The following is a 288358-nucleotide window of genomic DNA, read 5'->3' as shown; positions in this document are numbered from 1 at the left end:
GTCTTTTGAGGGTAAAAGTAACTACAAATGCGACATATTTTAATGCTAAAAAAGTGTCGACATATTCACCAGGGACGTGCCATATGGGTTATCACTGGAATATTTTTCTAAAAAAAGCATGTAGGCCACTGACTTTTTTCTTTCTTGTTGTAAAAAAGTGTAAGCAGTTTAATGCCGATTAAAAGTTATCCCTTGATATTTTGTTGATTCCGACCTCCTTGATGATATAAATGCAATTTTATTAATTTGCCTTGATCCAAGTCTAATAGTTAAAAATTATTATTCTAAATTAACCTTTAAAAAAATGTAATATCATTAACTTGCGAAAATTTTAAATAAGTCTCATTGATTCCTCATCAAAAAATATGAAAAAAAGTTCCTATAAACATGGGTATGAAAATGCATAGTTTTAGATTTGCAGGATGTTCAAACTTTTTAAAATTAGTTTTTTTGTAATTATCTTAAATGCCATTATTTTTTTATTTGGCATTGCTGCAGGTTGGACTAATAGTAATAATAACTAATAGTAATAATATTTAATAATAAATTAGGTAAAATATATAATTTATTAATTTTATTTTTGTTTTAATTTTATTAAATGCGATTAATAAAATTGCGTTTATCTCATCAAGAAGACTGAATTCGACAAAATATCAAGAGATAACTTTTCTTCTTAAGGTGCCGTGCAGATTCCTGCGTAGGCGTTTATCTTTTTCTTCCTCATCAGATGGTTCTGTTAACTGCCGCGACTTGGAGTGCTTGGAAGTCCTGTATGCCTGTCCAACGACGAATATTTCTCAGCCATTTCCTTCGTCCTATCCCCCTTTTGCCCCCCTCTATTTTACCCTGGAGAATCAGACGCTGAAAGTGATAGCGTTCTCCACGTAGTATGTGTCCCAAATAGGCTATTTTCCTCTTCTTGATGATTTCGAAGAGTTCACGTTGTTCCAGACCAGCTCTTCTGAGAATGTCTTCATTCCTAACACGGTCGACCCAGGGCACTCTTAGCATTCGTCGTAGGGTCCACATTTCGAAGGCTTCAATTCGGTTTATTATTGCTACCTTCAGTGTCCATGCTTCCACACCATATAACAAAACGGACCAGACATAGCACTTCACCATTCTGTATCTAAGGCCGAAGTTCAAATTCCTATCTGTGAGAAATCTTCGCAGTCTCAGAAAAGTAGATCTTGCTTGTTCGATCCTGCATTTGATCTCCTGATCCGGATCCCACGTTTCGTTAACCATGCATCCCAAATATTTAAATTGTGTAACCTGCTTGATGACCTCTCCATTTAAGTAAATTCTGGTGTTCGGAATATTGTTTCTGCTAACAGCCATAAATTTAGTTTTTGTAGTATTTATGTTTAAACCCAGTCTTTGACTTTCACTGTTAACCTTATTTAGAAGGATTTGGAGATCATTTGCATTGTCTGCCAATATCACTGTGTCATCCGCATATCGGATATTATTAATTGGAATACCATTTATTTTCAAACCAATGGGACTATAGGAGACTCAGTGAATGCTCTTTCCACATATAAATTGAACAACATTGGAGATAGAATACACCCTTGCCTTACCCTCTTTTTTATTCCAAAATCTTCTGTTACTCCCACGCTATGTATACGAATTTCAGCTTTTTGGTTCCAATACAAATTACTGATGAGCCTTATATCTTTTCCATCAAGTCCCAAGTCTCTGAGGTATGATATAAGGAGGTTATGTTTAACGTTATCGAACGCCTTTTCATAGTTTATAAAGCACATGAAGACATCTTTTCTCTGATCTATCTTGGTCTTGTATGCAGTACCCGTAAATGGAGCTTAAGAAAGTGGCTCATTAGACTAATAAGACGATACTCTTTACACGAAGTTGCGTTACTTGACTTGGGCAGCGTGATAAACGTAGAACGAAGCCAGTCTTCAGGGATGTGACCGGTGTTAAGTTTAAGTTTTGTTCATTAATTAAGTGGAATGTTTCTAACGAACGTTTTTTTAAATTAAGATAACTTTTAATTGTCATTAAATGGTCTACTATAATATACTATACTTTTTTAATCAACTAGTGATTAAATGTTTTATGAACATCTTCTAAAATTATAATTATGTACCTTTAACAAATTCGTTATAGCCGAACTTAGCCCCAATTATGACCCCGCTAGCAAAACCAGTGCGTAAAACTATGCTCGCTACCGTAGTTGAACTCATTTAAACATTTTTTTAGCTCAAATAATAAATTATAGTACAAGTTAAACCTTCTGAAGATATCAAAATATATACTTTTTTATTTTTATTTTTAGAATTTTCACAAATAATTATACTCCTCAACACTTTTAGAATAATTATTATACAATAATACATTTTTCGTATACTCGCTATTTAAACTCGTGTATTTGTATATACCAGTTCTTTACGATATTCTTCGCTATTTAAACTCGTGAGAATGTATATGCACTAGTTCTTTACGATATTCTTCGATGGTGGCATATATATATATTGCAAATGCACTAGGCCTATATATATATATATATATATATATATATATATATATATATATATATATATATATATATATATATATATATATAACGGAAAATAAATTTCTTGCAGTTTTTAGGTATATAATAAAATTATATAAGAGTTTCTTGCCTTGAACTGCTAATATAGAAATTAATTCCACGCTGTGTTCGACATAATGTGGATCAATCTGCTCTCACTTGAGTGAGAGTAGGATAGCACACTTAGCACTTAGTGAGAGCAGGCTCTTAAGAACCTCTTAACTCACTTAAAATGTGTGAGTTAAGAGCTTCTTAACTCACTGACGTAGATAATAATAATTTAATTAAATATAACCAAGCACAAGTCACGAAATTGCATTTAACAAGCGACAGTGCTCTATACTGTTGCAATTGGTCTATATGTGCTTGTCACATATTAAAATGTCTGTGAATATTTTACAGAGATGCAACTAGGGACAAATTAGAGCATTGTCGGATTGTAAAATGCAATTTCATGGCTTGTTTGGTTATATTTATTCGCGATCGAGTACAGTAATAGTATCTTATAATGGAGAATAAAATATCCATTAAAACTCAATTTATTTTCTCTTTTGCTTCTGAAAACAAATTGCTATTTTCCTAGGACATGATATTTTTGATAAATTTGAAGTATATTAGATATAAAATTATTATTTAATAATTTAAGGTATGGGTAGATCAGAAATTAAACACCTTCGATATCTGCATTAAAGTGTTTTTGCCTAATATACCCACCGGTACGAAAAACGGGCACTTTAAAATTTTCATGTATTTTAAAGTTTTATACAGGGTGGTCCGAACTATTCCGGAAACTTCGGCAGCATATTCTGCAGATAAAAATAAATAAAAATCGTATAAATATATGTCACAAAATGCTTAGTTTCGAGATACAGGGTGTAGAAGTTTCATTTTTTATTTCGATTTTTCCAAATAATTTCTGAAGTAACGTCAATATTTAGATGAAAATTGGTATCTGGGACTTTTTGACATGAGAAATTTGATTTTGATATCAATATGACTCCTATTTGTAGGGGGCACACCTACATGTGTTTTAACTGGTTTTAAGAGTAATAACATTTCGTTTGTACCTGTATAAACTACTGGGTGAAAAAATATACATTTCCGTGATTTTTACCTAAAAAATATCTTTTGGTAAAAATTGTTACCAGCTGAGAACGGTTTCAAGATATTTAAAATGGAAATAGTTAATACATGTTGTTATTGACAAAAAATAAACATGCGTTAAGGGAAATTAGAATAAATGCGTCGTCTTATGGAGTTTGCTGGTGGTCGTATTATGATGTGCAACGAAAGTTATTTTAAATTCCCTATAGTTATTTGACTGAAATAGTAAATTTTGTTGATAATTCTTAAATTATTAATTTAAAAAAAAATATACTTAAACCATTAAATTCTACGTAAAAAGGTGCTTTGGAAATGTTTTCATAGAAATACAAAATTTTCCATAGGAAAAAAGTTACAGCGATTTGTTAAAAATGCATATTTTTGAGAAACACCCCGTAACTCCGAAACGGTAACAGATATCGATATGCGGTTTTCACGATTATGTTTTTGACAAAAACTGAGCTCCAGACACCGATATTAGTTTTTGTCTATCTGCTATAAAAAAGGATGTTTCCATTTAAAAGCGTCGAATTTGACCCACCCTGTACACGAGACCTACAGTTTATCCCTATCAATACTTGACACTTACAAAACCAATACATTTTAACAGTTATGTAATTACGGGTAACTCGTAAACCGAACTGGCCCATTCTGGAAAATTGCGAGGCAACGGGACATCGCCACTTGCCCGTAACGATAATGAGTTTTCGCGGAAAACCATTTATACTTGAAAAGTTTTCCCCGCAAATTATTCAGATCGCACCAAAAGTGTCGCTGCTCGCCAAAAAACTAAGCGCCTCTCCGTATTTATTATTCTTCTTTTTAATTTTGTTTATTTGCGGCTTTACACTTTATTAAAACGTACGGTTTTTTCGGAGATTTTATGTCCTTTCTTTATTTTTTTTCATCGAAAAATCAGGTTAATGTAACGATTATAGAGAAGTAACTTCTTTTTGGATATCTAATAAAAAATTAAACTATGGTAAAAAAAGCAACTTCCGTATTGATGAAAAGTTAGTTTTCTAATTCTAGTCTAGATGAAGCAGAGGATCACTGAGCGATCCCTTCTTAACAAATACAGGAGTTAGCCCACGGCCAGACAGAAAGCGATTTTTGCGTGAAGCGTCTTTTGCGACTAAAACAAAATAACGGGTGTTAAATAAGTGCAAATATTTTCATGGCTGGTAGATCTCGATAAAAGAAACATATTTTCTCTTTACCGTTTTTTAAATAAAAAAAGTCCAAAATAACCAAAATAACATAAAAGTCCAAAATAACCGAATTATTTTACTTTTAAAATTTCCAAGAAAAATTATGTTTTGCTAAAATTTTGAGAACCACTGGATCTATTATGGATTTTCCGAGGGATTTTCGTTCTTGTAAATTTAATCTACTACCTATGCTGCCATATTATCAACAAATTATATTTTTTAACTAAAAATTTAAAAAATTTCTAAAATTGCTTTCAAAAAATTTCAAATTTTCAAAATTTTTTTTGCGCGAAACAAACCTCATTATCGTGTTTCTGGGGTCGAAATATACTACCCTTAAAAATATTTGCACTTATTTAAGACTCCGACCAAAAGCGTGTAGCGTTTGGCGTGTCTCGCAAAAGACGCAAATGAAAACAAATCAGTTTGTTTTCTATAGCGTCTTTAGCGATTTCTAACAGCGTTTTCAGATGGAGCGGAGCGTCCGCAGGGACCGTCCGCCAGTTCCATGAGTTTAAATGAACAATTTCACATGGGTCGCGTATGCTCAGTCCGGATGAGCTATCTTGAAAAAACATCCGCTCGGACGGTCTGAAAGCGCTGTAAGATGAGACCCCGTCATAGGTAGTAAAAGGTATAGTAATATCTAATAAAATAATAAAAATAAATTAAATAGTATGCATTTCTTTCATTTTAGGGTATTATCTAAAAATATTTTTATAAAGAACGTCTACTGTTTAGGAAGGTTCTATCAAATTGAAGAATTTGAAATAATTTGTTTGAAAAAGTGTAGTTTGAAAGGTTGAAAAAGTAATAAATTAAAAAAATATTTTTTTACGCGTAAAAATATTTTTTTTTGTGTAACAAATAGTTTTTGTACGTGAAACAAATGGTTTTCTACGCGTAAAATGTGGTTATACGTGTAACAGTTTTATTCAAGTAAAATAAAAAAAAAATATTAAAAATAGTTTTTACGGTTAATTTAATTAAATGGTTTTGTACACGTAATAATTTGATTCACATTTACAAAATATTTATTGAAATATCAATATTTTTGATAAACACATGGACTGCTCAAAAATACACATCGCGCCAGTACGTATTTCTAAGTTGTTACCACTTTACGTTACTACGAGCTCGTGTATCAGGGTCGACTCGCTAGCTCGTGTATCACGGCCTTTTACTTTTACTAATTTTTACTCCCAGCGCTCGTAAAAAGGTTGTACTTCAAAAAGTTCCACAAATCATGTCCTAAAATTGCGTTAGCAATAATTAATATTTACTAGTCTATTATATAACTATAATTATTTATTATAACGGAAAATAAATTTCTTGCAGTTTTTAGGTATATAATAAAATTATATAAGAGTTTCTTGCCTTGAACTGCTAATATAGAAATTAATTCCACGCTGTGTTCGACATAATGTGGATCAATCTGCTCTCACTTGAGTGAGAGTAGGATAGCGCACTTAGCACTTAGTGAGAGCAGGCTCTTAAGAACCTCTTAACTCACTTAAAATGTGTGAGTTAAGAGCTTCTTAACTCACTGACGTAGATAATAATAATTTAATTAAATATAACCAAGCACAAGTCACGAAATTGCATTTAACAAGCGACAGTGCTCTATACTGTTGCAATTGGTCTATATGTGCTTGTCACATATTAAAATGTCTGTGAATATTTTACAGAGATGCAACTAGGGACAAATTAGAGCATTGTCGGATTGTAAATGCAATTTCATGGCTTGTTTGGTTATATTTATTCGCGATCGAGTACAGTAATAGTATCTTATAATGGAGAATAAAATATCCATTAAAACTCAATTTATTTTCTCTTTTGCTTCTGAAAAACAAATTGCTATTTTCCTAGGACATGATATTTTTTGATAAATTTGAAGTATATTAGATATAAAATTATTATTTAATAATTTAAGGTATGGGTAGATCAGAAATTAAACACCTTCGATATCTGCATTAAAGTGTTTTTGCCTAATATACCCACCGGTACGAAAAACGGGCACTTTAAAATTTTCATGTATTTTAAAGTTTTATACAGGGTGGTCCGAACTGTATTCCGGAAACTTCGGCAGCATATTCTGCAGATAAAAATAAATAAAAAAAATCGTATAAATATATGTCACAAAATGCTTAGTTTCGGAGATACAGGGTGTAGAAGTTTCATTTTTATTTCGATTTTTTCCAAATAATTTCTGAAGTAACGTCAATATTTAGATGAAAATTGGTATCTGGGACTTTTTTGACATGAGAAATTTGATTTTGATATCAATATGACTCCTATTTGTAGGGGGCGGCACCTACATGTGTTTTAACTGGTTTTAAGAGTAATAACATTTCGTTCGTACCTGTATAAAACTACTGGGTGAAAAAATATACATTTCCGTGATTTTTTACCTAAAAAATATCTTTTGGTAAAAATTGTTACCAGCTGAGAACGGTTTCAAGATATTTAAAATGGAAATAGTTAATACATGTTGTTATTGACAAAAAATAAACATGCGTTAAGGGAAATTAGAATAAATGCGTCGTCTTATGGAGTTTGCTGGTGGTCGTATTATGATGTGCAACGAAAGTTATTTTAAATTCCCTATAGTTATTTGACTGAAATAGTAAATTTGGTAACTTTTTATTTCTCTAAATTAATCATAAATTTTTCTTAGAAAAAATGACGATATAAAAGTTTCTGTAGAACTTTTGACACAAAAACATTTCAAATTTATGATTTCAGTTTAATAACTATTTAGTCAACATGTTTAATTTATGTCAATCACGACAGGTATTGATAATTTCGATTCCAAATATCTCGAGAACCGTTACTCGTAGCGATTTTTACCAAGAGATCTTTTTTACGTAAAAAGCGTCGTAAATGTATATTTTTTCGCCTAATAGTTTTATACAGGTACGGACGAAAAGTTATTACTCTTCAAACCAGTTAAAAAATATGTAGGTGGTGCCCTCTACAAGTAGGAGTCATATTGACATCAAAATCAAATTTCTGATGTCAAAAAACTCCTAGTCATCATTTATCATCCAAATATTGATGTTACTTTAGAAATTATTTGGAAAAAATGGAAATAAACATGAAACTTCTACACCCTGTATCTCCGAAAGTAAACATTTTAAGACATACATTTATGCGAACTTTTTTACTTATTTTTAACTGCAGAATATGCTGCCAAAGTTTCCGGAATACAGTTCGGACCACTCTGTATATTGTGTTCTAGTGGACCAATTTTGATGATTTTTTATGAAATTTGCAGCTAAATTATTTGACTTTCTAGTGTCTCTTTCTCTAAATTTAAAATGAAAGTTGCCATCTGTCAATTATACGTGGGAAAACAAAATGTTGATATTTTGGTGAAAGTTTTATGGTACCCTGTGGAGTAAGTTAGCCAAACAAGGAATTTAAAAATAATTTTGTCATCTAGGTCGTCTTTTCTCGAGAGTTTGTTTTTTCATTCATCGCAATAGCTCTATTTTTATTGGAGATATTCGCTTTTGAATAAGAGAGTAAGGATTTACAGCAATCTTTAATTAGCTTTTTAGCTTTTAATAGCTTTAATTTTTTGGAGATATTCGTTTTTGAAGAAGACTAACATTTTTTCGTAATTTTATATTATAACAATGTCTTTCAAAAATCATATTATTATTGTCTGTTGGACAGTTTTTTTGGGGGAAACATTTTGTTTCCCCTCGTATAATTGACAGATGGAATTTCGTTTTTAATTTAGAAAGATATACTAAAAAGTCGAATTATCTAGCTGCAAATTGCTTAAAAAATCATCAAAATCGGCCCACTAGAACAAAATATATTAAACTTTAAAATACACTAAAATTTTAAGGTGACCGTTTTTCGTACCGGTGAGTGTATTTTCCTTACCTATACACACTGCAAAATATATTTTTTATTTATTAATTTATTTCTTCGGAACAAAACAAACAAAACAAATTTAATAATGATTATATTGTTTGTTCTTAGTAATTAGCATTAAGAAAAAAATCGTGTGTATTTGGAAACGAAACAATTATGTTTTTTGCGTTGGGTTAAATTAAAATACAGAGTGTTTCATAAATCGACCCTCATCCCTTACAATTTTTTAGGACACACTGTTTAAATGAGTACATTTTTTCCGACACATGTTGCTGGACGTTGAAGTTTTTATGACTCTACATTTCAAACCATACAAGTATACTTTCTAATTAGTTTTAAGCTCTATTAGATTTCTAAGTTTACGGTGTATAACAGTGTACCTATATTAGTGGTCTATCGTAACGAGTTTATTGTCCCCTCGCTTTTTTATAGAATTCTTTTCGAAAAATAATAAATTAAATATTTCAGGTTCATGTATTTGTTTTGGTTGTAATTATTTTCCAAAAATAAATTTTATTAACACTGAATCATATACAGGGTTATTCATATAAGGTCAAATTTACATTTATTTTAATCGGAGAAGCTAAAAATGTGATAATATACAGGGTATAACTTTGGTATTTTTCATTTATTTGAGACACTCTGTATCTTTTGAAAATAATTTCTAATATATAATATAATTATTTGACTACAATACTAAGTTTCGAATGAGATGAATAACCCTGTATAACTGGTAATTCACCTAATTATATGCTTTGCTAACTGATGCCTTACGTCTTACAAAACCCATTTAAATAAAATACCGTTTTAACAGCAGTGTAATTTAAAGTAAATATTAATTGTGCCTACAGAAAAGCCCACCATATACGGGATACTTCAGAAATTGCAAGATCAATATTGGCAAAGTAAAGTGAATTGCTAGAAGTTAGATGTTGCCTTATTACTTACATCTTCTGTGAAACATAGTTTAGTTCCTAATGCATTCCAGTAACGTAATTTGATAGTTTAAGATTACGTGTTTGTCTTTTCTTTAAAGGTACTGATTGCATTTCATTTTTGCGATATATTCCGCTTCCCGTTTTAATTTATAATATACAGAGTATTTCAAAAAACAAGTGCCATCCCTCCATGAGATTCCTCACGTAAAAATAAGATTTATTTTGTAAAATCGCTTATTTCTGGGGCTTACTCAACCGGGTCTCACAATGCAAATTCACCTCAAATATCCAGTTAGTTGGTCATTGGCAAGCAGACTCTCATTGTACATGAAAATAACAAAACAAACATTTACTGATCTGGATAAAATTGATAGTTAAATAGTAAAACTCACCCGGGGGTACTCCACCCCCTAGCCACTGACATTCTGTTCAATATATCCCATTCCATATCTTCCATCTAATTCAAATATTCTTAGGATCTAATGGTCAATTTTCAATAACTAGCTGGTTTCACCTGAAATAAGTATAGGGGCTTCCCCCGGACGCAAATCTGCCGCTAAGCAGATTCGCATCCCTAATAGCCAAAAAGACTCGCAACCTTAATACTCAAAAAGACTCGCAACCTTAATAGTCAAAAAGATTCGCATCCTTAATAGTTAAAAAGACTCGCATCCTTAATAGACAAAAGACTCGCATCCTTAATAGTCAAAAAGACTCGCAACCTCCAAATGTCAGCTCTGTGACAAAACACAACACTACACTACAGCCCGTACAGCCGGCCAGCCCGTCCACTACTGACCCGCCGGCCGGCAAGCTAAGCCTGTCCTCTTACATCACAATTTTACCTAATCGCAAATATTTACATCGCTTGCCAATGAATCATACTATTTTCTCTAATCGACTTTCAAATAGAGTGTTTTAGCATTACTAGATAAATAAATAGAGTTTCCGAAGGAATGCATAATTTTTATTAGAATGGTGAATAATGGTTTTATTATTATAACTAACTTATTTTCCAAGTTTTACAATTTTTCATATCAACATAGGTCAGATTCTCTTTTGTTTCATAGCTACAGGCCATATTTTTTTTAGAATGAGATGTTGAGGCTAAAAGTTATTGTGAGTGTTACATATTATTTTAATGCTAAAAAATATCGAGAGATTTACCAGGGACGTGCATATTGGTTATGATTGGAATATTTTTCTAAAAAAATAATGTGCGCCACTGACTTTTTTCTCTTGTTAGCAAAATCGCTTAAACCTTTTAATGCCGATTAAAAGTTGTCTCTTAATATTTTGTTGATTTCGGTCTCCTTGATGAGATAAACGCAATTTTATTAAATGAAGACTTTAACCCCCTGTAGCTTCGAAACAAAGCAAAATTAGACTTATATTGATATAAAAAATAAATCTTATTTTTACGTGAGGAACCTCCCTACGAGAGATGGCACATGTTTGAGACACCCTGTTTGTAAAATTTTGTTTGTTATTTATAATGATATTTGTTATAACTTATAATTTTTTACAGACGAATAAACTAAAAATAATTTCTCTACCAAAAAATAACAACATACAAATATTTTCAGTTCAAATGTTTGCTTGTTATCGTTAATTGTATAATAATACCTGACTTTGGTACAAATATAAATAGCATTTTATTTATAGATATTGCGCAGTTACATTTGTTTTAATTTGTGCATCTGCCGAATGGAATATATTCGATAATAAATGAATGTTTTCTAAAAAACGTACTCCCACGTACTCTTCGATTGGTATTTTTACTTGTATGTTTTTTTTTCAAAAACTGGTGTATCATACTACAGTGACCAATATTTTTTTATTATAAATAAAACATTTTTGGAGGTCAGACAGATTCTTAAATAAAGAAAAATCAGATTTTTTTTCAAAAGCTCTTCAGTAACATAATTTATTGATTCATGATTCATACTTCCTTTTTTAGAGAATAATATATTATAAATTTTATGGTTTATTTCCTACAGTTGCAATTGAAAATACTTAGCAAACATTTTAAAATATACTAAAAACTAGATATTTATAATTCAAGTTCTATTTTGGTAATAATATCTTTGAAAGCATAAATTTTACTCTCTGCTACAAAGACATAGATCGCAATTTATACACGGTTGTTTATACCGGGTGGTGCATCGGCGTTGAAAACATAAGAAATCCCATGCAAATTTATAACTGTCCAAGTATTGCCCCCCCCTGTGGATTTTACAGCCAAGTTGTAAATTGAGTTTTTGAATATCTGCATATGCTGCGTTTGCAAATTTGAAAAATTTTAGACAAGCCGATTGTTTTATATTAACATCAAACAGAAAAATCAATCAATCAATTATACAAGAAATTAAATAGCGTCACTTTACAATAAGATATAATGGACTCACATCACAAAGATTGCTTCTCCTCCAGCCGGCCGGCTTCAATGATGCCTTGATAACACACACACACACACAATTACATGGTTTTTAGGAAATAAATCAAAGCGTGGTACCACTTCGGTTGATCATGAGCGAGTCACTTGTGTCTAGCCCCAGCAGGCAACTATTAAGCCCGATCAATCACGTTGGAGTTTTTGACCAAACACAAATGAATTAACACCCTCCAAATAACCACGCTAACCAACCTGATTGGTCAAGCTTAATAGCAGGCTGCTGGGGCTAGACACTTCTGAGCGAGTCTCTATCACACTTCCGCTGATCCCTTGCGGGATGGGGCATGCGCCTTTCTATCTAAATATGAGGCAGTACCGTGGACACCAAAATAAAATTACACTAGATTCAAATTTTGACAATATCAAACACCGATTTTAACTAATTTAAGAAAAGCTGCATTTATTTTTAAATTAAAACTGAACAGGTAACAGTGAAAAACCAGGCAAATGTCAACATACCTTCACTTGTCAACCGATGATTGAATGCAATTTTTGTGCTGCTTACGCTACAATGTTATGGTGCCTACGGTTAAGTGTGCCCGATATGCTTTTTGTAATTTAAAACTTGTTCAAATTAGACAAAAGCCTAAAATATCATTTTTAAGCGAAAATGTCAAAAGTTGACATATGATGTCTCTATATTCAGAATGTCATTTTCTATCAAATAAAGTACAAAAATATCTGGAGGACTATTTAAGAATCAAAACTTGTAGTCATTTCCGGTGAGGCAGGAAGTGGCCAAATATAATTGAATACGTCAATCAATCTTGATTTGTCATATACAGGGTCAGGCAATAGTACGTCGGGCATCTACAGATCTTAGAATAAAAAAACCTGAGAATTTTGTTTAAGTGCAAACCTAAAGTATGTACGAAAATGTATTTTAGGAAATTATTTTAACTTCTATTCTTTACACAATTCTAAGATACGAGTTAAACATTTTTCGATAATTTCAGAGAAAAAATTATTACTTCGTTAAAAAAATTATTACAAATACAAGGACCTGTCCTGAAATCAAAACTATACTAGGTATATTTACTTTAGATGGTCTAAAGAGAGAGCCATCTCAGATACTGAACTGAGCAACTACCTGTTGCTCCTTTTCCCGATTGTTTGAGATTATATTGGATTTTATAGAATATCCAGGCAGTTTTAATTAAACATTTTCACAGAAAAGGAACTACAAATAATTTTTACATAAAAATAATGGGGCACAAATATTTTTAATTGGAAGAGCTTGTTTTGATATTTTTTTAAAATAATATAATTATTACATTCACTCTGATATGCGTATTATGGATATGTCACATATATACTCATTGTTGAAATAACTAACTTTAGCAAAATAAATTCATATATTGAAGCATTGAATAGAAATATTGTTAATTGGACGAGCTTGGTTTGAATTTTTTTTAAATAATATATTACATTCACTGTGCTGTATGTATTATGGACATGTTACATATAGAGGGTGGGTCTTAAATATGTGCAAATATTTTTGGAGGTAGTATATTTCGATTCTAGAAACCCGATTTTAATTTTTTTTTGCGAAAAAAAATTTTGAGAATTTGAAATTTTTTGAAAAAAATTTTGGAAAATTTTAGTTTTTAGTTAAAAATCATAATTTCTTGATAATGTGGCAACATGGGTGTAGTGAATTGAATATACAAAAAAGAAAACCCAACAGAGATCCAGTGGTTCTGAAAATTTAAGTATAAAATTGTTTTGTTGGACATATTCAAAGTAAAATATCTCGGTTATTTTGAACTTATTTGAAAAACGGTAAAGAGAAAATATATTTCTGTTATCTACCAGCCTTGAAAATATTTGTACTTATTTAAACTCACCCTGTATAGTCATTGTTGAAATTAACTAACTTGTAATAACATAAATTCTTATATTGAACAACAACTAGAAGAGAAGATAAAACATTGCCTGTAATATTTAGAAACTTAAGCTAAATATACAAAAATGTGCAACGTATTTTAAAGATTTTATAAAATAAAAGATCAATATTTAGTTAGGGTACCATAAAATGATAAATAAGTTAGATGCTCCTCCATCGATGCTATTACGTTTTCTGAACATAATTCAATTTATAAAGTACTGCAATAACGTAATTTGTTGACTTATGATTACCATTTTTATATATTGTATTTAATTTTGCTTCAGATATAATTTTATTGTTGTTAGATAAAATAGATACAGATAATTGAGGGCTTGAAAGAAGAAAATTGAAGGATGAATATTTATCTATAGTAAATGACTTTGCTACATAAATTAGATCTTGTGTTATTGCGTTTTCTCGCGAACAAAATTTAATTTAAAATCTATTTTAGTAACGTTATTTCATTCAATATTATTACTTCTTTATGTTTTCGCAAGAGGTTTAATTCAATTTCTATCTACCTACCGTCTCCTAGTTCTAATTAAAAAATGTTATAGGAAACAAAAAGAAAAATAACCCCGCAAGAAAATGAAATAAAGTACAAATATAATCCGCAAATATTATAGCTTGTTTCCATGCTTATTTGAGTAATTATACATATATATAAAATTAATCCAATATTTTAAAAATACAGTTAAATATGATCTAATCAAAATGTCTTATCATCAAGCAGGTTTTGGTTGATACATATCACACTTATTGGGAATTACATTAGATTTTTTAACGAAAATATTAGAAATCAGCGGAATTATAAACTTTTTATCATATACCAGGTATTTTTCAAAAGGGGTTTACCCCAAATTTTTATATCCGTTTTTATTTGCGTTATTTTTTCATATAAAAATAAGAAATTTAGTATGTTAGTATAGGAAATAAATCAGGATTGATTGCTGTTTTTAATTATTTTCGGTCACTTTCTGTTTCACCGGAATTGACTAACTTAATTTTTAAATTGTACCATCAGTATTTTTTTACTTTATATGATAAAAAATTACATTCTGAATAGAATGACATATGTCAACTTTTGATATTTTTAATTAGAAAAACTAGTATTCTAAATTTCACCCTAGACTGCCATAAACATAAATGTAATGATAGTTTGACTTGAAATACTATGTGGTATCAAATTATTTGTAAAAAGAGCTTTTTCTAAATATGCTAATGAACCATCTTCTTTCCATTTCAAAAAAAAAAATTAGGTTTAAAAATACGAATTGGGCATCTTTTAACCGGCCAGGAAAAGACACGAAAAGCATTAGACGATCAAATCTATTTTTCCAAAGCTCTCCTTGTATTAAAACCATGAATTAATTGTTTCAACACAGCCATGGAACTCTAGATTAAAATTTAAAATGCTTGAATACGTCAATCAATCCCGATTTAAGTCTTATACATACATATAGGAATCTCCTCCCCCCACGTATGTATGTGTTTTTATTTTTTTTCGGCTACACCTCTTAGCGGTCAACCTTCGAACTTATTTAAACCGACTTCCCTTGTTCGACTTAATGTGAAATCAGAAACAGTAATATATGGACAAAAAAGTGAGCAATTCAGATGTAATGTAAAATAGATTTCCAAGTTAGGTATTATGTTACTACAGCATCTCTCTGTATAACATAAATAGTAAAAGAATCTTTCTTTTCTTTATTCTAAATGTGTACATACATGATATTTTTTTTCTTAGATTGTATTTCAGTTTCTAGAGTATATTAGGTGTATTTGTTACGGTTAAGGTCCGATGTCCGGTTAATGTCGTCATTACCCCGGTTAATCTCGAGAATAACACACAACAAAACAACCAAAAACATAACCAAACCCAAACATTAACCTGTTAATGTCGACATTAACATGATATCGGACTTTAACCGTAACATATTAATGATTTGAAAAAGTTTTTACAGAAAAGTAAAACTTAAATAAATACGAGAATAATAATATTCAAAACAATTACAAAGTACATATAATATACATTTCTAATTTAACAGTTCGTTTCCTTATTTTTTTACGAAAAAAATATTCTCTTTACGATTTTTATCTCTACCTATATAGAAGCCTACTTATAATGCGGTACTACATATCTGTCGCTTAGGTCCATAATGATAATTATTTTTAAAATCTCTATGCTCAGTGTAAATTACACTCTTTTACGCTCATTGTTTATGAAAAGCTAACAGCAGTGTTTACACGACACAACTTTTACTTGCGGAAATAATTAATTGCGAGTACTTGCAATGGAATTGTATATTTACATTTCTTTTGCCTCGAAATGACGATTCCCGATAGATCACCAAAGTTAAGCTTGGTGGATGGACGGATGACCGTCTGGAAAGTCTGTCATGCTGTTGTTCCATTACAAGAGTCCCATTAAAAGAGACAATTATCTATTGACACTTTCATGCCGATTCGAGGCAGGATAATGAGTATATTTAGACACTCGCCAAATCGGTAGGCCATTGATAATGATATTGCCGGGGACCTCGGTTCGGATTCTCTTCTTCACTTCTCTCACCGCTAGTTTATTGGAAACACATTAGGAAAATATGGCCTAGAGTAAAAAATGTATAAAAATTGGTATTTTTATTGTAATGCAATGGAAATTAACGAAATTATTAAATGTGGTGGGTATATTACATGTTATACGAAAAAAAATCGAAAGGAAAATTTAGAAGCATCAAATATTTTTATTTTTATAAAATACCCTTCCAACGTTCCACAAAACATTCGTGCATTTCGCAAAATATTGGAATACTCTATATTTGGTCGTCGGACGATATACATCGTCAGACCATTGCTTGGCGCTATATTTTCGTGTAATTGCCACTGCAAGAACATGACAACGTGTTTACACGTCAAAAATTTTGCCCTGCCTGTTCTAACACGCAAGAAAGGAAGACCTGTGATTAACTTTACTTGCCAACTGATTATTCTTGTACAACCATTTGAGCAAGTACTTAAATAATTTTTTACATTGTTCAAGTACTTTAAATGAGGTGCATATGCCAAAAGCAAAACCTGCATAGTGTAAACGCCGCTTAAAGTAAAATAAATTGCCAAGTCATTATTTTATATTTTGTTGCAGATTTAGTATAAAAAATTGAAAAAACAAATCTAAATAAAACACAATCTAAGAGAAAATATCAAGTAAATCTATTTAAAGAAATAAGAACCGGATAATCGTAAAGCAACAAATTATGTTACTAGATTAACATAATTTGTTGCTTTATGATTGTTCGTTTCTTATTTTTTTAAATAAATTTACTTGATATTTTTGCTCTTAGATTGTGTTTAATTTTACAGTATATACAGCTTATTTATAAGCAAAAGTTTTTACCGAGAAGTAAACTTTATATAAATATCTTTAGAAAAAAATAATTTAAGTAATAAGTATATTATATTTATAATTCCGTTGTTGATTTTCTTGGCAATATTTTTGAGTAGAAAATTACTGTAATTCATGCTCTGAGACCACTGTTCGGTTTTTATATGATTCAAAATAAAAAATATATAAATTGTAAAATTAGTAATTTTTTAATGGCCATAATGCGTTCTTTCAAAATCATCGAACAACTAAATTATTTCCATAGATCCAGTGACCTACCGTCTCTTTGAATTTTGAGACCAAAAAATGAAACAATAATTTGTCAAAAAAATCATATCACAGCTATATGTTTTATTTTGCATAGAAATGTTAACTAATAAGTTAGAATAATTATAATTCTTCCCTAACTATGTGGTTTTATCGCTAAATTTAACTAAAGCTAAGTAAAACACAAATCTTAAATACGTGAACTATTATAACAACAAATACATCGTAAAAGACTATTTTGGTAGCATTCTGAACTAGAATTCAAGTTAAACATTTTAGAAAATAATTTAAAGGAAAAATGTTAATTCAGTTAATATTAATTTTTGTATACTGTTCAGATTTATCTGGTCTTCTATCATATATTTTGGAAATTTGAGAATTACCTGAAGATTTTCATCTAAAAATTGGCATTGATAGTGGTGGTGGATCACTTAAAGTTTGTCTGAATGTGCTCCCTGAAAATGATCCCGAATATTTCAAGAAATATAAAAGTGCTGGAATTAATAAACTATTCATAATTGGCTTAGGACCAAAGTTGTCTGAATCTTATGCTAACATTAAAATCTTCTTTGAGACGTTAGATCTGCAGTCCATATGTGGAATTTGTTCCTATACTTTTGCCGCTGACTTTAAGCTTATCATGATTCTCCTTGGTCTTCAGTCAAATTCATCCACTCACACTTGCCCATGGTGTGATGTAAATGTATAAAGGAAATGGAAATTAAAGGATCATTCAAAACTATAAAAAGTATTACAAAATATACAAATTTATGGCAACAATCTGGAGGAAATATAACAAAAGCCAAAGATTTTAGTAAGCGTTTTTGTTTGAAATATTTTTTTTGTATTTTTTAAACTGTCGTTCAATACAAAAAAGGGCAATTATTATTTAGAAAACTGTATAAACATACCTTTAATCATTGGCGACGAAGAAACACCTGTCTTAAAGTATATTCCCCCTCCTGAGCTTCACCTTTTGTTAGGTGTGGTTCAAAAACTATTTGATTGTCTTGAATTGGAGAATACCAATGTTGCAACAGAATGGATAAAAAAAGCGGGATTGAAACTAGATCATTATGGAAACTGTAACGGAAATAACGCCAGACAACTTTTAAAGAAAGTGGATATTTTGAAGACGATATCGCCCGGTAAAGAATCCTATTCAAAGTTTTTAGAAGCAAAAACCTAAACATCTTTTTTTTAGGAATAAATATATTGCAGTGTTTTCTGCATTCAATCAAGTAGTTTCGTGTTGTTTTGGTCAAGCACTAAACAAACATTTTGAACATGACATCGAACGATTTAGATTGGAAATACTCAACTTAGGTATTAAGATAACTCCAAAGATTCATGCAATTCTGCATCATGTGCCAGAGTTTATAAAAGCAAATCATAGAGCTCTAGGATTTTACTCGGAACAAGCATCTGCGGGCAGGTTCATTTTTCCTTTAAATTATTTTCTAAAAAGTTTAACTTGAATCCTCGTTCAAAATGCTACAAAAATAGTCTTTTACGATGTATTTGTTATTTTAAATAGTCCACGTATTTAAGATTTGTCTTGTACTTAGCTTTAGATAAATTTAGCGATAAAACCACTTAGTTAGGGAAGAAATATAATTATTCTAACTTATTAGTTAACATTTTTATGCAAAATAAAACATATAGCTATAATATGATTTTTTTGACAAATTATTTTTCAGTTTTTGGTCTCAAAATTCAAAGTCACGGTACGTCACTGGATCAATGGAAATGATTTAGTTGCTCGATGATTTTGAAAGAACGCATTATGGCCATTAAAAAATTACTAATTTTACAATTTATATATTTTTTATTTTGAATCATATAAAAACCGAACAGTGAGACACAAATAACACTTGTTCGAATTTTATTTTCAATCGAATTTCAAATTTGGCTAATTTTAAATGTTATAAAAACAGTCGTTTTTAAATGAAAGAACAGCAAAGTGAACTGACACATTAACAACAAATCGTATATACAAACAAAAATTGAATCTTTAATATTATAAAAACATATTTTCAGAATAGCTCACCATATTCAGGAGATTCAAATATAGAAAAATCAATATTTAGATAGAGTAAAGTAAATTGTTAAATAAGTTAGATGTTGGCGTTTACTGCATCTTCTGCATAACATAATTCAATTTAATATGCACTCTAGTAGTAATGTAATTTGTTGCTTTATGACTATAACTTCGCCTTTGCTTTAGAACGTATTGACTGAATTCTATTTTTAAGTAACATCGTTTTAAATTTTTGTAAACAGACCATGTTAAGATTTTTGTATGTAAACAAAATGTTTATTGAATAATTGAGGTGATTCCTTCAATCATTTTATTACAATTTATATAATATAATAAATATGTAATATATTTTGATGAAAATATCCATGAATTGGCAGAAAATTCAATTTACTTTTAAATTAAAACTAATGACAACTATAACTATCGTCACAGGTTGTGAGGTCCTCACTTCCTGACCATTCTCCATCCTATTCTCAAAATTTCAGCCCGGAGGTTCTATCATAGTGAAGCTGCCAGCTTTTAGTCTATCAGTAAATATTGATTTTGAGTTAAAGGTGGGTTCTCTTTTGTTGTTTTTGCTGATATAGGTTGACTGATTACGTGATACTGAACATTCAATGAACATGAGAACACATAAGGCGGTTTTCCTGTCATCTGTCATTGACACACTTTGACTGATTCACAATTTTTATTAATGACAGATAGAAAATACTGAATATTTTTTTTTGATTGCTATAATTTTTTTACTCTAAATATATTTTAATCTATAATTTACAGTACGTAACCTGATCGTTTTTACAAGAGGCATTTAATCATCTTTTATAATTTATATTTTTTTTATCTATACTAATATATAAAATCCTTAAGTGACTGACATACTGATTAATCACGCGATCCTGCTCAAACCACTCAACGTAAGAAGCTCATTTTTGGCATACAGGTTGATTCTAGGGTGTAGAGGTTCGATAACAAGGGATTTTTTGAAATTCCAGTTCCAAGAGGGTGAAACCACCCCTCAAATATTACAATATTTTTTATTTAAAAAACGGTCAAGTTTCCTAAAAAACGCTTAAACACGTATATTTTATTTTGTTTTTTACATATTTTAAGATTTTTTAAAAATATATACAGGGTGCTTCAAAAAATCTGGTCATTGATTAATCACGATCTTGCTTAAAGCACTTGATGTAAAAATCTCATTTTTGGAAAACAGATTAACTTTAGGGTGTAGAGGTTCGATAAGAAGAGATTTTTCAAAACTCGAATTCTAAGGGGGTGAAACTATCCCTCAAATATTAAAATATTTTTTATTTAAAAACCAGTCAGTTTTTCGAAAAAACCCTTAAACACGTATATTTCATTTTGTTGTTTTACATTATTTTAAGATTTTTTATAAATTTATACAGGGTGTTTCATAAAATATGACCATTGCGTAATCACGATTCTGTCTTAAACTGCTTGACGTTTAAAGCTGATTTTTGGCAAACGGATTGACTGTGGGGTGTAGAGGTTCGATAAGGAGTTTCTCGAATCTCAAATTCCAGGAGGGTGAAAACGCCCCTCAAATATTACAATATTTGTTATTTAAAAAACGGTTAGTCTTTCGGGAAAACGCCTGGACAAGCATAATTTATTTGTTTTTTTTTACATATTTTGAAATTTTTTAAAAAATCATACATGATGTTCCAAAAAGTTGGGTAATTTCTTAACCACGATTCTGCTTAAACTGCTTGACGTAAAAAGCTTATTTTTGGCAAACGGATTTTTCGAAAGTCAAATTCCAACGAGATGAAACTACCCCTCAAATATTACCAAGTTATATAATAATATCGTCATATTGTTTTTTTCTCATACTGACATAAATGTGAGAAAATTTTATCCAGTTTGTATGTTAATGGAAATTCTTGCTTTGCTTTATCATCACCATTACAAACGATTAATTCGACGCGAACGAAGTCGCTGGTACACGCTAGTTCTGAATATTTTTTTATTCTTAATATTTTGAGAAAAATGATTTTTTTATCATAATTTTTGCTTGTTCTAAAATGGCTAATCCTGTTTAAACCTTTTCAATTTTCCTTACCGTTTTAGAGAAGAATAAAAAATATGATAATATCGATTTTTTCCTAAAAATCAAAACGCGTTGCTATGGCAATATCATTTGGTTTTTATTTTATGAGAGATTATTATTTATATTTATGATTTGTTGTGAAATTATCATCTTTTCTCTAACTACTATGACCCTTTGCGTAACATTGAACTCAATAAATTGGCGTTTCTTTAACAAAATCTAAAGCAGCAAAAAATATGACCTGAATCAAAATTAATAATAACCGTCTATCAAAGAATAAAACCGAAGTATAAACGGGATTAACCATTTCATAGCAAACAATTTTTTTCATAAGAATGAATTTTTGTCAATAAGTTAATAATAAAAAAGTTTTTCCTCTTGTAAAGACAATCCGGAGACATATTGTATGTCAGTTTTTGAAGTGTGACATTTCTAGCTTAAATTTTGTGCATTTATAACAAACTATTAACAGACTGAAATAATCAAATGTTAAAATATGTCATTATCATCATCACTTTCAGCTTATTCAATCATTTCCAATTATGTTGTAGCCTCTCTTACATACTCTCTTAGTAGTTGAGCCTATTGTTGTTTATTATTGGTTATGCGGGCCCAGGTTATCCCTGCTGATTTCTTGATATAATGATCCCATCTCAGGTTTGGTCTTCTTCTAGGTCTCCTAATTCCTCGTGGGTACCATGCTGGAATTTTTGTGATCCATCTGTTGCTCATTGTCACTTCTATCTATTACGTCTTTGGTCGTATCTACTCTATTCTTTTACGGTCTCCCTTGGTTATTCCCAGTATATTTCGTTCCATTGAGCGTTGTGCGACCTGCAGTTTCCTTATGATGTCCATTTTAAGTGTCCTGGTTTCGCATGTATAGGTCATGACTTGTAGTACATGTTGGTCGAATGTTTTCTCCTTTAGATAGGGGGGCATTTTAGATTTAAATATAATTGAGTTTCTTGAATAATTACTACACGCTAACTTAATTCTTGTGTTGATTTCTGGTAGTAGAAATCCCGAGCTGTGTATATGTTGTCCCAAATATATATATATATATATATATATATATATATATATATATATATATATATATATATATATATATATATATATATATATATATATATATATATATATATATATATATATATATATATATATATATATATATATATATATATATATATATATATATATATATATATATATATATATATTCTTCTACTATTTCCAGTGTTGTTATTTATACATTACTTTAGTTTTTGCTAAATTCAGTTTAAGACCCACTTTATTGCTGGCTGTATTTAGTTCTTTAATTTGTGCCTTGTAGTTCTTCGAGACTTAAAATAACTTAATTATATTTATATTTAAAGTAAATCGTAGTACTTTTAGTAATTCTTTATTAAACTGAGTATTTTTTTCGTTATTATATACACATTAAGAAAATAATTTTTAACGTAAAGTTTTTTTACTATAAATATCAATATAACAAGCAATATTAATTAGCTTCTACCTGGGGTTATTTCCGTTCTCAAAACTTTAAAATTTCTAATAATTAATGGTTATAAGTTAAATTTCCAACTATTTTTCAGACTTTTGGAGTGCTTAATTACCTACTGATTTATTTTTGCCTTCCTCATTAATTTTAACTGCCTTTTATTTGATAGTTTTTCATTAATAATTTGACAGAGTGAATTTTGATGTACTATGTAAAGAGTTATTATACGCAGTTAAGCAATACCCCATTAAATTAATGATGACTTTTGAGAGCTTGCTTCAGAATTAAAATAAAGTTTTTTTTAATTAAAAAATAATTAGGAAGTGTATACAAGGTGTTCTAATATTCCGTGGATATAGAACTACTTAAATAGGTCCATTAGATACAATTTATTTCTATACAAAAGTGCTTCGTTTGTCCGTTAGAGGGCATCAAACTTTAAAAAAATAAACAAATTTTTCCAAATATTTTAAGAACCGTTATTCCGATTTGAATGAGATTTTGGGTGGTTATGTTTTGCTAAGTGCTTTAATATTTGAGTTTTTCTAAAATCAAGAATAAGTACGGGAAGGGTGAAAACTACATCCACCCCTATATAAATTTTAGTATAATTACTTTCCAACTCAACCGAAGACCGATCTTTTTTCGTAAAATGGTCCTTCTAGTATTTACTACATTTTTTTGTCTCTTGTAAAAAAACGCCATTGCGCATATTTTTTCAGGAGAAAAATTATTTTTCCAAAGCTGACTTTCAAAAAATTTTTTTTTTCACATAAATTTTAATTTGTCATTCTAAAATATAATTAAATTCTAATTTGTTATAATAGCTCTAATAACCTCATTGCCGAAAATATGGAATTTTATGTTAGTATCACAAATTATATGTGAAAATAAGCTGCGTAAAAAACTTAAAAAATGAATACATTTTAAATTAATTAACGATCGGATTTACTTTTGATTGATGCCCTCTAACGGACAAACGAAGCATTTTTGTATAAAAGTAAATCATGTGCAATTAACTTATTTCGATTCAAAAAATACGCAGTTGTTCTATATCCACGAAATTTGGAACTCCCTGTATATTTTGTAGGTCTGCTTTGGAAAAATAAATTTTCCAAATTTTTTTTCTTCATTATTTTTTTTCTATCAACAGCTTACAAACTTATTTACAAAAATGTGAAAACATTCACATTTTTGTAAATAACTTTCGTATTGCAATTATTTTTTGTTTCTTGTTTCAATTTTAACTCCAATTTCACTCATGGCCTTCATTTAGAGAGAAAAAATAGTTTTTAATTTGCTACCTATACCAGTGCATATCGGAAAACAAATTACGGGAAAAATGGAGTTAATGATTGCGAAATATGCAAATTTAACTACCAAATTCCAACAAAATTTTTCTAATGCTATAACAGAAAATAAAAATAAATAAAATAAAATAATACATGGTGAGATAATACATATAGTTCATACCAAATAAGCTTTTAGTCACGTGATTAAGCTTGACCGGTACAACGTTGCCCAATTTTAAATATTTTCTTTTAATCGAAATATTTTAGGAAACAAATATAAATTAATTATAAATAATATATAAACAGGTATTATTTAAATCTACAAAACTCACCTTCTTAACAGTACTTAAAGGACATAAAGGGCCATTACTATCGCTTTCGCGTTCAAAATATTCTCATAAAGTTGCGATGAATCTTTTACGGCTATTAAGCTATCTTGTACACTAAAAGCGGTTCTGAAAAGCCAATGTTCGACTGCAAGGTCTGCTGTAAACATTTTCAAGCTTAAAGTATCACAGCACTATTTATTTAAACCAAAAAAACCTAATATACAAAACTAAAGTGTCAAAACGAATGACAATGTCAGGAAATAAATAAATAAGTGCGGCAATTTGACATTTTTTACAGCAGAGCTACCACCAGTTAGTCAGCACGGCGCCGAATATGTTCATGGTTGGCAACAATGAATTTAAAAATTGCGCCCTCGATTATGTAACTAAAATGTTAATTGATATGAAATTTGTAGTGAAAGTTGTAAAATAGCTTATTTTTGGAGCTTACTCAACCGGGTCTCACAATGCAAATTCACCTCAAATATCCATTTAGTTGGTCATTGGCAAGCAGGCTCTCATTGTAAATGAAAATAACAAAACAAACACTTACTGATCTGGATAAAATTGATAGTTAAATAGTAAAACTCAGCCGGGGGTACTCCGCCCCCTAGCCACTGATATTATATTCAATATGTTATCCCATTCCATATCTTCCATCTAATTCAAACATTATTCGGATCTATTGGTTAATCTTCAACAACTAGCTGGTGTCACTTGAAATAAGTATAGGGGCTTTCCCCAGAAGCAAATCTGCAGCTAAACAGATTCGCATCCCTAATAGTCAAAAAGACTCGCATCCTAATAGTCAAAAGACTCGCATCCTAATAATCAATAAGACTCGCATCCTAATAGTCAAAGACTCTCATCCTAATAGTCAATAAGACTCGCATCCAAATAGCCAAAAGACTCGCATTCTAATAGTCAATAATTCTCGCATCATAATAGTCAAAAGACTCGCAACCTTAGTCGTAAGACTCGCAACCTCTAAATGTCAGCTCTGTGACAAAACACAACACAACACTACTTTACAGCCGGCCGGCCCGTCTACTACTGACTCGCCGGCAAGCTAAGCCTGCCCTCTTACATCACAATTTTACCTAATCGCAAATATTTACATCGCTTGCCAATGAATCATACTATTTTCTCTAATCAACTTTCAAATTAATAGAGTGTGAGCATTACTAGATAAATAAATAGAGAGTTTCCGAATTATAAAACCATTATTATAACCAACTTATTTTCCAAGTTTTACAAAGTGCATTTTTATTTTTAAAAACAACCTCAATGGCTACGAGTAGTATTATAGTAATTAAATATTCATATAATAATTTCAAATTATATTTAAACCTTGGAATCTTTCAATTAACTTATTATTAATATTTTGTTTCATTATGCATTTTATTTAAAATGTTATCCTCTTTTATTTTTATATTATTTTTATTATTATAAATTTTATTAATTTAGTTATTATAATATAAACTTATCATTTATTGAGTTACATAAATTAATATATAAATATAATGAACAGTTTTAATCCAATTACTGTTTGTTTAAATATAACTTTTATTACGTTGTTGGTATTTAGTCAATATATATTCCCACTGAATTTCAAATATATCGAAATCCGAAATATCTGATGGAACGTTTTATTATTGAATTATTGTTTAATTAATAATTGATATTTATTTGTATTTATTCTATAAGTTAGATAAAATTAATATAAATACGTTAGAGAGAATAGAAAACTTTAGAATTAGTTGTTTTAAAAAGATAATTAGTATTTAGTTAGTTATTTCGCTGTATATAATTTTATTCTTAAATAACATGGAATACACTTACTTATATTAGAAATAAATAATATCCTTATAGTGATAGTTAACATTAATCTTTAGAGATAATTTGTGATAGATCTTTTTTAGATCAGATGTATTTCTCTCCCTTTTTTCTGTAAAAATAATACAAATAATTATAATAGGATATCCAATTTAATAACATCATAGAGTAGGTATTATATTTTATGTACATATTTACCTGGAGTTTTTCAAAAGTACTCATCATAACTTTTTATCTTTTCAGATAAAAAAACGAAATTTGGTACGTTTGTATATGACATAAATCCGGATTGATTGACGTATTCAATTAGTTTAGGTCAATTGCTGTTTCACCGGCAATAACTACAACTTTTGATTTTTAAATGGTACCCTGGACATTTTTTACTTTATTTAATAGAAAATGACATTCTTGACAGTTGTGACATTTTCAGTTAAAAAAAATAGTATTTTAAATTTCAATCTAGAGGGCTAATGACTGTGTTAAAACTTTTAATTTTTAATCAAGGAGCCTTGAAAAAAATAGATTTGAAGTTATTGGTAAGTTATTACTTACAAATTAGGAAGTTATTACTTCCGATGGAACAAAAAGGGACCGAAAATCAATCCTGGTTCATGTTATATACTATACCAAATCTTGGTTTTGTTTATAAAAAATAAAAATGTTATAGGGTTGAGCCACTTCTGAAAAACACCCGGTATACATTGAATTGATTAATTGTGAATCTGAATTAGTTGTTTTAAAATGATTTATATTAGTTGACTATAGTTAAGAAATTCATTTTTTTTGCAGTTGAGTTCTATTGGAGTTTTTAATGTACAATTTCTTAATTATTAGATATTTTTGACAATTCAATCTCCATCTTATTAATACCGAGTTAATTGTTCCAATCCAAATCCAATGAAACTTTCAAAATTCACACATAATTTATACAAAAAATCAGCTTTGAGAGACAAATGGACTTTGTGGATATACTGAACTTTACTTGTCTACCGGGTGCGTCTCAAAAGTGGCCCACCCTTATAACTTTTTTATTTTTTTAGATAAAAAAACGAGATTTGGTAGGTATGTTAGTATACGACATAAATTAGGATTGATTGACGTATTCAATTATTTTTGGTAATTTCCTGTTTCACCGGAAATGACTACAACTTTTGATTTTTAAATGGCACATTCGGCATTTGTTTACTTTATTCGATAGAAAATGACATTCTGAATAGAATGACATATTATATGTCAACTTTTGACATTCTCGCTTAATAAATGTTATATTAAAAGCACTAGGTAATCCTTAATCAAGGAGCCTTGGAAAAATAGATTTGGTCGTCTAATATTTTTAGTGTCTTGTCCTGCCCAGTTAAAAAATGCTCAAATCGTATTTTTAATCATATCTCAATTTTTTCAAATGGCACGAGGGTGGCTCTTTAGCATATTTGGAAAAAGCATTTTTTACGAATAATTTGATACCACACACTTGGTATTTCGAGAGTAAATTTTCCTTACGAACTGCAAGTTGTAATGTCAAATAAATCATATGCGGAAATGTCAAAAGTTGACATATTATATGTTATGTCATTCTATTCAGAATGTTATTTTCTATCCAGTAAAGTAAAAAAATACCGAGAGTGCCATTTAAAAATCAAAAGTTGTAGTCATTTCCGGTGAAACAGGAAGTGACCGAAAACAATTGAATACGTCAATCAATCCTAATTTATGTCATATATTAACATACCAAATTTCGTTTTTTTTATCTGAAAAAATAAAATAGTTATAGGAATGAGCCACTTTTGAGACGCACCCGGTATATCGATCTATGCTCTTAGGTTTAGAACAGTTAATTACGGATTAATTACTTCGAAGCCTTAGTGCGGCGTTGCTAAGATGTAACAAATATTACACTATGAATTGTTGTAAAAGTATATAGCTTTTTAGAGCTAATAATAAATTATTTAAATCTCTACTCTCTTGTAATTAATTCTAGCACTATTCTAGCACTGCTTCTTCTATGCTTTTGGTGTAAGTGAAAGTACCGTAAATTTGCTTATTTATAAATTAATAAGGTCACATAAAAATTATATTTACAGTGTGTATCAAAAGGTTTGCGACAAATGGGATCATAACTTATTATTTAGTTGTCGGAAAAAATAATGGGAATAAAACCACGACAGATGTCAAAATAAACATAATTTTGAGATATCTCGCGTTAAGCGGCCCATACATTATCAAACAAATTGCGCAACACAGGCTGTTGCGCAACGAGTTGCCAATATATGGTAACGTTTGATGCGTTGCGCAAATATTTGAAAAGTTTCAAGAATGTTTGAATTCTTTTGTGCAACAGGTGTTTGCGCAGCGCGTTGTGTAGCGTATGTGTGTGTTGCGCTTCGTTGGGCAATATTTTAGTTCTTCTATCAAAATTCTTTGTTTTCCTTTTCGTTTTTTGGTATCATTGACATCATCTAGGGTATATACGATAATAATTGACGCAATGGCAATCAAGGACATGATTGTTTTTCAAACAATGCACAACTTTTAATAAAAAGTCTGATAAAAATTTTACTAAGTGCATGGGTGATGCAGTTGTGTAACGGAACGTTCGCATCGCTTTGTTGCACAACTTGTTTGATAATGTATGGATCGTTGAATCAGTTGTGCAACGCAACGTTGCGCATCGCTTTGTTGCGCATCGCTTTGTTGCGCAATTTGTTTGATAATGTATGGGACGCTTTAAAGAATTAGTTCTTACAGGAAAGTTCAAATTTAAGGAAGTTACTTAAAATTTATATTTTTCGGTATGACACATTACTACAAGTTTGTGATACTGAATTTGTTGCAGTATTATATTTTTTCCTAAACGAAACAAGGAAATAATCTAGATATATTTTAAAATATTGTCAATTTTTTTCTGTAGTGTGCTGATATTTTAAGAATTGTAACTTATAGTTTTTTACAATTTTTTGCACGACGGTAATTAGAAATCACGTAGTATGAAATATTGTTATTAGATACATTTTGTGCGCTGTGTTCTGCCAAAATGATTTTTTATTGTGTACACCGAATTCATATGGCATAAACTTTGTGTTTGATTACAAATAATAAATAATTTTCCCATGTGTTGCGAACTATTTAGTACCGAGTATCCTAATTGGCGTTGCAAATGATTTATATTGCTGATCAGTAACGAGACAAAACAATCTTCCGGTGTTCATAAACCTGATTTACTATTTTATGACACCTAAATTGTGTTATTAGAAAAAAAAATGGTTTAACAAAAGTTAAATATATCTCATTTTTCGTTTGTGAAAACCTCAAGATTGTCTCTACCAATAATGAAATGAACCTCGATAGCAACGAAAACAGGACACCTACTATTGATACTAATATAATTTCGGACTTTCATTGTCTTTATTTATTTGAACTTACCCAATGTATTGTTCAGATTTTTAGATAGATCACTGACCGTTATAAAATACAAGCTAATCTAAATCCTAAAACTACTGAGTTTATATACTATACAAAGCAAGGCATTCATCCCTTCCTCTAGGAGGTGCAAGACCTTGTTGTTGGTGGGGAAGCTTTTACTCAGGTGCACCTCTGGCACTTTGGCAGGGTCTAACGCCGGCTCCACACATTGGCGCCAATGTTGGGACCAACGTTTACCTCAGCTTGACTATGTTCGTGGTGCATTTTAATATAGTGCCTACACATTGGCACCAAGCTCATTCCTTTGTACACCGGACCAACTTCAATATGTCTGGGCGTGAAAAAGAAATTGCGCTTGGTTTGGTGCATGTGCATTTGCAGTGATGACTGCTAACAACTTTTAGCAATTTTCAATTTAATTCTGCAAAAAAAGCTATGCAAAAAAATTATTCTCTTTTTTTTAGTTCGGCAATTGCAAATTGACAGTCCATGGCAACCTGTATACGATGCCATGCATCTATCACGGCATTCCTGTTTTTGTGTTGGGAATTTTGGGGATTCCATAATAGCGGTTCCGCTTGATAGGCCTCAATAAATTTTAAAATTAATTCATTTTTCCAACACGAAGCTATTTTTGTCGACATCTCGGTTGACATGCTTACGCTTTAACTTCCAAATTAAGACTGAATATCCAACCAATCTTTGATCTTTTTCAAAAATACCGACATGCGACGGGTTACTCCCAACACGAGCGCCAACGTCTTCCAATGTTAGCGCCAACTCCAATTCGGTCATCCACACATTAGACGAACGCTATTGGCCCCAACATTAGCGCCAATGTGTGGAGCCGGCGTCAGGAGCATCTCATTGTCTTGTCCTTGGCTGTAGTGTCGTGGCCAGGGAATTGTACGATGCCGGATGGAACCACTCTGTTAGTCATACCAGGCACCCTCTACTGTCTGTGTTCATGTATCACAGGCGGAGGTTTGGGGCGAGGGGTTCTTAGCTTAACCGCCAGGACCAAGAGTAGATAACCTCATCAAAAACATAAATTCTATGATTAAGGTCAAAGGGTTGGCGTGGCTAGATAGAAGACTAGCCTCTACTGGTCTCAACTTTGGGGCATTAGAGGGAAACCCATTGTATTCTAGTTACCCTTACATCTACATGCGGGACTCTGTAGAAGTGGACCGACTAACCCTTCGAGTTGGCGAGTCATCAACTCGAGGGAGGAGTGCCATAATCAGGACCTCACAATAGGAATCGACTTCAAATCCAAGGAGATAATAGAAAAAAGACTGATATATCCTCTATTATAAATCCGGTTAGGTTAGGTTAGGTTAGGTTTCACAATACCGACATCAGATCTAAGAAGAAACCATGTTAAAGAGGTGGAGAAATGGAGACAGATCCTCCAGCTTCCACCTTAAGGTACTTACCTGAGCCGAAGACAAGGTCCTCGACTGTGAAGGGCACGGACGGCTAAACCACTACCGTGGAAGGTTGTATACCCTCGTAGGAGATAGTATGTTCACTCCTCGGAGGATGAAAAAAGCTCTTCTCAGAGAAGGATGGAAAATACCCTACCCCCACCCCCTCCTCCGCTAAAACAGGAAGGTTCCCATGTATGATGAGTCATAGACATAGTCATAACTCTCTCTCTCTCTCTCTGAGTCATGTTTGATGAGTTATGACTCAAGAAAGGGGACACAATAGATCTTTTAGGTCGCCCCTTCCACTCATTCTACATTCTACAAAGCTGTCATCCATGAAAAGTTGGGTGCAGGCGAGTCTGAGTTTGTCCGCTAAGTATTCCAGCATTGATGCATTTTATAGTGGTTGCCATATTGTGGCGATTTCCATATTAGGATTAGATACTTCTTAGCGTAGTTTCAGACTTAAAAACAGTTTTATATGATATGGTTTGGCTATTCTGTAATTTAAAATCGCCAAGATAAAGAGGGCATTCGCCTCATGTTGGAGAAAAAATGAACCTGTTAGAATTCAAATCAAATCGGAAACATCGAAACAAGAGGAAGATTAAAAAATGTCTATACCATTTCCATATTAGGATTAGATACTTCTTAGCGTAGTTTCAGACTTAAAAACAGTTTTATATGATATGGTTTGGCTATTCTGTAATTTAAAATCGCCAAGATAAAGAGGGCATTCACCTCATGTTGGAGAAAAAATGAACCTGTTAGAATTCAAATCAAATCGGAAACATGGAAACAAGAGGAAGATTAAAAAATGTCTATACCATTTCCATATTAAAATTAGATACTTCTTAGCGTAGTTTCAGACTTAAAAACAGTTTTATATGATATAGTTTGGCTATTCTGTAATTTAAAATCGCCAAGATAAAGAGGGCATTCACCTCATGTTGGAGAAAAAATGAACCTGTTAAAATTCAAATCAAATCGAAAACAAGAGGAAGATTAAAAAATGTCTATACCTATGTGGCGGATTTCTCTCTCTTCCTGTGCCTTGTGCTTAGCCGCACGTTGGCGATTGTCTGTACTCTTCATACAATGTGTAGACTGGCGTTTTCGGCTCTTCGAAATATGGTGGCTGCGTCGCTGATGTTACACCAATACCGTATGTTTCTTAGCCAGGAATGTTGTTTTCTTCCTGGGCCTCGCCGTCCCTCTATTTTTCCTTGTAGAATCAGCTTAGGAATGTAATATTTGTCTCCTCTTAGGATATGGCCGAGGTATGAGACTTTCCTTTCTTTAACTATGTTAAGCATTTCTCGTTCATAGCCTGCAGTTCTTAAAACTTCTTCGTCGGTGGCATGTGCGGTCCATGGCACACGTAAGAGTCTCCGGAGAGTCCACATTTCGAAAGCCTCGATGCGGTTCAGGGTTCTAGCCTTGAGAGATCAGGTTCCTGCGCCGTATAGTAAGATAGGCCATATGTAGCATTTTACTACCCGTAGTCTAAGTGTTAGCGGGAGACTGCGTGCTAATAGGAAGTTTTTAAGTTTAAAAAATGTTGACTTTGCATAATTCGTTCTAAGTTTAACTTCCTCATCGCAGTCCCATCGTTCTTTGATCATAGCACCCAGATATTTAAATCGTGGAACTCGCTCTATAATATTTCCATCCACGGTCGATGCGGTGTTGATTGTAGGCTGGCGTCCTATTACCATAAGTTTGGTCTTGCAAGCGTTGATTTTTAGACCGAAACGATTTCCCATGTCCCCGCGGATGTGGCGGATTTATCTCTCCAAAAAATCCTATATTGGTATTTCGCCACTGCAAGAAAATCTACGAAATAATCTATCTACAAAATAAAATAGTTACTAATTAAAACGCTGCTGCCTTAATCCAACGGAGACTAATTGTCAGCAGTGAGGTTTACTGATAAACAAATTTGCCTAACGAACAAAAAAATGCTTAACGTTTCAGAAAGTTTATCTCTTTCCGTCGTAGGAAGCAAAAAAATACAAAGAATAAAGAGAAAAAAAACTATTTAAAATATTTAAATGCAACTATTCTAGAACATTTTAGTTTCTTAAAACAGATACGTCTACAAAATAAAATAGTTAATATTTTCTGGGAATTTTCAGGGAACCTCATTGAATAAAAAAAAATTAACGAAGTTTTTATAGCAGATACTACGGCAAAATTCTCAGTGGACAACCTCACACTTGACTGCACCCAACTTTGCTCTAGTATATAAGCTCAGTAGTTATTAGGACCTTGATGATGTTAGTGATACATCTGATGAAAGAAAAAAAGTCTGAAATTCTTTTAGTACCAATACTGAATCATTTTCTACCACATTCAAGGATATTGTATAGGTACACACTGTGTGAATTAATTTAAAATCTTGTACATTTTGCCAACATTAATTATTTGAATTTCATGTAACGTGCTATAGATAGCGGCGAAGGATCGAACGCAAATCATGGAGAATGTCGCTAATAAAGGTCGCGATTTAAAGTCGGACTGTAAGAAGCCGATGGGGCCTGCGCCGTTCGCTTCCTTCGAAGACCTCTCCGACGAGGTGAGACAGTGCGTACGTATTACTAGTTTATGTTATACCTCTTTAACTAACCACGCTTTCAGTAGTAACTAGTTTTACATCAATAATTCTTAAACACCCACTACACTACTTGCGTAGTGACCTATTGTTGGCAGAATTTAATCACGGGTTTCTCTCGCAAAAGAAAACAAAACAATATTTCATTTCGAGTATTTTTTTACACTACTTTTCTAGTTGTCTAAAGTTGACTTAATGTAGTAGGAGTGAATTTATGTTATCTCATTCAATTATTTCATATTCATTCTCATATCCTTTTATTTGGATTTTGTACTGATTTGTACTGATTTGTACTGATTTGTACTGATTGACCACTTTTTGAAAGTTTTTAGCCAGGATGTTATCATTTTGCCTCGACTACATCCTACATGGATTTTTCCCTTTATAATATTCTGCAGTAGCTAGTATTTAGGGCCTCTTATAAAATGTGCAAAATATTCTAATACAGAACTTTGCGAGTAGTGTAGTGGAGGTTTTAAACATACCATTACTGTTGTAGCATTATATTTTATATGTACATCAAATAACTCTTAGCCCACGGCCACACAGAAAGCGTTTTTTGCGTTTTTAGCGTGAAGCGTCTTTAGCGACTAAAACAAAATAACAGGATTATATAGGAGTGGCCACACCAAAAGCGTGTAGCGTTCGGCGTGGCTCGCAAAAAACGCAAATGAAAACAAATCAGTTTGTTTTCTGTAGCGTCTTTAGCGTTTTCTAAGATGAGACCCCGTCATAGGCGGACGTTATATTTAATAATACGATAAGAATAAATTAAATAGTATGCATTTTTTTCATTTTAGGGTATTATCTAAAAAAATTTTTATAAAGAGCATCTACTATTTAGGAAGATTCTATTAAATTCAAAAATTGAAGGAAATGTTTGAAAAAGTGTAGTTTGAAATGTTGAAAAAGTAATAAATTAAAGGAATTTTTTCTTACGCGTAAAAAATAGTTTTTTTATGCGTAAAAAGTGTTTTTTTCTGCGTAAAAGAGTTTTTTACTAGAAACAAAAAGTTTTTGACGCGTAAAATTTATTTTTTACGTGTAACAAATAGCTTTTACACGTAAAAATTATCTTTTTTTGCGTAACAAAAAGTTTTTTACCAGAAACAATAAGATTTGGAAGCGCAAAAAATATTTTTTTACGTGTAACAAATGGTTTTTTACACGAAAAAATATTTCTTTTTTGCGTAAGAAAGGTTTTCTACCAGAAACAATAAGTTTTTAACGCGTAAAAAATAGTTTTTTACGTGTAACAAATAGTTTTTTACACGTAAAAAAATGTTTTTTTTTGGCGTAAGAAAGGTTTTCTACCAGAAACAATAAGTTTTTGACGCGTAAAAAAATAGTTTTTTACGTGTAACAAAAGGATTTTTACACGTAACAAATAGTTTTATACGCGTAAAAATAGTTTTTTACGCGTTAACAACGCATAACTGTGACAATTTTATTCGCGAAAAATAGTAAAAATAGTTTTTTTACACGTAATAATTTGATTCACTTTTACAAAATTTGTATTAAAATATCAATATTTTTCATAAACACGTGGACTGCTCACAAATACACGTAGCGTCACTACGTATTTCTAAGCCGTTAACACGTTTCGTTACAACAAGCTCGTGTGTCAGGGCCGTCTCACTAGTTCGTATGTCACGGCTTTGAATTTTTACTCCCAGCGCGCATAAAGAAGTTTCACTCCAGAATGTTTCATAAATCATGTCCTAAAATTGTACTAGCAACTAGAAATATTTACTATTCTATTATATAATTATAATTATTTATTATATTATATTATAATTATTATAACAAGTACTAACCACAACACTACAACATAAAAAAAACTATACACATATAAACTAAAATTCGTAAAATAAATGGCAAATAATAATTATTATTTTTACACACACCACTGGCACTAGCAGTAGATTGTTTGTCTCTGAATATATGCCCCGGCCCGTCCACAATTCAATCCCAGCATCTTTTATCTTCGTCTTTTCCACGCTAGCGGCGCCGATCTCGCCCATCTCTTCCTCACAGGATTGATTGTTGGACGGGCCGGGAATCCACGGGCTTGCGACGTTACTAATTGTCATCTTGATAGAAACTGCAGACTTGCCACGTGTTTTGCGTGTTTTTAATGGAAAGAAATCGAAAAAAGCGCTTAAAACGTTAAAATCGCAAAAAGCGCTGGAGACGCAAAAAATTCAAAACGCTAAAAACGCTTTCTGTGTGGCCGTGGGCTTAGATTTTTTGAAGTGAAACTACTTTACGCGCGCTGGGAGTAAAACCTGTCTTTCCGGACTTTTAGTATGTTTTTTTCATTTTATTTAATACATATACAGGGTGGCGCACCTCATTCGCCTCGGTTGATTATACGAAAACGGAAAGATGTAGAAACAAAATATTTTATGGGCATATGTAGGAAGGCAATGTACAGGGTGGTCGAAATTGGTCTGTTTTAACAGAGAAACCCTATTTCCTGACTAGATAGAGCAAAATCGACATAGATGTTATGGGCTCGATTTCTGAGACACGTTTAATGACATTAACCGCCTGTTGATATTTTCACTACCAACTGAGATACTGCTTTTTGAATTTTTTACCATTTGGAAAATTGCCCATAACTTTTTTATTTCGCGGAATAATAAAATCTGTAAAAACGTTCTTAATGCACCTTTTTTGAGCACAATCCAGTGGCGTAGTCAGTTTTTTTTCTATACTTGCTCTTTTTTTCAGAAATAATAAAAAATATATTTTTTTAAATGGAAATCATAGTTGGCTATGAACTTAAAAAATGCTGAGGTTTAACCCTTTCCAACAATATAAAGTTATGAGTATTTAATTCTAAAGATGAGAGAAATATTAGGTTTTTTATCTTTGTATCGAAGCGGGCCTTGATTTTGTGTTGACCTAGTTGCCTAGTTATTTTTATCACAATTTAATATTCTATATTATTATTTATCCACATAATTAAAGACTTTTAATAAGGTAAATCATCATTCTATATTAGTATTACTAATTATAATTAAAATGCCAGGGTTACAACTGAACTATTAAATGGAGAATTTAGAGAGAATCGGATTGGAACAAGGGGCCCCATATCTTAGCGTGCTAGGTCCTGTGATTTAACTTCTTTCGACTTCTTATGGGGAAAATTAAAAAACCTTATATATAAGGGAAGAATCATTGGGACGAGAGAAGAATTGCAGAAGGCTACTAGGCAAGCTTTTGGATTTATCACACCAGTTCGCTGTAATATATCGCTGTAACTCTGTGCGCAAAAGATGTTTATTCAACAAGGAGGTGTTCTGTTTCAACATCTTAGATGATTTTTTTTAGAAAACTATATTCGTCACCCAAAAATACGTCTTTTTAGTTTTGTTCTTTGTTAGCCGACCATACCAACAGGTATGGTAGGCTATTAAGATCGACAAAAAAAGAGTTTTTTTAATTTCACTCAAAATGAGTTATTTGGGTCATAAATGACCCAAATAAAAAATATTTTCATGGTGTCGGTCTGTCTGTCTGTCCGTCTGTCCGTCTGTAACACGATAACTCAAAAACCGCTAAACCGATTTTAACCAAATTGGGTACAAAAATATTGTGGCACCCCAGAATCTGGCCATTAGTTTATGGTGAGAATGGTGGGTTGATAAGGGGGTATGGGAGGGGGTTAAAAATTGTAAAAAATTGTAACTCCAAAATTACAGTAGCTAGCGAAACGCGGTTTTCAATTTAAGATTATGAATAATATTTGCAACAAAATATATAATAACCCCTAAATCAGTCAAAGTCGCAGTTTGGCAAAAAAATTGGAGAAAATCCTTTACTTTGAAACTAAAAGAACTGCCTACCAACTTTTTATTAACATATTTTAGTATGGGCGGCTATACGTGCCTCCCGGCGCCAATTTCTTATTGTATCAATTTCAATTGTAATTACTAATACTAATATAGAATGTTAATTTACCTTTTCAAAAGTTTTTAATTATGCAGATAAATAATAATATAGAATATTAAATTGTAATAAAAAATAATTAGGCAACTACTTCAACACAAAATCAAGGCCCACTTTGATACAAAGATAAGAAACCCAATATTTCTCTCATTCTTAGAACTAGATACCCATAACTTTATATCGTTGGAAAGGGTAAAACGCCAGCATTTTTTTAAGTTCATAGCCAACTATGATTTCTATTTAAAAAATTATATGTTTTATTATTTGTGACAAAAAGAGCAAGCATAGAAAAAATCTGACTACGCCACTGGATTGTGCTTAAAAAAGTGCCTTAAGAACGTTCTTACAGAATTTTATTATTCCACGAAATAAAAAAGTTACGGAGAATTTTCCAAATGGTAAAAAAATCAAAAAGACGCCGTATCTCAGTTGACAGTGAAAATATCAACAGGCTGATATAGGCAAAATATTAAACGTGTCTCAGAAATCGAGCACATGACATCTATGTCGGCTGTGATTCCTATTTGGATATTTTTGAAAATTAACCCTTCAACCCCCAAACTAAACCCCCCAAACCAAACCAACAAGCAATTGTTCTCGCAAAATAAAATCACTACTAAAATATCCATTCCTTAAAAGTCCATAAACTAATGTCGATTTTGAAAATAACTACTAAGTGTCACTAGAAAATTGTCATGGCGACACCAGCCATCTTGATTACAATTTTATTGAAAAACCGCTTTTTATTCAAAATCTGAGCCAGATAAGTATAGGAAACCCTAATATAGTTTGAAAGAGCATTAAATCATTAATAATTTTTTAACTTTAAAATACTACATCAAAATTTTAAGGCGCCCGTTTCTCGTGCAGGTGAGTGTATAAAAAATATGAATGTAAGTACCGGGTGGCCAACTAAGAACGGACGCCGGCTGTATCTCAGAAACTATTTATCGTGTAACTTTGGGAAAAAAATTCTAATAAGCAAGTCGACCAAAAGAAATCGCTGGAAATTATTTTCAAGTTCAAAAAATGTTCGTTAGGGGTCGTTTCTCTGATAGCCAATGAGAAAAGAGGGGTTTTCTCAAAAAAATGCACGTGAACAGGTATTTTAAATATTACTGTTGTAATCATAGAGAAATTTGTAATTTTTTTGATATAGAGGATTTTGCTCTATCTTATAAAATAAAGTGGTGGGGGAAGGTTAAACTTGCTTTTATTTAAATAAGGATAACTCTGGTTTGGGTTAGCCGATTTAAACAAACTAGAGCTCGTTTAAAAGAGCTTTTCTTCCTTAATGATCTTCAGTATAAATTGTTTCCATAAATTGTTTCGTGGTTGCTAGAGGGCGCTGTTTGACATCATAACAGATATTGCGCTTTTGCATAAAAAAAATAAATAGGAGGCTATATTTCTCTTTGCGCAATTAAAGAGAGCACAAAATTTCCAAAATATTAGCGCAAACCGCAACTTTCTACCTTCTCCCTAACGGGAGATATTAAGAAAATAAATCATATTAGGTCGTCGCCTAGGTCTAAAAATTATAGTGGTAGGGTAGGAAACAAAAAAAGGTAAATTGGTTACGTCAAAATATCAAAACATACATTTTAATTTCATTTTAATACTATTTAATTGTTATTTATACAAGTTTGTTCTTGATTCGACCCCATAAATTAAAACCCAGGCATATTGAATCCGATGACCTAGCTAGCCATGGAAATATGCCACTCCAGCGTCTCTGTCTACTAAAGTAAGTGGTATCTAAGAAGCCATAGCAAAATAAGCGGCACAACTGCACCAACTGCATCAACTACACCAACTGCATTCATGCTGATGAAATTGCAACAAATGCAATTTTATCATGATGGATCACCTAACAAAATTGGCAATTCATCTCTTAGAAATTATGGATAGATACAGATAATTAAAAAAGTCCAATCATTCGCAATCCTAAAATTCCTGCCGACATTTACCGACCAACGATCTTGGTGCTGAACTATCAAGGTTTTTTGCAATTATCAAGGTTTGCATCAAGGGTAGATTTGGACCAGTAGTGCATATTGTTAAGATTAGCACCTTCGGTACTATGTGAAAAGTAACCCAAACGACATAAACCTTATAATGTAATAATAAATAACACAAAGAACAGATAAAACACGAAAACAAGTGAAATCAAAGACGAACTTTGATTAATAACTAAATGACGTTACATGAAATAAACCACTAGTTTTCGGCCATACGAAATTCGGTTAAATGTTAAAAGCTATATAACGGCACAAAATTCCTAGAAATTTTAATAAAATTATTGATTGTCCAACTTTCGGACATTCTAATCTGAGAACAACCTACGTATAATTAACCAAGAAATTCATAAAAATTATATGGATGGACAATAATGTTACATAAACACGTTTAAAAATTTATGACGTAATTTTTTTTAAGAAAACGCCTTAAATTCGGATGCATGAAAACTAAACTTAAATGTTTTGATATTTTAACGTAACCAATTTACCTCTTTTTGTTTCCTAGCCTACTACTATAATTTTTAGACTATATAATCCTAAGCGGCAGCCTAATATGATTTGTTCTCTTAATATTTCCGGTTAGGGAGAAGATAGAAAGTTGCGGTTTGTGCTGAAATTTTGGAAATTTTGTGCTGTGCAAAATGTGTGTAAAAAAACTGTGCAAAGCAAAAGCAAAAGCGCAATATCTGTTATTATGTCAAACAACGCCCTCTGGCAACCACGGAAAAATTTATGGAAACAAAATTTATACTGGAAATCAATAAGGAAGAAAAGTTCTTTTAAACGAGCCCTAGTTTGTTTAAATCGGCTAACCCAAACCAGAGTTATCTTTATTTTAATAAAAACAAGTTTAACCTTCCCCCACCACTTTATTTTATGAGATAGAGCAAAATCCTCTATATAAAAATTACAAATTTCTCGGTGATTACAATAGTAATATTTAAAATATCTGTTCACCTGCATATTTTTTAGAAAAACCCTGTTTTCTCATTGGCTATCAGAGAAACGCCCCCTAGCGAACATTTATCGAACTTGAAAATAATTTCATTTCCAGCGATTTCTCTTGGTCGATTTACTTATTAGAATTTTTTCCTAAAGTTATACGATAAGCAGTTTCTGAGATACAGCCGGCGTTCATTCTTAGTTGGCCTCCCGGTACAAAAACATTAATATCACTTCGAATTATAAAGCGAGGTCCTTACGAATATGCTTTAGTTATTATTTTAATAGGATAAAAACTTATAGTTTAGAAGAATAACTATTTCCATCAACTCTATATAACTATAAAATTGATAAAGTTTGTATTGCAGAAATATTAGATAAAGTCAAAAACATGTAGATTCTATAGTTTCTAGGGCATCTCCGAAATAAACCTCTATTCTGTTTCCAATTTTCGTGGGTTTGACACTATCTTGGCGTTTCTAGTTCAATAGCCATGAGCAAACATAAACCGCCTGTAATTTAAGGCCTAGCCACACACGATCGATACAAATACATGCTAAAATTAAACTTTTTTTGGACACAATAACGGTCGAAGGATAAAATGTTATATTTATGGGGAGAATAAAATTTGCACGGATTCGAGCCGGTTTAATAAATAGTTATTTCTCATTGTCATTGTTAGCGGATAATCTTTCTGAATATTTCAGTTATAATTAATGGAAACAATCCGACATAAACGAAATGGATAGTTAGAATGTGACGATAATTTGAATAAAAAGTAATTATTCATTTTGAGTTAATAATAGCAATGCCTCTTAGAAAAATACAAAATGATGTGATATGCAATTTAAAAAAAGTTAAAATAAAACCCACACTTTATCATCATCATCATCATCATTTTCAGCTTATTCAACCATTTTCAATTATTGTCTAACCTCCCTCACATACTTAGACCATAGGCGTAGTCAAAACATTTAACAAAAATATAAATATCTCTTTAAGCAGCTAAGTTAAAAAAAATATATGGCCATGGCACTGTTTGGTGCCATGGTAACAATTTGGTCTCGTGTGCTATATATCCTTGTATTCTTTAGTCATTGGGTTTAGATCAGTAAAAAAGGAAACAAAATATCTCCCATTTTATCAATTTTTAGGCAACTATAAAAACTTGATACGCCATCTAGCGCTCGAAGAAATTGCTATCTCAATTCAAGGTTATTAAAAGGTACAAACTTATTAAAGTTACAACCATTTAATAACCTTGATCTCAATTAACATATCGTTCAAGGTCGTATATCTCAGTTGACTGACCCTGAGTTAGATGCCATTGGCCTGGACGCTTTATGGAAAAATAAATAAAAAAGTTTTTCAGACCCTTACCAGTTCAAGTGTACGCGTCGCTTAACTTTTGTGATCGTTGGGGATCCGGTGTTGGAACGCAGCTGAGCCGTTTTTCGTGTAATTTTTTAACATTTAACATATTAATTTATTATATTTTTCATATTTTATTGCGAACGACAATATTGATGCAAATAAATTCTAAAAATATACATTTGTGGATAAGGGATTGAAATGTCTATTTTTGGTTACAATAGATATTACATGGATCCGTGCCAGTTTAATAAATAGCCTATTATTTCTGTTTGTCATAGTTAGGACTTAATTTTTATGAATTTTTTATTTATTATGGTAATAATACAGTAATATCTTGTTTATTTCGACAAACATTTTTCTATTTTTATCTTTGCTTTACAGCCCGAGTGATCATCGTCAATATATTTTATAAATATTCCAGAAACACAAATATATCTTTCTTTAATAATATATTTTCTTCAAAAAAATGCATTATATTAGCATAGTATAAGGAAACTAGTAGCTTTACTCCTTGTCAAATCCTTTGTTCTTTTTCTGCCACTTTATATGACCTTGTTCTCGCCTTCCGTGACCACTGACGTAGCTGTATAGTCGTGGTCTATTAACTAGGCAAAGTATGGTCGTGGCACTCGCCATAGTTTCACATATATGTATTTAGGAAAATATGAGTTCACAATAAAATAAAATAAAAAAAATGATCGAGTAAAAACTTGCTTGAAAACAGAATATTTTCACATTTTGTGTCGGTAGCAATTCTTATGTATCTGAAAATCTTCTGATGAAAAGAAATGCGGAAAAAATATATAACGACATATTTTTATATTTCTATTTCTTTTATTTTTCTATTTCAGAGATTTTCTACAACTTTTTTTTATTTAAAACAAGTTTAATTTTCTGTAGATAACTGGATTCGGCATAAAATTCTGGCATATAGTACACTGTCTTTATTTAAAGCACACTGCGGGTTTGCCATTCTATTTCTTATTTACTATAAGACTTTGGTTAAAAACATTATATACGAAAAGTGGTAAAAAAACAGAGTGAATATAACTTTATTAATACTCAGCTATGTTTTCTTAAACATGAAGGGTACCAGAATAAATTCGTTTAGAAAAAATTACTTTATCGTATACAGGGTGTTTTTTATAGCGTCACCAAAATCGTAATATTTAAAATGTTGTATCTCATTTTTTTTAAATGTAACACCTTGCATATTATTTTTCTTTTAGATGTAGAATTAAAAGGTGAACATTTTTTGTATTTAAAGTGTTCTTAAATTTTTAGCCGTTTTGCAAATATTTTCTGTATTTCATTACATATGGGATTTTCAACGATAAAATATCAGACAAAGATCATATTAGGTGGCTTTGATAAAAATTTACCGTTGAAAGAGCCATACGTAATATAATACTGCGAGTATCTGCGAAACTGTTAAAAATTTAGAAATACTTTAAATAAAAAAATGTTCACTTTTCAATTCTGCATCTGACAGAAAAATAATATACAGAATATTGCATTTAAAAAAATTGATATATACCATTTTAAATATTCCGATTTTGGTGGCGCCATAAAAAATACCCTATATAGAATGTAAATTTTTCTACGCGGATTTGTTATCCTTCTTTAGGAAAATATAGCCTAACACTTGGCTATATTTTCTTTATTAACACTTGGCTATAATAAAGCCAAGTGTTTATAAAGTTATATTCACTCTAGTTTTTTACAATTTTTCGGATATAATTTTTTAACCAAAGTTTTAGTAAACAAGTCATAGAATGGCAACACTGTAGAATGATTCAAATAAAATTAGTCTACTATATGTAGAATTTTATGCCGAATCCGATTATCTACAGAAAAATGGGAAGGATTCACTAAATTTATAAGAGATTATGCTATTATAAAATTCTTTCAATTAAAAAATAATAAAAACTAATTAAATATTTACTCTAAAATTGTTTCATAAACTAATCTATATAAATTATCTCGTAAATTATTATTGGAATGAAAATTTTATGGCAAATCCCCTGATCAAAAAATATTTTCATGTGCATATTTGAGACAACCTGTATATCTAAAAAACTATTTTTAAAATCTGCCCACATGCTAAAAAAAATAATTACATTTAATTAATTACATAATATCTCAGCTTCTAAAATAAACAAATATAATTAAATGTTTATTGATAATTACTATCAGCTTGCAGATTTACAATCCGTCTCTGTGCTGGGACGCAACACTCGAACCTCGCAGCTCGACGGACGGAATTCAACTGAAACGCTTTGCAATCTGCCGATATTCGACAGATTGCAAAAACTGGCAGGAAATATTTGCGATAGTGCAACTACTCTTTTCCTTAAACTATGATATTAGTTAACTTTTTGAAGAAGGCACTAGCATTTTCTCATAATTTTTACATTAAAACCATGCCTTTGCTTTTGGCCCTAGTCAACGGACCTATGCAATAGTGTTTATGATTTATGTAATGTTACTGTAAAATCGTATTATCATTGTCTGTTGGCTGCTGGGCAGTTACCCTAGTAGAGATGGTTTTATGTCCAGAAGTTGCATCCGCTATAGTTGCTTTAACTAAAGATGATAGAGATCAAAGTTATGTCGCTAACCGATTTAGGTGTGCACGAAGTACAGTACAGTCGTTTTCCCGTGACAAGTTTTTATGCTAGATTTATAAGAACCTTCGTTTGAAAACTTCGAATCGAGACGATATTCTTATTGTGTTTATCAGCTTTTCAAATTTATAATAAACTAGCGTGTACCAGCGACTTCGTTGCATCGAATTATTCATTTTTAATGGTGATGATAAAGCAAAGGAAGAATTTCCATTAACATACAAACTAGATCAAATTTTCTCACATTTATGTCAGCATGGGAAAAAACAATATGGCGATATTATTATATAACTTGGTAATATTTGAGGGGTAGTTTCATCTCGTTGGAATTTGACTTTCGAAAAATCCGTTTGCCAAAAATAAGCTTTTTACGTCAAGCAGTTCAAGCAGAATCGTGGTTAATCAATTACCCAACTTTTTGGAACACCCTGTATGTTTTTGTTAAAAATTTCAAAATACGTAAAAAACAAAATAAATTATACTTGTCCAAGCGTTTTCCCGAAAGACTAACCGTTTTTTAAATAACAAATATTGTAATATTTGAGGGGCGTTTTCACCCTCGTACCTCTACACCCCACAGTCAATCTGTTTGCCAAAAATCAGCTTTAAACGACAAGCAGTTTAAGCAGAATCGTGATTACTCAATGGTCATATTTTATGAAACACCCTGTATAAATTTATAAAAAATCTTAAAATATGTAAAATAACAAAATAAAATATACGTGTTTAAGAGTTTTTCCGAAAAACTCACCAGTTTTTAAATAAAAAATATTTTAATATTTGAGGGATAGTTTCATCCCCTTAGAATTCGAGTTTCGAAAAATCCCTTCTTATCGAACCTCTACACCCTAAAGTCAATCCGTTTTCCAAAAATCACTTAATGCTTCACTGCTTAAAGCGCTTTTCACGTCAAGCGCTTTAAGCAGGATCGTGATTAATTAATGACCAGATTTTTCGAAACACCCTGTATACATTTTTAAAACATCTTAAAATATTACAGTTGAGGGTTGGAACCTTTGGTGTTACACAGCAAAATAAAAACACTAAATCACCACAATACACCAAAACACTTTTACTTTTACACTGGACTTTTATTTTGATCTTAAAATATGTAAAAAACAAAATAAAATATACGTGTTTAAGCGTTTTTTCGGAAACTTGACCGTTTTTCAAATAAAAAATATTGTAAAATTTGAGGGGTGGTTTCACCCTCTTGGAACTGGAATTTCGAAAAATCCCTTCTTATCGAACCTCTACACCCTAGAGTCAACCTGTATGCCAAAATTGAGCTTCTTACGTTGAGTGGTTTGAGCAGGATCGTGATTAATCAGTATGTCAGTCATTTAAGGATTTTATATATTAGTATAGATTGCACCTAAGGAACGTATATGTAAATGAACGGACTGTAAGAAGTCCGTTCAAGGAGATTCAAGGAGATTAAAGGAAACAAATCTTATATCAAGAACATCTGGTTCGGGGCCACAAATTACTAGGTCTGATTACTAGGACCAAAAAAACCAAAGCAAACCAAAAATAAAGCTATTGAGATGAACCAAAAAATAAATTATCAAAAAAGGATGTACATAGATGATGAAATTATTTTTAAATTCCTTTTTCTTTTAACATATTCTAGAGGGTGTTTCAAACTTTTACCAAAATATCAACAATTTGTTTTCCGTCGTATAATTGGCAGATAAACTTTTTTTTTAATTTACAAAAAGAGATACTAAAAAGTCAAATAATTTAGCTACATATTGCTTATAAAATCAAAAAAATCGACAAACTAGAACAAAATATATTAAACTTTAAAATATAACAAATTTTTAAGGTGCCTGTTTTTTGTGCCTGTGAGTGTACAGGGTGGTCGAATTGGTCTGTTTTAACAGAAAAACCCCATTTCTTGACTAGATAGAGCAAAATCGACGTAGATGTCATGGGCTCGATTTGTGAGATACGTTTAATGGCGTAAACCGCCTCACAGTGGGGTATTTGACACTGATATTTGATCGAAATTTTTTTATGTAGACCTTATATAAATTATTGCTATTTTCAATTAAAGAGGAAATAATATGAACAAAATAAAGGATAATTCGTCGATTCTAAAAAAAGAAAGAAAAATCACTGTTCCAGTGTTTCCACGGTCAGTGCCAGTAGTAATATCGCAGCTACTACTACTAATGCTACGACTGATCCGCGAGCAAGGCCTATACCACTAAAGTCGCTACTAATGGCAAATTGTGCTATACTGCTAATGGCACTAATGCGGTCGCTTTGTACACAACAATGCCATCGCGGTTTACACCTCGCCTTAGTATATCACTGATTGGCAAATTAGAGGAAACCAAGAATGTTTTTTTCATTTTATCAGCAAAATCGCAAAAAGTCGCAGTATTTTATTTTACTGTATGAAAGCCCAATGTTTACTAAGTAAAACGTATATAGACAATATGCTGAATTCTTCTAACTAACGAACTAAATCTCTAAGTATAATAAAAATGTCACAAATTTAATCAAATTTTCTGAACGCCTAACTTTTAGTTGCAAAACAAATCGTTAGTATAGAGAATATCAAAATAAATAATACGATTTTGTAGAATACATACCTGCAGCTTGCTGAGCCATTTTCAATCAAAACGATAATATAAACGTAAAAAGAGCACAAGAACAACAACAATTTATAATTTTAAACATAAAATTTAGCATTTACCTCTTATCTGTGAGAAGTAACAACTTTGACGTTTCGTTGAAACAAATGAATGCAACTAAACACACCCATAGCAACGCCATTCATTGCACAGATGATTTAACTTATCATTTATCTTTTTTTGGGAAATCTTAAACACATTTGCTTTTTCGAATTTCGATCACCTTTTTCATGCTAATACCCCACCGTGCGCCTGTTGATATTTTTACTGCTAACAGAGATAATTTTTTTACCATTTTGAAAATTGCGCGTAACTTTTTTATTTTGCGGAATAATAAAATTCTGCAAAAACGTTCTTAAGGCACTTTTTTAAGCAAAATCCAATGGCGTAGTCAGTTTTTCTATGCTTGCTCTTTTTGTCAGAAATAATAAAAAATATGATTTTCTAAATGGAAATCATAGTTGGCTATGAACTTAAAATAATGCTGACGTTTAACCCTTTCCAACGATATAAAGTTATGGGTATCTATTTCTAAGAACGAGAGAAATATTAGGTTTTTTATCTTTATATCGAAGCAGCCTTTGATTTTGTGTTGACCTATTTGCTTAATTATTTTTTATCACAATTTAATAAATATTCTATATTATTATTTATCTGCATAATTAAATACTTTTGAAAAGGTAAATTAACACACATTCTATTTATATATTATTATTACTAATAATTACAACTGAAATCGACACAATAAACAAAGAACAAAACTAAAGAAACGTATTTGTTGAGTGACGAATATGTTTTTTTAAAAATTCAAAGATGTTCAAACTGAGCACCTCCTTGTTGAATACACAATAAACATCTTTTGCGCCCAGAGTTACAGCGATTTTGCCTTCGGCAATTCCCCTCTCGTCCCAATGGTTCTTCCCTTATAAGGTCTTTTAATTTCCCCCATAAAAAAGTCGAAAGGATTTAAATCACAGAACCTAGCAGGCCAAGATGGGCCCCTTGTTCCAACCCAATTCTCTCTAAATTATCCATTTAATAGTTCAGTTGTAACCCTGGCGTTTTAATTGTAATTGGTAATACTAATATAGAACGTTGATTTACCTTTTCAAAAGTTAGTTCATTAAATTGTGATAAAAAATAATTAGGCAACTAGATCAACACAAAATCAAGGCCCGCTGCGATACAAAGATAAAAAACCTAATATTTCTCTCATTTTTAGAAATAAATACACATAACTTTATATCGTTGGAAAGGGTTAAACGCCAGCATTTTTTTAAGTTCATAGTCATCTTTAATTTCTATTTAAAAAAATATATTTTTTATTATTTCTGACAAAAAGAGCAATTATAGAAACAAACTGACTACGCCACTGGATTGTGCTTAAAAATGTGCCTTAAGAACGTTATTACAGAATTTTATTATTCCGCGAAATAAAAAAGTTATGGGCAGTTTTCCAAATGGTAAAAAAATCAAAAAGACCCCGTATCTCAGTTGGTAGTGAACATATTAATAGGCGGTTTACGCCATTAAATGTGTCTCAGAAATAGAGCCCATGACATCTATGTGGGTTTTGCTCTATCTAGTCAGGAAATAGGTTTTCTCTGTTAAAACACACCAATTTCGACCACCCTGTATATCTCGGTGTATATGAATTAGTGAAATCTTTAGACAGTATCTATAGACTTACCAATTTTATTGTTCTGTTTTTAATTTCATCATAGTTAAAAATTTTAATGATAAATCCAAGATAATAGAGTTTATTTATGGTTTCAAAAATATTATTTTTTTACATCTGTAACTCATACACGGCTATACTTATAGAAGTTGAAATTAGAGCTCGGAAATGAAACTGCAGAAATACTTACAAATTTATGTAAATTCTTGGTTCAGTTTATTTATTATGCCATTTGACTTATGTATCTTTATTATGGTTTGTTCATTTGTTGGAGTTTGTACTTATCCTTTGAAAAGGTTTCTGGGGAAGTAATGGAGTTTTCGCTCTCCTTTCTTGAAGATAAACTTTTAAGTAATATCGCTCTAGGTAGTGTAAATTTAATTCCTTGAGGAAAAGTTCATCAAATATATCTTAATTTATCTTATCTTTATAAAATACGTTTCTATTTTCGAAATTTATAGAGCACGTAAATGTTAATTAGTAGGCAAGTCATTAGTGAGATCAGAATCGGTACTTAGTATTTCTAAAGTTCGGCCTACACTTAACATTTTACTTTCCGTTTTGACTGTCAGTTAAAAGGGATACCATTTATATGTATAACTAGTTATTTAGACGGTCTTTCGTTTTCTGTTAGTGTCGTTTTACCTACGGTTTCATCAGTTAAAACGCAACGGAACATTTTTCATCAAGTGTTAAATCTACCAACTTTAATTCATAAACTCAGATTTTTATAACTTTAGTATTTGGCTTATTATACAGGGTTAATTAAAGGGTTGTTTTTTATCCTAACTTTAAAACAACCTGTGCAATAATTTCGTTAGTGACTTTTCCTAAAACATTATTTTTCTCTCAGAACCATGTCTCCTGAGCATTTTGTTTTTGACTCATGTCAATAAATGCATTGGTTAATGTTTAAGAGCGAAGTGAACTTGCCACCAACAATTTGCAATTTTTTTAACTACCATTAATTTCTCCAAAAAAATCCTTTATGGGTATTTCGCCACGGCATTGCAATAAAAACTACAAAATAAAATAGTTACATAAATAAACATAACATACGTAAAATTTAAAAATAATCATACAGAAAGTTTGGGGCTTTTCGGTTTTATCTTATTAAGTAATTGTTATCAGGTAGTAATTGTTAATTTTGAAGTTTAACTTGATAATATAATGTCGTTTTAACAGAACGTCAACGTTTTTTTGTAGATGTATCTGTTTTAAAAAAGTAAAGTGTTCTCGAATAGTTGAATTTAAATATGTTAAATAGTTTTTTTCTTTATACTTTGTATTTTTTTTGCTTCCGACGACGGAAAGAGATAAACTTTCCGAAACGTTAAGCACTTTTTTCTTTGTTAGGCAAATGTGTATAAACATAACTTCTGACAAGCAGTGTCCGTTTAGGTTTAATGCCAGAAGTGTTTACAAAAAATAACTATTTATTTTGTAGATTTTCTTGCAGTGCAGTGGCAAAATTAAAAGAAGTCAACTTGTGAGGGTGGATACCACGTTGTCTTCTAGCAAGCCAATAGAATGTGGAGTACCACAAGGCTCAGTACTAGGCCCTATTTTGTTTCTTCTTTTTATTAACGACATTGCTAACATAAACATCAGTGGCAAAATATGTCTTTTTGCGGACGACACTAGCTTCACTTGGAGCAACAAGGACGTCACGGCACTTCATAGGATTATATCAAATGATGTAATCACTATTAAATCTTGGTGCGACTCGAACCTCCTGAGTCTCAACATTTCTAAAACTAAAGCTTTGTCGTATAAAAACTCGCTGCAGACTTTTGTACTTAACAACACCTCCATTGATGTCGTAAAATCTGTAAAATTCTTAGGGCTTGTTGTAGACAATTCTCTCAAATGGGACATACATATCGAAGCTTTGTCGAAAAAATTGAGCTCTGCCTGTTTTGCATTAAGATCTGTTTCTAAGGAGCTTAACTTGTCAGTGGCTAGAACTGTTTATTATGCACTTTTTGAGTCGCACCTCAGGTATGCCCTTCCATTCTGGGGTACGTGTTGTGCGACTCAATTTGACCGCATTTTCAAGCTCCAGAAGAGAGCCGTTCGATATTCACTGGGACTAAACAGCAGAACTCATTGCCAAGACTTTTTTAAAAAATTAAAAATATTGACTCTTCCTTCCTTATTTATATTTGAATCCGTTTGCCTAATACGTAAGCATGTATCAAATTCTCAAGAAAGGCCATCTCACTCTTATCCACTCAGGAACGCGGAGCAAGATCTTTATCTACCTACCCCACGCTCAGAGTTAGTTAAAAGTTCAATATTATACAACTCGAAAAAAATGCACACTCACCTGCCATTCGAAATCAAATCCATAACACCATTTTCTTCATTTCGCAAAGCATTGAAGTCTAATTTACTAGACAAGGCTTTCTACGCTGTAAATGAATTATATTTTGAAAATCGAATTTTATCTTGTAAATACTGGTCTAATGTTTGCTATTGCTATATTTACTAATGAAATAAATTTATTTAGAGGTCATTGATATTTACTATAAACTAGCTAAATATTTTTGAATGTTGTTTTTATTTTTTTGTTCTTTGACATTGTGAACATTTATAAATGTTTATTTTAAACAATAAGACTGACAATATTATTTGTATAATGTTTTGTATTATATTTTGTTTGTTTGTTTGTGTACCTTGTTTGTTCAATTCGTTTTTTTTTTTGACAATAAAGGCATTTATTTATAAATACCCATAAATAATTTTTTTGGAGAGATGAATCCGCCACATAGGTATAGACATTTTTTACCATTAATTTATTATGTTATTTTTTAATATCACGAGGTGGTTCTGATGGCATTTGTTGTGATGTCATATTGACACTGATTAGAACTATATATTAAAATTTAAAATACGTTAAAATGTAACAATACAAGCCTGGTTTTAATAAATATTAATAACACTAAAAGAACTAAGGATATTAAAAAAACTGTAATAACTAAGTCTACAAATAAACAAAAAAATTGTAAAAAATACTCTAATAGTTTGTATTGCCTCCTTCGGCTGCTATAACTGTCTGTAGACGTGGGTTCATAATGCTAATGAGACTACAAATAAATTTTATGTTTTCCCATTCTTCTTCAAGGACCAATCAAATATTCATAATTTAATAAATAATATTTTCTTGCCATTAGCTGTGTATTTTTTATAATTTCAAAAAATCGAAAGCAGAGAAAAAAAAAGTAAAAAGAAAATTGTTTTGCTTGTCGTAAAGGGGGGAACCAAGCTCCACTTCCACAACCGGTTTCTGGGCCTACCCTTCATCAGTTGGGCTGTCCAGGAGCTGGTTCGGTTGCCGTATCGGTGAGAAAAAAACAATTTTCTTTTTACTTTTATTTTTTTTCTTTACTTTCAATTTTTCGAAATTAGAAAAAATACACAGCTAAAGGCAAGGAAATATTATTTATTAATATACACTAAAGCTGTAAGAATTTTGTTCATTTCATATTCATAATTTCGACCATCTTCAACAAGATCAATGTCTTCGACACTAAGACCCATATTCAATCGCACACAACAATAATAATCACCAAAGCCACCTCGTCATTAAGAAGAGTAACATCATAAAGTAACGATAATTGAAAAAATTGTAAAATGTTTGTGACAAGTTCATTTTGCTCTTAAAAATTAACCATGGCATGTGTTGACATGAGTGAATAATGTTTTAGAAAAATTAGCTGATGAAATTATTGTCTATTAAAGATGCTGTGTATAAAATAAAGTAAGTACATTTGTTATATAGCTATACTTAGACGATTTTCTTATTCAAAGTTCATTAATATTTCTAAAAGTTACGGTATTGAAGAAGCATAGTCTGTTCGGGTCTTTTAAATATGTGCAAGCATTATTTTTAAACTTATTGATCTTACATGAAGCTAGTCCTAACCCAGTTTCAAACAAAACCGATTTATCTATGTACCTATACCTATATATTAACGTAGCCTGTATATTTTAAGGAACAAACAATGTATGCAGTGCATTTTTATCGTTAACTAATAAAGCCTTAAATGTAGTTTTATTTTTTTAGTATTTATTGGGTGCGAGTTAAATACTCATTATAATTCAATTCGTATTTTAAACGCCACCATCGGAGAATATTGTAAACAACCGGCATAGGTATACAAATACACGGGTTTAAATAGTGAGTCTACAACTCTACTACCCTGTTTATTATTCAAGATATAAAACGTTCTAGATGAGTTTAACTACAGTAGCGAGCATAGTTTTACGCACTGGTTTTGTTAGTGGGGACTTCGGTACATAATTATAATTTTAAAAGATATTCATAAACTATTTAAGACTAGTTGATTAAAAATAGTATACCATTAATATTGCAAATTATTTTATCCTCTCATAGTATACCGGGTGCGTTTCAAAAATGGCTAGTTACCTATAATTTTTTTATTTTTTCAGATAAAAAAACGAGATTTGGTATGTTAGTATATCACACAAATTAGGATTGATTGACTTATTCAATTGCTTTCGGTCACTTCCGGTTTCACCGGAAATATTCCAGAATGACTACAACTTTTGATTTTTAAATAACACCCTCGGTATTTTTTTACTTTATTCGATAGAAATTGACACTCTGAATGGAATGACGTATCATATTTCAACTTTTGGCATTTTCGGATATGGTTTATTTGAAATTGTAACATGCGGTTCATAACGACAATTTTACTCGAAATACCAAGTGTGTGGTACCAAATTATTCGTAAAAAATGCTTTTTCCAAATATGCTAATGAGCCACCCAAAAATACAATTTGGCATCTTTTAATCGACCAGGAAAAGACACATGCCATGGCACTCTAGATTGAAATTTAAAATAGAATTTGTTTTTGAGTCACTATGTCAAAAGTTGACTGACTTAAAAGGTGCCATTTAAAAATCAAAAGTTGTAGTCATTTCCGGTGAAACCGGAAGTGACCGAAAACAATTGAATACGTCAATCAATCTTAATTTATCTCATATACTAACATACCAAATCTCGTTGTTTTATCAGAAAAAAAATAAAAAAGTTATAGGGGTGAGCCACTTTTGAGACGCACCCGGTATATCTATTTAATTTTTTGATTATGTAATGGGTACTTTGTTTACGCACTTGTCTCGTCGAACTGCTGAAATCCATTTTTACTGTTGAACAAATCGGTATGAGAAGCTGTGAAGCTATAAAATGTTGTTTCGGGAGAGTTAAATATCCAGGAAAGTTGAGTTATTGAATGTTACTGCACCCAGTAACCACGTAATTACGCCCTCCTTTACGCGTTAACATTTTTTCGGCAATTTTATTAACATTTGAAATTGTCACATTACAACGCGACGTATTATTTGTAATATAAGCATTTTATTATATTTTATTTATTGTACTATAACTATTTGTAGTACTTATATAAATTTCTTTCTGGAAGGGGTAATTATTTCCATTACCCCTCCCGTATATGCACCCCTGATCAGTAACGGTCACTTATCTTAAAATTCTCCCACGCAGTATTGCCAATCATTTCAATCATTGCTGGTCGCTCCGTACTAGGTGATGATAAGGCATTGCTAAACAGCTTATGGTTCAGTGTCCAAGTTGCTAAACTGTAAAAAGAATTCTATTGGAGAATTTAATCCAGAGCAGTAGAATAGGTCAACAGAAAACAATAAGTCCAAAAGTTTGTTTTTATTAAAACAAAATGGTTTGTTTTTTCCTTAAAAAAATATTATTGGATAAATGCATTTTTGTGTGAAATAAGTGCTAAATAATGTACTTCCGTCTATTACCCTTAACGATCGTTCTTTTTACTACTCCATCATTTTTTTCTGCAAAAATAAGACTTCAACAAAACTTGTTGAAAATGATTCTGTTGAACAGAGAAGCACTAAAGTAAGATAAAGTGTGCAGGAAAACTAATTTATTATCCTCCTATGCCGAACTCCATAGAGAACGGAAGAGAAAAAGCCAGTTCAAGCCTTGATTGTTTTCTTATCGGAAAATTAACTGCTACGGATAATTTTGTTTCAAACCCAGCCCATTCACGTCAAATTATTGATTTTTTCTTCTTTTTAATATACCTTCTAGTTGATGAGTTTTACCTATAAAATGATTAGAAAAATATATGATGACCATGTTTTTTGTCGATTCAAATTTTATCGTGATATATTTTTTATACCATGTATTATATTTTCAAGAAGACAAAAAAAATAGAAACATACCTACGAAATATCGTTTTTGAGTATTGAAATAGTACAATAAAAAGTTCTGAGTATAAAAGAAGTTTTTAGAACCATTATCATCACCATCACCACCATTCTCAGCTTATTCAACCATTTCCAATTATGGTGTAGTCCCCCTCGCATATTTAGATATTCTCTTTGTAAATGGACCCAGTGTTGTCTATTGATGGCTATGCGGGCCCAAGTTATCCCTGCTAATTTCTTAATATCATGGTCCCATTCATGTTTGGTGTTCTTCTAGGTCTCTTAATTTCTCGTGGGTACCATGCTGTAATTTTTGTGGTCTATCTGTTGTCCGTCCTTTTTGTCAGATGTCCTGCCCATTGCCACTTGAGGGATTTTATTCTGTGGATAGGGGGGGGGGACATCTATTACCTGGGTCTTTTGTCGTATCCACTCTATTCCTTTACGGTCTTTCTTGGTTATCCCCAACATATTTCGTTTCATTGAGCGTTGTGCGACCTGCAGTTTTCTTATAAAGTCCATTTAAAAGTGTCCAGGTTTCGGATGCATAGGTTATGACTGGTAGTTCACATTGGTCGAATGTTTTCTTCTTTAGATAAAGTGGCATTCTAGATTTGAATATGGTTAAGTTTCTTCTATAAGTACTCAATACTAATTTGATTTTTCTTTTAGATTACCTGTAGTAGAGATCCCGAGCTGTGTTTTAGTTGTCCCAAATATATATGTTCTTCTAATATTTTCAGTTTTGTGTTATTTATCAGGATGTCTCTTCTGTCCACTAGTTCGTTGTACATTACTTTAGTTTTTGGTAAATTTATTTTGAGACCTACTTTATTGCTGGCTCTATTTAGTTCGTTAATTTGTGTTTGTAGTTCTTCGGGACTATTGGCAATGAGGACTATGTCATCAGCGAATCTCTAAGATATTCACCATCTATTTTTAATCCTTTGTCGGTCCAGTCTAGTTGACGGAAGACTTCTTCTGGTGTTGCTGGACAAAGATTTGGGGATATCGTGTCGCCCTGTCATGTCGTACTCTTTTGCCAGTTGGAAACTCTGGGGTTGTTTTATATATCATTACTCTTGCTTTGGCTTCTTTATATGTCTTCCGGAAAGATATAATGAGAGGCATGAAATTTATCTATTATCCATATATTATTAATTAAGATGTTTTCCTTTGTTAAGCGGCAGTTGCGCATGGCAGTCAACTGTCATAGAACCGACTGTTAGGTAGGCGTGGTTATACTGCCAACTGTGAATCATACAATTGCGATCGCAGTTGTCTGTTATAGCATCTACAGTGCATGCTCGATAGTTCGACGTTCGATAATTCAACATGCCCACTATTTCGACGTTTTTCCGAATCGGGGCTAAACCCTGTAGTTCGACAAAAATATAAAATTGCTGCTCTATAGTTCGACACAAATACGCAAGCAATCAGTGTTCGACAGTTGTCTTTCGTCGTCTGCGTACATATAACGTATTTAAATCGTTTGCTCCGTGATTCCTTGAATTTTGGCTTGTTTATAGCTTTATTATGTTTTCAACAAAATGGAAACATTAAACGTTGACCCTTAAAATTTACATTACTGGTTACATATTGTCAAAATTATTATTTTAGTCGCAGTTAGGTACATACCAGTTTGGGTGCAAATTGCATTATGTAGAATCATTACACAGCTAATCCAGTTATTCGACACATTCATTAATTCGACGATAGTTTAATTTTTCTGGTGTCGAACTATCGAGCTTGTACTGTATTGCGATGAGTAGAAGATCTTCTAGTTCTGTTATCGCAGTCGCATACTAGACGAAAATAAAATGACGAAAAATATAAAACGCATTGCATTCTCGGATGAACAAATTTTTACACTAATTGAATTGTATGAAGAGAATGAATGTTTATGGAACATTAAGCCAATGGACTATAAAAAAATACAAACTCGGTTAATAAATTATTCAAAAAATATACGAAATCAATGATTATCTTGTGAAACAGGAAGTCGTAGTAAAAACTATCGAAGCCTAATTTCCACTATACAAAATTTAATTGCTATCAGACAACTAATATTTGAAACTGCCGCTTTAAGCTTAAAACGGATTGTGGTCCGATTTTCATAGCGATAGGGACTGTACAATAACCTTATCTCACAAAGTTGTTCTTAATGGATAAACCATTATTAACATCTTCAATCATTTTAAGCATGTTATCTGCGGGGTATTTAAGATTTCTTACATATTACCTGATAATACCAGAAATCGTCACTCCCATGTCCCGCTATTCGTCATCTCAAATTAACATATATTTTCTTTAAAATCCTGAAACAAAATGGTAAAACGGAGACTGTATGCATATTCTTACTGCTTAAAATAACATAATTAAAGATAAGGTCTAGACATACTAACCAAACTAATTAATCAATATAAAATTATAATTTTCACTTCCATGCACCAGTAACCGTCATATGTGCCGATTATTAACTACCCGTTTTATTAGACCTAGTAATCGGCACACGAAAATAAACAAAATATTCTTTAAATCTTGTATAATCGCCTAAAGACAGCAAGTTTAATATCAATACAGGTTATTTAATATAAAACATGCACAATTAAACTTAATTTTCTACACTTCTAATCTATTTTAAAAGTTTGGTTGTTTTAACATAATGTGTATGTTAAAAAATGACTTAAGAGTCTATGACGCTGTACTTTCGGGTCGCTCTCAGGGGTCGGGTAAAGCGGGTATGTGGCTGAAAGAAATATATATTATATTTCAGGAACCTGCCTAAGGCTTAGCCCGATCCTGTCTGTTAAGCCACAACCCAAAATTCCAAGTACACGTGCTTTGATTAAGGCTTGATTAAGGTTTGCATACCTTCACCATTTGCCATAAAATAGCGAGCAGTTTGTTACAAAACCATATAAATTATATATCACTGTAATCACAAAATTTCAGTTTATTTCCGTATAGTAAGGGAATTTTAAATTGTCTTTATTTTCGAGAAAATTTAGTCCAAACATAAGGAATATTTTGTTGATGCTTGACCATCAAAGTCTTAAAAATAAAGAAGTTGTCTAAAACTGTGCTACAATACGGATATAATATAATCCTTTATCTTTTACATATGGAAAGGGTGATGATAGTTATCGGAAAATGTGATACTTTATCAACCGCAAAGAATGTGACATTTATCAAAATTAATAATAACTATCTATGGTGCTATCTATCAAAGAATGAAATCGAATTTATATTACCATAGAAAGGCCTTTTGATTTTTAAGGTTTAAAATTCAACACTATTTTCATGTTTTTCTTAATTTTCCCTGAAACCGTATGGAAATTTCGAAAAGTATAAACGGGATTAACCATTTTAGGACAAGCAAACATTTTTATGAAGAATGCATATTTCTCAAAATGTCAATAATAAAAAAGTTTTTCATCTTGTAAAGACAATCCGAAGATAAACTGTAGATTAAACTTACTTGTTTTAGATCTAAATTATAATGCTATTGCTTGCTAAATGATCATTTAAAGAAAACGAGACTATTTAACTGTTTCCTTCTTACAGATGGACAGTCTCGAAGAACACGAGAAACTTCAGAGCATATCCGAAGTGGAGACCAGTCCGAAGTCATCGAAGAAATTGAGTCTGCCGGGCCAAGGCCACCAGGTGGGCAACAGTATCACGAGTCCAATGTCCAACAATAATATATCGCCGTCTCTATCCCATTCTTCTATGTACAATAAAGCGAACGTGAAACATGCGACTGCACCGAGGATCGACATTTCCAGGGCGAGCAGCTCTTCCCATCATGACAGTCGAGACAGCTCGCCGGAAAGGGAGATTCTCGACAACATCGACGCCGCAACGTAAGTAGTACTAGTTCCAGATGACCACAGCCTATTCATTAGACACACAATCTACTACGCTAGTTTTTATTACCCGCGCTTCATTTGCTGTGCCTTACACATGCAGTCAGGTAGACCACCAGACTCGTTAGTTTTTTTTATACAGGGTCTTTCAAAAAACATGTGCCATTTCTCGTGGGGAGATTCTTCACGTAAAAATAAGATTTATTTTTCATATCAACATAGGTCCGATTCTGCTTTGTTTCGTAACTACAGGGTGTTAAAGTCTTAATATTTTTTCGATTTATTATAATTTTCTTCCAAATACTTTTGGCGTTTCGAATGAAATTTTGAGGATAAAAGTTACTATAAATGCGACATATTTTAAAGCTAAAAAAGTGTCGACATATTTACCAGGGACTAGCATATGGGTTATCACCGGAATATTTTTCTAAAAAAGCATGTACGCCACTGACTTTTTTTCTCTTGTTAGCGAAATAGTGTAAGTAGTTTAATGCCGATCAAAAGTTGTCTCTCGATATTTTATTGATTTCGGTCTCCTTGATGAGATAAACGCAATTTTATTAATTTGCCTTGATCCAAGTCAATAGGAACCTTTTAAACTTTTAATATCAATAACTTGCAAAAATTTTAAATAAGTACTCATTGATCCCTTATCAAAAAATATGAAAAAAAAATTCTATAAACATGGGTATGGAAATTTAGAGTTACAGGATGTTGAAAACTTTTTAAAATTAGATTTTTTGTAATATTTTAAATACCATTAATTTTTTATTTGAAATTGCTGTGGGTGGAACTAATAGTAATAATATTTAATAATAAATTAGGTAAAATCTGTAATTTATTAATTTTATTTTTATTTCAATTTTATTAATTGTGGTTAGTAAAATTCCGTTTATCTCATCAAGGAAGCCGAATTCGACAAAATATTAAGAGATAACTTTTAATAGGCATTAAACGGCCTACAAAATAACTTTGATATCAAAAGAAAAAAGAGTCAGTGGCGCACATGTTTCTTTTTTCAAAATATTCCAGTGGTAACCCATATGCACGTCCCTGATTAATTTATCCACACTTTTTTAGCATTAATATATTTAACACTTATACTAACTTTTACCTACAAAATTTCATTCAAATCACTAAAAGTACTTGGAAGAAAAGTATAATAAAACGAAAGATTATTAAGACTTTAAGACCCTGTAGCTACGAAACAAAGCAGAATCGGACCTATGTTGATATGAAAAATAAATCTTATTTTTACGTGAAGAATCTTCCTACGAGAGATGGCACATGTTTTTTGAAACACCCTGTATACGGAGCATTAATGGAGCTCAGAATCCGAATTGCGCAGAGTTTCATATAAGCGATCATAAGTCGACTGGTTGTGTTATACATAATTGAATTTGATACACATTTTTTTTTTCATAACTTTTCATGCACAGATGAAGAACTTTTCACATCATTTAATGTCTAATATGAGACCCATTTTCGGCATATGTAGATTGTATGGTAAGGAGAAGTTAATCACCGCGACCTTATAGATCTATTGTGTACCCTTTCTTGAGTTATAACTCATCATACATTTTCAGGGTGTCTCAGTATCTGAGACGGTTTTACAGAGAATAGTTCTCCGATATCAGTCGTACCAAAGTTTTTGGCATGAATGGTTGTCGCTTCGACGTATTCACAGATAGGTGTTCTGATGTTTTCCCATTTTCTCCACAGAATCTGCGTTCGCCGTTGTTTCTTAGTTTCAATCTACTGAAGTGTTCACTGAGAAGACAGTGTTCTATTAAAAAACCCGCGACAATCTGAAGATTGTTTTTACTTATATCAATTATTATTTCCCGATCGTAAATTTTGAGAAAGTTCTTAGCGTGTCTTAGACCGTTGGAGGATTCTTATTCCAGGTTAGGAATGGAGCCTTCCAGTTTCTTGAGTTCTACTTTAATTGAGTAAACAATTTGAATATTTCTTCATAATTTACCACAAAAATGTGTTATTGTTTTCCCTTGAAATAACCGTTCTGCTTGATTTTTATGCATATTACTTTCATTCATCAAACAATAAAAACTAAACTATACATGGTTCATTTATTGTTTTTTTTTGTTTTTTTACTTTATTACATTTTTCATAATTTTTATTAGGAACATAATGGTTAATTAAGAAAAAAATCATTGAGTTGATGAATTAAAATCAAAGAAGCGATTGCCATACATTACTATGAAAGAACTGAACCCGCCATGAAAGCAGACATTTTTAATAAGTATGTGAAATTAAAAAAGCAGCATTATAAGCCTGATTTGGATGTGATATTTGATTTACTAAAATAAAAGTTTATGCTGCAGGCAGCAATAAAAGAAAATTTCTATATAACGTACTATTTTTATGCAAACATTCCTTTTATGTGGCCCAGGATAATCTGGAAGCTACCCAATTACTTAAAAGGTCTCTGAACTGTAAACGGCAGTTTGGAGACAATAATAGAACTCGGAAACCCTAAAAGAACAGACCTTTTTGTAAATAAATCTTTTGTTGGATATATGAACTCTATAATAGGTATTAGCTAGTCTATTTTCTCTTAATATTGGAAGCGAAAAATGAGATAAACTTTATAAATTAGTAGAACTAGACCCAGAGACTAGAGACAGAGAATTAAAAGGAATGAAATCATTATCTCTCTTCATATTGTTTTGACATTTATTTCTTTGATACTTTTTTATATTTATACTTTTGATTTCCTAGTAGTTTTCAATGATTAACATAATCATTTTTATCAAAATATGTTGAGTAACATAAGATTTATCGGTTTTCTCATGTATACATTATCCTGTTAAACAGGATCCTGTTAAATCCTGTAAACGTCACAAAAGTATTAATTGTTGCGGCGTGATAACATTATAAAAAGGCTATTTTAACGCCTAGGCATAAAAGTAAAGAACTTTTACGCCTAAGCACAGAAGTACGAAAATATATTATTAAACTCACATAAAGTGTCAAATTCAACGAGTGTATCCATTGTTGCTCGATATACCGGGTGCGTCTCAAAATTGACTCATTCATATAACTTTTTTATTTTTTCAGATAAAGCAACGAAATTTGGTATGTTAGTATATGACATAAATTAGGATTGACTGATGCATTCAATTCTTTTTGGTCACTTCCTGTTTCACCGGAAGTGGCTAGAAACTTGTGATTTTTAAATGGCACCCTTGGTATTTTTTTACTTTATTCGATAGAAAATGATACTCTGAATAGAATGACATATCATATGTCAACTTTTAACATTTTCACTTTAAAAAAATAGTATGTTAAATTTCAATCTAGAGTGCCATGGCTGCGTTAAGAACACTAATTTTCTATCAAGAAGCCTTGGAATATTTGATCGTCTAATCTTTTTTATGTCTTGTCTTGATCAGTAAAAAGATGCCCAAATTGTATTTTTAATCATATCTCAATTTTCTCAAATAGAACGAGGGTGTCTCATTAGCATATTTGGAAAAAACATTTTTTTGTAAATAATTTGGTACCACACACTTGGCATTTCGAGCCAAATTGCCGTTATGAACCGCATATTACAATTTCAAATAAACCATATGAGAAAATGTCAAAAGTTGACATATACTATGTCTCCTATTCGGAGTGTCATTTTCTATCGAATTAAGTAAAAAAATATCGAGGGTGCCATTTAAAAATCAAAAGTTATAGTTATTTCCGGTGACACAGGAAGTGACCAAAAACAACTGAATATGTCAATCAACCCTAATTTATGTCTTATACTAACATACCAAATCTCGTTTTTTTATCTGAAAATATAAAAAAAGTTATAGGGGTGAGCCACTTTTGAAACGCACCCGGTATAATTAATAATACTGGTAATACTAGTAATACTATAATTAGGCCTGTTTCAAACACCGGAACGCCGTTTTAACACCGGTGTTGTGCTGACACCGGTGGCCAAATATAGGCTATCCGGTGTTCCGGTGTCAACACCGACACCGGTGTTGATACCGACATCGGTGTTGACACCGACACCGATGTTCGTTTCGATACCGGTATTCGTCTGGACACCGGTGTTCATCTCCATACCGGTTTTGACTAAGACACCGGATTTTATATCGAAACCGGTGTTTGGTAAAGGGGTTAAAGAAGAAATAATGTTAGTTCAAAATAAACCTGATAATAATGTCACTAAAATCATCATATCACTAAAATAAAGTGGAAGCGTCAGATAAACAACTATAAAGTAAAAAAATTGTTTAATCAAAAACAAATAGAAAACAAAACATAAAGAAACAAAAATTCGTAGCTGTAAAATAAACTAAAAAATATTACATTAAAAAAACTAAAAAAAACGGCACCATCGACATCGACACCGACACCGGTGTTGATCTCGACACCGGTGTTCATCGCGATACAGGTGTCGAGATAAACACCGGTGTTGAGGTAAACACCAGTGTCAAGATAAACACCGGTGTTGTAGATGAACACCGGTGTCGAGATAAACACCGGTGCTGAAATGAACACCGGTGTTGAGATAAGCACCGGTGTCGGTGTTCACACCGGTACACCGACTGAACAAAAAACAATCGTGATCATCAACACCTAACACCGGTGTTCAAATCTCAACACCGAACAGGTCTAACTATAATTGCTAGTAATACTTTTTATATTATTTGAAATATTTAAATAATTATTCGTGACATTTAAAGAAATAGCATGTTCTATTCGGAGTAAAAAAATGTACTTTTTGTGCCTCGCCTAGAATGTCAAACTGCTTGCAGTCTCGCCACAAAAAGTATCATTTTTACTCCTATTAAAACAATATATTATATTTTATATAATGTGCATTTAATGATATAGTAAATGGGTATTGGTTTTGTTTTAGTTCGAAACTCGGCACGGGATTCAAAGAAGACGGCGCCATCGACTTGAAATCATCAACGGAAGAATTAGATTTCCAGGAACCTTACGAATATCGAAAATCCAGGGATAAAACGTGCTCGTCACCGGTGCCCGACGAATCGTACCTCGACCATCGAAAAGATTCCCAATGTTCGGACGTAGTTCTCCTCTCCATATCCGGCAGAACGTCGCGCCTTTCCAGCATCGGAAGCCAGGGCTCGGCGAAGAGTCGCTTGTCCAACGCCAGTCATCTTTCTATAGTCTCAGCACAATCAGCTTATTCTCGGTGTTCCTCACCGCACAAAACACTATTAGAAACATCGTTTTGTGGGTCTAGGACCGACTGTCGAGAAGGTTTCGATAACACATCTATTAAAGGCGATTCGGAAGAATTCGAAAAACTGTTGTTATCCTCGAGGAACTCTAACAGTTCTGACGTAGTTTTATTAGAAAGTCTTAACGTGAGTTCGCCAAAACAACCAAACGCATCGATAGAAATAGCTGGTAGTGTGCAGAAACCAAGCAAATCTGAGAGACAATCGGAAGATAAAGATCCTAACCGGCCTAAATTACCGAGAAAAATTGTGTCAAAAAGTGGTGTGGAATATATTTACATTCCTCTTAAAGGTCCTTTGCCGATAGACGACTCGGAGGAAGAAAGCAAAGTTACGAAACCAAAATCCAGACCCTCTGGCAATACTTTAAGGACCCACCGAACAGAAAAAAGTTCTTCACCAAACACGAAAGCGTCCTCATCTCGTACGAAAACTTCATCACCCAACACAAAAGCTTCTTCATCGCATGCCAAAACTAGCAAATCACGACCAGTGGTAAAAGATTCTACCCCAAAGCCTACAGTCAACGTACATGTTCCACAAATTAAAAAAGAGGAGCCGAAATACATTAGAATTAAACTAAAACCGGACCACTGTTACGACGATGACGGTAAGGCTAAACCAAATTGCGAGAATTATTACAGAAACGAGGATTTCAGATCGATAGAAAACAACGTGATTAAACCAAACACTTTGAATTTACCTTTCCCAAACGAAGATATAGTTCAGCAGCCCGACGACCAACTGACCTGCGTCGTTGTCAAGAAACAAGCAAGAAGTCTAACTAATACACCCAGTGTCAGTCCCAAATTCAACAGACGGAAATTATCGAATAACAAAGATTCAACTCCATCTCCTTCAGTCGCTAGAAGAAATTCGTTTGCTTGTTTGTTTAAGTCGAAAGATTTAGTAGTTAGTCCCGAATCCATAGGTGCCCAAAAACATAAAAGAAAAAACACATTATCCGGTATACTAAAAACACCCACCTCCCGAAGCAAAACCCGATCGAAAAGCAAAGATAGAGACAAGTCTTCGAATGCGCCTTCTTCCACAGAGAGCATTGATAGTAAAGGTAGACACAAATCCGTTCTGTCTATATTCAGGTCGAAAGAAAAACAACCCGCAACTGACAATTGCGTATCTGGTGCTGTTTCTAAGAAAACTTTAGCCGAGAAGAGGGGAGGTAATGTAAATAATATAAATTGCACAGAGAAAAGATCAAGAGAACAGGAAAAACCGCTGAATAGCGATAGTATTAGAATTCCTTTGCATTCCCCTACATACTACGAAGACGAGAATTTCAAGCAGTGGAATACCAACAGCCAGAAAACGGAAGATTCCATTTTGGTAGATAATAGTGATAGGTTAGACAAAGTAGACGTTGTTATTGAGAAAGTCGTAGAAGATAAGTTAAAACCTGAAGAACATAAAAGGATTGGAGATGAAGAAAAAGGTATTAGTTGCCAAACAGTAATAACGAACGTAGAGGTGATTGAAGAAGTTCGACCAAACTGCACGACCACTTTAGCTAAAAACGATATCAGTATACTTCGAAGTACATCAGAGGAATCTCAACACATACCTATATCTAATAGTACAACAATTACAATCAGTACGGTAAGCACAAAAATACAATCGGAAACAGATGGTGTAGATGGTAGTATCGTTCAGCTGGAAGGTGCTGAACGTATTGTCACAAATCCGGTAGTTAAAAAGAACATGGTGATTGATGATGACTTAAACTCTTCGGAATCTGAACGTGATTCTGTCGAAGAGTACGTGAGATGTCCAAAGAACTTGGCTTTACAAGTTGAAACGAGATCGTTTGAAATTGAACGGGAAGCAATCGTACTGCAACAGGATTCGTTTGAGGATGAATTGCCTTATGTTCCGACTACGTTGCCACAAGAACGATCAGCAGCGGTTCCTATCATACCCGTGAAACAACGGTGTGTTTCGAGTATTAAAACGTTTTCTATAGAAAGACCTCGATCTACTACACCAATACAATCGAGTGCTTTAGAAAACTACTGCGATGATTTTGTGGGGAAAGTTAAAACTGAACCGAAGGCGGTAGAGTCGTGTACAGAAAAAATTAAGATTACTCTACCGGAATGTAGTAAAACGAAAACACAGAAGGAGACTATCGATGGGGAAATAAAACCTCCAGTGGAGGAGACGCCTCCACCGTTACCTCCGAAAGGCGTGCAAAAATCGTGGATTAATTTCGAAGAAGTTCCCGAGCGACGGAAGCCACCAAAGCGTATTCAAACGATTCCCTCGAGGGGTCACATTGACGTGCCCGAATTTATGGTTAAGGATAATATTGTATATACTTACGTTAATCCGGAGGAGTGTAAGTGCGAGTGTCACGAGTCGAAGGAGAAGGAGAGGAAAACGACGGAAAAAGCTGGTGAGAAAGTTGGTGAGAAAATTGGTGAGAAAGTGAGTTCGCCTTCCTACGAAGACCAATGTAGTAATAATGCCGCGAAAGGTAAAACTGCAAAAGATTCAAAGCAGGTTAGGTAAATTTCGTTATACGATTTAGGTTGGAATCTTTGATGGTGTTATGATGGAGAATTACATAAATCAACCAAGATGAACTAAAGCACTTTTGATATTCCAGACGTGTTCTAACTATTCTGTTAGCTTTTATTGCGATCTCAAAAACTAGAAGAGACACGAGGTTGGTTAAATAGTAAAGTGGGGCAATTTGATGCTGATCAAAATGCCACCTTTGATGGAAATCAAGATCTTTCGAACAAAAATTACATCGGGGAAGTTAGCAACTCAATGAACGCAGGAATTATAAAATACGATCCTGCTTGGGCTACTACAATCCTTCTTTATCCTGCTTCAAATCCCAACCCAGCCCCACCTACCAATTTTAAACTATAGTTACTTTTATTTTGGTTGCTGACTGGTTTGCACTTGCGCTGCTATACCCCTGTTGCATCCTGCTCTTAATTTTATCCCAGCAACACTTAGTTACAGTCTGATTGGTGACATCACACATAGCAACACAATAAAAGCAGGATGGCTGAAACAAGTTCCTGTTTTGGCTGCTATAATCCTGCCTTATCCTGCTTCAAACCCCATACCAGCCACTCTTGTCGTTTTTAAAATAGAATGAATCGATTCCTGGTAATCAGTCGCACAATTAAGATTAGGAATGTTTTTGTAATTTGATAAGTTTCATCTTAGGCTGCTATTTTTTTGCTTAATTTGCCTAAAATATGTATAAGCTTCCAAGTCATAAATAATTATTCCGAACAGTTGAACAAAATAAGGCAGGTTAAGTGTTCTCAGGAGTAACTTTAGAGTTTTTATTATTATATCCGCAAACCATAACCTCAAATTTTCCAGTTTTCTACTTAGATCTTATAAAGTTTTCTACTATGAATTTGAATTCATAGTTCTCACAAGTGTGATTTGTGTTATTTTGTGTTTTTTGTTGATAGTAAAGTTGATAGTAAAAGTGTTACAGAAAACTATTTTCTTCTTTTTAGAGCATTTAAATAAAAACTTGTTTTTAAAAATGTTTTTAAAAGCTTTTATTTAATTTGCAATGTATGTACAGTACGTTTGTCCGTTCTGTAGCTACGGGGTATCCGTGAGAGGGGAAACGATATTCTCTCGATGTTTTTCGTAAAAAATTAGACGACACGTCCCATCAATAAAAATTCGACAAATTTGCAAGTAGCCAATAAAATGATTGGGCGGATCAATCCTGCTTTTACTGTTTTGCTATGTTTGACGTCACCAATCAGACTTAAACTTGCTGTATCTTAAAAACAGCAAGTGTTGCTGGGATGAAATTTAGAGCAGGATGCAACAGGAGTATAGCAGCGCAAGCAGGAACCAGTTTTGGCGATCCTGCTTCTCATGTGTTGCCGACTGGGAAGTCAGCAACCAAAATAAAAGTAACTATAGCTCAAAATTTATAGGTGTGGCTGGGTTGGGATTTGAAGCAGGATAAATCAGGATTTTAGCAGCCCAAGCAGGATCATATTTTATAATTCCTGCTTTGAATGAGTTGCTAACTTCCCCGATCTAAAAAATCTTAATATTCAAGATTTTATTTTAATTTTGTTATGACTCTATTTGTATTGCTACAGTTAAGAGGATGTTATAAAATTTTACAACCGATGTTTCGTCTTCGCAAAAAGCGCAACGGAGAATTTTTTCCTCAAGTTTAAAGTGTTATATTTTTTTTACTTTTAGCTCTATTTTCATGATTTTTTAGAAAACTGTATGTAAATCTATCAATTTTAATTCATAAACTCAGTTTTGTATAATACTTTAGTATTTTTACTTTAGTATACTTATTATACAGGGTTAATTGGAGGGTTGTGTTTTTACCCTAATTTTAAGACACCTTGTGCAATAATTTCGTTAGTAACTCTTCCTCAAACATTATTTTTCGATCAGAACCATGCCTTCTCAGCTTTTTTTGACTCTTGTCAACACATGCCTTGGTTAATTTTTAAGAGCGAAATGAACTTGTCACCAACAATGTGCAATTTTGTCAACATCATTACTTTATGATGTTATTTTTTAATATCACGAGTTGGAATTGGTGACTATGGTCGTAATGTCATATCGACACTGATTAGAACTCTATATTAAAATTTAAAAAACGTTAAAAATAACGATACAGGCTTGTGTGTGTGGTTTTAATAAATATTAGTAACAGTAACAGAACTAACTTACTGATAACTTGAGATACTGAGTTAAAAGCGATCAGCTCAGTATCAATCAATTCGAAATTGGTCAAAGAATGCATAGAGACGCTGAATAAATTAGTCAAAGAAAACAAAGTCTTCCTACTCTGGGTGCCTGCTCACCAAGGGATAGAAGGCAATGAAAAAGCAAATGATCCATCTAGAAAAGGAGCGAACACTCCACTAACTGGACCAGAACCGTTCTGCTTCTCAAGTGATGAGCCAACTAAAAGCAGAACTCAAGAACTTGGAAGACTCCATCCGCAACCTGGAATGGGAATCTTGCAACGGTCTAAGACACTTGAAGAAGTACCTCAGGGCTCACGACCAAGAAAAAACAAAGATCTTCCTGGATTTAAGTAAGAACAATCTTCGGATTGTGACGGGGTTTTTAACAGGACACTGTCTCCTCAATGAACACCTCAGTAGATTGAAACTAAGAAGAAACGGCGAATGCCGATTCTGTGGAAAAAATGGGGAAACACCAGAACACCTCAACACTGAGTGGGCCGAGACGACAAACATTCGTGCCATGATCTTTGGTGCGACTGATATTGGAGATGGAGAACTACCCTCTGTAAAACTGTCCCAGATACTGGCTTTTGTCAAAGCCCTGGGACTGTATGATGAGTTATAACTCAAGAAAGGGGGACACAATAGATCTGTAAGTTCGCACTGATTAACCCCCTCCCACTCATTCTAAATTCTAAAAATTCTAACAGAACTAAGGATATTAAAAAAAAATAATTGCAATAACTAAGTGTACAAACAAACAAAGATCTTCTAAAAAATACTCCAATACCACAAATTACCTCCAATACTTTGTATTTCCTGTAGACCTCGCGTCGGTTCATACTGTTAATTAAGCTGCAAATATATTGCCGTATGTTTTCCATTCTTCTAAGGACCAAGCGAATATTCGTAATTTGGGCCTTCCTCAACAAGATCAATACTTTTGCACAATATTCGATACTGAGAACCATATTCAATCGTACACAACAATAATCTCCAGATCCACCTCGTCATTATGAAGAATAACATCATAATTGAATATATAATGGATATTTGGATAATTGAAAAAATTGCAAAATGTTTGTGGCAAGTCCATTTTGCTCTTAAAACTTAACCAAGGCATGTGTTGACATGAGTCAAAAAACAAAATATTTATGGTTCATGCTTTCAACCGAAAAATACAGTTTTAGGAAAATTTTCTCGCTTAATTATGTTAACCCTGTATAATAAGTCAAATGCTAAATTTTATAATAAAATGAGTTTACAGTTTGCTAAAAAATTAAAAATATAACATTTTAAACTAGCCCAATTTTTTTTCCGTTGCGTTTTTTTATAGACGGTAGTAATAAAATATAGAGTACTTTAGAGACAATCAGACATATATGCATGTATTAATATAAATAAACCAAAGATAATGTAAATATAGATAATGATCCTAATCTTTGCAGTTGTCAGATTAGTGCTATACAGTTTACTCAGTGCCCAGATGCACCAAATGTGTATAATATGAGACATGCACGTAACCAATATTATACAGTAATATATTGAAGTAGTATAGTCTGTAAAATGAATAACTTTGAATTTTGACCGTTATTTTTTACCAACATGGCAAATATAAAATCCCTCTGTCAAAAATGTTACTGATATTCTTTAAATTGAGTGCCTGAATATATGAACCAGATAGGTAACTCTTTTTACTTTCGTGAAATAGAAAAGGAAAATAATAAAATAAGTGACAGTTCTTCCTTTTCTTGCAAAAATCAACACAAAATGTAATAATTGTCAAAAGTAAATGGCATCAGCTTTTGACATTCTAAATATCAGCTCAATGCCGTCTCTAATAGACAGCCTCGGAGCGAGATTTATGACGTCACGCTAGTTAGATACCACGGATTAATAAATATGTTGTAGAATCCATGGAAAACATAATTATTCCTCGTATTTTTGGTTTGTATTTTAAAAATGATATAGTTTACATGAAATATACATAATATACAGTTAATAAATACAATATATATATATACCTATTTATAGTAATAAATACTTTGGCAAATAAACTATGAACCATACAAATGCAGTAAATGTTTTACAATATACAAATAATGAATAGGTACATAAGATAATGGGTAAAATGTAAAATATATTTTAAATTTTGGGATTTGAAAATCGATCCAATTTAACAAAAAACATTCAATATCTACTAATAGTGATATATTATTATTTGCATTCACAAAATTTATATGTATATTTTGAAAGCATCAATGTTTGAAAAATTTATATTTGCAAATAATACAATATCATAGAAAAAAGGCGTCAGCGATGGCTATAAAATAAAGATCGCTGTCATTTTATATGTAAAATTATTCTAAAATTTTTGATTTTCTTGGGATTTAGGTTGGGATGGAGTACGATTTCAGCCATAGTCAATGTAGATAGTTTTAGTGTTAAGAATAATAATTTTAAAAAATAAACAAAATATTAAAAATAAACAAAAACAATAAATAATAATGAATTAATATTATTAAAAAAGTTATTAACTGTATATTATGTATATTTCATGTAAACTATATTATTTTTAAAATACAAACCAAAAATACGAGGAATAATTATGTTTTCCATATATTCTACAACATATTTATTAATCCGTAGTATCTAACTAGCGTGACGTCATAAATCTCGCTCCGAGACTGTTCTATTAGAGACGGCATTGCGTCAGCATGGTTGTTAACCTAATAAAACTAACACTAGAAACGCGCGCGGGAACTGTCAAATTCAAAGTTATTCGTTTCACAGACTATATAATACTAATACTGATTTTGGTACAGTAATATCAAGCAATATTACTGTAGGTTACTTTTCACTTGCATACCTCATATACTTGTTTGCGTTTGGTGTATCTTGGCGTTGAATAAACCCTGGATTTGACACTACTTTTATTATCAGTGACAATATCAATACACGAATATTTTTGTCATAAGAATATGTAGGACACAATAAAATACGTATCCAAAATGGAAAAGTATTTTGGAGAATTTTGGTTGATTTGTGTAACTTCCTAAACTTATTTATTTATGTATAAAAATGTTAATGCGCGCGAAAGAAATACTACTAATAGTTCTTATTAAATTTTTCTATAAATATACATAGGTACCAATACTAAAATAAAATGATATCGTTCTATGAATTGTAAAGAAACGTACAACTACTAAAGTTTTAATATGACGTATTAAATGCACGGAGGGTCAGGAGTATATCAAAGAAAATTGCTGTGATATCGAAGATGAACACATTGAAAAACTTTTTTTAGTTGACTAAATTGTCTTTTGTCAAAAATGTATTTTTCTTTAATTAAACGATATGTTTAATTTAGTTATTTAAAATTGGAGGATACTATTTCTTACTAAATATGGACGATGGGTAAATACCCAACGGGTAGATAAATAAGATCTGTGCCTACCGGGTGCGTCTCAAAAGTGGCTCACCTATAACTTATTTTTTTCAGATAAAAAAACGAGATTTGGTATGTTAGTATACGACATAAATTAGGATTGATTGACGTGTTCAATTGTTATATCACTTCCTGTTTCACCGGAAATGACTACAACTTTTGTTTTTTAAATGACACAATCGGTATTTTTTTACTTTATTTGATAGAAAATGACACTCTCAATAGAATGACAAATCATAAGTCAACTTTTGACATTTTTGTATATGGTTTATTTGAAATTGTGACATGCGGTTCATAACGACAATTTGATTCGAAATATGCTAATGAGCCATCCTCGTTCCATTTGGAAAAACTGATATATGATTAAAGACACGAAAGACATTGGACTATCAAATCTAATTTTCCAAGCACCTTGATTAAATATTCGTGATTTTAACACAGCCATGGCCCTCTAGATTGAAGTTTAAAGTACGATTTGTTTTCAAGCGAAAATGTCAAAAGTTGACATATGATAATATATCATTCTATTCGGAGTCTGAGTTGACTTTGGAGTTGACTGCAACATTGAAGACCACTGGAATAAGTTTAAAAATATAGTATCAGAAACAACATCTAATATACCTATAGCCCAACAGAAGAAACACAATTGGATGAATGACGATATTCTGCACCTAATGGAGGAAAGAAGATCATTTAAAAATCAAGACCAACAAAAGTACCAACTTATTAATAAAGAAATTCGGAAGAAAATACGAGCGGCAAAAGAGGCATGGTTTGTGAATCAATGTAAGGAGGTTGAAGAGTTACAGAAGAGACATGATACCTTCAACTTACATAAGAGGGTTAAAGAGTTAACGGGTGTGAATACCAACAGAACTCATAACCTTGTTGACAAGGATGGTAATCTCATTGTAAAATGACATTGATAAACTGAGAAGATGGAAAGAGTACATCGAAGAATTGTTTGATGACGAGAGAATAGAAAATGTGATACAACAATGTAATACAGGCCCTATGATAACAATGGGTGAACTAGAGAAGGCTATAAAACAGCAAAAATAGAAAGGCAACGGGTCCGGATGAAATACCATCGGAAATACTCAAATGTCTCGATATTAAAGGAAAACAGTCGCTACTATCGCTTTTTAACAAAATATACGAATCCGGAGTTATACCAACTGACTGGATCAAGACAACATTCGTAATGATCCCCAAAAAGGGAAACTCTAGGAAGTGCTCTGATTACAGAACTATCAGTTTAATGAGCCACGTCCTAAAATTTTCCTTCGAATTATACATTCAAGAGTATATGCCAAAATAGAGGAACAAATTAGCGAGACACAGTTCGGATTCCGCAACAATCTTGGAACTAGAGAAGCACTTTTTTGCATCCAAATCCTTGTTCAAAGATGCAGAGATGTCGATCACCCTGTCTTTATGTGCTTTATTGATTTCGAAAAAGCATTTGACAGGGTAAAACATGATAAATTGGTTGCGATTTTACGGGAAGTGGGCATTGATGATAAGGATCTCCAAATAATTATAAACCTTTATTGGAATCAGCAGGCAAGTGTTAAAATTGGCAAAAATACCTCGGAAACAATAGCAATCCGTAGAGGTGTGCGACAGGGATGCATTATGTCGCCACTACTTTTTAATCTTTACTCTGAATTCATCTTCAGGGAGGCGCTCGAGGAAATCGATGGCGGTGTCAAAGTGAATGGAGTTAATGTCAACAACTTAAAATATGCTGACGATACCGTTTTGTTAGCCAGTAGTCCGGAAGAACTGCAGTTGCTGTTGGATAGAGTTACAAGTACATGCGATGCGTATGGGTTAAAACTTAACACTCAAAAGACTAAGCTTATGACCGTTAGTAAACATCCTATAAATCCGATACCAATAACAGCTTATGGAGTCGACCTTGAGCAAGTTGATAATATCACCTACTTGGGCTCTAACATTAATAACGATTGGGATATGAGCAAGGAAATCAAGCAACGTATAGAGAAAGCTAGATCGGTATTCTATCGGATGAAGAAAGTGTTATGTAGTCGAAATATTAACATAGAACTAAAGTTAAGACTTACAAGATGCTACATATTTTCCACTTTACTTTATGGGGCGGAAAGTTGGACACTCACAGAGACATTGCTAAAGAAACTCCAGGCTTTTGAAATGTGGGTGTATAGGAGATTGTTGCGGATAAGTTGGGTTGACAAGGTTCGTAATGAGAAAGTTTTGAGTCGCTTGTCCAAACAACCCGAAATAAATAAAAACATCAAGATCCGGAAGTTTGAATATTTTGCGCACGTTATTCGACACCCTGAACGATACAAAGTCCTCCATTTGATTATGCAAGGTAAAATAGAGGGTAAGAGAGGACCTGGTCGTAGACGCACATCGTGGCTTCGAAATTTGCGGGATTGGTTCCAAAAATCAAGTGCAGCACTCTTTAGGGCTGCTGCCAACAAAATTATAATAGCCAATATGATAGCCAACGTTCGTTGAGGATATGGCACTCGAAGAAGAAGAAGAAGAAGATTCGGAGTGTCATTTTCTATCAAATAAAGCAGAAATATATCGAGGGTGCCATTTAAAAATCAAAAGTTGTAGTCATTTCTGATGAAACAGGAAGTGACTAAAAACAATTGAATATGTTAATCAATCCTAATTTATGTCATATAGTAATATACCAAAACTCGTTTCTTTATCTGAAAAAATAAAAAAGTTACAGGGGGTGAGCCACTTTTGAGACGCACCCGGTATACTACACTGTTTTTATTTATTTACTCGATGTTATTTTAATGTAAGCTAGAAATTGTTTTTTAAAGGTGTATACGCTTTTAGAGAAATGCAAAATGATTGAGTACATATAAAAATTCAAGCAAATAAACTACTGACTCGCCTCAAAAATTAATTGTTATATACAAGATGTGGAAGAAGCAACGCTTAAAATCAATATATCAACTCATCACTATAATTTTAAGTAATTTATATATCTTTGTCACAGCTTTATTTCAACTAAATTTTTTTTTGTCTCAAGAATCATCGCCACAATGAAAATAAAAAGTCGAAATGTGTATCCTTTTTTTTTATTAATAACTATACTATTAGGTTAAAACTCCAGGGAGACAATATTTTTTTATATCTTGTTTTTTACTCGAACACACATTTCTTCATTTTATTCAAAAAAATTACTTTCAAAGGCTTTTACATTTTATATTTGAATTCAAATGACAGACAACAACAGAATTGTCACTGTCATTGTTCTGTCGTTGGATAGAATATACTTACTTTTTAACATAGAGAGTAGGTTGTGATATTGTTAATAAATTGCGAAAGTCGTTGAGGGGGGGGGAGTCACTTGCACTTTTTTAAGGGATTTATTTTGGACTCACCCTGTATAGTGGTAGTAGGTAAAAGATAAACTAGAGAAAAAATAAAGTTGAATAGTATAGTTGAATAGTAATATATAGTGTCCAACGGTCAGGTATAGTATAGTGTCCAACGGATCAGTGAGAGTGATAGTTGTGTGTGTCACATTTTAATTCACAAGCAAATTGTATTTACTGTCTGTCAAAATCTTTCCTGAGGATTAGAAGTTGCCGATTCCAATTGTCGATTACAAGTTGCCGGTAGGGTATGATAATAAGGGTTTCAAATTTTCGGGATCAGGATCCCGTTTTGAAATCGCGGGATAACAACCTATAATCTCGGAATACCGGGATTGATTTATCAGAATGAGAAATTTAATCTAAAGAAATACCTAATAAAAATGCAGCTATACATATATCAAAAAGAAAATGAAAAAGCTTTATTAAAATAGTCAAAACATTCATAACTAGTAAGAACAAAATACAGTTCTTGTTGTAAAGGAATAAAATATAGCAAACACAGAAATATAATTTTTAGACGTTGCCGTTTTGCTTAGTATAAATAAAATATGATATTTGAAAGACTAAAGTGTAGTAAAAGTCGAATCATTTTCGATTGCGCATTTAAATTTTTGGGATGTGACTTAAATAAGTACTTGAGATTCACAATCCTGAGGTAATAATAGGCGGTTGAAGCGTGCTAGCCACATTATCTTCCTTGTATACCGAACGGCTCTAGCATGGCAAGCTGTATTGTACATTGCTGCTTCCGAGGCTTTGAACGCTATATACTGGAGCTATTATTATTATTTTATTTCGTTTTATCTCAACTACATCCCTTGATTTCTTGTGGTTGGAGGAGTGACTCGTCTCAACCATGATGGTGATAACTTTTCTGGCTTAGAAACGTTCCCGGTTAAGTTACATGTATAGAAATTTGCCTGGCTGTATGGCAGGTGTTAAGGATTACAGATTTTTGCATAAGTTGGTACTGGTATGGTTCTAAGTCTATTGCCCTCAGCGATTCAATTAGTGTTTTTGGTATTACACCCATATTGGATAGTACTAATGGGATGACCCGGACTCGATGGTATTTCCCCATATCTTTAATTTCAAAGCATAAATCAATATATTTGGCTTCTCTCTGTATGTTTGTGTTAGGTTATTGTTGTTTGTCACCGCAAAATCTATGAGCAACACTTCATTTTCTTTTTTCTTCTTCACTACTATGTCTGGTCTATTGTGTTCTAGTCTTTTATCTGTTATTATAGTTCTGTCCCAGTTCATTTCATATTTATTGTTTTCAAGGATTGTAGCAGGTTCGTACTGATAATAGTTAACTTTATGCTCTATGAGTTTATACTTCTAGTTCTAGGTGCTAGTTCTTGGTGTATGATCTTTCCCACTTGGTCGTGTCTAAATTTGTAGTCACTCTGTGCTATAGCTTGGCATCCTCCTATGACGTGATGTATGGTCTCACTTGCTTACACCTTTGGCATAAGTCAGACTCAATTCCGTCCTTTAAGATGTATCTTCGGTTTATTATTATTATTATTTAACACTTTCGGGATTTTGAGGGAATAAACATACTCCGAGATCTCGGGATTTGGAAACCCTAATGGTAATACATAGGAGCAGTTGCACAATATATTTGTTTATATTCTAGTGTCTTTAACGACTGAATGTGGACTGTTTGAACTATTGTAGACAACATTTTTCTATAATAAACATAAAAAAGTTCTCTTATAGATCTGAAATGTGAAGTTCCTTTATCATATCGTTCTTTTTCATGAATGAAAATAAACAACACTATCCTCATTAATTTTAAAACTATATATAATTAGATTAAATATCATATAATCTATAAAATAAATAAATTAAAAATACATAGTCTTCCGTTTATCACATGAAGATGATATTTTTTCTACTCGTAGAATGTTTAAATTTGTTTTTAAGAAATCATATATCTTCTAAAACAAAGTCATAAAGTTTCATGAAAATATCATTCCGATTATTGTAAAAAATTGAGTTGTAGTCATACATTTCAAGTCATACTAAAATAGTTTATATCTATGAGAGGTGTCATGTTTTTGGTAATTGGTAACTAACTCTAGCAATTATTTGAATAGTGGATGTGAGAAATTTTTTTAGAGCTTTATTTTTAAGCAGACGTACAACATATACAGGGAGTTCCAATATTTCGTGAACATAGAAGACCAACGCATTTGTTCAATCAAAAGAAGTTAATTGCACATAATTTACCTTTATACAAAAGTGCTTCGTTTGTCCGTTAGAGGGCATCAATCAAAAATGAAGCAGAAGGTTTTTATGAAGCTTACCTATTGTCAAATATAATTTGTGATACTAACATAAAATTTTATATTTTCGCCAACTAGATTAATGGAGATAATAGATTTTATGCGCCCTCCTAGGTTGATGCGACAAAAAACATTTGTATTAATTATTTGTAAAGTATGCGCTGTGGTATTTTTTTACAAGAGACAAAAAATGTAGTAAATACTAGAAGGACCATTTTAAGCCAAAAAAAATCGGTCGTCGGTTAAGTTGGAAAATATTTGTACAAAAATGTATACAGGGGTGGGGGTAGTTTTCACCCATCCCGTCTTTTTTCTAGATTTTTGTGAAAGTGAAAAGTTAAATCACTTAGTAAAACATAAACACCCATAATCTCATTCAAATCGGAATAACGGTTCCTAAAGTATATGAAAAAATGTGTTTATTTTTTTAAAGTTTGATGCTGTCTGACGAACAAACAAAGCACTTTTGTTCTTTTGTATAGAGGTAGATTGTGTCCAAGTGAACATATTTTAATTTCAAAAATACGTAGTAGTTCTATGCTCCTCCTTTTATAAAAAAAACTATTATCATCAAATTATGGATTTCGACAACGAAAATACTTTTTTAAAAAAATTTTATTTTTCATAAAGTATGTTTAACAGATACAATGAATACAATGGTTAAGAACAGAATGACAATTTTAATGCGCTTGGTTATATTTATAAGTTCGGTTTCGCTCGCGTCTTCGTGGGAAAACCATGCTATTTCCTCTCACATAACTATCATAATGTAACACTGCATGTAAATAACTTAGTTATAAAATATCTCATTTAAATATATCTATAATTTCATGCAATATAATAAGATTTTATAAAAAGATGTATTTTATAAATATATACCACACAGATACTATAGAATTAATTAATAAACGTTTCACTTGAATATTGTTATTTCTAGATATTATAAAATTATAACATTACAATATCTGTAAAAAAATGCGTTGCTTCGTCCATGTTCAGTTGTGCATATTCCAATCATGTTTGATAAACTTATATATGAAATTTTATAAACTTTTTATTGTATTCTGTTCTTATTCACTTAATATTAGGATTTTGAAGCCTTATACCATACAGTAGGTGTCATAAAGTGTATGTTAATAACCAAAAAGTAGTGTGTTACTTACTATCTATCAATTTGACATAGTTTTTTTCAGTTTCTTATCTGTATTAATGTTATTTAATAGTTATATTAACTTATTTACTTTTAAAGAAGGCGTCCATTCTTCTCAAAGAGACCTGGTTCAAATTAAAAAAGTAGAAAAAAGACTCAAAGTCTCGGTCTCAAAGTTTAACATCATATAAACGTTGAGACCCAGACTTTGAGTCTTTTTTCTACTTTTTTATTTACTTTTATTAGAACTATACAGGGTGATTATACAGGGTGATTAACGGCTATGGTACGTTAGACGTTTATGTAGAACCGGTGATTTTTATAAAGGCATCTACTTCATCTGTCAAAATAATTTTCAGCATTACAGTGTTGCCGCTTCATACTAAAAGTGGTAGCATCTTTGTTACTTTAAATGGAATAACCGGTATATTACTACATTTTTCGAAACTACTTTTATATCTCATAATTTTACTATAATAGTAAAATATTATAATCTCTAATAGTTTTCGAGATAAAAAATAAAACGTTTGTAAAATTGACAAAAATATGATCTTGAAGAAGCATTGGTTAAACCATAAATTCGGCATGTTGAAAGCTGAAATTTGGTTAATAATTTAATAAAAGTCGACATATTCAATTTGTTTAAATGCATCTTGGTTTTGTATCGCTCAAATCATTGCTATTTTAAATTCAAGTCTATGTATATTATAACAAACTAAATTAGGTTAGTCTGTGATTATTTAAAAAGTAGAATCAAAAATATAATTGCTTTTCAACGATATATCATGTTCCTATACCTAAACCTTCTGGGTTCTTCATTAAAGTCATTTAAAAGATAATATAGTTATTACTGATATAAGTTCGATACGAACATCATAATGAAACGCGTGTGTTAAGTTAGTTAGTTACACAAGTTTCATTAAAAAGTTCGTATCGAACGTGTATCATTCAAAATTTAATCTACGACGCGACACGAGGGACGATCCAAAGAGATTTGATTTAATTTAAAATATCAGAGATATCCCCATAAAACTTAAAATTCAAAATTATCAGGTGCCCATATTAGTCGACGCCTTGGTAACCGTGCTTGTTGATGTTTCCATTTGGACTTTGACAACTTAATTATTGATGTTCAATTTTGTGTTAAACGTTCAGTTTTAGCAAAAATCAAAAAATAATATTAATATGGGTTATTCCGATTCTGAAAGTGTCCCTTCGGATATTGAAGGCATTGCGCAAAACGTTGTCGATTCCCTACTTCTCGAAAAATAAAGACAAACGTACGAGCAAGTCTATGTAAAACTTGAAGATTGGTGTATAGGGAAAGGAATCAAGAATAGTAGTAACGAAAAGGTTCCGCATATTTTGAACATCTTTCAAAACATAGGAAGGCTTCATCACTTTGGGTATATTATTCCATGCTACGTTCAGTTATATGAGTGAAGAAAAATACAGATATTAGTAAGTACGTCTATTTAATTGCATTTCTAAAAAGAAAATCGGAAGGACTTCGGTCAAAAAAATCGAGAATTTTAAGAAAAGAAGACATAACTCGTTTTTTGTTGGAAGCCGATGATAAAACTTATTTCCTGACAAAAGTTTCATTGATAGTGGGACTTGCCGGAGCCTGCCGGCGTATCGAGTCGACAAAGCTGCAACTGCAAAATGTTAAAGATGAAGTACAATGAAGGACAATCATTCATGTCATTATTCCGTTTACGAAAACAAAGATATCACGAGATTTTTTTATAACGAAAGGGAATGTTAAAGGAATAAATATGGTGGAAATGGTTCGAAGATATATAACTATGCGGCCAAGTAAAACAGAGCATACTCGATTTTTTGTGGGGCACAGAAATGGAAAATGTATTAAGCAACCCGTTGGCATTAATACTTTAGGGAAAATGCCGTATAAAATAGCATTGTACCTAAGTCTTCCAAATCCACAACAATACACTGGACATTGTTTCCGTAGATCGCCTGCGTCGTTGCTTGCAGATTCCGATGTGGATTTATTAACTGTTAAAAGACATGGTGGTTGGCGCTCTAACACAGTGGCAGAGAGCTATATAGACATTTCCAAAGAAAATAAGAAAAAAGTGTCATGTAATATTTTGGGTAACATCTCTGGCAATGATGGGTCTTCAACAAGTTCAAGCACTCAGGAAATAAATTTACTTTCTAAAAATTCAACTCACCTGTCATCGTCTGGAATTAATTTAACCAATTGTACTGATATTATAATTAATGTTTACAATAAATAAACGTATTTAGGTACCTTTTTTTGCTTGTTTCTTATTTTAAAATTTGCGTGTTATTATGAATTCATAGTGAAAGCCATAATGACATCCAAATGACAATGTTAAATGTGTCATAATGACATTGTCGTAGATTAATTCTATTATAGTATAGTTGTTTTATTTTAAAAAAAATCGTTACCATGACAAATACTCAAACTTTATAAGTATCAATTGGATTTTACTTGGTTTCTAAAATTGTCATGGTAACGAAATTTTTTAAAAGATACTATAAATAGAATTATTAATTTTTAAATAGCTCTACTTAAGAAACCGGAGAGTTTAGGTATAGGAACATGATATATTGTTAAAAAGCTATTTTATAAGTTTTTTTTTAAAATAATACACATAGGGTTCAATTTAAAATAACAAAGATTTGAGCAATTTTATAACAAACCGAAATAAATATTTTTTGCTCTCCCTGTGTAACATCCAATCAGATGATTTAGAAAGATCCAATATATGGACATCGTTAACTTATAATCCAAATTTCATCTTTTAAAATGTTCAATTCATGATTTTACCAATGCTTATTCAAGATCATGTTTTTGTTAATTTTTACATGTTTTATTTAATATCTGAAAAATATTTGAGATAGGTATAGAATAGTTTAATAGAAAAATTATGAGATATGAGAGTAGTTTCCAAAAATGTAATTATATAAGGTGTGTTCCATTTAGAATAAGGAAAATGCTACCACTTTTCCTATCAGGTAGGTGGAGCAGGTGCCTTTAAACAAAAATCGAATTTTCAAAAAAATTGTATCACCGGTTTTCCATAAACCTCTAACGAACCATGCCGTGAATCACCGTATTAATCGTGATTTACCAATCAAGCTTTACCTAGACACCCTGTATATGGCGTAGGTACATATATGTACACTTTATGACAGCCTATGTATAAATCATTCTCTTATTGTGCGTAATAATCATAGCATGTAAACTTTTAACTACATAACGTATATTACGAATATAAAAATCACTCTTACATGTGAATGACACCTTTTGCCCCTGCCTTTTTATCTCACTCTGTATATATTTAGATATTATAATGATAACGTTAATAAGATTGTGAGACTAGTCATTTCGAATGAACATACTATTTGTGTAATTATACTTCAGATTGTTATTGTTAATGTTTTTAGTTGTATATTATATAAATATAAATTATATGTGAGATGCAAAAAACTTATTTGAGAATAATGCCATTCGAATGGTTAGGCAATAAAATGTAAATATTTAGTTATATCTTAATTATTTTATTTCGAATTGGAATAGACATATTTTATTTATTTGAAAATAAAATCTAACATCGTTTTGTCTTGTTTGTATGTATATTTATTCCTTTCGTATATCAGGGGACACGGCAGTATTTCCGACAAGGTGTCGGAGTCTATAACCAAGATGTTCAAAATTCTACGCCAAACTTCCTAATATAAACATTTTTTTTTCGTTTTTTAATGAAACACCCTGTATATTATTCATTTAGTTGATGGAGAATTTAAAAGTAAACATTTTTGTATTAAGAGCATTTCAAAATTTTTAACGGTTTTGCCGATATTCGCGGTTTTATATTTTATACTTTATAGGCCATTTTCCACAGTAATTTTTTTTTCAAAGCCAATCAATGATTTTTCTCACGTATTTTGCCATTGAAAGAACCATATGAAATAATACTGCGAGGTATCTGCGAAACAGTTAAAATTTTTGAAATACTTTAAATACAAAAAATTTTCATTTTTTAATTCTCCATTTAATAAAAAACTATAATATACAGCATGTTCTATTTAAAAAAAAAACCCAAGAAAAATTACTTTTATGTTACTTATATGGACTCGTAACTACTAGCCTTGTTTATATATTCTTAAAGTTGCCCAACCGACTAGACAAAATGTGCTGCCAACTGGAGGACAAATTGTGAACCTTTCGGGGCGGAGTGAAAAATATCGATTATTTTCGTTATTTTCCTCAGAGTAATGTAATAATATATAGCCCCGGGTTTCTGCGAACTTTAATAGTGATCAGCTGATTAAGAAATTTAAACGAAACTTTTATTTTATTGTAAATTGTGGATTATTTTTGCCTGTTATTTTAAGAATTCTAAACCGTATTAACAAAGAAATTATTATTTCGATATGTTGGTCCATTATTTATAATTTATGATAATGCTAATTGCTGTTAATTAATATTTAAAAAAAAGTTACATACGTATTTTAATTTGATTTAATGCAGGTTTATATAAGAATCATTTCATTCTTAGATTATTTTATTCTAAATTGAGTGCTTTACGAATTTTACGATATTTTTTTTTGAAAACATAAAACTTTTTACATTTTTGATGCCAAGTAATTGGTATGGTATTATTGGTATGGGAATTAGCCAAGAAAGAAAAGAATTGGCTATTACTTGTAATTGTTAGAAAGAAAACATATTATACCTATATCGTTGAAAAGCTTAAAGAATGGCGCTTTTTATGAAGTCATGGCCAACTAGGATTTCCATTAAAAAAAAAACATAATGTTTGTGTCATATGTCAAAAATGACAGGCTTTAGAAAAAAAACAGAAAACGCAAACTCATTAGGTATGTGATTATCTACAACTTTTATCTGAAAACTTTTTGTCTAAAATACCATATGATCGAATAAAAACGGCGTCAGCGTTGGCTATGAAATGACGATCGATGATATTTCCCATATAATTTTCATATAGAATGACAACGACCTTCATTTCATAGCCATCGTTGACTCCGTTTTTATTCGATCATACGGTAGATTATAATGGAATTAGAGACAATTTTTAAAATAGCCAAAATTTGTGTTTTTCGAAATATCTAGTAAGCCTTGAACTTCTCCGAAAAACCGAAAGGCGCATATTTACGCATATTTATGACCCCACAAAACTGCAATTCTTTCCCCATTTAACCGACTCTCTATCTCCAGTAGTTTCCGAGATACCCATAGATAACATCGTAGTATCATCCTGTATAGTATTTAGAAACTAACTATTATTTTTATTTGACTAGATTAATGTGATTAATAAGACTCGATTAATTTAATTTAAAATAAATTTGATCAGATTTTTTTTTCGTATATTCTACTACCAGAAAATCAAAATTATATGATAACGCACTTTTCAACGAAGTTGAAGGAATATATTATAGCGTATCTATCACAATACTTAATAGAATTACTACAATTAGAAGAAAAACAAAAAGAAAAAATACCCAAATACCTTCACCTACTACTCATCTACAAAATAAACGAATATAATCTCTTATAAAAACACTACACAACTACTTCTTGTATTTTACACTGAAAAAATTATAAACTTACTAATTAACCAAACAAAAAGAAAAAATAACCAAATTATCCCTTCACCTACTACTTAACTACAAAATAAATAAACTATAAAAACACTACTAAACTATTTCTGGTATCCTACACTAAACATTATAATTAAACTTAATAAAATTAATCTAATTTTACACTACAACCACTACAACTATAAAGAAACAAGAACATTTTTTAAAATTAGAAAAAACAGAACTTCGATACGAGCGACCAGTATAAATATATCAAGCGGACAAAGAATATAAAATACTTTAAAAATGTGCATTCAGAAAGAAAAAATATCTCGAAAATTATCTAAACAAACAATTTTTTTTCTTATCAGTGAAAAGCATCGGCCTTGTCGGCCTTGCGGAATTTGTCGGGTATTTACAATGGTCGAATTGAATAATTACCAGCTTTTATAGCATATCTAATAGATAAAAAGTATCTGGTCGATTAGTAACCAATTGGCACGGTCCGAAAATTATCGATTTTTATTTTCTCTGTTTTTATTGGTCGCTTCAAAATTCAGAGTAACAAAAAATATTTTTCTGTAGTAAAAGACTGTGAAATACGCCCCGCCATCTGGTGCTTTACATCCATAAACATCTTAGGTTGAGCTACTTTAAAAATTCATATACAAGGCTACTAGTTACTTTTGGTAATAGGACTCGTTACTTTAGTTACTTGTTACTTTGGTACTTAGTATCGTTACTTTATAATCGTTTTGTGTACAGGTTGAAAGACTTGGGCTTGACTTGGAACTTCGTTACTTATTGTGCGTGGCGATCTTCGTTGCGTGCTCGGGTTAACCTATAAGGGGTTTCTACTTTCTTCTAGTGTAAGGGCTTAATAGGATAATTTCAATACTCGGTATTCAACTACTGAATAATAGTATGTTTTTAATAATATTATGTATAATATTTTTATAATTATATGTTATCACTATGTATTAATAAAATTAAAAATAAAAGCAAACAAATCAAACAAAGAAAATATGTGTACATTATATAGTTTGTTTTTCATTTCTCTCTCTCTCTCTCTCTCTCTCTCTCTCTCTCTCTCTCTCTCTCTCTCTCTCTCTCTCTCTTTGTATTTTACATTAATAATTATGTAATTATGCTAACGTTAAATAGTAAAAGTATAAAAAATGTATATATTTTTGTTAAAATGTAAAAATATTTAAAAAATGTTTGTGAATAACGTGAATCCATTTCTAATTAATATCTAAGACATATTAATCTAAATAAACAATTCTATTCTTCGCCCACCGAACAACTATAAATCAAAAAATAAAACATACTCTACCCCTAAAGAGTATCTTATATATTACTTATCTCAACTAAAATTGAAAAAATGTGCGGAATTACCTAAATAAAAAGCGACAACAAACGGCAAAGGGACAGACCGCCGCGCCGGCCGCCGCACAGTGCTTCGTCCCATGGACAAAAATCGAAAAAAAAGTTAAAATTTACTAATATCTGAATATGAAGTTTTATACTTATAGCAATGTTCAACCATTCTGTATATTATTTTTCATAAATTTCACTAAAAACAAATTTTGCGATCATTATCTTATATCAGTGAAAAGAATAACATTCATAGTAGTTCTGTATATGGAGTTAAACGGTACGTACTTAATTGAAATCCACTATGGATATTGTTAAACAAGGTACCTATGTACTTTAAATTTATTTCTAAACAAGTTCGTGATTGTTTAGTTTTTATTTATTTTTTAAGATGATTCTGAAATGGGTATAAAAATTTTACGTTTTCAAACTTCAAAAACGTATTTAAAAAAAAAAACATATCAAAACATATCGTATTTATTGAATATTTTTGTTGTCATATTCATACACTTTTAATTTTTGTATAGTTCACCTGCGTCTGCTTTATTTTATCATACTTTATTCAGATGGAGTAAAATTGATAAACAATGCCGATCTGGTTAATACTTGGCTTGATCATAAGGACAAGAACTCAAAATTATTTGTATTTCAAAAAATGTGTTCTTTATTAGATATTGATGAATCTACCAGTCAAACGAGACACCACGTGTTCCTGAAAAAGTCCACTATGTTGGAGCGAAACGTCGCATAAAAAAGTTTCCATCTTTCAATTTATTATAAAACCTCATACCCAAGAAAAGGAAAAAATAATATATGGATATGGTTTATTGAAGAGGTAACTATTAACATCCGAACCCCTCATACCAACAAAAAGAACAGTAACAACGCGAAAAAGTAACATATTAGAAAATGATGTACAGAAATAATGTGAGGATATTTCATCTACCTGTGATTTGGATAATATAAATTTGGAAGATTGTGTCAGCAGTGATTCTTCTGAATCAGAGTAGTTACGATCTATGCATTTTGTTGTCCTAAAGTAAATTTATAGTATCTTATTTTTTTTTTAAATTAAATATAACATTAATGTTTCTTTTTTATTAAAGAAAAACATTTTTATCTAATATTAGGCTTATATTGTAGGAATCATGTTCTAATGTTATTTCAATTCTTTTTTATCACAGGGATTTATTTAATACTTACACCGTTTTCATACTATAAATTATTATTTCCTTATATGGAATACAGCTCCAACTTTTTTATTATTTATAAGATTTTTTTTCATAAACGTGGGACTAAGAACATCATCATTTAGTACAATGAGAGTACTCATTATTTGTGTCAAATAAACCTAGTTTGAATAAATTGCCTACAATAAAAGAGAAGTTTTGCATTTTTGTCTTATTGAGCCATATGTTCGAAGCCTGTGCGCCGGGTGGGCATGAGCCAATCATAATAATTGTAATAAAAGTATCACACATTTGCCATCCAAAACACCGGCCGGCGTCAAATCAACACTTCAAACATAAACATATTGATAACAACTAGACCTACGTCGAAGTAAGGAATATTTCAGTATCGAGTTTCGAGTCCTCAGTTCGTGCATTTCCAGGGATTACGATTACTGCCAGCGCAAAAGTAACGAATTAGCTTAGTAACGAGTAACGAGTAACGAGTCCTAAATTCAAATAGTAAGCGTTACTTGGAGTCCTCGTAAAGTAACTGTTACTTTGTAACGATTACTTAGAATTTTTACATCACTAGCCCTCTATGGTTTAAGATAACGATATTTATAGTAATGTAAGTAGAGACCATCTAAAGTAAATACCTAATATGGATTTGATTGCAAGAGAGTTATTGTATTTTTGTAATAATTTTTTTAAAAAGGGCTGAAAATATATATTTTTTATTTGTTTATTAATATCTCTGAAATTATCGAAATATATTTACTCTTATCTATGATTATGTAAGTGATCTAAAAGAAAGCCAAAACTGCAATAATATAAAGGGTGTTCCATTTAAAAAAATATCCCAATCCACTCGAACTTTTTTGAGCCACCCTGTAGAAGTTACAATATTTTCCTGAAATACATTCTAGTACGTACCATTGCGATCAAAAAAATGTAGTACAAGAATTAGTAATCTCGGATAGAACTTCTGGTCTATAAGGATATCGAGAAGTGGATATCGTCGTCACTATGAAAACAATACAATTATGCCACCTAACTATTTAGGTGTTACCATGAATTTGGTAATAATTGGTAGGTATACGTGGCGAAATAAAAGTGTAAAAATCCCTGTTTTTTTATTTTCTTAGGATTTAGGTTCGGGAAAACTCTGATTAAGTTTTCATTTGGTTTTTCATTGCATATCTTTATTTGGGTTTTAAAGGAAAAGCAAACGTTTCGGCTAACCTTATAGCCTTCATCAGTGTAGTGTCTATAAGAAAATATAATTTCAGTTTACTTATCATAAAACGCTATGTTAATTTTTTTGAGAAAAAACGTTTTGTTTTTTCAAAAAAAAAAATTTAGTTTTCCCGAACCTAAATCCCAAGAAAATAAAAAAAATCAGAATTTCAAGAATATTAAATTTTCCAAGAATATAAAAAATTTACCAACCTTTTAAAAATGGGCAATTTTTCAAGTTTTAAAAATATTTTAATATACCGGGTGCGTCTCAAAAGTGGCTCACCCCTATAAATTCTATATTTTTTCAGATAAGACAACAAGATTTGGTGTGTTAGTATATGACATAAATTGGGATTGATTGACGTATTCAATTGTTTTCGGTCACTTCCGGTTTCACCGGAAATGACTACAACTTTTGATTTTTAATTAGCACCCTTGGTATTTTTTTTACTTTATTCGATAGAAAATGACACTCTGAATCGAATGACATACCATATGTCAACTTTTGACATGTTGACATATGGTTTATTTGAAATTGTAACATGCTGTTCATAACGACAATTTGACTCAAAATATAAAGTGTGTGGTATCAAATTATTCGTAAAAAAATGCTTTTTCCAAATATGCTAATGAACCACCCTCGTTCCATTTGAAAAAATTGAGATGTGATTAAAAATACGATTTGAGCATATTTTAACCGGCCAGAACAAGACAGTAAAAACATTAGACGATCAAATCTATTTTTCCAAGGCTCCTTGATTAAAAATTAGTGTTTTTAACAACACCATGGCACTCTAGATTGAAATTTAAAATAAAATTTATTTTTGAGTGACTATGTCAAAAATTGACATATGATATGTCATTCGATTCAGAATGTTCTCTCGAATAAAATAAAAAAATACCAAGGGTGCCATTTAAAAATCAAAAGTTGTAGTCATTTCCGGTGAAACCGGAAGTGATCGAAAACAATTGAATAAGTCAATCAATCCCAATTTATCTCATACACTAACATACCAAATCTCGTTGTTTTATCTGAAAAAATAATAGTATGACATATTACATGTCAACTCAGATCATATTTTTTTAATGTTCGGTTTGTGGGAAAGAATGTGAAGTGCCTAATATAGAACTCGTTCTTTTTCTAGAAGACGTATAAGAGAGTGTAAATAAGTCAAACTATTTTAGTATATGAAACTATATATATATATATATATATATATATATATATATATATATATATATATATATATATATATATATATATATATATATATATATATATATATATATATATATATATATATTAATAATTTTATTGTATTAGATATATCACTTTCATAAACTCTCATATTTAAATTATATGTTGCTCTATTAATATCAGTCATATTTGAATCTCCTTTCTCTCCCTTAGGTTATTTTAATTATTCGCTAAAGGTAATGCAGAAAAGAAGAAAAATATTTCTTAGGCCTATTATAATAAAAATGTCCAAATTGATAAACCTTAGATGGATTTTTTTTCTCGACTACCAAAATACCTACAACGTTCTCCCTTTATCACAAATGTCTATTCCTCGAAAATAAAGTGTTCTTTACATACACAGGATTCAACTTGAAAAAATGATGCAACTAAATGGACTTATTATTATTATTGGACAAGTTATTTCCCTGGACGGCTGGTTGCGTTATCAAGTTCTCTCCCTGTATGTATATTTTTACTAGGCGTATATTATAGGATTTAGCAGCTTATTAACCCTGCAAAGTTTATACATTTTCTATGGACCAGTTAGACCTACTATAATATTGTAAAACCCTAAAATTAAGAAATTTGTGCTTATAATTGTATTAAAACTAAAATAATTTGGGATTTCCATTGTTTTTATTTATTTTAGTGTGAACACTTGATAACGGTTAGTGATACTTCTGGCCGAAACGTGGTGTAAGCAAAATAAATAAAGACAATGGAAGTCTGAAATTCTTTTAGTTTTAATACTGAATCATTGTCTACCACATTCAAAGTTACAGTAAATTGTATTTTTTTACCAAATGGTTTTCGAAATATTACCGTTTTCAAACTTAAGATTAAAACTCTAATAAGCTTATAATAATAGTGTCATTTTTTCAAAACTAATACTATAATAGGCTTTATTGCATGGTTTTACTGCATGGTATACGGAGTGTAAAAAATGCCTAAACCTCTTTGATGGATAATCTCTTTAAAAAAATTCTCAGGGTATTTTGCCACTTGCACTATAAGAAAATCTACAAAATATAATAGTTATTTTTTTTGCTATTTCTTTTTGCCCCTACAAAAAAAATTAAAATACATCATTGCAGTACCACTCGGCTGAACAAGCAATAAAATTTTCTATATCTAAAGATCTAAATATTTTAGAGAACTAAAATATCTAGATCTGAGCTTTACTGCATCTCAATGTTTTACAGTGATTAATACTATTTTTCTCAATTAAAATAGTATATTATTGACCGAGCAATATTATCACGCAGTTGGAGAACGATAAATTGGAGTACCAGCATCTGTCTTTTTGTTGTTTTGTGTAACTAAAGTTGGTAATTTGTGTTTTATTTAAAGTTATACATGTATTTGAATTTCATTGATATTCTTTGAAGTTCTTTGCATGAAAATATCGTACCAACATTCTTTAGTCAATCAGGAGATTGATTTTTGTTCCGTAACAATAGCAACTAAATATACTAATAACACGGATTCGGAAAACGAATTTATGCCTTTAGCAATCCTCCAGTCTAGAAAGTTTTTATAGGTAGACATGTAATGATCCTTAGACTTTTGTGGTAGCAATCCAAGACTTGTTAATTTGGCCGCCTCTGCTATCTCTGGTGGTGTACAGAGTCATTATCCCTCTCATAATTTTTTATTTTAAACGAGTTCTTGATATGCCACTTAATAATCACTACCTACAAGCTATAGTAAATGCCACGAATGTTTGGGAGTGATTCATCGGTCGCTACCAAGAACAGTTAACCATTGCCCGGAAACTTATATGGTGAAATTTTGTTAAACTAATTTAGTACTCACTAAAAACACGTTATGTCGCTAGTGGTAGGAAAAATAATTTTTAGAGGTTACTAGTTTATTTGGTTGCCTGTGATATGCATATACAGGGTGTTTCCTAATTAATCTAAAAAATAAAAAATCGTTAGAAAACGGCTTAAGGCGGGCTCTTAATAAATATATTTATTTTTTTCTCGGCAACCGTTTGATGAACAAGAAAAACTCAAAAGATCAATTTTGTTGAAAAAGGAAGACCAGTCAAGAAAAAAATATATTTTCTTTAAAAAAGCAGTAGTGTACCGTTTATTTTAAGCAAAATCTTTAACACCCTGTAGATCAGAAAGGAAGTACTTTAGACCCAATGGTTATATAAAAATTGTTTTAAGAACACATGAGGAATCACACCACAATTTTTTAGACTAATTAGAAAACACCCTGTATATTGTCAACTTGACAATGATTGTTGATAAATCAAAAAATACCTTTTCTGTGAAAAAAGCGATTTTCGCAGGAAAAATTTTGGTTTTTATTGAATTTGGGCCTGCGTCTGCAAATACCGGTATGTTTTTTAATATTCTATCTATCTAAATGTTAAATATCATAGTCAGAAATAGTTTTATTATTAACTGTAAAAATGGTATACTTATAAGTTTTATCAAATATTGTGATTTACTTTCTACCTTGCAGTCAAAATTTATATTTAATAAACTGTAAAATATATATATTCTTATGTTTTATTAAAGTTACTCTGATATACTAATATATCAGTGTAGCTTTAAAACTAAATCCTTTGAAATCAAATATAAACATAAAAAATATTTACAGCAGAAAAGGCGAAGGCGCTGGGTTAAACGTAGTCTCTACTAAGAACACGGAGGGGCGCTTTGACCCAAAATTTTACTATTAAGTTTCATATCTATCTTAATAGAAGATTATTTTCTTTTATCTATGCAGTTAACCTAATAGGACTGCTCATTCAGCCAAAAGTGTCCGCCAGGTGCATGCGAAAACTACTCGCTTTGTGACGTCATTGTAGCCCTTGTCATGGTTATTAGTCCTTATCCGGCAACCAATAATTCACACACGTGCATTATTGGTTACCGAATGCAAAACGTTCATTATTTAGTTTATTTATTTAAACACCTTATATGTATGCAGTATAGAAAATTAACTGTATAAATCGTATTAAATACTCGGATAATGCATTTTTAAGAACAGCAGTTCCCAGTGTATCACCTTTTGCAAGCATTCTTTTTAGAGTACTTCCATATTTTGCTTTAAAATAATTAATAAACAAAATCGTGGGCACTTAGTATGCACTTTGTCACAATCCACAACACAAAATGAACGTATTTATACACTCCATAGCTCTAAAAACTTTAAAGACACCTTTTTCACATTTAAAATTGACAAAATAATTAACTCAAAATTTCTCAGCTGTTATTTTTATAAGTTTACCATAGGCAACTAATAATACACACTATCATGACAAGGCCACGACGGCTTTGACAAGGGCTACAATGACGTCACAACTGTCAGCTGAAGCGCGGGAAGAGGCGAACGTACGTCTTATGAGGATGAGCAATCCTATTAGTTTACCGTTCTTGGGTCGCTACCATGTGAACTAATCTGTTCAAGGTCACATAAAACTTAATTCCTGTGCCGTGGTCTTTCAAGTCATATAATAATCAATATATAATCTGTTCTAATTTGTTGTTTTAACTGTCAATGTCTTATCACAACATATATTTGGTTATAAACAGGGGCGGGAAAGTGAAATAGCAAAAGCGGTTCCACCGTTTCCACGGAAATCTCAAATAAAATTGTTCCAGCCCTAGCCACTAGGTGGTAGTGCAATTAATTTTTAGGTTAAGAAGTTGCTACTAGTTATTGCCAGATGGCGGTAAATCAGAATTTTTTTGTAGTTTCCATAGTTTCCAACGGCCATTGTCGTATTATTGTCAAATTCTCAAAAAATATTGTCGTTTTCATAGCCATGGATAAAAGAAAATAATCTACTATTAAATACATATGAAACTTAATAGTAAAATTTTGGGTCAAAGCGCCCCTTCGTGTTAGTATAGACGACGTGTAGTATAGACTACGTTTTACCCAGCGCCTTCGCCTTTTCTGCTGTAAATGTTTTTTATGTTTATATTTGAATTCAAAGGATTTATTTTTAAAGAACTTTAATAAAACATAAGAATATATATATTTTACAGTTTATTTTTTTATTTATTTTACAGAGTTTCATGTAAATGATCGTAAGTCGACTGGTTGTCTAATGAATAGACCGAGATTTATAGATTTTAAAGCGAACGAAAAAAAAATCAAACAACGAATACATACCATATATTTTTCTTTTATCTAAGATACATACCTTATCGTCTTTTGGAAACACGTGCATTTATGCAGTTTCGTTAGTCTCTTTGCAAGATGCAACACAACAAGAAAACACCATTTTTACAGTTAATAAATAATAAAACTATTTCTGACTATGATATTTAAAATTTATATAGACAGAAAATTTAATAACAAACCGGTATTTGCAGACGCAGGCCCAAATTCAATAAAAATCAAAATTTTTCCTGCGAAAATCGGGCTTATTTCACAGAAAAGGTATTTTTTGATTTATCAGCAATCATTGTCAAGTTGACAATATACAGAGTATTTTCTAATTAGTCTAAAAAAATTGTGGTGTGATTCTTCATGTGTTCTTTAAACAATTTTTATATAACTATTGGGTCTACCAGTACTTCCTTTCTGATCTACAGGGTGTTAAAAAATTAAAAAAATAGATTTTTTTTGCTTAACATAAATGGTACACCACTGCTTTTTTAAAGAAAAAATATTTTTTCTTGACTGGCCATCCTTTCTCAACAAGATTGATCTTTTGAGTTTTTCTTGTTCATCAAACGGTTGTCGAGACAAAAATAAATATACTTATTAAGAGCCCGCCTTAATCCGTTTTCTAACGATTTTTTATTTTTTAGATTAATTAGGAAACACCCTGTATATGCATAACACAGGCAACCAAATAAACTAGTAACCTCTAAAAATTATTTTTCCTACCACTAGCGACATACCGTGTTTTTAGTGTGTACTAAATGATTTTATCAAAATTTTACCATATAAGTTTCTAGGCAATGGTCATAGCGCCAATCATAATATTATCAAAACGTTTTTCAAACTATAATTTGTTCTATGAATTTGTTATATGTGTTTTAATTAGACAATTCCTTTTGTTTCTGGCCCTAAAAATATAATGTAAGTCTTTTATTTTTGCCATCATTTAAGTACCTATTTATACTTACTCCATTTACAAAACTTTGGGCGTATTACGTCGGTCTTGTTTTATTATAATAAACGATGTTTAAATATTTGACTTATAAATAAGAACTTTAAATAATAAATAATATTTCACATGTTTGGCTTTAATTTTATTTAATAATTGTATATATTATACTGTTAAATCTTATTTTTTACACATCACAACGATACTTGTTATTAGTATTGTTGAATTTGTGTAAAAAATAATATTTAATAATCAAATTTAATTATTTTTGAGTAAAATTATTTAGTAAATACGCTCATTTAAAAAGCCCGCGCTTCGACCCATTTAAAACAAGCCCTACTCAATAGATAGCGCCACTTCTGTAGGACCATTTTTCAGTATGGCAGAGTCCATTCTTTTTCTAGCTAGGTATATTCTATGGCTATATTCTTTGGTTATAAATATAAAATGGAATGCCCCATTGATCGCACGGCAAGCACACCAATGGACTGATGCACAAAAACGAATCAATCAAAGAAACGCGATATAGTATCGTCTTTGTCAATCGCGGTAACATTTTAGAATAAGTAGAAGGAGCGCAGGCAGATGATTAGACCGGGCTTTAAAAATCTGCGTCTGCGGTAAAAATTTACGTTTTTAATGTAAAAATAATAGCGCGCGTGTCGATTCTAACTTCATCAAGCGATGAATCACTCCCAAACATTCATGGCGTTTACTCTACCTACTTAACATTTGACAATTTTAAACGTCAAAATTAATAAAAAGAAAATATAAGAAACATGTCAAATCATCCACGCCGCGCATCGGGATGTTGTGAGTGTCACGTTGGCATAGCAACAAATGTAAAGTAAATGCAAAGTGTGATTTATCATTCACTGTTATCAGCTGTTATATTTCACTCTATTACAAATATGGGCACCATATTCCTTCGGCTAGGTAGTAGAATATTGATTTATTATTAAGTGGTCGTGGACAAATATTTTTAATATAGCCGCACTTTTGAAAGTACCGGAAGTTGACAGAAACTTTTTTAGTTCTAGCTAGTAGTCTGTAACTAGTAACTTCATTAAGGCACTCTGCTTATCTATGAAAATGATTTTAATATGTTTGTTACCAATGCCAGCATACCGGGTGCGTTTTAACCCCTATAACTTTTTTATTTTTTCAGATAAAAAAACGAGATTTAGTATGATCGTGTATGACATAAATTAAGATTGATTGACGTATTCAATTGTTTTTTGTTACTTCCTGTTTCACTGGAAATGACTACAACTTTTGATTTTTAAATGACACCCTCTGTTATATTTACTTTATTTGATAGAAAATGACATTCTGACTAGAATGACATATCATATGTCAACATTTGACATATTTGTATATGGTTTATTTGAAATTGTAACATACGGTTCATAACGACAATTTGACTCGAAATACCATGTGTATGGTACCAAATTATTCGTAAAAAAATCTTTTTCCAAATATGCTAATAAGCCACACTTGTTCCATTTAAAAAAATTGAGAAATGATTAAAAATACGATTTGAGCATCATGGCCAGGACGAGACACGAAAAACATTCGACGATCAAAACTATTTTTCCAAGGCTCCTTGATTAAAAATTAGTGTTTTTAATACAGCCACGGCACTCTAGATTGAAATTTAAAGTACGATTTCTTTTCAAGCGAAAATGTCAAAAGTTGACATATGATAATATGTCATTCTATTCATCATTTATATATGAGTGTCATTTGTATCGAATAAAGCAGATATATACCGAGGGTGCCATTGAAAAATCAAAAGTTGTAGTCATTTCTGATGAAACAGGAAGTGACTAAAAACAATTGAATATGTCAATCAATTCTAATTTATGTCATATAGTAATATACCAAAACTCGTTTTTTTATCTGAAAAAACAAAAAGTTATAGGGGTGAGCCACTTTCGAGACACACCCGGTATATTCTAAAAATACATTGAATATAAATCTCAGAATCGCAGAAACACAGACGATATTTCCATTCATATATAAGAATTAGTGGACAGCCAATTTAAAGGAGAATATTTTGAAATCTCCAAAAACGGATATAAAAAGAGATATCCTTTATTTAACGATTTTATAATTTATTACAAAATTCTCAAACAATAAAAACCCAACGTAAACAATATGGTACATTCCCATATTTTCATCGCTAATTAACTTAATGTTTCTGAAATCGCGTCATTATTTACATAATTAATCAATATCTATCTTTAAATGAGCGTTCTTAAACGGCCATTAAATGATAAATAATACGACAGCAAAAACGGGTTTTGTCCATTTCACTCCAATAACTATGCAGAGAAAGTTATTGTTCGGTAAAAGTAAGTGAATGTTGAACGTGCGTATATTAATCTAGTTTTATGAAGTCGGCGGATTCGATTTTCTCACGAATAATGCGATTAAGAAGAGATTTAACCATAGATAATAAAAGTAGAAGATTTTATAGATGTGGGTAGGGGTGGATGGGGAAGTGGAAACCGGCCCGGGAATAACAGGCAACCGGCTCGAATCCACAAAAACAAAATGACCATAACGAAGAAACATATTTTATTTATTAATATACAGGGTGTCCCAGAAATAAGTGCAAGTATTTTAACCGGTAGTATATTTCGGCCTCAGAAACACGCCTATCAGTTTTTTTTGCAAAAATTAGGAATTTTTTGTAAAAAATGTTTGGAATTTTTTTTAGTTTTAAGTTAAGAAAACATAATTTCTTGATAATCTGGCAACATAGGTAATAGATTAAATTTACATGAAAGAAAATACAGAAAAGATCCAGTGGTTCTCAAAATTTAAGCAAAAAAGCATTTTTTGTTTAAATTTTCAAAGTAAAATACCTCGTTTATTTTGGGCTTACTTGAAAAACGGTAAAAAGAAAAAATGTTGTGGGACACCCTGGGTAAGGGTCAAATCACCCCAAGTAAGGGTGATTTTTGCTCGGGCGAAGAAAAACTCTTTTGCCTCCGATTTTTTAAAAATATTGAAATTGTCTTGATCAAAATTTTTATAAAGATCAATATCGGATCGGACATCTGAATTTTTACTAGAAAATAGCTCAGTTTCACAGGGTTTTACTGTTTTATTTCCATTAGCGATAACAGTAATTCGATCTTGAATATGCTACGATTTTGAATCACGGTTTTGAGAAACTTTAAGACTGCCTGATTCATTCAGTTCAGCTGACCCAATCCTCTGTGAAATACATTATTTTTAGCTTTTCAGGTGTATACTTTCTTACAGATTGTAGAAACAAATTCTCTCTTTTCTGGTACAGCAGCAGCCTCGTCATGTATACGTGTTTTAATTTTGGTATAATTCTCGTCACGTAACTTTCCTAGTTTCTACATTTGGCATCTTGTATAACAATGCCATGACTCAAACGAAAAAAAACCTAGGCAATACTTAAGCAGTGGATATAAATGTATTTAATAAAATAATAGTGGTAAAACTATACAGAATGAGTCTTAAATAAGCGCAAATATTTTCAGGGATGGTATATTTCGTCCCCAGGAACACGTCTATGAATTTTTTTGTAAAAAAAAAGATGTTGAAAATCGTGCTTTTTCTTTTAAATTTTCCTGTATATTTTAGAAAATTTTTTAGAACTTCCTGTTCACCGCAAATTTTCCGACGATATAGTTTCTTAATCTTTGATATTATGGCACAAAAAGAGATGCAAATACAGAAAGATTTAGGTGGCAAAATTTTTTAAAAATAAATCAGTTTTTTTAAATTCAAACTTTATTTATCAACGGTTATTTTGGACTTATTTGAAACACGGCAAAGATAATATATTATGTTTCTTTTATTCATATCTACCAGCCCTGAAAATATTTGCACAAAGCAGCACAAATAAGGTGCACTTATAGACTCGCCTTGTTTAATAAAACATTTCAAATGGAACAACAAACAACAGATGTTTATGAAAATTGTAAGTGTCTCAGAGGAAGACATCTAACAATAGTTATTTTACAAATTGGTGTTTATGTTTAAAAGCAACTAACAATTATATTGATGCAAATGGATTAGTTAGTTAGGCAGTCACTAAGAATCTTACGTAATAAATAAATAATTAGTATTTTTTGGGCATCCGCTGCGTTTTTTTTTCGTGGGATTGAAATTACAATAATTTAATTATGTTCCAGTAACTGCAGAAAGGGGGTATAATATTCTCCAAAATGAATTTTTGATGAGGAATAAATGAGTACTTTGCAACACAACGTAATAATAAAATATAATTTTATTAAAACATTACGGCGACACACAGTGCTTCGTCCCATGGACAAAAATCGAAAAAAAAGTTAAAATTTACTAATATCTGAATATGTAATTTTATACTTATAGCAATATTCAACCACCCTGTATATTATTTTTCATAAACAGCGTTTTTTGTTAGCAAATATTTTCACTAAAAATAAATTTTGCGATCATTATCTTATCAGTGAAAAGAATAATATTCATAGTAGTTCTGTACCTATATTATGGAGTTAAGCGGTACGTACTTAATTGAAAGCCACTATGGATATTGTTAAACAGGGTATGTACTTTAAATTTATTTCTAAACAAGTTTGTGATTGTTAAGTTTTTAGTAATTTTTTAAGATGATTCTTAAATGGGTATAAAGATTTTACATTTTCAAACTTTAAAAAGGCATTTAAAAAAAAACATATCAAAACATATCGTATTTATTGAATATTTTTGTTGTTATATTCATACACTTTTAATTTTTGTATAGTTCACCTGCGACTGCTTGCGACGAACTTTATTTTATAATACTTTTCAGATATAGGAGTAAAATTGATAAGCAATGCCGATCTGGTTAATACTTGGCTTGATCATAAGTACAAGAACTCAAAATTATTTGTATTTCAAAAAATGTGTTCTTTATTAGACATTGATGAACCTTCCAGTCAAATGAGACACCACTTGTGCCTGAAAAAGCCTGAAATGTTGGAGCGAAACGTCGCATAAAAGAGTTTCCATCTTTCAATTTATTATAAAATCTCATACCCAAGAAAAGAAAAAAATAATATATGGATATGGTCTATTAAAAAGGTAACTATTAATATCCGAACACTAACAACGCGAAAAAATAACATATTAGAAAATGATATACAGAAATATCTTATATTATGTGAGGATACTTGATCTACCTGTGATTTGGATACTATAAATTTGGAAGATTCTGTCAGCAGTGATTCTTCTGAATCAGAGTAGTTACGATCTATGCATTTTGTTGTCCTAAAGTAAATTTATAGTATCTTAAGTTTTTTTAATTAAATATAACATTAATGTTTCTTTTTCATTAAAGAAAAACATTTTTATCTTATATTAGGCTTATATTGTAGGAATCATGTTCTAATGTTATTTCAATTCTTTTTTATCACAGGGATTTATTTAATACTTACACCGTTTTCATACTATGAATTATTATTTCCTGAGATGGAACACAGCTCCAACATATTTATTATTTATATAATTTTTTTTTCACAAATCTGGGACTAAGAACATCATCATTTAGTACAATGAGAGTACTTATCATTTGTGTCAAATAAACCTAGTTTGAATAAATTGCCTACAATAAAAGAGAAGTTTTGCATTTTTGTCCTCTAGAGCCATATGTTCGAAGCACTGTGCGACAGTGCTGTTCGCCTGGAGAGCATTATAGGGTGAATAAAGTTTGTGCTCAAATGAGCACCACTGAATCCACCTAATATTTAAATAACATTAAAGATTCAGAAAACTGTTATTAGGAAAAGATGTTATTTGCCAAGATGGAACCTCATTCATGCAATAAAACAAGGAAGTTTCTACTCTACTAAATCTAAATATATGAACTAAAATTAATGCTTGATTATAAAATACGTTTGTTTTATAACAATCAAAAAATAATAAAATAGATTTAAATTTTAGAAATCAAGTGAGGTTAAAATATTATTTAAATTTGTAATTAAAGTATATAATTAAATTAAGTGAAATATTACCGATATTGAAAATTACTTATAAAAAAATTAATAAAATTAAATCAGACTTAACTATCTTCCTCTTTCATAGTGTACCCAAAAATAAAAGTGTACAAGCCTGGGTAACTTATCCAACAGCAGCAGCTGAGCACGGCAATGTTGGACAAGGTTGAGCAGGGTGAACTCCAGGAACTACAGTTCCATCAGCAAGGCTACAAATCTTTGTTGAGTTGGAAAACAGGGTGGATGTCTCGACATCATATGATCACGTGCAAGTGAATGTAAAAATTAAACCACCAAAGCAAAAAAGGGAAACCAGAGAAAAGTAAAAACCGGAAAGAAAAAACCCTGTGGACAATATTTAAATTAATATTTGTGGATTTTTGGTTATGATACCTTACCCCAAAGCGTAACTAACAACTCATCCAGCTACCATCGAAAATTAACAAAATTAGTGAATCCATTCCAAAATTGTCCAAATCTAATAAAAATTACCCATACAGCACGTCCAAATGAAATTACGTTTCTACAAGGGAGACACATGAGAAACAAAATATGTTAAAGTGAACCTAAGTGTTCATCTAGTTCTAACATATACATATGAGATACACGCAGGTTTATATTGATAGAATTGTGTGATACAGTGTTTACTAGTTGTATACCGTATGCACTCAAGATTCTAAAGAGTTTTTGTAACGTAACAAATAATTATTAAAATGATGAAATCTGACGTCGGTATATGAGACATACAATGTATATGTCATATGTATGTGTGATACTTCGTATCATAGTTGTGCCTATAGTACACACCTTGTAAAAATGTGACGTATACACATAATATAAATTTCTATATAGACACTTTGTAATAGTGTACTGTTGTGTCTACATTCTAGCCTGAAATGAAGGTGTGCGCACGCGCGGATAGTCTCAGCGTAGACACACCAACCAAGTGTATCTTATGTGTTCTTTCTCCTTTCTTCTTTCTAGAAGTGGTATGTGCTAGCAGCCATTATTGTTTTATCATTCGGAAGCTCTATATAAATGTTCTGTTTGTGTGTAGTTTAAAAGAGATTTTAAGGTAAGCAAAAGTTTTTAATTACCTTGTTACACCTTCCTAAGAGTATTATTAATATTATAGCAGCGACTCTTCCCTTACTCGATACCTAATTTACCAAATTTTTACTCCAATGAATGAAAACTCCAAATATTCTTGTATAATGATAAAGAGGTTAGCTCTGCAATATAATTTTTTTTAATTTGGAAATAATAAAAATCTAAATGGACCAGAGAAAGAAAGATTTAAACACTTTAAAGAACTTCTTACACTGATATTAGGTAAGTTATTGATGGATCAATATACAGGTATGTTTAATATTCAATAATCAGTTTCATATAAAATTTAGGGGTAAGATTGTCAATCTGAGATTGTTAATCTCGACGAATGAGTATGCTAACAAACCAACTGCTTGGAGGGAAAAGAAGAGAAGAAAATGACTAAAGGAGGTCCACCAAATCGTCGCGATATACCAGTGTTTACCATTTTAGTATGTTGTTATACTAGGTACTTATATTTTTAATACATTTTGATACAAATTCTGTTCTTTTACAGTGCTTTCTTACTTCTGGTTTCTGCAATGTAAATAATAATTATTATTGTGTTATTTGCGCTATTGCGTTCCATGATATAAAGAAATATAAGAATTTTATTTTTAACCACTTAATCCGTTTTATGGAAAAAAATGGTACATTTAATGCAAAACAAAAATGGAACAATTTTAAGGCTACTTCTCTTGAACTTACGATCGAGATACTTTTTGGAAAATACAAAGTTTTGCCTTCCTATTTTCGTTCTAAAAAATTTAATTGGTATCATTGAATAAATATTTCTTAAAAAGAACGAAAATTTAGGCATCAAAACTTGTATTATTTCCTAAATTCGTTCATAAGAAGTAGTTTTATCTAGCACAAGATGTACATACGAAGCAAAATACATACATATACACGCAGTAGTCACAACTGCAATGTGTAAACAGAGTTTAAACGTAATACACAAGCACTGTGTATCCTACGGCTCACTGTGTATCCCTTACTTTGTGTATACGTAAATGCTATACTGTGAGGCGGACGTTTAGCCTTTGTGCATACGTGTTGAACTACAATGTGTAAACGTATCATATTTACATCGGGGGAATTGTGTCACCCTGTGTCTACATCTAATAATGTAAACACATCGTAAATGTGATTTGATGTGCTGTATGGGTATTAAAAGAATAAGAATAGAAAAAGGCAAAAAACGTGAATAAGTTAACTTACCCAATATCTGGCCACATGGCACACCGAAAAAAAAACAAATCTACTTTGGTTCAGACAAACCCTTGTAAAAATTTATAATATTCTCCAACAGCATCCAAAAATGCCACTAGCAACCCCCACATGAACGATACAGGCAAGAATTCCATAAAAAAGACGATCTCCTCCCGATCGCCACGCCCAATCATCGACCAAAATGAACCTCCAAAGATTTGACAATCCAGAAATTACATCAGAAAACGGAAGTTAACGGTGTTGCCGTACTGACCAAATGAACAGGTATTTTGGTGGAAAATATTAAAAAGATAAATTGAAAAGATACTGTCAACACTGCGTAGCTCACTCGCTGCTGTTAAATATACAGTGTGTCAATTTAAAAACTTCCCACCCTTAATATCTTTCTTGCAGTTAAAAATATGAAAAATCGGAAAGACACATCAATTTTATTTGTAAGGGGGACACTTTAAATTAATATTTTTAGCCTTTTTCTTTTAACCCCCTAGGAGGGGTAGATGTCACCCTTACAATTTTAAATAGGAATGGGGGTCAAGTGGCACATCGTTTTAAAGAACGTTTAATTCTCTTTTCAGTGGTATCCTACTTTGTTGCTTTTTGTCCAGAGGTTTCCGAATAATCGCGTTTCAAACTTGCAGAAACAATTAAACATGCCTGCATTGAGATTATAGTTTTCAGGCTAGTGTTTATAAAAAATATTGCAATGGATCTCCTTGTAGTACAAATAATGACAAGATTAGGTGGAAATATGGACGTAACGATTATATTTTTCTAGGGGGGTCGAAATACTAATAAACAGAAAACATCATAAACATTAACGTTTCTTTTCTTAAATTCGAAAGAGTGGCAACCTCTAATTAGTTATACAGGAGGATTTGTTAACATTCCAGCAGAACGGTGGCTCCACCTCATTATTTTCTTCCGATCCGACAGTGGTTAAACGAGAGACTTCCGGGTACATCGATTGGCAGAGGGGGACTAATTGAATGGCTTCCAAGATCACCGGATTTATCACCCTTAGATTTCTTTCTTTGGGGACATCTTAAATCCATTGTTTATAGAACACAACCTACTGATATTGATGATCTTAAAAGGCGAATTACAGCAGAATGCCGGTCAATTCCCGGTGAAGTTTTCCGAAATGTTAGGGAGGAGTTTGAAAACACACTTTATTATTGTTAACAGGAAAATGGACAACATTCTGAACAACTTATAAGATAGGGCGTAAGTGGTGTAATGTGATCTTCTAATCATTTGTACTATCCAGGTGATCCATTGCAATAATTTTTGTGTAAACACTAGACTGAAAACCAAAATCTCAATGCAGGCGTTCTTAATTTTTTCTGCAATTTTGAAACGTGATTATTCGGAAACCACTAGACATAAAGCAACAAAGTAGAATACCACTGAAAAGATATTTAAACGCCCTTTAAAACGATGTGCCACTTGACCCCCATTCCCCCTTAAGATTGTAAGGGTGACATCTCCCCTTCCTAGGGGGTTAAAAGAAAAAGGCTAAAAATATTAATTTAAAGTGCCCCCTTGCAAATAAAATTTGTTTTAACTGCAAGAAAGATATTAAGGGTGGGAAGTTTTAAAATTGACACACTGTATATAAAATAATTATAAAGACATATTTAAATATTATAATTAATTAAGAGAAATTTATAAACAACTAATAAAAAGAGAAAGGGCTATTATTAAAAAAGGTAGCAAGTTTAAAAAACATGCTACAACGTTAAATGAGTTAGTGACAAATTAATGACATTAAAATTATTTAAAGGTTGCTATTAGAGATGAGTAGATCCTGTATTTTAAACGAGCCAGATCTGGAGTTTCATTAAGCTTCATGGACCTGAATCCAGGTTCCAGTTCCGCCGGATCTGTATCATTGTAACCTTTAATTTTAATTTACCTAAATTTTGTTTTGCATGAAGCAATCCGCGTTTAAAAGTTTTGTAGTCCGTTAGGGAAATCGGATGTTTTTCAAAATCCTTATCACCTAAGGTTCAAATTTATTACTACGAGGCAAAGTACTACGAACTTTTCGTACCTTAAATAATAAAAGATGCCGCATAGGGATTGCTTCATGCTAGAAGTAAAATGATCGGCATTTAACAGATAATATTTTTATGAAATAAAATGGCATTTTTTTACAAAAAAAAACTAAAACCAAATTTGAACGTAGTCCTCGTCTGCTGATTGATTTGCTGAACCCTGAACAATCATAACATATTCTATACTTTCTTGAATTTACCATTAAAGTAACAGCACTACACAACACAAATTTCAAATAATACAAAATAATTTCCAATACGGTTACGATTTCACGAAAGTAAACTTAAAAAACAGTACATATAACTCAGCATCAGTTACAATTCCTTCTTTATTCTAATGCTCTCCAATACTGATTTATTTCGCTGCATCGTGATGTTTTCATTATATGCCGACGACGTGGTCGGTTGGCTATCAGCACTACCAGCAATGCAGTTCCACGGATAGGGGTTGATATTAAGTAGGATCTGGATCCAATCAGTACCAGAGAGAGGTCCGTGGATGCATATTCATCCGGAACTACCCATCCCTAGTTGCTATTAAACTTGGATCAAGGCAAATTAATGAAATTGCATTTATCTCATCAAGGAGGCCGTAATCGACAAAATATCAAGAGATAACATTTATTCAGCGTTAAACTGCCTGCACTATTTTGCTAACAAGAGAAAAAAGTCAGTGGCGTACATGTTTTTTTTTAGAACATTATTCCAGTGATAACCCATATGCACGTCCTTGGTGAATATGTCGATACTTTTTTTAGCTTTAAAATATGTCGCATTTATAGTAACTTTTACCCTCAAAGTTTCATTTGAAACGCTAAAAGTACTTAGAAGAAAATTATAACAAATCGAAAAAATATTAATACTTTAACACCCTGTAGCTACGAAACAAAGCAGAATCGGACCTATCTTGATATGAAAAATAAATCTTATTTATACGTGATCTCCCCACGAGAGCTGGCATATGTATTTTGAAACACTTTGTATAGATAAATGTTTATTGGAATAAAAACTGTCGTTTAGAAAGAAAAAGTCCAAAAAAAAAGAACAGACCGCCGACGTTTTCTTTCGTTTTAATAAGTTTTTTAGACAAATCTCCGCGGACTTGGTGTCGTGTAGATCAGTGTATTTTTTATCATGTAGATTTAAAGACAATAAAAATAAAGGCATTGTCATCCAGTCAATTTTAAAATTCTAAATGTTCTAATATCCATAGAATTAACCAACCTTTCCGTTGGCGTTGCACAGCCTCTGACCGTAAACTCGGCGAAGAACAGGCAAAAGAGAGAGAGACGTTTTGACTTTTTTATCATCTCTATTACCAGATTGATTATTTTCTGTTACGCAGGCCACATGTGGAAAAACGCTATATTACTAAATTTTCTGTTTTCTTCGCATTTATTACGAGACAAATAAAGGAAAGTGTGTTAAATCGAGGTTCATTTTTTTGCGATTTGCTCGTCACTCAACGAGAAATGTGGACTAATTGAAAAAACAAATTATATGGTGTTTCTACAACATTATTTTGTCTGATGTGCAATATTGTATATAGAGTGTCCCAACGTGTAAAAGTTACTATATCCACATATAACCGGTATGTTCCAATAAAAGGGTGTCTCACTATTGGAATTACATGTACATGTTCTTGGCAGTCGCTGGCAGGAATTGGCAGTCTTACGGCATGGCACTCGCCCATTATAATTACATGGCAGTCATAGGCAGTCTTCTGGTCACTTTCTTTTTCACCTGAAATGACTACAACTTTTGATTTTTGATGATACCCTCGATGTTTTTTTTACTTTATTCGATGGAAAATGACACTCTGACTGAATAGACTGACATAGAATATGTCAACTTTTGATATTTTCGCATATGGTTTATTTGAAATTGTAACATGCGGTTCATAACGACAATTTGACTCGAAATACCAAGTGTGTGGTACCAAATTATTCGTAAAAAATGTCTTTTTCAGATATGCTAATGAGCCACTCTTGTTCCATGAAAAAAATGAGATATGATTGAAAATACGATTTAGGCATCTTTTAACCGACTAGCTCAAAACACGAAAAACATTAGACGATCAAATCTATTTTTCCAAGGATCCTTTATTAAAAATTATTGTTTTTAACACCGGCATGGCACTCTAGATTGAAATTTAAAATAAATTTTTTTAAGCGAATATGTCAAAAGTTGACATAGGTAGGATATGTCATTGTTTATTATTGGTCATATGTTCGGAGTGTTATACTAACATACCAAATCTCATTTTTCTATCTGAAAAAATAAAACAGTAATAGAGGTGAGCCACTATTGAGACGCACCCGGTATATGTTGGTGTTATTTTTTTAATTTACCAGAATTCGACTTTTTATTTTTTATATCTGAAAACGTTCTATCCTTTTTTAATCTTTCTACAATTAGCGTTAATGTTTGACAAGTTTTGTGTCAATTTATAGTAAATGATGTCTATAGAGATTGACATCGCCATCATTTTATTATCGATTGTCATTTCCCAGCCGTCTTTGACGACGTTTTTTTCGATCATCCTAGAATAATATACTAACGCTCCAATAATATTGTTATGGTGCGTTTAGACTTGAGCACGCACGAGCTGAGCGTGTGCGTACGGCATTCATTCGCGCTCTCGGCCCCGTTCAAATTAAAAACGTATTTTTCGACCATTGAGTTATAATAAAAGAGGAGATGCTATCACGTGACCAAAGCGGTACCAGGTCGGCCATATTGATGCGACTCTCTTGTCAGTTCGTGCTATTGCCGTCTAGCGTAATCGCGTTCTTGATTTTTGCGTTTATTTTGAATTATTTTGTGTTTTATTTGGACTTATTTGTGTTGTGTGACTATAAACAATCATGGTGTCATGTGCTGTTCGAAGTTGTAGTAGCAGAAACGCCGTCGATAAAAAGAAATCGTCAGGAATTACATTTCATAGGTAATGGTAAACAAGATGCAGGGCCGAACTCTGAGTTTTATTATCTTTAATATACCATTTTATAAACTAAATCCCAATTTTTATTAATATATATGTCTTCTAGGAGGATTTGCGGTACCGGATTTGCAAGTAAAATTACGTTTAATTTATAACCAATTTCAATTTGACAATAAAATACACATTACATAGAAAATGGTTAATAAAACAAATAAATCATAATCATATGAATTAAAAAGGCAATGTTTATGCAGTGTTGTGTGTGTTAATATACCTATTACACAGTGTGACCCATTTATTTTAGGTTCACTCTGAAAAAAAGTTTATTAATTGTGCAATATGTCTCGGGTTGTTTTTACATGAAAAACTCTATCTACTTAGCAAAAATAGCCTTGTTCTAAAAATAGTTAAGGCATACTTTACCAGTTTTCGTGGGTAAGTAATTAAAGTGCATTAGGGTTTTTTTTAATCTGTGTACCCCACTCGATTCAGCATAACTTTAAAGGGTTTACCTATACCAAATTTGACCAAAAAATCTCTGATGTGATTTATTAAAATCTTGCTCCTAAAACTGGTAAGTAGACGTTGGATGTTTTTAGAACAGGGTTATTTTTGTTAAAATCATAAATTGGTTTAAATTTTACAAAAATAAAAGCCAAATTGCAAAATTAATAAACTTGAGGTAAATAATTATAGCAACTATATAATAAAAGTAAAATAATAATAATAATAGTAATAATAGACCCAAAACTTATATTATTGTTGGACTTAACATGTATTTGTTAAATTCTAGATTTCCTAAAGATCTTTCACGCCAAGAAGCATGGGTGAAGTTTGTTAATAGAGGAGCCTGGCAACCCACAAAGTATTGTGTACTTTGTTCAAAACATTTTGAAGAATCCTGTTTTGATAGGACATCAAAATGTTATGTTCGACTGAAACTAGAGGCTATACCTAGTATTAAAGAAGTAAGTGCTACATTTTTTATTTATAATATTTGGATATTTATTTTAACTTCTTTAGCCCCTGTTGCACAAAAATTAATATCAAGTTAGAATGTATAGGTGTTGTTTAATTTTGTTTAATAAAAATGTCAAAATGGTGAGAGATAGGAGCAAACAAATTTTACTGTGTTCTTAATTTTTAAAAAGCTATCTGATGACATAAAATCAAAACTATGCAGGGTTATAAAAAATATATATATTTTTTTTAACCACCCCATATAATTGTGATTTTACGTTATCAGATAGCTTTTGAAAGGTTAAGACACAAGTAAAATCTGTTTGCTTCTATCTTTAACCATTTTGCCATTTTTATTAAACAAAATTACTAAATACTGATTTTTAATTATATAGTATCTCAAAAACAGTTGAAATTAGATATAGGACATTATACATGAAATATTCTTAGAATTATCTGGAGAATCGAAAAATGCAATAATATACAGGGTGTCCCATTTAAAAAAAGGTAAGTTTGTTCTGTCACAACTTTTTGGTATGCCCTGTATACTATTTTGGCTTTTTAATAAAAAAATTGAACTGATCACCTATAATTTTGTAAAAAATCTACTCTGTAACTTTAAAAATAAAAAAGTTAAAGGGGGTGTCAATTATGGTGAGACTCCCTGTACATTATTTAAGTTATTGTAAATTATGCAAATTTTATAATTTGTTAATATTTTACAGGAAGAACCATACCATGAGCCTATTCCTAGTACATCTTCCGCCTCACCAACTACAGTATTTCAAGAAGTATTACCAATCACTCAGCCAACTACCCCTATGAAGGTTCCAACTCCTTTTACTAGCCCAAACTCAAGTTATTACAGTGTGAGTAATATTGAGACTACCCCACGGAAAAGAAAACTATTTGAAAAACTTCAACGAAGTGAAGCCATAAGTGTTAACCGAAAAAGAAAATTAATCCTCTTAAGACGAAAAATTATTCGCAAAGAAAAGCGAATTTCTAATATGAAAGCCATTATTAATGACTTGGGAAAAAAGAAATTAATTGACGAAGAAAATTTAGATATGATATCCAAACTTGGAGGACCCCAAGATTTTTATATTAGACAGTTTAAAAAAAGCTCCAAGAAGACCTTAGCTAAAAAATATTCAGATGATCTGAAGGTTTTTGCTCTGACCCTCCATTATTATTCTCCAGCAGCTTATAAGTATGTCCGGAGAACATTTCATACCTGTTTACCCCATACTAGAACTACTAGCCGTTGGTACCAGAGTGTTAATGGCTTACCTGGTTTTACCACAGAAGCTTTTGAAGCTTTACGAATAAAAGCTTTAAACTCTAAAGAAAAAGTAATATGTGCTTTATCAATGGATGAGATGGCTATCCGACAGCATGACGAATTTGTTCCTAGCCAGGGTAAATCTTATGGTTATGTTGACATGGGAACCGGAGCAACAGAAACCACTGTTGCCAAAGAAGCATTGGTATTTTTAATCAATTGTATAAATGGGCACTGGAAAATTCCGGTGGCCTATTTTCTTACTGCTGGCCTTCGAGCAGACCAGAAACAGGAGCTGATTTTGGAATGCCTGAGAAAATGTTTTAATATGGGAATAATGGTGGTCAGCCTTACTTTTGATGGTGCCCCAACAAACCTCACTATGGCCAAGAAACTTGGCTGTAACTTGGACCATAGATCTTTAAAAACTTTCTTTAAACATCCCTCATGTGATGAGGAAGTCAATGTTATTTTAGACCCTTGTCACATGATTAAACTTCTGCGCAACACACTAGGTGAAAAATTATCATTTGTCAATAATGACAACAAACCAATTGAGTGGAAGTATTTTAAGCAGCTTCATGAACTCCAAGAAAGTGAATCTTTTCACCTTGCAAACAAATTACGAGGGCAGCATGTTAATTTTAAAAAACAAAAAATGAAGGTACGTTTGGCTACCCAGATATTTAGTGAGAGTGTAGCTACTGCCCTAGAGTTTTGTGACAAAAATTTGGGCTTAGAAAATTTTAAGGAAGTAGGACCAACTGTGGAATTTGTTAAAATTATTAATAACCTTTTTGATATCCTCAATTCGAGAAATTTATTTCATTTTGGCTTTAAGAAGCCTTTATGTGCAAACAATTTTGAAAATATAAATAATTTTTTAAATAAAGCTGACACATACATAAGTGGTCTAAAAACCCATGCAAATGGTCCCTTATTATTAGACAGCCTTCGCCATACAGGGTGTTTAGGTCTGAAAATATGTATTTTAAGTGTACAGCAAATATTTAAAAAATTAATTATTGATAGAAAATTGTTAAAATTTTTACCAGCATATAAACTATCACAAGATCACTTGGAGCTATTTTTTGGCTCAATTAGAGCCCATGGGGGATTCAACAACAACCCTACAGCCAGACAGTTGCAATCAGCATATAAAAAAATGCTGCTTCATGTAGAAGTAAGTGAAAGCTTTAGAGGGAATTGTATTCCATTAGAGCAACTAAGCATTTTAAAATTTAACTCTGTGCATCATATAAATGTTACCTCCAAAGAATATTTGTTATCCGATTTTGACTTGGACACACAAAATTATTCAAATATAGTGGAATCGGATCATGATTATTTACCTGATCCAATTTCGCCATATTCAAAATATATAATTACATATGTGGCCGGATATGTAGTTTTTTATTTGCAAAAAAAAATTATTTGTGAAACATGTATAAATTCTTTGTGCAGTGATGCAAAAGATTTATTTTTGTATTCCTTTATTGATATAAAAAACCAAAAAGGGTTACAATATCCCTCTGAGGATGTAATTGAAATATGCCTGACATCTGAAAAATTATTAAAAAAGGAAATTATTGTTTCAGGATTAAATAACTTACCTCTGAAAAAAATAAGTATTTTAATTTTAAAAAAGTATCTTAATTCAAATGTATTTAGTAAATTAGTATCACACAGTTTTGATCAATCATTTCTAGATAACCACAGAACATTATTAATAAAAAGTATAATAGAAAGATACTTAATAATTATTAGAATGATATATAATAGAAAGATACTTACTAAATATTAGAATGATATACCTCAGTAAAAATAAATTGAACAATCTTGTAAGTGAGAGACATCAAAGCAATAAACTTATTTTATTTAAAGGGCAATAACTTTCATATTTTTTAAAGTAAGTGAAAGCTTTAGAGGGAATTGTATTTTCTAATGTGTATCATAATATTTTGTAATAAATAAAGTTGCTTTTTTCGTAATTTTATTTTTAGTTTCATTTTTCCCATAGTTATATCATCACCTTTAAAAGTCAATTAAGGTAAGTTATTTTTTATTTTATTTTTTTAAAACTATAATATGATACATTTTATCTTTAAAATACATACTAGAAAAAATAATAATATTAAATAAAATATATTTTATTTATGTGGGTATTTTATTTGACAAATTTTGGGTATAAGAAATATTATTTTTTTTCACTATCATAAATAAATAAATAATTTCAAAAATAAAATAACTAATAACTAAAAAATAAAAACATTAATTTATTTAAATTTTAAAGGAATATTTTAAAAAAATGCAAATTTGCTGAGTCCAACACTGATATCGCCGCCATATTGATGCTACTTTAACCCCCGCCCAGTGAAACCGTTATTCTTAGCTAGTCGTATATGGGAATAGCATCTCCTCTTTTATTATAACTCAATGTTTTCGACGAATGAAGTGATCCATTTGTGCGCGAACAGCAGAGTTGTGTTGGCGAAAATAATGGACGACCAAGAAATAGTCGAGGCTGCAGTCATTGTTATGCACAGCTTTATTAAAAAGGAGAAAAATCGAAAACATCGTCGCTAGTGGCAAACCCAAATTTTTAAAAATCGATATAATTTATTGCAACAACTTAGTCTCTGAGGAGGGCTATGATCAGTTCAAAAACTTTACAAGAATGACCAATGACCATGACCGACTTCGAATATTTACAAAATTTAATAACACCAAAAATTACGAAAAAAAGATACACATTTTAAAATAGCAATTTCATTAATATCGACATATTCAATATTAATTTTATTTACAAGGTCTTGCCATGCGTTTTTTTTTATTTTTTAATAATACAAAGAATGTTTAACAATCCATAATATAGGCAACTTTTCATATTCTTCAATTAATAATAACGAAGATTCATTAATCCACTCCATAATTTTAATAAAGAAAACGAAAAAAATTACACACGCACGCATGCACGAACGCAGACAAAACAAATTGCCGGTGCAAACTGAGCGTTCGCGCACACATAAAATCCCTTTGAGCACGGACCAAAATCAAAAAGCGACACCAGACGGCTCACGTTCGCGTCTGCTCGCGCACAGACAGATTCAGAGTGAGCGTGCGCGCACAGTCGTTTTCACTTGAGCATTCGCGGAGGATCAGTGCGTGCGTGCTAAAGTCTAAACGCACCATTAGAATAATAATTTCTTCAGTTAAAACAAAATTTCAAATACATCCTATACATAGCCTAAAATAAGAGAATATTTATTTTTCTATTTATACTACTGCAGGTATTAAATATAAGTTACACACTGTATATACAAAGAAATGTATGAAAGTAAAAGTACTCTGAATTAAGATGTTAATGTTGTTGAATCAATTTAATTCTTGTTCAGTGGAGATGAACGATTAATAATTAGTTAATGTCGATGCCTTTCTAAAAATCGAATTATAGTCAAAGTGAATTACTTTTGAAGAAAGTACCTTTCGTACTTTCTTCTTTTTCCTGTTTATTTAGATTTCTTTTTTATATATTTATAATAAAGAATGTTTTTATAAGTTGCATAGCTTCAAATCAAAATGAACAAACATAATATTTCTAATTATGTATGCTTTAACTACGATCATAATAAATATAGGCATTATCGCATTAATTACCTATACTTACATATACAGGGCATATGCTCTAGAGATTGCTTTTTTTTAAATGAGAAGAATTTTTCATATAAAATTTTTCAGATTTACGTTTCTCTACAGAATTTTTTATAGTAAAGGATCCGAGTACTAAACGACTTTCACCGAACTGGTTAGTGGATGAAAAATATTTTATATCAAATGAAATATCTTAATGAATATATTTTAAATGGGTTGTCTAAAAAATTTCAGTCCAGAATATGATTAATTAAAAATTAAAAAATCCATTTTTTTTAAACATTTTACCGTCTCGCCAAATAACTAAAACCAATCCAACCAAAAGAGTGAAACCAATACAATCAAATCACACTATAAGCAAAAAAAATGGAATAAAATTAATTTTTCGGGTTTGGGAAATATTCCTTGCGGCTGTCATATCATATTATTATTTTATTTCAAAACGTTTTTTTAAAGTAGAGGTCGCTAGAAGAATGTTTTGCTACTATATAGTAGCAGTTACCAGGCGGCTACGTAGGGGCGACCAGGCCGCTACGTAGCAGGATAGTGGCCGCTACTACCCTTTCACTTTATAGTTACGAAATATAATGGCAGCGTTAGTCCCTGGGATCATCCGGTATACTACCCAGTTACCCTAAATTCTTCCCCAATTTAGTAACAGTTACGTGGCGGCAGCGTAGCCGTCGATAGTGGCAGTCTACTTGATGGTCGCTTTTGTAGTTCCAGGAACGTACCTGCTACTATCTGTGTTGCTTGGGCAGTATAAATTATTTTTTCATTGAGTTTATTAAGGTCTAATATTACTTCAGTTTCAGGTATTAGCCATGGAGGATTTTCATAAGGGACTTCATTAATTTTCATAGGCAGATATTCTTCCATATGACGGGATAGCATCCCAACTAGCAATTATAGTGGCAGACACATAACTGCTACTATCAAAGCCACTACAACGTGGGCGGTGACCATCGGCGGCTACGTCGTATATTCGTATAAATAACTGCGACCAAAATGGGGAAAGATTTTGAGTAGCCGGGTAGTGTCTTGGGTAGTTTTTGCCACTAAAAGAGTTACTATGATGTGTTACTATAAAGTAGCCTACTGGTGAATGCGACTTATCCGTTACGAAGGTGCCTAGACGCGGGTTCGTGGCAGCGAAGTGTTAGCCACCGACATGTGGAACTTTCGTTAAACTGTTGAACTTTATTCGCAGCGACCTCTTCATGCAATTTCATATTTCATAAAAATAAATGTCATGATGGAAAATAATTATAGGAGCCATTTTTATTTTTTCGTTATTTGTTATTTACCGTGCCATTTTAACCCCTTTTTTAGGTAAATTCCAGAACACAATCAACTTTACTGAATAAAATAGTGGGTTTATATAACAAAATTTTCGAGCGCCTCTCAAAATATTTCAAATTATTATATGAAATCTCTGAATCTTCTATTCTATGAAAATTCTCCATGGCTTTAAAAATAATAATAATTTGCTTGAAACGGGGGTCAAACTTTAAAATATTAGTCCACCGTCAGAAATAACAAAATAACTAAGGAAAAAAGCTTTAATCTAGGTATATTTAGCTTAAAAACGCATAATGTTTGAACCATTTGGCTGTTCATCAAAAAATTCATGAAAAAAATATGGCCGTTTAATCCGAAAAATACTTTATAGTTCCATATGCTTCTACACAGTACCGGGAACAATAATATATTAGGCCAACCCTACCCGTTTGGACCTTTAAAATCTTCGGATTGATAAAGTGACAATTGTAGCTATCCAAAAGCGACTTTATAAAAATAATAACTTTTTTGGAACTACATGGTCAACGATTCTTTGGAACCATAAAGTGATTTTTCCAAGAAAGTTCCCTGCGCCACCAAATTGCCATTTAATTGGAGCGTTGCTACACCGATCGCGATGGTGGCGACTATACATTCCATTGGTGCCACTATAACGTTCCGCCTTGTCTTTTGAAGTTAATTTTTACTTATTGTGCATTTTCTATTATTAGTGTTTCTAATAATAGAAAATGCGAGTATAGAGTATTTTAACGCCCACTCTTTTAGCTCTTCTTTTATATTGTTGTTGGTTCTCAAATTAGTTCTCCTCTGAGATTAAGTTTCAGATGAACTAGCACTACACTCATCTACAGAAACAGCTTCAAAAATGTCTCAATCACTACCTGATTTATGATGTTCATCAGTAGGACTATAGAAAGATGTAGTTTTTGTTTCTGATGTTGATGCATCGGCTCGCAGTGATTCTTTTTGTTTAATTCTTCGGTAAAAAGTACTAGAATATCTAAATTTCTTTTTATTCACCTTAGGGATTTTACAAAATTTTAATAAAGCTTAAAAGCAAGAAAAAAAACACTAAAACAGATCAGCACATGATGCAATCTGAGGCAATTACATTTTTTAGGGTATATTAAGTTACGGTCACTATAAAGTAGCCGTTTTTGACCCCCGTGACTTTTTAGTGGCAATGGATGAGCGACAGCTACTTTATAGTGACCTAGGAAGGTAGCAGTAACTATTTTGCTACTTTCAATGCTACTATAAATTAGAAGTACCTAGGTGTCGTGGCCGCGACTACCCCGTAACCTTAAATTTTTACTATAAAGTAACAAAAACTTAATGGAGGCATTATGGTATCTCTTGTTGGTAACCCCTACTTTGAAAAGTTACTGTAAAGTTTTTGGTATTTTATGGTGTCATATTCGAAGATTCGGGTAGTTCCAGCCACTTCTTTAAATTACACGTTTGCGATTTGCAATCGGAGTGTTTATTTTCCACTTTTATGGGGAAGGAATTTATGGAATTTCTTTACAAGTAGGGACTAACCGGTCACTCTCAAAATATACTTCAAAGTGACTATTCCTTATAGAGTAACATTTTAAGTGGCAGAGTGGGCCTAGGAACTATACTTTAGGGGCAGTGACATTTTAAAAAGGACTGGGAACTATATTTGCTTGTTGAGATTGTTTCTCTCACTATATGGCTAGGCTTTGCCTATGCCGAAGTGAGGTATATGATTGCGCTTACTTCCTCCTTCTATATTAAGGGGCTCTATTCCCACTTCAGTACATAGACTAGTTGCGGGGCTTGTGTAAAAAGCTCCAAGAGCTTGCTTTAAACATGCATTTTGTACGCGGCCCAGGAGCTGTAGAGTTGATATGCAAGCAGCAGAGTATACCATCGATATTAATTAAAATAGTTTGTGCTGAGCGGCCTGTTGAGATTTACCTACTAATCGAAATAGTAGATTATTCCTGAATAGTATTCTGGCGCGCTAGCGCCAAGTAATAATAATAATTATAGAAATAAAGATGTCTAATATTGATACTATCACTATAAATGTTGATAGGTAATAAATCATTTAAATTTTTTAAATTGAAATGTAACCTAAAATAATTTATTCCATGATCGGAATCTAATATTTGTTTGGAATTGTTTCTGGTGGGTGTATTTGGTGCATTCTACTTATATTTGTTTCTTTACGAAGTTTATTGTTAAAAACAGAACTTAGTTCTGTTTTTATAGAAGTAAACATCATAGTGTTAAGATTGAAATGTAGGCAGAATTGGATTTATACAATTTAGAAAAAATCATGCAAAATATATTTGCAATTATTACTTTTATTTATTTATGCCTAATGATATACAGAGTGTCTCAAAAAAGATGTACCATCTCTCGTGGGGATATTCCTCACGTAAAAATAAGATTTATTTTTCATATCAACATAGGTCCGATTCTGCTTTATTTTGTAGCTACAGGGTGTTGAAGTCTTAATATTTTTTCGATTTTTTATAATTCTCTTCTAAGTACTTTTAGCGTTTCGAATGAAATTTTGAGGGTGAAAGTTACTATAACTGCGACATATTTTAAAGCTTAAAAATTGTCAACATATTCACCAGGGACTATTGCTAGTTGTGTATGGTTTATAGTGTATATGGTTTATCAATGGAATATTTTCCTAAAAAAATGCATGTACGCCACTGACTTTTTTTCTCTTGTTATCGAAATAGTGTAAGGAGTGTAAGCAACTTAATGCCGATTAAAAGTTGTCTCAGGATATTTTGTTGATGTCGGCCTCCTTTATGAGATAAACGCAGTTTTATTAATTTGTCTGGATTCAAATCTAATAGCAATTTAAAAAAATAATATCATTAACTTGCATAACCTGTAACCGGAACTTTGACCTAGAAATTGTTTTTAGATTTGGTACTAATACTGGTTTGGTGATCTTGATTGGTACGTGCTGCTTTACTGGGACAGGGATGTGTTTTTTACGTGGTACGGTACTTCTCTACTTTGAAGGGCACTGGTTTGGTGTGGTCTTGATCACTGGCACTGCAACGAGTTGGGGTACGTTGATGTGGACGGGATAAAGGTTGTGGTATTGGTACTAATACTGCTACAGGTTTGGATATAGATATAGAAAATGTATGAAGTACATGCATGTCTTTGTGTTCGTATGTTTCAGTTGGAACATTTGTTACATTTTGCCATAAAGAGATAAGTTGAAAATTATTATGTACAAGTTGGCCACTTGTTGGGATCTCTTAATTTATTTCATTAGTATACAATTCTAGTGTACCATTCCAGGATTGAAATCTAAACATTTCTTTGGAATTGTTTCTGTGGTATTATATTTTGTTTTTTCTATTTGTATTTGTTTCTTTACAAGATTTATATTTAAAAACAGAACTTTGAAGAGTAAACATACAAAATGTTAATAATCTAGGTATAAGAAGGTATAATAACTGAATTATGTATGTATTAAAAATGAATAGTAATAAAGTAATATTTTAGAGTCAATTATTATTAATATTTATGTTTTATGGCATTTTCTAGACTAAGTATTTATGCAGTAATTCGAAAATCTACCATCTCTGCTTAATCTCAATGAAAACAAGAAATTTTCAGTTTTATATTATTTTATTAAAAAAATCAACAACAAAGAAATAACAACAACTACCTAACAATGATTCATGACTATGAATTAGATGAGGAAAATGAAATATCAGCCTTGCGTCTTCTTTGAAAAAGAATTAGTGTTTACTATGGTGGTACACGACCTTGTATACCGGAACTTTGACAGGTACTGGTTTGGTGATCTTGATTGGTACGTGCTTCTCTACTGGAACGGGGATGGGTTTTTCTACGTGGTACGGTACTTCCTTCTCTACTTTGTAGGGTACTGGTTTCTCGACAGGGATGGTGATGGTCTTGATCACTGGCACTGCAACGGGTTGGGGTACGTTGATGTGGACGGGATAGGGTTGTGGTACTGGTATGGCTACTGGTTTGGGTACGGGTACGGGGACTGCGTGTGGTACTGGTACTGTTTCGTGTTTGTAGACTGGGATTGGCACGTGTTTGGTTACTTCTACGGTATGGGAGAGCTCGTGTCCACCACCGTGACCACCGTGATCTCCGTAACTGCCTTCGAAGCTGGCATTTACGGTAACAAAAACGCACAAAGCTGATACACAAGCCTGAAAGAATTAAGCAAATTAGTTAATTATATCTTCTATATATTTTATTATATACAGGGTGAAAATTTAAAAGCCAAAAATAGTTGGTGACATGGTTAGACAAAAATAAATACTATGTACCTACGAGGAAGATTATACATATCGTAATATTTGACGAAGAATATAGGTTTAAAAAAATGTTGACTAAGAGAAAGTCAAAAATATTAGTTCTCAAAAAAGTTAATGCATTTTAAACACCGAAATCTCAATAACTAATCTTACAAGATTTATAATTTTTTCACCCTGTATAATAAACAATGGTAATATTTAGATTAGATAATATCATTCGTAGGAACTTTTATTTACGTACCGAAAAAATGTAAAAAAAACGGCGACACAGTGGCGTTTGAAATGACAATGGTTGATAATCTCTGTTGTGCTAACCCATATACGTCAGTTATTAAAAATTGACATAAAAACTTTTCAAAATTAATGTTAACTTTTAGCTTTTTTTCTAAATTAGGTGATAAAATATTATTTTTTTACGATTTTTCTCAGTTTTAGATAAATGACATATAAAACTCGGTCTGGTAGAAATGATCAACATTTGTCATTTAAAAGTCCAGTGTGATGGCTTTTTTTCGTTCTACAATGTACTGTGTATCATGATGCATTTTTGAAATGAAAAAGTTTAGAAAGTGCGGATATTTTCCAATTTTTTATTACGTTACTATACAGAGTGTCCCAGAAATAAGTGCAAATATTTTAACTGGTAGTATATTTCGGCTCCAGAAACACGCCTATGAGGTTATTTTGCGAATAAAAATATTGAAAACTCTATATTTTTGTTGACATTTTTCGGGAAATTTTAAAAAACTTTTTAGTGTCACTTTTTTATTCACCTGAGGTTGAATAAACTGAAAAAAAAACACTTAATAAGCCGGTTATCGCCAGCGATTCTCAAAATGTTGCCATTATTTTTTAAATTTTTAAAGGTAAATTACTCGGTTATTTTCAATTTATTTTGAAAATTGTAGAGAGAAAAGTTGTTTCTTTTGACCAGATCTACCAACCCTTAAAATATCTGCACTTATTTCTGGGCCACCCTGTATAAAAAGTTTCAAATAGCAGAAGCAAAATAAAAAATCCTAAAGTATTTAAAAAATACAGATGTTTCTAACCAAAATAATTTAAAATAATACCTATAATTTTTAGGAAAATATTTTGAAATGAATAGGTGAATATATCTTTCGAAATTATATGATTTCATAGACAATAATTTTTATTAGAGGGTATATTAAAACTTCTCAGTTAGATATCTTTGACAAGATGAGATTACAGTAAGAGATAGTGAAAAGTGAAAGTGCTTACAACGCTGCAAGAGTAGTAAAAGTAAATTGTAACAATTCCAATTTCTTTTGCTTTTTGTTTAATTTTCTCAATAATTTGTAATAAATTGGTAATAATTTACTTTAATTTTATAATTTGATATTATACTTTTTGTGTTATTTTATCATTAATTTAATTACTCAGATCAGCTGTTAAAACTATCAATTGTTATAATAAAATTCATTCTTAATAAAGTCTTGATATTAAATGTGGAAATAGATAGTAAAAAGAATTTATCGGGTAATAATATATAAAAATGTAATTTAATTTTGAATAAAAAAAAATAAAACAACTCTAACCAAGAGAGTGAATAATTAAAAAATAAATAAATTATAAACCTATCAAATAATATTTTAAATGTTATATATATTTTTTTTAACATGATAATTAATAAATTATATGTTACCAAAAATTGATTTTACTTAATATCATTTAAATATAAATCCACATAATAACAAAACACTTTTGTAGTAACATTCTCCGACGCACTATTTTAACCTGAGCACTAAATAAAGTAATTTTCACTTACTAAGAACTTCATTGTACACTAGTGTGGACTGTGTACGAAACTAAAATGATTGAATTAATGCAGTTCGTTGACTGATGCTTTCTTCTAAATGCGGAAACTATATATACCAAGCGGACGAAATATACTTTCACTGTTTGGAGTGTATGAATGGGTGTGTCATTCAGAAGATTCATATCGTCGTTTTTTTTTCATAAATAAAAAGGAAGTAATTTACAGATCAGAGAAAAACTCGCCGACGTAGATTTGAATAAGAAGAGTTTTTTTTTTTTAAATGTTACATTTGAAGATTAACTATAATTAAAATGATCAGTAAGTCTGACTAAAAATGTAATAAGAAATGTCTTTTTTTATGTATAAAGGGTATAAGGTAATGAAGTTTTTAATAAAAAGTTTAAAAGTAATAAAAAAAATGAAGGGGTGACTGCTATAACAAGGCATCAGCTCCATTTTAATAATTTTGTGCTTCAACTAACGTCGCCATTTATGTACTGTTATAATGAGAGAACTGATTGTTGCAGGAAACGATCAGCCAATTTTTTTAGAGGGTAATTCATTAAAAATCTCATTTTCGAAAAAAAGTGGAGCTGCCTGGTTATAGCAGCCACCCCTTCAAATGTAGGTGGCGCCCTCTACAAGTAGGAGTCATATTGACATCAAAATCAAATTTCTCATGTCAAAAAGCTCGCTCAAGACACCAATTCTCATCTAAATATTGACGTTACTTCAAAAATTATTTGGAAAAAATCGAAATAAAAATGAAACTTCTACACCCTGTATCTTCAAAACTAAGCATTTCGGGACATACATGTATACGAACTTTTTACTTATCTACAAAATATGCTCACAACCTTGTATACGGCGTGCATCTCAAAAGTGGCTCACCCTATAACTTTTTTATTTTTTCTGATAAAAGAACGAGATTTGGTATATTAGTAAATGACATAAATTAGGATTGATTGACGTATTTAAATTGTTTTTGGTTACTTCCTGTTTTACCGGAAATGACTACAATTTTTGTTTTTTAAACAACACCCTCTGTATTTATTTACTTTATTTGTTAGTAAATGACACTCTCATTAGAGTGACATATCATATGTCAACTTTTGAGATTTTCGCATATGGTTTATTTCACATTGTAACATGCGGTTCATAACAATTTGACTCGATATAGCAAGTATGTGGTACTAAATAATTTGTAAAAAATACTTTTTCTAAACATACTAATGAGCCACCCTTGTTCCATTTGAAAAAACAGAGATATGGATATGATTAAAAACGATTTAGGCATCTTTTAACCGGCCAGGGCAAGACACCAAAGATATTAAACGATCAAATCTATTTTTCAAAGGCTCCTTGATTAAACATTACTGTTTTTAAATACAGCCAATGGCACTCTAGATTGAAATTTAAAATACGATTTGTTTTTAAGCCAAAATGTCAAAAGTTGACAAATGATATGTTAACATATACTATCGTATAAAGCAAAATTATACCGAGGGTGCCATTTAAAAATCAAAAGGCAAAATGGCACCCTTGCAATTTTTTTACTTTATTTGATAGAAAATGACACTCTGAATAGAATGACATATCATATGTCAACTCTTGACCTTTTCGCATATGATTTATTTGAAATTGTAACACGCGGTTCACGCGGTAATCAACTTTTGACATTTCCAATTTAAAAAAAAATAGTATTTTAAATTGGTTAAATATTATTTTTTTTTCGATTTATTATAATTTTCTTCCAAGTGCCATTAGTGATTCTAATGAAAATTCGAGGGTAAAAGTTACTATAAGCGCTACATAATATTTTAATGCTAAAACAGTGTCGACACATTCACCAGGGACGCGGATATGGGATATCATTGGAACATTTTTCAAAAAAAAAAAACATGTACTGACTTTTTCTTCTGTTAACAAAATTGTGTAGGCTGTTTAATGCCGATTAAAAGTTGTATTTTGATATTTTGTCGATTTCGATCTCCTTGAGATAAACGCAATTGTATTAATCACAAGTAATAAAATTAAAAAAGTATTAATAAATTATTTATTTAATCTAATATATTATCAAATTTTCTGATTTTCAGTTCTACCAACAGCAAATTGAAAAAAAAAATAATTGTATTTAAGATAATTACAAAAGACCTACTTTTTAATTTCTTTAATAGCTTATATCTGTAAAACTACGCATTTCCGCACACATGTTTATTATATGAAGTTTTCTTCATATTTTTTAATGAGGAATCACTGACAACTTTTACTTATTTACTTATTTAACCACTTTTGGCAATAAATGACATTAACACATTTTATAATGGTTGCTGTTAGACTTGGATTAAGGCAAATTAATAAAATTATGTTTATCTCATCAAGGAGACCGAAATCGACAAAATATCGAGAGGCAACTTTTAATCGACATAAGACAGTCTACACAATTTTGCAAACAATAGAAAAAACCCTATGGCGCATATGTTTTTTTTTAGAAATATATTCCAGTGTTAACCCATATGCAGATCACTAATATATCGACACGTTTTTAATTAAAATATGTCGGCCTTTATAGTAACTTTTACCATCAAAATTTCTTTTAAAAAAATTGAATTAAATTATTTAAATCCCGTGTATATCAAAAAATATACTCAACTGTTATTACTGTTTATTACCAGTTTGCTGAGATTTATCAAAATTAAAAATTTATTTCATATAAATATAAAGTAATCAATAGAAATAATTATTCTACGAAATTTGACAGTTTTTTTGTATCAAAAAATGATGAAAACTTTTGAAGCGTAAAATTTTAAATTAACAAGTGTGAAATGGAGAAAATTTTATTAAAATTATAATAGGTATAGGAATGGAAAGAAAATTTCTTTGTAGTACTGTAAGATTTCATGAACACGTAAGTCTTGGTTTTTCAAAAAAAAACTTATTAACTTTTTTTAATTGAAGTGAAGTGAACATAAATGTGCAAAACAAAACACTAATTCACCACACACATTGGTTTAAAATTAATTTTCAAAAATATCAATTATAAATACATAATCTACCGATTTATACAAGCCGAAGTAGCTAAAATCACCAACTCCCATTTTCTTATGGTACCTACGTTTAAATTGTTAGATTATTTAAATGCACACTTTTCTGCATCTAATTAACTCACCTTGCTTCCCTGATCGGCTGCTAAATGCACGACCCTGTATAAAAGGTTAACGTATGGTAGAAGTACTTAACAGGGTGCAAGGTATCTCTTATGTTATTGTGATATTCTTGTCATTATGTTCATCATTGATTCTAATAGTCATGCATCACTGCAGAAAAAAGTCACAGGTATTATCTTTTTCTTTGGAATGGAAATTTAAACGAAGTAAGAAAGTGTGAGAAAATCGGAGAAAATATCCTACAGCGTCCAGGACAAATTGCGGGAAATTTCCTTTGCAATAATACATACAGTGTAACCCATCGAAAACGTTCCGCAAGGCATAACGGCTAGGGTATTCTTTTTTTCAAAAAATCCTAAAACACGTCAATTTTGTTTGTGAGGGGGACAACTTTTGCCCCAAAAATGATTGTGACATCTTCAACCCTCTGAGCGGGGGTGTCGTCCCCCCACTTTTTTCAAATGGGAAGGGGGATCAAGTGGCGCTGTAATGAAAAGAGCTTTCTATTCTCTATATTTCCCCGCCTCGGTTTTGAAAATCGGTAGAGTAATTGAGGAAATATAAAGGATTGAAATTTGAAAAGTTTATTTAAACATTTATCAGAGTAAATGATAAGGACAAATTCCTTCGACCAATCTGAGGTTTTTTCTTGTTATTTCTAAATGTTTATGTATTTTTTCACTTGCCACAAGGTTGAACGATCAGGTGCGGTAGTTGCTAGATAGCTGTTCTGTGACTTGTGCGTTGAAGTTCTTCTCAATATCGTTAAACTGACCCAAAATAGAATTTACAAAAATGCCAGCCCACACGTTCAATTTCTGAGGGTTTTGTGTGTGCACCTAGTGAAAAACCCTGGGGTTGTCTTCAGCCCAGTACCGATAGTTGTGCCGATTAACTACACCGTAAAAAAAGAAAGTACACTCATCCAAAAAACACACATTAAATAGGAAATTATTATATTCGCCACTCGTTCACTCATAGTTTCACAAAATTGCAAGCGACGATCAAAATCGTCTTCGTTGAGTTCTTGTACCAACTGAATTTTGTACGGGTGGAACTTGCTTTTTTTAATATCCTTTGGACACTTGTACGATTCACGCCGGTGTCATTGGCTAATTTTCTTGTACTCAGCGTACTCTCCATGGCAACTTGGCCCAATACGAATACCTCCATAGCTTCATTTACTACAGGATTTTCCCTCTGCCTCTTTTTATGCATAACGGAACCAGTTTCGCGAAATTTTGCTACTAACTCGCGAACAATTTTGCCATAAAGGTGGTTGTCAAGATGGCGTTCATTGAATATCTGCGCAACCCGATTGCCACATTCATTATTTTTAAAATAAAGTTCGATTATTTCCACTTTTTCTGCCAGTGAGTATACCATAATAATTGTTAAAAAATTTAACGATATTCAGAAGAACTTCAACGCATAAGTCACAGAACAGCTATCTAGCAATTACCGCACCTGATCGTTCAACCTTGTGGCAAGTGAAAAAATGCGTAAACATCTAGAAATAACAAGAAAAAAACTCAAATTGGTCGAAGGAATTTATCCTTATCATTTACCCTGATAAATGTTTAAATAAACTTTTCAAATTTCAATCCTTCATATTTTCTCAATGACTCGACCGATTTTCAAAAACGAAGCCGGAAAGTATAGAGAATAGAAAGCCCTTTTCATTGCGGTACCACTTGACCCCCCTTCCCCTTTGAAAAAAATTGGGGGATGACACCCCCGCTGAAAGGGTTGAAGATTTTGCAATCATTTTTGGGGCAAAAGTTGCCCCCCTCACAAACAAAATTGACGTGTTTTTGAATTTTCTGCAAAAAGATTACCCTGCCCGTTATGCCTTGCGGAACGTTTTCGATGGGCCACCCTGTATGTATATATATTTCTATTGATATATTACGGTAAATAATTTTCACTCTGTATATAGCACAATGTATATTTTCTATACACAAATGGCGGCGAGTATTAACATTCAGACCAGTCATTTATTACTATTTATATAGTCTATAAAATGAATAACTTTGAATTTTGACCGTTATTTTTTACCAACATGGTAAATATAAAATTCCTCTATCCAAAAAGTTACTGATATTCTTTAAAATGAGTGCCTGAACGAATCAGATAGGTAACTCATTTTTACTTTGACATGAAATAGAAAAGGAAAATAATAAAACAAGTGACAGTTCACCACCTCTTCTTGCAAAAATCAACGCGAAATGTCATAATTAACCAAGTAAAATGTCATCAGCCTTTGACATTTCTAAATATCAGACCAATGCCGTCCCTAATAGAACAGCCTTGGAGCGAGATTTATGACATCACGCTAGTTAGATACCACGGATTAATATATATGTTGTAGAATACATGGAAAACATAATTATTCCTCGTATTTTTGGTTTCTATTTTAAAAATGATATAGTTTACATGAAATATACATAATATACAGTTATTAAATACAATATATTATACCTATTTATAGTAATAAATACTTTGGCAAATAAACTAAGAACCATGCAAATGCAGCAAATGTTTTACAATATACAAATAATGAATAGGTACATAAGATAATGGGTAAAATGTAAAATATATTTTAAATTTTGGGGTTTGAAAATCGATCTAATTTAACAAGAAACATTCAATATCTACTAATAGTAATATATTATTATTTGCATTCACAAAATTTATATGTATATTTTGCAAGCTAATATAATGTTCGAAAAATTATATTTGCAAATAATACAATATCATAGAAAAAAAGGCGTCAGAGATGGCTATGAAATAAATATCGCTGTCATTTTATATGTAAAATTATTCTAAAATTTTTCATTTTCTTGGGATTTAGGTTCGGGAAAAACGCTGATTAAATTTTCATTTGGTTTTTCATTATTTTTTTTTGGTTAAAAAAAAACGTTATAGCTAACGTTTAGCCTTCATCAGTGTTGTGTCATATGAATAAAATAGTGTCGAATATATTCCAAAAATTACATATACCAGGAATAATTATGTTTTCCATGTATTATATTATAGAATAATTAATCCGTAGTATCTAACTAGCGTGACGTCATAAATCTCGCTCCGAGGCTGTTCTATTAGGGATGGCATTGCATCAGCATGGCCGCAAGTTGCTAACCTAATAAAATTTACACTAGAAAAGCCCGCGGGAACTGTCAAATTCAAAGTTATTCGTTTCACAGACTATACATAATGTTTCCTAAACAAGCTAAAATATTTTCATAACCATTTATCATATCAGATCGTGTAATAAAAAAAGTTGATGAAAACGTTATGCATTAAAAGGTTATATGATAAAATATATTTTAAATCAGAATTTATTCATTATGAATACCTAGGGTATTAAGTTAATAATTACGTTATACAGGGTGGTCCAAACTGTATTCCGGAAACTTCGGCAGCATATTCTGCAGATAAAAATAAGTAAAAAAGTTTGTATAAATGTATGTCCTAAAATGCTTAGTTTCGAAGATACAGGGTCTAGAAGTTTCATTTTTATTTCATTTTATTCCAAATAATTTCTGAAGCAACATTAATACTTGGATGAAAATTGGTAGTTTGACATGAGAAATTTGATATTGATGTCAATATGACTCCTATTTGTAGAGGGCGCCACCTACATGTGTTTTAACCAATGAGGTTATAAGGGGGGGAGGCGACATAAGCTATCGAGAAATGTACCCAGTTACGCCATATTGGTACTGGCAATTCTGACAGTTCAGTTTTTGAGGTTAAGTGCGTTGCTGCGAGTGTTTTTTTAATTTTCCAAGACTATTTTTGTGTTTTTATTTGAATATTTGGACTTTCCGAACATGTCTTCGGGTGCTGTAAGTAGTTGTTGCAGTCGACAACGTGTAGAGAGGAAGAAATCCACTGAAATTGGTGTTGAATCACAGGTAAGTGTAAACATAATACAGGACCTGATTAAATTATTTTCGTATTTTCCATTTAACTAGTTATGCGTTTATTAATTAAATATTAAGTGTTTCTATATTGACAAAGTGTTTAGTTATTTAATACTTTGTTAGAGGCAATTAAGTAATTAAAACATGCCTCGACTTCTATTCTTTAAAAAAAATTCTTAACAATATCTGTTATTTTTACTACATATACTTTTTTTGACAGGAAAGAGTATTTTGCTAGGCCAAATTTAAAAGTTTTGTTTTAACTACGGTTTATTTTTCTATTTTTACAGTAAGATTTTGTATTAAACATTTATTTACATCCCTTTTTAGCATCTGCTAGCATATACTATGTACAAACTTTATATAGTATAGCTTCAATTTTTAGATAAATATTATAAAATCAACAAAGTAAATTTACTTTTTGCAGATAAAGTCTTAACAACTTATATTTATTGATAAACATTTATTATTTTAATAAAATTTTATATCAGAACATTTTAAATTTAGTACGTAGTATATAAATTTTGCTCTCTTTAGAAAATTTTTATCAAATAAATATTATATTAAATCTGATTTTTAGGTTTCAAAAATCCCATCCGTCGAGAAGCTTGGGTGAAGTTTGTGAACAGGAGAAACTGGCAAGCTACATCAGGTAGTGTTCTAATGCTCGAAACATTTTTCTGATAGCTGTTTTGACAGAACATCTCAATAAAATATCTCAAATAAATAATAATTTCCTAATATTTCTAAATTTTAATGATTATCAAAATGTTAATTATGGTAAATCAGTAATCATGTTTAATTTTTTTCCGCTTTTTTTCTAATTTTTTTTAAAAATGTTAAGGTTATTATTGTTAGATACATCAATAAAAACAAGGCAATTAGTTTACATACTAGCAACAAAACAGTGTTATTTAGTGAGCAATAAAATTTAATTTATTTAATGTGTATTATTTTTTTGTGTTTCCTTCTTAAATATACATAGTATATAGTCATTAAAATTAATCTTGTAGTTTATATTTTTGAAAAGATTGTAGGTTTTGTAGTTAATTTTGATTAATTAATTTTTTATTTAAAAAAGTTGAGGTCGTTATATTGTGTAAAATAAAATTTTTCAAAGAAGTTTCTGTAATCCGGCCCTGCTAATGCCGCCATATTGGTGCTGGCTTAAGCCACGCCTAGTGTTACCATTTTTCGCAAGCACTTTAAATTCTCATAGCGTCTCCCTGTATATAACCTCATTGGTTTTAACTGTTTTGAAGAGTAATAACTTTTCGTTCGTACATGTATAAAACTACTGAGTGGAAAAATATACATTTCCGTGATTGAAAATAGACAATACACGTCATTATTGACAAAAAATAAGCATGTTGAGTAGACAGATATTCGACTGAAATGATAAATTTGGGAACTTTTTATTTTTTTTTAAATTAATTTTAAATTTTTCTGCGAAAAAATGATGATAAAGAACTTTTAGCACAAAAACATTTCAAATTTATGATTTCAGCCTAATAACTATTTAGTCAAGATGCTTAATTTATGTCAAAGATGACAGGTTTTGATAATTTCGATTCCAAATATCTCGAGAACCATTACTCGTAGCGATTTTTACTAAGAGACATTTTTTACGTAAAAAATATGTAGGTGGTGCTCTCTACAAGTAGGAGTCATATTGACATGAAAATCAAATTCTTATGTCAAAAAACTCCCAGACACACTTCATCAAAATATTTACGTTACTTCAGAAATGATTTGGAAAAAATCGAAATAAAATTGTAACTTCTACACCCTGTATCTCCGAAACTGAGCATTTTAGGACATACGTTTATACGAACTTTTTTACTTATTTTTATCTGCCGAGTATGCTCTCGAAGTTTCCGGAATTCAGAGTTAGGATCACCCTGCATACTAATTGAGTTATGATTTGTGCAGGGGTAAAACTTGATGGCTTATACAATATACAATAAGTTGTTAAATCCTATGATATATGCCTAGTAAAAATATAGAATACAGGGAAAGAACCTGATAACCACCAGTCGTTCAGTGCTCTCCTGTAAAATTAGTAAATGGCGCTTATTATGTTTTTCCCCTGTAACTTTATGTGTTGAATCTTTATGTATTGAAAATTTTTAAAAATTTGTATGATATGTTCTTTTCTTAAGAAAATAGTCTGACACAATATTTAATAAAACAACTATAAGTTTTCAGGATTGCCTGTTTTTATACCATTTAAAACATTTTTTGGTCGAATACCAGCGCATTCGCCAGTATTGCATAAAACATTTTTAGACTAAATTTTGGTTTGTGATGAAGTATGTAGTATGATAAGTTTTTTGATTAACTTAGTGTTTTATTTATTAATTTAGTGTTCACATTAACTGGACCAATAAATGGAGACTGAGACTTAATAAATTATTGTATTTCCACACTATAATAGAAGCCAAATGAAGAACTACCTTCAGTGCATGGGAGGTGTGGGTGCACGTGATATTGAAAACATAAAGTATGTGGGTGTTTATAAAAGCTTTTCAGAGTTCTCCAGTTCTTTATACGGTGTTACTATCTGGATAGTGTCGCTGGGAAGTTCTTGCCATGTCCCATTCCGGACAGCAGCGAGTAAGCATAGCATAGAGACCACACTTTAAAGTATGCTGTCAAAATATATTGCTCCGTTAAAATAACTTCTCTTTATTAACTGATTTTGTTGGTAAACGGACTAATTATTGAAAATAAAACGATACAATTTATTAAACATTTTCAATAAATATTACAATAATTGTCTGAACAGTTTAAAAATAACAGGTTAGTTTCAGAAACACTAAATAAGAGCACATTTCTAATAAAAGGCAGAGGCGCAACTAGGGGGGGGGTAAGGGGGCTTAGCACTCTATGTGACTGGTGCGTGTCGTATAAAATTGGTTTTAACCTCAAATCAATATTATCTTATAGAGACCTAAGCCCACCCAATAGACTTGAGCCCCTCTAAAAGTTGGTGTCTAGTTGCGCCCCTGATAAGAGGACAAATAAAATGATTAAAACAAAAGGTGTCCTGAAGAAAATTAAATTTATTGTAAACAGTTTAAATTGTACATTTAATAGATTTCTCAAACAAGCACTAGATTACTCTATGTTTTTAGCTTGGCTATACATATACTTGAGATGCTAGAACAATTACTTCCATGTATGGCCACAAAAGGATTTATTTCTTGAGTTTAGCTCATCCTCCTAAAACATACAACCAGGACTCACAGTGATAACCTTATAACAAGTAAATTATTAAATGATATTTAATAAATATTAGTTCTTGTTCACATTATATGATATACCGGGTGCGTCTCAAAAGTGGCCCACCCTTAAAACTTTTTTATTTTTTTTTTCAGGTAAAAAACGAGATTTGGTTTGATAGTATATGACATAAATTAGGATTGATTGACGTATTCAATTGTTTTTGGTCACTTTCTGTTTCACCTATAGAGTGTAGCACTCCATAGTTTCACCGGAAATAACTACAACTTTTGATTTTTAAATGACAAAAAAAAGTGGGGTTTAATTAGTGTTGCACAAGAGTCTTGAAAAAGTCTTGCAAGACCAAGACTCTTAAATTCAAGACTTTCAAAATTTCTTGTCTTGAATTTCAAGACAAGACAAGACTTTAAAATATGCAAGAAGTTTCAAGAGTCTTGCAAGATTTCTTGAAAGTTAGAAATGATACCTAGGGGAGAATGCCCAACAGTGAGACAGGTCCAACAGTGAGACATTTAATCCCCTTCATTTAAAACGCGTCGAATCCAATTCCCCTTTCGAGAGTAAAACACTACCAATATACCAACTATTTTGTATCAAATATGGAACCTGCAGTGTTGGGAGATATATGTCAACTGCACCCAATACAATTTTTGAAGCGAAAAATAATTTTTAACACGTGCGTTTTCTTCAGTCTGTAAGGCCAACACGTTATTTTAATAAATCCATTAGTGGAGAGGTAAGTTTAGAATGTTTTTTTAGAATATACCTCTAAGTTTTTTTGTTCAAGTAGTTTTAGAATAAAATAAATTACAAAATGGCCGACTGGTATTAATGTCCAGCAGTGAGACAAAATATATTTCCCAACAGTGAGACAGTGTCCGACAGACAGTGCACCCATTAAGACTGGGACATAGGTACCTTTTGGGCACTCGTTGGCATTGTTGAACATGTCTATCATGTTATTGATTGTTATATAACAGAGTTTTTCTTTATTTTAAGTCGAAGTTAGATTAACAACACAAATCTATGAAACTCTTTTTTTTATTTCGTTAGTTGATTAAGTTAATTATATTTTTAACACTTGTGTTTATATTTTAAGTTCTTTGTTTAAGACAGCTCTACTTTGTTTTATGCCAAACGCAAATAAATACTCTTAACTATTTTTAAGTAATTAATAAATAGTTATTTGTTTAAAACTTCCTCTGTCTTACTGTTAGACCTTAGGGCCCAACAATGAGACAAATGCAATAATAACAATATTGTTAATTTTAAGACATGTTTTTGTCTCAATGAGAGTAGTTAATTAAAGATGCTTAGGAGAGAGTGGTTGCCTTTAAAGTATACTAAAATAGTTTATTTTGATGAAAAAATAAAATATTTTTTACGGTCTAAAAGAAATGTGTCTCACTGTTGGGCATTCTCCCCTACCTTTTTTTAAGTGATAATTAGGTCTTTGCGCAAGTTATGCCGGGTTTATACAACATTTACATAGTCGTAATCACAATCATAGTCATAATCATAAAAGTTAAACTATCCACTTCTTATAAACCTGTTGTCATTTACCATGAACCTAGCCTTTACACTCATATAAAAATTATGATTATGAAAATGTTCTATAAACGCACATTAAAATTACGTTGTAATTATGACGATTATACAAGAGTGATTAATAAGTGATTATCGCTTGGTAACCATATTGTAATTGTCATTTTTTGAAATATTAATTCAGAAGTCATTTGTGTCAGTTTCACAAAATATCCCGTCAATTCTCAATACAAAATGGCAAAATATATGTACTTTATTTCGTTGTATAATCTTTTGAATACTTTTAACTGGATGTTTCGGGATTACCTAATACTCTTACCAGACACTCAATGCGCTACCTGCAACACTAGTCGGATAACGCATTTCGTGTCAGGTAAAAGTATTATTCGGTAATCCCAGGTAATCCCAAAACATCTTGTGGTTTGGTTTGGTTTGGAAGACAAGACTTGGAAAATTTCTTGTCTTGAATTTCAAGACAAGACAAGAAATTGAGATTTTCAAGACAAGAATTCTTGTCTTGTGCAACACTAGGTTTAATCACTAAATTTGACGTTTAGCCTATACAATTTTTTTGTACAGGCAGTTTATTTTGTCCAAAAAAAATTTTTAAAGTTTTTTTCTCAAAAACGCTTAATGGTAGGTTTTAATTTAGAGTATTTAACATCAAAATTCATAAAATTCAACAGATAAATTAAGCATCTAATAAAAAATGGTGATTGAAAATATTTTTAATCGATATATCTGGTTGTGAAACAATAATGTGCAAAAAAACTCCGATCTAGATATTGTAGTTCTCTAGAAACTTCTAATGCGCGCTCAGCCTCGTACACCCTGTATAAACCGAAATTCAATTGAGCCATATTAAAAAACCTTCCCGGTCACGCTAGTTTTGTTGATGTACTCCTTCCTTGTTTTTTTTTTATTTAATGCCTTTACCTGGATATCTCGATTGTAACAATTCATATATGGACTCCTCGTATAGTTATTCATTGTTGCAATATAGCAGGGCAAAGATATCTTATTGTTTTTGTGGTAATAAGTAATTTTTGTAGGCTCCGGCATATACGTAGACGTATTTGTGGTGGTCATGGCACATTTTCCATTAATAGCCAAAAATAGTAGGTTAGTTTTTGGAATTCTACGTACAACATAAGGCCTGAAAGGGAAAAATATATTAATTGGTTATAAGTTGGTTAAGGTTCATTTCCAAACCAAACAACATTATTATTTTAGCAAATATCTGTAGTATGTATTTGTATTTCATATCGCATTAGGGTTTCTGAGATATAGAAATTACTCTGTGAATTACGGTTCCTCGAAAATTGCACGTGATCGATGATAATTTTAATGCACGTGAAGCCCTAGATTTAACGTCTTTTCTTGAGAAAAAAAATAAATAAATTTTATCATTCTTTGGTTGATTCATTTATACCAAAAAAACAAATCGTTATATACTTGCAGTTAACACACAAAAACTTCGGCGTATTTCTATCTGGCGTTATAAGGCTTAAACCCATAGAGTTAAAAATTACTTAAACCTATCCATTTCTTTCTAAATAAAAGTCTTAAAAGCTTATATGTGCCGAATACCGGGCGTTTTTAAAAAGTGTATATATAATATTACTCTTATAACTTTTTTATTTTTTTCAGACAAAAAAATTGATATATGGTATGTTAATATACAGTAGCGCCCTAGCGCATTTTTTTGGCGCCCCATACAAAAGATTACTCGAGGAATCGACGAGGAAGTAGACTCGCTGAGAAAATTTTACCCATGGCTTGTATTTTTTGGCATTTGACAAACATTATAAATTATACAGAGTCCTGCAACAGCGTGATGGGCATCTATTAAGGTCCCATAAAAAAAATTATAAAGTTCATTTAAATGTAGAACTGTAACTTCTCACTTGGATGTATTTTCGGAAAATATAGTCATTAACTCAGAGTATCTCAGAAAAGTGCCAGCCACAGTGCGTGAAGTATTTTTTTAAATGGAAAACCCAGTGGTATTTATTTGGCTTCTCTTGAGAATTCTATAGATATATTTGGTATAAAACCTCCTAATGTCTATCACCAATCGTATGTGAATTAAATTCAATCGTAATTCGATTAATTTTACCCTCGCGATAAAATTAGTGTCATTCGATAGCTTTTAAAAAGTAAGGTGCAAGGAACATGTAAGCTATTTCACTGTGTGTTGTATCGTTTGAATTCTGTAGCCTGTCAAAGATGGTAAATTGTTATGTTTTAAAGACCAATATTTGAGAATTCGTTACAGATAGAAGATTTATTCAATTTAGATTCACCTTCAGCGGCGGACATATTTTGAGACACTCTGTACCATATTTTCCTGAAATAATTCTAGTGAACAACAGTCTGGACCTAAATGGAATTTAACTTTTTCTATACCGGGTGCGTCTCAAAGGTGGCTCACCCCTATAACTTTTTATTTTTTGAGTTAAAAAAACGAGATTTGGTATGTTAATATATGACATAAGTTAGGATTGAATTGATTATTGAATAATTGTTTTTGGTCACTTCCTTTTTCATCGGAGATGACTACAACTTTTGATTTTTAAATGACACCCTCGGTATTTTTTTACTTTATTCGATAGAAAATGACACTCTGAATAGAATGACATATGATATGTCAACTTTTGATATTTTCAAATATGCTAATGAGCCACCCACGTTCTATTTGAAAAAATTGAGATGTGATTAAAAATACGATTTGGGCATCTTTTACCCGACTACTGATTAAAAATTAGTGTTTTCAACGCAGCCATGGCCCTCTAGATTGAAATTTAAAATACGATTTTTCTTAAGCGAGAATGTCAAAAGTTGACATATGATAAGTCAGTCATTCTATTCAGAGTATCATTTTCTGTCGAATAAAGCAAAAAAATACGGAGAGTGCCATTTAAAAATCAAAAGTTGTAATCATTTCCGGTGAAACTGGAAGTGACCGAAAATAATTGAATATGTCAGTTAATCCTAATTAATGTCATATATTAACATACCAAATCTAGTTTTTTTATCTGAAAAAATAGAAAAGTTATAGGGGTGATCCACTTTTGAGACCCATCCGATATAGCGACGTTTGATATATTAAGCTGGCCCGTGTGCACATGTAATCCGTGCACTTGCAGCTCGCGACTAGAATAATTATCAGCGTCGTATTGAATCGCCTGATTTCACGAACTACACAAATTAAGTATTTAAATAGAATACATTTTAGTAGAGGGGATTTTTGGTGTTGCCTGCATAATTTTTTAATAAAATTAGATTAATAATTTAATTTGCAGCCTTAGATTGACGATTTGCTAGTCCAAAAAAAAGCATTTTTGGGGCGTGACAATTCCATTTTCTTACGCTGTGTCCTCAATGTATTGAATTAAATAAGAAAACGTGTTCTACTCATGTGATATGATAATTACTCACCAATTACAACTAAACTTAGTTGTATCGTTGTTATAAAAAGTTTGCGGAAAATCTTTCTGCAGGGTAAAAAGCCACATTTCCCTGTCGCATGGTGTCGGAAATGTTTTATTTATTTTCAAAGTTACAAAAACACCCGTCTCTTCCTTAACAACTTGCTCTGGAGGGGTTAGTATTACTGATTGAACTAAGTAAATTATGGTGTAAACGATCCACTTGAAAACGCTAAACACATTTGTTAAAATCTGAAAAAAATGTTGTTTTAATGTTGTAATAAATAATTGAATATTCCATAAAGCATATCTAATAAAATTTATCAAATTATTCATTATCTACTTAATTTCTTTCTTCGAATTCTACTAATTGACACCTACTATAAACTTAGATCTTATACAAGATCTAAGACTATAAACTAGAGCAGGTGTCAGGTAGGATCGAAAAGCTTTTAAAGTGTCAATCTTTGTCTTGCCTTTTGTGCAATTGGCGTTTGATCTGCAAGACGAAGACTTACACAAGTGCAAGACTGACACAAGACCAAGCATTCAAGGTTCTTGCAGTCTTGCATTTTTTTTTCATGTTTATATTTATGATATAAGAAATTATTGATTTGTTCAAAATTATTGTTTTATCTAGGTTTTTCTTGAAACATCAATTCATCCAAACTTCCGCGTTTATAATGGTGGTCCCAACTGTATTCCGGAAACTTCGGCAGCATATTTTAATTTAGCAGATAAAAATAAGTAGAAATGTTCGTATAAATGTATGTCCTAAAATGCTTAGTTTCGGAGATACAGGATGTAGAAGTTTCATTTTTATTTCGATTTTTCCCGATAATTTCTGAAGTAACATCAATATTTGGATAAAAATTGGTATCAAGGAGATTTTTGACATGAGAAATTTGATTTTGATGTCAATATGACTCCTATTTGTAGGGGACGCCACCTACATTTATACGAACGTTTTTTATTTATTTTCTTCTGCAGAATATGCTGCCGAAGTTTCCGAAATACAGTTCGGACCACCCTGTATTATCAGATTTATTTGTCCTTATGGGCACTTTCCAATATAAACTTGTTTCATTTAGCTATGATGTCGATTCTTCTTTAATTTATGAATACGTGATTACTAATACTAATCATTCCTTAATCTTTTTATTCAAAGCTGGTTGGCAATGCTTAATGTATATTTTTAACATGTTACCATTCTAAACAAATTTGTCTGTCTGGCAGAGCTGTTCTTCTTTTTCGGACATTTTCTATCATCAGATGTTGCCGGTTCTGGAGGTTCTAATTGGCATGTTGCTTGATAATCAAACATTCTAAAAAATACAATTATAGTCACAAAAAAACCAATGCAATATCAGTTAAGTATACAGGATGTCTCTGTCAAAAAAATAGACAATAAAGCTTCGTTCAGAACTTTGAATAAGAAGACTAAGGAAGGAGCATAATGCTATCCATGTATTCATGCATGGTGGGCGGAAAAAGCGCCATAAAAGCACTCTAGGGTGGGGATCCTTGACAGTTCTGTTTGACGATTCATTTGACACATTTCAATTTGATTTGAAATTTTGTGGATTTGTCAGTCTTTACGGAGCTTATTTTATGTTATTTATTATTTATTCTATTACTGATAGTTGTATAAAGGTAGTAAATTTAGATGGAAATTGTGGCAGAACTTAAATTAACAGTGACACTATCGCGATTTATCGAAAAAGATTCTAAAATAGTTGGTTGTGTAGCGTGCGGTAGATCTCGGCAAAAATTGAGTGAAATAATGGAACAACTTTTCGCTAGTAAGTGGCTATATAATATACATACGTGTAGTAAACCGATCATTTATGAAATTCAGTTAAATTAACTAAATTATATATTTTTCTTGCATTTTAGCTTTTATTTATTACTTGTCAAAGATTAGATGTCAAAGAATTTAGATACGTTAATTTGACTTACCTGCTTCAGTAGCGTATCGGATGTTTGTGTTAATAAATACTTGTTATAATTTATCTATTTTTATTAGAATTATATATTTTTATAACAATTTTGATAACTACCAACATTTATTCACAACGTAAAATAAAACAACAAATTATTGAGTCTACCCCACGTCTACCCTACATCATAGTTTTACATTTTTTAAAAAAAATTAGAACGACACTGATAAACCGGAATTTAAGTCGGCCATATTTGAGGCCCATCGCGGTGTACCTAAGATTTTTGATATGCTCCTTCCTTAGTCTTCTTATTCAAAGATTCAGAACCTCGCAACTAGTGGAATAAATTAGTGGTTTCAATTAGCGTAGAAGTTTGTTCCTTTAATTTCAATGTAATCATTCAGAACGTCCAAATTAGTGGTAGATATTTTAAATTAGTAGAAAAAGTTATCAAACTTTTACCTTCTCCTGCCTTCTCAACTTAATTCATTGCCTGGAAACTTATATGGTGAAATTTTGATAAAATAATTTAGTACTCACTAAAAACACGGTATGTCGCTAATGGTAGGAAAAATAATTTTTAGAGGTTACTAGTTTATTTGGTTGCCTGTAATATGCATATACAGGGTGTTTCCTAATTAATCTAAAAAATAAAAAATCGTTAGAAAATGGCTTAAGGCGGTCTCTTAATAAGTATATTTATTTTTTTCTCGGCAACCGTTTGATGAACAAGAAAAACTCAAAAGATCAATTTTGTTGAAAAAGGATGGCCAGTCAAGAAAAAAATATATTTTCTTTAAAAAAGCAGTAGTGTACCATTTATGTTAAGCAAAATATCGATTTTTTTTTTATTTTTTAACACCCTGTAGATCAGAAAGGAAGTACTTTAGACCTAATGGTTATATATAAAAGTTGTTTTAAGAACACATGAGGAATCACACCACAATTTTTTAAACTAATTAGAAAACACCCTGTATATTGTCAACTTGACAATGATTATTGATAAATCAAAAAATACCTTTTCTGTGAAAAAAGCCCGATTTTCGCAGGAAAAATTTTGCTTTTTATTGAATTTGGGCCTGCTTCTGCAAATACCGGTATGTTTTTTAATATTCTATCTATCTAAATTTTAAATATCATAGTCAGAAATAGATTACAGTTGAGGGTTGGAACCTTTGGTGTTACACAGCAAAATAAAAATACACTATTGTATTTTTATTTTGTCAGAAATAGTTTTATTATTTATTAACTGTAAAAATGGTATACTTATAAGTTTTATCAAATATTGTGATTTACTTTCTACCTTGTAGTCAAAATTTATATGTAATAAACTATAAAATATATATATTCTTATGTTTTATTAAAGTTACTCTGATATACTAATATATCAGGGTAACTTTAAAACTAAATCCTTTGAAATCAAATATAAACATAAAAAATTATCACAGCAAAAAAGGCGAAGGCGCTGGGTTAAACGTAGTCTCTACTAAGAACACGGAGGGGCGCTTTTTGACCCAAAATTTTACTATTAAATTTCATATCTATCTTAATAGAATTATTTTCTTTTATCTATGACTTAATTATACTTCAAAATTTACGATGAATGTCATTTTGGCCTTTGATTATCATCCGTCAAGAAAAATTGTGGTTAGAAATCAAAAATTTATTGTTTTTAAGGTAAAAATTAGACATTCTCGATGGATACAACTTATGGTACAAAGAAAACAAGTTATGATATTGCGCAGGTTGGTCGCTACGTTACAGGTGATAACAGGCGCTGTTAGCGTGCTGACCCCACGCTCCGCGCACCCATTCAAATCGTCAAGATATTGTAGTGAACCTGTTTTTTTTTTGTTTATATACCGTCATTGAACTATCGCTAAGCAAGTTACTGTGGAGCAGTGCGTGAAGAGTCAGGCTAGGAAGCCAGAGACCGGAGTTCGAATCTCGGCCGGGGCATAACTTTTTTATTTAATTTTTTAAATACTGTTGTATTCTATAGTTTATTTGTGTAGTATAAAAAAACTATTTATTCTGTTATTTTTTAATCTCCAGTATTAATATAAATTGATTGTTGTTGGTACAATACCTCATTTAATATAAAATAATAATCTAATTTTTGAAATGCATCGGGCCTTAATTGTACCTAAAAGTAATATATTTTTACAGTGGTATACCATATTGTAAATTATTTAATAGGTATTCCAGTCACTTAAAAAGTTAATTTGTATTGAATAATTGCCTACCATAAAAGGAAATTTGAGCTATAATCCTTGATGGGCATATTCTGGGTATACATGCAAGTACTTCCTCTAAATTTTGGGTTTCGTTCAACCGATTTATTCTCAAAACCTGAAACATCTACATATATAAAAAGAAGCACAGGTCACTAATTATAATAAACTTCACCCTTGGAATTACTTCCACTAATTATACTAAATTTCACACTTGGAATTACTTCTATTACAATTACAATACATTCATCTGCATTAGCATTTTCTACTTTTCGATGGGAATCAATCAACTTCCCAACATTTTTTAAATGATGTAACAATTCCTTTTGTGGTTACTTTTCCATAGATATCCTCATCTCTGCCCCCATAAACATCGCAAACTAAAAACTTAATAAACAATTTTATACCGAATATAGATATAAATTTAGTATTCTTACCTATTATCGTCCAAATCCATGTTAATAGATAATTAATATTTTCGATTTTTGTCTTTTATATTTAAATATATTTTTAGAACTGCTGGTTTTAGTAATTATTAAATTAAACGAACTAAAAAGTCAGAAAAAATAAACAATTCTTAACCATAACCCTAAAAAATACAAAAATCTCCTATCAACTTTCTTTATTTTTTATTTATTCATTATTTTTCTAGTGACGTCACAGGTGGTATGCGCGAACTGAACGAAATTGGAGCCGCTATCGATCATACCTTGTATTCTTTGTACCATGGATACAACTGACTACTGTAAGCTGTTGCTAGGGTATTCTATTAATTTTAATTGTGTTTTTTAGACATTGTGAATGATCCTAAACCCTTGTCTAAACTAAAAAAGTGTAATTGAAACCACTAATTCATTCCACTAATTGCGAGGTTCTGCATCAAGATTTTCACCTCATGATACAAAGAATACAAGGTATGATATTGCGCAGGTTGGTCATTACGTCACAGGTGATAAACGGCACCATTGGTCGGCAAGCACCGCGCGCCAATTTCAAATTGTCAACAGATGACATAATAAATGTAAAAATAATTTTTCAAATGTCAAGCTCCATGATTTGACATAACTTTTGGGGTTATGTCCTAATTCCTCCTTATTTTAGGTCTTTTTTTTATTAGTGGCGATTGAACAATACGGATATTTTTTTGTTTGGCATATGACGTCACAGGTGGTATGCGCAAACTTAACGAAATTGGAGCCGCTATCGATCATACCTTGTTTTTTTTGTACCATGTTTTCACCTGCTTTACAGTTTATACTTTTTAGTTTACGATCATTCACAATGTATAAAAACCCAATTAAAATTAATAGAATATCCTAGCAACAGCTTGCAGAAATGAGTTGTATCCATAAAATAAGTCTAATATTTAGCTTATAAAACAATAAACTTATGGGTTCTAACAACATTTTCTCTTGACGCATGATAATCAAAGGCCAAAATGACATTCCTCGCAAATTTTTAAGTATAATTAGTGGAAAAGTGAGAAGTTTGTTAACTTTTTCCACTAATTAAAAATTCCTACCACTAATTTTGACGTTCTGAAGGCTTACCTTCAAATTAGAGGAATAAACTTCTACGCTAATTGAAACTACTAATTTATTCCACTAATTGCGAGGTTCTGAGGTTCTGAATGAAGCTTAACACTTAAAATAATGATACATTCTTTGGCCAATGACCATATTATAGATAATGTACAAGGATGTCCCAAATTCGAGCTCATCAGTGGGATCTCGAAAAAAGAATATTCCCTATTTCATTCTTTTATGACTATGTCAATAGGTTTGATATGTAATTAATAAAGTGATCTTACCTGGTAGGTTTAAATACATTTTCCTTTATTAAGTAGTACATTATATCAGGTCTTATATCTCCAATAAATCGCCCAGTATATTCAATTTCGTCACTTAGCAAAATATACGCGTTGTTATCTAATATAAAACAATTCAGATAATCCGATTCGCAAGTGATCTTTCTACTACCAGTTCCCTTGCTCCACTAATAAATAAAAAATATATATTTAAAAAATTATGGAAAAAAGCTAATCTAGGTAAATATACAGGGTGTGCTATTTCTCATGTGCTATTCCTCACGTAAAAATAATATTTATTTTTTATAACAACAAAGTGAACAAAGGTCCGATTTTGCTTTGTTTCGTAGCTACAAAGTGTTTTTTTTATTTGTTATAATTTCTTTCCAAGTGCATTTAGCGATTGGAATTACATTTTGAGGGTAAAAGTTACTATAAGTGCTACATATTTTAATGCTATAAATGTCGACAGATTCACTAGTGACGTGCGTATGGGTACCATATTACCCATTCTATTATATAGGGTGATTCACGGCGATGGCACGTTAAACTTTTTAAAATAACTAGGGGTGGGCCACTTTTGAGACGCACCCGGTATATTTATTAAACAAATTACGTCTGGCAGTTTATACATAATTGTATTAATTAGGTTACTACTATATTATTTAACATAAGGAATATATAAAAATTTGTGAAAAAAAATGACTTGAGAAATAAGGATTATTATTATAAAGATTATTATACCTTAGTAGTAATTCTGCTATACAGTTTATACATGGCTTGATGATTAAATTCCAGACCCACTACAGCAACTGGTGTCTTCAAGTGACCTTTTTCAACAAAAATTGCTTTTGTTGCCTGTATCATGGTATTGTTTTCGTATCCTTAAAATAAATAATACTAATTTAAATAAAATTTAAAAAAAACATATGCTGACTTATTATATCTGTGGCACTGTAGACATGTAAAATTTTAATAATATTAATAAAGAATAAACAACTGCTTTATTTGATAGGTCCGATAAAAAAGTTACATAAATATAAGAACTATACCGGGTGCGTTTCAAAAGTGGCTCACCTCTATAACTTTTTTATTTTTTGAGATAAAAAACGAGATTTGGTATGTTATTATATGACATAAATTGGGATTAATTGACGTATTCAATTGTTTTGGACTGGACCTATCAAATAAAGCAGGTGCACTTCCTGTTTCACCGGAAATGCAACTTTTGATTTTTAAATGGCACCCTTGGTATTTTTTTACTTTATTTGATAGAAAATGACATTCTGAATAAAATGACATATCATATGTCAACTTTTGATATTCTCGCTTAATAAAAAATAGAATTTTAAAATTCAATCTAGAGTGCCATGGATATGTTAAAAACGCTAATTCTTAATCAAGAAGCCTTGGAAAAATAGATTTCATCGTCTAATGTTTTTATTGTCTTGTTCTGGCCAGTTAGAAAATGCCCAAATCGTATTTTTAATCATATCTCAATTTTTTCAAATGAAACGAGGGTGGCTCATTAGCATATTTGGAATAAGAATTTTTTTACGAATAATTTGATACCACACACTTGGTATTTCGAGTCAAATTTTCGTTACGAACCGCAAGTTATAATTTCAAATAAACCACATGCAAAAGTGTCAAAAGTTGACATATGATATGTCATTCTGTTCAGAGTGTTATTTGTTATCAAATAAAAAAATACCGAGGGTGCCATTTAAAACTCAAAAGTTGTAGTCATTTACGATGAATCAGGAAGTGACCGAAAACAGTTGAAGATGTCAATCAATTCTAATTTATGTCATATACTAAGATACCAAATCTCGGTTTTTTATCTCAAAAAATAAAAAAGTTATTAGTTAAGGGTGAGTTACTTTTGTGACGCACCCGGTATTTGATACCAATTAAACTTTTAGTTCAGTAATCAAGGGCGCGCGATTTTTAAATTCATTGTTGCCAACCATGGACATATTCGGCTTGTAACAGATTATTTCCTTTATATTATTATTTATATTTATTAAGAGATTATTTTCTGTCCTTTACGTTCAAGTCGATGTTTTTCGGTTGTTAGTTTCGATAGAGGGTCTTTTTAACAGGAAGTAATAAAACAAACAACTTTCAAACGTGAATATTTTTAAATTCCAAAACTTATAGAAGGACAAAGCAAATAAACTGTAAAACTTAGAAGTAAATAGAAAAATTGTAAAGATAGACTTTAGATAAAAACGTTGGGACGTTGTAAAACCAATAACCACCCTTGATAACATGTTTAACTATCCCCGGATGTTTGTAAAGGATCTGGGAACTTTAGAAAAACACGTACCTAGATGTAAATGGCGCCAAATGAAGATTAAATATGTAAAAAGGTAATAGTACTGCCATCTAACAACTGGAGGTTGAACCAACTTGGTTTGAAGGGCGGTGTCAAGCTGACCAATCAAACAAAGAAGAGTACCTTCAGGAATGACCTTATTGGCTAAGTACCGAATTCACCACCCTGCATCCCTGTAATGCTGGAACCTCGGGGCTGTTTTTAGGCAGAAAAGTTAGTGCGGTTTGAGTTTCTAAAAGAGACGGTTCTCCCTTGGGTTCGCGAAACTCGGTAAGGTTCACGATGTGACCCCCTGTAGTTTTTAAGTCTGGTGTCTGCTAATAGATATGTTTTTGACTCCTTTTGTCAAATATTCTTAATTTCTGTTTTATTCTTCTTTAAAATTATTTTAATGTGTTGTATAGTCTGTCCAACGAGAAGATCCTTGACAGTGATAGATGTGTCTGTCATTTTAATTTCAAAGTAGTTATTTTATTTTACAAAGAAATAAGTTGGTACAACTGGAACGAATAGCAGGATATATTTAAAATTTGATTGACAAGATGACAAGTGATTACTTCAAAATATTGTGAAAAAAACTGTATAAAACAATGACTAAAGAATCCAAGGACAAATAACACCCGACAGCAAATTGTGACGCTGGCATCAAACAGTGCAGTGGCACATATTTTTCTTAACCTAGCTGTTTGAAGCAATATTTATATTTTTTGATAATTGTTTTGACTACGCCTATGGTGTATCATCTTAACTAATTACGAAAAAAACGTACTAAAATGTTAACAAAAGATACAAAACTAGTATCGACGTATAGCACATATCAAGTACATGTAGATGTTAAATTGAAATTGAAGAATAATTATCGAATTCAATAAGAAAACGTAAAAAGTTGGAGTGGACTGTTTATTTACCTATGAAACGTAACTCCTGGCTCTTTCTTGTCGCTGTGGCTTTTACACTTGAAAGCTACACAATTCACCATTAGCAACAAAGTTTATACAAAGTTCACTACACACAACAAACTATTAAAAATCGCTAAAATTGTCGCTGGTGACTGGATGATGACTCACTGTTTGGCATCAAACGAATGGCGTCTAACGTCACAAATTCTACTACAGCCCGTACAGGGGCGTTACATGTCCTTATATTCTTTAGTCATTGGTATAAAACTGAAAAAATGTAATTGAGTTATTTTATTTAATAAAAACTGTATGTGTTAATACATAACAAACAAGAACAAGACACTACATACCAAAAAAATATAAAAAAGAACTACATATTATTTACTTTCAAGCTTTATGAAACTACCCGCATTTATGATTATATTTATCAATATAACTTATGTACAAATACAAATTTGTAATATTCCACAGGAATAAATAAAACAACATAGGTAAATAAAACAAACTATTTTATTAATAATAACACCTACCAAATTTTATACCTTAAAAGTTGATTAATTAACTTAATAATTATTACTTATCTTAATTTTTTTTAAACCAGTACCTTTTGACATTATTTTTCTGCAGTACTAAAATCCATTATTTACCTATCGTGTGATGTCGATATTTTACAGCTACTCCAGTTTTTAGTATGTGTTTAGTTTGATCCTTCTACCATATACGAGATGCACTTATCTAGGACGAAATGGTATACAAACTTTATCGATGGCAACTTCATTTGGTGTATAAGACTTTCTGCCTGGGCAGCGAGTATTAACCATAAACTGTGCTCTGGGTCTGAGTTAATTTTCACTCGATTTTTCCTCCACTTGACTTCAAAAAGACACAAAACACACGTAATAATACGAATCAAAATGCATCATCTTCCAAAACGCAGGGTATTTAACAAAAGTTGACACAAAATTATAACCTATAATTTGGCAAGACTTTGACAAGCGTCAAAAATGACAAAAATCTAAAGGCGAGTTCATACGCATCGGCGTCCGTTTGTCGTTCATCTTTCCGTCAAACCAATAAAATTGAAATACGATGTGTCATTTTTTAAATAAACCGTACGACGTATGACGGATTTATATTTAAACCCATCCATAGATAACTTAAAAATTATTAGAAACTTTTTTTAGTAAAATAAATAGATTGGTATGGGACGTCATCTGTTTTTCTTCTGTCATCGTCTGTCGAAATCTTACCTGAGAAAAAAAACAGAGTATAGCAAGATTTAGTAATGAAAGGTTTAATTGATTATATAATTATCATATTTTTCAATAAAAGCAGACGCCAGACAATTTTCAAGTATTTTTTCTATTTTTTTTTATTCTGAGTAATAATAAGTAACTTAATTTTTTATATTTATTTTCTTTTTGTTCTTTATTTTTTTCTTTGATATTAAATTTAAATGTTTTCTGAAAACTCGGCAGTTTTATTTCTATAGTAAAAATAACCAAGAGTGTTTTAAAAGTATATAAATAAAATCTTTATGAACAAGCAGAATATCTCCAGAACAGTCCAGAAAAGTCTAGAGAAATGAGCTACAGATTTACAGACAGAGGTTGGGCCGCAATTACGGTAAGTTATAGTAGATTTGTGTAACTAACATCATCAAGTCAAAGCATTAAACATACGCCCCAAAGAATCGGTGTACTTTGTATCCAAGTTTGCCTTCCGCTCAACTTAATTGTTTTTTTATAATTATAAAATAGTCACGCTACCCATAACAAAAAATGATGAATCTGAAAAGATTTGTCACAGGCTCCGGGCTGACTAATTGGAATTTAAATTTCCCGCTGGGGATTCAGCTGGTGGCTCTGCTGTAAAAATGTCAAGTTGTCACATTTATTTATTTATTTCATGACATTGTTATTCGTTTTGGTATGACGTGTTTTGGTTTAAATAAATAGTGTTGTGATACTTTAAGCTTAGAAATGTGTAAAACTTGGAAAATAAGTTCGTCATAATAATGCTTTTATTTATTCACTATTACATTAGTAATGCTAAAACACTCTATTTTAAAGTCGATTAGAGAAAATAGTATGATTCATTGGCAAGCGATGTAAATATTTGTGATCAGGTAAAATTGTGATGTAAGAGAAGGCTTAGCTTGCCTGCGGCAGGTCAGTAGTTGTTAGGCCGGCAGGCTGTTGTGTTGTGTTTTGTCATAGAGCTGATATTTGGGGGTTGAGAGTCTTTTAACTATAAACGTTGCAAGTACTGTAAGGCAACGGGTCGTTTGACCAGAAGAAAACCTCTTGTGACGTCTTGCCTTCGAGGTTGGTCTTGAGAGTTTGAGGTCTCCCTTGTCTTCTCGATTGACACGATGCGGCGTTGGGGTAGAGAGACTGGTGAGGTACCCCAATTAGCTTATTCGATTGGGATGCGAATCTGTTTAGCGGCAGAATTGCGTCCGGGGGAAGTCCCTATACTATTTCAGGTGACACTAGCTAGTTGTTGAAGATGATTAACCAATATATAACAGAATGATATTTGAATTAGATGGAAAATATGGAATGGGATATATTGAATAGAATATATCAGTGGCTAGGGGGCGGAGTACCCCAGGGTGAGTCTTACTATTTAACTATCAATTTTATCCAGATCAGTAAATGTTTGTTTTGTTATTTTCATGTACAATGAGAGAGTGCTTGCCAATGACCAACTAATTGGATATTTGAGGCGAATTTGCATTGTGAGACCCGGTTGAGTAAGCCCCAGAAATAAGTGATTTTACAAATGTTTACTACCAGACCTTGCAGTGGGACATTGCTCTTTTTAGAACCTCTTTTAGTGCAAAGTGTTCAAGATATACGCATCGCAACTTTATTAGAATATTATGAATCGAAAAGCGGTAGTAAGGGCCTTTTATTTCCCTTAAGTGCTATTAAGGTGGTGAGTTTTGTTGATGTAAATAATAACTGTTTATACGTTTATAATTAATTTCTTTTAGTTTCCTAAAATATTTTGATTAAAAGAAAATATGTAAAAGTGGGCAACGCTGTGCCGGTCAAGCTTAATCACGTGACTAAAAGTTTATTTGATATGAGCTATATACTGATTATTACCGGATATTTCAAAAGGAACGGAAAAAATAAACATATCTTCATCGTCGTAATTTTCTTCAACAGCTCTTTGGTACCAGTCTTCATCAGTAGCACCGCCACTGATTTCTTCAGCTTCTTCATACGATCCTTGATAAATATCAAAATTAAGAATTTTCCATCTTGTTAATCCAGAACTAGTAGACACGAATACTTTATGGACGTGCTTTGGCGTCAGATATCTAAAAAGTTATTTCAGATTTGTCTAAACTTTATCTTTAATGGTGTTATTTTAAAGCGGGCAATATAAAAAATTATATAGGAAAGCGGAGAGGTACCTCAGGACTTTAGCAATGCGAATATAGTGAATATATTTAAGAACAAAGAAAGTGCATCAGACTGCGGAAATTACCGGGGAATTTCACTGTTGGCTATCGGAGGAAAAAGTCTTGCAAAAATTATGTCAAATCGCCTGCACCCACATACAGAAAAAATCCTTCCAGAATCGCAAACGGGTTTTCGTACCAACAGTGGCACCGTCGGCGTCGATTCCATATTTTCCATCCGCCAACTACAGAAAAAAGTAAAAGAGCAGCAGTCTAAACTTTATGTTGCATTCATCGATCTAACAAAAGTCTTCGACTCTGTGAACAGAGATGCACTTTGGGCAATTATGAAAAAGTTCGGATTACCCAACAAATTTGTTACAGTGTGTAAAAGCCTCCATAACGACAACCAGTCAAGAGTGTCACATCATGGATCACTGAGCGATCCCTTCCTAACAATTACAGGAGTTAGGCAGGGATGTGTCTTAGCGCCTCTCCTATTCAACATATTCATGGCAGCGCTCTCCATTATAGTGGACAGCAAACTGCAGAAGAGAGGACTGGGCATTAGATACAGATATAAAGGCGGTCTGTTCAACATTAAAAGACTCAGGGCAAAAACATGTAGAAAATTCCAAACCAAAATCATGTGCACTCCCCCGGAAGATTATAGCAATGCTATAAAAATCGGAGAAGAACTATTGGAATATATAGCGGAATTTAATTACCTCGGCAGTTTGATTTCGGAAAAGGCCAATATCGACTCTGCAATTCAGCACAGGATTAGCAGCGCCTCAAGAGCATTCTGGAAATTAAAAGACAGAGTTGTTTACAATCATGACTTGAGCACAAAAACGAAACTACAGTGTACCGAGCAATAACAATCTCCATCATGTTATATGGAAGCGAAACCTGGATGCCGTACCGCCGACATATGAACGCTTTAAACAAGTTGCAACAGAGACACCTTAGACAACTGTTAAGAATCAAATGGTACCACCATGTCTCAAACGTATCGGTCCTTGAAAAAGCCAAATGCGAGAGTATTGAAATCATGGTTACAAAATCCCGCTTAAGATGGGCTGGTCACGTATGCAGAATGCAAGAAAACCGCATACCAAAATCTCTGCTTTACGGTGAGCTTGTAGACGGTAAGAGGAGGCCGGGTGGGCAACTCAAAAGGTACAAGCACATTTTCCATGAAAACTTAAAAGGGATTAACATGCAGAATCATTGGGATGAAGCACAATAGAACTCAATGGAGAAGAATTGTAAACTCAGTTAACAGCGACAACCAAAAAGTAAAGAGGCAATAAAGCAATGAGATTTTTGAATGTCCGAAGTGCGGTAGGCAAATAACATCACGTATCGGGTTTTTCAGTCACAGAAAAGCTCATGGAAGAAAACGCCTTGCGTGACCATCTTTTGATGCGTGTCGAATACTCGTCAGCGAGTAATGGCAGTGTGTATGTATTTTAAACCAAAAACCAGTCTACGTCATACCATTTTGTTTCGGAATTTTAACGAAATTATTATTAGTTAATTCGAGATGATGAATACCGGGACATAGGGGTGACGTGTATTGGTTATTATCAGATAATACGGCAGAACAACTTAAATATTCCGCAGAAAACATGCCTAAAACTATTAAAGAACGTAAATCTAACACTTTCCGAAATATTGGAATGTGAGCATTTTGCTATTACCCTTGATTATAAACAGCGGTATTACTAAAATACGATTTGCTATAGACATATCAGTAATAATCGTTTAGCCATGATAGCCAGTATCCAAAAATCCTAGTTCAAATAATTTCTATGCGAAACCTGGATACTTAAAACGGACATTATAAGGAAACTAAAAAAAAAATAAAGTCGCAAAACGCTCAATGGAACGAAATATGCTGGAAATAACCAAGAAAAACCGTAAAAAAATAAAGTGGATACGACAAAAAACCCAGGTAATAGATGTCATCCACAGAATTAAATCCCTCAAGTAGAAAAGGGCAGGACACTTGGCAAGAAGGACAGACAACAGATGGACCACAAAATTTACAGCATGGTACCCACGAGGAATTAAGAGACCTAGAGGAAGACCAAACCTGAGACGGGACCATGACATTAGGAAATTAGCAGGGATAACTTGGGCCCGCACAGCCAACAATAGACAACAATAGGCCCAACTACAAAGAGATGAACTAAATATGAGAGGGCGGCACACCATAATTGGAAATAGTTTAATAAGCTCAATAATGATGAAACGATTTCATCAGAATTATACTTACTTGTCTTCGGAGTTTCTTATTTTGGGCATGGAATCATCAAACCAATGTAATTTTTTGACATCGTACATTAAGTTATTATATAGAGCTGTTCCTAAAACACCATTAATAGGTAATTACATTAAGGAAACAGAATGTCTGTGTTTTATTTTAATTCTTAATACATACAATACTAAAATCACCCTCAAACATAGATTTTAGTAGAATATTATGACATAAAATTATATCACGCCAATTATAATATCATTGTATATTTCTAAGAAATTTTTGATACAAATGTTATGATAGAGGTCTATAAAATACTTGATTTAGACCTGTATATCTCCTAAATAAAAACTATTAATTATTAAAATAATAATAAAAAACAATTGACTAAAATTTGTTCTGTAAAAATCATTGTTGTCACTTATTGTTTTCACTCGATATAGAAAACTCACTATTGGTATTTCAGATGACCTCATATAGATCGCTCTAGAACCTACAAGAGCTTGTACCATTTGGATTGTGTCCAACGCATAACAATTGAAGTTTGATATTGTATTCCTGGAAGCAAAAAATATATTTCAAATATATTTTATTCCAGTTTTTTTCTGCCAAAAACGATATTGTTCAGTTAGTTATTACGTCGTTATTTAACATCTACGGATAGTTGTCAATATATTTCAGTATCTATCTGTATTCCATCAATAAAATAAAATTTAGTGTATATTTAGTTTTTCCAATGTTGTAATCAAGTTGCTATCGTGTCTTTCATTATTATTTATGTATGATTCCAATTTATTTTGTGCTCTATGAGTATTTTTTTGTAAATTGTATTTGTTGTTGTTGTTGTTTGTATATTTTGTTTTGTGTTCTTTAGTTTGTAGTTTCACATTGTATTGTTTTATGTTTAATAATGTTTTTAGTTATCTCTTCTATATTTCTTCTGATGTTGCATGTGAATAACTATTCAAACAAATTGTCATTTTTCTACATCTCTACATTTCTATGGTTTTTCGAGAACACACGAATGCATAACAATGTTAGAGATAAGAAACAAATAAAGAATGAAAATGACCCCAAAAAAGCAAAAACGCTGTTTTTTCGGGTAAAATATGATGGCAACAATTTTTTGAAATCATCCTAATCAATTATCTTCAAAAAAGAAGCCCCATTACAGGAGAATACTACACAACATTACATTATGCTGACAGAAATCGCAGCAAAATGGGCACATCTGCAAAAGGAAGTATATTTGTTTCACCAAGATAATGCACATACAAGACATCTCACATTTCTGCGGTTGCTAAAAAGAACATTCATGAATTATAGTTTGGACTGCTAGACAACCTTCCTAATGGACCAGATTTAGCTCCCAGTAATTTCTCATATTTTCCAACGAAGAAGTCATCACCTTCAGAGACAACTATTTTGCTCACCAAGAGGGCGCCAAGTACTATTTGGCCGAGTTGATGAAGTTGGAGCATCGATAATATAATGTGTTTTGTCTCTGAATTTATATCTCCAGAAGTGTTTTCGAATTCCAAATTTCAAAGTCTTTGGATTTTTTCATTATCTTCTTTCTTCTGTTACTACCGGTTCTTTTATTATTTTTTATTATTCGAATTCAATTTGTGTTTGCGTTTCATGAGTATTTGTAAATTTGTATATGAGAAAGTCTTTTTCCTCCATTATATTTTGTGTCTTTTAATAAGTGTTACGTTTTATTTGTGTATACCGACACTGTTTTTGCTACATGTTAATGTTATGTGTTTGAGAGTTATATGTGAGTTACTATTCAATCTAAATCAAAATTTGAGCTAATTTTTCTCTATTTTTCTACAATATTTCTCATCTCGTTTTGATTTGTCTCACATCATTATGGAAAACAAATTTATTTCTTAAAAAAATAATTATATTATTTAGTTTTTGGTTTGGTAGTAGGGATTCATCAAGTCAAGTAGCTTGATGTTTTTAGAAACTACTTGACATGACTTGAAAAAGCAAGTATTTTAGACTCTCACTACTTGTAACTTGATTTTCAATCGTTACTACTTGACTTGATATCAAGCAGTTTCAAGCTACTTGATATTACTTGATTGCATCTTGTCGCACTGCGCATCTTATACTAGTGATTGGACATCGGTCATCTAACATCGATGATAATATTACTTAATATTATGGATGCTGATAAAATATCGGTTGAAAAATATCGATGGTTTAAAACATTATTATTGATTATTGGTTAGTCTTGATAAAAATAAAATACTTGGCCCTTTAACGGCGTAGAAGTTACAAGTCTAAAATCCCTATCATATGGCCTAACTATATGTAGATAAAGCACTTGACCGAATCCTAATCCACCTTTTGATATGGTTTCCTTGCTTTTTAAAAAACGACGCATCAGCAAATTCAAAGTGACATTTGTAATTTATTTTTTTTACTCAGTAGTTTTATACAGGTACGGACGAAAAGTTATTACTCTTCAAACAGTTAAAACATAGGTGGGTGGTGTCCTCTACAGGTAGGAGTCATATTGACATCAAAATCAAATTTCTCATGTTAAAAAACTCCCAGACACTAATTTTCATCCAAATATTGACGATACTTCTGAAATTATTTGGAAAAAATTGAAATAAAAATGAAACTTCTACACCCTGTATCTCCGAAACTAAGCATTTTAGGACACACATTTGTACCACAGATTATACAGATTATAAACTTTGTTTTTTCTTTATTTTCGTGGTTCCAATTTTCGGAATCGGGCACTAGTTAGGTTACTAGTTTGTACACATAGCACGCCCACTTATGGCCTCTTAAATTGTGCATAGCGTCTGACCGGCACAGTTATTAGAGAGATATCGGAAAACCGAATAGCGTCATGCAGTATTTACGCGTACCTTATCATGGTTACGCTATGCGCGAGTCAATTTTTAACACCCGCTAATAACGTTACCGCCTGACGTAATTTGCGGATCAATTACACCAAGGGCTCTTTCTAAATAACGTTTAAAAATTGCTTAAATGGGCATGTGCGGGTATTTGACAACCGGGGCCGGCCGGCGAGATCTTTTATTTTAGGTTATGTTTGAATTGTTTTGAATTATTACTTTAGTTTTATTAGGTAATTTGATATTTAAGTAGCTGGGATTAGTTTTAATTAAATAAGTATGGCTCAAAATATGGATTCCACCTCTTCCAATATTAAAGAACCTATAAGGAGGCTTAGGTTTACAGCAGATGACGACTTAGCCCTTCTAAGACAATTTGTTGCTTGTTGCCCTAAACCCACTGGCAGACGTTGAACAGTAAAGCACTGGAAATAAGCACTTTAGCTCTTTAGTTTTGAAATACCTAGTAAACAAAACAATTTCAAAGTTTTAAATTCAAAGTTAGGTTAAGTTTAAATAGCGGACGCGACGCGAACAGAATTCTTTCCTATCCGATAACTATAAATGAAGAGAGTTAATACCACCTCACGTAAAGGAAATAACACCTGGCCTTATTAACGTCCATGCACGCTATTCGGTTTAGCGATATCTCTCTATTACGCTGTTTATTGTTATTTTAGGTGAGCTTATTTTTGCGCACAGGAAATTTTACTCCTTTGCACATCGTCATAAAAAACAATTTACGTACCACGAATTAAGCTTGATTTTTATGCATCCGTTATCCGACGATACGATGATACGATATTAATTTTATTGGTTGAATTTAAAGACTTCGATTGGTTAGAAACGGTTAACCAATCTAAGCCTTTCAATTCAACCAATAAAATTAATATCGTATCATCGCATCGTCGGACAACGAATGCATAAAAATCAAGCTTAAGGGATAAGATTTTTATCTGTATACATATAGTATACCTAATCTGTGTTTATACGAACTTATTTACTTATTTTTACCTGTAGAATATGATGCCGAAGTTTCCGGAATACAGTTCGGACCACCCTGTATATTTTCTTTTTGGATAATCTATATTTACGTTATTATTATCTATTTACGTTAATAAATAGTTTCTTACTTTATTTGGTTTTTATTGTTGTTTTAATCTGCGATTTTTGTTAACATTAGAATTTAGTTTTTTCAATAAAGTTTATTATTGCAGGATTTTGTGGTTGATTAAAAATATCAAATGAAACTTAATACAAAGTAAATTAATCAAGTAGCTTGACAAAAATCAAGTAGTTGTGAGCAATGGATTGACTTTTCAAGTACTTGAAATTGAAACTACTACTGACTTGAACTTAATTTGATTTCAAGTCAAGTAACTTGAAAGTCAAGTCAAGCTGTGAAGCCCTATTTAGTAGTGATAATTAACAGCCGATAAATATTCGAATCTCTTAAATTTATTGCCAACCAAATGAGCAAAATCAGAATAACCAACTATTTCAATCGTTGTTGATCGGTACTGAGCGATTACATCTAAAAATTCTGCATACTTACGATAAGAAGGATGATAATAAGCGTACACGACTTTTTCTATGGGATCTTGTATAACATAAGGACAATTTTTACAGTATATCCTAAAACAAAAAAAAATGTTTAATTTGCACAGGGTATTAACAAAACAATACCTACCATTCGGGGTGCACTTTCCAGTTTCTATTGTTAACGATAAATTCTGGAGGAGGGTCATGAAAGTTATGCATATCTGCCGTTTTATTCACCTTCACATATCCATATTTGTCTGGCAATACGATGCATAAAGTGAATGGTCCAAGTTCGGTAAAATGGTAATGCCTAGTGGCTCGTATAATTCGTTTCTAGAATATCAATAAAAAAAAGAGTAAAATCGAAATTTGAAAAAAGGCCTATGAGCGGTTCTCCATAAACTTCTAACCTTCCAAGTAGTAGAGTACCCAGAGACTTTTACCTCGGAATTCAATTACTGTGAATGTATTAACGTGAAACCTTCTGTATTGTGTTTTGTAGATAAAATACTAAAATGTTTACCCATTTTTTTCGTTGCTTTTATTTTTTTATTTTAGTAATTTTAGTGAATTGTTAGTTACTTCCTTCTTAATTTTTTGATTTTTTAATTTTTTTTGTAAGTAAATTTATTGAAATAAATGAATATAATGCATAAGCTATACCTATTCTGCTTCTATTCTAATCATTGAAATTTTGATTGAAATCGAATTATACAGGGTGGCGCGTCATATACGACGCGGTTTTTGCAAGGAGAAAAAAAGGGTTTTCTTTCTTGTAAATTTAATCGACTACCTATTAGTCTAAGAGCTGGCTACATAAAAAACCTTATCATCGTTATATGGCTAATTTTTTGTGTGAAGTATCCTTTTGTGTAGCCATTATGAAATAGTCATGTCTGCCAGCGCGATCCCGGTGCTTAAAGCGGGGACGACCAATCGAAAGGGTGAAATTTGGACATTAAAATATTATAAGATACACGAGTTATAATTGCGAAAATAGCTTTTATCTATTATTAAGAAACATGGAAAATTGTTGGCAGACCTTTTTCTGGTCGCTAAAATGCCGACAGATAACGCGAAAGATGCATGAAATTTTAAAAATTATCTCGAAAATTCCACACCTGTAAATTTTAACCAATCAAAACGTGTTTTTTGACAAATCACCATGGCAACGGTTAAATTTTAGTAATTTTTTTTTTCCTTGTGGACACCCAACAGCGAATTATACTGGAAATTTTTTGACGTTTATAATGACAGAATATCTTTTTGAGAGTCTGGTTTTTATTTGTTTACATGATAATTTTGATAAATTTTAATTACAAAGCTGAGATGAAAGTTTGTAAACTGCGTCCATACGCTTGACTTCGATTTCCTAGTATTCGCGGGTGTCAACTGCTTAATCTCCTGGCGAATATTTTCTTTGTTTTCATGACCGAAGCGAAACATTTTTTTTAAGCCGTGCCGCTTGACAGCTTCAAAACTGAAATAGTTTTAAGGTTTGGGTGTCACTTAGTTGTCATAGTAACTAAATAATCAATTCGACCAAATATCGAAAAATACATTTTAATTATTTGATTTTCAAACACAATTTGGTGTGGAATTTTCTTACCGAATACCACACGAGGTCAAATTATTTCCGGAAATTTTTTCGAGCTCATGAATATTTTGAAAATTATTCCGAATCGAAGACGAGGGATAATTTTCTAAAAATATTCATGAGCGAGAAAAAATGTCCGGATTTATTCGACCTCTAGTGGTATTACCAGGTATTACTAGTGAAAATTATTAAACGATGAAAAACTATGATGAAAAATGTCTGTCACCACGAGAAAAATGTCTGTCAACAGTTTTACACGTTTCTTAATAATAAATAAAAGGTATTTTCACAATTATAACACGTGTACCTTATAATATTTTTAGTGTCAAAATTTCACCCTTTCGATTGGCCGCCCCCGCTTTAAGCCCCGGGATCACGCTGGCAGACATGACTATTTCATAATGGCTACACAAAAGGATAGACAAAACACAAAAAATTAGCCATGTAACGATAAGGTTTTTGATGTAGCCAGCTCTCCGTCTATATGTCGCCATTAAGAAATTATGTTTTTTGACTAAAAACGAAAAAAAAAATCCAAAATTTTTTTAAGAAAAACTGAAATTTTCAAAAAAAATTTTTCGCGAAAAAAATCTCATAATCCTGTTTTCTGGTGTCGAAATATACTACCTCTAAAATTTTTTGCACTTATTTTAGAGCAAAATAAAAACACTAACACACTCTTTATAATTAATTATAAACAGTTTATAATCATCTGCTGATGATGCTAACATGGTTAGCGAAACGCGCGTCCAGTGTAAAAGTAAAAGTGTTTTGGTGTATTGTGGTGATTTAGTGTTTTTATTTTGCTGTTTAACACCAAAGGTTCCAACCCTCAACTGTAACTTATTTTAGACTCACCCTGTATATATGTTTTTGGTATATTATAGGGTATTGTAAACTTACCATATTATCTAGAGTGTACTTCATTTTTAAAGTACAATTTCTACCTTCCCGTTTAAGCATCATTTTTCGTAGCTAAAAAATAGTCATTTAATTATTGCATTTTTAATTATACAGGGTGTTTCAAAAGACATGTGCGGCCATCTCTCGTGGGGGATTTCTCACGTAAAAAGTAGATTTATTTTTCATATCAAGTTAGGTCCGATTCTGCTTTGTTTCGTAGTTACAGGGTGTTAAAGTCTTAATAATATTTCGATTTATTATAATTTTCGTCCAAGTACTTTTAGTGACTCGAATAAAATTTTGAGGGTAAAAGTTAGTAGTAAGTAGTTAAATGGCGACATATTTTAAAACTAAAAAAATGAGATGAAACTTTAATTTTCTGATTTTATTTATTTATAGAGAAGGTATTATTTTCTAGAGCCGATATCATAATATATCGGGTGTTTCGCAAAAGTGGTTCGCCCCTGTAACTTTTTTATTTTTTCTGATAAAAAAACGAGATTTGGTATGTTAGCATATGACATAAATTAGAATTGATTGACGTATTCAATTCGTTTTTATCACTCCTTGATTCACCGGATATAACTAAAACTTTTGATTTTTAAATGGCACCATTGCTATTTTTTTACTTTAATCGATATAAACGGCATTAAACGGCCGACACAATTTTCATATCAAAAGAAAAAAGTCAGTGGTGCACATGTTTTTTCTTTGAAAAATATTCCAGTGATAACAGCACGTCCCTGATGCAGTTATATACACTTTTTAGCATTAAAATATGTAGCACTTATAGTTTTTTATATTACCCTGAAAATTTCATTCGAATCGTTAAAATTTACTTGGAAGAAAAATATAATAAATCGAAAAAATAGTAAAACTTTAACACCCTGTAGCTACAAAACAAAGCAAAATCAGACCGATGTTGATATGAAAAATAAATATTATTTTTACGTGAGAAATCTCCCCACGAGAGATGGCACATGCTTTTTGAAACACTCTGTATATGTGTATAGTTTAAGTCATTATTCTTCAGAAGTCTCTTTCAGAATTCAATTCAATCAAGAATTTTTCAGATAAATTTTCGCGAAAAATAATAGCTGTCATTTTTCATGTGTTATAATTAAGGGTTATATAGTCAAAGGTTACAATAATGCTATAATAATACCGTATGATCGAATAAAAACGACGTCCAGTTGGCTTGGAAATGACGATCGATGGCATTTCCTATATAAATTTACATATAAAATGACAGCGATCTTCATTTCATAGTCATCGCTGACGCCGTTTTTATTCGATCATACGGTACCTATTATAGCATTTTATTAGTCGATCATACCAACAGGTATGGTAGGCTATTAAGATCGGCAAAAAAATTTTTTTTTAATTCCACTCGAAATGAGTTATTTGGGTCATAAATGACCTAAATACAAAATATTTTCATGATGTCTGTCTGTCTGTCTGTCCGTCCGTCTGTCTGTAAGACGATAACTCAAAAACCGTTAAACCGATTTTAACCAAATTTGGCACAAAAATACTGTGGCACCCGAGAATCTGGCCATTAGTTTTGGGGGGGGGATGAGAAGGCGGTACGGGAGGGGGTTAAAAATTTAAAAAAATCGTAACTCGAAAATTACAGTAGATAGCGAAACGCAGCTTTGAATTTAAGATTAGGAATAATATTTGCAACAAAATTTGTAATAACATCAAAATCAGTCAAAGTCGCAGTTTTTGAGATAATTGAAAATAAAAGAACTGCCTACCAACTTTTTATTAATATATTTTAGTATGGGCGGCTATACGTGCCTCCCGGCGCCAATTTTTTCCTTAAAATTGACACTTTTCAGACAACATATCAAAAATATGGTATTTCCTAATGTATCAATTTTCTGTATAGAGATACTTACTTTTACAATTTCTTTTCCAAATATCCTTGGTTGGTTTTCATCGTCAAGTATTTCAGTCTCCAGAATATCAACTCTATTGAATGTAGGTTTTAAAATATATTCAAACTAAAAGAGATAATAAACTAATCAAAACGATTATTGTATATTTTTAAAAAATATATAACTCAGATGCATATAAAACGCAACAGAAAAATTTTTGGTCAAGTTTAGAATGTTATATTTTTTAATTTTGGCTTTATTTCCTTGATTTTTTAGCAAACTGTATATAAATATATCAACTTTAATTCGTAAACTCAGTTTATCCATGAACTTTAGTATTTGACTTATTATACAGGGTTAATCGAAGATTTGTTTTTTACCCTGTACAATAATTTCATCAGCAAATTTTCCTAAAATATTATTTTTCGGTCAGAACCATTTCCTGAATAATTTATTTTTTGGCTCATGTCAACACATCCCTTGGTTAATTTTTAAGAGCAAATCGAATTTCAAAAAAATCCGCCATCTTAGCCGCTATCTTGAATATCTCACTTCTGGTTCAGATTTCGCTCTGGCAACAGGCAGAAGCGGATTCAGCGCTCTCGAATTAAGGGGAAAAGGGTAGTTTCCAAAAAGTAATATGAAATGCTTCTCAAACTTAAAATTTCCGAAAAAGAGACTAGACTACTAGTTCTTAATCTTAATCTTGATTATCACAGAATTGATTATCACTAACAGGAGCCCGTGCAGGACAATTTACACAGATCTAACACGTCTTGCGGCCACTACCTCGTCCACTTCAATAAGAATATCGAGACACAGCTAGTCAACAGCCTTCCAGTTCAAAACCAAAATGATCTCAAAGCACTCAGTGTGGTATATAGGTAACTTACCTCTGTACGATGTTCGGGATGCATTAAAATATATCCATTGTTGGTTATAATGAAAGCATACCCATTAACACCAATCTGTAATAAGTATATGTCTGTAATATATTTTTATTTATTATAGTGGCTCCACCAAAGCAACATAAATAAACATGAAAGAAATACATTACAATTATAGTGCGTTAATTAATGCACTATAGTTTTTTTTTCTATATTGAAAATAAAAATATAGAAGTTTAACATAAATGTTTTATTAACACATCATCTATGTTCCTTCTGGAGAATTACCAATTATTAATAAGGGGCCATCCATAAATTACGTCACACGAATTTTATGTTTTTATTTTTCCCCCGTCCTTGTCACAGGTTGTCACAGTTTTAGAACACCCTCCCCCCTGATGTGAAGTCACACATTTTTCAAATTTATGCATGTATTAAAATCATCAAAAGAAAACAGTTATTTTCATTTCTTTTCTTATTTTTATTAAATGTGAGTGATAAATTATTAATAAATATACCGGGTGCGTCTCAAAAGTGGCTCACCGGTATAACTCTTTTATTTTTTCAGATAAAAAAACGATATTTGGTATGTTAGTATATGAGATAAATTGTGAGTGACTGACGTATTCAATTGTTTTCGGTCACTTCCGGTTTCACCGGAAATGACTACAACTTTTGATTTTTAAATGGCACCCTCGGTATATTTTTACTCTATTCGATAGGAAATGACACTCTGAATCGAATGACACATCATATGTCAACTTTTGACATTTTGGCATATGGCTTATTTGAAATTGTAACATGCGGTTCATAACGACAATTTGACTCAAAATATCAGGTGTGTGGTATGAAATTATTCGCAAAAAAATGCTTTTTCCAAATATGCTAATGAGCGACCCTCGTTCCATTTGAAAAAATTGAGATATGATTAAAAATTCGATTTGGGCATCTTTTAACCGGCCAGGACAAAACACTAAAAACATTAGACGATCAAATCTCTTTTTCCAAGGCTCCTTGATTAAAAATTAGTGTTCTTAACCGTCTTTTTCCAAGGCTCCTTGATTAAAAATTAGTGTTCTTAACACAGTCATGGCCCTCTAGATTAAAATTTAAAATAGAATTTGTTTTTGAATGACTATGTCAAAAATTGATATATGATATGTCATTCGATTCAGAGTGTCTTTTCTATCGAATAAAGTAAAAAAATACCGATGGTGCCATTTAAAAATCAAAAGTTGTAGTCATTTCCGATAAAACCGGAAGTGACCGAAAACAATTCAAATATAATTATGTGACAAAAATTAGCTAAAATGAAATCAAATACTCAAAATGCTTCCTTTCCTGTTAACTGCATAAAATGATTGTCTTTCCAAGAGGATCTTTTCATTTTAAAAAGCGTATGTGTAGTTCTACCTCGAAAAGCAGCTACAATAATTTCTCTCATGTTGTCGACAATAGTTGGTCGAGTTTTGTAAACACTGTCTTTAACATATCCCCATAAAAAACAGACTAGATAAAATCAGGAGCATTTAAGTATTCTATTAATTGGTGAATGCACACTGCATTCGCCAACTAATGGAATCATATCATTTCTCTCTGATGTAGGATAAGTTTGCATTTTCGGCAAATTTCTGAGCATTTTTTTGTTTTAACTGACATAAAATGATAACTAGTTGTTAAAGTTGGACTAATTAGACAGCTATGTTGAAGCAACGTCAGACATATCACAGCCATCTAGATTTTATCAAATAATAAGGATTTACTCAGATCAAATCATGTAAATGAAAATATCTAGGAAAATATTTGTTTGAGGGGTAGGCAACCTTAATAGTATTTTGAAGAGACATGAATTCTCCATTGAATATCGGAATAATATACTGAGTGTTCCATTTAAAATAAAAGAGTAACATGCTTTTAAAGGTGGCCACTTTTTGGATTAAGTTTTAATTTGATTTAAAGTACAATGGTTAATTTAACTACATATTAGGCTATACCGGGTAAATTCCAATTTAGGTAGCTTTTATTGTAATTTTAAAATTGTTCTTTATTTCTAGAAAATGTTAAATATGTCAAAAACCTTACATTTTAGTTATATACTTCTCTTATAAAACTCGCCTTTATTTTTCTCCCAGAATCCAAAAATCAATTAATATATAGGGTGTTCCATTACAAAAAACACAACTTTGATATGTAACTTTTTTTGGGGACACCCTGTAGAACTCTCTATATTTTTAAAAAGTCCTCTGAATTAACCTACATATGCTCACAAAATTTCATTTCAATGCAAACTGTCGTTCTCCTTAGAGCCTCCGCGGCGTATGAAGGGCGCCACCCTGTATAAATGTCGTGCTTTACAATTTTAAATTTTAACATGTTACGTCACAAAACTTTTGACATTCCCTGCCCCTTGTCATACTACATCACATTACGGTGATGCCCTCCCCCCCCTTAACCTGTGACGTAATTCATGGGTGGCCACTAATTTACTATTTCTACTTAAATTACTTTCTATCAACTTACCAATTCATGTGGTATCCTAGCTCTGAAGTGTTTAATAGGTACGTCTAATGCCGCAACACCTATAAGGTCATACTAAAAAAAACAAACAAATCATATATAAAATTACAATAATGGTGAGCTTATCAACAAATATTTTATAAATATGTCATATCAAGTAAAAAATATGTTCGTTAGATTGGAAATGAAGATCGCAGTCATTTTATATGTATAATTATATTGCAAATGTCACAGATCGTCATTTCTAAAGCATATTGACGCCCTTTATTTTTATAGATATACAGAGTGAGTCATAAATAAGTGCAAATACTTTCAGGGCTGGTAGGTATCGATAAAACAAACATATTTTCTCTTTATCGTTTTTCAAATATGTCCAAAATATCCGAGTTATTTTACTTTGAAAATTTCCAAAAAAGATGATTTTTGGCTCAAATTTTGAGAACCACTGGATATTTTCTGTTTTTTTTTTTCTGAAAATTTAATCTACTACTAAATTTTCAAAAAAATAATTTTGCAAAAACGACACATAATCATGGGTAACCTAATCATGTTTCCGGGGTCGAAATATAAAGCCTCTAAAAATATTTGCACTTTTTTAAGACTCACCCTGTATAGGAAGAAACCAAAAAGCGAGGTGAAATATTTATCCCCTGAAAGCTAAAGCATTTTTTTGTTTGTTAGTCACAAAAGAGATACCTGGTAGATTTAACATTTTGTGGCAATGGCTACGTATAGTCTGTGAAACGAATAACTTTGAATTTGACAGTTCCCGCGGGCTTTTCTAGTGTTAATTTTATTAGGTTAGCAACTTGCGGCCATACTGACGCAAAGCCGTCTCTAGTAGAACAGCCTCGGAGCGAGATTTATGACGTCACGCTAGTTAGATATTACGGATTAGTAAATATATTGAAAAAAATAGTGTCGAATATAATCCAAAAAATTACATATAAAATATTCACAACCTAACCTAACACCACATAATGTTTACTGCAATTAATAAACTAATATAAACTTGTCAAAAGATGACCACATATTTTTTAAAATTATTATTCTTAACACTAAAACTATCTACATTGACTATGGCTGAAATCGTACTCCATAGTCAATGCAGATAGTTTTAGTGTTAAAATAATAATTTAAAAAAACGTGGTCATCTTTGACAAGTTTTATATTAGTTTATATAAACTGCAATAAACAATGATGTGGTGTGGTGTGAATATTTTATATGTAATTTTTACATATAATGATTATATTCGACACTATTTTTTTCATACGATACAACACTGATGAAGGCTATAATGTTAGCCGAAACGTTTTTTTTAAACCAAATAAAAATAATGAAAAACCAATTGAAAACTTAATCAGCGTTTTTTCCGAACCTAAATCCCAAGAAAATCAAAAATTTTAGAATAATTTTACATAATAAAATGACAGCGATCTTTATTTCATAGCCATCGCTGACGCCTTTTTTTCTATGATATTGTATTATCTGCAAATATAATTTTTCGAACATTGATACTTGCAAAATATACATATAAATTTTGTGAATGCAAATAATAATACATCACTATTAGTAGATATTGAATGTTTTTTGCTAAATTAGATCGATTTTCAAACCCCAAAATTTAAAATATATTTTACATTTTACCCATTATCTTATGTACCTATTCATTATTTGTATATTGCAAAACATTTGCTGCATTTGTATGATTCATAGTTTATCTGGCAAAGTATTTATTACTATAAATAGGTATATATATATATATATATATATATATATATATATATATATATATATATATATATATATATATATATATATATTATTATGTTTTCCATGTATTCTACAACATATTTATTAATCCGTAGTATCTAACTAGCGTGACGTCATAAATGTCGCTCCCAGGCTGTTCTATTAGAGACGGCATTGGTCTGATATTCAGAAATGTCAAAAGCTGATGACATTTTACTTTTGACAATTATAACATTTCGTGTTGATTTTTGCAAAAAGAGGAAGAACTGTCACTTGTTTTATTATTTTCCTTTTCTATTTCACGAAAGTAAAAAGAGTTACCTATCTGATTCGTTCAGGCACTCAATTTAAAGAATATCAGTAAATTTTTTGACAGAGGGATTTTAGGTATATTTGACATGCTGGTAAAAAATAACGGTCAAAATTCAAAGTTATTCATTTTATAGACTATAACACCTTATATCGTATGATAGAAAAAAGACGGCGGCCGCGGCGGCGTCAGCGATGGCTATGAAACGAAGATCGCTGTCATTTTATATATAAAATTTTATGGTCATTTTATGTGTAAAATTATATGTCATCGATGTTCATTTCCAAGCCAACTGGACGCCGTTTTTTTTTCGATCATACGGTACTATCCCTACTAATCTTATATATAAAAGGTAGATTACCTATAGTATATATTTTGTATTTACCTCATCGTCTTTTCTACCATATACGGGTAGAGATACTGTTGTCATATATTTGTAATCCTTTTTTTCTTCATATTTTTCAAATTCCTAAGAAAAATAATACAAACAATTTTTAAACTAACAAACAATTTTTAAACTAAACAATTTTTAAACTAACTATGTACTTGCATTTAAAGTTAGGTAAATTTTTACAATATGTATTCAACGTATCTATAGAATATGTATAGAATTGCAAATGTAACAGTAACTTGCACATGTAACTTGCATAAAATCATAGATAAAGGAAACAAGTTTAGATTGGAATGCTCGGCTTGCCGCCAAAACTTATAATTGTTTTGGAGGGCATACGTTGTAGGGCGCTGCTATAGCGGTTGCTAAGAACAACCGCAAACAAGAACAGACATAATTTTCTCTTGTCAAAGTCTTCAAAAGAATCTTCAAAAATAATAAAATCTTTCAAAATTTAAACCGCCCTCATTGAAAAAATACCGAAAAGTTTTTAAAGCGTCCAATTTTCAAAGTAATTATTGCTATCTTGGGAGTATAGTTTAAATTTTATTTACTCAAACCCGTGATAATTGTGAAAAAGTGGTATTACAAACTTAAAAAGCGGTGAAACTGTAAACTGTAAAAACCATCGTGGATCGTGGCATAACATCGGTTTCCAATGTTTTATAGGTATTTCATACATGTCCTTATATAAGATAAAGTTTGTATATATGCAACACACTGTATTTTATTTAAAAAATTAAGAGAAAATAATAATAAATTTGAATAAATAATATTTGGCGACATAATTCCGGAAAAAGCCGAACCGCTCCGAAATTATCAAAAGCTTTGGGTCGCGACCGTTGTATGAATAGCGCCAAATAGTTTTTACATTGTCCATATGGGCACTTTCAAATCTGAACTTGTTTCTTTTATCTATGCATAACATGTAAAAAACAGAGTAACTTACATGGGATTCCTGTAGTAGCATGTGACTTTGGCTGTCATATTTCAGTTGAAGACGGTCCACTCTCCTTTTCGAATGGTCTAAAAACACTTCTCTTTGTCTAATCCCTTCGAATTTTGTCCACAGCCAATTTGATAATCTTCTGTCGGCTAGGTCGACGTACAAATAGCTCCAAATAGGTACTTGCTTCTCCAGAACCTTAAAATTTATGGGTCTGGACATGACGAAAAGATACTGCAGAATTTTCTCTCTGATATCTGATTTTAGTGTCATGTTTACATAGTAACCTAAAATATTTGAATTAATAATTATTGTTAGTGATTTTGGGAGAAATAAATTGCTAGGTTTTTGCAAAAGCTTATTAACCCCCCACACCGAAAACTAAATACTCCAAACCAATGGGCACCTACCCCAGTATCCTTCAGGCAGAAATTTACGCTGTCGAAAGATGCGTACAATTTATCTTAGATAGGAACTATCAAAAACAGGTAATTGCCATACTATCCGATATTCAAGCAGCACTAAACGCGATCAACTCAGTAACCATCAATTCGAAGTTGGTCAAAGAATGCCTAGAGAAGCTCAACAAATTAGGCAAAGAATAAATAAATAAAGCCCTCCTACTCTGGGTGCCTGCTCACCAAGGGATAGAAGGCAATAAAAAAGCAAATGATCTAGCTAGAAAAGGAACGAACACTCCCACTAACTGGACCAGAACCGTTCTGTTTTCCAAACGGGAATCAAATGAAAGCGGAACTGAAGAATCTGGAAGACTCCATCCGTATCTTGGAATGGGTGTCCTCCAATGGCCTAAGACACTCGAAAAAGTCGCTCAGAACTTACGGCCGAGAGAAATCAAAGGTTTTCCTCGAGTTAAGTAAAAACAATCTTCGGATTGTCACGGGGTTTCTAACAGGACACTGTCTCCTCAACGAACAACTCAGTAGGCTGAAGCTGAGAAACAGAAGCTGAGAAACGGTGAATGCAGATTCTGTGGGGAAAATGGGGAAACACCAGAACACCTTATCACTGAGTGCACCGAGACGACAACCATTCGTGCCATGAACTTTGCTACGGCTGATGTTGAGGATGGAGAGCTGGCCTCTGTGGAGCCGTCTCAGATACTGGCTTTTGTTAAAGCCCTGAGACTGTATGATGAGTTATAACTCGTTAGAAAGGAGACCTTACACAATAGATCTGTAAGGTCGTGGTGATTAACTCCCCTCCTAAACATTCTACATTCAACCCTCCACACACCAGAAGATCCAGCCTGCAGATCCCGCCTGCAGACGTACCAAAACTCTAGTATTTTGGTCTGCGGACTTGGCTTGTCAATTAGATCTTTACCCGATTGAAGCTTGATTTTCATGCATCCGTTGTCCGACGATACACGATATTAATTTTATTGGTTGAATTTAAAGACTTCGATTGATTAGAAAATTACGCAGTTTTTAAATTTATTGCATTTTCAAGGTTCTTCAATAATTTTGGTGATTAAAAAAAAACAAATATTTAATACTATCAGAATATAAACGAAAATAAAATAAAAAAGTCTTTGCCCTGACCCGGATTCGAACTTTGAATCATCGGTTCGTGGTCGGAAACGCACTGCGCTATGGAGACATGTTCAATACTAGAATTTAAAGGACTAATAAAAATATAGGATCTTCTTTCAATGCGCAGTAGGGAACGCAAAGTTTACCGGCAGCCAGACAGGCCGCTTGCTGTTCTAGGGAGCATAGTAAAAGATATATCAAAGAGCCAGACGCCTTAAAATACTTGCTTTTCCGACGTTGCTAGCTCTCGTACTATAAGAGGTAGCAAGGTTTTCAAGAGAGAATTTTAAGAAAACTTTTTGGTTTTTTAATATATCTTTTGCTATGATCTTTTGAACAGAGTGTGGTCCGTCTGGCTGCCTGTAGACGTTGCGTTCACTGCTGCTCATCCCCATATCTGTAATCTGTTCAGTACTGCGCATCACAAATTCGCCCTGTATGTCGGGAACTAAGGAGACTAGGACAAACTTATGTGTAGCATATTTAGTTTTATAAAAAAGTACCAAAGTAATGTGAAAATTGCATCATTGTATCTCTACTCATAAACGAGAAAACCCATTAAAAGGCACGAAAATTGGATACCCTATAGATATGTAATGCGCAGTAGTGAACCGCAGTAGTCTACCGGCATCGGCAGGCAGACAGCCCGCACTTTGTTCAGGAGAACAGGAGAGCATAGCAAAAGATATATTATAGAACCAGCTTTCTTAAAATTTTTAGCTCTTGTTCTATTATATTAATTTTTATTAAGGTTAGATTAAATTTGTCAAAAAAGTGTCAAAACGTTCGTTATGGTATGAACTTTTCCCGTTGCAGGCTGAAGTAAAAAAATTACGGATGAAAAGTGGCGCTTTATAAAAAACTTAAAGCTTGTTTTTCATGCGTCCGTTATCCGTTGATACGATGGTCCGACGACGGTGCAGGCGCTCTGATTGGTCATAGCGTTTCCGCGCCACTTTTCATCCGTAAATATTTACTCCAGCCCGTCAACGGAAAAAGATCCTACGATAACGGACGTTTTGACACTTTTTTGGCAAATTTAATCCTACAACCTTGTTAGTTCTTAAACTATAAGTAAAGCCGTATTCTAAGCAGTGAATCGAATCTCACGGTTCATTTTAACTGTTCAAAACGACTCGTTTAATCTTGGTATTACTTGATACTTTTGACCAAATATGTAAGACTGAAAGGTAAAATGATATGTGTAGAAGGTAATGGCCTAAGGGGAGGGGGAGATACTTTTAAGAGGCAATAAAATAAAAACATATGTTACAATGGTTCTTTATACGTACCCATATTCGAGCAAGCAATAAATTCCATTTCTTTCTCGTCATCTTTGTCAGTACTAACGAGGTATGTAAATATTCTGACAGGAAAATTCTTTTGCCAATTCGATTCATTAAAAATAGATATATCGTAGTCGTAATCAACACCTTCACTAATAAGCATTATGGCCTGATTACAATTCGATCCTAAAATATTATAAAATTACATTAGAAATACCATAAGATCGAAAAAAGAACGGCGTCACAGTTGGCTTGGGAGTAAATACATGTCGAATGTTATTGATTGTCATTTCCATGTCACCCTGACGTAATTTTTTCCATCATATTTGTTCATATTGTACTTATACGATAAAAAAAGGAAATAAAGACAACTGTTACTTTATACAGGGTGGTCCGAATTGTATTTCGGAAACTTCAGCAGCATATTCTGCAGATTAAAATAAGTAAAAAAGTTCGTATAAATGTATGTTCTAAAATGCTTATTATCGGAGATACAGGGTGTAGAAGTTTCATTTTTATTTCGATTTTTTTCAAATAATTTCTGAAGTAACGTGAATATTTGGATGAAAATTGGTGTCTGTTAGTTTTTTGACATGAGAAATTTGATTTTCATGTCAATATGACTCCTACTTGTAGAGAGCGCCACCTACATATTTTTTAACTAGTTTGAAGAGTAATAACTTTTCGTCCATATCTGTATAAAACTACTGAGTAAAAAAATTTACATTTACGACTTTTTCTACATAAAAAAGGTCTCTTGGTAAAAATCGCTACGAGTAATGGTTCCCGAGATATTTGGATCGAAATTATCAATACCTGCCATCATTGACATAAATTAAACATGCGTTGACTGAAATCATAAATTTAAAATCTTTTTGTGGCAAAATTTCAATAGAAACTGTTAGTTAATCATCAGTTTTTCGCAGAAAAATTTATGATTAATTTAAAAAAAATAAAATTTTATTATTTCAGTCAAATAATTATACTCAACGTATGCTTTTTTGTCAATAATGACATGTATTGACTGTTTCCATTCTAAATATCTTGAGAAGGGTTGCTAATAGCGATTTTTACCCATAGACATTTTTTACCTAAAATGGAAATGTATATTTTTTCAGACATTAGTTTTATACAGGTACGGACGAAAAGTTATTACTCTTCAAAACAGTTAAAACACATGTAGGTGGCGCCCCCTACAAATAGGAGTCACTTTGACATCAAAATCAAATTTCTCGTGTCACAAAACTCCCAGACACCAATTTTCATTGAAATCCTAACGTTACTTTAGAAATTATTTAGAAAAAATCGAAATAAAAATGAAATTTCTACACCCTGTATCTCCGAAACTAAGCATTTTAGGACATATATTTATACGAACTTTTTTACCTATTTTTACTTGGAGAATATGCTGCCAAAGTTTCCGGAATACAGTTCGGACCATCCTGTATATTGTTAAGTGTTTCGTGGGTTCCGTGTGAATAAAAAGTCTAATTTATTTAAACACAATTTATTTTACACTAAGTAACAAAACAATAACGATAAAATATTTAAAGAACTATTTACCAACTTATTTATAACTATTTATCTAAAAGGAATTTATTTTGAATTTAGCGCAGCAATTGTATGCGTCGACCGAATCTGTTTGTTTTCCGTCCCTTCTTTGCACAAGCCTTGGTTTATATATGAAAGAAACAGGCAGTCTAGATTTTACTCGTATTTTCTTAGCCGCCGTTCTCTGTCTTTCTGGCGTTTTCCATTGGTTCTCGAATGGGGGCGGGGCATTTTAGTCCGAGAATTGAGTCCGCAACATTATAAAATTAAATAGAAAATGTCATCGCTTGTCATTTCCAAGCCAACTTGACGCCGTTTTAAACGGTATGTATATAAGGTGAATCACAGTACTCATAAAAAATTCCCTCAATTCTTTTAATAATTTAAATTGAGGTTTAAACCTTACCTCGTTTAGTTTCTCGAAAATCGCGTAATATTTCGAAAGCCTTCTCTAATCCTAAAGTTATATTAGCAACAAATTCTATCTCATATACAGGTAGATTCTCTCTGAGTAATCTTAGGTTCTCTTCATTGGCCTGCAAATAAATTTATTATACAGGGTGGCGCACCTCATTCGCCTCGGTTGATTATACGAAAACGGAAAGACGTAGAAACAAATTTTTTTATGAATATATCTCGGAATATATGTAGAGAAGCCATATGCATAATTTCAAATTATTTTCAAATGTACAGGGTATGTCAGAAATAAGATCGATACGAAGTTATATTTTTTCTTATGGAACAACTTGTATTTTATTTAATTTTTGGATTCTTGGGCATGAAATAAGGCATTTATTATAAAGGTTTAATATCTCTAAATGCTTTGGTTTTTGAGATATTTAATTATGGATGCTATAATAAAAAAGCTTGTCAACACCCTGTACATTACTTTTCAGAGTTAATTCTTATGCTGACTTTAAAGCCAGAGAAATAAACTTTACTAAATAAATTTATTGTTTCCTTAAATGTATACAAAAAAAAAGTTATTTCAAATACAATACTATGTAATTTTTTAAATAAATCGAAGCAGATTTAAATGCTCTTTCAAACTATATTAGGGTTTCCTATACCTATCTGGCTGAAATTTTAAATAAAAAGCCATTTTTCAATAAAATGGCAATCCGGATGGCTGATGTCGCCATGGCAATTAGTAGCTATTTTCAAAATCGACATTAGTTTTTGGACTTTATTTAAATTTATAATAGTTTACTTTTATTTAATTTGTAACTACAATAGTTAGTATTTATTATTTTATCAAGAAAAAATAAAAAAGTAGTTTTTTGATTTATATTACGATGACTTGTAGATATATTGTTGTTTCGTACCAGCCGACCAACTTTTAACATTGAAATGTTAAGTCGGATTTTGAGATACTTCTATTTCTCTAAATATATTATATAATTACTTTATTACCTGAAAAAGAGTATCATTGAAACAGTCCACTAAAGGCAACGTTGAATTGTTGAAAGTAAAAATATTGACAAAGTCATTGTCGTTTAAAGTGTCCAAAATATCGTTGACGATTTGTAAGGACAAAGCTCTCTTCTTTCCTTTCATCGAACCTGATCGATCAAGTAAAATTATAATGTCTTTTGGTGACGTCATGGCTTCGGTAAACCATGATCTGGTACGAAAATCGTAGGTCTGATGGTAACGTTCTTGGGACCATTTAATTGCTAAAAATAATAATGTTATCAGTCTAATAAAACTTCTCAAGCTTCATTCGGAACCTCAAAATAGTGGAATATAGTAGTGGTTTCAATTATACTTTATAGTACTTTTTACTTTACGATAGCAACAATTTGCAGTAGGTAGTCAGTTATTGTATCCATAGAGAGAGCCTAATAATTAGCTTAGAAAACAATAAACTTATAATATCTAGGCACAAATTCTCTTGATGGATGACAATCAAAGGAAAAAATTACATTACTCGCAAAAAAAGGCAGGAGGGTTTCGGTCATAGACCCGTTCTTGTACCATGATAGACAGGAGAGACCTCTACTGGTTGTTGCATATGGTGCCGAAACATTTCCGGATGCCAGTGGCGTAACATGAAAATATATTAATTACCTACTAATATTTTGTAAAAAATAAACACTAATACACATTTTTTGAACAAAACAAAATAATATTAACTAAACAAAACTAGAAAAAGTAGTTTTTTATATTATTTTTTTATTTATTATATTTTCTATATTTATATTTATCAATCACAAGCAAATAAAAATTAATATTTAGTTAACAGTCATAATTTAGTCAAAATTCAAGATTATCTGGGGGGCGCCCATCACAACGAGAGTAGGCCCTGTATCTCCGGGCGCCCCTGTTGTTACGCCTATGCATGTCCAACGTGAATCAACGACTGTCATCACTGTCATCAGAGGTTTTCCAATATGGCGACTTCCGTCCCCGTTTCTTCTGTAGGTGAAATATAGAAAGCCTCCTTCCTTTTTATTCTTTATTCATTGTTTAAGTACTACATAATTTCATATATAGCAAGCGTGAAAAGTGCTTCTCGATTAGTTGATTTATTTCATACTAACCAATAAAAGTAGTTTTCTAAGTTTCTATCTACCACGTAAATCAATTTAGTGTCTGACTATTCGCGCTTTTACTTATAAATTTAAATTTAATCTCTAACATATTTAAACGATATGCAAAATATGCGATATAATGAATATCTAAAATAACAGGTTGAAATAATGCCATTACCAATAAAAAAATAATATAGTATACGGTATTACTATTTAGAGTTTAAAATAGTGCGCGATGTGACAGCGTTCAGCGATGAAGTAGACGAATCAGATCGTTTCATCTGGCGCGTGCGCACGAAAATCCTGTTGAACGAAAAGGATGGACTTATGCAAGATTGATATTTCTTTTTCTTTTCTTGTTCTTGTGTAAATGCGGTACTATAGTAAACGCCACGAATGTTTGGGAGTGATTCATCGGTCGCTACCATGTGAACTAATCTGTTCAAGGTCACATAAAACTTAATTCCAGTGTCATGGTGTTTCAAGTCATAATAATCAATATTTAATCTGTTGTTTATGTTTTTGTGCATGAAATTATAAATTTATTATTATTGATGAATATTACAAAAATATTTATTGGTAACAAATTACTTAAAACAGGATTCCAGCAAACTATCAGTCTTGTCAAAACATATATTTGGTTATAAATATAAACTGGAATGCCCCATTGGTCGCACTGCAAGCACACCAATGGACTGACGCACAAAAACGAATCAATCAAAGAAACGCGATATAGGATCGTCTTTGTCATTCACGCTAATATTTAAGAAAAAGTAGGAGGAGCGCAGGCAGATGATTAGACCGGGCCTTTAAAAACCTACGTCGGCGGAAAAAATTCACGTTTTTAATGTAAAAATGATAGCTAGTGTGTCGATTCTAAAAAATAAAATTAATTTTTTTTTGTCCGATTAAATGTATGTCCGATTAAATGTATATCTCCGAAACTAAAGTTCCAAAAAAATTCGTAATATATCTAGAAATTCATTTACCCACTAGTAGTTATAAAAAGCATTTTTGGTAAACTCTGTCTCTAATAGTTTCTGAAAAATAAAATTAATTTTCTTAAAAATGTCCAATTAAATGTATATCTCCGAAACTAAAGTTCCAATAACTTCATCAAGCGATGAATCACTCCCAAACATTCGTGGCGTGTACTATAGCCAATATATTCTTACAATATATTTGAACTGAAATAAAGGACAAAAAATGGATTTATTAGCGGAAAATGTATTATTTAAAAAAATTGTTTTTTATTGCAATCTTGAAAATAATTTAGCCCAATTCTCATACATTTTCTACCATACTGTACAGTACGTCTGCTGGATCTGTGTCTATGAAAGGAATGCGGACAAAAAACATTTAAATAAACAGCAATCTATTTTATACGTCGACTTGACGAGTACGTACCACCGCAAATCGCTCCGCCCACTCATTTTATTGGCTACTTGCAAATTTGTCGAATTTTTATTGATGGGACTTGTCGTCTGTTTTTTTTACGAAAAACATCGAGAGAATATCGTTTCCCCTCTCACGGATACCCCGTAGCTACAGAACGGACAGACGTACTGTACAGTACCACTCAAAATATTTCTTACAGATATACCATGATGCAGCTATAATATGGACTTGTCCGTATTTTTACAAGCCTGTAATATCATTTGGGTTAAATTATATATTTCAAAATAAATTATTATTAAGGCAGTAAAATAAAACAAAATATGAGAGGCGCTTTAACAACAATAATTGTATGAATTTTACCTGGATAATGTCTCATAAATCCTAAAGGACTTGCGAAATATTGCCATACCAGTTCTGGATCCTTGAGGAAGTTTTGTTTAAAAACCAAATCTAATGGCTCCGACCATCGAATACCTTCCAAAACAGTCTTATCTGTGAAATTGCAAAAAATGTTCCTTAAAAATCTACTATACAGGGTGGTCCGAACTGTATTCCGGAAACTTTGGCAGCATATTCTGCAAATAAAAATAAGTAAAAAAGTTCGTATAAATGTATGGCTTAAATTGCTTAGTTTCGGAGATGCAGGATGTAGAAGTTTCATTTTTATTTGGATTTTTTCTAAATAATTTCTGAAGTAACGTCAATATTTGGATGAAAATTGGTATCTGGGAGTTTTTTGACATGAGAAATTTGATTTTGATGTCAACATGACTCCTACTTGTAGAGGGCGCCACCTACATATTTTTTAACTTTTTTAAGAGTAATAACTTTTCGTCCGTACCTGTATAAAATTATCGAGTATAAAAATATACACTTACGATGTTTTTTATGTAAAAAAAGTCTCTTGGTAAAAATCGCTACAAGCAACCGTTCTCGAGATATTTAAAATGAAAATAGTCAATACATGTCATTATTGACAAAAACTAAACATATGTGAGTAGATAGTTATTTGACTGAAATGATAAATTTGAGAACTTTTTATTTTTTTAATTAATAATAGATTTTTCATCGAAAAAAATGATGATAAAACAGTTTCTGTTGAATTTTTGGCACAAAAACATTTCAAATTTATGATTTCTGTCTAATAACTATTTAGTCAACATGTTTAATTTGTCAAAGATGACAGGTATTGATAATTTAGATTCCAAATTTCTCGAGAACCATTACTCTTAGCGATTTTTACCAGGAGACCGTTTTTACGTAAAAAACGTCGTAAATGGATATTTTTTACTCAGTAGTTTTATACAGGTACGGACGAAAAGTTATTAGCCTTCAAACTGCTTAAAAATATTTAGGTAGTGCCCTCTACAAGTAGGAGTCATATTAACATCAAAATAAAATTTCTCATGTCAAAAAACTCCGAGATACCAATTTTCACCCAAATATTGACGTTACTTCAGAAATTAATTAGAAAAAATGAAAATAAAAATAAAACTTCTACACCCTGTAAATCCGAAACTAAACATTTTAGGACATACATTTATATGAACTTTTTTACTTATTTTTACCTGCAAAATATGCTGCCGAAGTTTCCGGAATACAGTTCGGACCACCCTGTATAATATTATATTTGATACTAATTAAACTTTTAGTTACGTAATCGAGGGCGCGATTTTTAAATTCATTGTTGCCAACTATGGACATATTCAGCACCGGGCTGACTAAGTGGAATTTAAATTTCCCGCTGGGGATTCAGGTGGTAGCTCTGCTGTAAAAAATGTCAAGTTGCCACATTTATTTATTTATTTCCTGGCAGTGTCATTCGTTTTGACACTTTAGTTATGTATTACGAACTTTTGGAATTGTATTGTGACATTTTAAGCTTAAAAATCTTTACTAGCAGACCTTGCTGTCGAACATTGTTCTTTTTAGAACCTCTTTTAGTGTGAAGTGTACAAGTTATCTTAATAGCCGTAAAAACTTATCGCAACTTTATTAGAATATTTTGAACATGAGGTAGTAATGGCCCTTTATGTCCCTTAAGTACTATTAAGAAGGTGAGTTTTGTAGATTTAAATAATACCTGTTTATATATTTATAATTAATTTATTTTTGTTTCCTAAAATATTTTGATTAAAAGAAAATATGTAAAAGTGGGCAACGCTGTGCCGGTCCAAGGTTATTAAAAGATAAGGTTGTCTCGTAACTCGATCCGCCATTATTGGAATACGTCATAGGAATGCTACCACTCATAGATAAAGGGATAAAAACTGCCAACAGTCCGACAGTGCATTTCCGAATCGATATTCATTGGCCTGGCCGGCAGTAGCTCCAGAGTTAGTGTGTCGATCTGCGGAGCGGAAGGTACTGGGTTCGATCCCCAGCCCAGCCAGTACGGTCGCTTTATTTATTTAAATAAAAATATTCATTTATCTAAATATAGCGACCAAAGAGCCGCCACCTCAAGGAAGGCAACCACCTTGAGTATATTTGCCTTGTACAGCCTCTAAAATAGTGCCGTTCGGATTCGGCAATAAACTGTAGGTCTCGTGTACTTGTGAAACACTGATGACACACATCACAAGTACATGCGAGAGGTAGCCGATGCTCTATATAGAGTATGGATGGCATTGTAAGAAGAATTCATTGTATACTTTATTGTTTATAATCTATGGCGTCCATAGTTTTCGGTTGTTTGATGTGTGTTTTCTTTATTGTATTGCCAATTTATCTCTCTTTGTCGGTTGCATTTTATTTTTGAATCCTATATCCTATGATTTTATACGTTCTGTAGCATCCCTCTGACGTAGTTGGAGCTATTGATCCAAAAGTTACGAGGCAACCTTTAATATAGAAACCTTGGTGCCGGTCAAGCTTAATCACGTGACTAAAAGTTTATTTGGTGTAAACTGTATAATATATACCTCTCTCGTAAATATTTGTGGCTATCTTAATAACGCTAACGTTCAAATTGACTTTGTCATCAAATCTGACATCTTTGTTCATCGGTAAATTATAGTATGACTCGTTGGAGCGTAATGGTTCCATCAAGTTGTCACAGTCGCAAGAAAACTCTTCGTTCTCGTACGTCGTACGTTTACCGAAAAGGTCTTTCAGTCTTTCTTTGGTGAACATATTGTTACTCAAGTCTTTCAGGTGTTGCTGGTGACACCACCAGTGGCATTCCATCTAAAATCAGAAGTGCTTAACTAAAAATAATATTAAAAATAGTAGATAATTTAAAAACTTAATTTTGCGAAACATACTTTGCGGCAATTTTAAAACTGGCTATCGGAAATAATTATATTGGATAATAATATTATCAGGAAGATCTCAAATATGTATTTGAGGATTGGAGGGGAATCACAAATGAGATACTTTTTGATTCATTCTGCATTCTGCCCAATCCCTTTGACTCACACGTCTTCTCCTTAGTCATTAGTACGAACCTACATTACCTACATATACCGGGTTTGGTTTGGTTAGGCGTCTCCAAAGTGGCTTACCCCTATAACTTTTTTGTTTTTTTCTGATAAAAAAAACGTATGTTGGTATATCACATAAATTAGGACTGATTGACGTATTCACTTGTTTTTGGTTAGGTTAGGTTATGCTAATGAGCCACCCTCGTCCCATTTGAAAAAAATGAGATATGATTTGGGCATCTTTTAACCGGCCAGGACAGGACACTAAAAACATTAGACGATCAAATCTATTTTTCCAAGGCTCCTTGATTAAAAATTATTGTTTTTAACACGGCCATGGCACTCTAGATTGAAATTTAAAATACGATTTTTTTAAAGCAAATAAGTTGACATGTGATATCTCATTCTATTCAGAGTGACATGTTCTATAGAATAAAGTAAAAAATACCGAGGGTGCCATTTAAAAATCAAAAGTTGTAGTCATTTCCGGTGAAACAGGAAGTGACAAAAACAACTGAATACGTCAATCAATCCTAATTTATGTTATATACTAACATACCAAATCTCGTTTTATTATCTGAAAATAGGCGTGAGCCTCTTTTGTATTCATATAAATATAAATATATATAAACCAAGCCATTCAAGTAAGTTTATCTCTTTCCGTCGCCGGAAGCAAAAAATACAAATAATAAAGAAAAAAAAAATTTATAATATTTACAGCGCTTTCAGATGGAGCGGAGCGTCCGCGCGGATCTTTCTTCAAGATAGCTCATCCGGACGGAGCATACGCGATCCATGTGAAATTGTTCATATAAGCTCATGGTACTTGCTCGAAGTCGCGGACGCCCCGCTCCATCTGAAAGCGCTGTTATTCAACTATTCGAGAACACTTTAGTTTTCTTTTAAAACAGATACGTCTGTAAAAACCTATTTTATTTTGCAGATTTTCTTGCAGTGGCGAAATATCCATATAGGATTTTTTGGAGTAATTGTCTATATGCTTACCAATTTTTGTAAGTTAAATAAATAAAAAAAAATCTTATGATGTACTCCATGGTGCCATTATCTACCTTATTTAAAAAGTACTTAAAAATTAGTATGTCATTACGTTGAATACTGTTATTTTTGTTTTAGTTTTGTCCGAAAGAGCTATGGTTTTAACGAAGAGATAACTTATTTTCAAACTGGGTTGGGGTATTATGTAAATTTAGGGGGGGGGGGTTGTGAAATAGCAATAGCAATTGGCAAATAGACCCAAATAAAATTTTATCGTCTACCCAGTCCCACGGGTTATGAGTCGCCACTGATCACAGGTAACATAGTGTATTTGTCTTCCAAGTTCAACAATGACACCAGTTAAGGATCGAATGTTACCATCATGTCTCAAACGTATCGGTCCTTAAAAGCTGCGAGAGAGCTGAAGTTATGAGAAACAAAACCGCCTACCGAAATCTATTCTTTACGGTGAACTTGTAGACAGTAAAGGTGGCTTCCCACGGCCCGTAATCTTACAGGCCAGGCCGCGCCAGCTCGCGCCAACGCACCGTAGGAAGACGGTCGCCTGAGGTGGCGCGAGGAGGCGCGACGAATCCGCTTCGAGTAGGTAAGCTCAAAGGCCCGATCCAGCGCGGTGCGTTCATGCCTGTGCAGACCTGTTGATGTAGACAGACATAATCATTGTTTTTGCTACTCTCGTTACTTTTGGTGGGTTTAATATGGCGTGGACGAACGAAATCACTTAATGTAAAAAAAAACTGTGTGAAATTACTTAAAATATAAAAATCAGGTTAGCCATAATGTCACTAGATTTCCATGGCACACTAAGTGAAAAAAAGAAAGTGAAAGGGGATTACTTTTCCTCGCTCGGCTCTTATTATACGATGATGTCCACCAACGCCTTTTTGTCTTTTCCTTTTGATTCCTAAGTAAATAATACCCGTTAAAAAGTATGACAGCGGCTGCGGCAACAGTTTTTTCTTCATCTGACATTACTGATAATTATCCAAAACTAGTTGTTGATAATCACAAAATGGTAGGTAATCACCAATCCCGAACACTAGTAACCTCAAAAATAGGTAAACAGATGATTGGTTTTCAAAAGGTACTCGGGCACAAACACGCCGTGGGAAGAGTTCCGCCTGCAGTCCGTAATATCTACGCGTCGCCCGTTTTTCCGTCGCGGCGCGGCGCGGCCTGTAAAACTACAGGCCGTGGGAAGCCACCTTAAGAGGAAACCGGGTAGAGGATTGCAAAAAAAAAGGATTGTAAACTTAGTTAACAACGACAACCAAAAAGTAAAAAGGCAACAAAGTAATGAACTTTTTGAATGTCCGGAGTGCGGCAGAGAGATAACATCGCGGCATATAAATCACACGGCAGGCCAACTCGCTTTAGCGGGAACGCTACGCGCATATCCTTGCGCACGCCGCCATTATGGGTGCCAGCAACAGAAATTAACCAGTGTCGTAGTCAGTCGTAGTCTTTGTCATCGACAATATACAGTTACGGCAGCTTTGAGTCAGTAGCGTGCGGCTTAATTTATTTCATTCTTTTCTTGACCGATATATTTTGTTTATTGTGTGATATATTTGGTTTTTGTAGTTTAGTAATACAATGGATGTCCGAAATTCTTTTAGTTTTAATACTCAATCATTGCCTACGGCATTCAAAGTAGGGTAGAGCGGGGCTAGTTGAGCTCTTTTTCACTTGAGCGGCTATAGTTCCTCAACGATTAGTATTATTGGCTTGTTATGCATACTGAGGGATCACGAATTTATCCGTTTGCAAAAGTGTCTATAGTAATTTATTTCTTACAAGTCGAATTTAAGAGCTACAGCTGTTTAAATGCAGAAAGTCAAGTATGCTCAACGTACCCCATAGGTGAGGTAAATTGAGCAAGTGCATGCATGGGACAAATTGAGCACTTACAATTTCTAGCCGAATGATGAGTTGAATGTTAACTAGACATGAAATAAAATTTCTGTTTGATATGATCAACTTTTTATTTATAGTCTTTTAGTGACAACACAACTAAATTAAAAGTAATTTTCTTTGAATAATAAACTGAAAATAGAATCAACAAAACATTAACATTCTGCGCATTAAATGATGTTGCCCTACAAAGGCTGGTGGGTTCTGGCTTCCGAATGGATAGCTCCGGATGTCGTTTTAAAAACATCGTAAGCCATTCTTTTCCAGCCATCTTATTTGCAGTCCAGGATGATGGAATATTAATGTCAAATTTAGCAGCACACTCGTAGGCGAGGCGACGAACGTCTTTTGGGGTATATCCATAGAATATTGCAGCCATTTGTAACAAGTATTTCTTTAAAGAGTCTTCTTGCGTAGGAGAAAATACTTGCCTGGGTGTTGCATAATCCATGGATGTATCACCATGTATCATTTGGAGTTAGTTGAGCAACTATAGCTCAACTAACCCCAATCCGAAATTTTAAAACAAAAGTTAGGTTACGAAAAACCAGTTAGAATTATACCCAAATTATTTATACATAACAAAAGTACTATAAATTTATGGAACTTTAACACTTACCTCTTTAAAATCGGATAACATTTAACTATTACAGATGAAATATTCCGCTTTATAATTATTTTACTTTTTGGTTACAAAATAAACAATGCGCGCGTATACTTTACTCGATCGACTAGTCGCTACTGGCGGTCTCGTGATGAATTCCTCTCCCACAACCCCTTCTTTCCGCTATTTGGTGCATTCACGTGCGGTGAATAGTTTTCGTGATAATTCAATTGCCCAACCTGCCCCTATGCTCAACTAGCCCCGCCCTATCCTAATTTTTATTATTAGGTATCCTGCAAAATGACAAACAAGATTCATTTCTAAATTACTGTTTTTCTGATTATCCGTATCTATTTTTAATTTTTATGGATAGCTCATGACAATTCAGAGAGAAAAGAACAGAGGTCTCGTTGTTTTTTATAATGAGGTCTGCCGTTTTCAATAAGATGTTTGCCAGATCATTTTGGCAATTTTCAGTATCAGTGTGTAATATTCGGACACAAAGCTTTTTAAATGTTCTTCTAAACTGGATGAATTTATTCTGGATGGGAATAATGATAGGTTTACAAGATATTGGAATTACAAGAATTACAAGATAAAGTTGTCGTACCAGATTTTTATGAGTGCAACTGTACACTCAAATCTCGCGACAAGCTTTTATATAGTATAAAATTGTGTAATGACGTTATAAGCTCATAATAAAAGTTTTATAGAAAAAGTTTATTTTTTCTTTTTAATGTATTTAAATAAAAGCTTGTTTTTAAAAAGTTTTTTTTCTTAAATTTATTTTTTACTTTTTAGTTATGCTGGTTTCTCAGTGCCACACACTTAAACTCAATTCTTTTTCTTAAATAACTTCCTATGGGCATCCTAATAATATGTATATCGATTTTCATTAAAAAAGGAGAACTTAAAAAAAAAGACAGCTGTCAAATTTGACAGTTCAAATGTGAGACAAATAAAAGGAAAACCGACTATGGGGTAGGGAGCATCCAATATATCGATTTTTATCAAAATCGGACTACTTTGAGATTTTTTTGACAGCTCAATTTTTTTTCTTTCATTTTAACCCATGGCCATCCTATATATAGATTTTTATCAAAATCGGACAACTTTGAAATTTTTTGACAGATGTCAAAAATTCGGGTCATGCTTTGCAAGAAAATATATTGTCATCGGGACTGAACCTACATGCCAAATTTCAATTTTCTACAATGAAAGGAAGTGCTTCTAATTTAGCTTACAAGATTTACCCCGAACAAACATACATACAAAGCAAGTTAAATAAAAGCTTGTAAAATAAGCTAGGGACTGCTTCCCATTGGTAAAGATACCGTATGATCGAGAAATAACGGCGTCAGCGATGGCTATGGAATGAAGATCGCTGTCATTTTATATGTAAATTTATACTGGACGCCGTTTTTTTTCGATCATACGGTACCTCTTACCATAACAACATTAGACACCCGAGCTGGTTTAAACCTTATGTTTAAACTCTCTGTTTTCCCTCAAAACCTACAATATTATCACGACCACTATTATAAAATAAATTGCACTTGATATTCATATCATCAATACATAGAACACAATATCGATTAAGTTCATCCGGTTCATCGAAACTTTCAACTTTTCTTTTTCAGAGTCTCAAATATACTAAGATTTTCTAAGCCAGCTTTGATATCGATGTCATATATTCATTATCTTAGTGTCTCTGGGCTGGGTCTCTGGACGTGGAAGGCAAAATAGATTTGTCAAGAGCGTCTTGTATATTTTTGGCCCGGAAAAGTATATAGCTAAACATTTATATTTAAATTCATCAGTTACTTTTCTTCCTATTCTATATTAACAAAATTTGCTATGTCCATTGATGGACATAATTTGTACGTAGCCTCTTTAGATTGTTCAATATATATTTTATTGGGTATTTCTTTAATTCTTGTTTGTAACTCCTGACATGTTTTTTTTTATTTTAATTGTCTATTCTCTACAGTTAAATGTTTAATTGATTTTTTATTTTTACTTTTCGAGGAGTATGCGCGGTTAACGATTCATTTGTTTAGATAAAAATATTGTGTAAATAAAATTCAGTTTCAGTCAATTACAGTATTTTTTTTTAATACGACCCTGTCTATCAATAGTTTATTTTCTGGGAAATTTTTTGATACGTTTTAATCCGCCCCTGACTCGGCACCCATAATGGTGTTTTCAAGGTCAAATTTTATAGAAATTTTAAACAATTGGATCTGGGCAGAGTTAAGCTTGATTTTCATGCATCGGTTGTCCGACGATACGTTGATACGATATTAATTTTATTGGTTCAATTGAGACTTCGATTGGTTAGAAACGGTTAACCAATCGAAGCCTTTAAATACAACCAATGAAATTAATATCGTATCAACGTATCGTCGGACAACGGATGCATGAAAAAGCTTTAGCCTGCCGTGTGATTTATATGCCGTGATAACATCACGTATCGGGCTGTTCAGTCACAGAAAAGCTCATGAAAGAAAATGCCTTGCGTAACCATCTTCATGCATGATGCATATCAGATACTCATCAGCGAGTAATGGCAATGAATGAGTGAATGAATGAATAGACTAAAAATATAGCAACATCTATCAAACCAAGATTAAAGAAAATATCAATAAATTAATTTTCGTAATATCTGAAACATACCTATACTCCCTTGCTTCTATAGTACCGTATGATCGAAAAAAAAATCGGTGTCCAGTTCACTTGGAAATGACGATCGATGATTGTGCGATATTGCCTATCACAGTCACACCGACCGGTCGTCCGGTGGTTTTTCTAGTAAATGCACCGAACAGTGCCAAAAAATCGCTGCTACTTGTCACAGTGCTTTTATTGGGTCAGTCGCAGAGCATCGTCAGCTCCACAAAAATCGCAGACTAGCCCACTTCTAATTGAGGGACTCAAGACCCAAACCACAGCTTACCCATAGACAAACAAATAGAAAGAGACAAATCTCATGGTAAAGAGTGGGACCGAGTTCCCGTAGCGCAACGCAGAATAACAATTTTGAAACCAATTAGCAAGACCATGGCAGGACGTACGTCTTTATTGCTATCTTTCTTTATTATGTGTGCTTTATATGAAAAAGAAAGAGATAGGTATAAAACGTATCGTAAGACATTATGGCACATTCTGGTTGGCGAGAAATTTAAATTAGCTATTATTAGTAGTATTCTTTCATTATGAAACTGAAAATTTTCACTTATAATATCACAAGAGCTTAAATTATTTTCGGAAATTTTTTTGAGGGCACGAATATTTTGAAAATTATCCCGAGTCGAAGACGAGGGATAATTTTCCTAAAATATTCGTGCCCGAAAGAAAATTTCCAGGAATAATTTAAGCTTGCGTGGTATTCGGTAAGAAAATTTCACACCTAAATTTGAAAAAAATATTAATCCAACATGACATTTTAAAATAATTTGAATTTGTTAAGTTGGCCAAGGTATTGATGTTTTTGACATATTATGTGTTTGTCATTTTTGTTTGCGATTCTGTCATTAAGCTATTACTAGTTTTAAGACGTCTGTACGTAGAGTAAGTGTATAGCGAAATGTCGCGATTTGGAAAAGTAAACCAACAAGTCATTAAAGAAGAAATTGAAAATATAAAACCAGATAACACCCGAAAATCAAAATCAAGTGTATGGAAACAGTTTGTTGATATCTAACATATTTCCTTAAATAAAAATATTACCAACCTTAGTTACATCAAATGCTAAAACTCAAATGGGTAATATTTCAATATATAGACATTGTAGTTCATTCACATTATGATTGTAGATCTTATGTTTACCTTTTCAACTGTCAAAAATTTCCACTAAAGTTTCGTGGCGCCTCGAAAAATTTCGGAAATTTTTCAGTTATATGGTAACTAGTCAACATTAAAGCATGTTATTGGTTGAAAAGTAGAGGTGTGAAATTTTCACTTAAACTGATTTATTCCCTATACCACGTAAAGGGAACGGGGTGTAGGGAATAAATCAGTTTAAGTGAAAATTTCACACCTCTACTTTTCAACCAATAACATGCTTTAATGTTGACTAGTTACCATGGCAACTGAAAAAATTTCCGGAAATTTCTGAAAATTTACGACGGTTGAAAACAAACATAAGATCTACAATCATAATGTGAATGAACTACAATGTCTATATATTGAAATATTACCCATTTGAGTTTTAGCATTGATGTAACTAAGGTTGGTAATATTTTTATTTAAGGAAATATGTTAGATATCAACAAACTGTTTCCATACACTTGATTTTGATTTTCGGGAGTGTTATCTGGTTTTATATTTTCAATCTCTTCTTTAATGACTTTTACTTTTCCAAATCGCGACATTTCGCTATACACTTCTTACTCTACGTACAGACGTTTTAAAACTAGTAATAGCTTAATGACAGAATCGCAAACAAAATGACAAAACACATAATATGTCAAAACATCAATACCTTGGCCAACTTAACAAATTGAATTTTAAAATGTCATGTTGAATAATATTTTTTCAAATTTAGGTGTGAAAATTTTCTTACCGAATACCACGCAAGCTTAAGTATTCCTGGAAATTTTCTTTCGGGCACGAATATTTTAGAAAATTATCCCTCGTCTCTTCGACTCAAAATATTCGTGCCCTCAAAAAAATTTTCGAAAATAATTTAAGCTCTTGTGATATTATAAGTGAAAATTTGCAGTTTCTTTCAGAACGAAAGAATACTACTATTATAAGGGAAATTATAAAAAAAGCAAAAATTGTACTGTTTTATAAACCATTTTTTTTAAGGGCATTAAAAATCTCATTTTCGAAAAAACTGCCTAATTGCAATAACAAAGTGAGTATCCAAGCAAAGAAGACTTTACGAGAATCATGATCCTGAACCATTTTCAAGTCTAGTTTTAATCCTAAAACAAAAGTAAAATAGGTATATTAATAAAGATTCTGGTTACTATAAACCAGCTATAAACTACCTACCTAAAAAATGAAAAAAAAAATTATTGTATTAATTTGTTATGTTAAGAGAGGTTCGAAATATTTTTGACACTACTACTTCCACTTTTTTCTTAATAAGATGATAAATATAACTACTTACTTTTATTTTACCGGGTGTCTTTAACATATCTATCAGAGAAAGGGGGTACCAATACATATATAGAAAATAGATGATACTGGCTCCTGCAGCAAATAAAATAACAAATAGTATAGCCTAAAATTATAAGTAACAAAATATAAATACCTATATGGAACAAAGAAATTTGTTCCCTATCCATATTCATAAGTCAATAAAATGGAGAGTTTAGAAAAAAGGTAAATCACCAAAAGAAAAATTAACAAACATGACGAATTGTCATGATGTTGTCATCTTGGTTGTCATGATGACGAAAACGAAAGGCGATTGTTCTAATTTCTATTTAGAAATTACGTTTTATATGGATGCTTCTTTTTCTCTTGTTATATTAGAATGAGAAAGTGGGCCCAATAGACGCATTGCGCAGATCAACATAAATAGAATGAAATTTTGCGTTCTGAGTTGCGCTACGGGAACGTTGTCCCTCTCTTTGCCAGTCTCTTTTTATTTGTTTGTCTATGACCACTTTTAATTGAGGGACTCAAGACCCAAACCTGACCCAAACCACAGCTAGTCCATGGTACAAAGAAAACAAGGTATGATCGATAGCGGCCCCGATTTCGTTAAGTTTGCGCATACCACCTGTGACGTCATACGCCATACAAAAAATATCCATATTATTCAATTGCCACTAATAAAAAAAGACCTAAAATAGGAAAGAATTAGGACATAACCCCAAAAGTTATGTCAAATCATCGAGCTTGACATTTGAAAAATTATTTTCACATTTTGACACAATCAAATTTCACAGATGACACAATCTGTTTGACAATTTGAAATTGGCGCGCAGAGCTTGCCGACCAATGGTGCCGTTTATCACCTGTGACGTAGTGACCAACCTGCGCAATATCATACCTTGTATTCTTTGTATCATGACATTAGTCTATGACCACAGCTTACCCCAAACTAACAAAACCTCATTGTGCGATTTATCATTTTGTATAATTTGATATGTATAGATTTTATATTTGAATTAGTTTTACACCGGGACAGCGTATGGCGCGTACGCAGTCCCGACTACCAAAAATTACGCGTCCGATTTATCCACATTAGGGATAATCGCAAGGGTCAGCTCAGCCGTAGTGTAATGGGAGAGCCTCGCCCCGGAGGAACCGCCTTCTTGATCACGGTTGACCTCTACGCCAGGTAATATGTCCTTCGACCCTTCAATCTGAAATATCAATTCGGGGTTTATAATTCGTTCAGGGAGTTGTAGCTTTAACCCCCATCTTACGGAAAGAAATGAAGGACGATAAGGGTTTGTTCAAAGGATTTAATAGGGGGAAATAAATTTAAACCTATATATATATATTACGGGTGGAAACCATTACAATACAAACAAATCATTAGGGTAGGTCTCCTACTGCTGACGCAGTTTTCCCGTTTCCCGTCTCCAAGCTAGTCTATCAAAGACATCATCATCCACTAATTGCCGAGCTTCCATGGATTCTCTTATTCCGTCGTTCCAGGATCGTCGCGGTCTTCCTCGTTTTCTTCGTTGCGGCGGAACCCATTGAAAGACTCGTTTTGGCCATCGATCATCTGGCATTCTCATGAGGTGCCCAAACCATTTCAGCGATCTTCTCTCTATTCTATCAACCACCGTGTCCTGAGCATCCATTCTTCTTCTTATCACTTCGTTGCGCACGCACTCCTTTCTAGATACTCGTGCGCTTCGCTTGAGGTAGTCCTTTTCGGTGGCAAGAAGTCTTCTGCGCAAATCAGAGTTAACCGTCCATACCTCACATCCATAGCACAAGACGGATTCAACCAGGCTCTGTCCAAGTCGTTTTTTCTTGGATATGTGTCTATCCCACCAAACTGAGTTTAAGCATCCGATTACTCGTTTTGCGTTCTGAATCCTTATCTTAACTTCCTGTTGTTCGAGGCCTCTTTTGTTAATATTAACGCCCAAATATTTAAATTGTTCTACCTGGCTAAGCTGCACTTCATCATTCAGCAGAAGTTCAAAATTGGTTTCGGAGTGAACCACACACCAGAAATTCGGTTTTCTTAAAGCTGATTTTTAATCCCCATCTTTCATATTCTTCATGTAGCCTGTTTAACATAAACTCTAGGTCGTAAGAATCTTGAGCGATCACCACTTGGTCATCAGCAAAGCTGAGCGAATATAAAATATGTTCTCCCACTGGTATACCCATTCCACCACATTTTCGTTTCCACTCTTTCAGTGCAACTTCTATGTATATATTAAAGAGCAATGGAGATATATTGCAACCTTGCCTTAAACCTTTAGTTGTTATTATAGGTTCGGATAGATGTTTTCCAACTTTAATATACGAGTGGTTGTCTCTATAGAGTTCATTTATAATTTCTATTAGGTTTCTATCAGTTCCGATTATTTCTAGAGCTTCCCAAAGTTTCGAGCGTGGTACATTATCGTATGCCTTCTCTAGATCTATAAAGGCTAGGTGGACTTCTCTATCTACGGCAATTTGTTTTTCCAGTAGTTGTTGTAAAGTGAACAGGTTATCGACACAAGACCTTCCTGGCCTAAATCCGCTCTGGCGTTCTCCGATTTTGTGACCTACATTAGCCCGAAGTTTATTTTGTATTATTTTACCCTATAGGCGACTCAACGAGCTATAGATGCTAATATACCTCTATAGCAGTTTGGATCTTTTCTGTTGCCTTTTTTGAAAATGGATACAATATGTGAGACTTTCCATTCCGTAGGAATTTTGATTTGGTAGCAAACCATATTCATCAGATTAGTGATTCGGTCTAGTAAGTGGTTTCCTCCATATTTAAGTAGCTCTGTCGCAATATTGCCTGGTCCAGGCGATCTTCTATTTTTCATAGTGCTTATGGCTTTTTTTACTTCTGCAATCTCGATTGTTAACCGATTGGCGTGAGTAATAGTAGGCGTTTCTTGGCTAGTAAATTCTGGTCTTCCCTCTACAAATAATGTCTTATAGTGTGTGTGCCAATTGTCTAGACTAATCCATTTATTGAATAGTTCAGTATTTGGTGTTTTTAGCTTTTTTATTACTCTCCTTGCTTCACTGCTTTGTGCTCCTCCTACCGTGTTTTCAATTTCAATGCATTTATTTTCCCAAGATATGTTCTTTTCCTCTGTTATAGCTGATCGTAGTTGATGGTTTTTTAATTTGTACTGTGCTCTGTTTTGAGCATTTTTTGAGTCAGCCATTTCTGGTAGGATTTATTTTTCTCCTTTATAAGGTTTTTAATTTCATCTGTCATCCAATAAGGTTCGCTACGTTTTTTGCTGGTTATTACTTCACCTAGGGCTTCGTTGGCAGCTTGGTGTATTGCACACTTAATGGTTTCGTATTCTGTTTCGACGTCTGGATTGGTCTCGAGACATTGAAGAATGTTCTTTAATTTGGATTGGTATAGCTGTCTACTGTTCTCGTTTTGTAGGAGATTTAATTTGTATTTTTTATCCTGAGGTCTCTCTGTTGAAACAGTTTTGGCCGGTTCATTACGTTCTTTGTGATTCGTAAAAGGGCAGACGATATTGGCTACTACCAGATAGTGGTCAGATCCGCAATTGGCCCCTCTGCTAACTCTACAGTTTTGTACCTTGAAAGATGCTCTTTGTTTAGCGATTACATAGTCAATTATAGATTTTTGATTTAAAGATGGCCTTTCCCAAGTGTATTTGTGGATTGTCTTATGAGGGAAGAAGCTATTTGTAATGTATAATCCATTCAATTCGCAAAATTCAATAAGTCTATCATCTGAGTCATTGACTACTTCTTCGCCATATTGTCCTACGATTTTACTTTCGTCGCTACGCCCAACTCTTGCGTTCAGGTCGCCCAACAAGAATAATTGCTGTTTGGGTTTGATTGTTTCCAGAATGACCGAAAGTTCATGATAAAAACGATCTTTCACTTGTAGTTCTGAGTCGTCAGTTGGTGCGTATACTCCAATAATAACTGTTTCTTGACCAAAAATTTTTAGCGTGGCTTGGATTATTCGTTCTGAGATTCAACTGTAGTCAATAAGATATTTTTGAATGTTTTTCTTAAATAGAATGGAGACTCCGGCACTAGCTCTATTTGCCTTTGGGACACCTGACCAAATGAAAAAAAAACAAATTTAAACCTCTGAATAAAAATGTTAAAGAAGGAGTTAGGTTGAGCTTTTAATTTATATTCGAGCCATCGTCTAAAAACCGAGCTATCTGAAGAAATCATTCATTTTTATATTTGTAGATAAATGTACCTATTCCTTGATGTAGAGAAAAAACCAGTTAGTCATAAAATTAACTGAAATCTTATTGAAAATTATCTGAATAATATTCCAGCTATACATTTGTCGCAACATCATTAGGTCTAGCATAAGAACTTAGGATAAAAAATATGATTTTTTATTGATCTATAAAATCTATTACGGCAAATCAATAAATTTGATATTAAAATGACAAAAAGGTGAGATAATTTTTATTGTCATCATACACATACCGGAAAAATCTAGGGATATTATTTTATTAAAGTTAAAAATAAATGTTTTGAATAAACAACCACATATTTGTAGGCCGATTCTTTCTACTTCGATTGAAACGAAGTAGTAACACTAGTTATTTCTAAATTTGGGATATTTGCAGAAGTGTTTGTTCATTTTTTGTCAAATGTATAAAAAGCACCTAGCATCAATTGTTCGAATTTAACCTGTACTGGCTATGTTTTTATGATAACTAACCAGAATTTATTCAAATACCTCTGTTTAGTATTAAACGACATTATGGAGCGTAGACATCTTAATAGAGACGAAATGCTAAGGGCCATGGGTATGCCCGAACCTGGAATGCGCCAAATCGACGTAGCTAGAGCATTAAATACAACGCAAAGTGTAATATCGCGATTAAGTGCACGCTACCGTGAAAGTGGTGATGTTGTTGAAAGGCACATAGGGCGACATCGCATTACTACCCCTCAGCAAGATCATTTTTTACAATTAAATGCTCGACGCCGACCGACTCTTACGTTTAATTCTCCAGGAAACACATAATGTAACCGTTAGTCCTGACACTGTTCGCAATAGATTAAGAAAGGTCAACTTAAGAAGCAGACGCCCCTGGAGAGCTCAACCCTTAACGAGAGGAAATCGAGAGGTACGATATTTGTGGGCTCAAGATTATGTTCAGTGGTCGAATGAACAATGGGCCAATGTTCTCTACACGGATGAGTCACGTTTTGGAATTCATCCGGATTCGAGAAGGCTTAGGGTATGGAGAGAACCGGGAAATCTTATTCGGTTGGATCATGTTCAGGAAGTGCACCCTTACACCCCACAAGGTGGAACAGTTATGGTCTGGGGAGGAGTCCAGTTAGGCCGAAAAACCGATCTAGTTTTTCTTGAAAGGTTTCTAACAGGAATCACATATCGTGATTTAATTCTTGAGCCTGTCGTGTTACCATATGTCAATGATTTTGGGAGAAACTTCATTATCATGCATGTCTCATGCAGACAATGCACGGCCTCATACAGCAAGAGTGGTAAGTGAGTTTATCAATGCTCATCAATTAAACATCTTACCCTGGCCGGCACAATCTCCTGACCTCAACCCCATCGAGCACGTATGGGACGCGGTCCAAAGAAGAATTTTGAGAATGGGTATGCCTCGTGAAACTCGTAGGGATCTGGTTCGGGCCGTGAATGCAGCGTGACAGGCTGTACCTCAAGAAAAGATCGACAACCTGATCAGGAGCATGGAGAGACGATGTAGGGCTGTAATGAACAGTAGAGGAGGCTATACCCTTTATTAAGTAAAAATGGTTTTATCTTTTTGTTTTTAATTTACAGTTTAGAATGAAAAAAAAATGTGTGTATTTTTTTGAGGTCAATAAAAATCAAAGTAAATTTGAAAAATTCGGTAAATTTCGCATTTTTATTTCCAATACGTCCTGTAAACTATTTGTTTATTTTAATTTTATTATATCAGAAATGCAAATAATAAAATTACTGACGAGGGCTGGATAAAAATGTATATATTAATGTTCTTATTACATCAATTTTATGACTTTCTTACATTTTATTGTATTGAAATTCTTTGCACATGCACTTTTTATTATTTATAAACAATATGAACTTTCCTTTGCAAACAAGAGAAAAAAAACTAAATATTTTTTTAAACTAAGAACCGTTTACTAAACAATCACCATTTTATTTTATTTATGATTTTGTAAAATTCTCGCTAGACTTTCGATGACTGTTTATTATAATATCAAATAATTTTGTTTAGATATACACATACCGTATGATCGAATAAAAACGGCATCTATTTAGCTTGGAAATGACGATCGATGGCATTACCTATAAAAATTTATATATAAAATGACAGCGATCTTCATTTCATAGCCATCGCTGACGCCGTTTTTATTCGATCATACGGTATAATATACATCTTATATTTTCAGTTCTGATTTACTGTGTTTGAAACATCCCTAAAATGAAAGTTAAGGTAAATAAATGTTGAATTTTCTTACTTCTTATTCCCTCATTAATGAACAATTGTGAACTAATAAAAATTATAAGGCACATTTTAAATTTTATTCACTGTTTTTTATTGTAGTTGTAAAATTCATATATATAATAATAAAGTTTTCATCAAAAATATGTGAACTCTACAAATATTGGTTTTTGGTAAAATATTATGTTATTAAGTTAAAATAACTATTTTATTTTGTTATTGCTAATAGAGGGAATCTCATTGGCCGGAGACGAACAAGGTTTGGAACAAGATATTGAAACTGCATTTACTAATACACCTAAAAGTTGATATTTTATTTAATAAAATAAAGTAAAAAACGCTTATTAATTTTTTAATCGTTATTCTTATGTGAAAAGCCGTCTTATAATAAAAAATTATGCCGGTTTTTATTTTATTTCGCTATCCTCCCTCAACTTATTTTTTTTACAATGCGACAAATATGTAAGAGGTAAGTTTTATTATTATTTTATTTTAATTTATTAACCAATTGGGCACGCCACTGGAAATTGACCTCAAACGTCTAATCTTTGTGCACAACTACATTGTTGCCATCGAGCAGATACACCTATTTCCTTGTCTATCCATTCTCTCTTGCACTCGTTGATTTTCGCAAACCAATGTGTGATGAAGCTTTAGAGCGTTTTATGAATGGATCATTGTATCTCCCGAGTTTAAATATCTTTGAGTATTATACCGTATGATCGAGAAAAAAAGGTGTCAGCGTTGGCTATGAAATGAAGATCGGTGTCATTTTATATGTAAATTTATATGGGAAATGTCATCGATCGTCGTTTCCCAGCCAACTGGACGCCGTTTTTTTTTCGATCATACGTACATTTGACTACATCATTTGACTGAAATAATAAATTTTTATTTTTTTAAATTAATCATAAATTTTTCTGCGAAAAAATTATGATTAAACAGTTTCTGTTGACACAAAACAAACGTTCTTTTGGCACAAAAACATTTCAAATTTATGATTTCAGTCTAATAACTATTTAGTCTAGACTAGTTAGTAACTATTAGTAATAACATGTTTAATTTATGTCAATGATAGCAGGTATTGATAATTTTGATTCCAAATATCTCGAAAACCGTTACTCGTAGCGGTTTTTACCAAGAGTCTTTTTTATGTAAAAAAAGATGCAAATATATATTTTTTTACTCAGAAATTTTATACACGTATGGACGAAAAGTTATTACGCTTCAAACTAGTAGGAGTCATATTGACATGAAAATCAAATCCCTCATATCAAAAAACTCCCAGACACCAATTTTCATCCAAATATTGATGTTACTTCATAAATTATTTGGAAAAAATCGAAATAAAAATGAAACTTCAATACCCTGTATCTCCGAAACTATGCATTTTAGGACATACATTTATAGGAACTTTTTACTTATTTTAATCTGCAGAATACGTTGCCGAAGTTTCCGGAATAGAGTACGGACCTCCCTGTATTATATTTCAAATTTTTTAACGGTTCCGCAAATATTCGTCTTTTCATAATAAAAAAAATCATCCCGATCGACTAACGCATTTGAGCCACCCTCTTGAAGTTAAGATATAAAACTATAAGTTTTTGATATGAGATATATTTAGAAACGAAGTGAGGCTCACTGGCATTGAAAAATACTTTAAATTCACAGGACAATAATATAAGGACAACCAATAAATTGTTTTAGAACAATAGACGGTTATTTTCTTTTGTCTATATTTTAGAACTAATTATATGAGATCCAAACCAGCCCAAACCAGGGGGGTGACAGTGAAATAGAAAAATTGGAAACAGTCATTAGTGTCATTCCTGTCATTCTCCTCACGACAAGTATGGCCGCCTAGACAAGGACAGCATTGTTTTTGTCTAACTATTGTCTAACTTCACAGTTTAGAAATGACAGATTTCAGTTTCAGAGACAACTTCAGATTTGTTCTAGAACAAATTCGAAAATATTCGACGCCATTTTAATTCATTCCGTTTAGTTTCGTTTTGGAAGTTCACTTTAATATTTCGGCTGAAATTTATAAATATAATGGTAATAAAGTATATAAAATATATATTACATGAAGAATCCTGGAGAAAACGACGTTTCTGCAGTAGTAGGTATGTCCCATGTATATGAAAAATAGGTAGTAAATAAACACTGTTTTTACATTTTTTAGATGCAAGAAAATGGTATTATAATATCTTTGATCGGCGATTTTTCTGAAAATGGAAGCAATTTACAGCAAGGTAAGATCATTTTTAACTATAGCCAACATTAGTTATCTCCAGTATGTGCGATTTATTGTCAATAATGCAATAAATCGGACTGATAATCTGATTATGTTATCCGACTAAAAGTCTCTTTTTGCTTCTTTTTGATTTATAAGCCAGGCCTCTTTGGGAATAATGGACGCTTTTTAAACAGTATATTTATATTTTATACCTATTGATATTTTTACATTGTTAATTTTAGTATAAAAAAATTGTTTTTCTGTTTTCAGGTTTTTGTATAAGGCTCCCGTTTTCATGTTCCTGTGTCCGTTTTCTGTCCTTGAAGTCTGCGAATACGTGTGTTTATTTACAAAATACTGTAAGTCATGCTTATACCTTAACTAATTTACGTTAAAAGTACATATAATTAACTAATTGGTATTGAAACAATACAATCCTCTATATTTTTATATTTATTTAGTCACGTTGTTCCATATTTCAAATAAATATATGTGAATAAATAATTTTTTGGTTTTATTTATGAAAAGTAAAAATACAAAATACATTTGAACTGAAAGAGGACCCGCCATTGAATAACCGGAAACGGAAATGAAAATTAAGCCATCATGTCCTTATTATGTCAACCTGTCAATTGGAAAATTAGTTCTCCAGACGACAACGAAGGCTTTCGGTGGCGTATCGTGTTTCCACGATTTAACACAGAGTTGACACTTCTTTCTAGTTAATTATTTTATGGCCCAAACTAACAAAACTTCATTGTGCGCCTTATCATTTTGTCATTTTGTCTAATAGTCTAATTTGACTAGATTTTATATTTGAATTAATATAACACCGGGACAGCGCGTACGCAGTCCCGACTACCAAAAATTACGCGTCCGAGTTATCCACATTAGGGATAATCGCAAGGGTCAGCTCAGCCGTAGTGCAATGGGAGAGCCTCGCCCCGGAGGAACCGCCTTATTGATCACGGTTGACCTCTACGCCAGGTAAGTATGCCCTCCGACCCTACAAATTGAAATATCAATTCGGGGTTTACAATATATTCAGAAAGTTGTAGCTTTTAGGGCCATCTTACGGGTAGGATATGAAAGGAAATAAGGGTGTATTAAGGGCTTTATCGATCACGTAGTAGGGCCAAATGATTCTGAATAGAATAAGAATTATAAGAGACATATCGTCCAGCAAATCGTGGTTCTTTTGATCCCTTGTAACTTCGTTGTGGATAAAGCAAGAATCTTAATTTTTAGTGATCAAGAAGATTAACTGTTGAAGTTACACGAATGAATTTTGATTGCTGTGATTTCAATTTATTGTTTAGCGATTTCCAGTTTCCTGTTTTTTTTTTAATTTTGACTGCTTTTCATGTTACGTTAAATTTTCAGTTATCAATTCAAATTTAGAGCATTTTAAAAAAAATTGTTTTAAAAAACGCATAAAAGTTGTATTTTTTGTAAAACCCTATACCGGGTGCGTCTCAAAAGTGGCTCACCTCTATAACTTTTTTATTTTTTCAGATAAAAAAACGAGATTTGGTATGTTAATATATGACATAAATTAGGATTGATTGACGTATTCAGTTGTTTTAGGTCACTTCCTGTTTCACCGGAAATGACTACATCTTTTGATTTTTAAATGGCACCCTCCAGTATAAGGTTTTAGAACAATAGGTAGTTATTTTCTATTGTCTATGGTTTAGAACTTACTATTGTGGCACCCAAAGTAACAAAACTTTATTGTGCGCGTTATCATTTTGTATAATTTGACTAGATTTTATATTTAAATTAATTTAACACCGGGACAGCGCGTACGCAGTCCCGACTACCAAAAATTACGCGTCCGAGTTATCCACATTAGGGATAATCGCAAGGGTCAGCTCAGCCGTAGTGCAATGGGAGAGCCTCGCCCCGGAGGAACCGCCTTCTTGATCACGGTTGACCTCTACGCCAGGTAAGTATGCCCTTCGACCCTTCAAATTGAAATATCAACTCGGGGTTTATAATCTATTCAGAAAGTTGTAGCTTTTAGGGGCATCTTACGGGGAGATATGAAACGAAATAAGGGTGTATTAAGGGCTTTATCGATCACGTAGAAGGGCCAAATGATTCTGAATAGAATAAGAATTTTTATAATAGACATATCGTCCAAGCAAATCGCGGTTCTTTTGACCCCTTGTAACTTCGTTGTGGATAAAGCAAGAATTTTAATTTTTAGTGATCAAGAGAATTAACTGTTGAAGTGAGAACACGAATGAGTGAATGTTTAGTGATTTCCTGTCTTTTTTAATTTTTACTGCTTTTAATGTCTTGATCTTTAAATTAAACGTTACATTTTCAGTTATCAATTCAAATTTAGAGCATTTAAAAAAAAAACAAACCAAACCAAACACATCAAAGTTGTGTTTTTTGTAACAGAACACCCTATACCGGGTGCGTTTCAAAAGTGACTCACCCCTGTAACTTTTTTTATGTTTTCAGATAAAAAACGCGATTTGGATGTTAGTATATGTATTCGATATGCGATAGAAAATGACACTCTGAATAGATTGACATATTATATGTCAAATTTTGACATTCTCAGTAACTGACAGACTAGTAATGTATAGACAGTAACGTCGTTATGAAGCGCATGTAACGATTTCAAATAAACCATATGCGAAAATGTCGAAAGTTGTGATACGTCTATTCTATCCAGATTATAATTTTCTATTGAATATAGTAAAAAATACCGAGGATGCCATTAAAAAATCAAAAGTTGTAGTCATTTCCGGTGAAAGAGGAAGTGACCGAAAACAATTGAATACCGTTAATCAATCCTAATTTATGTCATAATAATATATCAAGAAACTATGTTACGCTCGTTGAATTTTACACTTTATGTCAGTGTAACAATATATTTTCGTACTTTTGTGCCTAGGCGTAAAGCGTAAAAGTGCTTCACTTTTATGTCTAGGCGTTAAAATGACTTTTTTTTATGTTGTCAATCACGTCGCAAAAATTAATACTTTTGTGACGTTTGAAAAAACAATTAAAAGAAAAAAATACCAGTCAATAATAAATTATTATCAATATTTTATATTTACACATATGAATTTAGTACGGCTCTGTTTGTACTCGTGCCAGTATATTTTTATTTAAAAAATATTGTAATTATAAGTTTGATTGACTTCGATATATCATGCTAACTTCTATATTGGGAAAGTACTCTAATACGAGCTATATACAGGGTGACTCTTAAATAAGTGCAAATATTTTCAGGGGTGGTATATTTCGACCCCAGGAACACGTCTATGAGATTTTTTTCGCAAAAAAAGATGCCGAAAATCGGGCGTTTTCTTTTAAATTTTCCTGTATATTTTTCGAAAACTTTTTAGAACTATACCTGTTCACCCTTTGAATAAGAAGACTAAGGAAGGAGCATAATGCTATCCATGTATTCATGCATGGTGGGCGGAAAAGCCACCATAAAAGCTCTCTAGCGTGGGGATCCTTGACAGTTCTGTTTGACGATTCATTTGACACATTTGAATTTGATTTGAAATTTTGTGGATTTGTCAGTCTTTACGGAGCTTATTTTATGTTATTTATTATTTATTCTACTACTGATAGTTGTATAAAGGTAGTAAATCTAGATGGAAATAGTGGCAGAACTTAAATTAACAGTGACACTATCGCGATTTATCGAAAAAGACTCTAAAATAGTTGGTTGTGTAGCGTGCGGTAGATCTCGGCAAAAATTGAGTGAAATAATGAAACACCTTTTCGCTAGTAAGTGACTATATAATATACATACGTGTAGTAAACCGATCATTTATGAAATTTACTTAAATTAACTAAATTATATATTTTTCTTGCATTTTAGCTTTTATTTATTACTTGTCAAAGATTAGATGTCAAAGAATTTAGATATATTAATTTGATTACCCAGTAGCGTATCGGATGTTTGTGTTAATAAATACTTATTATAACTTATCTATTTTTATTAAAATTATATATTTTTATAACAATTTTAATAACTACCAACATTACCACAACGTAAAATAAAACAACAAATTATTGAGTCTACCCCACGTCTACCCTACATCATAGTTTTACATTTTTTAAATAAAATTAGAACGACACTGATAAACCGGAATTTAAGTCGGCCATATTTGAGGCCCATCGCGGTGTACCTAAGATTTTTGATATGCTCCTTCCTTAGTCTTCTTATTCAAAGTGTTCACTGCAAATTTTTCCAGGGTATAATTTCTTAATCTCTGATATTATCATAGTTACGGCTTTACTCCATGGTTACGTCACTAAAAGGGATGCAAATATAGAAAAAATCCGGTGGCTCTCAAAATTTTTTCAAAAAAATATATATTTTTTAATTTTCAAACTTAAATAACTCGGTTATTTTGGACTTATCTGAAAAATGGTAAAGAGAAAATATGTTTCTTTTATCGAGATCTACCAGCCCTGAAAATATTTGCTCAAAGACTCACCCTGTATATATTATAGATTTCTGCATAAAATAAAATAGTAATTTTTTAATTCAAATAAGTGTAAGTTTACCCTTTAAAAGCAATATCCCAATACGAAATAGAGTATAGTCACAAACTAAATTAGGTTAGTCTGTGGCATAGTACCGTATGATCGAGAAAAAACGGAATCAGCGTTGGCTATGAAATGAAGATCGCTGTCATTTTATATGTAAATTTATATGGGAAATGTCATCGATCGTCATTTCCCAGCCAACTGGACGCCGTTTTTTTTTTCGATCATACGGTATATGTAATGAATCTTATATACTTTACCAAAAACACGTCTTCAATAATTTCCTGGATTCTTGTATAATTCTTTTCTGTTGATTTAATCTCGTCTGTGTCATAAAATAAATATTTATTAAGTACCTTCTTTAGATATTTCCCGTCATCTATTCTATGGTATGACAGGAATTCTGCATAGTCAGCAATTTTCTAAAAGAAAACTAGCATATTACTGACTGGACTAACATAGTTATTAAAGAAAAATACAAAAAACCGAGCAAAAAACAGGGTTGTTCGATATAGGATCGACAAGAACACTAAAGAATTATTATAAAATCTGTCCAAAAAACAGGGTGTCCAAAAAACATTTCAACAGACGAGTCCCATCACGAGAAAAGGTATATGAACAAAAACAAATTTGGGGGAATATGCGTTTTTCCCGTTACGTTCTATTGAATCAGCGCAATATGCATTATCATGTTGGATAGTTTCTCTTTGAAGAGAAAAAAAGTTTCTTACCTTCACCGCATCGTTTTTATTTGTCATAAATGATCGGATTTTACTTGCTACCACTGTTTCTGCCAACCAGTCACCATTAATTGTATATAAATGATTTTCTAGGCCTTGGAAACTCTACAAAAAAAAATGCTATTAAACCTTTGACGCTATTACAGCTAAATATCACTAGTTTACCACAATACATCAAAAACCTGTAGCTCTTCAGTAGGTGGTTAAAACTAAATCATTATTATCATTAATTGAACATTTTGGCGACCAAACCAGACAAACTCAATATTTTTGCAAAATGCAGATTAACCCGCTAACACTTACACGGTCCGGAAACAGTGCATCGGGCATCTGTACCTTATAATATTAAAATTGGGAATTTTGTTTAAGTGCAAACCTAAAGTAGGTATGTATGAAAATGTATTCTCTCAAAAAAATGTGAGAGGATCGGAATGATTTTTTTTAATGGAACACCCTGTATATTCTTGCATTTTCGGCTTCCTTTCAGATCACTTTACATAATCCTAATATATGAGTAAATATATTTCCATAATTTCAGAGTTATTTATAAATAAATAAAAAATATATAATAAATAAAACTTAAAAAAATATTACAAATACAAGAACTGTCCTGAAATCAAAACTATATTAGGTATTTACTTTAGATGGTCTATACTGACTGTGTTATAAATATCGTAATCTTATATCATACAGGGTGTTCAAAATTCTACGCCAAACTCTCTAAAATATAAAATATTTTTTCTTCGATTTTTTTTTTAAATAGAATACCCTGTATTTTTTTAATAGATCGAGAATTAAAAAATGAACATTTTCTGTATTTAGAGTATTTTAAAATTTTTAACGGTGTCGCAGGTATTCGCAGTTTTATATTTCAAATGGGATTTTCCACAGTAAATGTTTATCAAAGCCAAACAATGATTTTTCTCTCGTATTTTACCGTTGAAAAAACCTATGAAATAAAAGTGCGAGTATCTCTTAGAAAGACCATAACTAGGTAAATTAAAAAGATAATATACCGGGATCCCATTTAAAAAAACATAAGTTTTGGTAATACTTCAAGAGTGACAGCTCCCAGTGAAAAACTAGTTACGCCACTGCATTCTACGTCAAAATATCACAGTTTTTTTGCAACACCTAATTTGGGCTTATCCTATTCCACTTCGAGTTAAGAAATAGTAAACTTATTATAACGAAGTGTGTTGTCTAATTATATTAATAGTCAATTAATGGTAGAGTAGAACGACAGAAAGATGATTTGATCAGTGATTTGGTGTATTGTGGTAAACTTGTAGATACTAGATAAAGAAATGCTAATAATATACCAATTTTCTGAAAGAATATAACCAGATCTAGGATATATAATATAGACAGATAAAAATTCTTCGAAATCTACATTTGAATTTGCTTAACTGTCAGTTTGAATATATTTTTTGATCATACTGTATTTATTTACCTTTCTAACTTTGTCTTCTCTTGTCATGGTAAGGCTCAAATTTATCAGTGTTTCGCCGATTTCTTTTGACCATTTTTCAACGCTGTAATGAATAGCGATATGTTACGTTTTAACTTACAATATGATGTAAATATCGTGTACAGGGTGGACCATTTTGGTTGTTTCTATAGGGTATCTAGGAAACCGTGGTGAAATATTCAAATTTTGATACTGCAGTCTCGGGTTCTTTTTTTGAAAAAATTACAATGGTGCAAACGGATCGTGGCTATCTTGATCGGTTTCGAAGCTACAGGGGGATCCTCAAATTTTGTATTTTTTGAAGATGTTCGATAGTTTGTTTATTTCAGCAACCACGGAAAAATGAATTATACATTTTAAAGGCACTTTTCTGTGTAGAATGCAGTGGCGTAGTCAGACTTTTTTCGAAAAATATATTTTTTGAGATATTAACTAAATTTATGTTTTTTTAAATAGTATTTTCCCTGTATATTTTTAAATTTTCTTATTGAACTTGGCATGGGCTTCTCGAAAATGTATAACACTCTATATTTATTTTCACTATTAATCTCAACATTTTAAATTTTTTTTTTAAATATCCACTTAGTAGATAGTAGGCCGCGCCGAGTAACAAAGTAAACGGTTGTCATGGTGATCGGAACATGCCTTTGATGGATGCGGGACATTTCATTTCAACTGATTGAAGTGTGTGTATTTTAAATAATAAAAAAATGAGTAAATCTGAAAATTTTGAGAAATATAATATGTTTTGTATAGAAATGTTATATTGAGTCTAACAAACATAAGCAAATGGCAGCTGATTTATATTTTAAGCGGTATCCAGAGCGCAAGCAATGAAACCCAGCCATTTTTAAAAGGTTAGAAGATAGTTTAATCAATTTTGGATCTTTTCAAAAACCGCGTGAAGAAAAACCAAGATGAAGAAAATCAATATAATAATGTCCTCGGAGCCGAATACATGAATTAGCAATTAAATAAAATTGAACAATACGAAGCAAATAAAAAATAAGTGTGACAGAAACAAAAAAACATATTTTAATATAAACTCAAGAGGTTACTTCAATCGGGCTTCTCAGTTAATATAAAAAAAATAAAAACACAAAGACTACATTAAATGTTCAGACTGCTGCCCATTATTATCTAGACAGAGTTGATACCTACTTGATGTTGTTGGATCTAGTGTTACGGCTTACGGCTCCGAGGACATTAATATATTGATTTTATTCATCTTCTTTCTGATAATTTTTCAGACGCGGTTTTTAAAAGATCCAAAATTGATTAAACTATTTTCTAACCTTTTAAAAATGGCTGGGTTTGGTTGCTCGCGCTCTGAATACCGCTCAAAATATAAATCAGCTGCCATTTGCTTATGTTTGTTAGACTCAATATAACATTTCTATACCAAACATATTATATTTCTGAAAATTTTCAAATTTACTCATTTTTTTTTATTATTTAAAATACACACACTTCAATCTGTTGAAATGAAATGGCATCCATCAAAGTTATCCATTTGTTACTCGGCGCGGCCTACTATCTACTAAGTGGATATTTTAAGAAACATTTGAAATGTTGAGGTTAATAGTGAAAATAAATATAGAGTGTTATATATTTTCGAGAAGCCCATGCCAAGCTCAATAAGAAAATTTAAAAATATATAGAGGGTTCTATTTTAAAAATCATAAGTATAGTTAATATCTCAAAAAATATTTTTTTCGAAAAAAGTCTGACTACGCCACTGCATTCTACACAGAAAAGTGCCTTTAGAATGTATAATTCATTTTTCCGTGGTTGCTGAAATAAACAAACTATCGAACATCTTCAAAAAATACAAAATTTGAGAATCCCCCTGTAGCTTCGAAACCGATCAAGATAGCCACGATCCGTTTGCGCCATTGTAATTTTTTCAAAAAAAGAACCCGAGACTGTAGTATCAAAATTTGAATATTTTTCACGGTTTCCTAGATATCCTATAGAAACAATCAAAATGGTCCACCTTGTACAGTGTGTCAAAGGGTATGCAACAAATGGGAAAAATATTATTTACCGTATAATCGAAAAAAAAACGGCGTTCAGTTGGCTGGGAAATGACGATTAATGACATTTCCCATATAAATTTACATAGAAAATGACAGCGATCTTCATTTCATAGCCATCGCTGAAGCCGTTTTTTTTTCGATCATACGGTATTAAATGCCTAATGATTGAACAATACATTTTACTCGGGATTGGTATAACTAACCTAGATTTATCCAAATTCTTGAACAAATCCAAAATTAGGAAAAAATATCACAAAATAGTGATGATTTTGGTAATGAGAGTGTGGCAAGAAAACCTGCAGCAATAGGATCTAAATTTTGCGGATAACGGTTCTACAAATATGTAAGTCTGCGAAAAAACAGTGTAATACGTAATACACAATACGGTGATGTTTGATTGCAAGAAAAGTAGAATGATATGCGAATGATGGTGTCATAGCAGTAACATTTGTGTTAACAAGTAGTTTATTAAGTATTTTATTTATATATTTTGTATTTACATATTTTATAATTATAATTTATGGAAAATGATTCAATTTGTTTTCGTTCAAACAAAAAATAAAATTTTCTGACATAAAATATTGTTTTTTCGTAATAAAATATGTCGTATATTTTTATTAAAGCTCAAATTATTCAATATGTTATACGCATAGCTAGCTGACTAAACTTTGTTAATTTTTTAGAAATAGTAAAACTTATAATACGGCCCAGAGAAGCTATACAAAAGCTCATGAAAGAAACTGCGTAACCATCTTCTGATGAGTGTCAAATACTCGTCAGCGAGTAATGCGGCAGTAAGTATGTGTAAGTAAATACAATTTTTGCATAAAATCATCTGGGAAGATAATATTTGATCTTTTCAAAATTTATATGGGATTTCCTATGTTCCGCGTTGCGATGCACTACACGGTATACAAAAAGTTATACCGTCTGATCGAAAAAAAGGCGTACAGTTCGCTGGGAAATGACGATCGATTACATTTCCCATATAAATTCACATAAATGACAGCGATCTTTATTTCATAGCCATCGCTGACGCTGTTTTTTTTTCGGTCATACAGTATTATATATATGACAAAATATCGAGAATGTTGAAACGTATCTATGTGCTATGTATTTTGAAAAAGATACTTGACTAACGGCATACACGAGTTGTGGATTTTTGTAAAAACTAAAAGTTGAATCTTTGAAATAATTCAAGTTTAAATTATACCGTAAAATGTATACAGGGTGGCGCACCTCATTCGTCTCGGTTGATTATAACGAAAACGGAAAGATGTAGAAACAAACTATTTTATGGGTTAGGTTAGGTTACAATTTAAAATTATTTTGAAATATACAGGGTGTCTCAGAACTAAGATCCATACCAAAGTTATATTTTTTCTTATGGAACACACCCGGTATTTTATTTCATTTTTGGATTCTTGGGGCATTTATTATAAAGGTTAAATATGTTTAATATCTTTGGTTTTTGAGATATTTAAATATGCATGCTACAAGATACAATAATTGATTATTAACACCTTATGCATCACTTTTCAGAATTAATTCTTGTTCAGTTTAAAAGTAAAGATATAAACTTTACTAAAAAATTGGCGCCGAGAGGCCGTATAGCCGCCCATACTAAAATATGTTAATATCTCGAAAACTCCGACTTTGACTAATTTTGATGTTATTACAAATTTTGTTGCAAATATTATTCCTAATCTTAATTTAAAAACCGCGTTTCGCTAGCTAGTGTAACCCCCTCTAACCCCTTTTTAATCCCCTCCCATACCCCCTTACCAACCCCCCACCACCATCAAAAACTAATGGCCAGATTCTCGGGTGCCACAGTATTTTTGTGCCAAATTTGGTTAAAATCGGTTCAGCGGTTTTTGAGTTATCGTGTTACAGACGGCAGACGGCAGATGGACAGACAGACACCATGAAAATATTTTGTATTTAGGTCATTTATGCTATTATTTAAGCTGAGTGTGATATTCTCCTTCACTAGTTGATAAATTAATTAGAAAACGTAGGTATAGGTTAATGATTTCTGAAAATTCGACTTTTCAAGTGGAGAAAGATACGTCTAAATATTTTTCGATACCGTTTGATAGAGAGTTATCCCGTGGTCTAAAAGGAATTTTTAAGAATGTCAATTATAAACTTGTGTATAGTGCTAATAATAAATTACAACAATTATTAGGTAATCCAAAGGATAAAACACCTCCACTGGAAAGGTCGGGTATTTATGAAATTTCTTGTAAAGATTGTAATCAGAAATATGTTGGGCAAACTAGAAAATCAATATTAACTAGATTTAAAGAACATTTAGCTCAGATAAGATATGGTAAACCGGATAAATCTTGCGTTGCCGAACATATTGTTCATAAAGAACATTGTATAGATCTTAATAATTTAAAATTAATTAAACAAGTCTCAAATTACAGGCAATTAGATGCATATGAAAGCATCAGAATTAATAAATGTAAAGATAGTATGAACAGAGACAACGGTCCAATTCCTTCAAGTTCTTTGTTCCTACTACTCTAGTGGCGGGAAATCTAACTGTTACGCTCAGTGGGCTCTGACTCGGTTGGCTAGATTTTGCCACGCCCACTCGGTGCCCACTGAGCGAGTATATAAACGCTCAACTTGTAGATTGTACTTTAGTTTATAATCATCTGCTGATGATGCTAGCATGGTTAGCGAAACGCGCGTCCAGTGTAAAAGTAAAAGTGTTTTGGTGTATTGTGGTGATTTAGTGTTTTTATTTTGCTCAAATAACTCATTTTGAGTGAAATTAAAAAAAAAACGTTTTTTTGCCGATCTTAATAGCCTACCATACATATTAGTATGGTCGGCTAAAAATGTTATTGCTTCCTTAAATTTATACAGGGGTACCAAAAATTGGTGATCTATTTTAAAGATTTATTTTACATAAAAACTTATTTCCTTATGCCGTTATTTCAAATGCAACACCCTGTATTTTTTAAAAAAAATCGAAGCAGATTCAAATGCTTTTTTAAACTAGATTAGGGTTTCCTATACCTATCTATATCAGATTTCGAATAAAAAGCGATTTTTAAATAAAATGGCAATCAAGATGGCTGGTATCGCTCTGGCAATTTTCTAGTCACAGTTATATAGTAACTATTTTCAAAATCGACATTAGTTTATGGATATTAATATTTAAACAGTTTACTAAAATTTACCCACAATAGTTTAATAAGTAAGTATTCTTTTTATGAAGAAAAATAAAGTCGTATCTGCTGGTGGAACGAATGAATATGTTACTAGTGATTTTATTTTGTGAGGAAAATTATTTCTTGGCCTCAAGAACTTATGCTCAAAGTTATAAATAGGAATCTTTCTGATAAGCGTTCCTTTGAAAAACTAGGTACTTGTCCTATTTCGCAGAGTTGGTAGTGTAGTTTAAAAAAAACTCTATTAGCGTTGATAGTTCTTTCAATCAACGCTATTAGGCAGAAAGCAACCTGTCGTTGGAAGTGAAGAAATTGAATTTGCCGTAATTGGTTCTTTTATAGAAAATCCATATATCTACAAGTCATCGTAAAATAAAACAAAGAACTACTTCCTCGTTTTTCTTGACAGAATAATAAATACATTAATAAATATTATTTATTAAACTGTTGTAGGTAAATTAAATAAAAGTAAACTGGTATAAATTTAAATAAAGTCTATAAACTAATTTCGATTTTGAAAATAGCTACTAATTGTCACTAGAAACTTGCCCTGACGACACTAGCCCCTCTCCATTTTATAGAAAAATCGATCTTTATTCAAAATCTGAGCTAAATAGGTATAGGAAACCCTAATATAGTTTGAAAGAGCATTTAAATCTATTTGAGTTTATAATCATCTGCTGATGATGCTAACATGGTTAGCGAAACGCGCGTCCAGTGTAAAAGTAAAAGTGTTTTGGTGTATTGTGGTGATTTAGTGTAATTTTATTTTGCTGTGTAACACCAAAGGTTCCAACCCTCAACTATAATTTGAATCTGCTTCGATTTATCAAAAAAATGTGGTACTTGAAATAACGAAGTTTTTATGTCAAATAAATATTTAAAAAAGACCAGCAATTTTTGGTACTCCTGTATAAATTTAAGGAAGCAATAACATTTTTTAGTAAAGTTTATTTCTTTACCTTTAAACCCAGCACAAGAATTAATTCTGAAAACTAATGTACAGGGTGTTAATAATCAATTCTTTTGTAGCATGCATATTTAAATATCTCAAAAATCAAAGATTTTAAACATCCAAAAATGAAATAAAATAGCGGGTGTGTGTTCCATAAGAAAAAATATAACTTTGGTATGGATCTTAGTTCTGAAACACCACCCTGTATATTTTAAAATAATTTTAAATTGTGCACATTGCCTCCCCACATACACCCATAAAATATTTTGTTTCTACATCTTTCCGTTTTCGTATAATCAACCGAGGCGAATGAGGTGCGCCACCCTGTATAATTGGCCCTAAGTGTAAAAATATACTATTTAGGTGGAAATGATGTAAAAATATGATAAAAAATATTCAGAAATTATGATTTACAAGTTTAAGATAAGAAATGGGCCACAATCGCTGAGAAAGACAATCCCAAAAATCAATAGTAAAGAGACGTCTTGGCGCCAAGATTTTAACAGCATCATCGGAATGCCCTTACGCACGATAAATTTTTTTAAAGACTATCCAAAATATTTGTTTTCCATCAATACCACCGTATATATTTAATTCTTATAAAACGACTGTTTTTTTTTACTGTTTTAGAATTATTATAATGAACAATTATTTTACTTACAGCTCCAGTGTTTCAGTTTGAATACTTCTAATAGTTTCTTGAATTCTTTTCGGGTCTATAGTGATTCTTTGACTACACACACTTAAAATGTATAAAACAATTAATGGAATAATGCACTTAACGAACATTTCGAACTATTTTTTTGACGGACATGCAACTGAAACGAACCAAAAAGTTGCAAAAACTACAAGAGATATATTTTCTATTGAAACTGATCTTAGGAGGGCGCGCATGACAAAGATAAAAACAGAAATGATGCTCCCTCAATTTACCAATTAATTAAGAATGAAGACATTTTCTTAACTAACCGTATTGAATGAAAATTAGTAAAAGGTAAAAAAGGTTTTTTTCTGTCGCTATATAGGGTGGCGTCTTGCAAAAGACGCGTAGGTTCAGAGGAAAATCGTAATTAGGTAGAGAATATTTTTTTTGAAATTATGTACCTACAGTTCATACCAAATAAACTTTAAGTCGCGTGATTAAGCTTGACCGGCACAGCGTTGTCCACTTTTATATATGTCTTTTAATAAAAATATTTTAGGATACAAAAATAAATTAATTATAAATACTATATAAACAGTTATTATTTACATCAACAAAACTCTAACCTTCTTAACAGCACTTAAGGGACATAAAGGGCCATTAATTACTATGGCTTTCCCGTTCAAAAACATTCTAATAAAGTTGTGATGGGATTTTTACGGCTATTAAGCTATCTTGTATACTTCGCAGTAAAAGAGGTTCTAAAATGAACAATGTTCGACTGCAAGGTCTGCTAGTACACATTTTTAAGATTAAATTTTCGTTTATACCTCTGTTTATTTAAACCAAAAACGCGTAATACAAAACTATAAAGTGTCAAAACGAATGATATTGTCAGGAAATCAATAAATAAATACTGCAACTTGACATTTTTTACAGCAGAGCTACCACCTGAATCTCCAGCGCGAAATTTAAATTCCAGTTAGTCAGCTCGGCGCTGAATATGTCCATGGTTGGCAACAATAAATTTAAAAATCGCGCCCTCGATTATGTAACTAAAAGTTTAATTGGTATCAAATATAGGATTATTTTTGCATTGCGGTTTTTTAATTTTTATATTATTTCAAACTCTACATGATGTCCCAATAAAGTTTATAATATAAATTCCACTTATTAGCCCGAATATTTATACTTTAGTTAGAAAAAAGCATAACAGAAAAAAAAGAAATGACTTTTATGTGGTTTTTGGCATCACTAAAGGATAAAGCTAAAAAATTTTCTTTGATAATATATTGGTGGTTTTTTTTGTCAAGACAAGCTCATTAGAAAATAAAACCGAAGACCGGAAATCAGTTTTACAGCCATATTTCCGGAAATGACAAAGATAAGTTTTATTATACTGAACGGGTTATTTGGTACACTCTGTACCTTGGTCATGGCTGTTAGTTTGAGAAATAATAATGTTCTAGAAAAAGTATTTTAAAAGTATTTGAGTACAAAATGTTGCATGTTTCAGTACATTAATTTACTAGGTAACAACCCTCATTACCTTAGGTTATGTGTCAACTGTCATTTGCAAAAAATAAATAAAAATAAATATATTTGACTTTTTGTCATTGTAATGTCATTGTAATATATTAAAATTGTTAATAAATTTCTGATAAATTAGGGCAAGGAGTAAAAATCGAACCTAGACTTAATAAATCCGAACTACAAGATGAGAAGCAGAAGTAATTCCGGTGTTAGGTTAGATTATTACCAAAGGATAGTTCACAAAATTATTATGTCTAAACAGAATCCAGTAACTGGCTTATTCCCATTAAACGACACTAATAATCATGCTTGGATACGAAATAACGTGTACTGTGTTATGTCTGTTTGGGGGCTTTCGATGGCTTATAAAAAAATGGCAGATCAAGATGAGGATCGAGCCAAGACCTATGAACTGGAACAGTCGTGTGTTAAGCTAATGAGGGGCTTGTTAATGGCTATGATGCAACAAAAGGAAAAAGTTGAAAGGTAAAGATTATTTCCATTATAGAAAAGTAGAAATTTTGTAAACTTATTTGTAGATTTAAACAAACTCAAAATCCATTAGATTCTTTACATGCAAAATATTGCTCGCAAACTGGCCAAATTGTTGTCGGAGACAATGAATGGGGTCATTTACAAATTGATGCTATTTCTCTTTATCTCTTAGTTCTAGCTGAGATGACAGCATCAGGACTTCAGGTATAGTAGTCTTATATATTCTCCTTGTCTTATGTATATCTGTATTGTATTTAAATTAATTATTTTAAATTATTTTATATCACATTCATATAATAGTATAATCCTTAACTTGATTTTAGATTGTTTTTAATTTGGATGAGGTGGCATTCATTCAAAATCTCGTATTTTACATTGAGTGTGCTTATTGCACTCCCGATTATGGTATATGGGAAAGAGGAGATAAATCAAACCATGGATTGCCTGAACTAAATGCTAGCTCCATTGGAATGGCCAAGGCTGCTTTAGAAGCTATGAATGAGTTAGATTTGTTTGGGGCCAGAGGAGGACCCTACAGTGTTATACATGTCTTGACAGATGAAGCACAAAAATGTCAAGCTGTCCTACAGGTATTAGATAAAGGATTGTATTATTTTGAGTTTTATTTACTTTTATATTTGACTTTATACATGGTAGTAATGTTTATAATAAAATCGAATCTACCTCACTGCATTGAAAGGTTATGAGTTCTATTATAATGAGAAATTTCACATAACTATAATCTGTCCATCAAGAGAATAGACTTGTACCTGATAATGACAGTTGTTGTCTATTAATTTAGTTTAAAAGTGAAACTCTCTTACTGAACAGACTTTTTACATATAAAATATATTTGAGATACAATACTATTGAAGAGCACTCTGGAAAAATGATAAAAATCCATTTTTTGCTAATTTGATTTTAAAGTTTGATTTTCATGCATCCGTTGTCCAACGATACGATGATACAATATTAATTTTATTGGTTGAATTTAAAGATTTCGGTTGGTTAGAAATGGTTAACCAATCGAAGCCTTTAAATACAGCCAATGAAATTAATATTGTATCAACGTATCGTCGGACAACTGATGCATGGAAATCAAGCTTAATGCATCATATTTTTCTTCTTAAAAAGCTACACCTTTTGGTACCTCAATAAATGGGAATATTGATAAAGGTCACATACATATAAACAGGCATTTAAAAATGGAAAAACCTGTAAAAGTCCATGCGTAATTTGAATTAAAAAGCTCTCTCCTGAACATTTATTGTTTTTGGTATCTCATCGTTTTTGGACTCTCATCGTTTTTCCTGTGTGCTCTTCAATTAATATCTGAAGTTTTAAAAAATAATTAATAAAAATGTATGCCATTTTACATGTAAAATTATATGGTGAATGTCATCAATTGGCAGTTCCAAGCCAACTCTGTTGGTTTTTTCAATTGTATGATATTTTTCACTCAAAGCATTTCTTCAAGATATTAGACCATCATTGATATAATACCATCTAATAGTAAACGGAATAATATTGTAATAAAAAAATAATGGAATTTAGAATATTGTTTTACATGTTATTTATATTACAGTCCATGCTTCCAAGAGAGTCAAGTTCAAAAGAAATAGATAGTGGATTGTTATCAGTTATAGGTTTTCCTGCATTTGCTGTGGATGATCCAGCTTTGAGAAATTTTACTAAAGATACAATTATTGGAAAGTTGATGGGTAAATATGGTTGTAAACGATTTTTAAGGGATGGGTATAAGACACCAAAAGAGGTAAGAAAAAGTTATTTTATTCATGTTTGTATTTTTCATTCTGATTACTCATTTTATGATTATATTAATTTGTAAAATTCAATTTGACCCAAAAAGTAAACAGAAATATAAGAAGATAAATGATATTAGTGCATACAATATCAAAATTCTAGTACATACAATACATGTATAATAAAAACTTAAAAAATAAAAGACTAAGTAATACAATATTCTAAAGAAAAAACACACAGAATAACATATAACAGATCATCAACCCATTTAATCATCCACCCATTGCAAGAAGAATAATTATTTAAAAAAGATATTAGTACATACAGTATGTAAAAAAAGTCTGGTACCATGTAATATACCGGATGCGTCTCAAAAGTGGCTCACCCCTATAACTTTTTTATTTTTTCAGTTAACAAAACGAGCTTGGTACAAATTTGGTATTAACAAGTATATGACATAAATTAGGATTGATTGACATATTCAATTGTTTTCGGTCACTTCCTGATTCACCGGAAATGACTAAAACTTTTAATTTTTAAATGGCACGATATTTCGATAGAAAATGATATTCTGAATAGAATGACATATCATGTATCAACTTTGACATTCTCGCATATGGTTTATTTGAAATTATAAGTTGCGGTTTGTAACGAAAATTTTACAACCAAGTGTGTGGTATCAAATTATTCGCTAAAAGATGCTTTTTTGAAATATGCGTTCCATTTGAAAAAATTGAGATATGATAAAAAATACGATTTGTGCGTTTTCTAACTGGCCAGGACAAGACACTAAAAACATTAGACGATCAAATCTATTTTTCCAAGGCCCCTTGATTAAGGATTAGTGTTTTTGATGTAACCATGGCACTCCAGATTGAATTTTAAAATAAGATTAATTTCCGGTGAAACAGGAAGTCACCAAAAACAATTGAATACGTCAATCAATCATGATTTATGTTGTATACTAACATACCAAATCTCGTTTTTTTTTATCTGTAAAAATAAAAAAGTTATAGGGGGTGAGCCACTTTTGAGACGCACCCGGTATATATAGGGTCGCTGATATGTATGGGAACGGTCGATTATTAGGTAAAATATAAGAGGTTATTTTGTGTTTATAAAAAAAGTTAAATATAAAAGCTATAGGGTTTTTTAAATATCTATTAGCGGATAATAAATTTAAGTATACAGCGTCGGTCATAAAGTCGTGGCACATCAAAGTTTCATTTTTTTAAAAGGAGCCCCCTGTTTATCATTGCATATTTGGGTTCTTTTTTCAATTCTAAGCAAAAATGAAAATACACACAATGTACCTTAAACCAACCGTTTTCGAGTTATTGACTTTCGAAAATATCACTTAAACAATTTGATTTAATTAATTTCGATGTGTTCGGTTTCATTTAACAATCCCGTTCTGCGGAAACTATGATACTTAATAATATTTGACATTAATTTTCATGTTAACATTTATAGATGTGTAAAATGAGATTATATCAAGTCTGGAAATTACAAAATTTTCGTTTAGCATTTCAACATCAAAACTTTATAATTCGGGAATAGTTGAATTTAGGTTCATAATCGTAATACACATAATGAACCTAAATTATAGTAAACGCCACGAATGTTTGGGAGTGATTCATCGCTTGATGAAGTTAGAATTGACACGCGCGCTATTATTTTTACATTAAAAATATAAATGTTTACCGCAGACGTAGGTTATTAAAAGCCCGGTCTAATCATCTGCCTGCGCTCCTCCTACTTATTCTAAAATGTTAGCGTAATTGACAAAGACGATACCACGACACATAAAACAATCGGCGCGCCAACTCTGCTCAGATTCCTTGGTTTAAAATTTCTATAAAATTTGACCTTGACGGAGCCATTATCGTTTCCTAGTCAGGGTCGGATTAAAACGTATTAAAAAATTTCTCAGAAAATACGACAGGGTCGTATTAAAAAATACTGTAATTGACTGAAACTGAATTTTATTTACACAATACTTTTGTCCAAACAAATGAATCCTTAACCGCGCCTACTTCTTGACAAGTAAAAATGAAAAAATCAATTAAATATTTCACTGTAGAGAATAGACAATTAAAATTAAAAAAACATGCAACTAACAAAAACATGCCAGGAGTTACAAACAAGAATTAAAGAAATACCAATAAAATATTTATTGAACAATATAAAGAGGCTACGTACAAATTATGCCCATCAATGGGCGTAGCAAATTTTATTAATATTCAAATTTCACAAATTAATAAATCCACAATTTTTTGAGAAACTTCTATTTTTTCAGCAGGAAACAAAGTAGGTACCGCATTATATTTTATACGGTTACAAAGTGAATTGGTAAACATTTTAAATTCAAAATGATCAGAACGCAATTTGTACCTTTTGTGGGCCTTATTTATATCTTCAAAATGTATTGTTAACTTATTTTAGATATACTCATTTTATTTACTTTTATAATTATATTTAAATATTAGTAGGTATAATGATTTTTAAATTTAATTTTTAATGTCTAGATACAACATTAAATTTTACTAAATATTTAACATTAAATCTTACTAATATTAAAGTTTGTTAAGATTTTTAATTAGATCTTCCTATTTAGCTGAATCTCCTAATATGTATACTACTGTTTTTTTTTCACAACTAAAATATGTTAAAATAATTAATCACATATATAGGAAACAGAAAGAATCTTTTATTGAACAACAAAAATAAAACTACTAAAACAAATTATATTACATTATAATAATAATAGCTCCCGTATATAGTGTTTGACGCCTTGGGAGTAGCAAGTTACAGCTTGCCATACTAGAGCCGTTCGGTATACAAAGGAAGGTAATGTGGCTAGCACTACGCTTCAATCGCCTATTATTTCTCGAAATTTCGCGTTACCTCAGGATTGTCAATCCCAAGTACTTATTTAAGGCTGAGTCGACCTAGGTACCCAAACTATTTTTATTTTACTAAAAATTGTCGGCTGATGAAATGCCGGGTGTGGGATTCGAACCCACTACCTTGAGATTGGTAGACGAGAGCCTGTACCTCTACGCCACCGGGCACCTTTTAGCAATTATAATACATAAGAAACCAAAATAAAACTAGAAAACCCAAATATATCACATAATAAACAAAAATAAAACAACAAAAACAAAATATATCACTCAAGAAAAAATCAAAATAAATTAAATCGCACGCTACTGACCCGAATCTGCCGTAACTGTGTGTTGTCGCTGAAAAAACTACGACACTGGTTACTTTCTGTTGATGGAAACGCAAATGGCGGCGTGCGCGAGGATATGCGCGTAGCGTTCCCGCCAAAGCGAGTCGGCCTGCCCTGTGATTTATATGCCGTGATGATACTATATCGCGTTTCTTTGATTGATTCGTTTTTGTGCGTCAGTCCATTGGTGTGTTTGCAGTGCGACCAATGGGGCATTCCACTTTATATTTATAACCAAATATATGTTTTGACAAGACTTTGATAGTTAAAACAACAAATTACAACAGATTATATATTGATTATTATATGACTTGAAACATCACGGCACTGGAATTAAGTTTTATGTGACCTTGAACAGATTAGTTTACACGGTAGCGACCAATAAATCACTCCCAAACATTCGTGGCGTTTACTATACTTATATTAGGAAGTATACAGGGTGGTCCGAATTGTATTCCGGAAACTTCGGCAGCATATTTTGCAGAGAAAAATATGTAAAAAATATGTTCTAAAATGCTTAGTTTTGGAGATACAGGGTGTAGAAGTTATAATTTTATTTCGATTTTTTCCAAATATTTTCTGAAGTAACGTAAATATTTGGATGAAAATTGGTGTCTGGGAGTTTTTTCACACGACAAATTTGATTTTCATGTCAATATGACTCCTACTTGTAGAGGGCGCCACCTACATATTTTTAACTATTTTGAAGAGTAATAACTTTTCGTCCGTACCTGTATAAAACAACTGAGTAAAAAAATATGCATTTACAACGTTTTTTACGTAAAAAAATGTCCCTTAGTAAAAATCGCTACGAGTAATGGTTCTCGAGATATTTGACCTAACCTAATCGAAATTATCAAAACCTGTCATCTTTGTCATAAATTAAGCATGTTGACTAAATAGTTATTAGGCTGAAATCATAAATTTGAAATGTTTTTGTGCTAAAAGTTCTTTATCATCATTTTTTTCTCAGAAAAATTTAAGATTAATTAAAAAAAAAGTTCCCAAATTTATCATTTCAGTCATATATCTGTCTACACATGTATTGACTATTTCCCTATTTCCATTCTAAATATCTTGAGAACGGTTGTTCGTAGCGACTTTTACCAAGAGACATTTTTTACGTAAAAAATCACGGAAATGTATATTTTTTCACTCAGTAGTTTTATACAGGCACGGACGAAAAGTTATTACTCCCCAAAACAGTTAAAACATTAAAACACATGTAGATGGCGCCCTCTACAAATAGGAGTCATATTGACATTAAAATCAAATTTCTCATGTCAAAAACTCCCAGACGCCAATTTTCATCCAAATATTGACGGTACTTCAGAAATTATTGGAAAAAATCGAAATAAAAATGAAACTTCTACACCCTGTATCTTCGAAACTAAGCATTTTAGGACACACATTTATACAAACTTTTTTACTTATTTTTAACTGCAGAATATGCTGGCGAAGTTTCCGGAATACAGTTCGGACCACCCTGTATATATGAATCATTTTTACTGCTTGCATTTTTATGAAAACCGTTATGATTTATGAGGTTTTTTTGTTATTTATTTATAGGATCCAAATAGGCTGTATTATGAACCCTGGGAGTTAAGGATGTTTGAAAATATAGAATGCGAATGGCCTATGTTTTTCTGTTATTTAATACTAGATGCCTTATTTATGGGTGATAGAGATGCTGCTTTAGAATATACAGAACAGTTAGAAGAGGTAATAAACAATATAAACATACAATTATTTGAATTATTAATAAAATTATTTTTGTTTATCATTATTGTTTTCTAGATTATGATACGAACCGATGATGGTATAAAACTAGTACCAGAATTATATGCAGTACCTGCAGAACTAGTTGCTGCAGAATATAAAGAACCTGGTTCTCAATATAGGATACCTTTAGGTCAAAGTCCATTCTTGTGGGCACAATCCCTTTATATTATTGGAAAACTAGTACAAGAGGTAAATTTAAAAAAAAAAACAGTTAATTGTTTTTTAATTTTTTAATTTTTTTTTAGAACTTCTTAGCTCCTGGTGAACTAGATCCACTTAATAGAAGGTTATGTTCTGAGAAAAAACCTGATGTAGTAGTACAAGTTGTAATATTAGCCGAAGATGTTGAGATACAAAACCAGTTAGTAGAACATGACATATTAGTACAAACGGTTGCAGATGTGGCTCCAATTGAGGTAAGTTTCTATATAATTACGTTTATTTTATTAGTTACATAATTTATTTTATTTTATTTTTATTTTTTAATAAAAATATTTAAATTTTAGTTTATATAATATTATTTTGTCAGTTTTTAAATCTTGACTCTTTGGATTTGTTTTTGATTTTTGGAAAAATGACTGTATATATTATTTATTACAGAAAAAGAGCGTAAAAATAACATGACACCAATTTATTTCAGGTACAACCAGCAAGGGTTTTGTCTCATTTATACACTTATTTAGGTAGAAATAAGAAATTAGGACTAACGGGAAGAAAATCTAGAGATGTTGGTATTTTAAGTACAAGTAAATTGTATTCTCTTGGAGACAAGATATTTGCTTTTACACCACAAGTAAGTATACATTGTAAATATTGAACGTCATTAAGCTTAGTCCAGGGTAATACAATTATTTATTAATTATACAGAATGCGTTTTAAATAATTGCAAGTATTTTTAGGGCTGGTAGATCTCGATAAAAGAAGCATATTTTCTCGTTACCGTTTTTCAAATAAGCCCAAAATAACCGAATTATTTTTCTAAGAAAATTTACAAATTTTTTTTTCTTAAAGAACCACTGGATCTCTTCTGGGTTGTTCTTACTTGTAAATTTAATCTACTACCTATGTTGGAAATTATGTTTTTAACTAAAAACAAAAAAAATGCCAAACATTTTTTCCAAAAATTTTTCATTTTTTTTTCGCAAAAAAAAATCATAATAGTGTTTATGGGGTTGAATTATACTACCTATCCCTAAAAAATTTTGTACTTATTTAAGACTCATCATGTATAAACAAATAATTGATTCTTATGTATATCTTTCAGTCATTTTATACCCGGTTTGCCTTTTCTGTATTTAACTTTAGGCTTGTGTCCACACTCACAAAGAGATCCAACATATTTCAAAAATGTTAGGTATCTTATTATGATTCTATTTTCTTAATCATTAATAAAATTAAAATATATTCATTTACCCTAAATTTTGACCGTTTTTAATAAACCTGCCCAAGTAGCATCTATCTGACTTCGAACTAAATCTGACCTGAAGCGACGTCAGACTTTGTGCAAATTTAGGTCGGGTGCTGGTGATACGACCGGTGACGTCGCTTTCCTATTAAAAGCGACGTTGTTGGATCCGAGTCGGTAAATCCAACGATCTGTCGACGTACAAAATAACAACGTACCATATTTATTAAATTTCCCAACGTCGTTCCCACGTTGGCTTGCACGACGTACATATACTTGAACTAGCCCGACGTCTACCCGTTGTCCGAATAGGATACGTCTCACTGATAATCCCTAAACTAACGTCCAATTATATTTTGTTGTATTTTATGTTCATATTTATAACCTAATTTACGTATCTCTATTTACGTCCGTAAATACAACCCATTAAGTAGTATTTGCGACCTAATGAACATCATGAATATAACCTAATAAAAAGTTTTTACAAAAGTAAACATACTTAATTTACGCCTAAAAAACACTAAAAAGGCATTTAGACATTCATCTACATTTTACAGAAAGAGGTCGAGGCTTTTGCAAAATAATAATAGTAGTAGTGATGTCTTGCCTCCACCCATAAATGCTTTTTATCCGGAAGAGATGCTGCATTACACTGGTGCATCTTAATTTCATTTTTTAGCTTAGGAAACCAGCAGACCCTATCCGCCTCCCACATGTGAGGTTAGGCTTAAAAAAGTGGCTGCCCATTTTTTTTAATGAGAAAACAAAAACTAAAATATAGTTGCACAAATCCACAAATCACTGATACGCAAAGTGAGGTTACGTGGCGTACGTTGGAATTATATACGTCATAATACGATTGCCGGTCGTCCGGTTTGATGACTTCGGTCGTGTGAGACGACTAATGTTGGAGACCCGGTCGGAATTGGTATATTGGTAGTTCATATTAAGTCGGACACAGAAATCCGCCATTCTTTACAAGTATCAGATAGTCAGCCATTTTAAAATCGTTTTTGTTTTAAAATTTATATTCACATTTCGATTTCTAGTAGAATAATATTGATAAGGTTGAGTTTGGGGAGAACCACAGTACAGTTTTATGATTAAACCAGCTAGAAAATTAAAAAGTATTTTGCGAGTTACTTTTTATAGATATTTTTATTTCATAAATCTACCTAATTTTGAAGGCGCTCGTTGTTTTTCGGAGTATTTTAATCAGATATAAAAAAAGTGACTTCCGTTTGACAAAACTGATGTCTGGATTAATGATTCAGAATTATTATAATATGAAATTAGATAGGCACTTATAGTTATATTCGAGGAGTGATTATGAATTCATTTGTAATTAGGTAGTTTGGTTAGGTTTTTATGTATTCTTGGTAGCGAATATGAAACCAAACGTAACGTAAGTGCTTAGCGACGAATTTTAAGTAACTAAAATCCAACTTAATATGACGTTGGTAATTGGTAGGATTACATTCCCTATTAGGTCAGATACCGACGTCGAGGCGACCCGAATCTGTATTCCCCATTTAGGTGCAAATAAGGGTCGTCAGGTGGTCGAACCGACGTTGCTACCCGACGTCGGGTTTATTGAACGCGACGTATACCCGACGTTGGATAACGTCCAAATGCTACTTGGGTGGGGTATTTGATTTTTTTAGGAATCTCTTTCTTTGTTTTATTTTTGTATGGATTTAATAAAAAAATATATATTTTTATATAAACATTTATATTACATTAAACACCTTAAGTGATGTTTGTGCTAATGTAGGGAGTATATTTCTGTTACAGCAGATTTAAATCTTAAAAATTTAAAATATTGAGAGACGATTTAAGGGCTCGAACTCACTGTCGACCAGGTCGCAGTGACCTGGCCGACGCGTCGGCTGGCCGGATGTATTGCGTTTATTGCGTTTATAGCTGCGGCCAGATGAGACTACTCTCAACAGAGTTGTCAGATCTAACGATTTTTTTACGTTTTACCAATTAGAAAATATTGTTTCAGAAAGAATTAAGTTTCAGAAATGCTAAAATATCCGAGTTAACTAAAAAGCGAAGTTGCTATTCATGAGCTTATTAAATGTTCTAATATTAAATAATGCATTTAAAATAGTCTTGGAATTTTCGTTAATAAATACTGGTGTGGTAAATGGAGTAAGTGAAATATCCAACCCTGACTATACGATAACGTCGTTATTTCCATTTTTTCAAATCCGCGATGCCTGCTACTCCATCAGTCGTTTCATAACAGAATATTCTACATCCTACGTCTATGTAATTTAATATGTGCAGAGTGAGACATGTAACTCGAGAGATTTTCAGCATTATATCAATAAAGGACAAAAACAGTATTGTTCCTAAAGGTGCGTCCAGACTTGGGCATTTTAGCCCGAACGAACCGAGCGCGCACGAACAAGTAGAACAAATAGGCCGAACAAAAAGCATTGTGTACGCGCGACCACAAAAAGGGAGATATATATTCTGTTTCTTTTTTCTACTGATGGCTCTTATCGACTTTAGAAGTAAACATATTAGGGCCATCGTAAAAAAAGGTCGTCAGACACTGGCTCTAAATATAAGCAGCTGGAAAGTTTAGCTTCCAGTTATTTCAATGTGTACAATATAAATTTCTCTTTTTTATTGTTACTGAGAATCTACAACAGTAAATATTTCTATGTTTATGAATGTTTAAGTTACTTTTACTCTTATTTTTTTTAAATAATGTACCTAGTAGAAATATAGTCTAATGGACCCTGTTTGAATAACGTTAAATTAAATATAATATATAAAATACAGTTGTCCTCCTTCTACATGACTACAATACAACTAAAAAAAAAATAATTTAATAAAAAAAACAAGTGGTTGTAGAAAAACTTCAAATATGTTTTTTTTTATTTTTTAACATCGAAACTCGAAGGTATAATACCAACCATAAATAGAGTATGTTATATTAAAATGTTTTGAATTTTTACTAGAATCGACCCTTGATAAAAAAAAGGGACTAGATTTAAGTTTCCCTTTGATCCAGTCTGTATACTATTTCTTTGGATTTTCTGCACGTGTGCAAAAACTACACTAAAACACTATATCTTATAGAAAATGAAATATTGTGCGTTGAATTTGAGGGATTTCATCTGAAAAATTATTAATTTGGAAGAAAACCGGCAACAAGCGGCAGAAAATTATAATACTTTAGTACAGTCTACTGGTCGCAACGACCAACGGACGACGGCCAGGACGTTAGTGTGCGCGGTATCATTTGATTTAATGGTATTAGAGGTAGCAGCGGCCTGGCCGGTGCGACCTGGTTGTCAGTGTGTTCGAGCTCTAAGGTCTAAATTTTCTATTAATAAACTTGTTTTCTGAAATGGAGCGAAAATATTTTATTTAATACAGGGTGTCCCAATATTTCGGAGACATAGAACTACTAATACGTATTTTTGGAATCAAAATAAGTTTATTGGACGCATTTTACCTTTATACAAAAGTGCTTCGGTTATCCGTTAGAGGGCATCAAACTTAAAAAACACACTTTTTTAAAGATATTTTAAGAACCGATATTCCGATTTGAATGAGTCTTAGAGTGCATTGTTTAGCTAAGTGCTTTAACATTTAACTGTCACAAAAATACATAATAGAAATACCGAGGGATGTTACGTTTCCTTGGTAGTCGCCGGCAGTCGCCTATAATAATTTCATGGCAGTCATAGGTAGTTTTCTTCGCAGTCATTGGCAATCGCTTTTGAGTAAAATGATATTGATACCAATTAAACTTTTAGTTACGTAATCGAGGGCGCGATTTTTAAATTCCTTGTTGCCAACCATGGACATATTCGGCGCTAGGCTGACTAATTGGAATTTAAATTTCCCGCTGGCTATTCAGGTGGTAGCTCTGCTGTAAAAAATGTCAAGTTGCCACATTTATTTATTTATTTCCTGACATTGTCATTCGTATTGACATTTTAGTTTTGTATTACGAATTTTTGGTTTAAATAAATAGTGTTAATAAACAAAAGTTTAGGTTTAAAAATGCTTACTGGCAGACCTTGCAGTCGAACATTGTTCTCTTTAGAACCTCTTTTAGTCCGAAGTGTACAAGATAGCTTAATAGCTATTAAAAAGTCATCACAAGTTTATCAGAATATTTTTAACGGAAAAGCGGTAGTAATGGCAATTTATGTCCCTTAAGTGCTGTTAATAAGGTGAGTTTGTTGATGTAAACAATAACTGTTTATATATTTATAATTAATTTATTTTTGTTTCCTAAAATATTTTGATTAAAAGAGAATATGTAAAAGTGGGCAACACTGTGTCGGTCAAGCTTAATCACGCGACTAAAAGTTTATTTGGTATGATCTATATTTTGGCAGTACATGTACATTTTTTAATTTAAGTGAGACACCCCTCGAGAAATACCTAGTACTTACTACATTTTGGTCTATTGTAAAGACCTCCATTAAAAAAAATACACAGGGTGTCTCAATATTCAGTGGACATAGAACAACTATGTATTTTTGGAATCATAATAAGTTACACTAGATTTACCTCTATATAAAAGTGCTTCGTTTATCCGTTAGAGGGCATCAATCACAAATAAACCAAACAACCAAAAAAATAAAATTTATGAAGCTTATTGAAAGGTCATCAAAGATCATGGAGTGTGGTAAATTATTTCTATTAGAATTTACACCACAGGGCACCAGCGAGGGCAGTTTTTACCCTCCTTATATCTTTGCTGTTGCTGAAAGTCAAATGTTAAAGCGTTTAGCAAAACCTATGCACTCGAAGTATTATTATATATCGTAAAAAAATGTGCTTGTTTTTTAAAGCTTGATGCCCCCCAACGGACAACCGAAGCATTTTTGTGTAGAGGTAAATTGTGTCCAGTGTACTTATTTTGGTTCCAAAAATAAGTAGTAGTTCTATGTTCACGGAATATTGGGACATCGCAGCTTTGTTGTGGATTTATTTTGGTATGTTTTTAGTTCACTGACATGTCCCATAATTACATAGCGTCCGATTACGAACTTATGATTGACATGTGCAAAAGTGAAATTAATTTTCTGAAGTCCAGTTGGCAAAATATGCTGGGGCGGCCGCTGGTTACGATCTTATGTCGCCGATTGCACTTAGGTACCTATATATTTGTTTTGATTGGGAGATATAGTATTTAGGGTTTATTTGAGTTTGTTTGCATTTGTTTTATTTTAGGCATGCATATTAACATATAATAACAGCAGAAAAAAAATACTCTATACTTGAAGACGTTTACATATTTAGTTATCTGATAGTTGTCATTCTCAATGGCTTTGTCATAAATCTTGATTTTTCTCATTTTTCAAATTCAGAAGATAATATCAGATGTATTTTGCTAATTGTGTAATGTTTGCTTATTGCATGAAATTGTAATATTTAGCTAATTTTTGAACTGAAATTTTAATAGATTTTAAAAAATTATCAGGTTCCTAGGGATTTTGATTGTAAAATTGTATTGTGTAAATTGGAATGTGTTTTACATTAATACTAGTGAGATGGAAAACTTAACTATCGGTTTTACTTGAATGGTGATGATCACTTGATTGAAGGTTTTATTTTGCATATAAAAAATACGAATTAATTTTTTTTCGACAGGTTTGCTCTGTTAATTATTCTAGTGCGATAAAAGACCATAGCGGTTGAGACAAAGCCCTACAACTCTTGATATGCCACTACTCATCCAATAACCCATTTTCATATTATCTGACAAACGAATCTAAAACAGCGGAAGGAATTCGGACAAAAAAAGTCGATGTTGTCCCGTTTAATTATAGAAAAGCAAAGTTGCTCGATATTACCTATAAATTGAATATATTTTAGTTCATTTCAGCATACATAATTATATATATGCTAATATGTTGACGTAGTTCTTATTGTAATAATGTATATTTATCTAATTAACAGTTTTCGTTCATTCTGCCTATTATAAAAGGTAAAGTATTTCCTTAAGATAATGTCCGCTTAGGGTAAGCTGGCAACGCTGACAAAATTCATCATGGCATCCCGGATTCAACCAGTCTGATTGGTCGAGATTCTCGCACGTCTTGCCGCCATTACCCCTCAACTTTATGCCCCTTTCTAGGAATAGTAGAAACAGTCATTGCTATTGAAAAATCCAGTGGCGGTGTTATTGTATTGTGTTTTATATCTTTAACTTGATTTGTGTTTATTGTAATTAGTACACGCGTTTTAACAAATATTACTATATTTGGCAAATGACTAAACAAAATGTAGGTACATTTAAAGTAAAATAATATTATAAACTTTACTAGAAAATATTATAAAAATTCCTGATATATTTTTATGAAACACCGCACGCTCGTGGATATTTTATGAATGAAATCGGTCATGATTTTAGAAAATTGCGATCCCCTCACCGTTGCCCCGTTGTTTCAGATCCGTTTGTCAGACTGTAGCTACACTATCAGGCAAAAGTAGAGAAACCTTTTAAAACTCGTCGGATTTCAAAAACCTCCAATATTTAAAATAATGTTTGTTTTAAACATATTTCCTTTTAGCAATACCATCATTTTTCGCCACATTCCAAATTTATCTTATCAGGTGTTTATTTATAATATGGACACAAATATTTTTGAAGGGACATAAATAAAGAAACCAACATAAAAATTGACCATACTTAGTTATTTGCTCATGTACATTTTTACTAAATATGCCACGCGGAAAATATTTGTCTTCGCGATCTTCGCGAAAAAATAATCAATGCACATCGGAATGGTGTACGCCAAATGGACATAAGTACAATGTTTAATTTGCATAAGTCTCTCATTAGCAAAACGATTTTCAATTTCACAACTCGCAATTCCTTAAAGACTATTAAAAAAAGTGGTCGGCCAAGGAAAACAACGAAAAAAATTGAAATGATAATTAAAAAAATTGCCTTAACTAATAATCGGCAAATCGAATTTTGAGTGAACTACCTAGTGTCAGTATAAGCTCTAAGACCATCCAAAGAAGGCTAAGGGAAGCAGGATTATTTAGCAGAAGAGCAGCCAAAAAAACACTCATAAGTAAGAAGAACCAGAAGGCTCGACTTATCTTTGCAAAAAAATATTTGCACTGGTCGACGAATGACTAGAAAAAGGACCTGTTCAGATGAAAGCAAATTCAATATATTTGGATCCGATGGCATATCGTGGATACATCGCCCTGAAGGGAAAAGATTTGTACCAAAGTATAAGTATATCAAAGCCACTGTAAAGCATGGTGCAATCTTGCATGATGTGGGGATGCTTCTCGGGCGTTGCATGGGAGCACTGCATGTAATAGAAGGAACAATGGATCGATTTATGCATTTGGACATCTTAAAGGAAGCGATGATTCCATTTGCTGATGATAATTTGCCTTTAGCCTGGATAATGATTCAAAGCATAAATCGAAAGTCTTACAAGAATGGTTTTTGTCCTTTGAATAAGAAGACTAAGGAAGGAGCATAATGCTATCCATGTATTCATGCATGGTGGGCGGAAAAGCCACCATAAAAGCTCTCTAGGGTGGGGATCCTTGACAATTCTGTTTGACGATTCATTTGACACATTTGAATTTGATTTGAAATTTTGTGGATTTGTCAGTCTTTACGGAGCTTATTTTATGTTATTTATTATTTATTCTACTACTGATAGTTGTATAAAGGTAGTAAATCTAGATGGAAATTGTGGCAGAACTTAAATTAACAGTGACACTATCGCGATTTATCGAAAAAGACTCTAAAATAGTTGGTTGTGTAGCGTGCGGTAGATCTCGGCAAAAATTGAGTGAAATAATGGAACAACTTTTCGCTAGTAAGTGACTATATAATATACATACGTGTTGTAAACCGATCATTTATGAAATTCACTTAAATTAAGTAAATTATATATTTTTCTTGCATTTTAGCTTTTATTTATTACTTGTCAAAGATTAGATGTCAAAGAATTTAGATACGTTAATTTGACTTACCTGCTTCAGTAGCGTATCGGATGTTTGTGTTAATAAATACTTATTATAACTTATCTATTTTTATTAGAATTATATATTTTTATAACAATTTTAATAACTACCAACATTTATTCACAACGTAAAATAAAACAAGAAATTATTGAGTCTACCCCACGACTACCCTACATCATAGTTTTACATTTTTTAAATAAAATTAGAACGACACTGATAAACCGGAATTTAAGTCGGCCATATTTGAGGCCCATCGCGGTGTACCTAAGATTTTTGATATGCTCCTTCCTTAGTCTTCTTATTCAAAGTTTTTGTCTGAACAAATTAGGGTTATGGAATTTCCTTCCCAAAGTCTAGACATTAACCCCATTGAAAACCTGTGAACTAGATCGCCGGGTAAGACGAAGTCAAATTAGCAATAAGAGAGATTTGATAAGAATTTTGAAAGAGGCCTGGAATTCCATTGAACCAGATAAACCAGATACCATAAGAAAACTATTGGACTCCATGCCAAAGCGATGTCGTGAAGTTATAGCTAATTATTAATTTTATTAGGTTAGCAACAACTATGTACTTGTAATTTTTATATTAATTTTTAGTTTCTCTATTTTTGTTCCTATAGTTTTTTATTTAACTGAATAAAAGCTTAAGTGTTCGTGAGACATGTGATTATTTCATTTAAATAAGAACTATTTAAGTATCTTTAATTTTAACAATGCATAAATTGGCCTTAGTCCCTGCGTTAACAAAAAGACACAATTTTAAAAAGTTTTTCTACTTGTCCGATAGTGTAGAAGTTATTAAAATAAAAACTATGTATGTAAAAGTATTTTTATTTTCTTTTATCGCAGAAAATGGTAAAATACCGTTAGCAATGATTACCACGATGAAAAAGCTGAAATCTGGTTATATTAACGGCACTCGAGTAACGTTAGGCCAATTAAACGATTTTTTGAGCACTAGTTCCATTACGAATTTGAGTTTTCTGGGATGTCACGAAGACGGAATGCCAGATAGTAAGTATCTTATACAAAACGTGTCTTTTTAAATACAGTTACTTTAAGCTATTAGGTTTATTTGCAGTAGTTCCAGTTTAAAGACAGATTTAGGTGCAGTATTAGGATAATTTTTATTAACAATTCTTACTTGGCGATAGACATCTATCCAATTATTTTATTAACTATAATCCTTGTTTATATATTCTTTAAAGTCGCTTAACCGACTAGACAAAATGTGCGGCCAACTGGAGGACAAATCGTGAACTTTTCGGGGCGGAGTAAAAAATATCGATTATTTTCGTTATTTTCCGTACACAGAGTAATGTAATAATATAGCCCCGGATTTCTGCGAACTTTAATAGTGATCAGCTGATTAAGAAATTTAAACGAAACTTTTAATTTATTGTAAATTGTGGATTATTTTTGCGTGTTATTTTAAGAATTCTAAACCGTATTAACAAAGAAATTATTATTTCGATATGTTGGCACATTATTTATATTTTATGACTAATTAATTGCTGTTAATTAATATTTAAAAAAAAGTTACATACCTATTTTAATTTGATTTAATGCAGGTTTATAAAAGGATCGTTTCATTCTTAGATTATTTTATTCTAAATTGAGTGCTGTACAAATTTTACGATATTTTTTTTTGAAAACAAAACTTTTTACATTTTTGATGCCAACTAATTGGTATGGTATTATTGGTATGGAAATTAGCCAAGAAAGAAAAGAATTGGCTATAACTTGTAATTTTTCCAAAAAACGTATACCTATATTGCTGAAAAGCTTAAAAAATTGCGCTTTTTATGAAGTCATGGCCAACTATGTTTCCATTAAAAAAAAACATAATGTTTGTGTCATATGTCAAAAATGACAGGCTTTAGAAAAAAAACAGATCTCTCGAAAATTATCCCTTCACCTACTACTTAACTACAAAATAATAAACTATAAAAACACTACTAAACTATTTCTGGTATTCTACACTAAACATTATAATTAAACTTAATAAAATTAATCTAATTTTACACTACAACCACTACAACTATAATGAAATAAGAAGATTTTTTAAAACTAGAAGAAACAGAACTTCGATACGTGCGACCAGTATAATATATCAAGCTGACAAAGAATATAAAATACTTTAAAAATGTGCATTCAGAAAGAAAAAATATCTCGAAAATTATCTAAACAAACATTTTTTTTTCTTATCAGTGAAAAGCATCGGCCTCGTCGGCCTTGCGGAATTTGTCGGGTGTTTACAATGGTCGAATTGTATAATTACCAGCTTTTATAGCATATCTAATAGACAAAAAGTATCTGGTCGATTAGTAACCAATTGGCACAGTCCGAAAATTATCGATTTTTATTTTCTCTGTTTTTATTGGTCGCTTCAAAATTCAGAGTAACAAAAAATATTTTTCTGTAGTAAAAGACTGTGAAATACGCCCCGCCGTCTGGTGCTTTACATCCATAAACGTCTTAGGTTGAGCTACTTTAAAAATTCATATACAAGGCTATAATATACACCATTACTCTTACAGAATTTTGAAGTTAACCAAATTATATCATCGTGTAAATCTTTCAGAGTTAAATCCCCAAGTTCATCATTATCTCGAGGAACATCTTATGAAGTCCTTGTCCCAAAAATCAACTCTTTTGGTATCGTCAGCGACTAGGAATCGTAACAGGCACGTCTTAAGAAGAAGAGTGTCTGTTAGGGGTGCTGTAAAGAAGACTAGATCTATTAATGTGGACGGTGAGTTTGTAATATTTGTTTAAGAATATTGTGAGGAAAATGTTCATATCCCACAGTTATTGGTTCATCATTTAGCTTTTGCTTTTTTCGATTATTTTTGAATACATTACAATATCTATTTTATTGTTGTAAGCTTCATTCAGAACCTCGAAATTAGTGGTTTCAGTTAGTGTAGATGTTTGTTCCTCTAATTTCAATGTAAGCATTCAGAACGTCAAAATTAGTGGTAATAATTTTCCATTAGGTAGAAATAGTTTTTTTTTCATTGATTATAAACTTCAAAATTTGCCGGTAATGCCATTTTGGCTCTTGATTATCATCCGTCAGGAGAAACTGTGGCTAGAAATAAAGTTTTATTGTTTTATGAGCTAATTATTATTATTAGGCTTTCCCTGTGGATATAACCGACTACCGCAAGTTGTTCTAGGATATTTTATTAATTTTAATTATATTTGTTTAGACATTGTGAATGATTAGAAACTCTTAAGTATAAAGTGTAATTGAAATCACTGATTTATTCGACTAATTTAGAAGTTTTGAATGAAGCTGTATAAGTATCATTGTGATTATACCTAACATTAACATTAAATGATGTGTAAAACATAGGAATGCAAAAAAGTGTTAATTGTTATCAGTGTCAAGCTTGTCATTTTTTTTCTGGATAAATGATGGATGTATTGACTATTGGCTGAGTGAGTCTTTGATGCAAGCTGACGAAACAAAAGTTACAAACAAAAAGAAATTTAAAGTTACTAACTACTGGGTAAATCATTCGTGTATTCATTATATTCTTGAGGCTTGTATTGGTTTTAAATATAATTTAAGAATTTTGTTATGATTGCAACGTTTAATGGTCTATTCAACGACGGAATATTTTTGGACGTTATCTGTCAAAATTGTCCCGTTCCTCATGTTTTACCATAATAGATTCTTATGAAAAACACATCTTAATTTATGATAAGACTAGTAAAAACGCGATGACGCGATGACGCGTGTTATCCAACGTGACAAAAGTAAAATTTCAGTTTATGCTTTAGTATGTCTACTTTACTAGAATACTACAAAATTCTCGTTAAACATTCAAATTGTCTGATAAAAATATAGTGTTAGACTTTTTTTTGGAAACTAATTCTATTTTCATTGTGGTTTTAGCTTTTAATAAACGACTTCGTATAACTCGCGATTAGCGATTACTGTCTCAGTTCAGATTTACATTTTTGATTTACAAACATTTACGCTTTTGTGGCTTTATAAATATGCATTGTCAAAAGTTTCACAAAAATCAACAGTATTTTAGAAATTCATTATAGTGGAGTAAAGACGATATGAAAATGTATCGAAAATTTTTTTGGAGGTATAACTACATGATATCTACACAGGATTATCTGTTAGGGCTTTGCGCATGTGAAATGACTAATTACGACCTTTTTTGGGGGGGGGGGGGTGTCAGAAATTTTTTATCCGGGAAAATGTCAAAAATCTGTCAAAATTGTATAACCATGTTTTTTACCTTTCCTACGCGATAACTCCTAAACTAATCAACTTATTCACATACTCTTTTTTTTAATCGATTGAGAACACATAGGCGATGGTAGCTGAAGTAATTAAAGTTCCATAGTGAGTGTATTCTTTTTTGGAAAATGGATTAAACTTCAAACATTAACTTTATTGTATCGTGATTTTCGGTAAGCGAGAAACTTTTTTATTTGAAGGAATTTTTACATAGTATCTGCGTATGAAATAAAGAAAAAATATTGAAAAAGTTTTTAAAACTTGTTACAACCGTCTATTATTAATATTTTTATAGTTATTCTGATTTAAAATTATCATCATCCCGTGCGCGGGCTGTAGAGACGCGCTATACCGCCCGGCCTGCATCACGTTGTACGGCGTGCTAGATGTGGCATTAATTTATGTTTTAGAGTAAATGTAGAAAATTCTTTTTAAGTAATTATTTAATATCTGAGTAGCACATATGTCGGTGTTGATTTAATGTGACATTTTATTTGTGTAATAAATAATATAATAAATAAAAAAAACATGAAAAAAACATTATTTTTATTACATAATAAGGACATATCTTGAAGTTTGCATAGGATTGAAACTCTTTTATTAAACTAAGAATTTCTTCTTTTAATATAGGTGTTATTATTTGTGTTTTCTGATTATGCTCTCCAAACCAAACCACTTACATAAAGATTTAAAAAAAGCCTAAAAAGAGCATCGGCAACTAAAGTTATTCCTTGAAAAAAGCCAGATTAAGGTGTATTCAGCCTAGCCTAAATGTTAATTTCCCATGTAATCATTTAGGATTATTCCGCAATATTTCGCGAGCTTTTGAATAAATGACCAAGTGTGCTGTTATATAAATATGGTTTTATTTTAAAGTTTGTGCTAAATCGACTAATCTTACCATCGAAGTATATATTATGGTATCACATTCGGTAGGTGGATAAGCAAGTAAAATATTTTGGAGACAAAAAATTCGTTGTCAACTAAAGTGTTGTTAAAATCAGTCCAGTTTAAAAAAGTTCTAGTTTCCTCGTACGGTGGTACAACCAGCAAGGGTTTTGTCTCATTTATACACTTATTTAGGTAGAAATAAGAAATTAGGACTAACGGGAAGAAAATCTAGAGATGTTGGTATTTTAAGTACAAGTAAATTGTATTCTCTTGGAGACAAGATATTTGCTTTTACACCACAAGTAAGTATATGTTATACATTTTTGAATTGTTCCGTTACGATTAGTCCAGGGCAGAGTGCATATTCTTGTTGTCATCTCTACTTTTTCTTAATTTTCATAATTTATGATAAGAAAAGTATTGGTTTAGGGCGAAATTTGATTATGGCCAAAAACACTTTTCTCAACGTTTTGAGACCCCAGGAATCCAAAAACACGGTTTTAGTCCGACCGTCCGTCATGAAAAAAAAAAATGTATTCACCAATATCTTTAGTAACTATAATAGACACCAGTTGTTCATTATAGGACATTTAATTCTCTACAAAACGATCTCTTGACTTTATTTTGTACCTCCCTTAGTTTTTGAGTTAAAGCAATAAAAATATCTGGTCAAAGTGACTTCTTACTTCACCATGAACGTGTTTCAATCTAGAGCGATTTCTGAAAATCACGAAACTGCAGAGAGTCTAAAATTTCCAGCGTCGTTCCCGTGTTTTAACATCTTCGATCGTTTACCTAAACACGCACGTGCCGCTTCCTCTCCTCATTTAACTACCTGACGTGAGTCTGGCGGGGCTTCCGTAATTGTAAATGATAGCCAGACGTGTATTTTCTATGAAATTATAATATTATATTTCGTGTGACAAATTTTTAAATCCGGGAAATAAGAGCAACAATTTTGTAATTTTTGCAATTTTCAAGATGCCGCCAGACTCATTTGCCAATTTCGTAAATCAGCCAGAATTGCTTTTGATTACAGTTTATGATTGTATCAAATGATACGTTAAGTTTCAAACAGGGTTGCGCATTTCAAAAATCTGTCAAATTTTTTTGTGTGACTTTCTTCCACTTGGTATGGGCCATTTTGTTATTGCCAGTAATAAAATAACTCACTTTAATAAATGTCAAATATTTATGAATGGGAAGGACTTTATTTTATTTTTATTTAGTGGACCCATCCGAAAATTTTAGCCAGACTCAAATTATGTCATTTAATGTCCCTATCCAAACAAAGTATTATATATTCATCCACTGGGAAAATAAGTACAAAAAAAAAACACTGCCTCCAGGACTATTAAATTTTGACTGTTTTTAATAAACTTGTTTTTTTTTTATTTTGTTCAGTATTTATTTTTATTTAAACATTTGTATTACATTAAATGCCTTAGAGCTCGAACACTGACGACCAGGTCGCACCGGCCAGGCCACTGCTACCTCTAAAACCATTAAATCAAATGATACAGCGCACACTAACGTCCTGGCCGTCCAGTCCGTTGGTCGTTGCGACCAGTAGATTGCACTAAAATATTATATTCTGCCGCTTGTTGCCGGTTTTCTTCCAAATTAATAATTTTTCAGATGAAATCCCTCAAATTCAGCGCACAGTATTTTATTTTCTATAAGATATAGTGTTTTAGTGTAGTTTTCGCACACGTGCAGAAAATCCAAAGAAATAGTATACAGATTGGATCAAAGGGAAACTTAAATCTAGTCCATTTTTTTTATCAAGGGCCCGATTGTAGTAAAAATTCAAAACATTCTTATATGACATACTCTATTTATGGTTGGTATGATACCTGTTATTATGCCTTCGAGTTTCGATGTTAAAAAATAAAAAAAACATATTTAAAGTTTTTCTACAACCAATTGTTTTTTTTATTAAATTAATTTTTTTAGTTTTTTAGTTGTATTGTAGTCATGTACAAGGAGAACAACTGTATTTTAAATATTATATTTTTTTAATTTAACATTTTTCAAACAGGGTCCATTAGACTATATTTCTACTAGGTACATTATTAAAAATAAAAAAAATTAAGAGTAAAAGTAACTTAAACATTCATAAAAATAGAAGTATTTACTGTTGTAGATTCTTAGTAACAATAAAAAAGAGGAATTTATATTGTAAACATTGAAATAACTGGAAGCTAAACTTTCTACCTGTTTGTATTTAGAGCCAGTGTCTGACGACCTTTTTTTACGATGGTCCTAATATGTTTACTTCTAAAGTCGATAAGAGCCATCAGTAGAAGTCCATATCAGTAGAAAAAAGAAACAGAATATCTCCCTTTTTGTCGGTCGCTCGTACACAATGCTTTTTGTTCGGCCTATTTCTTTTGCTTGTTCGTGCGCGCTCGGTTCGTTTGGGTTAAAATGCTTAAGTCTGGACGCACCTTTAGGAACAATACTTTTTTTGTCCTTTATTGATATAATGCTGAAAATCTCACGAGTTACATGTCTCACTCTACACATATTAAATTACATAGACGTAGGATGTAGAATATTCTGTTATGAAACGACTGATGGAATAGCAGGCATCGCGGATTTGAAAAACATGGAAATAACGACGTTATCGTGTAGTCGAGGTTGGAGATTTTACTTACTCCATTTACCACACCAGTATTTATTAACGAAAAATCCAAGAATATTTTAAATGCATTATTTAATATTAGAACATTTTTAATAAGCTCATGAATAGCAACTTCGCTTTTTAGTTAACTCGGATATTTTAACATTTCTGAAACTTAATTCTTTCTGAAACAATATTTTCTAATTGGTAAAACGTAAAAAATCGTTAGATCTGTCAAATTAGAACATTTTTAATAAGCTCATGAATAGCAACTTCGCTTTTTAGTTAACTCGGATATTTTAACATTTCTGAAACTTAATTCTTTCTGAAACAGTATCTTCTGATTGGTAAAACGTAAAAAATCGTTAGATCTGACAACTCTGTTGAAACTGGTCGTTCATCTGGCCGCAGCTATAAACGCAATACATCCGGCCAGCCGACGGCCAGCGGTCGTTGCGACCTGGTCGTCAGTGAGTTCGAGCTCTTAAGTAATGTTTGTCTCAATATAGCGAGTATATATCTGTTACAGCAGATTTAAATATTAAAATTTAAAACATGTTTTTCGTCACTGCATTCAACTCTATGGAAACTGAATTTTAAGAAAGGTCTATAAGATCCAAAAATTATAAAATAAACTTGTTTTCTAACATGGAACGAATAATAATTGCGAAACTATTCATTTCTTAATATATCGCAGCTTTAATGTGGATTTATTTTCGTATGTTTTTAGTTCACTGACATGTCCCATAATTACATAGCATCCGATTACGAACTTATGATTGACATGTGCAAAAGTGAAATTAATTTTCTGAAGTCCAGTTGGCAAAATATGCTTGGACGGCCGTTGGTTACGATCTTATGTCGCCGATTGCACTTAGGTACCTATATATTTGTTTTGATTGGGAGATATAGTATTTAGGGTTTATTTGAGTTTGTTTGCATTTGTTTTATTTTAGGCATGCGTATTAACATATAATAACGTAAAATAATCTATACTTGAAGACGTTTACATATTTAGTTATTTTATAGTTGTCATTCTCAAAAGTTTTGTCATAAATCTTGATTTTTCTCATGTTTAAAATTCAGAAGATAATATCAGATGTATTTTGCTAATTGTGTAATGTTTGCTTATTGCATGAAATTATAATATTTAGCTAATTTTTTAAACTGAATTTTTAATAGTTAGTAAAAATCACCAAGTGCCTAGGAGTTCTGATTGTAAAGTTGTATTGTGTAAATTGGAATGTGTTTTACATTAACACTAGTGAGATGGAAAAATTAACTATCGGTTTTACTTGATTGGTGATGACCACTTGATTGAAGGTTTTATTTTGCATTTTAAAAATACGAATTTTTTTTTCGACAGGTTTGCTCTGTTATTATTCTAGTGCGATAAAAGACCATAGCGGTTGAGACAAAGCCCTACAACTCTTGATATGCCACTACTCATCCAATAACCCGTTTTCATAGCTACACTATCAGACAAAAGTAGAGAAACTTTTTAAAACTCGTCGGATTTCAAAAACCTCAATATTTAAAATAATGTTTGTTTTAAACATATTTCCTTTTAGCAATACCATCATTTTTCGCCACATTCCAAATTTATCTTATCAGGTGTTTATTTATAATATGGACACAAATATTTTTGAAGGGACATAAATAATGAAACCAACATAAAAATTGACCATACTTAGTTATTTGCTCATTTACATTTTTACTAAATATGCCACGCGGAAAATATTTGTCTTCGCGATCTTCGCGAAAAAATAATCAATGCACATCGGAATGGTGTACGCCAAATGGACATAAGTACAATGTTTAATTTGCATAAGTCTGTCATTAGCAAAACAATTTCCAATTTCACAACTCGCAATTCCTTAAAGACTATTAAAAAAAGTGGTCGGCCAAGGAAAACAACGAAAAAAATTGAAATGATAATTAAAAAAATTGCCTGAACTAATAATCGGCAAATCGAATTTTGAGTGAACTACCTAGTGTCAGTATAAGCTCTAAGACCATCCAAAGAAGGCCAAGGGAAGCAGGATTATTTAGCAGCCAAAAAAACACTCATAAGTAAGAAGAACCAGAAGGCTCGACTTACCTTTGCAAAAAAATATTTGCACTGGTCGACGAATGAGTAGAAAAAGGACCTGTTCAGATGAAAGCAAATTCAATATATTTGGATCCGATGGCATATCGTGGATACATCGCCCTGAAGGGAAAAGATTTGTACCAAAGTATAAGTATACCAAAGCCACTGTAAAGCATGGTGCAATCTTGCATGATGTGGGGATGCTTCTCGGGCTTTGCATGGGAGCACTGCATGTAATAGAAGGAACAATGGATCGATTTATGCATTTGGACATCTTAAAGGAAGCGATGATTCCATTTGCTGATGATAATTTGCATTTAGCCTGGATAATGATCCAAAGCATAAATCGAAAGTCTTACAAGAATGGTTTTTGTCTGAACAAATTAGGGTTATGGAATTTCCTTCCCAAAGTCTAGACATTAACCCCATTGAAAACCTGTGAACTAGATCGCCGGGTAAGACGAAGTCACATTAGCAATAAGAGAGATTTGATAAGAATTTTGAAAGAGGCCTGGAATTCCATTGAACCAGATAAACCAGATACCATAAGAAAACTATTGGACTCCATGCCAAAGCGATGTCGTGAAGTTATAGCTAATCACAGTTACTCTACCCATTATTAATTTTATTAGGTTTAGCAACAACTATGTACTTTTAATTTTTATATTAATTTTTAGTTTCTCTATTTTTGTTCCTATAGTTTTTTATTTAACTGAATAAAAGCTTAAGTTTTCGTGAGACATGTGATTATTTCATTTAAATAAGAACTATTTAAGTATCTTTAATTTTAACAATGCATAAATTGGCCTTAGTCCCTGCGTTAACAAAAAAGACACAATTTTAAAAAGTTTTTCTACTTGTCCGATAGTGTAGAAGTTATTAAAATAAAAACTATGTATGTAAAAGTATTTTTATTTTCTTTTTATCGCAGAAAATGGTAAAATACCCTTAGCAATGATTACCACGATGAAAAAGCTGAAATCTGGTTATATTAACGGCACTCGAGTAACGTTAGGCCAATTAAACGATTTTTTGAGCACTAGTTCCATTACGAATTTGAGTTTTCTGGGATGTCACGAAGACGGAATGCCAGATAGTAAGTATCTTATACAAAACTTGTCTTTTTAAATACAGTTCTTTAAGCTATTAGGTTTATTTGCAGTAGTTCCAGTTTAAAGACAGATTTAGGTGCAGTATTAGGATAATTTTTATTAACAATTCTTACTTGGCGATAGACATCTATCCAATTATTTTATTAACTATAATCCTTGTTTATATATTCTTTAAAGTCGCTTAACCGACTAGACAAAATGTGCGGCCAACTGGAGGACAAATCGTGGAGGACAAAACTTTTCGGGGCGGAGTAAAAAATATCGATTATTTCCGTTATTTTCCTCAGAGTAATGTAATAATATAGCCCGAGTTTCTGCGAACTTTAATAGTGATCAGCTGATTAAGAAATTTAAACGAAACTTTTATTTTATTGTAAATTGTGGATTATTTTTGCGTGTTATTTTAAGAATTCTAAACCGTATTAACAAAGAAATTATTATTTCGATATGTTGGCACATTATTTATATTTTATGATAATGCTAATTAATTGCTGTTAATTAATATTTAAAAAAAAGTTACCATACATACCTATTTTAATTTGATTTAATGCAGGTTTATAAAAGGACCATTTCATTCTTAGATTATTTTATTCTAAATTGAGTGCTGTACAAATTTTACGATATTTTTTTTTGAAAACATAAAACTTTTTACATTTTTGATGCCAACTAATTGGTATGGTATTATTGGTATGGAAATTAGCCAAGAAAGAAAAGAATTGGCTATAACTTGTAATTTTTCCAAAAAACGTATACCTATATTGCTGAAAAGCTTAAAAAATTGCGCTTTTTATGAAGTCATGGCCAACTATGTTTCCATTTAAAAAAAACATAATGTTTGTGTCATATGTCAAAAATGACAGGCTTTAGAAAAAAAACAGATCTCTCGAAAATTATCCCTTCACCTACTACTTAACTACAAAATAATAAACTATAAAAACACTACTAAACTCTTTCTGGTATTCTACACTAAACATTCTAATTAAACTTAATGAAATTAATCTAATTTTCCACTACAACCACTACAACTACAAAGAAATAAGAACATTTTTTAAAACTAGAAGAAACAGAACTTCGATACGTGCGACCAGTACAATAGATCAAGCGGACAAAGAATATAAAATACTTTAAAAATGTGCATTCAGAAAGAAAAAATATCTCGAAAATTATCTAAACAAACATTTTTTTTTATTATCAGTGAAAAGCATCGGCCTCGTCGGCCTTGCGGAATTTGTCGGGTATTTACAATGGTCGAATTGTATAATTACCAGCTTTTATAGCATATCTAATAGACAAAAAGTATCTGGTCGACTAGTAACCAATTGGCACAGTCCGAAAATTATCGATTTTTATTTTCTCTGTTTTTATTGGTCGCTTCAAAATTCAGAGTAACAAAAAATATTTTTCTGTAGTAAAAGACTGTGAAATACGCCCCGCCATCTAGTGCTTTACATCCATAAACGTCTTAGGTTGAGCTACTTTAAAAATTCGTATACAAGGCTATAATATACACCATTATTCTTACAGAATTTTGAAGTTAATCAAATTATATCATCGTGTAAATCTTTCAGAGTTAAATCCCCAAGTTCATCATTATCTCGAGGAACATCTTATGAAGTCCTTGTCCCAAAAATCAACTCTTTTGGTATCGTCAGCGACTAGGAATCGAAACAGGCACGTCTTAAGAAGAAGAGTGTCTGTTAGGGGTGCTGTAAAGAAGACTAGATCTATTAATGTGGACGGTGAGTTTGTAATATTTGTTTAAGAATATTGTGAGGAAAATGTTCATATCGCACAGTTATTGGTTCATCATTTAGCTTTTGCTTTTTTCGATTATTTTTGAATACATTACAATTACGGGTTCAGAAATTTTTTATCCGGGAAAATGTCAAAAATCTGTCAAAATTGTATAACCATGTTTTTTTACCTTTCCTACGCGATAACTCCTAAACTAATCAACTTATTCACATACTCTTTTTTTTTAATCGATTGAGAACACATAGGCGATGGTAGCTGAAGTAATTAAAGTTCCATAGTGAGTGTATTCTTTTTTGGAAAATGGATTAAACTTCAAACATTAACTTTATTGTATCATGATTTTCGGTAAGCGAGAAACTTTTTTATTTGAAGGAATTTTTACATAGTATCTGCGTATGAAATAAAGAAGATATATTGAAAAAGTTTTTAAAACTTGTTACAACCTTCTACTACTAACATTTTTATAGTTATTCTGATTTAAATTTATCATTATCCCGTGCGCGGGCTGTAGAGAGGCCGCGCTATACCGCCCGGCCTGCATCACGTTGTACGGCGTGCTAGATGTGGCATTAATTTATGTTTTAGAGTAAATGTAGAAAATCCTTTTTAAGTAATTATTTAATATCTGAGTAGCACAAATATCGGTGTCGATTTAATACGACATTTTATTTTTGTAATAAATAATATAATAAATAAAAAAAAACATGAAAAAAACATTATTTTTATTACATAATAAGGACATATCTTGAAGTTTGCATAGGATTGAAACTCTTTTATGAAACTAAGAATTTCTTCTTTTAATATAGGTGTTATTATTTGTGTTTTCTGATTATGCTCTTCATACCACTTACATAAAGATTTTAAAAAAAGCCTATTCCTTGAAAAAAGCCAGATTAAGGTGTATTCAGCCTAGCCTAAATGTTAATTTCCTATGTAATCATTTAGGATTATTCCGCAATATTTCGCGAGCTTTTGAATAAATGACCAAGTGTGCTGTTATATAAATATGGTTTTATTTTAAAGTTTGTGCTAAATCTACTAATCTTACCATCGAAGTATATATTATGGTATCACATTCGGTAGGTGGATAAGCAAGTAAAATATTTTGGAGACAAAAAATTCGTTGTCAACTAAAGTGTTGTTAAAATCAGTCCAGTTTAAAAAAGTTCTAGTTTCCTCGTACGGTGAGCAGTAATTTTCGGCGGCCATGGAACAGAATACTTTGTGGAGAACTATATATTTTATGCATAAATATTATTGCCACAAATGTATGTTAATCGATAAGGTGTTATATAATTAGTTTTATTGGCGGTGATGAGGGACTAGAATAGTCAGTCGTTGTATAGTCGTTGTTTGAGTCAGTCTAGGTGGGACACGGCTCGTTTTCTATTTTCTGTTTTCAAGTATGAAAAGTAATACAATAATCAAAGCAGTAGTTGTCTTTTAGTCGATTAGTTTATAGTACTTAACACTGCAAATAATTTGCCATGCTAGATTCTTTTTTTAGATTTTTTCTTCTTCGAATATTTTTTTTAGATTCTTTTATTCCCAACGTAATAGATTTTAATTGAGGATGTTAGGCTAGATAAAATTTATTTGATCTCTAACTAGAACAAAGTGTTGTTACAAAGCCTAATAAGCATGGAACATTGTTAAAATTGAATTAACTTAAAACCAATAATACTTACATTATATGACTGCAGTTGAATAAAAACATAGATATACATAAATATGTATGTATATCGCATTTAATATTAAATAAATATTTATATGTAGAGTCCGCTTTAATACGCTTTAATAATTTATTTTATATGATTTATTTAATATTAAATGGCTATTTGTTCTAGGTAGAGATCAAATAAATATTATCTAGCCTAACATCCTCCATTAAAATCTATTACGTTGGGTAGAAAAGAATTTAAAACAAGAATCTAGCATGGCAAATTATTCGCATTGTTAAGTAAGAAGAAACTTTTTTAAACTGGAATACAAAAAAATACAATATTTTACTTGCCATTTTTACAATCCACCTACCGACCGAATGTGATACCATATACTTTGATGGTAAGATTAGTAGATTTAGCACAAACTTTAAAACAAAACCATATTTATATAACAGCACACTTGGTCATTTATTCAAAAGCTCGCGAAATATTGCGGAATAATCCTAAATGATTACATGGGAAATTAACATTTAGGCTAGGCTGAATACACCGTAATCTGGCTTTTTTCAAGGAATAACTTTAGTTGCCGATGCTCTTTTTAGGCTTTTTTTAAATCTTTATGTAAGTGGTATGAAGAGCATAATCAGAAAACACCAATAATAACACCTATATTAAAAGAAGAAATTCGTAGTTTAATAAAAGAGTTTCAATCATATGCAAACTTCAAGATATGTCCTTATTATGTAATAAAAATAATGTCTTTTCATGTTTTTTTTTATTTATTTATTATTTATTACAAAAATAAAATGTCGTATTAAATCGACACCGATATTTGTGCTACTCAGATATTAAATAATTACTTAAAAAGAATTTTCTACATTTACTCTAAAACATAAATTAATGCCACATCTAGCACGCCGTACAACGTGATGCAGGCCGGGCGGTATAGCGCGGCCTCTCTACAGCCCGCGCACGGGATAGTGATAAATTTAAATCAGAATAACTATAAAAATGTTAGTAGTAGAAGGTTGTAACAAGTTTTAAAAACTTTTTCAATATATCTTCTTTATTTCATACGCAGATATTATGTAAAAATTCCTTCAAATAAAAAAGTTTCTCGCTTACCGAAAATCATGATACAATAAAGTTAATGTTTGAAGTTTAATCCATTTTCCAAAAAAGAATACACTCACTATGGAACTTTAATTACTTCAGCTACCATCGCCTATGTGTTCTCAATCGATTAAAAAAAAGAGTATGTGAATAAGTTGATTAGTTTAGGAGTTATCGCGTAGGAAAGGTAAAAAAACATGGTTATACATTTTTGACAGATTTTTGACATTTTCCCAGATAAAAAATTTCTGACCCCCCCCAAAAAGGTCGTAATTAGTCATTTCACATGCACAAAGCCCTAACTGATCATTTCATAAAGATGTTATGTGGTTATACCTTCAAAAAAATTTTTTCGAGAAGGAAGCGACTTTTCTCAGTGATTTTACTCGACTATTAAGAATACGATATATTTAGACACAATAAAATATGTACTATTTACAAAATCCTCAGATATCTGCTACAATTTCTGTAAGTAATTCTGCATGTTTAAATTTCTGATTTCATGCTTGCATTAGAGGTAGAAATTCCAGAAGAAACTGGTAAGTTTTTAAACATGCTTTCTATGTTCATTAAAAATATATTCAGTGACCTTTAAAATGGTGAACTATCCAGTTATCGAAAAAGCTAAAAAATAACGTAAAAATTAAATTTAATAGAATTAAATAGCCTTGGATATCTGTCAAATTTAGCATTTAAAGAAATAAATTACTAAAAATAGGGTTTCTGGAAAAAAAACTAATAATTTTTAATCAAAAGTTAAATTATGTTGTAAAAAATATAGCTTGCATGAATTACTGTCCTACATATATATTGAGGTAACATTATTCATATATCATTTTTCTCTCTAATTATTCAACTTAAGTTTACATTTTCTTTAAAAATAATGCCTGCTATATACATATATAGTATAGTTTTGTTAAACAAGATATTTTATAATACTTTTTTTTTAATTTGATCGATGAGCATTGCATCATAAACAAAAATTGTATATGCAGTCTATGAAAAATAAATTTTGTTAGGTTAGGAATTCAGGATGTCATGTGCATAAACGGGGAACTTATATTCTTAGTTATGTATTTCCTTCAATTTTTTACAACTTTACTGTTACATTTTTTATTTCTACATTTTTTTATTGATTAACCCAATATTAACTACAAACTGTGCTCTGCGTCTAACTTAATTTTTACGATTTTTCCTCCACTTAACTTAAAAAAAAACACAAAACACACGTAATAACACGAACCCAAACGTAAAAGCGAATGTTTATCGCCAGATTATTTGACATAACTTGACCAAATTATAACCTATAATTTGGTAAGAGTTTGACAAGTCTCAAAAATTTTAAGTCGAGTTCATACGCATCTACGACCGTTCGTCGTTCATCGTCCCGTCATTCCAATCATGTTGAAATATGATTTGTTATTTTTTAAATAATCCAATAAGATTCGTTAAAAACAAGAGACGACGCATGACGGATCTATATAATATAAGCCCATCCATAGTTTACTTAAGAAATATTAGAAAGTTTTTTTAGTGAAATAAATGGATTGGTATGGACGTCATCTGCCTTTTTTCTGTCGTCTGTCGAAATCTTATAACGCAACACAGAGTATACCATCAGTTACTTTTGCTCCTACTTCGAAAATTGATACATTCATGTTAAATTATAAAAAAATTGGCGCCGGGAGGCACGTATAGCCGCCCGTACTTGATATTTTTTTCTCTCTCAAAAACTGCGACTTTGACTGATTTTTATGTTATTACAAAAAATGTTGCAACTATTATTCCTACTCTTAAATTGAAAACCGCGTTTCGCTAGCTACTGTAATTTTGGAGTTACGATTTTTTAAAATTTTTAACTCCCTCCCATACCCCCTTACCAAAAACTAATGGCCACAGTATTTTTGTGCCAAATTTGATTAAATCGGTTTAGCGGTGGAGTTATCGTGTTACAGACGGACAGACAGACAGACAGACACCATGAAAATATTTTGTATTTAGGTCATTTATGACCCAAATAACTCATTTTGAGTGAAATAAAAAAAAAATTGCCGATCTTAATACCCTACCATACCATTACCATTTGTTAGATCAAGTTGTTCAACTTTCGGCCAATAAACAAAGTTTTTAGCCATATTTTACTTTAAATGTTAAATTTGACATTTAACGTAAAATTGTTTTACCTAAACCGATTAATAAAACAAATTCTCATATGATGTGTGTGGACTTATCTATGGCACTGTACGTTGTAAGGTGCAGTAAAACAGTTTGTCTTTTTTCATAATCTTTGTGTCTTTTATCATCATTGTATCTCCATAGTTTATAAGATGCCTATGGGTCTCGTTATGGGTTTATGAGGTCCAGAATGAGAAGGGATTCTTATTTTAGAGCTCTTGTGTTTTATGTTTCAAATGATGTATTTTTTTAATACGAGTAAATTGTTTTATTCTAGCTGAAACTTTGGGAATGGAAAGCAACGCTACGTTAGAACGACGGGGATCGATATTCTTTTCCTCAAACGTGGCTGACGCAATCGACGGTCAAGCGATTGAGATTAAATCGCCAGAAAAAATTGCAAAAGACAACGCTGAAACGAAAAAAGAACCTCCTATTTTATCTATTTCTAGACATAAAGCCCAGAGTGAATCTCAGACGTATGCAGACACAGAGGTAGGAGCTTATTTAACTATTCATTTGATTTAGAGCATGCACAGGTATATTTCATATCAATTAAACTTTTAGTTACGTAATCGAGGGCGCAATTTTAAAATTCATTGTTGCCAGCCATGGACATTTTCGGCATCGTACCGTGCCGACTAACTGGAATTTAAATTTGGCGCTGGGGATTCGGGTGGTATAGTTCTGCTGTAAAAAAGGTCAAGTTGCCTCATTTATTTTTTTATTTCCTGACATTGTCATTCGTTTTGACACTTTAGTTTTGTATTACGAGTTTTTGGTTTAAATACATAGTTTTGTGATATTTTGAGCGTGAAAATGTTTACTAGTAGATCTTGCAGTTGAACATTGTTCTTTTTAGAACATATTTTAGTGCGAAGTGTACAAGTTAGTTTAATAGCCGTAAAAAACGCATCGCAACTTTATTATAATATTTTTAACGGGAAAGCGGTAGTAATGGCCATTTATCTCCCTTAAGTACTGTTAAGAAGGTGATTTTTGATGATGTAAATAATAACTGTTTATCCCGGGTGCGTCTCAAAAGTGGCTCACCCCCATAACTTTTTTATTTTCTCAAAAAACGAGATTTGGTATGTTAGTATGACATAAATTAGGATTGATTGACGTATTCAATTGTTTTCGGCCACTTCCTGTTTCACCGGAAATCACTTCAACTTTTGATTTTTAAATGCCACTCTCAGTATTTTTTTTAGTTTATTCGATAGAAAATGTCACTCTGAACAGAATGACATATCATATGTCAACTTTTGACATTTTCTCTGAAAATAAAATTCTATTTTAAATGTGAATCTAGAGTGCTATGGCTGTGTTAAAAACACTGATTTTTAATCAAGGAGTCTCGGAAAAATAGATTTGATTGTTTAATGTTTTTAATGTCTTGTCCTGACCAGTTAAAAGATGCCCGAATCGTATTTTTAATCATATCTCAATTTTTTCAAATGGAACGAGGGTGGCTCATTAGCATATTTGGAAAAAGCATTTCTTTACGAATAATTTGATACCACACACTTGGTATTTCGAGTCAAATTGTCGTTATGAACCGCATGTTGCAATTTCAAATAAATCATATTCAAAAATGTCAAAAGGTGACATCTGACATGTCATTCTATTCAGAGTGTCATTTCCTATCAAATAAAGTAACGAAATACCGAGGGTGCCATTTGGAAATCAAAAGTTATAGTCATTTCCGGTGAAACAGGAAGTGACCAAAAACAGTTGAATTGTCAATCAATCCTAATTTATGTCATATACAGGGTGGTCCGAACTGTATTCCGGAAACTTCGGCAAAATATTCTGCAAATAAAAATAAGTAAAAAAGTTCGTATAAATGTATGTCCTATGTTCTTAGTTTCGAAGATACAGGGTGTAGAAGTTTAATTTTTATTTCGATTTTTTCCAAATAATTTCTGAAGTAAAGTCAATATTTTGATGAAAATTGGTGTCTGGAAGTTTTTTGACATGAGAAATTTGATTTTCATGTCAATATGACTCCTACTAGTAGAGGGCGCCACTTACATATTTTTAACCGGTTTGAAGAGTAATAACTTTTCGTCCGTACCTGTATAAAACTATTGAGTAAAAAATATACACTCACGACGTTTTTTACGTGAAAAAGGTCTCTTGGTAAAAATCGCTATGAGTAATGGTTTTCGAGATATTTGGAATCGAAATTATCAATACCTGTCATCATTGACATTAATTAAACATGTTGACTAAATAGTTATTAGACTGAAATCATAAATTTGAAACGATTTTGTGCCAAAAGTTCAACAGAAACTGTTTTATCATTTTTTGCAGAAAAATTTATGATTAACTTAAAAAAAATAAAAATTTCCCAAATTTATTATTTCAGTGAAATAACTATCTAACTGAACGTGTTTATTTTTCGTCAATATAATGACATGTATTGACTATTTCCCTTCTAAATATCTTAAGAACGGTTGCTCGTAGCAATTTTTACAAAGAGATATTTTTTACGTAAAAAGTCACAGAGATGTATAGTTTTTCGCTCGATAGTTTTATACAGGCACGGACAAAAAGTTATTACGCTTCAATACAATTAAAACACATGTAGGTGGCGCCCTCTACTAGTAGGAGTCATATTGACATCAAAATCAAATTTCTCTTGTCAAAAAACTCCCAAACACCAATTTTCATCCAAATATTGACGTTACTTCAGAAATTATTTAGAAAAAATCGAAATAAAAATGAAACTTCTACACCCTGTATCTCTGAAACTAAGCATTTTAGGTCCTACATTTATACGAACTTTTTTACTTATTTTTATCTGCAGAATATGCTGCCGAAGTTTCCGGAATACAGTTCGGACCACCCTGTATACTAACATACTAAATCTCGTTCTGTAATCTGAAAAAATAAAAAAGTTGTTCAGCCACTTTTGAGACGCACCCGGTATATTTATAATTAATTTATTTTTGTTTCCTAAAATATTTTAATTAAAAGAAAATATAAAAAAGTGGGCAACGTTGTGCCGGCCAAGCTTAATCACGTGGCTAAAAGTTTATTTGGTATGAACTGTATGTATTTGTTATAAATATTTTCAATCATAAAAGGAATACAAAGAAATTGCAATGCTGTCTTTCTAGCTATTTTAATTTTTTTAATACAAATTTATCATATTTTTGGGTAACGTTAACAGAATAATTGTCAATGGCTTTGATGACGTGAGTTCTGTAGTTGAATAATGGTATTGTTTCTAGATTGAAGAACTTTTTGCAATGCTTAGAGAATCGGAATCGTTAGACGAACAAGGAGACATATTACAGTATTTGGTTGCTTCAAAAGGTCTAGATTCAAACACCGACATGTTGGAAAATGGCAAAGTAGTTACAGTTAGGGATTTATTGAAAGGTATATTCTAATTTTTTAACTAGTTGTTTTCCAGTTGTAATTTTTGGGCTTGTATCCCAGCAGTGACATGAACTATGTTTCCGTTGTACAAATTTTAAGCGACTTTGTCATATTTTTATCTATAATTTTAATGAAGCCGGTTATCAAATTTTTATTAGTTGATATCAGCTAATAATTAGCTGCCAAAATGGGCAACATAACCAAATGTTATGTTGCCACCTTTGCATTTTGGCAGTTCATGGGCGTGACATTATTACTAAATATGATATGCTATATACTATAATTTAAATATCTCCAGAGATTTAGGTTACTGTAAAAAATATATATTTTTTTAATTTTCAACCCCTAAAATTGCTATTATTGACTCTATGAAATTTTAAAGAAGTTTTCTATTGATAGTCTTGCTATAAAAAAGGGGATTACACAGATGTATCTATCCAGTGATAGATTGGTATTTTGTTTACAACAAATGTCAGAAAAAAAAGAATTCAGTATCTAAATGAAGTGACAGACAAGGTTTGTTAACTAACTTTGTCATAATATATTTTTTATTGGACCGACTATATAAATTATTTTTTTGTCATACGCTCCCAAAAACAGCTATTTTACGGACTCATTTCAGTCCGTAAAATGTTTCTTTTTCGGCCTAGGCCGTAAAGGTCGTCATGGCAACCTTTATGGACTAAAATGTCTAAATTCGTTATTTGGTTGTTTTATTTTGTCATTCGAAATTTGTCACAAAATCACATAAAATTATACATATATTTATAATTAAATTATTAAATACTAACAATATCAAAAAGCTAAGTTATTTGTTTTAAAGTAAGTACCTAGGTACCTATTTTAAAGAGGCTTTTTAAATTAAAAATATTCTTAAATTACAGTCACAAACAAGACATAATCATGTGGTACAGTTTTTTGGCCTAAGACAAGCATATTTTTCTATACAACTCAACTGATTGGACAACGTTCCTCTGTTCACCACCTGAAACACTCTTTGATATTAGTTTTGTATCCGCAAGGGTAACTAAAAGGCAGCTGTTGTCTTTTTTTCTATGATGTCTTGCACTCGTAGAGTAGTACAATTCTTCTCTTCTTGCTCCACAAAGGCCAATGACAAGAGCTACCTAAAAATCAAATACAATGGAATAAGAAACCATCTATATATTTTAAAAATCATTATCGCAAACTTACCTTAGTAAGTAAATAAGTTTCATCACTAGCCGTGGCCAAAAAATCACCGATCTCTTTTATGGACAAAACCTTAGACTTTTAGGCTCAGTAACCAACCGAATTCCTCTTCAAAAAAGCAATAAGTTTTAAAAATTTGTCAATATAAATATCTTCTTTAACACTTAACACTGCTCTCAGCATGGAATATTTCGACCAAATTGACGATGGTTTGAATGTTTTTGTGACTGTAATTTAAAGAATATTTTAATTTAAAAGCCTTCTTTAAATAGGTACCTAGGTACTTACTTTTTTCGTGGAAATAATTTAGCAATACATCTTCATTTTTACAACGAATACGCCATTTTTGTCTTTCCATTCATTAAAAACATCATATTCTTTCTGGTAAATGGCACGAGACTTCACAGGAAGTAAATCCAACACGATTTCTTTGGCCTTATTAGCAATATGTTCGGGATTTTTGGAACATTTTAAAATTGTTGATGAATTTGTGTGATTTTGTGACAAATTTTCGAAATGACATGTCAAAATGCGATGAAATAAACAAACTCGTTACTAAGATATGAATTTATAAGCCAACTTTTTCAAACATTATAATTTCAAATATGGAAAATTTGCAAATATGCGGTTCTAACAAAAACTGTAAAAAGCGTATGACAAAATAGTGGGTGTAACACGTAATTAAATTAATGTTTTTTAGACTCATCTACACATTGACTCGGCTAACGCCTCGTCCGCAAACAGTAATGATTCGTCCTAAAAAACATCATTTTAGGTACTAGTTACATAAATAGCTATATCATGAATTTTCCTTCCATTGTAGGACTATATGAGAAAGCTTGTCAGCAGAAGATGTGGGGTTTGGTAAGGCATACGGCGGGTATGCTGGGTAAAAGAGTTGAGGATTTGGCTAAATCAGTAACTGATTTATTGGTAAGGCAGAAACAAATTACTGTTGGAATGCCTCCAAATAACGAACATACAATAACAGCGCCATTACCTGAAAGTGAACTGAGGTAAAGTAATATATTTAATAATTTATTTTGCACATTTGGAATAATAATATCGATCGCGCTCTAAGTTTGAAACGAATTCTTATCTATTAGAAATTTAATTCGGTAATAGTTCTTTCTAATTTTTATTTATATCAGAAAAACAATAGATAGTTTTTTAGCCTTGATTGCATATATTCCAATAATTATATTATAAATATAAAGTTTTTTAATAGAATAAAATTAAATTTGATTTTCCAGACTGTTAATTCATGAAGCATACGGACAAGACGACAGTACTGCCATGTTAACACAAGAGCTTCTTGTTTATCTTGCTATGTTTATTAGAACAGAACCACAACTTTTCATGGAAATGTTGAGACTGAGAATCGGTTTGATTATTCAAGTTATGGCTACCGAACTCTCCAGAACATTAATATGCGATGGAGATGAGGCTTCTGAACATTTACTCAATTTGAGTCCATTTGAAATGAAAAATTTACTGTACCATATTATAAGTGGAAAGGAGTTTGTTATAAGTAGTGGTAAGATTGTATTTTTTATTATTTCTTTATATTTTGTATTGTACATTCTTTATATTTTCTTACAAACTAAATTTTATTTATCCAAGTTTAAAAAAAATCATTATGATGATAGGGCAGCTCCAACTAACGTCGTTATTTATGTACTGTTATATTGAGCGAACTGGTTGTTGCAGGAAACGATCATGCCAATTTTTTTAAAGGTTTAAATTCATTAAAAGTTTCAATTTAAAAAAATGGAGCTGCCTGGATATTGCAGCCACCTCTTTAATTGACATTAAGAAACATAAGCTTTTATTTTTGTGGTACTGCTATTCTTACTATATTAATTTTACAGTAGGTCGAGGTAATCTCTCTATTGTCAGCAACAAATCTGGTAGGATAAGCAAGGTAGGTTATAGCAAAGTTTACAGAATAAAATATAAGTTCGGTCTCTTAGCATCGGCACTTTGAAAATCGCGTATCAAAAGCCAGAAGCCGCCTCGGAGAACGGGAGTGGAAGCCGGGGTAAATAGAAGCCGCATTTTTATCGATCGCAATGTGCGACAAGGCGCAGGGGAACGTGGGGTATTTCAAAATACCTAATGGTAAATCTTACAAAAGAAAAAATATACTATCAGTTTATTGGTGTATTACATATAAATATTTAGACATGGCAAGATAAATAAGATATAGCAAAAATAAAATAAATTTTAAAAACAAACACAAAAGATAAAGTTACACAATATCAACAGTAAATAATGTAATAGTATATTACGTAACGAGTGTTTTGGAAAAAATAATATTACACACGAGTGCAGTATTCTATAGTGCGTAATATGGTTTTCCAACAGGAATTACGTACACTATAAAATTCAAAGCTGAAACTATTAAAATGTCAACAACTTTTGATGTTTAAATGGCATCCTCGGTATTTTTTTTTACTTTATTCGATAGAAAATGACACTCTGAGTAAAAAGACATATCATATATGTCAACGTTTAACAGTTTCACATATGATTTATTTGAAAGTGTAACACGCGGTTTATAACGACAATTTGACTCGAAATACCAAGTGTGTGGCATCAAATTATTTGTAAAAAAATACTTTTTTCAAATATACTAATTAGCCACCCTCTTTTCATTTGAAAAAATTAAGATATGATTAAAAATACCATTTGGGCATCTTTTAACCGGCCAAAATAAGACATGAAAAACATTAGACGATCAAATATATTTTTCCCAAGGCTCCTTGATTAAAAATTATTGTTTTAAGACAGCCATGACACTCAATATTGAAATTTTAAAAGATTTTTTTTAAGCTAGAATGCCAAAAGTTGACATATGATATGTCATTCTATTCAGAGTGTCATTTTTTATCGAATAAAGTAGAAAAATGCCGAGGATGCCGTTTAAAAATCAAAAGTTGTAGTCATTTTCGGTGAAACCGGAAGTGACCGAAAAAAATTAAAGACGTTAATCAATCCTAATTTATGTCATATACTAACATATCAAATCTCGTTTTTTTTATCTGAAAAAATAAAAAAGTTATAGGGATGAGCCACTTTTGAGACGCACCCAGTATATAATTTTTCGTGTAAAAAAATAAAGTGTTCTTGAATAATTCTAATTAGATATTTTAAATAGTTTTTTTGCTATTTGTCTTTTTTGCTTAAGACGACGGGAGGAGATACCTCCTGAAACATTATTTTTGTCGGTTAGACAAATTTGTTTTACTAGTAAAATACTTCTGAAAACTGATCTCTGTTTAGATTTAACGCAGTAGTGTACCTATACAAAAAATATATTTTTATTTTGTCGATTTTTTTCCAGTGGCGAAAAACTCAATATTGTTTTTAAGAAATAATAACAATAATTACGCTTTTTTTGCTTTTTTTATAATAAACTATTAACTAAGGCTAATGTGATCAGTAACATTTTGCAATGAAAATTAAATAACCACTTGAAAAATCATTGCATATGCATGCGAGACCACTCTGTAATAACGCCAAAATCAGAGTAATACGCCAAACGTGAGTCGTCGTGTATGCTGGGTCCAAAGTCCACACACCAGTAATACACTGGGAAACACGTGCGTGAAGCGGCTTTTGATACCTGCCGCCGGCACAAGTGACGGAACTTATATTTTATTTTGTAAACTTTGGTTATAGTAGACTTAACTCTAACTTAGCTTATAAGCCATACACTAAAATATTGGGGAAATTAAAATAACTTTCGTTGCACATCATAATACGACCACCAGCAAACTCCATAAGACGACGCATGGTGTCATTGATGACGTGCAACGAAAGTTGTTTTAATTTCCCTTTAGTAAAATATGCATATATTGGATATCAATTAAACTTTCAGTTACGTAATCGAGGGCGCGATTTTTAAATTCATTGTTGCCAGCCATGGACATATTCGGCGCCTGGCTGACTAACTGGAATTTAAATTTCCCGGTGGGGATTCAGGTGGCATCTCTGCTGTTAAAAATGTCAAGTTGTCACATTTATTTATTTATATATATTTTATTATATCACATGACATTTGTCATTCGTTTTGACGACACTTTAGTTTTGTATTACGAGTTTTTGTTTTAAATGAATTATTGTGATGTGATATTTTAAGCTTAAACATTTTCATTAGCAGACTTTTAGAACTTCTTTTAGTGTGAAGTGTACAAGATAGCTTAATAGCCGTAAAAAAATCATCGCAACTTTATTAGAATATTTTTAACAGGAAAGCGGTAGCAATGGCCCTTTATGTCCTTTAAGTGCTTTAAGAAGGTGAGTTTTGTTGATGTAAATAATAAATGTTTATATATTTATAATTAATTTATTTTTGTTTCCTAAAATATTTTGATTAAAAGAAAATATGTAAAAGTGGGCAACGCTGTTCCATTCAAGCTTAATCACGTGACTAAGTTTATTTGATATGAACTATACACATATTTTACTACACATATTTTGCTGATATAACTCTGTCCAACGAAAAGATTCTTGACAGTGATAGATGTGTCTGTCATTTTATTTTCAAAGTAGTTTATTTGATTTTAAAAAGAAATAAGTTAGTGCAATTGGAACGCATAGCAGAAAATTAATATATTGTCAAGAAAAATGGCGTATCCGCCAGAAATTAAAAATGTATTACTGGTTGCCTGCACAACCGCAACGTATCCGCCAGAAATTAAAAGACTTTTTCAGGCGCCATCTTTTAGTCAAGTCGAGAAGTAAGGGAATCAGACAATGGAATTGTCTGGTATGAAGAAGTACGCTTTCCGAGAATTGGGGAAATTTCGAGAAGCAGTCAATAGAGTATATAAGCCGGAGCCATCGACCACTGAGACAGTTTTTTGAAATTTGAATATACCGCGTGGAAATTGAAAATCGGACAATTTGGTGAAGGAATCTTATAAATAGTTAGTTGTTGTGTGTTATAAGTTAGTAATTGTGTATAAAGTAAGAAAAATAAATTCGTTAAGTATTTTATCGTGAGTTTAAATTAGTGGACCCACGGAATCCGTAACAATTGGTGTCAGAAGTGGGATTCAAGAGGATTTTAAGAAGAAATTAAGTGGATTGGACGATTTTTACACCGAATTTGGGAATTTTTATGGTTGGTACGAGAGGGAGCAGCAAGCGAAAATGGAGGAAGTGGGGCAAATTATTGGGCGATTTTATGGAGAAATTAGAAAGAGAAAAGGAAGAGGAAAAATACGACGTCAACAAGAACAGGACCGGCTTGAGAACATTTTCGAAGATTTAAAAATTCAACGACAACAAGACAAACAAGAAGAACAGGACCGGCTTGAGAAAATTTTCGAAGATTTAAAAATACAACGACAACAAGACAAACAAGAAGAACAGGACCGGCTTGAGAAAATATTAGGAAATTTGGAAATTCGTGTGGAGGAGCGACGTCACAGGGAAAGACAAGAAGATCAGGACCGTCTTAAGAGAACTTTGGAAAATCAGGAATTTCGACTACAGAAGAATTTTGAAGACCTGGAAAAACGGCAGGAAAATCACCTTCAAGAAGCCGTAGAAGATCTTGAGGAACGCCTTCAGCAGAAAATGGAAAAATTAGAGATGGACCTACAGAAGACCAAGGCACAAGTAAGAACACCTGGCGTTCATGGAACTGCGAACCTCAAGGCCCCGACCTACGATGGACAAACCACCTGGACGATGTACCACCGCCAGTTTGAAGCAGCGGCTGCTGCCAATGGATGGACTGACCAGGAGAAAGCAGCGGCACTTGTCATCGCGCTGCGTGGCCCTGCCCTGGAACTCCTGCAAACTATTCCTGCAGCCCAACAGCAGGAATATCAAACTTTGGTCGCTGCACTGGACAGAAGATATGGCGACCAACATCGACGCCAACTTTACCAGGCACAGATCAAGACACGCCTGCAGAGGTCCGGAGAGAGTCTGCAGGAATTTGAAGCAGACTTACGTCGGCTGGTACACCTGGCATATCCAGAAGCACCGGAAGGATTTAGGGAGGAACTCGCTGCTCAGTGCTTTATCAGCGGACTGAGGGACAACGAATTACAGAGGGCGCTGCAAATATCCCGATTTTCCACCAGCAGCGAAGCACTGGTCAGGGCGCTGGAAATCGAAGCTGCCTTTAGCGCCATCCCTAGGCCGAAGATAAGATCGGTAACGGTCGAGGAACAGCCCGAAAGCACTCACAGAGGTTTGGAGGAGATGTGTAAGAAAGTCGACAAACTATGTGAGCTACTAATAAACAAGGGAGTCAACAACACCCAGACAGAGAACCAGAGAAGATTCCAGGACATAAGGTGCTTTAGATGTGGCAGGAATGGCCACATCAAACGGGATTGCCGCGTTCAAATGCGATCCCGTTCACCATCCAGAGAACGTAGGCACCAGGAAAACTAAAATCAGTCAATACTAAGGGGCGAGTATTGACTGGGGAGAACAGAGCCCCCAGGATTTTTTCCATTAGAAGTCTAGGAAGAACCGCTGACAGTTTGGTGATCGACGGGAAAGTCAATGGAAAGGGAATCCGAATGACAGTGGACACTGGCGCTATGGTATCGTTGGTGCGGGCTAACTCAGTGCAAGGATTGAAGCTGATGCCTCTGAGAAGAAGAGTGTGTTTACGTACAGTTACGGGGGAAATGGCCGTTGTACGGGGAGAGGCTATCGTCGAACTGAAGTTAGGAAATTTGAAGTTCCAGCATAGCGTTTTAGTGGCAGATATTGAAGATGACTTCATCTTGGGCATGGATGTGATTCGTCAACATGGATTTTCGTTCGATCACCAGAGAAATATCCTGAATATCGGAAATGAAGAGTTTATGTTATCTCCAGACGAGGGACCAGGAAGAATGGATGTAAGATCAGCGGAAACTGTGGTGATACCTGGTAATACCGAGAAGATCGTATTCGGTAAAGTGGAGAAAATCGCTGGGTGCTGTGTTGGACTGGTAAAAGTAGCGACAAGAAACAAGATAGGTACTTAGTAGGAAAGTCATTGGTGAACACTGACAAGAATATACCGATCAGAATTGCGAATGTTTTCCCGAATTGTGTCAAGATTCAAAAAGGTGACAAGATAGCCATCTGCGAACCTGTAAGAAGTGACACCCGATGTGATGAAGTGCCGTCAGCTGTTACACAAATGGCATCCAAAGAAACACTAAAACATCTAGAGCAGCCATGGGATCACCTAACATCTGAGGAGAAACAGAAGGCTAAGCAGTTCCTGCTTAAGCATGGCAGTATTTTTGAGAAGAACAACAGTGGAAGAACGGATTTTGTGAAGCACCGGATTAATACTGGTCATTCTCAGCCAATTCGACAACGTCCTAGAAGGGTGCCCCTTTCAAAACAACAAGAAATGGAGACAATGGTAGATAAGATGCTAGAAGATGGAGTTATCGAAGAATCATCGAGTCCATGGTCATCTCCTGTTGTTTTGGTGACGAAGAAAGATGGTAGTACACGATTCTGCGTGGACTATCGGAAGCTCAATGACGTCACTAAGAAGGACAGCTACCCACTGCCACGTATAGACGACACGTTAACCACACTGGCAGGTTCGTGCTGGTTCTCCACTCTCGACTTAAAGAGTGGATACTGGCAAGTTGGTCTGGACGAGGAAGACAAAGAAAAGACGGCTTTTTCTACAGGAAACGGACTATACCAATTCAAGGTCATGCCGTTTGGATTATGCAATGCTCCAGCCACTTTCGAACGTCTCATGGAGGTGGTGTTAAGAGGATTAACTTGGAAAACGTGCTTGGTTTACCTCGACGATGTATTGGTTATGGGAAGAACTTTTGAGGAGCATTTGCGAAATTTAGAAGAAGTCTTCGGCCGCATAAGGAATGCGCACCTGTACTTGAACCCGAAGAAGTGTAGCTTATTCCAGCGACAAGTGCGAATTTTTGGGCCATGTAGTCTCAGCAGACGGAATTTACACCGACCAGAAGAAAATCGCTGCAATCAAGGATTGGCCTAAACTCGCGACAAACATGAACTTAGAAGTTTTCTGGGTTTATGCACCTATTACAGAAGATTTGTCAAGGGATTTGCCAATATAGCTGCACCCTTACATAGACTTACAGGTGATGAAGTCGGCTACGAATGGAACACCGATTGTGATGTAGCCTTTGGAAGACTTAAGGCGGCTTTATGTTCAAGTCCTATTCTAGCCTACCCGCAACAACAAGGGAGGTATATCCTGGATACCGACGCCAGCAATATCGGCATAGGTGCAGTGCTATCACAAGTGCAAGATGGCGAAGAACGAGTGATAGAATATTACAGTCGAGTTCTATCCAAACCAGAAAGGAATTACTGCGTTACCCGGAAGGAGCTGCTAGCAATTGTGAAGGCAGTTGATCATTTTCATAAATATCTGTACGGCCAAGAATTTTTAATTAGGACAGATCATGCGGCTCTCAAGTGGCTTATGGAGATGAAACAACCTGAAGGTCAAATAGCACGATGGCTCGAGAAGCTCCAACAGTATCACTTTACCATCCAACATCGTGCTGGAAAAATGCATGGTAACGCAGACGGTTTATCCAGAAGACCCTGTCAAACCGATTGTAAGCACTGCTGTAAAACGGAACAACGTGAAGGCACTGTCATGATAAGGAGTTTTAAACTTGGAACCGATGAACAGTGGACGACGACACAATTGAGGAAAGATCAAATGGAAGATCCAGACATCGGAGCAATACTACGGCTCAAGGAAGGTAACGGCGAGAGACCACCGTGGCAGGATATTGCGGACAGAGGGCTCGTTTTCAAAGCTCTCTGGGCTCAGTGGAATTCACTGGTTATTGAGAATGGATTGTTAAAGCGCACGTGGGAAAGTGCGGATGGCAGGACAGTAACAACTCAGTTACTGGTACCAAGGAAGAAAGTTACCCAGGTATTGGAAGAAATTCACGGTGAATTCATTGAAGAACACCTCTCGAAAATGGTGGCCGAACATCAAAGAGATTGGGATCAACACATACCGCTGTTCCTAATGGCGTATAGAAGTGCAGTTCACAACACCACCGGACTTTCACCATCGAAGATTTTATTTGGTCGAGAATTACGGTTGCCTTGTGACTTAGTGTTCGGATCACCAGACGACGGCACCACAAATGTAGAGGACTACGCGGATGAACTGAAGGAAAGGTTAATGGAAATTCATAAGGCCGTAAGAAGTAAGATTACGCTAGCCAGTGACCGGATGAAAGCTCGTTACGACCTCAGAGCCAATTCTACGGGATTTCAACAGGACGATATGGTATGGTTATATAACCCACAGCGCAAGAAAGGGAGGAGTCCCTGGCAAAGTTAACTCCAGCATGGGAAGGTCCTTATACAGTCATCAAGAGGATAAATGATGTTGCGTACCGGATTCAACGCAGCAGCTCTAGAAGTAAGATGAAAAGTAGTTCATCTGGATCGATTGAAGAGATACCAGACAGGGAAATCTTGATCGGGACGATCAAATTTGAGAAGGGGCAATGTCAAGAAAAATGGCGTATCCGCCAGAAATTAAAATGTATTACTGGTTGCCTGCACAACCGCAACGTATCCGCCAGAAATTAAAAGACTTTTTCAGGCGCCATCTTTTACTAGTCAAGTCGAGAAGTAAGGGAATCAGACAATGGAATTGTCTGGTATGAAGAAGTACGCTTTCCGAGAATTGGGGAAATTTCGAGAAGCAGTCAATAGAGTATATAGCCGGAGCCATCGACAACTGAGACAGTTTTTGAAATTTGAATATACCGCGTGGAAATTGAAAATCGGACAATTTGGTGAAGGAATCTTATAAATAGTTAGTTTGTTGTGTGTTATAAGTTAGTAATTGTGTATAAAGTGAGAAAATAAATTCGTTAAGTATTTTATCGTGAGTTTAAATTAGTGGGCCCACGGAATCCGTAACAATATTTAAAATTTGAGTGACAAGTGATTACTTCAAAATATTGTGAAAAAAAACTGTATAAAATTAAGTAAAATACTTCTGAAAACTGATCTCTGTTTAGATTTAACGCAGTAGTGTACCTATACAAAAAATATATTTTTATTTTGTCGATTTTTTTCCAGTGGCGAAAAACTCAATATTGTTTTTAAGAAATAATAACAATAATTACGCTTTTTTTGCTTTTTTTATAATAAACTACTAACTAAGGCTAATGTGATTGAAATTGAAAAAAATTAAGAGTTATTTTATTAAAAACAATTACAGTATTGTTAATACAAAATAAGCAAGGGTGTACTTCAATAAACTGTACTGTACTTTAATAAAACTTTTTTTGGTATGTGGTACCAAAAAAAGATATAAAAAGATTTCCTGCTCTCAAGCCGTGTTTCAAGCTCAAGCAACTTCCTCCATTTATTGTTACATTTATCAATATAATTGTGCAATATGATTATTTACCTATCGTGTGCTGCTATTTAACAGATACTCCAGTTTTTAGTATCATATACAAGATAGTATACAAACTTTATTTGTGGCTAATACAATTTTCTGGCCATAATCTCTGGCAAACTGTCTCTGGGCACCGAATATTAACTGTAAACTATGGCCTGGGTCAACACTTAATTTCCCCTTTGAGTTTTCCTCCACTTAAAATTTAAAAAAACACGAAACACACTTAATAACACAGTCCAAAATGCAAAATGGAAAATATTTATCATTTCTATTTGACATAATTTGACACAAAATTATAACCTATTTGACAACTCTCAAAAATCTTAAGTCGAGTTCATACGCATCGACGTCCGTTTGTCGTTCATCGTTCCGTTAAACCAATAATATTGAAATATGATCTGTCATTTTTGAAATAAACCAATAAGACTGGTTAAAAACAACAAGAGACGACGCATGACGGATTTATATTTAAACCCATCCATAGTTAACTTGAAAAATATTAGAAACTTTTTTTAGTAAAATAAATAGATTGGTATGGGACGCCATCTGCTTTTCTTCTGTCATCGTCTGTCAAAATCTTACCTGAGAAAAAAAAACTAACGTATATATACTTCCAGTAACAATATCTTTAGTTTTTACTGTGTACTGTATTTTTGTATATATTTATTATAGACAGGGTGTCTCTTAAGTAGTGCAATTATTTTAACTATAGTTTGTCAAACGAATCAATGAAGAATTCAATAGACGACATCCAAAAAATTACATTTGAAAATTCCATTTGCTTGTGAATTAAAATGACAACTATCACTGTCAGGGATCCTCTCTTTAGACAAACTATAGTGGTATTTCGCGACCCCAGAAAAATCCATGATTTTTTGCAAAAAAATGTTTAAAATTTTACATTTTTGTATAATTTTCTTGGAAATTTTAAAGTTATTAGTATCTCATCAGGTTGTTTCTCTCTTAAATTTCATGATGGTATATTGAATCCTTGCAATATTGTTACCTTCTGTTGTCCACTTCCTGTGGTTAAAATTAATTTTATGATAAGTGGGGCTAGGTGACAAAACATGGAAAAAAGTCAAAGAGAAGTTCCTCATTTGTTGCGATTTTTTTCACACACTGTATTAACAAATTAGCTTATGTTTGTTAAACTTAAAAGTTGGCTTATTAATTCAATGCAAATCAATATTCTTTTTATAGAAAAGCCATATAAGTCTGGTAGCTGATTATTCTACTGATGAACTGATTGAACCAGATAGGCAAGGTCAGTGGCTAAGACGCAGAAGACTTGATGGTGCCCTCAATAGGGTCCCTAGAGATTTCTATCCTAGAGTTTGGCATGTGTTGGAGAGGGTAAGTCATATTAAATTAAAATTTAAAAAAAATGTTACTCTATTATTTTTTGTAAAATCATTTATTTTTATGTTATTAAATTGACTTATTGTCAGAAATTTGTTAATCATATGTTAACTATCTATGCTAGTTAACATGGGGAGCAGAGAGAATGCATTTTGTCCATTTTTTTCGAATTTTGACAAACAAAAAAACTGCCACCCGTTTTTGCAAGAAACTTGCCGAAAAACTAGTATACTTGTAAAATGGATAAAAATCATAAAAATAGTACACCCAAAGAATATACCTAGCTAGAAAAAGAATGGACTCTGCCATACTGAAAAATGGTCCTACAGAAGTGGCGCCATCTATTGAGTAGGGCTTGTTTTAAATGGATCGAAGCGCGGGCTTTTTAAATGAGCGTATTTATTGAATTTTACTCTAAAATAATTAAATTTGATTATTAAATCTTATTTTTACACAAATTCAACAATACAATAACAAGTATCGTTGTGATGTGTAAAAAATAAGATTTAAAAGTATAATTTATACAATTATTAAATAAAATTAAGGCCAAACATGTGAAATATTATTTATTATTTAAAGTTTTTATTTATAAGTGAAATATTTAAACATCGTTTATTGTAATAAAACAAGACCAACGTAATACGCCCAAAGTTTTGTAAATGGTATAAATATAAATAGGTACTTAAATGATGGCAAAAATAAAAGACTTACATTATATTTTTAGGGCCACAAACAAAAGGAATTGTCTAATTAAAACACATATAACAAATTATAGTTTGAAAAACGTTTTGATAATCATTTATTTGATAATATTATGATTGGCGCTATGACAACGTTAATATTTTTTGAGAATTTGACAATAATATGACAATGGCGTTGGAAACTATGGAAACTACAAAAAAATCTGATTTAACGCCATCTGGCAATAACTAGTAGCAACTTCTTAACCTAAAAATTAATTGCACTACCACCTAGTGGCTAGGGCTGGAACTATTTTATTTGAGATTTCCGTGGAAACGATGGAACCGCTTTTGCTATTTCACTTTCCCGCCCCTGAGTACACCTACATATGTGAAAAATCTAGTTTTGATGATATCTGAAAAATATTGAAAAAAAACTCTTGAATGTCCTTAATATGTAATTAAGGACTTATTTTTTTGCATTTATTATATTTTTGCTATTATCTGTTTGAAAGAAAATATCAAGATGCGGTTTTGGCTGACTGTATAATCTTTTATAACTCTTTATCAGCTAAAATTACATATACTGTCGCATTTAAACTTTTTGATAAAAGCACAATGTTTGTTAAATTATAAGACAACCCCTAGCGTCTTCTGTCAAATGCTTATTATTTATTATTGTTTATATGGTAAATATAAAGCAAGAAACACTCTTTTAAACTAGCCCTAGTTCGTTGTATTCCGTTTATCCAGTTCGGAGTTATTAAAATATTAAACTAAAAAAGATCCCAAATTTGCTGAAGATTATGACGCCGTTATTTGTAGTATCGTTTATCTAGACAAAATTTTGTACGAATTTCAATTTTATATTTGCCATAGCAGTTGCATCTTCTAGCGGCCATTCTACAGGGTTGTTCACCACATACGACACGGAGTATTGTTGCTAAACGATTAGATTTTTACAAATTGTAAGTTTTGGGTTCGTTGAAGGACTATTAGAGCTACAATTTAAAAATATTTTTACAAGATGGTTACTGGATTTTTACAGAGTGTCCCAAATAAATAATAAATATCAAAGTTGTATTTTTTTAAATGGAACACCCTGTATATTATTGCATTTTTAGCTTCTACGATTAAAATAAAGGTAAATCTGATAAAGGCTTATTACACTTAAACCTTACCGTTTTTGAAATATTTTGAATTTTGTAAAATTGCAGCCTTTTACGGCTTCATTTCTCCGAGGGTATCAAAGTTTTTAATACTAAATATTTACTGAAGTTTATTTATTGATCAGTTATTGTGTTGCAATAATAAAAATTATACTACCTTATACAGAGTGTCTAAAAAATTATTTTTAATAATTACCAGCTTTAAACGGCAATAACTTGTTTAATTTAAATGGAATACCCTGTATATTTTATAAGAATCAGATGCACAATTTAATTGTCTATCAAATTGTATTATACGACTTTTTACCTATCCCTTCAAGTTTTCGTAGAAAATGCATTTTCTTATAATTTAGACCTCATTTATCAATATACCCATGGAATATTGACATTTTAGATTGTTTTTAAAACAACAAATGTACAAAATGTACGTGGCTAGTAATATTATCGTTTTAGTAAAACGATGATATTACTAGCCCATTTGTATGCAAAAAAAAAAACTATTTAGATCTTTATAAAAGAGTATACCATTAATTAAATATACCACAGTATTTCCGCCCAAATACTAATTAATTACAAACTTAATTGGGTTTGTTAATAAATTATTCTAAATAAATGTGGATTTGAATCAGAAATCAATATAATAATAAGTTATGAAAATGAACGTCTCTGTTATAAATAAGCATTTTTCAAAAAATGAAATATCAGTTTTAAGGTGTTAGTTTTTTTACTACACTGTCTAATACACATACATAATTCAGTTTTTTAGTATTTGGAGCAATTATTATTTATCAACGCAAAAAGTCAATTAATGTAGTTTGAATACTGGAATCATATTAATTGGTCCTCTTTAACAAATATTTAAACAGTTTTTTTTATTTTTTAATGAAATAAACGAACTATATCGACAATATTAGTATCTGTACTCTTTAAAAATTTGGTACATGTTTAAAAATAATCTAAAATGTCAGTATTCCCTGGGTATATTGATAAATGAGTTCTAAATTACAAGAAAATGCATTTTCTACGGAAACTTGAAGAGATAGGTAAAAAATGGCATAATACAATTTGATAGACAATTAAATTGTACATCTGATTCTCATAAAATATACAGGGTGTTCCATTTAAATTAAACCAGTTATTGCCGTTTAAAGCTAATAATTATTTAAAATAAATATTTAGCTACTCTGTCTGTATAAGGTAGTAAAATTTTTATTATTGCAACACAATAACTGATCAATAAATAAACTTCAGTAAATATTTAGTATTAAAAATTTTGATACCCTCGGAGAAATGAAGCCTTAAAATTTATACTGCAATTTCACAAAATTGAAAATATTTCAAAAACGGTAAGATTTAAGTGTAATAAACCTTAATCAAATTTACCTTTATTTTAATCGTAGAAACTAAAAATGTAATAATATACAGGGTGTTCCATTTAAAAAAATACAACTTTGATATTTTTTATTTATTTGGGACACTCTCTAACTTGTAAAAATATTTTTAAATTGTAGCTCTAATAGTCCTTCAACGAACCCAAAACTTACAATTTGTAAAAATCTAATCGTTTAGCTACAATATTCCGTGTCGTATGTGGTGAACAACCCTGTATAAACTTGACTTTATAGTCTGTTTAGTAAAAAAATATATCAGCCATCTATCACATTTTTCTTATCTCATCATTTAAAAACATTTTGCTTCTCTTAAATATCAGTCTGTAATTTATATTACTCTGGGATTTCAGTGTCATGGAATTGACATTGCTGGGAAAGTTCTACCTCAAGGTCTCACTCAAGAAATGACACCGGGGGAATTGAAATTCGCTCTCGCAGTGGAGACGGTGTTGAATACCATACCGCAGCCCGAATACCGACAGCTTATCGTCGAAGCTCTAATGGTTCTCACTTTAGCCGCTGAGTATAATCTGGCGCCCTTTTTGGGCGGTGTTATTCAGATTGAATATCTGGTGCATAGAGCTAATGAATTATTTTTGGAAGACCAGGTGAGTTATTGAAAAATACAATGCTTATATTTTAGTCATATCTGAGTTGATGAAGAAAAACTTGGTATTTTTTATTTTGTGTTGCTGTTAGGCCCCCTAGCGGTCAACTTTCGAACTTGAAAATGATTAAACCCCGAGTTAATTGAGAAAAAATAATTTAAAAAAAATTATTAACCCCGAGTTGTAGCTGACGTCCTTTTATATATTTTTGGTATGTGGTATTTTGTTTAAAATAAACCCTTGTTTGTTTTGTATTAACACATATCGTTTTTTAAATAAAGTAACTCGATTAGATTTTTTCAGTTTCATATTTTTTTTCGGAATATTTTTGAAGTAATCACTTGTCACTCAAAATTTAAATATATTAATTTCCTGCTATGCATTCCATTTGTAACCAACTATTTTTTGTAAAATAAAATAAACTACTTTGAAATTAAAATAACAGACATCACAGTCAAGGATTTTGTCGTTGGACAGACTATACCGGGTGCGTCTCAAAAGTGGCTCACCTTTATAACTTTTTTATTTTTTCAGATAAAAACAAGATTTGGTATGTTAGTACATGACATAAATTAGGATTGATTGACGCATTCAATTCTTTTCGGTCGCTTCCTGTTTCACCGGAAATGACTACAACTTTTGATTTTTAAATGGCACCCTCGGTATTTTTTTACTTTATTCGATAGAAAATAACATTCTGAATAGAATTACATGTCATATGTCAAATTTTGTCATTTTCGTTTAAAACAAAATTGTATTTTAAATTACAATCTAGAATGCCACGGCTGTGTTAAAAACACTAATTTTTAATCAAGGAGCCTTGGAAAAATAGATTTGATCGTCTAATGTTGTTAGTGGTTTCTCCTGGCCGGTTAAAAGATGCCCAAATCCTATTTTTAATCATATCTCAATTTTTTCAAATGGAACGGGGGCCGTGGCTCATTAGCATATTTGGACAAAGTATTTTTTAGGAATACTTTGGTACCACACACTTTGTATTTCGAGTCAGTGAATCGCATGTTGCAAATTCAAATAATATACTAATACCTTATGCGAAAATGTCAAAAGTTGACATATGATAGTCAGTCTAGTCAGAATGAAGGAGCAAAATACCGAGGGTGTCATTTAAAAATTAAAAGTTGTAGTCATTTCCGGTGAAACAGTTACAAAGTGGCCGAAAACAATAATTGAGTATGTCAAACAATCCTAATTTATGTCATACACTAATATACTAAATCTCGTTTTTTATCTGAGTAAATAAAAAAAGTTATAGGGGTGAGCCACTTTTGAAACCTACCTGGTATAAGTATTTTTACACATTTTAACCAAATTTAAATAAAACTATTAAAATAACGGACATCTCCGATATATTTTTGAAATATATCACACATGTCAGAAAAAACTACCAAATGCACCTCTAACATACCGGATACATAACTTGTAAGGCACTTTTTTATTACTAGTACTTCTAATTTCCCTAACTTTAAAAAACATGTTTTTTGGTATTACAAGACATGTTTTTAAAAACTGTATTCTGTAATATTGTCGGCCTCACAGGTGTTTTTTGAAAGTACAGAAGAGAATTTGAATGAATTATAGATGAAAGCAAATTAGAAAAAAAATATTGCAATTCATTATGTAAAAAATACCTTACGTATCACATATTTTAAAATACCGTAAATTGGTAGGTACTAAAACTTTCTGTCTGTAGATCATACCAGATCATACTAAATAAACAATTAACTATGTGATTAAGCTTGACCGGCACAGCTTTGTCAGTTTTACATATTTTCCTTTAAACAAAATATTTTAGAAAAAAAAATAATTATAAACTTGTAAACATTAGTTATTTACATCAATGATACTTATCTCCCTAAGAGCACTTGAAGGAGATAAAGGGTCATTATTAATGCATTCTCGTTCGACATATTCTAATAAGGATGTGATGAGTTTTTTGTAACGGCTGTTAAGCTGGATTGGTTTCTTGTACACTTCCACTACAAGCTCTTCTAAAACGAAAAATTTTCGACTACAAGGTCTGCTAGTGACAAATTTTAAGCCAAAAATGCCACACCACAATTCACATAAACCAAAAGATCGTAATACAAAATAAAATATTTATTTTTATTGTCAAAAATTTTTACAATTTGTAGACAAAAGTAAAGAAAACAAACAAAGGAAACAAACAAACAAAAGAGAATACAAAACATTATACAAATAACAGTCAGTCTTATTGTTTAAAATAAACATTTATAAATGTTTACAATGTCAAAGAATAAAAAAATAAAAATAATATTCAAAAATATTTAGTTAGTTTAGAGTAAATATCAATGACCTCTAGATATATTTTCGATGTCATTGGTAAATATAGTAATAGCAAACATTAGACCAGTGTTTACAAGATCCAAATTCGATTATCAAAATATAAGTCATTTACGGCGTAGAAAGCCTTGTCTAGTAAATAAGATTTCAATGCTTTGCGAAATGAAGAAAATTATGTTATGGATTTGATTTCAAATGGCAGGCGATTGCATTTTTTTCGAGTTGTGTAATATTGAACTTTTAATTAACTCTGAGCGTGGGGTAGGTAGATAAAAATCTTGCTCCGCGTTCCTGAGTGGATAAGTGTGAGATGGCCTTTCTTGAGAAGCTGATACATGCTTACGTATTAGGCAAACGGATTCAAATATAAATAAGGTAGGAAGAGTTAATATTTTTAATTTTTTAAAAAAGTCCTGGCAATGAGCTCTGCTGGTTAGTCCCAGTGAATATCGAACAGCTCTCTTCTGGAGCTGAAAATGCGGTCAAATTGAGTCGCACAACACGTACCCCAGAATGGAAGGGCATACCTGAGGTGCGACTCAAAAAGTGCATAAAAAACAGTTCTACCCACTGACAAGTTAAGCTCCTTAGAAACAGATCTTAATGCAAAATAGGCAGAGCTTAATTTTTTCAACAAAGCGTCGATATGCATGTCCCATTTCAGAGAATTGTCTACAACAAGCCCTACGAATTTTACCGATTTTACGACGTCAATGGTGGTGTTGTTAAGTACAAAAGGCTGCAGCGAGTTTTAATACGACAAAGGTTTAGTTTTAGAAATGTTGAGACTCAGGAAGTTCGAATGGCACCAAGATTTAACACGTTCAGTGGCAGTACTCATATCGAAATTCCACTTCATGTGACACTACCGTTTTATTGTGGGGAATAGATTCGTTATTGCTTTAGGTTAAGTGATTTATTTGAAATTTGATCTGAGAAAAATTATTATGGGGTTTTAAAAAAATAATTTGATGACGCCGATCAGCGTCTTGTCACGCTGTCGAAATCTATTAGCATTTTGTCTTCGCTGAATGGCGTTATAAATAAAAACAAAATAAGAAACACAAAGCAAAAATGTATTCAAAAATAAAAACACTTCTAATTATAATAAAAAAAATCTTATTATTACAGCTATCAAAAGTATTGCATCTATTTGTTATGCCACTCCTCAAAACAGGAAGGGCACAAGGGTGGCTTTGCAACACATCCCTTACATCTGAAACTGGTTTCGCGGCGTGTGTTTTTCATAGTACACAGTTTACACTTTAGAAAAACAGACTTTTTTTCCAGACTTAGGTCCTGGGATACCAGGAACTTTCTCGAGCCAATGACCTACGTTTTCTTTTCGTACAGGAATTTGAAATCTCCTGTGTCTGCTTGTTCTTACTAAGTTCTTTGTCTCGATGTTTTCGGGCAGGTTTATGAGGCACTTGATCAAACTATCCCTGAATTGAAGGAAAGGGTATTTTCTATTACCGCCTTGGAAATACTTTCTGTAAAGATAGAAGGCATTTCAAACTGACACATCCAATAGATGGAAGAAGACTTTTTTGTACCATCTAAGCGTCTTGCGTGGAGAAGAATAAGTGGAAGTCATTAGATCACATCTATCGATCCCGGACATGTGATCATTATATGTAACAACTTCTTCAGGCTTCACATATTCTTTTCCAAACTTGTTTTTTGTGGTCACCAAGCGTGGATGGTTCAGAGTTGTAATCACGAGAACATCTCTTTGGTCCTTCCATTTAGAGACATATACGTTTCCTCTGCGTTGCCAGATATGTTCCCCCTTTTTAAGTTTAGATGCCACAACTTTCTTGGGATTGTTTTTTCCATTGGCTCTTAAGGTTCCGTTTGTGTGAGTTCTCAAATTCAAAAGCTTCTTGGATAAGTCGTAACTGTTATAATAATTGTCCATGAAAATGTAGTGTCCTTTCATAATATAGGGCTCCAGCAGTCTCAGTACGAGAGCGGTAGTTTTACTGGTGCTATTGTCAAGTGCTGCAGCCTGAGCACCACTATACATTTCCATATTGAGTACATAACCATCTGAAGTGGTTACCTTGAAGAACTTGATGCCATATCTACTTTTCTTGTTTTTTATATACACTCGGAATCCTAATCTTCCACGAAAATGTAAGAGGCTTTCATCCAAAGAAAGTTCCTTGCCTGGACCGTAGACGCTCTGGAATCGGGCGATAAACATATCAAGAAGGGGTTGCACCTTGCCTTTGGATCTCGAACCAGGAGGAGAACAGCAGATAACTCTGAGGATTTGTTGGTAGCGCCTTCCCGACATGGTGAAACTGAAGACTGGATGATAATACAACGGATCAGAGTAAGAAAAGTAGCGTTTCATATTTTTTGTAGATATCTGGCCCTGAAGCAAGCATAAGCCAAGAAATTGCTTCAATTCATCAATTGAAATGGGGCGGAAACTTGCGTCTCTACAAAATCTAGTTTTTGGTCTGTTGATGTTGACTAAGCCATTTCCATAGTTATTTGAGCATTGTAAAATATATTCTTGTATTTCAGGAGTGAAAAGTTGTTCAAATACCTGAAGTGGGCTAGAGGTGGCATCAAGGGTTATTTTCAAACAGTTACCTGCTTCATCGGAGTAAAAATCTGGTATATCTGTTGTTGTGTCCTCCCAATCGCTGTCCCCATTGTTTTGAGCCTGCTGAACAGGCACTGTCGGTGATAAACTTGGAGAAAGGTCCTGGTCACTATTAGGGTCATCGTCAGCCTCCGAATTGGCGCTCAAATCTGCTTGATTACTCTCCACATCTGACTCTGAAAAATTTTCACTTGGTACATAGTCCTGATCCGATCCATACTCTCCATCATCCTTATATGGATCTGATTGTTCACATTCAGATCCAGAAGATAACTCGTCAAACAAACGTTTCAATCTGCGTTGCTCAATCTCATAAGGATCGTTTGTACAGCCATCTCCATCCATCTAGAATTCAAATAGGTATTGAGCTATTTATAAAAATAGTAGTCAATTAGGCAATCCACCCATGTGTCAAAGTAGTGGATGGCTTGGCATTGGCAAAAATGGACAAAAACGCATTGTTTACGTGCATTTTATGCTTTTTTTTTATCATTCTGACTACCAAATATTTTTCAGTTTTTGTTGTCACCAGTCTAGTTTTTTTTTATCTCTTTTCAAAAAAAAGTTGAAATCATACGAGGTAAATAGCACAAATAATAATAGACATGAAATGGAATTTAAAATGGTAATATCAAGGTTTCACTAAACGATCTATCGAGCTGTTGTTACATAGCCATTTTTATTTGATGTGACCAGCCCTACTTGCTTTGAATCGTCAATACAAATTTCTTCTATAACCTCAAAAAAAAATTTTTGTAAAATGTGCAAGTATTCAACTGAAGAAACGAATTGAACAACATCGAATCGATTATAAAATCATAATAGATCAAGAATAATATTATGTAGGTACTTACTTTTTCTGTTGCCCCGGCAAAAAAATAAAAAAATCTCTCTCTGTAAACAGACAGTACTCAGACTAGTAACGTTTTTAAATGGCACTAAGACGCCGTACGGCGTAATGCGCGCCAAAAACGAAGCTCACCGAGAACAGGTGGTTAGGGCGAACGGGAAGGGATAATCAGCTGATATATGACACTACGGTATTGTATGCTCCCATGATACGTGACAGTATGGATCCAAATAACATTGGCTGATATGCTTATTAGGACGCCGTACAGCGTTCTATCACAGGATGAGTTTGAATTTTTGACGCCGTACGGCGTCATGTCACGTACCTTGAGGAACAGGAATACGCCGTATGGCGTCGATGGCACTGAACGTGTTAATGGTGATTAAGTCATTTGACATAATCCTATGAAGTGCCGTGACGTCCTTGTTGCTCCAAGTGAAGCTAGTGTCTTCCGCAAAAATACATATTTTACCACTGATGTTTATGTTAGCAATGTCGTTAATAAAAAGAAGAAACAACACATGGTCTACAACGTGGTATCCACCCTCACAAGTTGACTTCTGTTGCTCAGATACGACTTAAACCATTCGAGAGATGTTCCCCTGAACCCATAGTGCTGCAGTTTATTAATTAGGATCTTATGATTTACACAGTCGTACGCCTTAGAAAAATTACAGAAAATTGTTGCTGTAGTATGATGCTTATTTAGGCTGGAGTAAACTTTATTAAGGAGGGAAAACCTAGCGTCATTTGTGGACTTTGCTTAGAAATCCAAATTGATGTTTAGTAAGTATTTTGTACTTAAACAGAAATGATACCAGCCTTCTCTTAAGTAACCTTTTTATGATCTTAGATGGCGTGCGAAGGAGTGTAATTGGGTGTTAGAAGCTTGATCTTTGTCTCCTCCTTTATGCAGAGGAATGATTATTGCCGTCTTAAGACATTTTGGAATGACATGTTTATTAAAGCAGTTGGGTCATTCAGAGTGCTTTCTGGCAGATTCGAAATAAAAACATTTTTAAAGTTAGCCCGTCGGTCCCAGATGAGGATTTATTTTTGATGGTATTAATTGCACTGCGAAGCTCTTCCAAAATACGGGCGAAAAAAAGAAACTGTAAGTTTACATTATCATTAGAGAGATATGAAAGCGGATCATGAGAAGGACATATGGTATTAGTTAAATTTTTCGCTACATTTACAAAGTAATCGTTAAGGTTCTCAGGTGAGGTAAAGATATTGCTAGACGAAGAAGCTTTGTTTCTCAAACCATTCACAATAGACCACGTTTCTTTAGCAACATTACCAGAATTGGCTATTCTCCTATTGTAATAAAGGTCTTTAGCGGCTTTTATAGTCTTATGATAAATTTTTCTCTACAGTTTTACGTAATTGTGGAAGAAGGTCACTCACTGTCTGAGAATTTTTTTAAGTGAGATAATGAACGCATGTTTTTAGAAGATATGCGTAGACTTTTAGTGGTCCAATGTTTATTATGCTTATTTTTGATTACAACAAAACTACAAAACTATATTGCCTACAAAACTATATTGTCAAAACCAATCAAAATATCAGTAGATAAATAAATATGGGAAGTTGACAATTTTTTACAGCAGAGCTGCCACATGAATCGCCAGCGGGAAATTTAAATTCCAGTTAGTCAGATGACGTAACTGAAAGTTCATTTGGTATCGATAGTATACATTTCAATTTTCGTAAATATCGTTAGATATATCTTGATGTGTCAGTTATAGACCAATATTCGTGTTAATTGCCAATTAAAAACTGATTGATATTTGCCGGATAATAATAAATAAAACAAAGTTTATAATGTAATTAGTTTATGTTACGTGCAAAATTTTATGACATTAGGAAATGCTATTTAAAGGTTATTACAGTCCAGGTAAATTTGATCATTTTATTGCCTATATATTTTGATTAATTATGGACAATTCCAGTTACTGTTCAAATCGGAACAAATTATTATTCCAACCCAATGATCACTTTTTGGTGTCGATTACAATAGTGTGTGTGTTTTATTTTATTAAATGAAATTATAACGTGATAATACTGAATTTAGTAGAATATATTATTTAGAGAAAGCTATATTCTTTTTTTTTTCAAAATACGCAAAATGTAAGTAACTCACATAAGTATAGTCTGTCCAACGACAAAATCCTTGACAGTGATAGATCGTGTGATGTCGCTATTTTACAGCTACTCTAGTTTTTAGTACCATATAGGAGATGGTATACAAACTTTGTTGGTAGCTATTGGTGGGCACCGAATATTAACTATAGACTGTGCTCTGGGTCTACAGTTAATTTTCCCCCGATTTTTCGTCCACTTAACTTTAAAAAAAACACAAGACACAACTAATAACATGAACCAAAAGGCAAAAGCAATTCGCAAATATGTATTTGACATAATTTAACACAAATTTTAACTTCTAATTTGGCAAGAGTTTGACAAGCTTCAAAAATCTTAAGTCGAGTTCATACGCATCTGCGTCCGTGCATCGGTCATCATTTTTGAAATAAACCAATAAAACTGGTTAAAAACATCAAGAGACGACGCATGCCGGATTTATACTGGGGCTGGCGAAGGTTAGTTTCAGGTCGAGATTCCCGTATGTAAGAAGAGTACAATGCGTTTATAATGTACTGAATAAAGAGAGAACAGTAAAACGTTGCCAAACGTATGAAATAAACCGAGAAACTGCACATTGCTAAGAGACGTGGAAGGGGGTTAACAGATTCGTCGCGGTACTTAAAATTCAAGGAAAGGGTGCGTTAAAATTCAAGGGAAGGATCATGCGTTCAGCTTCACAATTTAATTAGGTCTCGTGATACTTTATTTGTTTATTTATTAACGAGTCGTTGTAATTTGTTCTATAGGTTGTACATTTTTAAGAGCAAGTAAGAAACACTTGCACTTTTGGTAAAAATAAGTGGAATTGAGCTGGTGTTCGACAGTGGTCGCGTTATTAGAACTCTGAATTCAAAAATTTACAGAAAAAAAGTTACACGATTGCTGAAAGTTGCTATGCACTAAAAGTAAATGGATTTTTTTTTGAAATTTATGAATGAAAAAAGAACAAGCCTATCGATTTTTTCTTATTTAAATATCTTCATCCGAACTTCAAAATAAAAAAAAAATGTTTCAATATCTAAAGTTGTTCTTAAGTTATCGCGTGTTATGTGTTAAAAAGTTGATTTCTTAAATTATCGCAATTACTGACATTTTCTCGTTAAAAAAATGGATATCCTAACGATATCCATAATTCCATTGCAGATGCTCAGAAACATATCTAATGATTTTATGTAGTTATTTTTTCGAAAAAAAATCTTAAAAATAAGCGGTTTGCGATCGTGATTTTACTTTATTTGATAGGGAAAGACGTACCGGAGAAATGTGGCAACGCCGGAACAGATTGTCGCATTTCTCTCACTCCAAGATAATAAGATTCCTAAGCGATTTACTTCCACACATGTAAATACCGACCCAAAAATAAGAGTTGCCAGCATGGTACATAAACCCATCCATAGTTAACTTAAAAAATATTAGAAACATTTTTTAGTGAAATAAATGTATTGGTATGGAGGTCATCTGCATTTTTTCTGCCATCGTCTGTCGAAATCTTACCTGAGTGAAAAAACAGAGTATAATGTGATTGTTACTGTATTTTTTTTCTTTAATTTTTTATGTATTTTGGTTGGATTTGTTTTGTAAAATATATTTGAAAGTAATTTTAAGTGGCGGCTCGTCAGGGTAGGCCTATGAGGCCGCGCCTCACCTTTAAAATGGAGGAACGATTTATTTTTTGTATCTAGCTTTTTATTTAATCTCAGTAGATAACAATAATTCTACAACACCGATGCCGGCGATCCCAATTACCGTTCTAGAACGGTACATATTTATGTGTTAGAACAAACCTAGCGATTTCTCTTGACCGATTTTTTTTTCTTCAAGATCTATCTTAATTATCCCCAAGATACGCGGTTGACCCAATCAGTACTTAAAATTCTATTAAAAGGTGTACATCATGCGTTCAGCTTCACAATTTACTTAGGTCTCGCGATACCTAACCTAATATATACCTAACCTAAGGCTAACTACAGCAGATTTTTTTTTGTTAATTTAATGGCGTTTTGGTTATGTATATACTTTTTTTTTGTTTTCTTTTTAATGTCATCAAAGAGTTAAACGGAAGAGCAGAGCTCGGTTAGGTTCTGAATTTCGCTCCTTCTCATTTAGAAGTGATTGACTCTTTTGTTTGGATTTTTTTGGTTATAGTGTTTATTTTTTTTATCAGCGTGTTATTTTTTATTTTGTAATATTTCTATTTTTATTTGGGAATAAAGACATTTATTATTATTATACAACCGATATCCCATCTGTTATTGGCCCAAACTTTACGATATATTTTTAGGGTTCCGTACCTAAAGGGTAAAAACGGGAACCCTATTACCACAGATTAAGTATACTATATGTATACAGATAAAAATCTTATCCCTAATTCGTGGTACGAAAATTGTTTTTATGACGATGTGCAAAACTCGCGTAAAATAACAATAAACAGCGTAATAGAGAGATATCGCTAAACCGAATAGCGTGTATGGACGTTAATAAGGCCAGGTTTTGGCCAGGTGTTATTTCCTTTACGTGAGGTGGTATTAACTTATCGGATCGGAAAGAATTCTGTTCGCGTCGCGTCCGCTATTTAAACTTAACCCAACTTTGAATTTAAAACTTTGAAATTGTTTTGTTTACTAGGTATTTGAAAACTAAAGGGCAAAAGTGCTTATTTCCAGTGCTTTATTGTTCAACGTCTGCCAGTGGGTTTAGAGCAACAAGCAACGAATTCTCTTAGAAGGGCTAAGTCGTTATCTGCTGTAAACCTAAGCCTCTTTATAGGTTCTTTAATATTGGAAGAGGAGGAATCCATATTTTGGGCCGTATTTATTTAATTAAAACTAATCCCAGCTACTTAAATATGAAATTACCTAATAAAACTAAAGTAATAATTCAAAACAATTCGGGTCTGGTACCTTTTAGGTACATCAAAACTTTAAAATTTTCTATACAGAATTGAGAAGAGGAACACTTCTAATGACATTTTCTAACAAAAAAGGTGCGGATCGTCCATAAATAATACCAAAAACAAACCCCCCAAAAAGAATGTTGTAACCAATGCAATCAAAACTCAGTTACGGCGGACGTTTTTACCATTGTGATCCTCTTCTCAACCTTTAACACATATCAAAATATAATATCTATTCTTATCAACTCAATATCGCTATCCCTATTTTTCAAAATTAATTATAAAGCATAAATAAAACAAAATCCGGATTTTCAACATTTCATTGTTACCGCCAGCGATATATGGCGATATGCGCAGACGCGAACAAAAGACAAATAAGCTAATTCTATGTCTTCTTTGTCACTCTTATTAAACTTAATAGAGAAAGCTATATTTTAACCTCAAATTTGGTCAAAAAATAAATAATTTTATTGAAGTGATCTCAAACGTTTAGCCGACGATCCGTACTTAAAACGTTAAAACATTAATTGTATAACATATTAATATCAAATTTACACCAATAACTTCAAGATTGGCGATATACCTAAAAGGTACCATCACCGACAATTCAAACACAACCTAAAATAAAAGATCTCGCCGGCCGGCCATGGTTGACAAATACCCGCACATGCCCATTTAAGCAATTTTTAAACGTTATTTAGAAATAGTGCTTGGTGTAATTGATCCGCAAATTACGTCAGGCGGTAACGTTATTAGCGGGCGTTGCGTTAAAAATTGACTCGCGCATATCGTAACCATGATAAGGTACGCGTAAATACTGCATGACGCTATTCGGTTTTGCGATATCTCTCTAATAACTGTGCCGATCAGGCGCTGTGCACAATTTTACAGACCATAAGTGGGCGTGCTATGTGCGCAAACTAGTAACCTAACTAGTGCCCGATTCCGAAAATTGGAACCACGAAAAGCAACAAAGAAAAAACAAAGATTATAATCTGTATAATCTGTGCTATTACTAAGACTTCGCTGTCCGTCCGTCCGTCTGTCACAAAGCTCTATCTTATGAACCGTTATAGCTAGACAGTTGAAATTTTTACAGATAATGTATCTATGTTGCCGCTATAAGAACAAATACTAAAAACAGGATTAAATAAACGTTTATAAATAAAAATGTACTTTCACTAAACATTATCTTTTAAGTAAGAATTTTACATAGAATCTTTCAAGTCCTCGGTGGCCGCGTGGTTAAAGCGTTAGGACTTTACGCTGCTATAACGTTGGAGCTGTAGTAAGGCAGGTTCGAATCCTAGTCAAGGCGACTTTTTTTAATAGTTTTTTTTTAATTTTTTCATATTTATTTTTACTTTTTACATATTTATTATTGATTAATACAATTTTTAGTAATGTGTTTCTTCATTTTTTTTAAATTACTTATGCGCGCATTCAAAATTTCAGCTAAATCGGAAAAAAGTTTATAATAATATAGTGTCTAATGTTGTATAGATAATGAATGGTACGAAACCCTTCGTGCGCGAGTCCGACTCGCACTTGACCAATTTTTTATTAATATTTTATTTTTAATTGTTTCAGATAAAATGTGATGGAGATGCTACATTGTGCTGTGCCAAACCAAGAGAACATCGCGAAACAACCAATACCGGCGGATTACTGTGCGGAGGTGCGGCATACATATGTCAACATTTCTATGACAGCGCCCCTAGCGGAGCTTTTGGTACGATGACATACATCACTAGAGCAATCGCTCTCTACCTAGATTGTGTGCCTAAAAGTGGGGAGTTAGAATGTAGCATTAGTTAGGGTAAATGTTAAGATCAAATGTATACTAAGTAGTGTTCATTAATTTAAGAAAAACAGTAGTTAAACTTTGGATTGTTACAAAAATAATATATACAAAATAGTTTCCTAATTTTACAGAGATGTTTTTCCATTTCATATATAGAGTTAGAACAAAAATATTGTTATCTTATTTACACATGCCTATATTATTTATAAATTGTTTGTTTAATTACAATATGATTTATATTTCATATTGTAGTTGATTATAGTTATTTTTGTTTTTGTTTGCAATGAGTAATAAATCTATATTGATTGGAGTTTTTTTAACTCTGTGCCGAATTTTCCAGAGTCTATCTGGTGAGACAGTGTACAGCATGAGCAAGAGAGGGACTTGGGTAGGTATTTATGTGAATAACTATGTGGAAGGAGAATCACTATAAGTCGGGGAGAGGAAAATGCAACGGTGTTGATTACATCATAATAATGCGCTATTTAATTTATGAGTTTGAGAAAATTCTTGCTCTTCTCCTTTTGTCCAATACATTGACGAGATATTTTTTCCAAATAGTAGATATCGAGATATGAATTTTTCTTTCTAATAATAAACGAAAAAATAGAAAACTGAAAGAAGCTCATACTTGGAGAGAATTTTGGTTTGGTTGTAACAGATAATAAAAATCGGTTGTTTGGTTATCTTAGTTTACTATACAGGGTGGTCCGGACTGTATTCCGGAAACTTCGGCAGCATATTCTGCAGATAAAAATAAGTAAAAGTTCCTATAAATGTATGTCCTAAAATGCTTAGTTTCGGAGATACAGGGTGTAGAAGTTTCATTTTTATTTCGATTTTTTCCAAATAATTTCTGAAGTAACATCAATATTTGGATGAAAATTGGTGTCTGGAAGTTTTGACATGAGAAATTTGATTTTGATATCAATATGACTCCTATTTTTAGGGGGCGCCACCTACATGTGTTTTAACTGTTTTGAAGAGTAATAACTTTCGTCCGTACTTGTATAAAACAACTGAATGAAAAAATATACATTTCCATGAAATTTTACATAAAAAAGATCTCTTGGTAAAAATCGCTACGGGTAATGGTTCTCGAGATATTTGGAATCGAAATTATCAATACCTGTCGTCATTGACATAAGTTAAACATGTTGAAAATAAACATATCCGTAATTTTTTACGTAAAAAATATTTCTTGGTAATAAATTGACTGAAATGATAAATTCGTGAACTTTTTTCAAACAGAAAGTTCAACAGAAACTATTTTATCATCATTTTTTCAAAGAAAAATTTATGATTAATTTAAAAAAAAGTTTACAAATTTATCATTTCAGTCAATTTATTACCAAGAAATATTTTTTACGTAAAAAATTACGGATATGTATATTTTTTCACCCAGTGGTTTTATACAGGTACGAAAAGTTATTACTAGTTAAAACACATGTAGCTGGCGCCCCTACAAATACGAGTCATATTGACTTCAAAATCAAATTTCTCATGTCAAAAAACTCCTAGACATCAATTTCCATCTAAATATTGACGTTACTTCAGAAATTATTTGGAAAAAAATCGAAATAAAAATGAAACTTCTACACCTTGTATCTCCGAAACTACGCACTTTAGGACATACATTTATACGAACTTTTTTACTTATTTTTATCTGCAGAATATGTTGCCGAAGTTTCCGGAATACAGTTCGGACCACCTTGTATACACATGCCATCCATGTATGATGTCGACAAACGACACTCTAAAAATCACAGATTTGAATAATATAATTTTGAGATAAAATAACAGATTATAACTATCATATATTCTTGAGGTGGATAGATTATAGTCCAGTGAGTATGAAATAAGAAACCCTTTATGAAAAGTTACCCAATTAAATTTGGTAGAAAAAATGTAGTTATTTGTTTAATTCGTTTATTACTTCGTTATTTTTAGCGTTTCATCACTTCAAGCTATCCAAGTGTTTTGTAGAATATAGATTGTGTAGAATATAGATGGTTAATCATCGCAACCTTAAAGATCTATTGTGTCTCCCTTTCTTGAGTTATAACTCATCATACAGTGTATAACTCATCATACACGGGGATCTTCCTGTTGTAGTGAAGACAGGGTATTTCCCATTCTTCTCTGACAACAGATGTTCATCCTTCGAGGAGTAGATGACATCTATCTCCTACGAGGGAATACACTCTTCCATGGTTGTGGTTTGGCCCTCTGTGTCCTGCCAGACGAGGAACTTATATGTATATATCTGGAGGATCTGTCTCCATTTTCTCCACCTCTTTAACTTGGTCTCTCCTTAGACCTGATACCGGTGTATAGAGGATATATTTCATTCTCTATTGCTTCTTTGCATTTGAGGTTAATTGTGAGGACCTGACCAAAGCTAGGTCCCTCCTTGCCTCCCGCTGTTGGACGGCTTTTCATCCGGCTGTTTCTCTCTTTGCCGATGCCGGAGCAAAGGTGAAACGTTCTCGCTCTCTCTCTTGCCATTTGGTGGAGATGCGCCATGCTGTTTCTTGGTTCTTTTACTTCCCTTATTTTTCGAGAAGCGTTTTTTATTTTGCTTTCTGTGGAGCAGTCGGAGGTATCTCCGTACTCCTGCTTCGCTAAGCAGACTCCCATAGCAGACTAATATGCTGTTAGTCGTTAGTTAATATATTATACATTATTGATTATGCTTGATAACAGTGTATTTATGATTCATAATAATCATCAGATCAATGTTATTGTTTATAATAAAGGGCGCCTTGTGCCCTTTATTTTATGAGTGTCAAAAAAGGGCAACGAAATGCTTTTTTGAAAATAAATTTTATTGAGGTGAGAGCGTCCGTTTGACTATTTTGCTCGTTTGGCATGATACAAAGAAAACAAGGTATGATATTGCGCAAGTTCGTCACTACGTCACAGGTGATATTGGCATTAGTGATGGGAAAAACCAATTAATTTCAATAATCGAGTACTCTTTTAAAACTTCTTTAATTTTAAGGCCCATTAGTATTTTTCAAAGTAGAAACAATACATTTATTAATAAGGTTGTTTGCGTTTAATTTTTTTGCCTTGGGTAACGAGTTACAGAGTCGGTTAAAGTGTTTCAATAATTATGATCTTCAAACATCCTCCACACACTTAAATACTTTTGTTTTGTTTTCCTTTACTGCCATCTGGCATATTATGTCTCTAACTAAATCATAAAAATAATATTTTTACTATAATTATCCCAATTTAGGATAAAACGCAACTTAGACGCCATATTATTATAGTTTTGTATTTCTGTGAATTAGGATTTTAAACAACGTTGCAGTTTGTACTAAATTAGGCTGCTAGCCAACGTAGGTATCCAACGTCGTTTCGACCCAAAAATTATTCTCCAAACTAGTGCAGACTAGGGTTGGCACGAGGTTGTGCCGACGTTGCGCTCCGACGTTTGGTCGCGTGACACAACGTTGTCCCGACGTCCAAATGCTGCTTGGGCGTTGTGTCACACGACCAAACGTCGGGACGCAACGTCGGCACAACTTCGTGCCAACCCTAGTCTGCACTAGTTTGGAGAATAATTTTTGGGTCGAAACGACGTTGGATACCGACGTTGGCTAGTAGCCTAATTTAGTACAAATTGCAACGTTGTTTAAAATCCTAATTCACAGAAATACAAAACTATAATAATATGGCGTCTAAGTCGCGTTTTATCCTAAATTGGGATAATTATAGTAAAAATATTATTTTTATGATTTAGTTAGAGACATATCCCATACAGCACATCAAATCACATTTACGATGTGTTTACATTATTAGATGTAGACACAGGGTGACACAATTCCCCCGATGTAAATATGCTAAGTTTACACATTGTAGTTCAACAGGTATGCACAAAGGTTAAACGTCCGCCTCACAATGTAGCCACAATATAGCATTTACGTATACACAAAGTAAGGGATACACAGTGTGCCGTAGGATACACAGTGCTTGTGTATTACGTTTAAACTATGTTTACACATTGCGGTTGTGACTACCGCGTGTATACGTATGTATTTTGCTTCGTATATACATCTTGTGCTAGATAAAACTACTTCTTATGAACGAATTTAGGAAATAATACAAGTTTTGATGCCTAACTTTTAGTTCTTTTTAAGAAATATTTATTCAATACCATACCAATTATATCTTTTTAGAACGAAAATTAGGAAGGCAAAACTTTGTATTTTTCAAAAGTATCTCGATCGTAAGTTCAAGAGAAGTAGCCTTAAAATTGTTCCATTTTTTTTGTATTAAATGTACCATTTTTCTTCCATAAAATGGATTAAGTGGTTAAAAAATAAAATTCTTATATTTCTTTATATCATGGAACGCAATAGCGCAAATAACACAATAATGATAATTATTTACACTGCAGAAACCAGAAGTAAGAAAACACTGTAAAAGAACATAATTTGTATCAAAATGTATTAAAAATATAAGTACCTAGTATAACAACATACTAAAATAGTTAACACTGGTATATCGCCACGATTTGGTGGACCTCGTTTAGTCATTTTTTTCTCCTCTTTTCCCTCCAAGCAGTTGGTTTATTAGCATACTTATTCATCGAGCACTCTGTTGGACTTTGTTGTATTTTATTTCCAGATTAACAATCTCACCCTTAAATTTTATATGAAACTGATTATTGAATATTAAACATATCTGTATATTGATCCATCAATAACTTACCGAATATCAGTGTAAGAAGTTCTTTGAAGTGTTTAAATCTTTCTTTCTCTGATCCATTTAGATTTTTATTATTTCCAAATTAAAAAACATTATTTTGCAGAACTAACTCAGCTAACCTCTTTATCATTATACGAGAATATTTGGAGTTTTCATTCATTGGAGTCAAAATTTGGTAAATTAGGTATCGAGTAAGGGAAGAGTCGCTGCTATAATATTAATAATACTCTTAGGAAGGTGTAACAAGGTAATTAAACACTTGTGCTTACCTTAAAATCTCTTTTAAACTACACACAAACAGAACATTTATATAGAGCTTCCGAATGATAAAACAATAATGGCTGCTAACAAATACCACTCCTAGAAAGGAGAAAGGAGAGAGGACACATAAGATACACTTGGTCGGTGTGTCTACGCTGAGGCTATCCGCGTGTGCGCACACCTTCATTTCATGCTAGAATGTAGACACAACAGTACACTATTACAAAGTGTCTATATAGATATTTATATTATGTGTATACGTCACATGTTTACAAGGTGTGTACTATAGGCACAAGTATGATACGAAGTATCACACATACATATGACTTATACATTGTATGTCTCATGTACCGACGTCAGATTTCATCATTTTAATAATTATTTGTTACGTTACAAAAAACTCTTTAGAATCTTGAGTGCATACGGTATACAACTAGTAAACACTGTATCACACAATTCTATCAATATAAACCTGCGTGTATCTCATATGTATATGTTAGAACTAGATGAACACTTAGGTTCACTTTAACATATTTTGTTTCTCATGTGTCTCCCTTGTAGAAACGTAATTTCATTTGGACGTGCTGTATGGGTATTTTCTTGATTTTCTAGCGGCTCTTCTCCAGAAATGTATGATGTTAGCAACAGAAATGGATTTCTGGCAACATCCTCTATGTTGATAATATTTATAACGGAATATATATATTTCATTTAATAAAGATTATTTCTGGGTACATTCGTCAATGAAAAATTAGAAATATCTATGAATTCTGTAGAAGCAGACGTACTGGTTTCTGATAATATATATATTTATGACTTAGATAATATCTATTTTTTAGAATTAGTAGATAGCATTTCAAATTATCCTTGCTTGTTTCTAAGTTAACTAATGGCTTTTGTTTTTAGATTAACTTAATCTGTTTTAATCTACCGTATTTTTTTATAATAAATCTCTCTGGCTATAATTTTTTTATATTTTTTAGAAAATGATCCTGTATATGAGTCGCAAATATTCATTTTTGTGTGATAAAAGCATATCTGTTTATTGTATCAGATTGTTATATTTAGATCGAACTATTAATAATTGTTAGTGTTATAAATATACTTACTAACATCGTTAAAATAATACAATAAAGATATTTTCGTACATTATTATTTAGTAGAATTAGAATATACGGGGTGAGTTTCTATGTTCTCTATGGGTATCTCGGAAACTGCTGGAGATAGAGAGTCGGTTAAATAGGAAAAGAATTACAGTTTTGTGGGGTCATAAATATGCGCCTTTAAGATTTTTGAAAATGTTCATGGCTTACTAGATATTTCGAAAAACACAAATTTTGGCTATTTTAAAACTACTCCCTCATTCCGTTATAATCTATTTTAGACAAAAAGTTTTCAGATAAAAGTAGATAATCACATCCCTATAATGAGTTTGTATTCTCCGATTTTTTCTAAAGCCTGTTATTTTGACATGACAAACATATATTTTTTTAAATGCAAACCATAGTTGGCTTTGATTTCATAAAAAGCGCCATTTTTTAGGCTTTTCAGCGATATAAGCTATAGGGGGGGGGATCATAATGAAAGTCATGTTGGAACCACTGTATTAATGCGCGAGTATCTAAATTTAACTTTTATAACATGTCTTGAAAACCGTTATCTAAAAAGGTAAGTAACGTTCATCGATCTTAACGTATTCTCAAAAATGTATGGCAAGGAAAAGTTGAACCAATAATTCTACACGCTTTTCTTCATTTGAAAAATTCATATTTAAAATTTTTGTTTATTTTAATGTACAGTTTGGATATGACAGCTTCATATTTCTGAGAGCAACGACGATTGAACTTGTTTCCATGGCTACCTAAGTGAAATTGTTTAAAAATGATAAGAATTGGCTATAACTCTCGTAATTTTTCGAAAATTTTGTTGGTTTGGAGTTTTTTGTGAAGTCATAGCCACTATGGTTTTCATTAAAAAAAGCATATATGTTTGTGTCATATGTCAAAAATGACAGGCTTTAGAAAAAATCGGAGAACATAATCGCATTAAGGATGTGTTTATCTTGTGAAGTGGAACTTGTTTTTTTTCGAAATATCTACTAAGCCATATCAACTTTTTCAAAAATCTAAAAGGCGCATATTTATGACTCTCTATCTTCAGTAGTTTCCGAGATACGCATAGAGAACATCGTAGGAAACTCACCCTGTATATACAAAACAGATATATGATTCATGTAAACAAATTTATCCTCTATGAGCTTTTTCTAGAGAACACAAAACTTTATTATAGCTTTATCAGGATACATTATACATATCTATAAAAATGCAGCAGCACAAAAGAGAATGTTTTTTTAATGTTTCATTAATTTATTTATTTTTATAAGACATATTTTTTTCCGTCAATTTTATTACTAAATTAATTAAGATATTATTTATATTTAATAGCAATACCTACTATTTCAATAAATAATTGGTTATTACAGAAAGCGCCTCTTTTGAAGTGAAAAAAGCCTAAAACTGACTCTTTTGTCCTATCAGATCCAAATGGTCAATGTAAGGGATCGTCCATAGTGCACCGGCTTCTCGCTTTCCGGTGGTCGGCTTATCTCGCGGTAGGTCTTATCGCTTTATGAACCTGCGGCATTGAAGCAGGTAGTGGCCGTTTACAACCGCTTGTAGGAAGCTATCCCGTGGGGATCTATTATATCTTTTTATTAGCTGATGATAATGTTCATATTAAACTGACACAAAAAGAGCACTACTTGCCTTCATGAAATTAATCGGTCTCATTTTGAATTTGGTAAATAATATACGTTGTGTCCTCACCTATTAACTCACAGCTCACCATCAAAAATTTTACGAATATTTCCGCATGGAGAAGGAAACGTTAGTATTGTAGTGTAACAAGCCAAATTCGTCAACAAAGTTGAAGAGGTAATATTTTGACCAACTGTATAACAAACAATTTAAATGAAAGAAAGGAACCTACGTTGTGTTAAATATTTTTTTATTGTGATTACCTCGGATGCGCCTCGACAGAAGGAATATTTTGGGAAATTTGAGGAGAATAGATTATGTAAATAAAACTCTAAATTTGTAAATAGCCCTACTTATTTTATTAAATGAAATGAAAGGAGTGCCGTACTCTGCCTGGAATTCACATGTAAAAGGGCACGGCAGAGAAAACCATGATCACTATTCCAGAGAATCTAACTATGCTGTTCTGAACTTAAATAAAAGAGAAATAATAATATAGAAACTGTCCTCATACCTAGGTTTATAGTTTAATACATTCAAAACATGCCACATTTATATCTTTCAAAACTGAAGGGTTTTTTGTTAGTTTAACGGGTCCCCACCCGTAGGTACGAAGTCCCTTGTTGCGGAATCGACGCTAAAGTTGAAGGTTTGGTGCCAATATCTTTAGAAATTATATATATATATATATATATATATATATATATATATATATATATATATATATATATATATATATATATATATATATATATATATATATATATATATATATATATATATATATATATATATATATATATATATATATATATATATATATATCAGAATCTTTATAAATTGTTCTATGAATTATTCTATTTATTGTTTTTGTTTGCCCTTTTGCGAGCTAAGATATTCGCCCATGCACGGTGGAAAATGGTTAGTACACTCAACAAGGCCCTTATTCTCACAAACCACAAACATCGCCACGAAGGAACAGTAAACGATTTTATTTAGATTACTTTTAAACTGAAATTATTTACAGCATAAATAGATTCCATTAAATGCATACACATGTTATATATTGTCTTTGTCAGATCAAATGAATAATGAAAAAGCTTTAGAACAGAATTACAACAAGAAAACAAAATAATATGATTTAGTTA

At 32.1% G+C, this 288358-nt stretch overlaps 4 protein-coding genes, 1 long non-coding RNA gene and 3 other non-coding genes across 8 annotated transcripts; 3 read left to right on the top strand and 5 right to left on the bottom strand.

The window, feature by feature from the left end:
- Nucleotides 1-18459: 18459 nt before the first annotated feature.
- Nucleotides 18460-18842, top strand: LOC115881252. The gene is made up of 2 exons (XR_004050008.1): nucleotides 18460-18507; nucleotides 18587-18842. It is a non-coding gene; the product is annotated as an uncharacterized LOC115881252 (long non-coding RNA).
- Nucleotides 18843-45073: 26231 nt separating this feature from the next.
- LOC115881253 lies at nucleotides 45074-73919 on the top strand. Its single transcript, XM_030898670.1, has 4 exons — nucleotides 45074-45175; nucleotides 59274-59575; nucleotides 64464-67309; nucleotides 73627-73919. The coding sequence occupies exons 1-4, from the start codon at nucleotides 45074-45076 to the stop codon at nucleotides 73917-73919; spliced, it is 3543 nt and encodes a 1180-aa protein (XP_030754530.1).
- A 45792-nt stretch (nucleotides 73920-119711) lies between these two features.
- LOC115881245 (E3 ubiquitin-protein ligase RNF12-B-like) lies at nucleotides 119712-122249 on the bottom strand. The gene is made up of 2 exons (XM_030898663.1): nucleotides 122176-122249; nucleotides 119712-120278 (listed from the first exon to the last, which is right to left on the bottom strand). Exons 1-2 carry the CDS (start codon nucleotides 122185-122187, stop codon nucleotides 119832-119834), a joined length of 459 nt encoding a protein of 152 aa, XP_030754523.1. The 5' UTR covers nucleotides 122188-122249; the 3' UTR covers nucleotides 119712-119831.
- A 10065-nt stretch (nucleotides 122250-132314) lies between these two features.
- Nucleotides 132315-210925, bottom strand: LOC115881250 (voltage-dependent calcium channel subunit alpha-2/delta-3-like). Its single transcript, XM_030898667.1, has 25 exons — nucleotides 210736-210925; nucleotides 203872-203953; nucleotides 202410-202523; nucleotides 201939-202100; nucleotides 179253-179517; nucleotides 176689-176820; nucleotides 173810-174072; nucleotides 172803-172932; nucleotides 170852-171031; nucleotides 168007-168290; nucleotides 167052-167135; nucleotides 164607-164678; nucleotides 162093-162167; nucleotides 161221-161325; nucleotides 159317-159388; nucleotides 156965-157149; nucleotides 156830-156909; nucleotides 152408-152498; nucleotides 149822-150039; nucleotides 144210-144349; nucleotides 143469-143653; nucleotides 138692-138809; nucleotides 137495-137736; nucleotides 134990-135209; nucleotides 132315-132487 (listed from the first exon to the last, which is right to left on the bottom strand). Exons 1-25 carry the CDS (start codon nucleotides 210861-210863, stop codon nucleotides 132434-132436), a joined length of 3681 nt encoding a protein of 1226 aa, XP_030754527.1. The 5' UTR covers nucleotides 210864-210925; the 3' UTR covers nucleotides 132315-132433.
- Nucleotides 189428-189596, bottom strand: LOC115881262. Its single transcript, XR_004050009.1, has one exon. It is a non-coding gene; the product is annotated as a U1 spliceosomal RNA (small nuclear RNA).
- On the bottom strand, nucleotides 197978-198140 carry LOC115881264. Its single transcript, XR_004050011.1, has one exon. It is a non-coding gene; the product is annotated as a U1 spliceosomal RNA (small nuclear RNA).
- On the bottom strand, nucleotides 198939-199101 carry LOC115881263. Its single transcript, XR_004050010.1, has one exon. It is a non-coding gene; the product is annotated as a U1 spliceosomal RNA (small nuclear RNA).
- Nucleotides 210926-212295: 1370 nt separating the features above from the next.
- Nucleotides 212296-279784, top strand: LOC115881237 (probable phosphorylase b kinase regulatory subunit alpha). Its single transcript, XM_030898654.1, has 19 exons — nucleotides 212296-212736; nucleotides 212790-212949; nucleotides 213069-213335; nucleotides 214331-214519; nucleotides 219314-219466; nucleotides 219542-219715; nucleotides 219772-219942; nucleotides 220167-220319; nucleotides 225920-226067; nucleotides 239727-239891; nucleotides 241476-241646; nucleotides 246892-247109; nucleotides 249857-250007; nucleotides 252022-252214; nucleotides 252452-252735; nucleotides 253070-253122; nucleotides 262831-262983; nucleotides 266580-266837; nucleotides 279261-279784. Exons 1-19 carry the CDS (start codon nucleotides 212435-212437, stop codon nucleotides 279486-279488), a joined length of 3591 nt encoding a protein of 1196 aa, XP_030754514.1. The 5' UTR covers nucleotides 212296-212434; the 3' UTR covers nucleotides 279489-279784.
- The last annotated feature ends 8574 nt before the right edge of the window (nucleotides 279785-288358 follow it).

Source organism: Sitophilus oryzae, unplaced genomic scaffold (assembly GCF_002938485.1).
Source record: "Sitophilus oryzae breed Bouriz unplaced genomic scaffold, Soryzae_2.0 scaffold_170_pilon_pilon, whole genome shotgun sequence".
Classification (NCBI taxonomy): domain Eukaryota; kingdom Metazoa; phylum Arthropoda; class Insecta; order Coleoptera; family Curculionidae; genus Sitophilus; species Sitophilus oryzae.
Note: the sequence above shows the minus strand (reverse complement) of the source record. Positions and strands in the feature narration are given on the sequence as shown.

Bases quoted from the DNA above. Each gene is read 5' to 3' on its own strand.
- LOC115881253 (XM_030898670.1), top strand. From the start codon at position 45,074: ATGGTTTTATGTCCAGAAGTTGCATCCGCTATAGTTGCTTTAACTAAA. The intron at 45,176-59,273 runs GTACAGTCGTTT...TCCTTCTTACAG, and splicing joins TTAGGTGTGCACGAAGTACA to ATGGACAGTCTCGAAGAACA. The intron at 59,576-64,463 runs GTAAGTAGTACT...GTTTTGTTTTAG, and splicing joins GACAACATCGACGCCGCAAC to TTCGAAACTCGGCACGGGAT.
- LOC115881250 (XM_030898667.1), bottom strand. From the start codon at position 210,863: ATGTTCGTTAAGTGCATTATTCCATTAATTGTTTTATACATTTTAAGT. The intron at 164,679-167,051 runs GTAAATACAAAA...TGTTTTTTTTAG, and splicing joins ATGGTAGAAAAGACGATGAG to TATGACCTTATAGGTGTTGC. The intron at 152,499-156,829 runs GTAAGTATGCAG...ATGGTGTTTTAG, and splicing joins TTATTATCATCCTTCTTATC to GAACAGCTCTATATAATAAC.
- LOC115881237 (XM_030898654.1), top strand. From the start codon at position 212,435: ATGAGAAGCAGAAGTAATTCCGGTGTTAGGTTAGATTATTACCAAAGG. The intron at 212,737-212,789 runs GTAAAGATTATT...ACTTATTTGTAG, and splicing joins CAAAAGGAAAAAGTTGAAAG to ATTTAAACAAACTCAAAATC. The intron at 252,736-253,069 runs GTAAGATTGTAT...TTAATTTTACAG, and splicing joins GGAGTTTGTTATAAGTAGTG to TAGGTCGAGGTAATCTCTCT.